The sequence below is a fragment of the Chlamydotis macqueenii genome, chromosome 5 (assembly GCF_036417535.1).
Source record: "Chlamydotis macqueenii isolate bChlMac1 chromosome 5, bChlMac1.mat, whole genome shotgun sequence".
In the NCBI taxonomy this organism is placed as follows: domain Eukaryota; kingdom Metazoa; phylum Chordata; class Aves; order Otidiformes; family Otididae; genus Chlamydotis; species Chlamydotis macqueenii.
In genome coordinates, this window is record NC_141560.1 from 30,941,076 (window position 1) to 31,229,433 (window position 288,358).

The following is a 288,358-nucleotide window of genomic DNA, read 5'->3' on the forward strand; positions in this document are numbered from 1 at the left end:
TAATTCCATCATTAGGGGACAGATTGTTCTAAGAAGCTGGATTAGAGCAGCATCAGCATGAATTTCAAAAACTTGCATGTAGCTATAAATACAATGTGCAATATTTTGCAATATCTAATGTGTTTTGGTCTAATGTTGAACATGCCCCATTGTTAAAACCAGCTGTGTTCTTTCACTTTTCATTTCTATAAAGCTATGATAAAGGCTGTCAAAGCAAACCCTGCAGCACCAGCCTTTCTTGATAAAAGTTCTGTGTACACAGTACATAGTAATCTCAAGATGGAACTTTGTTTCAAACCAGAACAAAATCTTCGGCTAATTATAAGTGAACTATATTAAGCACAAAAGGCAATTTCAATTTATACTGAACAAAGTTGCATTTTACTCTTTTATTTCAAAATGCATTTGTCCTGGTTTCTGAAACTAATTGAAAATTCAGTTTGCTTAATTTTCTAAGGTTATTTCTTTTATTGCTTTTAAGTAGTCTGTGTAATACTGTAACATCTAAATCCCCCAAAAAGAAGATTAGTGGAGCTTTTTTTTTTTGGTGTTAATTTGTATTTAAAGCTTTAGAATAAGAAATGAATCATTCTTTTCATTCCTTACATCACATTAGTGCAGCAATCACTAAACTAACGCTCTTATTATGAACACATTCAAAGCACTTGGAGGAAAATTGCCAACAGAAGTACTACATAAAAATAGGTCTGCAGTTTAAACAGAAGAGGATTAAAAATAAAATTGTAGTTTATAGGTGACCAGTTAAAGGGAAAAAAAAAGTACACTTTTATTTGTTTTGACTTTTCTGTATATGATACAAAGAAAACCTGAGGAATATATTTTTTTTAAAAAAAAATATTCTCCTAGCTATTTTTTCAGCTGTACATTATGGAAAAACTATGGAGTTGTCTCTTCTCCTTTTCCTGAAAGCTTTATGACTGCTGGGTAATTCACGTCTCCCTTGTAGTTAGTTACAGAGTTTGACTGGCCCCAAGCAAAGACATAAAGGTTAAAATGTCCTAGATGTATTACCTGGGCTCTACCTTCTTAAGGACCTTTGGCCATTTTTTTTTTGTCTCAAAGAAGTCAATAGTAAAGTTTATGAGCCAGAATTCAGTCCAGATTTAGATCTGGTAGAAGTGATCATGCCAACAAGAAGACAAGTGTTCAGGTCTGTAACTAAATGGGAGGTCGCCATTTAGGAAGAGTACTCAGCTGACTCTACACAGCAGCTGCAGTAGGAGCAGGACCTCACCAGGGAGCCTGGGAATGGATCAGATGACATGGTGAAAGAGCTGGTTACCTCCTTGTAGAATCTGCGGACCTCGCATGTGGCTTTCTCCTGGGATGCAGGAACTCACCTGCCAGTCACTCAGCATTGCATGATGTGGCATCAATCCAGGATGTGAGTAGTTTTCTACTAGTCCCTTGAGACTAGGGCTGAGTTCTTTATATTCCCTGGTTTGTTTACTGTGGGTAGGAACAGCTGTAATCTGACAGCAACCTTTCTGCAGCCTAGGTGCTGAAAGCAGTGCTGGTGAGCACTTCAAAGTTCCAGGCTTTTCTTCTTGCCTCTCTAATCAAAGGAAAAATTGGGAAGAAGGATTTTGAATCCAAGTTAGGAAGGAAGAAAAAAGACTGGAGGAGCAAAGGAAGTTTATTTTAAATGCATCACATCATCATTGCAGTTTCATCTTCCTACTCTGGGGTCTGTAATGTTTCTAAAAAAAATAGGTTTACTGTCAGTGGAGACTTGCTGAATGGAATTCAGAGAAGTTGACAGAAATGATTCAGAGCCAGCTCAAGACTTCTCAGCAGTGTTAACTGATTTTAGTTGCTTAATGCTAAAGATAAAACTATATATCTGAGGCTGTGAGATAGGATAAGAGACATATAGAGCAGTGATTTATCTTTCTACTATTAAAGGACTAGAATAGATGTTTGGTTTGGTGATTACTTCAGCTTCAGGGGCTGAGAACAAACATGTTGACATTATCTGAACATGCAGGTAGGATGCAGAGATTAATAGGCTGTTTTGCTACTTTTGCCAAAGAAGCAGATTCTGAATCTGTTATTTGAGCCAACTTGGTGTTCTAGGCAAATCTTAAATACCTAAACCTAGCTATGGTTTAGCATCTCCAGTACATTGTTAAAAGGAAAGATGGCAATTGTGTGAGAGAAGGAAGGAAAGGAGTAAGAATTAGGCAGAATACAGGGCATGTAGGGACCACCTCCCCCCAAAAAAACAGTTATCAGTCTTCTTTATTGGTTATTTAATGATTATTGGTCTTTTAAAAATTCATATGATGTATTCAGTTAGCAAACAGACAAAATGATGTAGTCTTTATCAAGGTATATTAAGAGAAAACTCTAGGTCTAAGATGCATGGAATTCAGACCCAGAATGCAAATTAAGCCTTATCACAGCCTACTGCACCCTTGCTAATAGGTGGTTGTTTGTGTGCCTAGCAGGTTGTGTAGGAAGCGATGTCCTTCAATCCAAATTATAAAGCCATAAGATGTTAGGACTGCTAAAACACTCTCCCCTGTTCTAGAAGATTAGGACGATAGGAAGGTTCTTGGTGTGTTCAGAAGTTACCAACCCAAGATTCATGAGTCTTCTCTATTGGTTTGATGGCTAAAAAGGCCCAGATGAATGTAGGCTGATTTATCATTTTTGTTCCTCTAGTAATTTACTATTTGGTAAATGATACAAGTGGTGCACAGCTGTGTTACATTGTTAATTTTATTCAGTCATGTCCAAGATCTGGGATGTGTCTTACAAAGTGTCATATTCAGTCCTGTTCCTGCCAGCTCATTCCTTCAATTTCAATGTGTTAAGTTACAGGTTTGTGGGTCAATGCTTTTCTGATCAGGTTATCTTTTTCCGTTTTCATTTCAATGTTTCATTGGCATAGCATAAAGCTGAAAGAGGCTGAGTCTGGTAAGCTGAGAGTCACAGATAATTAAAGATCTTGACAGCTACCTGTTTCCAGGCAAGCTGGAGACTGCTGATATGATAGTTTTCAGCTGTATTTCTGGCTATCAGAAGTGTATTAGGAAAAGGAGGGGGTTTTTTTTGTCTTCCAGGAGAAGGAAAGGAGTAAAATCCTAGTACTCAAGTTTGTGTATTTCAAATTGGAGACTAGCTGGGGTGAATCCTATCTCTGATAGAATAAGATATAATCTTAAAAGCCATGACCTTGGGAGGAGAATCAGATAGAAAAATACTAATTGGGTGTTTAAAGGTTCTTCTGTAACCTTGTAGCTGACAATGGCACCTGCTAGGGTATTTTGTGACAGATTATTGATGACCATTGCTTTTGAAAGACGTTTTTACTATACCAGAATAATGAAGGTGAACAGTAGCTCTCCTTCTTATGTTAATTTAATGGCATTTTACTTTGACGTTTAGGTTTAAGCAAGCAGGAAAAGCAGAAAGTGCTCTCAGATACATCAGAACAGGCATCCTTCATTTCTATAAACACTTTCAAGTACAGTGGAGTGTCCAGAGATGCCCAAGACAATAGCAAGCATGGAAATTACCAAGAAGAAAAGTTTACTAAGAGCCAGATTCAATTTTCTATGTGACAACAGTCAGACAACCTTGTTGAAAGATCCTGAAAGAGAGGATGATACTTTGGTTTTACTGAGAGAACGCTATAGTCTCTTCCTTATTCAGTGCAATAATTTATTTTAAACAAAAAGCAGCCATGCTGGTATCAATGTTACTATTACATACTCAATTTCAAGTAGATATAAGTGCAGTTTGTGTTACAGTTTGCAGCAGCAAGAGTTGATCTTTAAAACCCAACTCTGTCACCTCTGTGGCCCTACAAGTAATATAATCTATAAAAAGAAACAGTCGACTTCATATTCACCAATTGAAAAGACAAGGATGATTTTAAAAAATAAAACATGCATGATTGATAAACACTTCAAGCCTTCTTAACATGAAGAAGTCTTTAGGCCTTAAATTATTTGCTTTTCATTCTTCACAAATTACTGGCATAGTACACCGACAGGAGACATGGCTTTGTGCATTTGTATTTTGAAGACACTTTCTGGAGTTTGCCCTCATTAAAAAGATGGTGAAGGCAGCTAATATCTGCATTTTAATTTTATTTCTGGTTGATTTCTTACACAGTAGGACTCCTTAATGTGTCTAATGAAAAGTTGGTATGTTTTCCCTCAATCACTGTGTGCAACACTTGGGACAGACAAGAACAATCTTCTGCACCAATCTGGTAACATTTATCTGTTTAGTCATCATATGTTTGTTAACTGTATGCTACTTTGTAATTGACTTATTCTATGTCTTTTAAGTAATTTATTTTGCTTTCTTACTTTTTAAAATAAGTTCAGGTGAGTAGGATCTTCCTGCAACATGCAAATAATTTAACAAAAGATATCATGTAGGACTCACAAAATCTGTGGACGCCATTTTTCTTTCCTTAGGTACTGAGAAGAAAGGCTGTCTACTTGCAACTGTGCAGAAAAGGACAAACCAAATAATTGTAACACCATAGCAGAACCCTAAGAGAAACAAGAGAGAAGGCACACACACAAACACACACACACAGATATACAGGAAATTACTGTTGTGATGCTCTTAACAATGAAATTGTTATTGCTACAAATTTATCATTGTTTTTAAGTACGCATACAAAATCAACAATATTGCATCTTAATATAGTACTCATATGTTTTCCTGTCTCCTAAATCAAAAAGAATAATGAATTGCCCATGGCCATAGATGCTATTGAAAATTAACTAAAAAAGAGCATCAGAATAGATGCTTTTCTATCAATACTGCATTTTTTGTATGTTTGGGGATACATTTGATTATAGGTCAAGATCCATGACTCACTGGTATATGCTTAATTTCAAGCACATTAATAATTTAACTGATTATAATGGGATTATTTGTATGTTTATTTTAAGTGTTTTGCTGGATTGGGAAAATTACCAGATTGAACTATACATGTGACATAAAAGCACCTTTGCAAATTTCCTTTTTCTGCCCTGATTAGTTCTGCCTTTCATCTCAAAATGTTCCAAACTCAAAATATTACTGTGTTCTTTATGGTTCTTAGGTCTATTGAAAATGGGATATTATAATAGAATCATAGAATCATTATGGCTGGAAAAGACCTCTTAGATCATCAAGTCCAACCATCAATTATATTCTAAGTTCTTTACATATTTTGGAAAATTTAATTATTATTCTCTTTCTAAGGGAATTCTATCTATGAGGTTGAAAATATATTCATTTCTCCTAGGAAAGAAGGTTTATCCTTTCCTATGGAGGCACTAAGATTGCTATATGGTAGATAGACAGATAGATAAATGGAAACCTTTTATATATTCCTTCACTTGAGAGAAAATACACATTTCATTTTCCTCTCCAGCTGTTTCACTTCTGTTCCTGTCTTCTTTGGATATATAAAGAAAATATCATAACTGTAGCTTCCCATTATATGTAATCTAATTTGAGCCCAATGACACATTTTATTAAGATTTCTAAATGATTGCTTAGATCTTAAAAGACATCTATATTTTTATTTAATCTGTGGAAGTCATAAATGCTAATCGTCAATTCATGTACCTAATCTTTAGCCTTGCTATGTAAAAAATGTCTTCTTTACAAAAGTTTGCTTCCTCAAATATTGCATTGCATCTTTCCCAGTAGTTATAAAAGGGATGGTATGCTAAGCAGTAAAACCGATGAATTTCATCTAAAATCTATTTAAAACAGCTGAGTCATTTGGACCACTTTTAAATATAGAAGGTATCACCTTGCTATAGGAGACACAGCAAGATAAAAAACTAACTAACATTATAGTTCATGATTCAGTAAGGTGCAACTTAAAGCTAGAGATGCAGTTGTCCATCCAGGTGAGAAAGCTCATGTTAAGAGTCACTTCACAGAACTAATGTGCACAGATGAATCTTTGACGAGAGAAGAAGCACGCAAAACCAGTCAGGTCTGTGAAAAGTAAATACAAAAGAAGGAAAAAAGTCTGCCAGCCATACCCATTTTGGCAATAGACTTCTGCTTTTAGCCTTTCACTTTACCCATTTAGATGATGATCCATTGGATTTCCAGGTATATAACAAATGGCCAGTGCATATGTGCGTGAAGGCCATACTGTTTCCACAGTGAGTCGAGTGCATCCTGACTACATCAGATCTACAGCACATACACAATAAGTTCACCTATGTTTGTGCTGAATTTTTCCCAGGATGCATCAAACATGCTGTACATTTAAATAGCAAGTTAGCATATGTGCATATAGATGCCTCCAGAGCTAATAATCTTGGATCCACTAATTCTGGAGAATAGACTAATAGTTTGAGCAGTCTGGTGCCACAACCCTGAGTAGGAACACAGCATTGTCACCTACTAGTAAACCTGGTATGCCCTGTCTCTTCAGTATGTTCTCTGGGGTACCGCTGGATTCCTGCACAGAAGAATCGAGGTTCCCTCTGTCCTTTCTTCACTTCAATCTCTGTCATCTCTAACACAGGGCATATCAAGGGTCATGCCTTTGGCCTCCATGAGTGACAACATGACAGGAACATAGGCAGCAGTACAGCTTTGTTGTAACTTGTGGCCCTATATGCCTGATGTAGCTCCTCCCAAACATTACATTCACAATGTGGAAACTTGGAGAGAGTTTGTGGCATCATACAGCAGCAAAACTGAGCATGTGGAAAACAGCATCCTCCTCAGTTTCATCCTAGACCCTTCAGACAGTTTTCTGTTAAGCAGGTGGGACAGGTGCTCCTTCTCTAAATACAGAGTATGGCACCTGGCTACTGAGAAACGTAAAAATTAAGTTGTCTGTACCTCTCAAAAGTTCTAACTGCTGGAAGTAGAAGATAGAAAGGGTATTCTCGACTCTGATCCTTCTCATGAGCTGACACTTGCATGGTGTTTAGTCAAAATAAACATATTAACTTGAACAACCATAGTATGTAGGCCGCAGTACTGCTAACTGGGTGATGAAACACACGGAAGGTAGCTAAAGCTAATCAGACAAAGGAAGAGAGAAAATATGTAGGTTGATCATAAGAACACTTCCCTGAAAAAGTGATACACTATCCAGAGAAGTAATTTCCTCAGGGAAATGATGGAAATGCCATCGAAAGAGAATTTTTAAACTGAACTTGACAAAAAGAACTATGCTTCAGGAAAAATCCTGTATGGGTCCTATGCCAAAGAAATGCGCTGAGTACATTTCTGTTTCTTAGATTTCTCTGATTCTGCATCAGTTTATGCTATACATTAGAAAATAAATACCTTAAATATAGAAGCTGACTATGCAAGCCTGAGCAAAATTATTTTAATAATTCTTAGGTAATCTAGATCATCACGGATGGCAAGAAAGAATCAGGGAATCTATTCAAATTACTGACGAGCATTTTCTAGAGGTTTTATCTTAATGGTATAGATGGAGTATATGTACTTATCCCTTCAGTTAATCTGGGTTTGTATTCTCTTCCAAATTAGAATTCAATATTCCTGGCTTTCTTGCTTTAACTTACTTTTTCCAAATTGAAAAAAAACTCAATTCCGTGTGCATCGTTTTTACATGATTCTAATACTCTAAAGTCTACTATAATGAATAGCAGTAACTTGGTGTAAAGTTTCTTCTGTCAGACAATATTGAGAGCCAAATAACAGGTAGATCAAAGACATTGTAGCACGTGTGACCCATCATTACAGAGAGTGAATTTTCTGTGGTTTCAAAGTGTGTTGCAAGATCTCACCATACAGAAGCAGAACCAGAATTGTTCTTCAGTGATTGTCTTGCTCCTCTCTCCCTCTGTCTGCTGTTTTCCTTATATTTTCTTGTTCATTTGGCATTTCAAAATTATCTGTGCTCTAATGGAATTAAAATCTCCACATCATTATATTGTCAACTTATGAGAAGATGTCTGAGACTCTGCTTTTTTATCCATAATTCATAGCTATTCTGTGAATTGGAATCACATTTCAAGATCTTTGGTGATTAAGGTGATTTAGGTTTTAAGAGAATTCCTGTGGTTTCCAAACAGTGGACACTGAAAAAATTAATATAATCCTAGAGCATTTTTCAGGTATGTTATTCATCTCTGCTCAAGCAGTTCTGCTGCAGTCTCAACAGAATGTCTGTCACAGAAAAATACCTGTTACAGAATTGTTCATAAAAATTAAAACCATTTATTTTGCAGTGCAATATTACAGAAGCAAAATAGTAGTTTATTCATATTTAAGAAACACTGTTTTACAAGTATGCTGACTAACAAACAAACCTCTGGAGATCCAAGTACAAAACTCAGAAATACATTTGAGAGGAGGCTGAGATAAGTATTCTTAGAAAATTGCTACGTAGGTAACCAGCTACAATACTTTTTACAGACATGATGATGCCTGACACTGATGGGCTTTCTTTTGTTAAGCAAAGGCAAGGCCTATGTGTTCATGTTCCTGTAAGCCTGTTCTACATTACAGTAGCTTGTGTTTTTAAAGAGATTTTTCTCCAAGGAATTGGCTTACTGTATTAAGAGTGGAGAGAGGGTGTAAGGAAAATGGAGCAAAATAAAGGCTCTTCCCCACATGAATAATCTGCTTAGTGTAAGGTGAAGTTGTGTTTATCAGTTGAATTTTAAAAGCCTTTTCATTCTACATCTTCTACTGGGGAGTAGCAAAGTACGGGACCCAAATCCAGAGTCATACTTTATGAACAGCGTTATCAAACATGGCCAAACTATTTTGGGCTGCTGGTTAATAATAAAAATGACTTAAACTTTATTTAAGTAGTTTAGATTGCAATTTGATTTTAAATTTATTGCTAGAGTTAGACCTAAACATTGTTCATCTAAAGCAAAAGTGACTTATATAAATAACTTATAAAAATAATTATTTATTGATAAAACAGAACAGTAACAATGTTTTATTTCTAAGGATCTTTTAAAGAGATACTATTAAGTAGAGAAAACAAGGGAAGTGACACATAAAAGAAACAGCTCAAAGAAGAGATGAGTGACCATTGGTCCGTTAAACTTGGCCCAAATAACCTTTTTGTAATTTTTCTATGGTGACACCTAAGACCTCAAGGATGCCAAGTATAAACTTAATCCACTGACACATCTGCTTAAGAGACAAATTTTGGAGAATGCATGTGAAACTTTTTTTTGAGGGAGGAAGAAAAATATTCCAAATGTCAATTTTTGGTGTTTACATCTTCATCGTTTCGGAAGCCAAGGCTACACAACCAGTTAAACCTGCGAGGACTGTGGTTTCCACCTCCCACTAGATGTCACTACAGGACACCAATTCAACTCCGCGCCGCCGCAAGCCCCTGGAATTTTGACAGCTAGAAATGATACCTGTGGCTTTGTGTATAAAACTACTGTAACTGTTTGCACATTTTAAAAAATGTAACAGTAAGTTAAACTTAAAGAATAAGGTTCTTAACAAATGCATAGTCTGGCTGCTTTCTGAATACCAGGTGATAAGAATGCGCGCTACCTTGTGTAACTTTTTTCTCTTTCTGAACATCAGGCCAAGCATCACAATAATTATAGGACAGGCATAGAGATATCTTTTTATTTAGAACGAGTAAATTAATGCTTTGCAAATGCTAAACATGATAACAGTTCATACAAATTGTTGTTTGAAATAGCAGCAGGTATGTAGTAACCAGCAGTAGAGGAAATAAGAGTTTTTTGGTCTATGAAGCGGTCTCACTTTTTAAGATTAATTTAATCAGGAATTAATAAATGGAAGACTATGAATATTAAAAAGTACTATATTTTGCATGTGGTATTCCAGGTTCCAAACTGAACATTGAAATGGTGCAATTTGTCTCAGTGATCTGCAAATATAATAAAAATATTTTTGTATTCATATGTTCTCATGAATACATACATTCATTATTTAACCAGCTGTAATGTTTTTTTCAGAAGTTATTTTAAAAATTATTTGGGTAGCACTCTGCACTTTTATTACAAATACAACATTTATTGAATAGTGCTTCCGTAAAACCAGTCAAATTTAGAATTTTTCATGTTCACACAATTATTTATGTTATATTCTTTCACTGAACTATGGTACATCTGTGGAATGTGTGTATATGTGGGAAACAGCTGCACAAGGGGCAACCAACCACACGCACTCCATATATGTGCAGAAAGGAGCCAAATATAAGCCAGCAATGTTGCATGGGATAGAGAGAAAAAAATGAAGATTTTTTTTCCCTATGAACATCTTGGGGACACTTAAAGTCTACTTATACATTTGTGTGCCCAAAAAATTGACTGCAATAAGAGTAATCAGTAATTCTACAGGGCATGTGTACCCAGTAGGGCAGAGGAGGATACGTAAAATGTACTAGCAGTGTGACAGCAGATGTAATTACATGAAGGAGGGACACAGCGGAGTATCAGAAAAAGCAAGCTATTTAGTATTATTGAATGTGTGCCTGAAAAAGAGTAACTGAGACAAATATATAGTTAGAATCATAGAATCATTTAGGTTGGAAAAGACCCTTAAGATCATTGAGTCCAACCATTAACCTAACACTACCAAGTCCATCACTAACCCATGTCCTTGTGTGCCACATCCACACCATTTTTAAATACCTCCAGGGATCGTGACTCAACCACTCTGCATAGCCTATTCCAGTGCCTGACAACCCTTTTGGTGAATAAAGTTTTTCTAATGTCTAATCTAAACAATTGGTGCAACTTGAGGCTGTTTCCTCTCGCCCTATCACTTGTTACTTGGGAAAAGAGAGTGACACTTAACTTGTTACAACTTCTTTTCAGGTAGTTATAGAAGGTCTCCCGTCAGCCTCCTCTTCTCCAGACTAAACAACTGCAATTCCCTCAGCCACTCCTGATAAGACTTGTGCTCCACACCCCTCACCAGCTTCCTTGCCCTTCTCTGGACACACTCTAGCACCTCAATATCCTTCTTGTAGTGAGAGGCCCAAAACTGAATCCAGTATTCAAGGTGTGGCCTCACCAGTGCCGAGTACAGGGGGACGACTAAACTAGAGAGGCATGGGTTTGATGGACGGACAGCTCGGTGGGTAAGGAGTTGGTTGGATGGCTGAACTCAGAGATGGCTGAACTCAGAGAGTGGTGGTCAACGGCTCAATGTCCAAGTGGAGACTGGTCATGAGTGGCGTCCCTCAGGGGTCTTTGTTGGGCCTGGCCCTGTTCAACATCTTTGTCGGCAACATGGACAGTGGGATAGAGTGCACCCTCAGCAAGTTCGCCGATGACACCGAGCTGTGTGGTGCTGTCAACACGCTGGAAGGGAGGGATGCCATCCAGAGGGACCTTGACAGGCTGGAGAGGTGGGCCTGTGCCAGCCTCATGAAGTTTAACCAGGCCAAGTGCAAGGTCCTGCACCTGGGTCGTGGCAATCCCAGGCACAAATACAGGCTGGGCAGGGAATGGATCGAGACCAGCCCTGAGGTGAAGGACTTGGAAGTGCTGATGGACAAGAAGCTCATCATAAGCCGGCAATGCGACCTAGTGGCCCAGAAGGCCAACCGCATCCTGGGCTGCATCAAGAGGAGCGTGGCCAGCGGGTCGAGGGAGGTGATTCTGCCTCTCTACTCTGCCCTGGTGAGACCCCACCTGGAGTACTGTGTCCAGTTCTGGAGCCCCCAACATAAGAGGACATGGACCAGTTGGAGAAGGTCCAGAGGAGGGCCACGACGATGATCAGAGGACTGGAGCACCTTTCCTATGAGGGCAGGCTGAGAGAGTTGGGGCTGTTCAGCCTGCAGAAGAGGAGGCTCCGGGGAGATCTTATAGCAGTCTTCCAGTACCTCAAGGAGGCCTACAAGAAAGATGGGGAGAGGCTGTTCAGTAGGGCCTGTTGTGATAGGACAAGGGGTAATGGTTTTAAAATAGAGGGAGGTAGATTTAGATTGGATATTAGGAAAAATTTTTTTACAATGAGAGTTGCAGAACACTGGAACAGGTTGCCCAGAGAGGTGGTGGATGCCCAATCCCTGGAAACATTCAAGGCCAGGCTGGATGAGACTCTGAGCAACCTGATGTAGTCGGGGATGTCCCTGCTCCTTGCAGGGGGGTTGGACTAGATGACCTTTGAAGGTGGTTGTGGTCCTTTCCAACTCTAACCATTCTATGATTCCATGATTCTAAGATTGTTTCCCTACTCCTGTGTGCCACACTGTTCGTCATACAAGCCAGGATGCTATTTGCCCTCTCAGCCACCTGGTACACTGCTGGCTCGTATTTATTTGGCTGTCGACAAATACCTCCAGGTCTTTTTCCACCAGGCAGCTTTCCAGCCACTCTTCCCCAGGCCTGTAGAGTTGTTGTGACCAAAGTGCAGTCTTCAGCACTTGGCCTTGCTGAATCTCATAAAATTGGCCTCGAGCAATCAATCCAGCCTGTCCAGATCCCACTGCACAGCCTTGCTACCCTCAAAGCAGATCAACACTCCTGCCCAGCTTGGTGTCATCTGCAAACTTACTGAGGGTGAAAGCATAAGAGACTGGTTGAATCTAGTTCTTTTTAAAATGCAAAGAGACACACGGATTACAGTTCATAAGTGTGTAAGACATAGCTGTATATGTTCAAGAATTAATTGTAGACTATCCAAAAAGCAGGTGCATATATAATGTTGTTTATGCATGCTGAAGACGGAGAGGGATCTTTGAGGTAATGAAGGTCTCTTACAGAGGTTGAATTATGTAAAAATTCAGGTGATAATTTGATAGGAATTAATATTCTTCTGTAAGGAAAGCAGGCAAAGACTCAAAAAATTTCTAATTGTTCCTGGCACTGTTCTGCTGTATCAGACAGGACAAGTCACAGACCTCTGTGCACCTCAGCTTTTCATGGCTGAAATCACAGAATCACAGAATTATTATCAAGATTGGAAAAGACCTAAAAGATCATCCAGTCCAACCATCACCAATACTTCTCAGCTAAATCATATCCCTCAACACAACATCCAAACGTTTCTTGAACACCCCCATGGTCGGTGACTCCACCACCTCCCTGGGCAGTGCATTCCAGTGCCTGACTACCCTTTCCGAGAAGTAATATTTCCTAATGTCCAGCCTGAATCTCCCCTGGCGCAGCTTGAAACCATTGCCTCTAGTTCTATCACTGTCTACACGAGAGAAAAGGCCGACCCCTAGCTCACTACAACCTCCCTTCAGGAAGTTATAGAGAGCTATAAGGTCTCCCCTGAGCCTCCTCTTCTCCAGACTGAACAATCCCAGCTCCCTCAGCCGCTCCTCATAAGGCCTGTGCTCCAGACCCCTCACCAGCTTCGTAGCCCTCCTCTGAACGCGTTCCAGGGCCTCAATGTCTTTCTTGCAGTGAGGGGCCCAAAACTGAACACAGTACTCGAGGTGCGGCCTCACCAGTGCCGAGTACAGGGGGACAATTACCTCCCTGTTCCTGCTAGTAACACTGTTTTTGATGCAAGCCAGGATGCCGTTGGCCTTCTTGGCCACCCGGGCACACTGTCAGCTCATGCTCAGCTGAGCATCAATCAGTACCCCCAGGTCCGTTTCCTCCACACAGTCCTCCAGCCACTCCGCCCCAAGCCTATAGGGCTACCTGGGGTTGTTGTGGCCGAAGTGCAGGACTCGGCATTTGGTCTTGTTGAACCTCATCCCATTGGCTTCAGCCCAGCTCTCCAGCCTGTCCAGATCCCTCTGTAGGGCCTCGCTACCCCCAGGCAGATCCACACTCCCAGCCAATTTGGTGTCATCTGCGATGACATGTTACCTATAGTTTGCTTTCTTTGACTAAAACCAACATTTAAGATCTAGTACGATGGACACGTTTCTGTATCAGAACTTTATTGAAATTGCAGTAACTGGATTTCCTATTGTTATGGAAAATAATTTAAAAAACAATATTGATTCCAATTACTACTGAGTCAATGTGGTCATGTGCTTGGGGTTATATCATAGTAATTTGAAACTTTCAATCAACAGAGTGCAATTTCTTGAATATGACTTTTTCTAGATATTTATTCTAATGGAAATGTGTAAGATTTAATAAAATTTAAGTATTATCAAGTTGGACTTGTTTTGGAGATAAGCAGCAGATATTTGGTGATATGCTGTATCACACGTCATCTACTGGCAATTGCCATCAGTTTGTCCCATCTCCCATTATATTAATTTTTACCAGAAATCACTTTAGAGAAAATGCCAGACTAAAAAACATTAACATGATAGCCTATAAGAATCCAATGTTGTATGTCTATGTGTGTAAATGTAACCAAATGCTAGTAAGGGGGTGTTAGGTATGTTGTTAAACAATATTAGTTGTCTAATATTCTACCCATGATAACTACACATAGCACCCATTGCAATAGGAGCTCCACATACATTCTGAAGAGAAACACAATAACCAGCATTTAAAGTTTATAAGTAGTATATAAACTTAGCTTCTTACAGGAATCTTCTAAAGAGAGAGAAGAGGATAAGTATACACCGTGGGTCTAGCAGATTATATTATCAGCTATAGTGGAAAGTCACCAGACTACATTTTAGATTTAAATTACTTTTTAATTAACTACCCAAAACTAAAGGAGTAATTTCAATTATCTTTACTATAGTTTTCTAGCAGCTGGAACACTACATCATGGAGCAGTCATGATAAAGCTAATGCTTTGAAAAAAAAATAAAATTGTAAGAGTGAACCCAAGAGGAGACATGGGCATGTTCCCAGTATGTCTAAAAAGTGCATACTGTTTACACTTAGCAGCAGCAAAACCTGCTATGTGATGCAAAGTTTCAGTGGAATGGAACCTCCCACAGTGGGAGCTGTTCTCCAACTAAAGGATTGTGGACAACCATTTGGAAGGCAAGGCAACATCTTGGGTATATGGACAAGTCAATCGGCTACTTGGCATCGAAGCTTTCTTTTTTAAGAAGTTTTTAGACAAAACAGTTGTGAAGGAAACTGATAAAATGTACCTCAGCATAAATCACAGAATAATGCCCTTCTGAGTTAGCAGAGAGGTGAAGCAATAGCTGCCCATTTTCATTTAGTAAAGAAAATAAGCCCCAGAATTATGATAAATGATATTGACTCTCAGAGAAAAGCTGCTATTGTTCAGATTCCTGCAGCTGTACCAGCTGATAGTTTCCAATTAGAATGAAATTATTTATAACCAAAATGTGGTCCAAAGTAAACTGAAATCCCTAAGCTCCAATGTACAAAGAGAGTAGAGGAAACAGAAATACATTAAAAGGACCTGATAACCATAAAAACTAAATAACTTAATCTCACAAAACAAGGCGAGTCATCTTTCCTGCAGAGAAGGCTGAGTTCCAGTATGGCATTCTCTCATGGACTAAGTGGTTTCAGTATAACTGTTTCTGTCTCTAAGTGCTTGGCCATACATGATCAATGCAGGAAGTATTAGGCTGTTAGTGTTCCTTCATTATTTGAGCTGCTTCTTAATATCTCAGAATTAAAGGTAGCAGTTAAATAGAGTCATCCTGTAGGTTGCATTCAATGAACTGTTCCTCACTTCTGTTATAAGGAAAAAAAGACAAAAAAAAAAGACTACGAATACACCTGACTGAAGAACACATATGGCAGTTTATGTAATTCCTTTGTTTTATTACTAAAAGTATTCCTTTCTGTTTTGATTACAAATTTCCAGGTGAATGAAACACTGCATGCTGGAGATGGAAGCAGAGCCTTCTTGAATTTGTGAATGTGGAAGGCCGGTAGAATAATGTGGTTGCTTCAGGCAGTACTGCTGAGCAGATCATACCCCTCTATCAACACTGCTGGAATATTGACATTCCCAACAAAACCAGAGAAAAATCTGAGGTATCAGAACCTGTGGACACTTATTTGCTTGTTCTCTGATTTTGTAGTTGCAAATGACACTCAATACCCCAGGATGCTAGGCATTACTTCATTATAGAAGCAGAAAGCAAAAGTTGGAGTGGATCAGTGGAGTCAAAGTTGAGAGGCCTTGAAGTAAAGGACATAGGTAGAGTCTCTCAGTGAGGCTTTAGGAAGCTGGCGAGAGAAACTGCACGAAGGTGCTGTTTTGCTTATATCCCTAATTATTTCATACTTACTTACACTTAAGCATATGTGCAAGGTGTTGGGTTTTTTTTCATTTTATGTGTCATTTAACTTTAAAATGACACCTTGCAATATTACAAGAAATAATATTAAATAATAATATTAAAAATAATGTTTGTTTTCTAACACTATGACAGAGAGGCTAGAATTAGAGGTATCTCTGGAATCTGTTGAATTCCACTCAGCTTGACAAGCACAAGTGTTCCCAAGGTTAGGTCCAGTTAAAAAGAGTGTGAGCAAGATTCCCTGGGAGATTTATCCAATATGTAATTACCATAACCAAGGGCTTAAATCAATGAGAAAATTACTACATTACTATTCTGTATGGGTATGCCAGATTTTTTTCCCTTCTTTAGACAGGGTTTAATTAACAATGTTAGAATTTGTAAGTAATGCAAGTTGCTGTGACTTAAAATTTTATTTCTCCCCTCAGATATCAAAACAATCTAATAACAGGGGAGAATTTTAAAGTTACTTCAAGAATTTAAGAGCATATTTACCCCTTCTTAGTAGAAAGGAAGAAGACTCTTTAAAAATTGACACAATGGTACAGAGTTCCCTTAGAAAAAAAGTGGTTTTATCAAACATAGGGAAAACTTCCTGTAGTATTGTACTTGTTCTCTAAAAGATATCCTCAAGCAACTACTCAATTTAATAATGCTTGGTATCAGAGTCCTGGCAGGTGATATTATTTGTGGAAAGGAGTACATGATGGCTGTATGCTCTACTTTTGCAGTGCAGGTACAGCACCTTTGCCAGCAAAGACTAACAAGAGAGAAAATATGGGTATTCCACAACTGCTAAGTAGAGCAGATAAATTCCAAAAAAAAGTAAAAAATACGCTTTTGCAAAGGACATAAGCTGTACTTTTTATTATTGTGCTTTGTCTTCTGTCTGCCTAAGAAAAAGAGGGAGCTGGAAGTCTATTAAGTTATTTGAGTTTGAGTCAATAGATCCGAGCAGAGGAGTTTTTGAAAAACAGAACCTAGATCATCTGTTCTCCTGGCTTTACTATAGCAAGATGTTATTTACATTGGTAATGCCATTCTAACAAAAGCCTCCCAGAAGGCAAGTGTAATGTAAACCATAATAATAAGGAACCAAGCAAAACATTATCAAACTTGTCGGTAAGCAAATAGACCAGATTTCTTTTTCTATTTCAGAAACAGAATCTCATCTAGTAAACTGCTTGACAGATTTTCTTCCATGGTTTGGTTGATGTATGCAAAGTCCAAGTTTCAACCAGTCTTATATACTAAATAGTCAATAAGTTTATGGATAACATTATGCTATAATTCTTATTTTCTTTGGCAGCAGCATAAGCTCAAAATAAGTTTCTTTTGTCACTGACAGGACACTGTGTCCACGCTACAGTATTATCCACCTTTTATCAGGTGTTGGTGACCTGCAGTATGTTAACACCCAGGAGAGATGTGTTTGACTACTCGCAATCAGCACTGAAAGATACTTTATATTATAGTTTGATATGAACTACACTTAAGCTAATTTGAAAAACATATTTTCCTATTGGCTCAACCAGGTGATTATTTAAGTAAGTATGAATCCACTTTCTCATAGATCCTTGGTTAGCACAAGAATGTTTAAAAAAACTTCAGTCAAATGCCAGGAAAAATACCATGGGAGTGTGTTATCATTCATTTTGCATTGTAATTATTTCTTGCCTAACACCAGTTACCTTTTGCTGACTTTTAGAGAAATGAGCAAATATCCATGTCAGCCACCTGCAGTCACCAGTTACTGGTCTGTATTCTTCCGATTATTCTCCTTCCTCAGGAAAGCAACTTTTATGCTCAAATAATAGTCATATAATGCTCAGATAACACAGTCTACGCTCTCTGCTGACCGGGTCTGTGTCATTTAAGTGAAAGACTCGCAAAACATGGAGTGGTACAAAGCATGACATCAGAAAAATCTTAAAGACAGAGGCATTAATGTTCTGTGTCTTTTATTATTATAGTCTCTCTCTTCAAAGATGCACAACGTACTAAATAATTAATTTATGAACTGTTTACAGTGTAGTCACATAGAATTAGGTTCCAGAAAGGACTAAATAAAGCAAGTGAAAGCTGCAGTTAGGATCAGCCTATGATCAAGAAAGGAATAAGTCAAGAATATACCTGTCAAGAGGACCCTTGGTCAGAAACAGAGTGGGAACTGAAGATGAAATGACAGAAGGGCAGAGGCACAGGTACAAGAGGCACTCAAATCAGAGCTAATCCAGGCCCTGTAAGTGCATGTTGAGCAACTGGAGGGGTTTGCTTATACTCCTAATGGATGGTCCATTACCAGTTAGACTTACAGTCAGTTGCAGTTAAGCTGCTCTTAAATTTAACTGCTGAGGAGATTAAGTGTAATCAGTTTCCCAGTTAGCCTTCTCTAGGTGGCCCATTTATTCCTTTCTTGGACCTACACAAATTTTCTTGAGGATCTCAGGATATTTCACATGGACTGTAGCCCTTGCAGGTAAGTTAATAGTAAGAGTTCACCAAGATTTTCTCACAGTCCATGCAATGCAATCTTTCAAATGACAGGTGGTGGTGGCATGTCAGTGATGTACCCTTAAAGTGAATCATCTATATAAAGCCTAAACTGAGACATGAGAAATATTGGTTGTAGTGTAGAGCAATTCACCTGTAAATTGATGTGATCTTTCTTAAGAACAACAGATGATCTAAAGTCTCAATATTCCAGCCAGTGAAACAACTGGACAGTTCAGTTCAGTGGGTACTTATTGGGTTCACTAGGTACTTTCAGCATCCTAGTCTACTATTTTTTCAACTATATCAAAACTCTCTCAACACATGAAGGACTTAGAGAATATAGAATAGGGACATTTCCTACTGAACACAAAGATTCTCTCACTGTCATTATTAATCTGCAACAATGCTTAACAAGTGTTATGAGAGGGTGGACCCAGCTAGGTGAATAAAACAAAACATTTGTGTCATGGTTTAGCCCCACTCAGCAGCTAAAACACCACAGGGTCACTCACTCTTCCCCCTACTTCACTGTCCCTGCAGTGAGGTGGGGAGGAGACTCAGGAAAGAAAAGAAGGCAAAATTCGTGGGTTGAGATAAAAAGTTTAAGAGAACAATAGAGGAAAAGAAAATAGAGATGGAAAACAAAAGAGAAAATACCTAAGCACATAATTTACAGTACAATAGCTCACAGTGGATCCTGATATCCAGCCCCCTCCCACATAACAAAAGCTTCCACTTAGAACAATCCCCACCTTACATACTAGGCATGATGTCCCATGGGATGGAATAGCCCTGTGGCAATTTGGGTAAGCTATCCCAGCTGTTGGCTAATTAGTAAACTACCCCAGCTCCAGCTCCTCTCACAGGTGAAAATTAACTCTATCCTAGTCAGAACCAGCACAATTTGATATTTTATGTCACCAAAAAATATGAAGTTAATATTAAGGCAGCGCCTGGGGTTCTGTTTGGAAAATGGTGTACCTTTCTGACATAGCTACACTCTCAATTTCTTTCCATTCTCCCATCTACTCTTCAAAGGGAAACACTTTAGGTAGAAGTAATTCCACTGGAAAAATGAAGAGCCTTCCTCTTCCTGGAGGAAGCTCATATGAGAAAACCATCTCTGAGGGAAAGCTTCTAAGCAGAGTAACCACCAGCAGGTAGACAAATAATTCCAGCATGTCCATACTCTGTCATGTCTTGCTCTGTGTTTTCTGATAATCCACTAAGTTTATGGAATTTATGATATCCTGTGTTCTTATGCCTAATAACCGTCTTAAATAAAGAAGAGAAGCGTTGAGTTGAGTTGAGTTGAGTTGAGTGAGAAGGGACCTACAACAATCACCTAGTCCAACTGCAACATAGCATAACCTTGTTGATTTAGATAATTGTGTGAATTACATCAAATGAGTTGTGAGTATATTGAACTACTCACATAAGAAAAGCAAACTAGCAGCATCAAAAACATACTAATAATATGATGTTAACTTCAGATTACTATTTGTGGTACTTTGTTTTACATAGCAGAAAGGTGAGAAACATGTGCCATAAAATAATGTACAGTGTATACAGAATTTTCCTGTGTCACCTCAAATGGTAATGTACCATTTTCACTCTAGCGCAAAGAAGACTTAATGGAGCATCTGCCTTATGTTTCCAGCACATCAGATGAACAATATATTTTATTACAGATTTAAATCTATGCGAGCTTAGTGATTTCAAGTGGGTCTTCCAGTACCTCAAGGGGGCCTACAAGAAAGATGGGGAGAGGCTGTTCAGTAGGGCCTGTTGTGAGAGGACGAGGGATAATGGTTTTAAAATAGAGGGAGGTAGATTTAGATTGGATAGTAGGAAAAAATTTTTTACAATGAGAGTTGTAGAACACTGGAACAGGTTGCCCAGAGAGGTGGTGGATGCCCCATCCCTGGAAACATTCAAGGCCAGGTTGGATGAGGCTCTGAGCAACCTGATCTAGTCGGGGATGTCCCTGCTCCTTGCAGGGGGGTTGGACTAGATGACCTTTGAAGGTCCCTTCCAACTCTAACCATTCTATGATTCTATGATTCTAAGTGTGAGCATGATCAGGAAAAAAATAATCTGAATTTGCTTAAGACTGTCTACACTCCTGACACACCTAAGATACTTAAACAGCATTGTGTAAAGATGTTAAGTTTAAATATTTGTTGCACTTCACACATATCAACAGACAAAACCAGTTCTTGTTGCTTCTACAGCAACAACACAGTACAGCCTTAATTAGAGCTTCATATGACTCTTTAATACTACAGTTGCAAAATCCTGCTGAAGAAAATGGATCATTATAGGTGGGTTTGGTGTCCTTGCAATTAACTCTTGCTGTTTCTTCTATTTGTCACATTTGGAACATTTTTCTGTTCTCAGGGAATAAGAATTTTTATCACATTTCATGCTTGCAGTCCCTGATGGAATTGTTACCCATAAATTTGCACAGCATACACAAAATATTGAGCCATCAGCATTTTATATGACACACATGAGAAGAGTATAAAACAACCGTGGAAAAGAACTGTTGTTCATAGATCAGTGAGGCAGATGATAAAATATTAATTCCCTAAAATTTAAAACACAGTATTGCTGAAAAGGCATACTGAATTCTTGTGTTATTACATAAATAACAATTAATGGAATCAAGGGAAGGACAAAGTCCAAGCAATGCCACCTTTTCCATTGTTATCAGATTAGCAGCAGGGATTTTTCTCCAGTGTAAATAGGATTAAACAAGACAGAAGTCAGATCAGGAAGTACATGTGCATATGTGCAATCAACATAAGAAACTGAAGACAAAAGTCACCTAATATGTCTAATATATTACTTGGTTTTTTTTTCTTTCTTTTACAAGGGCTTTTCCAAATAGCTATACAAAACAAAATTCCTACACTTTCACACAGATGACACATTTTCCCCTTCCACTTCAGATTACTTCTGAAACAATACTCCAAGCTAAATTCATCAGTAGCAATACTCATATGATCCATATTTCTACCGTATCTTACCAAATACTCATTCTAAACCTGAAGTTGTTCTTCCCTGCTACTTCATAGTCTTACTGCCACAGAAATTGTGACAATTTTAGCAATAATTTCTACAGTAAGGTGACTATTTTTTAAATAAAACAGCACAAATAGCACCCAAGAGGCACATCCAGTGCATAAGGCCACATAATAGGACTTGTGGTCCAAGCTGGATCACGTGACAGACCTGCTCATCTTTTTGGCAAGTCATGAGATTGCAGAGAAGAGTTGTCTTCTCAGTCAAGATCCATCTCTTCTGCTCTCCTGCAGAGACTGAGATTAAGTAAAGGTAAATAATAGATACTGCTGTTCCTTGGGAATAGTGGCAGGGACACACAGACCTGAATTTTTGCAGAGGTAATACATCCCTTTGAAAATTCAAATTAAATGAAATTGATCCCGCTTGTGTATCTTTTGCATTCCACTTTGCACAAATTTCTACATATTTTTGATGGATATTTAAAAAGTTACTTGTACTTTGTACTTCTTAAAGTTTCTTAATACTCATGTTGTTGCTCCCTGAGTTAGTTGCCTCCTGCTACTTAGATGTTGGTGCATTTCAATGTTTCTGCTTCTGTACAGCCTGCAAACATTTTGAGGAAAGCAATCCTGATGAGAGAAGCTATACACTAGTAAATGTCAAGTATTTATAAAAAACAGCTCTCCGACTTTGATTATGTTTCAGAATTAGATGCTGGTTTATAAGCACTCTGAAAAAAGCAGAACGTGCCAATCTCAGTTTCTGACAGAATGCTACTATTCCCACTTATAGTGGCAAAATCCATTATCATTTGGGCTGTGTATTTTAAAGTACCTCTGTTCTTTGTTCATTATGCTGTTTAGAAGGATCATCAATCTTCCTGGTTTAACATTAAAGGCATCTCTCAGTCTCTTATTTGATTGCTGTCACCTTGATTACGCTGTCACTTTTTTAGACTATCAATTGAAGTCTAGTTAGCAAGGACAGTTGTCAACCACATGTGGATAACTGGCTGTGGTCAACAGCTTCACTATTTTGATGTTCAATTCTGAGCACTCTTCAGCACATAAATTAATTATGCACCAGGAAACACTTTTTAAAAAATGCCTTAAAATTTTGCAGTCCACCTTGTCGTTTTACAATTAAACATTTACCTAACAACTTATGCTGACCTAACATGAGATTAACAGCTCATGCAGAGTTCTTCCCACAGACTGAAAAAAAAACCCTTTCCTTGCCAGAAATAAATACTAAAGAGATGTCTCTGAGAGACAGGAGTCCGTAAACATACCTTATACTTGGTTTTTTTTCACTGGCATACTTTGGGATGCTGGTTTTGTGTGATGAAAGAAGCTTTGAGCAGTACCCAGCCCTCATACTTTTGCCACTTTTTGCAGGCCACAGAGTTTGAGAAGTTCTAAATTTCATTTTCAGTTTTGTTCAATCAGAGGATGAACATTAAATTCAATCAGATGTTTCCTTGCTTATGGCATGCCAGATTCTTTCAGCCCTGCAAAACAGAAGACAATATTCATCCCATTTGAATGACCTACCTATATCTCACGTGAGCAGAAATAAATACCTATTTTTTTCAGCTAACCAACATTTTCCCATTCCCCAGCAATATTGCTACTACTGGGAAGTGGCTTTGTTATTCTACACTGTCTTTTTTTTTTCTTCCAGAAGATCAAAAGTCAACATTTTGTGTATATGTGCATACATTATTTATATTCTAGTGTGCTATCATTACAGTGCACAAATTTTCTGTTGGAAGTTAATGTAAATGCAAATGCATATTTTCCATCCCTGTCAGATCTCACAATGCGTCATACCATTTAGTTTAGCAGAGGCTTCCTTTCTGCACTAACTGCATTTATTACATCCACACAAAAAATAAAAATTGTATCAGAACTTAAGATTTTAAAGATGATGATTAAACTTTTGAAAATTAAAAGGTCTTTGCAGCACTTCATGAAAATACCTTACAGTCCCATTCTCTTCTAGAGGAGTTGTTTCATTCGTCTAGCTGAATATTATGAAGAGGTTATGCTCTATACTGTTTTAAAAATAAGTGTCTCACTTTCAAGCTTTTTATGGAGATGTTTTCCTCCATAAATTTCAAAATGAAACCACAGGTAGTGTTTTGATGTGGAAGGTAGTCCCAATTTATGTCATTCCTTATCTCTTTAGTTGTTTCTTTTAAAGTACAAATATCTTACCAAGATGAAAAACTAATTAGTCCTATCTAGATTATTGAGTCCTGTTGGGAGTAAAATATTCTATCAAGACTAAAAATATAGATAGTGAATTTGCTGCTTCTACAAAATCTCTGTAGCAGTAGCAGCTGAAGTATGCTCCATAACACACAAATCATTTTTCCCAATACATAAGTAAAGAGCTGGTCATGACTAGGCATATGAGTGACTACAACTACTGATGGTGGCTCCTGTATACAAAAAAAAAAAAAAGTTATAAAGCTGTGCTCTAAAGTCTCTCCTTAATTTTAAGGAAATCATAGAATCATAGAATGGTTAGAGTTGGAAGGGACCTTCAAAGGTCATCTAGTCCAACCCCCCTGCAAGGAGCAGGGACATCCCCAACTAGATCAGGTTGCTCAGAGCCTCATCCAGCCTGGCATTGAACAGTTCCAGGGATGGGGCTTCCACCACCTCTCTGGGCAACTTGTTCCAGTGTTCTATAACTCACATTGTAAAAATTTTTTTCCTAATATCTAATCTAAATATTTATAGTTGTAGAGTGAATTGTAGAAAATATTTGTTTACTACACAATGTTTAGAAATATGACAGGCTTCTTTTCATAAAGTTATTTGCAAATAATTTATACCTAGTGTCATGTTCATTTAGTAATCTGAAGATTCATTAGTACATAACTAGAAAAGGTAGTACTTTAAATATAACAAGACTATTTACTTATGTATCTAAAACGCCATATTAGTAGTAAATCATTGTATTTGTTGGGAAACTATCCGGTAACCTAGTATACTTCAGTGATTTCTTTACAAAGTTGATAAATGCAAATGAAGTTTTGCAAAGTTTCCTAAGAAGATTTCATACAAGACAATTTTAATGAAAATATTTCCTTTCTTGTCCTTAGGTCTTGGGGAGATCATAGAAGAAACTCTGTATTGTAATTTCTAGAACTAGAAAAGAGAATGTCACTGAATGATACACATACACAGGCAAAAAAAAATAGGCTGAATTTTTTTCTAGAAAATTTATGAGGTTTCATATTAGAGGAGTACTTCAGAAAACTTACAAACAGTTCATGTTGACCCCATACCCTTAATGTCTCTGAAGACCTCTGTGGAATGACAAGTGGATTCAAAGACACTAGTAGTATTCCATGCCTGAAAAGCATTAGAGGAGAAAAGACCACATAAATTTGATCCAAATGACTAAGTTTAGCTACTGCATGAGCAAATTAAGATGACAAGGCAATGTCTTTTCATTAAGAAAAGTCATTGTTTTGACATGTTTAATTAAACCTACGGTAATCTGATCGGCCTTCAGAGTGTAGAAAACCTGAAGTTAACTTGGCTTCATCTGTTCTGGCACTTAAACTGCATATTAATTAATGATGTGAACTTTGAATATATGAGGCAGTTTTCATCATCGCTAACAAGCAGTCTCATAGTGTCTCCTCATCAACACTAGCTTCATGTTCTACTTCCATAACATTTCCATGCATTTTGAAATGACATACTAGGTTTTTAATGCTCCTCCAGCTGAACCTTTTTCCTCACTGGGACCTGTAATGAAAACAAGAATGAACAGTCAGCATTTTTTGTCATTGTTGACAAATTCTCTCTTTTATCATCCTGTTCTTTCCAGTTCAATTTTTCATGTGTCAGTAAACACTTGCCTTTGAAGTTTTTTCTCTGATAGCAGGTATCAAGACCTAGCCTCACGGTTTCTAATAGTAGTGGGGCAATGCTATTTTGTCATACACAGTTCCCAGTACCTATTCAGTGCAGGGATGACAACCCAACAGATGCATCCTCTCACCTTAATACGAGAAGGATGATTCAAGGACATGATGAAATATACTTAAAGGTATACTCATTCAGATGGTCTTCTAAAAGAAAAAAGTTAACTTCCAAACTAAGCCTAAGATTCACTGGCTGAAAAGAATATGCATGAATTAATCACATTTTAGCAAAACAAACCAATGATTCCTTGACCTATAGCTACCTTAAAATCTTGTTTAAGGAATAGTGTCATTATATTATTTCCTGGAGTTACATAATTGAATGAGGTTTATTTGTATAATAATTTTTAGAGCTGATTGGACAATTGCTGATTTTTGTAGAAAAACTGAAAGCAAAAAAGGTTTTAATTTCTAAGTTTCTTTTAGGTCCTTGTACTCTCTTCTAAGACATTCCATACCCTGAAATGAAACAATGTCTACCTCAGTGGATCCAACTCAGATTCATCTGGTTAATCTACATCATAAAGAAAAATGGAAGCATAAGACAATGTATCGAATATGGAAGAAGTATACGGAATCAAAATACAATTTTTCCACATATACAATGTTTTAGGTGTCAGGCATTTTAATAAAAAATCTTGTGAAAGAAGTACTTTCCAGCTGTAAAATTTCATTTCTTTCTAACAGTTTGAGAGGAAAATTTCCAACCAAACACTTCTGATAACTTTACTAATTAACCCCTTCATCCTACTTTTTGATCATTAAGTCCCAGAAAACACCTTGCTCTGAAGTTGTTATATTTTTATCTCAATGACATTTGTAAAGTAGGCTGAATGACTGCATTGTATTTATTATGCTACCTTTTAAAACTGACTCAAACTCTTTTGGAAGAGAATTAGAACCTTTCAGAAATGCCAAGTCTTAAACAATAGGGTGCTGTCTGTATTCCCTTGACCTGAGCCACATCAGCATCATTGATTATTTTACTCAAGGAACTAGAAAGATCAGACAGAGTACTCTTAAATAAAGATAAAAATAATACACACATCCCTGAACTTCAACATCTTTTGTTCCGCTTTCTTATTTGCTCCTTACACAAAGGACTTAGTTTAGAAAAAATAATTTCTTTATTTTGGAATACTAAAATGTTTCTTAAGTTCTACTTTTTGTTCCATTTTTCAGATAAGACTGGGACAGAAACTAAGGTTCCACCAGAAATTTTTGCAGCCAAGATATAACCACCCCTTTTAAGAGTCGACTGAAGTGTTTCCATCTGCATTGACTGCTGCACCTGAGCCTGTGTTGGAGGTTTTATCCTGCCAACATTTATATGCTGATTACTCCTATAAAACTTGAGAGTCATTTCCCCAGCAGCACCTGGAATAATTGCAGAGTGACTGGCAAATGAAACATGAAGGTACTGTTAAGTGTGCCATTCACTGTGCAGCTAATAATTCTCCAGAATCAACACGAAACGTCAGCCTATGACCTTTTGTTTTACTGCAGCCCTGGTTTTGTACCTCTCTTCCCTTGATTTGTTTATTGCTGCATGTAACAATGACAACAAAAGGAAGGACCATCCACACTACATTCTTTTTGACTAAAATTAACTATGTTCATTAAAATGAAGAATGAATGCTGCTTTTATCAAAATAGATGACTACTTGTTGGCTGAAGTTATCCTTTACGTTGACATGCACCAGTTGTGCTTTAGTATTTTTCTGCTGAACAGCAGTTAGTTAAAGGTATAATGTACTTTTAAAAAACAGGTCAAAACTCCTCATTGTATAAAATGTAGATCCTAAGTTCTCAAAGAACAACATTTACATAATACATTCATCATGGTTGCTATTCTGATTGACTTTTAAAAAAAGAGATGGGTACTACATTGCATCTGGCTTTTTTAATCTGAGAAGGATAAATTATTTCAAAGCTATCTTTACATCCTTTCATGCCAACAACTCCTTCTTAAAAAAAAAATCAGGCTACTTAGTTTAAGTTGCTAGTAGTTTGTCATAGTTTACTTTTGTATTGGGTATGTGTGGCAAGGTTTTGGTAGTGGAGAGGCTTCTGTGAGAATCTGCTAGAAGCTTCCCTTATGGCTGACCAATGGAGCCAACAGCAGCCAGCTCCACGATGGACTCACCTCTGGCCAAGGCTGAGCCCATCAGGAACAGTGGTAGTGCCTCTGGGATACCATATTTAAGAAGAGGGGAAAGTTGCTGTGCAAGGAGTGAGAATATGTGAGGGAAACAACTCTGTAGACACTAAGATCTGTGAAGAAGGAGGGGGGAGGAGGTGCTCCAGGCACTGGAGCAGAGATTCCCCTGCAGCACATGGTGCAGCCCATGGTGAGGCAGGCTGTCCCCCTGCAGCCCATGGAGGAACAGAGATCCACCTGCAGCCTGTGGAGGACCCCATGCCGGAGAAGACAGATGCTTGAAAGAGGCTGTGACCCCCTGGGAAGCCCATACTGGAGCAGGCTACTGGCAGGGCTGGCGGAGCCCATGATGGAGCACGTTTGCTGGCAGGACTTGTGACCCCATGGGGGACTCACACTGAAACAGTCTGTTCCTGAAGGACTGCACCCCGTGGAAGGGACTTCCGCTGGAGCAGTTTGTGAAGAACTGTAGTCCATGGGAAAGATTCACACTGGAGAAGTTCGTGGGGGATTGTCTCCCGTGGAAGGGACCCCATGCTGAAGCAGGGGAAGTGTGTGAAGAGTCCTTCCGAGGAGGAGGGAGGAGCGGCAGAAACAATGTGTGTTGAACTGACAGCAACCCCCTGTGCCGCTTGCAGGGAGGAGTTAGATAAGCTCAGGAAGAGGGGAGGGGTGGAGGGAAGGTGTTTTAAGATTTGGTTTTATTTCTTATTACTCTACCCTGATTGTGATTGGTAATAAATTAATTTTCCTGAGTTGAGTCTGGTTGGCTGTAACCGGTTCGTAGGATTCCTATGCACAAAGTTCACCCAACACATGATATTTAAAAGCACAAAAGGTATTTATTGCTCTGTTATAGCCTTGCAGAAGCAATAACTAGCATAAGAAGTTACAGTTCCTAGCATCAGCAGTTACTAGCGTGTTGTTTTCCCTTTATGAGAGTCTTACCAACCTGACCACACTGGAGACACTGCCGAGCAGGAGGATGATGATCAGTGGGGTCAGAGCAGAGAAGGGAGGTAGGCGCAGCACCTTCAGGGCATCCCCTGTTGTTCGTAGAGTGTGCTCTGTGTCCTTTCTCTCTCCCTCTGCCCCGAGCAGCCTCTGTTTATCCCCTCAGCAGATTCAGTGGCAGAGCACTGACCAGGTGTTGGTGCATGCGTGGCCAGCGCATGCAGCAAGGCCTGCCAAGTACGTGCCCTGCTGGCTAACAGCGGTTCCTGGATAGCAGCAACACACTGCTCAGTAACAACCCTCCTAGCTCCCCTCTCTGAGATAACAACCCTCCTAGCTCCCCTCTTCAAGGTCATGTTCTCACAGCTGTGTGCAGCTTATAATCTCCCACAGTGGCCCTACACGGACCATCACTGAAACCCCTCACACATGGGCCCACATGTGGTGAGTGATCTCCCTGTCCTTATCTCAGCCCACGAGCCTTTTGTTAGATTTTCTCTCCTCTGTCCAACTGAGGAGGGGGTAATAGAGTGGTTTTGGTGGGCACCTGGCATTTAGCTAGGGTCAGGTCTACCACATTAGGGATAATAATGTCTAACAAGTCCAGGACAATTACTTGATATGAAGAAGTCCTAACCAGAACTGTTTTGGAATATTTTGACATGTTTATAATCAGAAAACTGTGTTTCACTGAAAACAAAGCTTTAAATTTTAAAACATAATCTTCACTATAATATACATGGTTTCATAAATACATAATTTCTTCAGGAGAGTTAAGTATGAAATTTTCCATAAGGACTCCCATATCCAGACAGGTGACTCGAATTCTGGGCTTCTGTTTCCTTTGCATTACACCTCTTCCTCTCACATTACATTTGTAATACTGTTTTTGGAAGGGTTTGCTTTCATTCTAATGCAGGATAAAAACAGTTTTGCAAGCTTCAAAAGTATCTGAAAAGTAAAAGTTTGATTTACTGGCAGGTCCTGATTTAAAACAATATTGTAGAAACTATCAAGAAAATAATGTGGACAACCACTTATGATTGCCACAGAAAGAAATTATGGCAGCTGTAGATCCCCAGTTTGTAAGTCTCCTCTCTTTTAAGGGGAATAAGAGCAGAGAGCTTGGGGATTAAGGTAATATAGATGTAGGATACACTTGAATGCTATCAAGATAATGGTTTCCACCTATTCTCCTATTTGTAATAGAACTCTGTGGCTTCAGAATAGGTATAGCATGTAATTCTATTGTGAGTGTAGGACAATCACATTTGAAAAACACAAATTATGTAGAATGTTGGGTTTTTTTAAACTCTCTTAATCCTCAATTAAGTAGTGCAGTTACCACAACCATAATTAAATGATCTTCCTTTGGTTTACTTGGCTGATAGCTGCCAAAATATAAAGAAGAGAATAAACATTCTAATAAACCAGGAATCCTGGAAACCTCAGTAGTCTGAGTATTTCCATCACTATATTTAAAAATATTTTCTTCCTCCCTTCCTTTCCAAATGTGCAAGGAGTGAGAATATGTGAGGGAATCCTGATGCTCTCCTGTTTCCTCTTCACTCACCATAAGGTCCTTTGGAAGAATCTTGTCTCATGCTGCACCTGAAGTGTTCCTGATGCCTAACATCCCCTTCTGAGAAGCAGCCATGTGAGGATAGCAGCCACTCCTAGGCACTCCCTACTTTCTATGTAGGGAAAGGTATCACTGATCATCCATTATAAAGGCACCTCAGGGAAGCACACCACAATCCTGGAGCTAGTTTTGCAAATACATAACTGTAATTATCCAATTACTCATTGTAGTTTCTGCTTTATTGTGTTAATGCTCCTAGCTTCCTAAACCTTGGTGCAACAGCATTAAGCCCAGAACTAAGAAGCAAGAGACATTTGTGTGTGCCAATCAAGTTGAGTTAATGGTGCTTGTATTGTTTGAAGTTGTATTGAGTGATTCTCACATATTCAAGGACAGATACTTTCACAACTTCCTATGTTCTTATAGAAGCATCTTGGAAATGGTAATTACTGATTTTTGTGCTGCTTCTATCACATTATTTAAATAATCAAGTTTAGAAAGTTCATTAAGTGTTCTGTAGTTTAGGAATCGCTTCTCTAGTACATGCCTTTTCGACATTCTAAGAGATAAGCCATAGTTTTAAGATAGAATCATAGAATCATAGAATCATAGAATGGTTGGAGTTGGAAGGCACCTTCAAAGGTCATCTAGTCCAACTCCCCTTCAAGAAGCAGGGACATCCCCGACTAGATCAGGTTGCTCAGAGCCTCATCCAGCCTGGCCTTGAATGTTTCCAGGGATGGGGCTTCCACCACGTCTCTGGGCAACCTGTTCCAGTGTTCTGCAACTCACATTGTAAAAAAATTTTTCCTACTATCCAATCTAAATCTACCTCCTTCTATTTTAAAACCGTTACCCCTCGTCTTATCACAACAGGCCCTACAGAACAGCCTCTCCCCATCTTTCCTGTAGGCCCCCTTGAGGTACTGGAAGGCTGCTATAAGGTCTCCCCGGAGCCTCTTCTCCAGGCTGAACAGCCCCAACTCTCTCAGCCTGTCCTCACAGGAAAGGTGCTTCAGCCCTCTTATCATCTGTATGGCCCTCCTCTGGACCTTCTCCAGCTGGTCCATGTCCTTCTTATGTTGGGGGCTCCAGAACTGGACACAGTACTCCAGGTGGGGTCTCACCAGGGCAGAGTAGAGGGGCAGAATCACCTCCCTCGACCCGCTGGTCACGCTCCTCTTGATGCAGCCCAGGATGCGGTTGGCCTTCTGGGCCGCAAGGGCGCATTGCCGGCTCATGTTGAGCTTCTCATCCACCAGCACTCCCAAGTCCTTTTCCTCAGGGCTGCTCTCGATCCATTCTCAGCCCAGCCTGTATTTGTGCCTGGGATTGCCATGACCCAAGTGCAGGACCTTGCATTTCACCTGGTTGAACTTCATGATGTTGGCACAGGCCCACCTCTCCAGCCTGTCAAGGTCCCTCTGGATGGCATCCCTCCCTTCCAGCGTGTTGATGGCACCACACAGCTTGGTGTCATTGGTGAACTTGCTGAGGGTGCACTCTATTCCACTGTCCATGTCGCCGACAAAGATGTTGAACAGGGCCAGGCCCAACATGGACCCCTGAAGGATGCCACTCGTGACCGGTCTCCACATGGACATTGAGCCGTTGACCACCACTCTCTGAGTTCGGCCATCCAGCCAACTCCTTGTCCACAGAGTTGTCTGTCCATCAAACCCATGCCTCTCTAGTTTAGAGAGAAGGATGTCGTGTCAAAAGCTTTGCACAAGTCCAGGTAGATGATATCCGTTGCTCGTCCATTGTCCACTGATGCTGTCACCCCATCATAAAAGGCCACCAAATTGGTCAGGCACGATCTGCCCTTGGTGAAGCCATGTTGGCTGTCACCAACCACCTCCTTGCTCTCCATGTGCCTTAGCATAGTTTCCAGGAGAAGCTGCTCCATGACCTTGCTGAGGCTGAGGCTGACCGGCCTGCAGTTGCCCGGGTCTTCCTTGTTCCCCTTTTTAAAAATGGGGGTTATGTTCCCTCTCTTCCATTCATCGGGGATGTCACCAGACCGCCATGACTTCTCAAATACAATGGCCAGTGGCTTGGCAACTTCATCTGCCAGTTCCCTCAGGACCCGCGGATGGATCTCATCAGGTCCCAAGATCAATATTTATTTCCCCTTTTAATGCTTTCTTTCTCAGCAACAATAGAAAGTGCCCCATGTGAAAAATGGTTCTAACTATATATTGTGGTAAAACTGTCCCAGACCAGACAGGCAGTAAAAAGAAGTCTGAACTTCATTGATAAAAAATGAGGAGAGCAAATGAGTGGCCTTTTGACCAACATAAGGAGACTCAGTATGAATTCTACAGCAAGGAACTTTAGAATTTTTAAAAAGTGAGGAAATCAGAAAACAGAAAAAGATGTATCCAAACCAACAGGGGACAAGGGTTTACGTCTTAGTATGTGTGTGAGACTGGAGGTAAGAAAAGGGAAGCTCACGTCCCCTGAGTCTAAAGCACCCTGTCTGAAGACTCATCTGCAGGACACTCGGATGGACCATACAGGCAGTCTTTGGCACACAGGTTATTACTTTAAAAATCTTGCTGTAGGAGGTGCCACTGGGAATAGAACAGTAAGGTCGTATTTACACTTTTACAATTACAGTATATACACTACTAACAGCTCTTACAGGACTAATTTATCACACTGCCTATGAATGCTACCATATCCATAAAGCTTCCCTTTTATAGTTAAATGTTTAAATCTAGTACCTAACTAAATTTTACTATTAGAAAAAACCTGAAGATAAATAGCAAGTTGTGCATTTTCTTTTGTAGTTCATCAAGTACAATATTTATGTATTCACACAATTGCCTGGTTTAAGAGGTTGTCGTAAATCTTCTGAAGATACTTTTGACAACCAGTCATTCATAGAAGTTTTAGAAGCTCCTCCATTTTCCAAGAACAATCTCCCAGTTAACTGCTTCAACATGAAATTGTGAAATTCCTAACATGATAATACCAAGAAGCACAACATTTGGTGAAGCTATTTTGATACGAACAGAGCTGGTAGCAGTAATACAGCAATAATTGCTGGCTCATTTACGGACTATTTAGCTCGTGCAGTGAACCAGATGAGAACAGTTAATGAGCACAGCGTCTTGCTGTAATTAGTAGAACAGTAGTGGCTCACAGATGATTTACAGTTTGCAAAAGTCAGTGTATTTACTGAAAAGCTTGTGTTCTCTGTGAAGTTGTGCCCATGTGATGACCTGAGGATACTATGCTTTACTTTCTAATAAGCCTTAAGACTGATATATAAGAATGTCAGAATTCATGTAAATCTAATAGAAATACAACACTGAAGATTTGTGTGTGCTGTCTCTTAGCCTGCATCCTAGACTACCAGAACCTAGTTTGCCGGTTGACATATTTTCTTTAATTTCTGTTGTTGAAGAAATAAATTTTTTAAAAAATGGTATAATTCTTGCCCTAGTGGCAAAGTATATAATATTTTCTGTTATGGTAAATCACAGAAATATATGCTCTGCAGACCTAGAATTCAAACTGTCATATGGGCTAAAGAAGGGACAGCAAAATAAGGAGGTAAAATGTTTGCAAAAGAGTACTTGATCAAAATTCACATCAATGCAATACTGATATTTATAGACCCTTAAATGAACAAATGGATATCGTTAAGAAAGGTTTAATTCTCTTCCTTTCCTTGGCTATATTTTCATATGGACTGCTTATAGCCAAGAATGCAGATAGAAATGTCAGACAACTATACCAAAGTGGTATTTACTAAATCTGTGCAGAAATATTAAATGTTCTTATGAAACATCCAGCTCAATGTTGCAGATTCATAGAACTTAACCAGAACAAAGACCGATCTCAACTTTCTAGAATTTTATCTGCACTATTCTTTTTATCACTGTGAGTGATACTGTTGTTCTTGAAGGACAACAACTGAAACTGTGAAACTACTCAGGCCTGGTGAAACCATAGCAGAGGCTTTCCTTTAGCTTAGTTCTGTACACTTGAAATCGTACCTCTAAGAGTAAACAAAAAAAGTAATTCAAGTGGGAAATAACAATAAATTACGATGGTAACAATACAGCATAATTTTAAAAATATGTTAAGAAACTTTAATTAGAGTAGAATATAACATTTGAGTAAAATACACCTCTGCTTCAAAACACAATCGAGGCAATGAAGTTATTCAGCAAATTCGATTCAAGTTTACTGGTCAAGTTCAGAGGAAAGAGAAGTGACACAGCACTTAAATTTGAAGCACGAGCGAAAGAACTTTCTAAACATTCAGTTTTCAGAGTGTAATAAATAATGTGTGATCATTTTATTTTACTTACGGTAGTTTGTGTTTTATTTAGCCATCCAATGTTTAGATCTTTTACATGCAACATGGAAAACCTCAGGCCACTCATGAGGGTTTCCAAGTCTTCATCAATATGTTCTGTCCACTCTATTGTACTGTAATGACATGTTCATCTTGTTTGCTCATCTTGACCTATTTGCTTGTCTCACAGGTACTACTTGATAATTTAATGAGTTAGAGAAAGGGAATTCAAATGAAGACATTTTACATATTAGGAACATACCAGATTTACTGCCTTAATCAGTTATACTCAATAGGTCCATGAAATTATAAGAGTGATGAAAAGATTGCTCTGTCCATAAAAGACACTGGTAGTACCCTTAAGTCAAATCTAGCTACTTACACTGATGTTCTAGGAAGTCAGTAAAATGGGTGTTTACGAGGAAAAAAAAAGAATACACTTCTTCCAGACTTCTGCCTGAATGAGGGAGGTTGGACAAGATGATTTCCAGAGGTCACTTCCAACCTCAACCATTCCGTGATTCTCAGGTTATATATGTTTTTTCTTTAAATTTTATTGCAAACCAAGAACAAGTATTTATTTTTAAAGCTTTTATCTGACATTTTATTTGTCAGCCTGCTGACTGGACAATTAAAAGTCAACTAGCTATATAAGAAAATGCACAAAATAGACTAAGCTAAATTAAGTAATGTAGAATCCTGAACAGTAATAGAAATTAAATATATTCTGGTTTTGTTCTTTACACTTCCTACTGACCCTTTTTCACTACTTCTTTCATGTTTTCATTGTATTGCCTGCTGGAAGGAAATTCTGAAGCATGATCGAATGTCATTAAAATGCTTCAGCAGCTTCTCTTCAGCAAAAAGATAATAGGAGAACTCGTAAATCTCACTTTCAGCTGCTGGAAACAACCATCTCAGTCCCAAACACTACTGAAAATTTTGTCTACAGAATGTGACTAGTCTCTTATTTCTGACCTAGTGTACCCAGATGCATTGATTATGTGCTTAAAGGTAAACAAGGGAGAACAGTAATTTTGTATGAAAGATGCACAAAGGCAGCTTCCTGTTTACCAGCAAAACCTCTAGGTCTTTTCTGGGTTTGTTCTGTCAATTTTTCTGTCTGTAAAGCCTGTCAAGGCTTTACATTTATCTTCAGGAGTGATGTGAAACTGTCCATTTAGAAAGTGAATACAAAAGTTCTCCTAGTACAGACAAACTTTAAGAACTTTTCTCTGCCAAATCCCTATGACTGAGATTTTTCACAGATTTAGCCACTGGCTGGATTTGAGTACATCTATATGTGGATGGTGAAAGTAACGTGTCTTCTGCCACACTGACTTTCACCACATAACTGCAAGTACATATAGCAAAACTACGAGGAGCTAGCATTTCTCAGAAAATTATGTTTAAGAGACGAATAAAAACATCTTCTCTAAATGTTGTTTTTTCAAGCCTTACCCAGGGCTACTGTTTGTTAAATTTAAAAAAAAATTAAAATATGGCATTTCATTGGAAAGGTAAACACTGTCACCTGTACATCCTGTACCACTATTGTATGCTCATTTTTTCAAATATACAATTATTAAAAAGAAAAAAGCTTTAAGTTGATGCTGATAAACTATGCCTTGAATTACTGCTACTCTGATATACTGTAGTAGATGAACCTTTAAGCCTAGTTCTACTTAGAGAATAATCTAAATGACATGGTATAATATCACATTTAAGGATTATATATAATATTTTATTAAGTTAGTCCAAACCTACGGGAGTAGAATGACTTCAGAATAAAGTGTGATCCATTACAAATGAAGAGTTTTCCCCTGGAACTTCCAATTTTAAAAACATAAAGATAAGCTTCCTCTTTACACAATGCTCTCTGTTTTGCAGGGTTCTTTCATCCAGTTACACTGTCACAGACATCTCTACAAGCTTTCCCTTACTGCTAAGCTCGCACTTCTGTAAATGATAAACCACACCACAGTGACAAACTACATAATGGTCAGGAAATCCCCTAAACTGAGAGGATTTTCAGCCTGGGAAATCCTGGGAAAGTATAAGAAGGGAATTATGAATATACATACTTGTCCTGTTCTATTTTTCCCCAGACATCCATTTATAGCCAGTCCCTTTTCCCCCTTCAGTTCAGTGAGCCTCTACCAGCACAGGACAGGAGACCCTGGCTCTAAAGACTCCTACCCTGCTCCTGAAGGAGCAGCCCACCAATTCAGTCTTTTTCTAGTAGTTAATATTGACTAATCACAGCTTTTGATAAGTGACTGAGATCTATCAGGCTGGCCTGAACTCAGCTGCAGGCTGGCTTTGCCTGAAACCGCAGTTGTTGTGCAGGTCCAGGCAGAAGCAAGTAAACAGGACTAGATGAAACTGATCTGAATCAGTATGACCAGACTTTCAATATTGTTTTGAATGGGGTCAATTAGTTCTGAGCATGGAATCCAACATTTTAAAAAAAAAAATCTACCTTTTGTCTCAAAAAGCATATGGGGCATAAAAAGTAATTACTTAATACGCTTGAGTGTGTATGTCAAATGGGGGGAAGTAGAAGGAAATCTGATTACTAAGATGATTCACATTTTATGTAAAGTTTTCATTCATATTAGGAGGTAATTTTTAAAGGTACACTTTAGAATATTGAAGAGTCATAGTATTTCAAATAATTGTAGGATTGTTTTCCAATTCACCACTGAAATGTATGTTGTCAAAAAAGTTTAACTTACTGTCGTTAAAAAATCAGCTGATTTTCATACCCCTTCAAAGTGTGAATTCTTTCTGAACATTTAAGTGATATATGTAATATCTTTTATATCATCAAACCATTATATATAATAAAATGTAAGGCTATTATTGAATGTAGTACTCATCTCTATTATCAATGTAGATGTAGATCACCAGTATGTCTGCATTACCTGGAATATTTTAAAGTAAATTATAAATAAAAATACTTATATAATCCATAGTTGGATTTGTACAATTAGAATTTAATTACAAAGAATTTCAAAGAATTAAATATTTTAAACTTTGAGAAAGTTGCTCAATATGAAAAGAAAATCAAATTAATGTAACCCTTTTGCATGTTTGCAACACTGTAGCTTTTCTTTAAATTACAAATTCATTATAGAGAAATTTCTGCAAGGAAACACCAGGAACTGAGAAGCAAGTAAATATTTTCTTCCGACTTTGGAGCCTGAATACAATTTGAATATGATAGGATTGGTTTTTTTTTTTCAGATATTCTTCAAGCAAGGATTGTAAGTGCTGGAACAGGACAATTTAAAAGATTCTATATACAGATGCATCACTACCCACTCTTCAAAATCAGATGTTCATTTATCTAATAAAAGTAGGCAAGTAGAGTCTCTGCTTTTTTAAAAAATGTACTTTTGAGAGGAGGGAGGGTCTCTTGTAGATGAGTTCACATAAACTCCCTAGTCTTTGCATCACATATTATTGAAAGCATATCTTAGAGTTAGGTATGTTTATCTTCTTCTACAGGCTCAATCTATTATTTGACCAATTTTTTTTTTAAATAAAAAAAAAGTTGTAAAATTCAAAGTCAAATATAACTTTAAAGAAAATGATACAAGCTAAGAGATAGCATGAGGTACTGCTAGTGAAGGACCATAGTTCTCTAGCTATAAAATTGCAAAGCAGATGCGTCTGCTACCAGAGCACTAGTACTGTTTTGCTATATATTTACTATATATTATAATGTTTATAATGCATTGTATTATGAAATATAATTTTTATAACCTTAGAAAAAAGTTTAAATATGTTATAAGACTGTTAAATTTCACTTCTGCATGCTATCTTTCTTGGTTCATTCTGAGAAGTAGTCATAATCAAGGAAGTTTCTACTATCAATGGTATGTCATTTTTGAATTTTCTTAGATCACTATTTTATCATTTGGACACCACCACTGTTAAGATCTTGCAGTTGCGTTCTTTTCAGAAGAGAAATATAGGGATGAATGACTTAGGGCTTAAAAAAGAAATCTATTTTCTAAGATGTGTTAAAAGATGCACTTGGTCAGATGGAGGTATTTTCCTCCTAGAGATGTGCTTGCTAACATCTGGATTTCAAATCTAAATAGAGACATCCAAACCCTAAAATGAGTGGCTTTGGTATTTCTTACTTGGATTGGAAACAAAACCTAAGAAAGAAGTTGACAGAACTTTAAGAAGCAGCTTTCATGACTGGAGTTGCAGAATAATGCACATAATGATTTCACAAGTGTTGCACAGTATGCATCTTGCAGTATACATCAGTACATTCAACTTAAAGTCACGTATACACAACAAAACAAATAATGAATAATGAGATGCTGAAACTGAACTGTCACTGAGGTAGCAATTCTGTGTGTCTCATTTTTGCTTCAGTGACTCTTTCCTTTTAGCCTCAGACACAAACAGAACAAACAATTAGTGCAATAATTGATGATCTGTGCCTTCAAAGCTTGTGGTGACCATGGCCATGCTTTATAAGTCTAATAATGCAAACACCTCTTCCTTGTGATTAGCATGTTGCCTGTTGTTCACTGATAGTGCTTGAGTGGTACATCTGTATGAGACAAAAGATTTTTATCTGTCTTTTTTGGTTAGTGAACCTCTAATAAACTGATCTTTTGTTCCTTGCTGGCTTTAGATTCCAATTACACTTGCTCATGGAATTCGTGAAATGATTACATATGTAATTCATTTTCTAGAACTTAATCTTGCCGTCTGATGGAGTTGAGATGTAGTTGATTATAATATGTAAAATAATGCTGCAGATATTAAAAAATTATCTAATTTTGTATGTCTCTCTTTGTTTTCCATGAGTTATTCAAACATTGATGGGTTTTGTGTCAGATTTCATCCACAACTAGTCTAGCAAACATTTATTTATTATTAAAAAGTCCTAGCTTTTTAAAAAGTCAGCAAAAATCAAAGATCTCTAATCTTAGGTTGCAGCTGTCATCAATAAGTTCTAGGGTAGGGTAAAATGAAATTATATCATCTGAAAGAAGTGTTAAACTGATAGACAGCATGCCATTTTGGAAGCTTTGCAAGACAGTATCTTTTATAGTATATTAACTTCCTTGGTTTATAGATGTGCTGGTTTTGTGTAGCAAGGAGAGCTGCTACAAGTTACAGCAGCGAGAAGCTGCTAGAAGTTTCCGCCTTCTCTACTGGACCCGGCTGTGTCTAGGATGGACGTGCCTCTGGCTGGGGCCAAGCTCATTGGTGACAATGGTAACACCTCTGTGATAATATATGCAAAAAGGGGAAAATTAAAGAAAAAAAAGGAAGAAGAAGCAAAAGCACAGGCAGAGAGAGGGAGGCACAAGCCTTGTGGGCCTTGTGGCCCTCACTCTCCATCTGGGCCCAGCCTGGCTTGACCTGGCTGAAAGAAGTGAAGAGAGGAGATGTGAAGAGAACATGAGAGGTGTCTGCCTGAGCCTGATTGTGAAATTTTTTTTTTGTGAGAGGAACGGCTGCAGATGCCAAGGTCAGTGAAGCAGGAGGGGAAGGAGTAATGCTGCTCCTGGCCAAGATTCCCCTGCAGCTTGTGGTGACGACCATGGTGGAGCAGGTTGTCCCCCTGCAGCCCGTGGAGGTCCATGGAGGAGCAGAGGTCCACTTGGAGCCCGTGAAGGACCCCATGCCGCGGCAGGCGGATGCCTGAAGGAGGCTGTGGCCCATGGAGGGCCCGTGCTGGGGCATCCAGTTCCTGAGGGACTGCAGCCTGTGGGAAAACGATCCACGCAGGAGCAGTTCACAAAGGATTGTAGCCCACGGGAGGGACCCCACGATGGAGCAGGGGAGGAATGAGAGGAGTTTTTCCCCTGAGGAGGAAGGAACAGTGGAAAAAAATGTATGTTAAACTGTCCATAACCACCATTCCCTATTCCCCCTGTGCCACTCGGGAGGGAAGGAGGTGGAGATAGTCTGGAATGAAGTTAAGCCCAGGAAGTGGAGAGTGGTGGGGGCACGATTTTTTCTCTCTTTCATTATCCTGCTTTGGTTTTATTATTAATAAATTGAAATAGTTTTTCCCAAGTTGAGTCTGTTTTGCCTGTAACAGTAACTTGAATGATCTCTCGCTGTCCTTATCTCAAACCTCGAGCTTTTTGTTATATTGCCTCTCCTCTATTCCCTCAGAGGGTGGGGAGAGTGAGTGAGAAACTGCATAGCTTGGTCCCAAGCAGGGCTAAACTATGACAAGAGATTAGGATTATGTAGGAATTACATCTGGAAAAAGTTTTATGATAATCTGAAACCATTCTACAATTTTTAGAAATTACAATTAATAGAAATGTAACACATAGCATGCAGAGGACTATTCACCAGCGATTTCAGGCCTCTCTAACACATATGCCCTTCTCTAAGCTTGCTTGCCAATACTTCCTATATTTACTTGCTTTTATATTTCATCTAAGGTGTAAAATAAACATTGCCAAATAAGAAAATGAGGCTCTGTTTATGATCTTATTACAATCTTCTGGAATCTATAAAATAAAATAATGGTGATATTCATGTGAACCTGTTTCACATGCATCAGTTTTGACCTTTTGTGTATAAGTAAGCTAAAAAAATACATTAAGAAAAAAAAATCTGTGCTTCTGCAATAATAGGGCAATCTCCCCACTGAAGCCAAGTAAATGCTTAATAAATGCTTTATTTATTTGCATGTATCTAATTTTTTTTTACACTTCTGTAGATCTAAAAAGACAGCAGGAGTCTTAAAAGACAAAAGACTGAGATTATGTAGTATCCTATTTTCAGTTCTGCAAGATTTCATTCTGATATAAAGTATCATAGCTTTAAAATATCTTACGGTAATAGTGCTAACACAAGCGATTCGGATATTTAGAGTTCTCTTAGAATTTGTGTCAAAACACAATACGCAGCGTTAATAAAGCACTCTGCAGTTATTGGATAGCAAACACTGAGTAAAGCTGTCCGTCTACTGTAGGTAGAGCGACTTCAGATCTGTGACTGCTGGATTCTTACTGCATTCTTACTGGAGGTTCATTTTCTTCCCTCTGTCTTCTACAGATGAGAACTTCATCATCCTTTATCTACATGTACACCATAAATTCCTGTTCTTACCACACTTGGTGTCCTCATTAAGCACCACTTTAAAAGATTATTCTAAAGGTATGCCCCTATGTATCTGGAGGAGCTGAAATCTCCTAAAAATCATCAGGTTACTACTCCATGAAATGATAGCTAAACTGAGATAAGATTTATAGCCATGTAAAGTCAGCTCTGCCAAGAAATCAATGCGCACAAACACAGATGTGTCATGAGTGAGAAACACAGCATTAAATAAATGATTGTTTAGTTACATGTACTATGATTTTGGTGGTCTTTTTTCGATGGTCTTTCTAGTGATAGGTAAAATCTTCTGCCATATCATCTCAAAATAAATGGAGATACTAAGGTGAAGTTTGAGAAATAGCAAATTAGATTTATGTCCATAAGACGTAAGTCTGAACTTACCTTTCAAATGTTGTTTCTAGCATTTTTATTTTTTTGACCATGTGTACGTGAAACAAGAACATTATACAAGAAAATATTTTCTCTGCAATGTCTGTCATACTACTCAAGCTTTTCCTGAGTGCTTGCAGTTGCTGCAGACCTCAGTTAAGCACTTGAACTTTTATTCTTTTTATTCTTTTCATTCTTTTCAATGCTCTTTCTTTACAGTGAATTAATCTATTATCAACTTTGCAACTTTTTGTGTTTTGTTTTGTGGTTTTCACATAACTAAATATTCCCATTGCTCAGATTACACAGAAAAGCAGATTATTTATGCTCTGATGCATTTCCATTTCAACCCCGGCTGCTCTCATTTTTTATCTGCTTTAGAGCCCTATTAAAAAGCAGTCTTTGTGATTCAGAACCGTAAATTAAGTTTAAATAGGTTGAATCCACCCCCAAAAATCTCTAAAGATGTTCAACTATAGATGGTCACTCAAATAAACAATTCTCGTACTCTGAAAACACAAAGACAAAACAATCTTTAATCTATTAAAGATTCAAAAAAGTCTGTGCAGATTCAAATGCAAATATGGCATATTACTGCGCACAACTGTGCACGATCATGCTGGGTTCATATTGGCTGTGATACGGGGGACAACTGGTAAAACAAAAGCTTAACAGGTGTGTCAGCTTAATGCAATGGTCAGAGGTCCTGTTGTTATCCATGACTCATAACAGTAGCAAACGTGAACCATCTAGTCTATACAGCTTCAGAGAATTCACAGTGGTTATTCCTAACCGCATATACTCATTAACAAGCTTGCAATGTGCTTAGTTTGGTCTAAAAGCTTTTGTTTTTGTGGATGGACTTTGGTCTCATAATTTTACAATCCTAGCTCAAATTTTCTGACATTCCAACTATTCTTCCCATTGTGTATGCCTTGCACAGGAGAAAAAGTAGGTGACACAAAAGGAAAATGAACAGATGTCAAGATGTGACATTTTGAACTCAAAGAAATTTAAGTACAAAAGTTTGAACAAAAACTTCCCAATGCTACTTCAAAAAGTGAGATTCATACTTTTCCATTGACAAGCTGAAAGCATCCTTGAAACCCATCAAAGCTAAAGCCTCTTACAATGATTGAATTTGAACCTACTCTATTAACCTTGACAAGAGCGAATATTAAATTGAATAGAGGTAGTTTTATTGTGCTTGGTGCATGGTTACATAAGAGTACTCACAAACAAAAAAAAAAATTCCCACAAGCAAACTCTAACTGCAGAATAATAACTTTTTCTACAAAAATTCTAATGGCCTAGGATTTTCTTATTTTTCTTACATTTAAGAATACAATGGACCAGAATTATATTTTTTACTGCTTTGTGGAGATTTTTACTTAAAAAAAAATCTTTTAGATAATGTAAGCATAAAATAAAAATCTGTAGAGGTTTGTTGCAGAGTGAACGTAATTTACTAGAGCTGGAGTCTTCTTACTCACAGACACATCAGATACTTTCAATGTAAATCACAACATTCAAATTACATAGTGAGACTTTGCAACACTCTTTATACCCTTTTCCAGCAAATCTACTGTAATTACTCTTCTGTAATGCATATGAAGCACTTTATGACAACATAACAGGCAGACAGTGAGTTGTTATCTGTTTTGTCTAATGGCCAAAAGTTACAAAGGCCTATTATAGCGCTTGCTTGCACCCCTTTAGATGACTTCCTGAGCTGGCAGCCAATATTTAGTGTTTTCATCCAGGGTCAAGATAAGCAACTTGGAGGATGAAGGGATTGAAAGCAGCCCTGCCAGGAAGGCCTTGGAGGTACTGGTGTATGAAAAGCTGATCATGAGCCAACAATGTGCACTTGCAGCCCAGAAAGCCAACCAGATCCTGGGCTGCATAAAAAGAAGCGTGGCCAGCAGGTCTGTTTAACATCTTTGTTGGCAACATGGACAGTGGGACTGAGTGCACCCTCAGCAAGAAAAAGCATACAATAAAACTGGAGAGGCACTTTTGACAAGGGCATGTAGAGAGAGAACAAGAGGTCATGGCTTTAAACTAGAAGAGGGTAGATTTAGATTAGATATAAGGAGGAAGTTCTTTAATGTAAAGGTGCTGAGGCACTGGAACAGGTTGTCCAGAGAAGTTGTGGATGCCCCATCCCTGGAAGGGTTCAAGACCAGGTTGGATGGGGCTTTGAGCGACCTGGTCTAGTGGAAGGTGTCCCTGCCCAGGGCAAGGGGGTTGAAACTCGATGATCTTTAAGGACCCTTCCAACCCAAACCATTCTATGATTCTATGATTCTGCCTCTCTACTCTGTTCTGGTGAGACCCCACCTGGAGTACTGTATACAGCTCTGCAATTCTCAGCACAGGAAAGACACAGACCCAGTGGAGAGAGTCCAGAGGAGGGCCACAAAAGTGACCAGAGGGCTGGAGCACCTCTCCTATGAGGAAAGGATGAGAGAGTTGGGGTTGTTCAGCCTGAAGAAGAGAAGGCTCCAGAGGAGACCTTATTGCAGCCTTTCAGTACTCAAAGGCGGCTTACAGGAAAGATGGGGACGGACTTCTTAGCAGGGTCTGTTGCAACAGGACAAGGGGTAATGGTTTTAAACTAAAAGAGGGTAGATTTAAACTCGATATAAGGAAGAAATTTTTGACAATGAGGATGGTAGAACACTGGAACAGGCTGCCCAGACAGGTGGTGTATGCCCAATCCCTGGAAACATTCAAGGCCAGGCTGGACGGGGCTCTGATCAATCTGATCTGGTTGGAGATGTCCCTGCTGATTGCAGAGAGGTTGGACTAGATGACCTTTGAAGGTCCCTTCCAACCCAAACTACTCTATGATTCTACGAACTGGGGCTGTTTTAATGGAGCAATGCCTCTCAGCTGGCTTAAGGGAGAGTCATGCTTTAGCTGGAAAGAAATACCTCAGACAACCTCAAAAGCTTCTAGTTCTTGGCTCACCTGGTAGGTTAAGATTTTGTGGAATAACTGTAAGTAAAGGAAAAGGACAGCAAGAGGAAGCTGGAATAAAGAAAGAAGTGAAACTGGACAGGAACAATAAAGGAATTTAAACTTTATTAGTCTTCATTCTGCAGGGGAAAAAAAAATATTTGTGGTAACATTACTTGCAATTCTCATCCTGCAAGCTAGCAGATGTCCCTATAAATGTCAGCTTGTGAAAGGACTTTGCTCTTTGCTGTTCTCCTACTATATTTTTCTCTTCTGTGACTGCTAAGTCTGGTCTTTATGAGTTCTTTACTAAATTTGCAATTGCTCTGCTCTCCAGGATAGCCTTCTTCCTGAAGACAAGAATGAATGAACCGCACAGATCTAGTCGTCTTTAGGTGTAAAAACCCATGCTCCTACCTGATAAACTGTGGGATTTGGCCGCTACACACACACACACAAGAACAAGCAGGGCTATTGCATAAAAACATGTAAAGAATTAATAAAAAGTATGGTGGAATTTTTAATTAGAACAAGTTCTGAAGAAAAAGAAAAGTTGTGTTCACAGGGAAGAGAAATACTATTTCACCTGTTGCTGTTCTTTACTGAAATCTGAAAAAAGGTCAAGACCAAGGAAAAGCTATTCCTGATTTTAACAGATTAGTAATTAGTAAATTAGTAAAACTAATTCACTATTAGTGAATTAGTAAAACTATGCAGATGTGAGAGCTGCTGGGTGTTGAAAATTAACATGGTAACTTCTATTCCTCTCTTTTTATGAAGGACAGCCCCACATCTTACCAGCTAACCCACTGCGGTGGTTAGCAGTTCTTAACGACAGAGTACCTTTGATTTTTACATTTCAGATTGATTTAGTAGCAACAGATAATCTAGCCTATTTGACACCAGTGTCCTGACTGCAAACCAAAAAAATTAAACTTAAACTCTAAGGAGGACCACAACATAAATCATGACAACTAAGGAAAATAAATGTGTCGTCTTCTGAAGGACAGTGCATATGCTGAATGCCTAATCTCGCCAGTGAACATCCCTTTAAACCGTACAGAGAAGAAAAGTTTCATTTGCTGAACCCATTGCTACTTATCAGCGCTGCTCTTGCGCTGCAACAGCAACAGAGGTGTCCACCTGGCTGGTCAAGTGGGGACACGGGGAAGGTGAGCTGGCCTTACTGAGTGGGATTTGCGTCACCTGTTGGTTTAAAGTTTCTTTCAGATCTTACCTGGTAGGTGTGAGTCTTCTATGTCTCAAAAGCTACTTCTAACAATCTGACAAAACACAGTTTTACTGGATAAAAAAAAGAGCATCCTCAATGGGATGAAGGGTTTTAAGTAAACATGTGACAGGATCTCAACACCAGAGTCCATTTGGGGTCCTGTCACAAGCTGCATATTTGAAATTGTAAAGGTATATAATGAGTAGATAAATTTCATTATTTAAATGCCCTTTTCAAGCAGTGGACATATATATATATATATATATAATTGTTTAACAGGTTCCAGGACACATTTATTGTCTGAGGGGGATGGAAGAAAGAAGGGGAGACAAATAAAGAAAGGGTTCATTACATTTTCTGATGTTTTCCTTTCTTCAGTAATCATTAGTGTGACAATGTCTCATTAGAGTCTTATCACTTAGCTGTTAAAATGCATAGGCACTAGAATCAACACATAAATTACATGTCAATACAAATTATTAAATAAAGTTTTCAATTACAGTAAATTAAAACAGTTTAGTGAGAAGGTGTTAGAAAAAGATATGTAATTTATCTGATTGTGTACTTTTGGTCCTGCAGTACTTTGGGAGGTGGCATCTTCAAGATGGCAACAAATTCATTAGAGTCTGGAAACAAAAAGTGTTCAAATTGAAATTTGAAGTAAAGACTCAGATTTCTTGGTCACACTTTTATTATTATTCCACTTCTCCAAATTTTGTTTTCTTGCATATGACATGTATTGTAAAGAGAAGCTGTAATGTTACTCAACAAAATTAAAAGCCTCCGCTATCTTTTGTAAAACATTGCCCAATAAAAAACCTACAATGAAAATTCATGACTTAACCACTCTGTATGCATGGTCACACTTGAAGTTAATGCACTTAAAAACCGATGAATATCTGCATTTATGTTCTTATTTTGAGTAAACTGATATAGTTGTGTTCATTTCAGTGCTATGCCTAAAGTTGGATTTAGGAATTCTAAGAGTCATTTACAGACAAGATAGTGAATGTCTCAGAAAGAAAAAAAGAAAAGAGTAGAAAAACTGAAAATAAAAAGGAGGCATTTCATCCTCACTTTTTAAACTTTCTTCAGTGCTGTTTAAATAATATGGCTGCGCGTGTCTCTCAGGTGAGTGGTTTTCCAAGATATGACAAGTCTGTCCAGATGCAGAGGATAAAAGCATTTGATAAGTACATCTGTTGCATCTTTCAGCATGGAAGCAATTAATAGTGTAAGTATTTAAGTAATCATAATCAGAGTTCACAGAACACCACATCAGTTTGTGTGGGAAAAACATAAGACTTCTTGCAGTGCTGTTGTTTCAGATAGAGTAGGACAAGAATGTTAAACTTTTTCTAAGGGACCCCTAGCTAGGGGTGAATTCAAGTTTGTTCTCAATTTTTTGGTGAAATGCTTTCTGATATCAGCGACAAGCCTAATGATTAAGGAAGAGATCAGACTTTGGGTTTTTACTATTACCTTCTTTCTGTGTCCTTATGTCACTTGCAAGATCCCTGTGAGAAAAGGGTTCCTTTTAAGAGTTAGTTTTCTCTATTTTTTTTATTTTCCTGCTTTTATCTTTTCTCAATTAATTCATATTTGTTTCTGCCCTAATTCAGTCTGTCCCTCTCTATTGTATTAAATTAAAAAGTCTTACTATCTTCCAACAGTTCCACTTATTTTCCTTCAGTGGTATGTACACTACAATAATCATTCCTAATACAGTGAATGTGGTTGCTAGCAGAACATCATCAGGCTTTAGAGATAAACATCACAATGGGATTAATGACAGAAGGGAAATGCTCATACATTGCAGTTATGGTTTCAGTCTGTCTGCAAACACAGTTTGCATTACTTTATGTTTTGTTTTGAAAGCACTGCAACAGCTTGGGTTTCTTTTTAAGTTTAACCTATGAAATCTGAATATACTGTTGTGTCAATACTGAAGCAAAGCAAAGAAGCATGTATGTCCTGTAGGATGAGTTTCTGATTTTTCTCATCTGAAAGCTCAAGCCAGAAATGTAGGTTATTGTTTTGTTTTTTTTTCTCACAGGAAGTAATAGTCCAAAATCCTTGGTTTACCATGTTCATGTCAGATACACAACACTCCTATTTTTCCAGAACGCTGGCATTTTCCGTCAGAGGCAGTCCTGTGCTCCCTTAAGATGCTTAATCTAGAACTTCTAGGGAGAGAGGTCAAGTGTGAGCCTAGCTGCCTGGCAGGTCCTCAGGAATGGCTTTGGCAGTGTGGTACTCAAAGCCAGTCATATCGCTTGGGCTGCTGTGTTTCCACAACTTGCCTCACGAAAGCTTTTGTACCATGTGTGGATGCAGAATCACACTACTTTCCAGGCCAACTTCAAGTACATAATGTCTTTTTGTCTTATTTTCTACACTCTGTGTAGATATCTCTCCACTCTTGTCTCTGTTGCCCCAGTACTTCCCAACCTGCTTGAGAAAGATTTCTCTTGCTCTTCCCTTATTTCGTCATCAGGTCTTACAGTGGCAGCCTACTAATGCAAAATCATGCATTTTACCATAAAAGTTGGTCTTGAAAGAGTCAAATCTCAAGTCTCTCCACTGTCAGTAAGTGGAGTTAAAACATACACATAGACCAGTTCTTGGTAGTGTTTGGTGACATGATATGCCTGTTAGCACTGCTGTTCAGAAAACAATGTGTGTGATGTGCAACAGATGCCCCATACCCAACCCTGAGGAAACTTCACAAATGCGTAAGTGGCTGCCTAGGCCCAGATACATCTATTCCTTTGCAGCCTTTGAAGAGAATTACTAAAGAGGTCCAAGATGACATAGCAGCTAGTGCCAAGTGTGCATGGACTTAAGTTAGAAGGCAGAGCCTTGAGATCAGCACTCTTTTCTGCAGACCTCTGCTGGACTGCAGGAAAAGAGAGTTGCAGTAAGTACTGATGAGATGAAGAGGGAAAGAACCTGTCTCATTTAGTAAGCTGCTAAAAGTTCTTCCTTGCTGGGGCTGCTTGAGTTTTATTCTTATAACATTGTACAGGGAATGGGAATACGGGTTTAATACTTTTATAAAGAACATAAGATCTATCCCAAGTCATAAGAAGAGGTCCTTTAAGAGTAGTTAGCATATCTTACATTGTTAGCGCATATTGCAAGGTTAAGACAACAGCATACTCTATCCTTTGTGACTACAGAGATCACACAGGTAGGATTTCCCCTCAAGAGAAATATTTAGTTCATCCCAGAATTGAGCTTATGTGCAGAGTAACATTTACGCAGCATGAACAAGAGTGGATTAAGACCCTGGCATTAAACAGGGAGTGTGCCAACGTGACAGTATAAACATATCTTTTGAGTCTGCAACGTTCAGTAACATTCCACAATTCTTCTCTTCCATCTTGTCCAAACGAGCTTCTCTTGGCTTGAAGCCATTTCTCCATGATAATGTCAATGGCTTTAGCAATGCTAAACAGGCTGCGCCTGTTATCTTCACATCTTTTTTTTTTCCAGTTTTTCATTGTTACAGCTGCTCAGCCAAACCGTCAACAATTTATTTCCCACAAACTAAATTGAGCCAATAACATCGTAATCCAGTATAAATAGAGAAGCAATTGATTCCAATTAGGCAAAAGTTTCTGTGTTTCCAGGCTTGCAGCCAGTTTGTGGTTTATGAAATTTAACTAAGTTACAGCTTAATCAGTTTGCCACTAAAAAACAAATTCTAGCCAAAAATATCCTGATTATAAAGGAGGAACATGAGGAATGGATAAGAAGATCTCAGGGAAGATTTTTTTTATAACAGCCATACCCAGCCATTGACAGTAAGGATTCACAAAAATAAGAACTCTACCATTCTCTAGTTGAACAGAATTGCACAATGTCAACCAGTAGGCACAAAAAGTCACAAAGAAGACTGTCTTGCTGTTGTTTCATAGTTACTTCAATGTGGAAAAGAAAGCAGCAAGGCAGACAATGCTCATATAAGTATGCTATAAGGCTTGTCCTGTAGTAAAGGGAATCAATAAATCTAGAAAGCTGTGGCAAATCATTCAAATCCTGAAAGGTATTTTAATGGTGCTAGAAACCTGAGAAAAACTGAAAAAGTCTCAACATTTTAGAATCAACAGAGATACAAATATGTAAATGAAAGCTTAACATTAATAAATTTAGGGAAAACTGAATGACTCCTGATGATACTCTTAAAGAACTATACTGTGTACTCTACCATTTACACTGTTACAGAATACCAGCAATGCTTTTCAGATTATATTATGGGCAGCACTGTTGGCATAACAGCTGGATAACAGAAAGTATAGGGATTATAATCTTACATAAACTCACAAAAACTTAATCACAACAACTTTGCTAATAGAGAAAAATCAAAATGAAAGTGCACTTCCTTCATAGCTATTTCCCCGCACACTAGTCTTGAAAATTACAATAAGAATTACAGGATATTCTATGTGAAGTTTAAAAGGATTGCTCTAATAGCCAATACATTATAAAGAATTTGGAAGTAATTTAGTCCAGTCAATACATCTCCTGGGTTGTTTTTTTTTTTGTAGTTGTGTATTTGTCCAGTGCTTAATATTTCTCTCTTTCTGTTCCTGTTAATCTGAGAAAGACACACATGTTGGATCCAAAGTGGAACTAGACGAAGTGATGACAGTTAAAGATAATTGCAAAATGCAAACAGAAAAGGGAACCTTCAAGCCCGAAGACAAGATTTGTAAAGGTAATGAGATTTTCCTGCTTTGTTCAGTGTGTGACTAGGACTCATATTTAGCAGAGACCTGTGAGATCAGCTCTGCATCTAAGAAGCCCACTCTCATTTCTGATATTCTGTGCCCATAGAGAATGTGCACATAGAGATTGTAAGGCATTCTGGGTAAAATTTTAATTGCAGATTAATAGTTTTATGCTTGTTAGACTGAGGAGAGAAAATGAGAAGGTTGAGTCTATGATCTAGTGATCAGAAGTGTTCACAGTGCTATGGTAAGTCAAGTGTGAACGTATGTCCATATAAAGCAAAAGAGAAAAAGAGAATGGCTGAGAGAGCTTCATCTAAGAGTGCCCAGGAGCCTCACAATTGGTCCATGTTCCAGAGACCTGTATTCAAAAGATGCCTCCAAATTGGCAGAATGGAGATTTAAAAATAAGTTGCCCACTGGTGACTGCATCATTGGTAATAATCTAACAGATTGCAGTCTGCAATCTAATCACCTCACAGCAGACTGGAACTCATAGAGAGACAAATACCTAGATCCAATATGGCTCATAATATCTCCAAAGTAGCCAAGATAAAGTCCCAATTGTCTTGCTGGCTCTTGTGAATCTGGTTCAACTATGTATGGCATAGATTGCTTGTGTGCTGAACTCAGTTGAGAGTTAAAGGCTGCAATTGCCTATGTTCTTTACTAGTGTAACTTTAACTCTTGTTTTCACAGCCTACATCTCCAGACAGGTTCTATTGGGTTCTGAAGGTCTTCAGCACTGGTGAGAATTATGATTAAACTCAGCAGGAGAAATGAGAATAAGTAAATGTGATGTAATGCCAAAGACATGAGAGATTAAAAAATAGCAAGAAAATTATTTCTGTCCAAGAAATTAAATCATAGCAGCCTCAGGCCGAATTTATAATACAGGTTGGTGAGCATTTGTAGTAAAGGGTTTATCTGAAAAACATAATTAATCATAAATTAATTCATTCATTTATGTAAGTCATCATGAAACTATTTATAAATTTATCAAACATATTAGTTTATATGAAATAAAATTTCATCTTAGATTCACAAGACTGATGAGGAGTGAGGATATGTTTCTTTTGCTTAACAGCCTGGTGTCCCCCTGAAACAAAGGGACAAATTTCCTTTGAGCAAAGAATTCATGTTCATGCTGGGATCCTGGACATAAGAATAACACCATCAGCACTCTCCCCTCAATAGCAAATTCTTCTTCAGGGGTGGGTGTTCCAGGCTGAAAAGCACCACCACTCTTGGTAAGAGTGTGTGTTTGGATAGGAGCAGCGTGAACAGCAACTCCTAGATTCAGCAGCCAAGTTAACTCTGAAGGGATGAAAAACCTTACTTAGGTTTCTTAAAAGGTGCAGAAAGTAAAATCAGTTCCTTTTAGAAAGGAGAAAAAAAAATGTAGTTTTAAAGCAAGCTTAATTCTTCTTGTATTAGTAGGACATAGAGGTGTTGGTGTACATTACAAGAGCTTAGGAGCAGCTCCAGCTTGCTCTCAGTTGGCCTTGCTGCAGGAAACCCTTTGACAGCAAGAAATTACAATAAGCTAGGTTTTAGTCATTCTGGCACGACATTTAACTCCTTTTTGTTTAGTACGCAGTAAAATATATTGTGGAGGATTCACGAGTTCTCTCCAACATTTTCTTGTTTTACTTGTATTGCGGTCTCCTTACATTGAAGTAGCAATAGAAAGCTATTGTGCAACAGAGATTTAGGCTATTTTAAGGTAAATTTCTTCTACCTAAATCTACAGATTCAATGCAAAAGAATGGGGAAGAAAAGAGACTAAACTTATAGGCAATGCTGGTATGAATTATTATTGTTTCCATCCCATTCAGAGATTTTGTTGAGGAGGTGCTGTAAAATGGCCTCATTCAGCAAGAAGCAGTACAGAAGTCGCACTGTCAACTACTGCAATGTAATATCTTCTTTATCTATCTCAAACGCTGTGCCTGAGATAAGGCTTGATTAATTAAGGGCTTTCTGATTCTTCCATAAAAGATGCTATGAAAGTAAAATGGTACCAGAAGAAAGCTCGTATCTGTACTTTAATTTAAAGTTTGTGTCTGTGTAATGGCTTCAACTGTGCATCAGCAATTTTGTAAATGCATTTTGAGTAAATGTTACAAACCAAAAAAGAGCAGCTGTTAAATCTCTTGACAACATCTGTAACACTTCTTTTAAACACTGGAAAACCTGCTCTCTTTTATGATCAACATCACTTCTTGTTAGGTAATATTATATAGGATGGATACACCAACTGTTGGGGACTTTTTTGTTTTCAGTAGTTATTTCCCTTCCACTTTAGCTGAAATGTTTTTTTTTTTCCCTTTTGTATGGCCATAACCTTAGCAGGGGTAGCAGTAGTACACAGTTTTTCTTTCCCAGAGAAGTGAAAACCATGCTTTAAATATATGATTAGCCTTATTTAACATCATACATAATCATAATTATTCTAAATATTCAAAAATTGTCTGGGGAACCAGTGAATATAAAGAAATAATAAACAGGATGATACCAGTGTATTAATATTACTTTTAGTAATGCTTTAGATAAAATTACTGTTTATTTCCAAACAAAAAATTGTGTACCTTGAAAAACAGAAAATCAGAGTCCTTTTTGGCACAGTAAGTCAACACCAGAGTCAATAGCTTTGTTCTTCATTTATCAAGACCTACTCTCAACAGTGAATTATGAGACAATATAATAACTCTACATCAAACTGTCTTTACTTTTATACAAACTGAGTTTTACTGTGTCAGTCTTGTCAACACTGCTGAATATTAATGAGAATAAAGTTAATTACTGGGTGGATAAAGGTCTGATGCAGTCAAAGTGAAAGAAAGCACCTAACAAAAATCTGTCATTTATGACAAGCTGTAATTTATTTCTACTTCATGATATGTACTGACAGGTTTCAAACCTTACTCCAGTCTTTACTATAAATTGCAATTATTATAATTCACAGCGACATTTGACCCAGAGGTTATGACCTAGTTCACCACATATCAAAGACTTCACATCTCAGGGAATTCATTTGCAAACTCCAGCGTGTATTTCTCATTGTAAATCCAATTGTTTGCACTCAACACTGAACATGCACAGTAAATTTTGTGACTTGCACTGCTTAAAAAAGAAATAGCACATTGCTTTAGCTGAAACATGAGTGTTTATGACAAAATATTTACAGATATTTAAAGACTAAGATTAAATTTCAGTATGACTGTACAATTATTAGTAAGTTTTACAATATTAGGCAGTGGTGACATATTAGCCTGGTGAATTTTGCTGAGTATTTTTATAATCAATCATCGATTGTTTTAATAAATGTTTTTACTGGTACCATCAACAACATAACTGAGTTTAGTCCCTGAAGTTTTGCTCATCTGTTGCTCAGTATAGTTTATAAGAAAACTGTTGACAAGTATTCAAGTTTTGGACCCATGCAAAAGTACAAGTACAAAAATATCTCTTTAAAATTATATCCATTTAGAAAAGATCACAAAGATTTTAAAGTTAAGCAGATGATGCAGGTAATAAGAAATGTGCTGCCTCTAAAACATCACACTTTTCAAGAGAATTAAAATTCTTCAGAAGACTCTGTGGTGAGTCATACTCATTTTGTTACTATATGTAAGTTTTCATATCAAATTAGAGCCCTACCAAATTCAAATATTTTCTATTTCATTATTTAAAGCTAACAATCTTCCACATAATTTTGAAAAATGCACTGCAAAAATAAGCATGTACTACAGATATCTATCAGAAACATGATGCTTCACTGACTTAGCTTTTTTTTTGGGTAGCATACTTCCCCTTATGAGAAAGAACCGAAACACTCATTTTTATGTGTTATGTGCCCTTCACATTTAAAATACAGGAAGAACAGTTAGCAGCTTTTTTGATGTCTGTCTCTCTGGTTCATCCTTTTTCTTATATTTGATTTTTTACACCTGATTTCTGATACAAGTAGTAGCAGCTGTGAAAGTAGGAATGTGATTTATGATTACTGAGTACACTTTTAATAAACCACACAGCTTTATTTATCTTGACTGTACCTTTGCCTTCTCAGGCCCATAGTTTGTCACCAAGCAACCATCAATGTTCTCCTCTCCATAAAAGTACCTTTTTTTGCTGGACATAATAATCTGTGTTTCTGCAAAACCTCCAAATTTCCACTGACTTCATTGAGATTAGAATTGGTGTTCTCTTCCTACTTCTACACATAATTGTGTTAACAGTCTAGAGAAAAGATTTAGAGAACCATAAACAAAGAAAATATTTTAAAAGCCCTGATAACACTGCTTAGAAGAGCACAGAGATATCTACTGCTCTCAACAGAGTACATTTTCTTTTACTTCTAAACGAACAACCTGCTTTGCTGAGAAAACGGTAGAGACGTCCCCAGCATCACACTGGGGAAATCATACATGGAGCAGCAGAATTAAGCTGAGATATTACATGGTTTTTCTCATCAAGCCTTTGGGCTTTCTGCAGATTCCTATCACGGTGGAGCACAGACTTGTAAGTTGAAACCATTACCAACAGAGTCCATAAACCGGTGATGAATGACAAGGAATGGTGTCTGAGGAGAGAGGAGTAGGAGTGCCATTCTACCAACAGCATGGACTAAATATAGAGAAGTTGTTTAGGGTTAGCAGAGGAAGGGAAAAACATAGAACAGTTTACACTGGTTTAGATATAACTTACTGATATCATAAGATCTGTTCAATAAAAAGGAAAGCTTATGAAGCTAGCATTGTCCTCATTAAAAATGATTGTTAGCACCCGCTCTGTCATTCATTTCTTATGTAGCTATTTTCTCTTTATTGATAAAAGAAAACTTAAAAATGAATGCTTTAAATATTTAAATGCTCTACAAACATTTAAATAGATACGGGAAGAGGGTCTTGATTTGTTTTCTTCAGTTGCATGATAAAGAATACTAGCTTTTGACAAAAATATCATGGAATAACATTGTGATGAAATTATTTTGCCTTAGTGACCAGCTCTATTGTGCATTTCTCCATGAATTCTATTTGAAATACTGAAACTGTCTTACAACAAAAGGCACTTGAATGCTTTTTCTACATATACTTTTTCTAAGTGGTGCTAGAACTATTAAGAATGCAATATTACATATTGAAGATATTCAAGGTTTACGCCATTATTTATAGTCATATAGAGAACAATAAGAGTAAAGAAATACTGTAACAAAGACAGCAGGAGAAAATCCATATCTGAAAACTCAGATTCATATATGGCCTTTTAAAAATAATTAGGTATTCCAAGGAGGATTCTGCATTTCATTTTAAGCATTCCCATTATCTGCAGTGCTACAACCCATCTACAAGTTTACCAAACGAATGAAAAGTAGTGACTTGGGTAGAAATGTCAGAACAGTAATATCTAAAACCATTTTAAATGTGGTCTTTACAGAATAAAAAGTAATCCACAAAACAGTGTCTGATTTCCTGAATAATACGAAACCTGCAATTTAGACCTGTAGCAAACCTTCAGTGTAAGATACGTTACATCCTTTTTAACATGTCATTTTGAGTATCCTTTGTCACAAGCAAACATTTAACCATGTGATTAAGCCTATGTTTCCACAACTTTTACCAAAGATACTAATAAAACAGTTCCCTGTAGCAAAGAAGCAAAAGCGGTATATCACAGGTTCAATAACATTTCACATGCTCTCCCTTTCTGAATTATTTCACTTAAACACGCAAATGCTTTCTGATATGCAGATTATGTATACTTAGAATATTAAGTCCCTGAAGTATTGTTCTTTTTAGCTAAAAATATTTGGAAGAAATGTTTATAGTTGATTCTGATTTAATTGCTATTACACCAAAACAAAGCTAGTTAAAAGACCTACATGTCTGGAATTCATGATCTTATCCCACTGCCTACTGAGCATAGGTCTGAATAAAAAATAATGATAAATTACTTGTTCACTAAAGCAATAGTATGTCAAAGTTTGGATAGATGCAGTGTGTAACCCATCCTTTCCTCACTGGTTGGCCCTTCCAGCTGTGGTCGTGAAACATGCTTATTGTAATAAGGTAAAAGCACAATTTCCTGTGGTCCTGAAAAGCGTCATTACTAAGAATTAAATCTTATTACCAAGAACTTATTTTAATCAGAATTTCTAGACAAAAAAAATTAAGCAAAGCTTTCAGCACTTGTCCATGGGATCAAATCTACTGTATATAAACACCTTATAAATCTGCCAAAATACATAAATCTGAACAGCAAGACCTTTTTTTCCTAGACATATGCTATGCTTTTAATAAGGACCTGGCTCTTTTTCAGGCTTATCTTTTTGTTAAGGCAGAAGTGAAAGCAAAAGCCTTGGAAGTAGTTAGAAAAACAGTGTAATCACTAAGATACCATTATCCTGTCTTTTGCAGCTTTTATATGTGAGCTTCTCAAAGCGATGGACAGCAAATTACTCATTTGATACCTGAGCTGCATAAAGAAGATTGAAAACTGGGCTGTTAATGATCTTTTCACTCTGTTTGGAAGATTCTCTGTAAGAGCTCATGTGTAGCACAGATGCTGGCTGTCTACATTATTCCTAGGGACCCAACAAAATACAGAGGTGGAAAGTGTCATTTATCCTAGATACACTCCTGCTGAAAGAAACCTTATTTCTGTACGAAAGCTGTTCTAAAGAAGGAAGTGGTTTTCTAGGAGACCAGATAGGACTTGAAGAAAAACATTAGGTTCCTTTTTAATAATTTTTGTAGTAAGTGACCCACATTACCTGATACCTTAAATGAACAATCAACTTAAATAAAATGGAAATTTTGACTAACAATTAAGCTGGTGATTGATAAGGGTAGAGATAAATAAATGATTTATTCAAAATAAGATTATGCAGGAGGTATTTTTATGCCTAATCTGTTAAAAATGCTTTAGACAGAAATGAAATATATATGATAAAAGAGCATTATTTCTTATTTGGCTAAAACTACAAAGAATTTTTTAAATTTTGGTTTGTCATTGCTAGATAAAACTTCTTATCACAAAATTCCCCCAGGAACTTTGCAGACATAGGAAAAACATCATCATCACTGATGGTACAAAGCCGGAGCATACGAAAGATTAACTGACATGCTCAAAGTCAGACAAGTATGGAAGATCTGGAAATTCAGTTTGGGCATATAGGCTTCATGCTATAATCAAAACACAACCATCTGCCTTCTTCCCACTTCTCTTCTTATGCTCTTTTATTGACCAGATAAATGCAGCTGTTCCAACATGCCATTGCTAGTTCCAAAAGCCATTAAGCATGTCATTAATTTTCTTTGATCCTTTATCACCCACTCAAGTTGGTGAACTGTGTACATGGAATTAATACAATTTTACCCTTTTTATCATCTTATAGATGGTACATACCAGAAAGAAGTGCAATCCTCAGCATTTGGTTCTGAATGGCCTCAGTAGGGGAAATAATACTGTCTTTATCAAAGAAAAGGTTGATCATGTACTACTGGGCACTTCAGGAAAAAAATCTCTGTACAGTCAGCCCAGAATGCTTATTCTACAGGCATAACTAAAAGGCCAAAGTCTGATTTGAGATATTACAGATTCCTTTAATCTGTTTCTCACCTGTTACACACAAGTTTTTCACCAATTTATGACTTTTTGAATGCTTATCCAAGTCTTTAGGGAATACTTTAAAAACAGCAGTTCCTTTTAAAAAAAAAAATAAATAAATTTGACCAATCTTAGTTCTAAGTATCTTTTTGTATTTTCTTAATTTGTAGAGAAGTCTTCAGATCTTCAGTCAAGGATGAGGAAAGGAGTCATGCAGTGCAGGTAGCAGAGATCCAGCAGTGTGCTCTTAAGGCTCCTCCAAGCATTCCAGTTTATAAAAATATTGTGATCATACATTCCAGCAAATGCATAGTACCTTCTAGTGGAAAATTTTGATGAATAAATCAAATTTCAATGTTTAACTTCCTCTAATAAGAAACAAACATTATACAATAATTTATTGTCTTTCTATCCTACAAAGATTTAATGCAGAAAATCTGTGAGGAAAAAAAAAAAAACAGAAGTGGATTTTCACTAATTGAAATGGTTAAGGGAAAGTCCTGTTACACTGCCTCAAATTCTTTCTCCAGTAAAACAAGTTTAGCATTGAAAACCTCTGTGCTGTGTTGATAGTTACATTAAGTAATCACAACATTGATTTAGTAAGTGCTGTTAGACCACTATCTAAAATAAAACAAATCGGGTAGATAGCAGTGAGATTTTTTTTCTATCAGGTGGCAGTAGATGAACATCTGTGGGGAAGCCAATAGCACAGAAATTTGCCTGACATAAAGTAAAAGAGCAATTCTGATGGGGAAATACAGAATGAGCATATGTCTGCTCCACATGGATATTAAACTTTGGATGACATTTTCCTTAAAAAAACCCCTCATCTTTTAATATTTCCTCTTTTGCTATGGACTGTCTGCTCCACTGTTTGTAATAATTTGTGAACCATCCTTCAGGCACCACTTAACCTATCTAAATGCAAAAAGATTAATTTGGAATACTATCAAAGCACATATTGAATAAAAAGAGCCATTCTGCTTCAGCAGCAACACAAGAGACCTGTTTTTTATTACACATATGAAGTGTTTAATTTAAACTGTTAATAGTTAACTAGGTCTGGCCTAGAGCTATGCAGATCTGGGGGAAAAAAATCCATAAAGAAAAAACACTCTACCTCCCTTCAATTCTTTCTTCTCTAAAGTCAAAGACAGAGAAAAAAAAATTCTGGAAAATATGAAGATTGCTTATGTGAAATATCTGTTTCCCAGAATGTGCAGAGGAAGAAGATAAAAAATTTATAGCTCATAGTGAAGAGCCTAGCAGCCCTAGAGTTACTTGTATTAAAAAGCCTGGAAAACAGGAGTACCTTACAACGGAGTTTGAAGTTGAGCTACAGGTTGTCAGGGGAGCACAGACAAAGCATTTACAAAAAAAGTATCTTACATGTCTAGGTTTTTCAGATGTGTAGGTGTATGTGGTTAGCTTTGTGCACAGGAATCCCAGCCTCACCAGGGAGTCTAACTCCATCTCTCAGATTAAGTGAATCTACCATTATTCAAAAGAGTTTTTACATATTTTATTAATAAATGACACTAATAAAATACATTTATCATTCATAATAAATAAGTTTATTTTAATAAGAAAATAACTATTCCTATATTTAAAGTTTTCAATAAAATTCAATTTTGGGGAAAAAAGGAATTATCTCTTTTTTTTTTATCCTGCCTTCAAAAGATTCCAGAAATTTTATGGTTTTAAACTTAACATTTGATTAGCTACAAAGATGGGAAAATGCCAACATAATATACCTACCATAGTAAATAAATTTTAAATTAAATAGTATAGAATTCAGACACCGTGTACCCTTCCATAATTAAGCTAGCATATATACAGTTCAAACAGAAGGCAGAAGTTCAGGGTCCTCTTTGCCTAAAGCACTTATATTTTCCTCCAAAAGTAACTCTTGTCCAAGGTTGTCTGGTTTTGGCATACAGGTTTCAAATGACTCCTAGTCCAGTATGAGAAAGAAAAAATTCAATTTTAAAGAGCGTGAAGATGAATTTAACTTCCTAATCATTCTTCCTCTAGTAAAGCAATAAAATATGTACTAATAGATGTTCATAAACTAAAAGAAAGCAGAGAAGAATAAATACATAACTTCTTGTTTAGCAACAGTTCTATTAAAGGATAACAATTCTAGCCACAAATTACTCAGAAAATAATACTCTGAGAAATAACAGACAACAGAAATGATGCTGAGTAGTACCCAAAAGTCAATAGTATCCAGTATTATCATCTTGTGAAAGAACTTTACCAGGGGTTTCTTCCTGCAATAATCCCTTCGGAATTCAGCAACACTTCGTTGATGACAATTGGTGGCTTACTTTGTTTTCCTTTTAGGCCTGTCTTGGTTTGGTTAACAAGAGATTTTAAAAAGGTAAATATACACTTAATTATTTCTTTTCCCTTTCACAGTTTGATCTGATGGAAACCTTACCAAAGAATTTACATCAGCCTTTGCTTTTAATATACAGACAAAATGCTATTTCTTACATCAAAATGGATTCTATTGGATTTTATGCAGCTTTGGGAATTCATATCTCATGGCAGCCATCACTAATCACTATTTTTTTTTTTTCTTTCTGTTGCCAAGTACTTTTGGATTACTAAACCAAACCAAATGATATTTAGGTTAGAATGTCCCAAATCCAGTGGCAACATGTCCCAAATCCAATGGCAACATAAAACTAATGGACTTCACCTTTATATGACTTTGTTCATTTTTTAATCAGGCCAAGTGATCATGCTGGAATGAAACTACTGTGTTTTATGGGAACTAAGAGTCAAGAAGAGATGAAAATGGACATAACAATTTACCAGTTCCTTAAAAATGTGCCCCGCATTAAACAGAAAAACACTTTAATAACAACAAACCCAATTGCTTATGTAAGGTGTTATTTTAAAATACTGTAACTATTACTTTCCAAAAAAAAAAAAACCAACAATAAATAAGTATCTGAAAACTTATTTGTCCATATATAGTTGACCCCAACTGCAAGTTGTACATATTCATACAAATGAATAGTCATGTACAATGGTGCAAAAGAACAAGGCAAATGTATTTCTTACACTTGATTCTTCATACTTGTTTGGATTCTACTGTGAGTTAATTAAAAATCTATGAAAGTTGAAGAGTTGAAAATTTGAGTTAAATTTTAAGACCACCATTTTTAAATAAAGTAATAAACAAAATAGTGCAGGTTAAAGTTCATTCCATTTTTCTTTTTACTAGAAAAATTGAAATAAAGTAATAGGATGATAAATATTATTGGCTGAACAGTTAACATAACTTAAATGCATCATCCTTGTACTTCCAGTAGATGGCAGGTATAGTACTTCAAACTTTTAAAAACTCAACAAAACTCTTTTCTTAATTTTTTGAACAATAAGATGCTATTATCTGTGAAATTTTGTTTATAATACAAGTCTCTCCATATGCATGTATTTTTACACTTAATATCCTTACAGAAAATATACCAAGAATAAAGGGCATGTTTAATACAAACATATTAAATACTAAAAGCAAATTATAAAGTAATAAAAATAGAAAGAGCACACTGAACATCACTCACATATAATTGGAATGCTCAGAGTAATATTCACAAGAAAATAAACTCCACAACTGACAATCTTAAAATAGGAATTTGAAATAAGACACTTTTTATTTATTTCCCTTTTTCATAAATCTGCCCCTTTTAATGAAAATTGATATATTTTTGTTCCATAAAGGAACTTTCAATTTTCTGTTATGTGTCACTGAAAAAATTAAGAACCATGAAATGACAGTCAAGCATTTACAAATTCAGAGATTCCAGCAGTAAGGTTGTCAGCTAAACCAAGAAACCAAGATCAACAAACAAAAGAAATGTTTTGTTTTTTTTTTTTTTTTTAACTGCAAGGTTGAGTAATAAAATCCTACCTGCAGCAGACGAGTCCGCCCTCTCTCAGAACACAGGATGGCTAATGTTCAGATACAGATTAGGGACAAAACCTTTCATTTTCTTTCCACTGTGACCCTATGCCTTGCTCACTGCACACTGCTAGAACTTCAAACTACTCTGAAGTCTACCTTATTAATTCCTGTAAGTGGTTTTTTTGTGTGCTCATCAGTTTCATAATGTCATGAATGCCACTTTGACCAAGGTTTGGCAAGTTGACTTTCTGTTATCACCTCTGTCTCTGAGATTCAGGTCAAAAGTATTTGCAAAGGTTCATTGAATTGTCCGACATTTTTTTTAAGAGGGGGTGGGGTGGGGTGGGGTGGTGCTGCTATAGCATTACAAATATGTTAAAACAATTTTTAATTTTCATTTCAGTCATGAGTGCAAGTTGGATGCAAAAACTTACAATTGCACACTTAGTGACAATTTCTGAGATGGATGGTTTAAAGGGAAAAACTAATATCACACACAAACTGCCATTAAAATCACCATCCAAATACAATTTTCCAGGCAGTTTTCCCCATCTTCTATGAGTCCCTTCACCCCCATTCTAAGATGCCAGCCTTGAATGAGATGCTTTCCTTCTTTTTGTTGCCTGGAAATCACAAAACAAGGTATTACATCATATCATCAAAAAAAAAAAAAAAAAAGAACAGTAACACATCAATATTTATTATGCTCTACAGTCCAGTGCCTAATATTGACTCTCTTCCTAAATGGAGAAGGTCATGCAAGGAAGTCTGGCTTTTGTCACGTACTCCAAAGTTTGCCTGCTCAGTCCCACTGTGAAGATGGCAAAAGTCCAATCTTGTCAGTAATAAGAGACATGAGAGATGCAAGCAATGATGGAACCAACATGAACATTAAGAAGCATCTACTGAGCGTGTACAAACTGAATTTTCCTGTTTCCTTCCTGTTACCTGAACAAATTTTGGTGTTTTAAGGAAATGGAAAGACTTCCATACGAATAAAAAAGCTGCCAAATCTCCTTTTCTGATTATAAATATGTGAATTGTAGAGTTTTTCAAGGAAAAGAGCAACAAAGATTTTTACATGCTCATTTATTTCCCTTAGCTTCATGCTTGTAAACCATGCAATTAACTTTCACTGAATTTAAAAATAAAACAAAATAAATTCTCAGGCAGGTGCCAAACATGAAAGATTTCAGTGAAATTGATAAATTAAATAAAGTTGTATGCAACAGATAACAGAAAAAAAAAATCAGATAATAGAAAAGTAACCTTAATAAAAAGCAGGAAACTTTAACAACAGGTGATGATAGCAGCTCTGGATTTAATAGGTGTTCATACAAAGCACATGTGGTCGCAATATCCATACAGAAAAATTACTTCTCATAACTTTCCCAGTGTTTCATCTGCACTCTGCCTATTTCCCGCTTTGTCATTCCACTGAGGTCATAGTTTGGATCACAAGAATTGATTTGCTTTGAGTGGAAGAGGAATTTCTAGTAAAGCCAACTATGTCTTTAATGCAATCTTATTTATTTATCAAAACAGTACAAAAATATCTTTTTTCTATACAGAAGGAATAAAATAGGAGATATAATCTCTGTGTATGTTGCCATGCCTTAGTTAGCAATCAGAACAAAAAGCTGCTCCCCATTTTTTTTTTCTTTAAGGATCAGGCTTCTGGCATTTCTTTGGAATTCTGTAGCATTTCATTCTTTGTGATACTTTTTGCTGCTCCCCTTTCACACACATAGAGAGAGATAACACGTATTATAATCTCTTCATTCATCCACCTTCAGAGATATTTTTTAAAAAGCGTTAAGGGATTCCCTCCGATTATAAACATAATACAAAATATAGACACTAATTAGAGATCAGCCTGAACTGTTTGAGTCTTCAGCCAGGAGCCATTTTTACAAGAAATGTGTCACTAATATTTAGGGCTTTTTAAAAGTGGAACTTCTTTAGACTAAAAACTTAAGTTTGCACAAATCATAAAAAATTCTATCTAATCAGTTTTAATTTAAATGGCTTACTGCAAATACATGTTACATACATACATGCTATGCAAGATAACAAAATGACACTTACCATACAAATATGAAAAGGACAATTATCTTTTTGGATAATAAAGATGCTTAATGTTGATTAAAAGACATGATTTTTCATTAGAACTGAGTAGCACTATTTATCTCAGCCATCTTCCATATTTTTGATCACTTCTTTCACGTAGGAAAAATAATCTTTCCCTGAGAATACAAAAAAAAGGTAAGAAATAAAAGAACAAAACAATTCAGGAAGTAGGCCAAAACAAACAACGTTCACTACTTAATAATATTGCAAGACTTTGTCAGCCTGATTCAGTCCAGTGTCTTGAATCTATTCCCTGTGAACATATTACTGTTAAAAAAAAAGACAAGAAAGAGAGAATGGAGTTTTAACATGGCACTCTAGTCAGTTTATTTCACAAGTGTTGAAGGCTAGTTGAGAAAGTGGAAAATTTTTAAAGATCTTGTCACATGCTCCAAATATGTCAAACAGATCTAGAACTAAAGCTCTGAATGTGTATTTAGGGATAACACTACACAACAATAACATTTTTTACACTTTTCCCACAGCATAGTAACAATGGCTGTATCCTGAATGCTATTCCTTTGTTTGCCACAACCAACTGCAGAGTATTCCTGAGGAATTAATTTCCATCACATGTTTTTATTCTTTTTTTACATTATGACTCAGCAGGACTACAACATAGAAAATTGCAGGAGGATTTTCCTATAATGCAAATTTTCAATATGCCACCAGTATATAAAGCAGCAAGCCTCCAAAAAGATACGTAGTAATACATGACAAAGACTAACATGAAAGATATTAACTGGGATCTCTGAATTCCAATTAATTTATGGAATATACTGTGTACTTCAATGTAAATTCAATGTAAATATCCTGCTATGTGGAATTATCTGTAAATATTAACAGATGAAATTTAAATATTGTTCTAGTAAGATAAAGATCACAAAAATTGAAAAAAAAAAAAAAAGAAAAAAAGAACAAAAAACCAGAAATGACTTTGTGTAGTTTCAATAAACCGCACTGGGAAACTGTCCAGTGTTACTAGCAGTGTAGGAAAAAACCCCATACAATAACAAAACCCCAAAAAGCAGATCCAAAAGCCAAAACCAAAATCCCCCACAAATCATGGTTGTCACTATTTTGAGTCTTTTTACTGAAAAGCTGAACAAACAGTTGTACTCCCCTCTTTCCCCTGGACCATTCTGTTCATTCTTGTGTCACCTGTTCTGGCAAGAAAGGATAACAATAACTTTTTTTATTTCCCTCCAAACAAGATCTGCTGGAACTGCAATGCTCCAAGCTGCTACACACATGTAGTGGAAACAAGGTCTGGCCTAATCGGTTTTCCCTCTTGCTCAGTGACAAACGCAAGCAGAGAGCATCACCAGCTCTGGGGGCTCTGCCCAGCCAGAGCTCGAAAGCGGCCCAGGGCTTCATGTTTACTTGTAGATGTCAAAAGTACGTTTCCTGTTCTCTAGACGCTTAGGCCAAAAATCTAATCACAGACACATGCATGGAAGTGGGAGTAATTAGTCTTAGGAAATTAAATAATTGAACTTTGACAAAAAAAAAAAAAATTGAAGTAGATGTATATTGGAATTTTCAAAATCATTATTTGAAATACAGCAGCTAGCTCTCTCTGAAACGGAGAGTGTGACCAAACTAACAAGACCATTTTGAAAAGACTATCAAAATTTTTTAAAAGCATGCATGGTGGCACATTCCCCAAATAACGATAACTGAATATAGGACTGGAAAACATGTTTACTTCAGCATCTCTGCATAGACAATGGAGAGAAACAAAGGTGCATATTGCTCACCATTTACTAAGGAACTTCAGATAATTCATTTACAGCAGCCTCTGCTAAGGGCTTTAAGAAACACAGGACTCATCTGAACTAATGGACAAGAGAATCTCTAGTTCCATAAGTTCAAAAAGTTGAAGTGGCAGCATATAAAGTAATTCAACATTAGTGTGGACCAGATATAAGATTCTGAATTAATTTTCAATAGCACTGGAACAGATAAGGAACACTGAAGCAAAAAAAAAAAAAAAAAACAAACCAAAAAACAACAACAACAACAACAAAAACCTAGCTCAATGTGCACAGATATCTGGGATTTTATTAATCCAATCGTTCCTGAAGTCACTGTCAATCTTTTTCAGAATAGAGACAATTTTAAAAGGTAGAAAAGAAAAATAATAATTTTCTTGATATTACAAAGACTGGAATTTTAAATGTTAGCATCAAATGAGAACATATATTCTCAGCTCTGTTGAAAGGTTTCAATGCTTTTTTCACAACAAAGAAAGAAAACAGAATGAAGAAAGGAGTGTGCATTTGAATGATGATGCTACAATCACCAAAGATGATTCTGGCCAGGCATTTACTCTTTTGAGAATCGAAAGCTTACTTGCCTTAATCATCACATCATCATGGATCTATTACTGTTGTGGAACATACATTGGCTTAACTGTCTCTTCGGTACTGAGTAAAACTACTCTAACTAGGGAGGTGATCCTAGTAAAAAGGCCTGGAGCAGAAGAAAGAGAAAATAATAGTTTAAAATTTTGCAATAATTGCTTGTAAAGTAAAGTAAATGAAACTATTTCTCTTTTTACATTAGAGTCCAATAAATTGTCTGCAGGTCATAGTACTCTAACATAAACCTGGAATCTGCAGGTTCTGCACATAAATTAACCTGTTAAATTTGTCTTCACATCATTGCAGCTAATTTAATTCCCAGTTTTCCCAGAATAGCTATATCCAGCTGCCATGCGTTGTTTTACATTAAGGCAATTCTTGGAGTGCAGCATGCTAACAAACTCTCTTGTGTCTCTTATAGAGTCTCAAGTGTCAGAGACTGGGATGTGATACAGTTGATTATTTCTAATATATTGATAATTTCTAATATAATGATTTGACAGTCCATATGTTTTTATGTTAATTTTTTTTTATTATATTTCAGAACTAGGCAAGATCACAAATTGTATCTTCTGTTTTGGTCAGGTTGTAGTCAGAAAGAATTAGAAAAAAAACCTCTGGTCTATTAATTAAGAGCTGTATGTAATAAAGAGTGGAGTGTTGCAAACCAGATGACTGTCTGGCCTTCATTATCCTGTCTTCTTATTCCTAACCACCATTTTCCCCAAGGCAGAACTATAGTAGTATTATGAAGATTTTTGATGCAAAGAAACCCATGTGTCAAACTTTGATGAGGAAATACGGTGGGTGTTCCTTTTCTTCTGTATCTCTGATGTTTAATTCACTGCAAATTAAGCAGTGAATTTAAAGGAGGGCAAATTGTCAGACAAATGCTACCCTGAGTACGCTTTTCTTTGCAATATGTATATTTGAATTAGAAGAAAAGGTCAATTGCATCTGGAAAGAATGTTTTAGAAGTTTATAACAGCAAAAGTAAAACTGTACAATGTTCTCAAATACCAAAAACTTATACCAATGTGAGTCTTTCCTAATAAAAGCTGCTGTTTTCAAACACAGAATATTTACAAGATCTCAAAGCCTTTAGTTAAGATGCATTCAGAAGCATATGCTGAAATTTATTATTATTTTTTAATGTTTTGCAGAAAGCTTTCTATCTGTGGAGATGTCTTAAAGCAGATTACAGCCAAATCCACTCCATTCCTCAGCCAAGATCACCTAATGATTCTTGTCAAATTACTTGTTAAATTATTGTTTATCGTTAACAGATATTAAAATTTGCTATCCAAACTCCTTGCTTAAGCGTGATATCTGAGATAAACCCTAATTGGATTAATTTATTGTAAGTTATATTACATGCACATATGACTGTGATTGTTGAAGTTTATTGATTTTCTGTGAATATTTTTGTCATTAAAAATACATAGTACTGTGGAAAAAGAAGAGAATATGTATGCATATTAGTGAATTTTTTTTTTAATTTAAAGTTTAAAATATATTTAAGAATTATTTTTTAAATCCCTGTCAAATATTTATGTAGAGCTTTCAAAGTTCTAATAAAATTAAGCAAGACTTAAAAACAGAGTCACTGAAGGCAAAAAAAAAAAAAATTCTACAGACTCAGCTAATACTTTGAAAATATATTTACAAAATGTTCATAAAACCCTGTGTCTTTTCTGCAAATAGTAATCTGTGGGATAATGTTCATTAACATCATGGGATTCCTATCCTTCCAAATATGTGTTACTGTATTCCTGAAAGGAATAAGGGAAGCAGGCTCAGACCTTTGCCATGAAACACTTCAGTTACAACAGCTGAACTTTATCCCAGGCAGAATAAACTTTTGATGCAGAGTTCTGGCGGAAATGTTGAACATCTATCTTCATGAATCGTATACAGGATAAATGATTCAAGTGATCTTATTTCAAGAAGCACTTTGTGAGTGTTAACTACAGAATTCAGAGCTTAATCCAGCTTCTTACCAAATATTCAACATAAAGATTTAATTTAATCTAGTGTTATAGATGAAAATTTAAATATGCCAAACTCAGGAAATTCAAAATGCAGGTTCTCACAGTCATTGGCATTGAGCCCCTTTATGGATATGTAAAATTTTATTAGAACAACGCTGTGAGTGTATGCCGCTGTGGCTACAATGCAGTTAAGTGACAGCTGCTGTGAAAAACATAAAATTCAATTTCCCGACTCCTGCACACTGTTCACATCCTCTTGAATTAACCTAAATATTTGCAATGAATATAATATTTGGCATTCCACACCAAATTGTTTTGGCTTTTAGAAAAACAGATGATTTTTCATTGGAAAGCATGTATGTAATCTACCAACTACTGACTCAGTTTAATCAACTGCAGTATTTTAAATGTACTTAAAATCTTTAAATATATTAATAGCTGATTTTTTTCAGCTCATGGTTTGTATGTTTTGTCTATTACAAAATGTCTAAAAATGTAACTTATTTGAAACTTTAACTGAAATGCTGGAGGAGGGGAGATTGGTTAAAATGACAAAAAAAAATGTTTCTGATCATTTGCTCCTCTCTTTTCCCTCCACACTCCTTAAAAAGTTTCCACTACAGCTCTGTACCAGTAAGATTTTTATTTGCTTACTTTGAGATACTGTGTTGCTGGTTAAAGAATCATATAATTTATGAAACTTAAGTGAATGTATTTGACTATTCTCTGAATAAAGAGAAAGAAACTTATGATAAGGAACAGCTGCAAGGGCCTACAAAGCATAAAGATCAATCAACATTAATATTAAAGATGTGAGTCACTGGAGCGCTGATAAATATAATTAACTATTTCCTAGACCACATCACCTGAGATTAGGTCAAAGTAATACAGACCGGCTGTTCCATGATCCCCTGACCCCAACTGTCATTGCTGCAATTAATACGGACCAGCCAAACAGGACCACCTAGGATTTTAATGAGTCAAGCTTTACACAAATGCCTGCTCTTTGCTAAATCTGTGAGGACTTTCACATCTCAATGCCTTAAAGAAAGAAGATATCAAGTTACCTAAAACTATTATTCCATGAAATTTCTTCAAATAAATCAGATTTATTAAAAACTTGTAACACATTTATCTGGATACTTACAAAGTGTTCTCCACAATGCTGTGTGCTCAAGTCTGAATTGAAAGAAGCAGCTGGAGGTTTGCACCAGCATACATGCATGCACAGTCTCCTCCTCAGAGGAAAGCATATTTGTTCTTTCTTGGCATGAGGGAGGTGGGAGGCAAGAGGATATTGAGCTAGTTGGATATCGGTGACACCTGAATTCAACTCCCTGCTCTATCACAGACCAATGGGGTCTGTGATTTATGAGAAACTGTCTCAGCTGTAAAGCACAGTGCACTGGTATGAAATTAAGCTTTAAAGAAATTAATTTGTGTCCCTGTAGCTGGCTAACTGCAAAGTCTAAATCTTATATGTATACTAGTTTAAAGGAAGACTGCATATCTTAGTTTTCACAAAGTATCATGAATTACATAGGTGATTCATCCCATGACTCTCAATGCAGGAATAATAGTCCTGTTCTGTTTTTCAAAGCCATTGTGAAAATGTACTTCAAAGATACGAGGTATACAGACAGCGTGGGGTGAACACTTAAAAAAATTCTAAAATACATTGCTACTCTAATATCTGCAAGGTAGCCAGTGGAAGTTCCTTTGTGTCCTTAGCAAAGACTTGTCTTCAAAGTAAGTCTGAACAACATGAAGAAACACGGTATTTTTTCTTGCGTTTAGAAATATAAAAAATGAGTCTTCACCCTGACCCATAACTACACTGTGAAAATAATACGGTTGCAAAGGAACAAACAGTATATAAAAAAATTTATAGCACATAGGCTGGATTAAATCACAAAGATATGCTATCTGCCCACATCACAGAAAGGGTTGAATCCATACATTCAGATTGTCCCATTTACAGTCTTTCTGAAAGCAAAAATCCTTTTCCAGTTGTACAATTCAAATAATTCAACAGTTGCTGAATTAAACCGAAACAGGAAGTGGCTTTTCTTTAGAAGTTTTGGAGCAGCTTCCTGAAGCTGTATTATGTTTTACTTTCATAATGCATGAAACCTAACCCTAGCATCACAAAGGTTATTGAAAACTCTTGTTGTCATGATCAGTAATACAGGAAAAAGCTAAATCCTTCTTTGTGCTGTACGCTGCAAAGTTGGCTATGGTTCACTCACTGAAACAAATAACCTTTAACAAATAAATAATATTTTCTTGTGCCAGTGCAACCGACTTCTATGCATCATAGCATCATTTCTCTGCAAGTGCAGCCTTCCATCATTATGTTTCTGGTATTAAGGTTATATATTTACAGACACACACTTGTTGATTCAGGTGCATTATCAGATTTTAACTGGCATTTTTTCCATTTTTAAGTGACTAAGAATATTTTTTTTTAAACATAAGTTATTCAGAATCAGGTTAAAAATTGAACAGAGAGATCCTGAGATCCTAAAGTGAAATATTTAGCAACCTTTTCTTGACCTCTAATTGTCTTACTACACAGCTGTGCTAAAACTATCAAGATATAGTGACACTGGTGGTACCCTGAAGACGAGATTTTCTGATTGTCCATAGACATTCACACACCAAGTTCCAGTTCCTACAACCTACAGAAATGAAGCTGCCTGATTCAGGGGGATACATTCTAAGAGAAGGAGCAGAGCAGCCTGTACCAGGAGCTAAAACTTTGTTATTTTTCTTTCTGTATGTATCTGCCCTGGTATCCTGCAGAATCTCACCAAAGAAGGCTTATTCTTTGCCTTGTCGACGGAGCCTTCAGGTGAAGATTGGAGTTGCTCCAGTAACTGTCATACACAGAATGATACAGAGCAAATTTCCCCTTGAGGATAAACACTATACTCAAAACGGTATTTTTTTACTTCATCCATTCTAGGCAGAAGGAACAGAGTCCATGTAAGTTTATCTTTAAGGCCAAGTACCTATCTCAAAACCAGATGGACACATGGGGGTCAGAGCAGGTCAATGGCATCTCTGTAGCTCAGAACATATTTTATATCCTAGCAATGGCCAGTCTTACTCTGCTTTTTTCTCTATCTCTGTGGTGCAGAGCTGCAGATAGTCCTATTGCCCATTCACAAATAGTCCAGGTATTAGGAAGAAACAAAGGAAAGGAATATAGCAGAGTGAAGGCAGTGCACAGCCAGAACTGGTCACTGATGAACACCAGAGGTTTGAGGGACATGTAACACGGCTTTGCATGATCTTGTCATCAATGCATGCTGCAGCTGGTCAATGTCATCTCAGGATCTGATTATACTGGTTGCTATTCCAGCACTATCTCTGTCTGGAAAAGGTGTAGTCATCTTAAAATACTTCTTGAAATGTAGGTTGTTCTTGCTTTAGGTGACAACTAAAAAGCACCTCTCAGAATCATAAATTCAGATTAAGTTCTTTACGCTGTCTCAGTTTAAGATTGCACGGAAAAAAATTTCTAGGCTCTACAGGCTCCTTTTTATGCTTCCTTCTCTAAGAGGTGTGATCCTCAAAGCATTTTCAAGTCTACAATTGGATGTTTGTGCTCACAGAGAACGCAGTGAAGCTGTTTGCTAGTGTTGCTACCCATGCAAAATCAATTAGAGGACTGGGTTCAACATGCGGAATGTAAAAATACTTATTTTTTGTTTTTAAAGGACAAAATAGGTTATAGGTTGTTAGAAAGACATACACATCCAAGAGCCTGATACTCACAAAGACAACTATCTTAAGTTGTCTGTTTTTCTCTTCTAGTTCTGGCATTAGCAGAAAATTTTTGATTAAAAGGTCTTGAGAAAGGAAAAACAAATCTGCCTTAGATCTCTGTAAGAGAGATTTCAGAGAAATATATTCTCATGTCTTTACAACATAGACCCAGAATGTTAGCCTGATACTTTCTTGTTGAACCTAATAATGTGCAGTACCAAATTGACAACTTTTAGAAAGTAATCCACTTGTGTTTGGAAGGTATCCAATTTTCTCCACTTTCTTTGAAAGACTCCAAAGGCAATGATGAAAAAATGTGCCTTATTTCTGTAAGTTTGATTTCAACTTTCAGGGTTTTTTTCATGTCATCTTTTTTTTTTTCTAAAAAATCTTTTATTCTTGATAATATTTAGCATGATCAAGATCAGATTACTTATGTTTATTTTTATTTGCTCCTGTTTGTCTATCTATATTTGTACCTAATTTCACATTGTTAAAGTCTCTTACATCTCTGAAAGACATTATTCTAATCAAGTTATTTTTAAGATTCTTTTCACATGCTTCCTTGTGTGAAGATCCATTAAATTTAAGCATAATCAAACACAGTTAATCTGTTTGAAATACCTTCCTACTCTATCTTATTATTTCCTTGTTTATACAACCCAGGATGACAATACTACAGCATTGTGTAGGGCTTCATGTTGAGATGTTTGTCTACTATGACGAGGAAAAGATACAGTTTTTTTCCCTGTGATTAAGCCTAAATTGTGGTTTAAATGAAATGGCATTTTTTTTTATTACTTAAGGATGTATTCAGCAATTAGGTCTTTTTTTTTTATGTGCAGTTATTTTTCTTACCTTGGAGTAAGGTACAGCAACAGAGGTTTTGTTTTCTGTGTGTATTTAGTTCTACAAGGTTATCCTAAATGAACAGATGATGTAATTGGTGTAAGAGTGAACTTTCATTAAGTTATTCACAAGGCTTTTATGGAACAACTTTTAGTGTTCATATAGTATGTAGTATGTGGTTATGTGGTTTACCATTCCTTTATTTGTTGCATATGAAAATTAAATTAAATGTTTCTTAATTTGAATTTCAAACTGAAAAGCTATGATAAGATGAAGTTAAGATTGCAAGACAATGACTGTAAATGAAAGGAAAATATAGTTCTAATTATCTTAAAACCCAGCCTGCTGAATTTTTAAGGCTAAATTTTTAAATCCAAACATTTTCAAAAAGTGAAGTGCAATTTTAGAACTCCTTGCAATAAATTCCTTTCCTGTTAATCTTCCCTCTTTCCATTTTTACCTTTCTATCTCCTGCAGGTTCCTTGGGATCCCTTGAACCATTCCATTCTTTCATTCTCTTCCCTCCTGTGTAAAAGACTAGGTTCCTCCATAATGCTATTCTTAGCTCTGGCTTTTCAGTTTCATGTAATGAAACCAAAGCAGCAGCAGTCACCAAATCCAATAAACATTAAAAGATCAATGACAATTTAGGTAAGAAATTTATTGATTCCCTGTTCCTATGGGCAGTCTCTTTTAACTCATTATGTAAGGAAACTCACATAAAATATAGAAGTGTTTATAGATTGTCTTGTATCTATTGCCTCAGTAATCTCACCTAAGTATTACCTGGGCCTGTATGTAGTCTTAGTATTCATGCAGCAATCATTAAATAATTTAGGTTAACCATAATTTAATTTATTCAAATTATATTGCACACCAAATTTTGCGGATAAAAATATCAAACCACATAAAAGTATGGTAAAACTAGTCGCAGTGGGACTAACCAGTCTGACAAGTCCAGTTAGCACCTTTTTAAATACCAGAGTAGAAAGCCAGTAGTCATTTCAGAAATACCTAGCTCCTAGATAAATTTCTAGCTCAATTTTAAAACTGCCTGTAAACCTGTATCCTTTCCATACTATCAGATATTGCTCAGATCACAAATAAGACTCTGCCATCCTTACTTACCCTCGGCCACTCAGCATGTTCTCTACTTTGACGTGTCCCGTAAGCTTTGGAGACAACCGTTGATAGATAATTAACAGCTTATACCTCTTTCTTTAGGCTGTATCCACTCACAGAAATAGTATGACACCCATTCCTACAGGTCAAAATCATGCATAAATTTCAACATACGTATCTGATTCTGCACGGGCAGTACTCTTATTTCCAGGACCTGGATTATTTTTTGAACTGCCAAAGAATTTCAGTGGAAATGACATGGAGGCCTGGACGGCAGCCACAAAAATATTAGTGTTAAGTAACAACATAACAGGTTCCTGATGTGTAAAAGAACAAATTTTGTAAATCAGTTATGCTTGTATGTATTAATAAGTGAACAGTACTTCAAGAACTTTGCTATAATTAAAAAAAATAACTAAAATACAGTATAACTGATTTTTTTTTAATCTTTTACTAACTGAATTATCAATCTAGTTTCAAGAAAATTACCAAAATAAAGCTGCTTGTTGAAAATTATCTTCAGCTAAATAATGAAAATAATGTAATCATTTCTGAAGAGGAAACAGTTGTCAAATACTCACACAGACTCTCAGACCTAGAAATTTCAGGTCACGACAGCCCAGAATTCTGTAGAATTGTAGGAAAATGACATTCAGGAGACTGTTTAGTGAAATAGTGCTATGTAAGCAATAAAAAAGTGTCCTTCACACAAAATACACTATTCAGAAATCATCTAAGAAGTAGCATTAAGAAATTTCTGAATAAAACCTGTGCTGTGTCTTCTTTTAAGGTACAATGACTACTTCATTTTCAGTATCCTCAGGATGGGAAGCACGTCTCTCAGATAGCAGTTTCAAGCAGCAAGAACCACCTTGTTCCAGAAGTGCCATGCTTCGAAGAACCAGAGAGCTAGTGAGGATAATTTGCACAAATATGCACAAGCAATGCCAAGATACTTATGCTTATCTGAATGCATCAGTTAATCCATCATCAAGCCATAACAAACATCCTCAAAGCATACTTTGGGATAAATGCAGCCTATCCTATCCCAGCATTTTTCAAGTGTAGTGAGGTCAGTTTGGGGCACAGGGAAAAAAAACCAACCAAACAAAAAATCTTTTCCCTCCCAAACCAGTACACTTTTTGCTCAAAGAAAAGAAACAGAGTATGCAGACATTTGACATAAGAAAGCTTTATCCTGCTATCTTTCAGATCCTATTTTAATGTTAATCTACCTTGTATGTCCATGGTCAGTTTGCCCAGAGATAGGCTTACATAGGCAGAAAACAGTTTTGCCAGCCTGAATCAGATTTTAACTTCTATTCCGAATATATTTAAAAAATTTTAAAATTGGGGTTTTTTTTGTGATCCATTTGTAAAAAATACTACACTGAGTTGTCTCAGATTTTTAAACCTGAGTTTTGAATTTTCCAGTTTAATGTTTTTAAATGTTTCATCCTAACTATCTAGCAGAAAGCAATGGAAGATAATACTCCAAAACTTTCCTTTTAGAAATGTTGAATCAATTTCAACAACTGGAAAAAATCTTTTAAAAACCCAACAAAAATAAAAAAACAAACAAAATAATTTGGAAGATTTACTGAAAGTAATCACACCAACCTTTTAGATCATAGAACAGAATCATAGAATCATAGAAGAGTTTGGGTTGGAAGGAACATTTAAAGGCCATCTAGTCCAACACCCCTGCAAGGAGCAGGGACATCTTCAACCAGATCAGATTGCTCAGAGCCCCATTCAACCTGGCCTGGAATGTTTCCAGGGATGGGGCATCCACCACCTCTCTGGGCAACCTGCTCCAGTGCTCCATCACCCTCTGTAAAAAATTTCTTCCTTAAGTCCAGTCTGAATCTACCTCCCTCTATTTTAAAACCATTACCCCTTGTCCTATCACAACAGGCCCTGCTGAAGAGTTTCTCCCCATCTTTCCTGTAAGCCCCCTTTAGGTACTGGAAGGCTGCTATAAGGTCTCCCCGGAGCCTCCTCTTCTCCAGGCTGAACAGCCCCAACTCTCTCAGCCTGTCCTCATAGGAGAGGTGCTCCAGTCCTTAAACAGATTTGACAGCCCCTCCAGATCTTAAAATGTTATAATTTTCTCGTGGAAATAAGTAGCTCATCAGAAAATTCTTAACCAGTTCTACAGCTAACATCTGCTTCTTCTCTGCAAATAAATACTCAGGGGCTTATCTGTAAAACTATTTCACCAGTATTTCAGATACCAGCTCCATTGAAATTACCAGTTCAGTCCCTAACTCAGTACACATCCCTGATCCAGTGACATTTTCGTTTCCAACTCTAGTATCCTTTTACTATCCATCACAGTCTCCATATCTTCCCAAATTTCATTCCATTGTATTTACCAGTCTGTTTTTCTCTCTCTTCCTTGGTTAATTGTTTTTTTTTTTCAGTGCTGTTTTTGAAGCAAAGAACTTCCTCCCCAGTGGTGTCTGCTTCAGGAGAGAAATTATGGGAGCATGCAGTCCACTTTAAACATCATTTCAGCATTTGAAAACAGCAGAAAGAAAAAATGGTTTCACTTTTGACCTGTCTTTAATAAAGCATGTTTTACTGCTTAGTAAGAATGCTCATACCACAGCCTGTATTCAACTGTAGAAACAGCAAAAGTTCACAAGTTCTTAACAAACAGATTTGGCTGAAAGTGCAGTGTTAAAACCTAAGTCTATATAAAGAACATGTAAACCACATCTAGACACAAGAGCTACTCCTTGTGAAATTTGATGTTTCTGCTCAAGTTTGTTAGCTGAAATAGACAATACATTATCTGCGTTTCACAGATCATAATACAATGGAAAATAACTTCTGGAACTTCACTGCCAACAGAAAAGATATGTAGGATAATGCTGTCATCCATAATGCCTTTTTTATAAACAGGTGGCTAGCACCATAACATTGTTAGTAACAATATAAACCTAGTAGGAGGCAAAAGAAGTTATAGAGTATTTAGACATTTTTTCAAAGTGTCTGATAAACCTAGACTATCAGGTTACTTAAGTATCTCACCGAAGTAATCACAAAATGGTAAATACTTACAACTTTGAAGATTAGTGGACGTGTGTGATACTTCTTTTCTACTCAGAATCTTCCAGTATTTAGGGCATTACAGAAGTGTGAAAGTAATCTAGAACAATAAAAAAAGCCATAAACATTGGAAGACAACAACGAAATTAGTATCAGGCCAGCAGTGATTTGTTTTAAAAGACAAATCATGCCAAACTAATCCAATTTCCCCCTATCACAGAGCATAAGCAATAAGTGTGACATATTTTGACTGATGAGTTTTTTGACACAGTCTCATAAACCATTCTTCTGAGTAAACAGAGCAAATCAGGCTGGGAAGAAAATATTATAAAGTCAACACAAAACTAGTTGGGTAATAACACCCAATGAGTATGGGTGTGATTGAATTCCACGGGATTCTGTACTTCATCCTAGTTTTATTCAATCCTTTACTAATTACCTGAATATTGACTATAGCTTTTAAACCTGTGGATTATACAAAAAGAAGATGGACTGCAAATACCATGGAAGCACTTGTCATTCAAGTTCAAATGATCTCGACAAATTGGTGTAATGGCATGGAAAAACAGGAGAGGTTTCTATAACAGACGTGTAATGAAGGATGCTTGTGCAGGAATAATCAACTTCAGATACACTGAAATAGGAACAAGATAATTACTTAGCAGAAAAGGATCTGGAGCTTATAATGGGCTGCGCTCTGGATGAAAGTCGATATGTCAAGAAGCTGGACTAGTTGAAAAAAATGGCAATGGGATCAAAGCAGTAAGGTTGGAAATGTGTGTAGTTCAAGAATGGATGAGACAAGGGGAACAGAAAAAAATTAGTGGTAGAATGCAAAAATGGTAATGGTCTGATTCAGCAACAGTGTCTTTGCATACTTTTACACTTAATCTGTTGTTGCAGGTTGAGCAGGTAAATTTTCAAGGATGAAAAGCTGTTGTTGTCCTCACCAGTGGCTTGGAGAAGACCCTGTTCCACAGGCTCCTGCTCTGTGTGGAACAGCCTACAGAGTCCAGCAGAGGTGAACAAGTAGAAGTGACCTAAGGAATAAAGGGTTTATGCCAACTCACTTTCTTCCTGAACAGATGATGCCTTCCTTCTGAGGTAGAAAAGATACATTTATTTCAAGGTAGAAAGAAAGATTACTATCTTTACATCCTTGGATTTGCTGTCATCACTCAAAGAAATCTGCCTGCCTTTTTTGGATGCCATTAAGAATACAACTAAGGGACAAGGTCCATTATCGTCCACTCTGACCTTGGGAAACAAAGAAGTTGCGACTACAGTGAGTCCAAAAGCTTGCATGCAAGTAAATTATCAATCTGAATTTGAAAGCATTAAAAAAATGTTATCTGTCACTTTTTTTTTCTTATTCATTTTAATGACTAATCATTCTCACAGTTAAAATTTGAGCTTTACTTCCAGTCTCACTTTCTATCTAGCTTCCAGACATTGCTGCTTCTTCCTTCTTTCTCTGCTTCAGTCCTATTATTTTCCCCGTGCCAAGATACACTGTTCTATTGAGTATACTGCCAAGCAACCTATGATGCTGATCCCAGAACTGGATATGATATTCCACTATCTGTCTCACAAAACCAGCAGTAATCATCTCATCATAATCACCTCTGTTCTACTCTCTATGTAAACATATTGGAACTAAATTTTAGGTTGACAACTTTGGCCTAAAAACTAACACCATCTGTGTCAAAGAAAACTGCCTTACAGAATATTCTCCGTTGTTTAGGCATATCCTGCATTATTCTTTCCTAGGTGTTTGGTCTTACATTTTTTAAATTAAAACATATGCACCATAAAATTGCTTGTCTTAAAGAGCAGAAAGATAAATGGATAGCTGGTTGTTAAAAAAGGACCAGTTAAATCACAGATGGAGAAAAGCAGAAAGCAATAAAGACTTGATAACGGCGATGATTCTTACTTCCAACAAATAGAAAAGAATTCTGCCTATGAAATGTAATAAGCTGAAAGAAAAGAAGAAAGATAACAGTTTCAGTGAAGGGTCAAGTATACAATACATGAGAACATATACAGACCACTACTCACCCTTCATATTGTCATGATACAGAGTAATTAGAAGTAACATTACAGCAACTGTGTCTTGGGGGCAGCTGGCAAGGTTTTCATAATGTGATGTTACAGTGACATCCTCTGCTGATTGCCCTCTTCCTGTATGTAGCTGGATGTACTAACTGTGTAGCCATGTGTGGCAAACTCATTTTTTTCCCTCCTGCAAGTTCACATGGTGGCTCATGTACTGCTTAACTGATCTGTAGAGGTACAGTGAAATCTAAACTTCCAGAGGTTTTTCCAACTGTGCACGTACAGATTGGCTCAACCAGGCACCCACACTGTATCAGGTCACAGGGAAGAGAACAGAGTGCTATGGACAGTCTTTTCCCCTCCCCGTCATCAGCGTAATAATTCTCCCATCTGGAAGGATCATGAAATAGGTGACATTTCAGTCAGTACAACAGGCCAGGTTGTACTCAGGATCAAGTCACGTGATTTCACCAAATCCTTTTTTAAATAGCATTTGTATATGACTGGCTGACACAGTGCTGAAGTCCTGTCCTCACCTATTCCAATTACAAAGGTGGCAACATGGCTGATACACTTATCAAACGACTCAGCAACCCACACCTTTTTAAAAGTACTGTAATCTTCCTTTTTGAAGAAAAACTTGTGCTCATGTCTGCACAGAGGATGTGGATCTGTGGGTGAGTTTATCTGTGAGCTATAATGCTAGACTTCACATAGATGAGAAAACTGAGGATATATAGTTCTCAGCATTGCTGCTGCTACCTCTCCTCTTTGGTTATTTTAAGAGTTGCAGAAGAGCTGTAACACAGTAGCTAAGGTCATATACAGCTGTCATTTTCCCTCTCTTTCCCTTAAAAGCAAATGCCATAATGTGACTCATGTTATGAAATGCTCAATTATGTGACCCTATAATTAAATATGGCAAGCGCAGGAGAGAGGGGGACAACTCACCACCCCTGTTGCCATCAGAGCCACATCTGCTCTTGCCACAGTGAGCTGTAAGGAAGAGGCACTCTCAAAGTAGCTGATGACACTTAGGACACTTTACTGCATTCAAGGATCACCTGAACAATGAAGCAAGGCTGCAGGATCTTCTAGTATGCATCTTTCAACAGGGGAGAAGTAGGAACTACAGTGCTTGGAAAAAAAAAACAACCTACTATCGGCTACTTGATGTGGCTCTGGCCTTTCCCTTGCATTTGAACTCATGACAACCATTCAGGGATGGCACCTAGACCTCACATGCCCTTCTTGTGACAGAGTCAGATGTGGACCTCAGCGTCGTCCTGTGCTGGCTCCTATACAGGACAGCTGGCTGGGCCACAGCATCATGGGAAGCTTGCAGTAGTTATAATGCCTCAGCAGGCTTTGACTTAGGAGTATAAATATGCATGGTCCAAAATATTCAAGCACCAAAATGTCTAGTATACAGGGACCTGTTAGGAAACATGCTACACAATGCTAACCAGCATAGCCAGGGTACACTACTGTACTGAAACTGCTTCCTTCCTAAGGAGATACTGCAGACAACAGCAAAATTAAGTATGATTTTCAAAAGCAAAGCCAAAGAATATGGTTGAAGATGATTGTCGCTCCTATTGTGATAAGAAAAAGCCTACTAAGTGGGACTAGCAATCATCTCACCCTAGAGTGCCAACATTTTTGGCAGGTTTGGTACTCTGTAGAAGATGCAGATTAAAATGCAATAATTTCAAAAGAAAATTCACCAAAGAATAAATGGATTCAAAAATTATATAGACAGTAAGGTGCTGTGTGCATGGAAATCCCAGGTGGGAAACAAGCTGACAATAGTAAAAGGGGTCCTAGTAAGACGGCTGATGACCATGAAACAATGCTGCAACTGTACATTTGGTCAAAAAAGCAGTTTGTAAAGAAATAGGTCGCAAATTTGATCATCCACTGTACTTGCAAACATACATTTAGTACTGCTATCCTTACAGGTGCCATATATACATATAGCTTAAGAGTTTCTCCGTTGGTACCTAAAATATTTACAGTTCACGTTTCCGTTGCCTTCACAGATATCCAAGTGGAGACTAGGGATGTTTTTTTTTTAGACGAAACGTTGCCTGCCATCAGTCCTGCTTGGGCGAACGGATGGGTCTTGCACCGATCCCGAGAGCTGGGAAGAGTTACTCATCCTTGCTTTAAGTGGCAGGGAGCTCCTCCTTAGCACTGACCGCACCTGAAACAGGAAGCTGGTTTAGAGGAGAGGAGGGTGCGAGCTGTCCCTTGTTTCTTCCCCCAAACCCAAGGGTGCTGACCGGAGCGGCCCAGAGGAGTCGGGGCCAGGCGGGAGCTCCTGCTGCCCTGCCGCTCCTTCCCGCCACCCGTGCTGCCTGCCGGGCAGGGAGAGCCCCGACCCTCTCCTCGGGATTCGCCTTCACCTGCGGCCCGGGAGAGCGCAGGGGACCGGCCGAGGCGGGATGAAGGCGGCTCTGAGGCGCTGCCCAGCGCGGGTGACCGGGGAAGGGGAGGCTCTCCCCTCCCCAGCGCCGCAGCCCACTGACCGGGCCGGGCGGGGAGACCTGAGGTGAAGCCCCGCCGCTGTGGGGGAACCGGGCTGCCCTGCGTGGGCTGGGCGGCCAGGGGGCCGCGGCGCCAAGCTCTGCCCCTGCCGCCTGTCGGGACGCGGCCGCCGTTTGGTGGCGGAGCGGCGCGGCGCGGCGCGGCCCGGCCCGGCCCGGCCCAGCCGGGCGGCGGGCTCGTCCCGGCGGAGGGCGCGGCGCGTCCCGCCCCCGCGCCGCACACAGCGCCAACAGCCGGAGCGGCGGCACCACCTCGGCGGCGCTGGGTCGGGCTCCCCCCCCTCGCCCTGCGCGTCTCTCTCGCCGCCTTTTCCTGTCTGCATCCTCCCCGGTCCTCCGCCCGCCCCCCCTCGCCATTTTCACCCGGGAGGAGCTCGGCGGGACTTTCCTGAAACTTCGCGGGGGAAACTCGCCCGGCGCCTCCGAGGCGGCCGCAAACTTTTCACGGCGGCGCCTGCCTCCCCCTTCTCCGTCCCTGACCCCCTCGGCTCCGGCGGCGGCTCCGGCGGGAAGTTTTCGATGAGCGCCCCTCCGCTGATCCGGCCGCCCAGCCCGCTGCCGCCGCCGGGGGCTGCTGCTGCCGGCGGCGGCGTCGCCTTCCACCTCCAGATCGGGCTGAGCCGGGAGCCGGTGCTGCTGCTGCAGGACTCCTCGGGGGACCTCAGCCTCGCCCACGTCCGGGAAATGGCTTGCTCCATCGTCGACCAGAAGGTAAGAAGAGACCCCCCTCATCCCCAGCCGAGGCCCCTCCCGCTGTCCCCTGGACTCTCTGCCGCTGCTGGTGTCCGTGAACTTTCCTCTCCCCGGCCTCCCGGCGGCTCGGCTCCGGTTCTGAGGAGACCGATCGCAACTTTTCTGCGCCTCTCCTCCCTCCTCTGCCGCCTGCCCTGCTGCCCTCGCCCCGGCCCCTCGCGCTTCCTCCGCCGGCCCCGGTGCCGAGGAGGCTCCGTGCGGGATGCTCGCCTGCGAGCTTGACTTTTGTTTTGTTGGCGATGGATGGAATTCGCTGTGCCGATAGCTGTTGTTAAAAACAACCCCCAGCCGGATCTGTCTGCCTGCTTTTTAATGCTGCGGAAGGAGGTGGCGGGGGGGAGGCAGAAACCTGTCAGCTGTGATGGCAGCGCGGCGCCCTGGGGCAGTTTGCGCCTTGTCCCGGCCTCTGCTGGGAGAGAAAACTTTCCACTAAAAAAAAAAAAAACAAAGAGCAACAAGGAAAAACCAACCCCGAGAGCCCAGGATTCAGAGTGGCGCGCAGCGCTTCGCACGCCTTCCCCCGCGGCGGGGCCGTGGGCCAGGGGTCGCCCCCGCGCCCCCTTCTCCTGCCCGCCCCTGCCACGGTGCCCGGCCGCGGGGGGAAGAGGGGCCTGTGGCACTGGGTGCCAGCCCTAGGAGCTGGCAGGTGGGGGGGGAGCGAGTCGCGGGCGGCGGTGGGGTCGGTCCCACGGGGAGGCGGGGAGTGGCGGTGACTCCGGGAAGCGAAGGTGGCACCGCCGGCGGGGGCGGCACTGGCCGCCGCTCCGCTGAAACGGCAGCATCGCTGGGCAGGGTTGGGCAGAGGTCCGGTAAAACTCACGCAGGACGCTAAAACCCCCCCTCGCTTGCGTCTGGTCCTTCGCCGTCCTTTGCCTTTTCCGATTTCTGTGTTCTAACAGTCATGTCTACGGAAATAAAGTTTTACTTGATCAATGTTGTGTGGAAGACTCGCATAAAAGCATCACAATGATACTATAATCATAGGGATTAAAAAAAACCCTAAATATCCAGGACGGTTATAATGGGAAAAGTTGTGGGATTTCATTCCCCTTGTTTTTACTGATGTAAAATAATTTTAGGCAGGGAATATTTTTTTTTTAAGTTGAAAGCTTTTCTTAATGTCTGAGGCCATCACCTGAACTTCACAAAGTAGTGGAGTTTCCTTTCCTTGAAGAGCACCTAATGAAATGTTTTTAAAAACAGTATGAAACGCGCATCTTCATTTCTAAGTTTTGTGGTTTTCTTAGTTTAAGAAATGGTTACTTGTTTTATTAAATTCAGTGCTGAAGAAAGACGTATCCTTTTGTTCAATATTACCATATTTGCTTTCAAAGCTAGGCCAAAACTTGTCACTTGGTCACATATATGCCAGACACAACTTAAATACTTTTAATATTTCCCCATTCATAAGTTATTGTGCTAGTAATAATGAAAATGTTGCATACATTGTTTATATTTTTGTGCTTGAGTAGTTTATTAACTTCATGCGTTTACCATAAATTTGAGTCCAATCCTAATTTCCTAACAATGTTCCATTGTCTAAAGAAAACTAAATGTGTTTGCTTGTGCTCAAAGAGTCAGACTTATTTGGGTAAGTTCTGACATAAAAATTTTGAACACTTTAATTTGTTGCAGTTTCCTGACTATATAAAAGAGAGAGTCATTTAGCTGTTTGTCTACAGAGCACTCTTGAATGAGGAATTTTCTTCTAGTCATAGTTTGTCAGAGCCCAAATGTCTGCTGTTGAGAAGGAAGTGCCTTAAAGAAGGGAGTAATTGGAAGAAAGATAGGCTTTAGGGTTTGGTTTTGTTTTTTTTTTTTTTCTTTTTCTTTTCAGGTGGTGGCCTCTTCCTCCTCCATTCTACAGATTAGTTTGCATGTTATGTAGTCCTCAGAATCTTTGTTTTAAGCTTAAACCTGCAAGTATGTCTGTATACATGTCTTGACTAACGCATGTCATGTCACTATACGTAACCGGATGGTTTGCATATAGAAGGTTAGTCGGCAGAAACCGTCTTAAAAAAAAAAAAAAAAAATTGGTATCTAGAACTGTTATGAGGTAACGTTTTGTGTGTTGTAGATTCATGATTGTCTTACTAAAATTTTTCTTATTTAAAAAAAATATATTATCACAATCAAGCAGGAGACTATACTGTAAAGAATGTTTTATTGAAATCTCCCACTATTGTCAAGTTTCTCTGGGTCTGTAAAGTAGTGGCCTACCAGGTAACAATTTTGTCATAGAATCATAGAATGGTTAGGGTTGGAAGGGACCTTCAAAGGTCATCTAGTCCAACCCCCCTGCAAGGAGCAGGGACATCCCTGACTAGGTCAGGTTGCTCAGAGCCTCATCCAGCCTGGCCTTGAACGTTTCCAGGGATGGGGCCTCCACCACCTTTCTGGGCAACCTGTTCCAGTGTTCTATAACCTTCATCGTAAAAAATTTTTTCCTAATTTCTAATCTAAATCTACCTCCCTCTATTTTAAAACCATTACCCCTCGTCCTATTGCAACAGGCCCTACTAAACGGCCTTTCCTTGTCTTTCCTGTAGGCCCCCTTGAGGTACTGGAAGACCGCTATCAGGTCTCCCCGAAGCCTCCTCTTCTGCAGGCTGAACAGCCCCAACTCTCTCAGCCTGTCCTCATAAGAGAGGTGCTCCAGCCCTTTTATCATCTTCGTGGCCCTCCTCTGGACCTTGTCCCAATGTCTCTGTTTGGTCTGGACTGTATAAGGATGAGAAAATGTAATTTTGTTTTTCTCTTTACCTGTTAGACTGCTAAAATCAACTCTGTCTCTGTGGTGTGCTGTTAAATATTTAAACACTCCTCTTGTACACGACTTTTATTTTTAGGGTTGTGCTGAATTCTCTTCAGTATCAGTGTCAGATCATCTATTTATAGAGAGCCTCTTCCACGGTAATGTGGGTATACCTTAGTCAAGATATTTGTGACCCTTATTCTGTACAGATTTATACACCAACTTAATTTAGTGCTGCTCAAAATTTATGTTAAATTGAACTAAGCTTGTCAAAGTGTAAAGAGTGGAGCATATACAGGCCTGAGTAGGATATGTTAATGTAGAGGGGTTCTGTGTGTATATATATATTTATATATGCGTGTGTGCGTATATCTATAAACCCACCATATCTCTATATCTTTATATGGTGGTTTTATATATAAATAATAACATCTGCATGCATATATAGAACTGTTATTGCTATGTATAATTTAGCAGTTTATATTTAGATATAAACATGTATTTGCATATATTTACACTAGTGGACTTTAAACAGCATCTGAAGTGTGAAGGTTAGGTTTTCTAATTTTGATAGAGAGGATAATTACATTAATAATCTAATGTATATGATTTCAAAAATGGAATGAGCAAAGTGTACCTTTTTTTCTGTTGTCCATGAGAGACATTCTTTCAGGAGTTTCATCCTGAGAGAGTTGTATGGAAATTTTCATAACAAATCTGAAAATGAAATGGTACGTACCAGTTTCAGGCGTAAATTCAAACACGTTTAAATCTGTTAAGGACTGCTCTCTGAAGACAATGAAATTTGATTCCTTTGAGTTTGTGTGGTTTGTTTGTCTTTCTTAGTGACATCAAAACCTTGAGACTTGTTCATGTGGTGTTGTTTTTTCTTCAGCTGAAGTGGAATTTTAGCATTTAAATGATGACGCGGTTGACAAGAAATGAGGATCGACTGCAAAATGTGTATCAGTGTTTGACTTCTAGGCTGACTCCCCACAAGAACAGTAGGAGGATATTGTAAAATACAGTCTTTGTTTTCTGAAGATAAATAGTTTGAATTATTGCAATTTTGCTTTTGCTGCACACAATAGAACCACTTCTTTAGGGTGAAAGTGTGATGCAGAGCGTACTAAGTAGAGACGTGGCTTATTTTTAATTGTCTAGAATGACCATGTTACCAAAGACTTTTTACTAGCAAAAGACAAAGGAAGGAATCTTTATACAAATTTTTATACAGATTCATGTGATTTTAATACAAAGGAGAAACTAACTACTATTTATATTTTCTGTTTGTTTAATTTCTTTGTTGTTGTTATCGTATCACATATGATGTGCTGGGCTACTGTAGTGGTTCTCAAGTAAGTATATGATGCAACATTATTTGACTTGAGAATGTGGGTTTTATAAAGTAGCCCTTAAGTCAGCGATTAAGATCAGATGTTGGCTAGGCCTTCAGCATTTGAAGGCAGAGAAGTTGTGCGCAATAGGAAACACAGGCAACAAATACAAGAAACAAAATTTCCCCTGAAACAGATGAAACAAAATTTGGTCTACGTAGACCGTGTGTAGTTTAGACTGATTTTTAAAAGTGATGTTGTAGATGGTTCACTGACTTGGATAATTCTGAAATTTCAGAGTAGGAGAAGAAAAAAGGTAATAATAAAACAGAAAGTAGGCCATTTCGGGAATGGTAAAAGACAGAAAGAAAAGTAATAAAACTGTGGTTCAAGTGGTGTACTGCAGCTGTACTGTGCCCAGGTTTGTCTTTATGTGTGTAATTCAGTGTTGAATTAGAAGAGTTGTCACAAGTCAAACCAAGAGCCTTTTTAAAGTATTCTTGTACCTAATCTGTCCCTGGGAATCAAACTAAACACAATCAGGAACAGTATGCATCCACTTGTGCTTCTTGTTGTCCTTGGTAAGGGAAATCTAACTTAAATAAACAATGCAGGAAAACAAAAATAAGCTTAGGTTTGTTTTCTCAGGCTGGAATCTCTAAACCTGTGGTCTGAGCTTTTCTAAAGATTGACATGAAAATATGGTTAACCTTTTATGCAAGCATTTCAAACAGCTATGGAGAACATATGGGATTTGTTTATATGGATCATGTATTTTTTTTTTCCTTTTTTTTTTCTTTTCCCCAAAATCTGCAAACTCCTAAAATAAGCAAGAGCCTGGTGGTAATGAAATACTTTCCTTTAGAGTCAGGGTAAATAGTATACTAGAAAGGAAGATTTTTAGCCTCAAGATAAACGGAGAAACTGTGACAGGTTTTTACCGTGCTGACCAAAACTCATAGATACCTTCGATCAAACACAGGAATGTAGACATTTCATATATTCACTACATTTTTGGCTGTAGTTGCAGTCTTCATGTGTTCTGGAAAAGTTAGTACAGATGTGCTGTTTATCTGTTCAAGTTACATTCTCATGGTGTCCTTAACTGGTGTACACTGGTAACAAAATGTTAAACTTCCTTCCCTAAAGTGAGTCTTTCCCTGCATGGAACGCTTCCTTCTGCCTGTGTTGTTGCAAAGTTGTAAGATTTCATTTGAGGAGCGCAAGATGCCTTGTCATTGTGCATATAAACATATTCCAAAGTAAAAGTACTTTTCTGATAATTTCACTGTTATAAACTCAAGTGAGACTTTCGATGTTTACAGTTTAATCTTTTATTGACTTTACATTTATTATTCTCCGCCCTGGAAACTAAGTCAGTATACACAACATTAGTTTGTAGATGTGAGAAAACACTAGGAAAAGCATACCTTAGATGAAAGGGAGTCAGTCTAAATTTGTTTAAAGAAACTGTTTTTTTTTTAAGAAATGCTAACTTTGTTATCTATCCTGTCACTGATCCAGATGAGGAAAATTGGTCTACTGCCACAAACTTATCTAGAGCATTTGAGAAATTCCTTGCCAAAGATTAAAGGCTATTGAATTAATTCTCATAGAATAGGAAATAAGATGGAGCTTTCCCTAGAGGACAGGCTTGTAACCAAAGCAGTTGGCATTTTAAAGGAATTTTAAAAGGAGTCTTATGTTGATCTTGTGGTAGTCCTACTGATGATTCCCCCAGGAAATACATAATTTCCGTAACGATTCAAAAAATGTTGAAGATGAATAAGGAGATGCTTCTCTCATTGCCAATGAGATGAAGCTCTATTGCCAGAGAAAGGATGGAATTTACTAATGAAGTTGCAACATTTCTCAGACAGAAATGTGTGTGTGGATGTAGTGTGATCAGTGAATGTGAAATACCCACAACCTGACTGTCTGTCCGATACCAGACTTGCTGGGCATAAGCCACACGGATGACCTGAGAACGCACAGTAAGCCCAGTGCGTCCTGAAGGTGCAGTGGGTTTCCTGCTGGTGCGCAGGTGATCTGTGCTGTGGATTACGTGTGAAACACCCGGTATGTGCCAAATCCCTGTGTGGATTTGTGCAGACTTTGGCCACAGGTATTTTCCCATGATTTCCGGAAATTCCTTGCAAGCATCCAAAACTATTTGCTCTTCTTATCTACTTTTTTTTTTTTTAAAAAAAAAATCTCTGTTTAGAGAAATCTGATTGTATGGTTACCACGTGTGTTGTGGTTACCTGCAAGGAAACAAGCATGCTTCTTGAAATCTGCATGTTGTTTCTTTTGGTTTCTTATTTTTACTGTATTTTGTATATTAAACTACTTCAATTAAAAACTTTTGCCAAATCTACCTTTGCTTTTTTGTTTTAGTGACTATGCTAGCAATTATTTTAAGGACATCTGTGGAATTTTTAAGATATGACTATGTGAAATTAAAAATTAAAACCGTTAAAGGCAAATCAAGTATAGTGAGACTGAGGGTTGTCTATCTCAAGCAATCTGTGATAAGCACATGCATTGTTTTTAGGTTTTTTAAAATTACTTCTCTGCAGGGGTGCAGGCCATCACTAACCTCTTGACTTTGCCCTCTGGTTGACATCAGACAGGTTTGTGTTGACATTATATAATATGGCTGCAGTTACACAGATGCAATTAAGTATATAAATAAAATCTCTCTCCCGACTGTTTATCCAAAGTGTAGGTGATCTGTTCTCTAAAAATATTTGATTAATCCTCCCCATACAATAGTGTGGCTGTATGTGTGTCTTTAGTCAGTGCTAGCAATTGACTTGTGTTTGGCTCTTGCCACTTAGAGGAGGACTTATCTTTCAAATTGTCTTTTGGAGCTACTATCTGCTTCTTGCATAATGTCAAATTGTCAGTTTTGGGATAAATTTGAAATCTGCTTTAGAGTATGTTCCAGCAAAATACTTGTTTGGTTTTCAGTGTCAGACTTCAGTGTCTCTTATACAGGGTAGATCATAGAGGTTCTGCTAGAAAGGCTATCTGAATTTTGTTATCATATCTCCTTAACTCCAAAAGTATGTTAGTTACAGAAGAATAAAAAAAAAAATCCCCATTTCATTGACATATTTTTTACCTCACCTTTGAGAGTGGTTTTCTTTCCATACATGTTATGTTCATTGTGCTTTACCACTTTGTGAGAGGAGGCTTTTGATGCAATGCCTTTCTGTGCTTGGCTGGTGGGGCACTCACTGGGGTAAGCTGGAGTGCCCAGAGAAGATATATCTGGTAGTTAAATATTCCTACAAAAAAAGCAGGTGGGAAACAGCTGAAAAAACTAACAGTGCTTTTAAGTCGTTATGATTATGTGTGTACGTTTGTTGCATTAATGCCTAATAGATATTAAGCAGCCTGTGTTATGATAGAGCCTTGTTGCATGTTGTGTGGTGTACAGGAAAGAAGTCCCTGCCTTCAGTCCTTTGCAGTCAAGGTGCTGGGCAGCTGGTTGTTATGCCGTATCTTAAACCATGTGGAATGATATCTCGGCATTAAAACCAGCAGTTTAGCAGCAGTATCTTTGAAGAAAACACTATGAGAAATCCGTCTTAGGTTGTGGGCAAAAGCACCAAAGTTCCTCATGGAAACTTGTGGTTAGAAAAAATGCTTAGTAAAAACCACCAGCACTTTCAATATGAAATAAAGACCTCACATCTTATGGATTAGAAAGAAAAAAAAAATTGTTATGCAGTGGAGGGGCCTGCTGAGTTACCTATCTTTGTGGAATGGTGAAGGGTTGGTCTGTGCAGAGATGAAAGGAAGAAATGATAAAATGAAATAATATACCCATCTGCTGCAAAGATTGGTTTAAGTGGAACAATGTGTAATTTTTTCAAGGAAGGAAGATGATATACTGCTTGAGAAGTGAACTGATGAGGACGTGCTCGATTTATCTGTCTTCAACTGTGGACATGTGCATATTAGAGATGTTTTACAGGAAAAATGATACATTATCTAGACCCCAGCTTTCTGTTAGGACTTAGAGGGAAGGCCAACATTAAGGTAAAGCTGAAGTTAGTGTTTGTTATATTACTTCTTATTTTCCCTCCCCTTCCTCCTTTGCTCATTTTTGCTATGCTGCTTAACAAGCTCCTATCAAATGGTCACGCTATGTAATTCGGGCATCTGAAGTTAATATCCTGGTCTGATAGACAGCCATTGAGTAAACTAAGGGCATACAGTCTAAGCTAAAAATTGGCTGTTTATTGTTCAACATATCTTAACCTGCACAGATTGTGCATAATTGTATGTGCAATTGTACGCTTAAATTTAAGAATGTTAACAACATTTTGGTAACATTCAAAGTACTGTATAGCTTGCATATTGTTTCATACTGGTCACATAATTCTGTTAAATACCTCGATTTACCCAGAAGTAAATGCTTTTATCTTTTTACAAAAAGAAAAACAAATTTGTGGCAGTTTTACTGACAGTTTGGCGAGTTTCCCTTTTTTGGGGTATAAACTACATAAGAGAATGAGGATGAAATCCCCTTTGTGAAACAAGATTTTCTAGACTTTAAAAGCTACTGAAAATCAGACCTATTTATTCAACAACGGCCTAGGAGCAAAAAAGTTAATATGGTCAGTTTAAAAGGTCAGCAAATGTCTGCTTCCTTATTTGAGAGGTAATTAATTAATATGTAAAAACTTGCTAGAGTATATTTGGAGACGCCTCAGGAAAAGATCTGAAGGAAGAAGTTGTTTCATGGATCTCACTAAAATACTGTGTGTATCTCGTCCGTTGCTGATGAGTGGAGCTTCATTGTTTATCTTTAATTTAGGAAACATATTTTCTGTGTTTAAAAATCTCAATTTTTGAGTAATAATGTCACCATTTTTTTCCCCTCTGTTTAGCAGTATAAGAGGGAGATTCTGAAAACAACAGAAATCATTGTATAACAAGAGAGAGGCTTCAGAAAGGCCAAGTCAAAGCTTGATTTCTGTTTCTTGAATAGGAATGCGTAAAAATCTTTTGCTAGTGTGGCTTGATTGTTATGCCCTTCTTTTCCCAACATGTTTCAATTAAAAGTGAATTTTGAATGTCAGTTGCCATGTTGCTATCGTGCTTATGTGAGTACAGATAAACAATAGGACAAGAGTTTTTTTTAAAAAAAAGAGACTGAACCTCATGATAATTGCAAATAGATTTATAACGATTAATAATGATTCCACTTCTTTTAGTCCAAGACAGATGCTGTTATTTTATAGAATCATAGAATAGTTTGGGTTGGAAGGGACCTTTAAAGGTCATCTAAGCCAACTCCCCTCCAGGAAGCAGGGACATCTCCAACCAGATCAGGTTGCTCAGGGCCCTGTCAAACCTGGCCTTGAATGTTTCCAAGGATGGGGCATTTACCACCTCTCTGGGCAACCTGTTCCAGTGTTCCACCACCGTCATTGTCAAAAATTTCTTCCTTATAGCCTGTCTGACTCTACCTCCCTCTATTTTAAAACCGTTACCCCTTGTTCTATCACAACAGGCCCTAGTAAAAAGTTTCTCCCATCTTTCCTGTAGGCCCCCTTGAGGTACTGGAAGGTCTCCCCGGAGCCTTCTCTTTTCCAGCCTGAACAGCCCCAGCTCTCTCAGCCTGTCCTTATAGGAGAGGTGCTCCAGCCCTCTGATCGTCTTCACGGCCCTCCTCTGGACTCGCTACAGCAGGTCCATGTCCTTCTTATGTTGAGGGCTCCAGAGCTGGACACAGTACTCCAGGTGGGGTCTCACGAGAGCAGAATAGAGGGGCAGAATCACCTCCCTCGACCTGCTGGCCACACTTTTTTTGATGCAGCCAAGGATGCAGTTGACCTTCTGGGCTATAAGTGCACATTACTGTCTCACTTTGAGCTTGTCGTCCACCAGCACACCCGAGTCCTTCTCCTCAGGGCTGCTTTCGATCCATTCTCCGCCCAGCCTGTATTTGTGCTTAGGATTGCCTTGACCCAGGTGCAGGACCTTGCACTTGGCCTGGTTGAACTTCATGAGGTTGGCATGGGCCCACCTCTCCAGCCTGTCAAGGTCCCTCTGGATGGCATCCCTCCCCTCCAGATGTGCACCACACAGCTTGGTATCATCGGCGAACTTGCTGAGGGTGCACTCTATCCCACTGTCCATGTCACTGACAAAGGTGTTAAACAGGGCTGGTCTGAATACCAACGCCTGACGAACTCCACTCGTCAGCAGTCCCCACTTGAGCCGTTCCCTGCAACTCTTTGAGTGTGACCATCCAGCCAATTCCTTATCCACCAAGTGGTCCAGCCGTCAAATCCATATCTCTCCAGTTTAGAGAGAAGGATGTCATGGGGGACAGTGTCAAATGCCTTGCACAAGTCTGGGTAAATCACGTCAGTTGGTCATCCCTTATCCACTAATGCTGTAACCCCAGCATAGAAGGTCACCACATTGGTTAGGAATGATTTGCCCTTAGTGAAGCCATGTTTGCTGTTCACCAATCACCTCCTTATTTTCCATGTACCTTAGCATGGTTTCCAGGAGTATCTACTCCGTGATCTTGCCAGGCACAGAGATGATACTCTTTGGCCTGTAGTTCCCTGGGTCTTCCTTGTTTCCCTTTTAAAAAATTTGATTCCAAAATTTGCATTCAGATCATAATGAATTAGATAATCAACCAGCTCTGCAACAATTAAAAAATACATGAAGCTTTAAATTAGAATAATCTATATTTTGTTCTTTCTCTGGATGTATAAAGAATTGCTTATGTATGTGAATGCATTTATCTATTTTGTAGTGAATTTCCACCAAGATGCAAATAGCTGCAGTTTCTCTTGTGTACTTTATTATGCCCTTTAGTCTTTCTTTTTCTTTTGGATGTAAAATACTATTTTTCCACAGTACTTTATGTATTTATAGTTTTTAAAAAATAATTTATGGATTTTTTAAAAATATCTTTTAAGCCTCCAGGGAAAGACTAGAAATAGAATTGTTGTTAAGTTATTTGTATCTTTGTGCTTGGATTTTCTACAAAGATAGACAAGGATTTAAAAAGTTAAAAAAGACAAATTATAATCTTCTGTTATTTGTGAAGATAATTCCATTCTCTGAGGTTACTCTAGTGTTCTCTACTGCTCACAATTTTTCTTGGTATTTAAAAATTTGCCAGCAAAGACTTTTCAATTCAGTAAGTCAGAGATTCTGTTTAACTATATATACTACATACGTAGATATTTGATCTGGACAGCCTTTTCATCTGATTCAGACATAATTCAATTTCTCATTATTTCATGTAATAATGATTAGAATAATTGCTCTCTATGTAAATGTTTGGGTTTTCAGAACACTTAGTTTTTCTTTTGAACTGAGTATTATGTATATGGTACTTCAGCATGTATCTAATTATTCCTGTATCAGTTACCTGATCCAGGTTACTGCACAGCTGCTCTGAAGGGTCAGCGGGGAATGGGGACAAATGACAGGCGGGTGGAGTGGACTCCGCTGAAAGAAACTAGATCTTGGTTTTGTAAATCTTAAGACTTTACGTGTTCGTTTTTCTGTCACCTTTGCCCTCCACGCCTGCTCTCCCTTTTTTTCCCCTATTGGCTGGGTTCAGTTACGTTCAATGGAAGACTAAAAATATCAAAGAGAATGTAGTTCTGTTTTTTCCGAGACCAACATCTGGGTAGAACAAGGAGTTAAGTAGCCTGACTGAAGGTACACTGTCCTGGAGCTCAGGCTTATTAGGTTGCAGACAATATGTACGGGAGACGAACATTTCAACTGGCTTAAGCGTAGAAAATTCTACATCACAATTTACAAACAAACATGAGACAAATCCATTGGAAATCAAGCTTTATTATTACTCACTTAAATGGATGCAAATAATTGTGCAGCCTTAGTTTCTCTTTTGCCTTCTAATTTGCCTCAGCAGACAAAATTAAAGGAGCTGTTTCTAGGTTCCTTAGTTACAGGTAAATTCTTAAATATTGGCAGAATATTAATGAATCTTTTAAAATTAGTGTTGTGGTTTTGTTTAGTGAGGGGAGGGGGGCTAAGGTGGTAGCTTCTGTAGGAAACTGCTAGAAGTTGCTCCCCTTTGTTCAGTGGACTCAGCTGGGCCTAGGGCGGACCTGCTGCTGGCCAGGGCCGAACCGATTGGTACCAGAATGTTCTGTGATAACGCCTCTGCAATAACGTATTTAAGAAGGGGAAAACAGAAAAAAAAAAGAGAAGAGAAGATGTGAAGAAGCTGAGCGGAGGCAGAGGCGCAGAGGGGGAGGCGCAGGCCTCATGGGCCTTACAGGCCTCACCCACTGGCCTCTTGCCAGGTGGCCAACTGGGCCTGACTCAGCCTGGCCTGGCTGCAAGAAGTGGAGAGGAGATGAGCTGGATGATGTGAAGAGATCCTGAGAGGCATCTGCCAGCCTGTTGTGAAGAACTTGTCTTGTGAGAGGAACGGCTGCAGATGCCAAGGTCAGTGAAGCAGGAGGGGAAGGAGTAATGCTGCTCCTGGCCAAGATTCCCCTGCAGCCTGTGGTGACGACCATGGTGGAGCAGGTTGTCCCCCTACAGCCCATGGAGGTCCATGGAGGAGCAGAGGTCCACTTTGAGCCTGTGAAGGACCCCACACCGGGGGAGGTGGATGCCTGAAGGAGGCTGTGGCCCGTGGAGGTCCTGCTGGGACAGCCGTTCTGGAGAGACTGCACCCCGTGGAAGAGATGACCCATGTGGGAGCAGTTTCACGAAGGACTGTGGCGTATGGGTGGGACCCCACAACGGTGCAGGGGAGGAATGTGAGGAGTTCTTCCCCCGACCATGAAGCAATGGCGTAGAACAACGTGTGATGAACTGACTGCAACCCCCATTCCTCTTCCCTACTGTGCCGCTCGGAGAGGGGAAGGTAGTAGAGATAATGTTAAGCTTGGGAAGAGGGAGGGGTGGATGGAGGTTATCTTGTTCTCTGTCTCATTATCCTGCTGTTTGTAGTAATAAATGAATGGTTTTCCCCAAGTCAAGTCTGTTTTGCCCATAACGGTAACTTTAAGGATTTTCTCCATATCCTTATCTCAAACCTCGAGCCGTTTTTCCTTGTATTATCTCTCCCTATTCTCTTGGAGGATGGGGGTAGTGAGAGAGAGACTGCATAGTCTGATCCTGATCGGGGCTGAACTATGAAAATTAGTTAGTTATTCTCAATGTCTTTCATCACGCTGTCTCTCCTAGCATTTCAGGATCTGGGCTATGGCTCTTACAGGCAGATCCTGTGAAAGACTAACTAGCATCTTTCTTACATGAGCAAGATCACTTTTCTTGCCTGTTCTCATGACAGATTTATGTGTTGGCATCTTTTTTGTATTGTTCCAATACGCAGTTTTAGACAGAACACAACTTGTGTTTTTTTTTTTTTTTTTTAAAAAAAAGAAGCCCCCCAGAACAACAACAAAAACTCAAAATAACAGACCACCTTTAAATTCTGCTACAAAGTATTGTAATCTTTGCAATGAATAATGGCAAATGTGAATGAACATATCATATAAAGGATCTACACAAGAGTTTTCAGAAAAAAAAGTAATATCTGTAACACTTTAAAGACAATTTATAATAATTATTTCTTTCAGCATGTATATACACAACTTCACCTGCTCTGGAAAACTGTAGTTAGATTGGATTACAACTCATTTGAAAATAGGTCAGTACACTTTTCTAATAGGAGGGTTTTAATATGATAGTTTTGGTAAATTATATAGTGATCATTATTAATGCTTTGTTAATTTTATAATATATTGTGTGTATACCTTAGTCAGACAAGACTAGAGTACACCTAATTTTAATTTTTAATTATCTTATTTTGTGTAATAAAGTGTTAGTTTTATGTTTTGTGCAGTATTGCTTATATATGAGGACAACTCTGTACAAATATTTGTGATTGCATTATACATTTGGGCTGTTGTGAATATTGTGCAAAAAAATACCTGAAGCATGCTGAAATTCGTAAGAAAACTATCAGATCTGTAAACATCAACTAGGTGGATTCTTCTAAAGTTTTTCCAAGAAACTACTGGAACTGGTTTTGAAATAAAATTTTTAAACAAGTTTTTTTTTACCAAGTTCCATTCTGGAATTAATTTTCTCCTGTTGCTTGGAAAATGGGGATTTCGGTAAGGGGAACGTAGGCAGATACAGGGCTGTAATACAAGAAATGGAACCATACAATATTTTAGAGAACAATTCTTCAGACAAACGAGCATTCATAATGAAGGATCCAATGTCTGTTCTTGAAGTTTCATGTCAAGACATGATGACAACTTGTGCTTTTTTAAAATCACACAACAATGAAGAGATGAAGGAAAAATTCTGCAAGTAAATATTCCTCTAGAAATTTCGTACTGAAGGCTGTCATGCAGTGACTTGCGTTGGGAAAGCTGGACGATAAATGAAGGGCATCTAATGAAAAATAGCTATGAAAGTTATCTGTGTACATGTATATTTGTTTGGAATCCTTATAATAACAAAAACATGGCCTGAAGCATATGCTGGACATATATTCTTTTACCTGAATCATCATTAATATAAAATAATATAAACCCCTTATATTTTTAATGATAAATGAAGGTTTGAGTTCTTAAAGATGACTTTTACGTATTTTTTTGAAGTTAGTGTGACTTCTCAGAGAAATCAATCAAAATAACTAATAACAATACTATTGGAAACATCTTGAATGAGGTAAAAAATACTGCATAAAGATGAGCAAATACATTATGTTAATACATGATCGCTAAAAGAAATTGTCAATGATTTCCTGCTATTTCCTCCTGAATATTCATTGCATAATATTGTTTTATGCAAGCTGGTTGTTAGAAAGAAAACAATGGACAGAACATAGTTAAAATCCCTGTGGAAAATGTTTTGGAATATTTTGAAAGTGCATAACTTAACACCGATGTTATTTGTGCATTGTAAAAGCTGCGTTAACATAGGTTTCTTCTGTGCTAGACTGGGAATCGTTCCCAGCTTCAGATGCAGGTGGTGCTACGGCCGCGTTCTTGGAGGCCTAGGCATACGGGCTGTCCTCTAAGAGGTCTGTTGTGCACCTTGGAGTACACCTGCTCAACAATATATATTGAGCATAATATCTGTTACATAAACTCAATGACAAAAAGTGACTGATAGCACTGAGACAGTGAATTTGGGGTATGTCACTTGGAGAGCATGAAAAATGAAATTGCTTTGCTGTCATCTGCTGTGCACATTTGACTTGTAAAAAATTTCACTGTAACATAAAAATGAAGAAAATCCACTAGAATCTTTTTTTTTATGGTCAAATAGCTAATTTAAAATCCTTTCTAGAAACTTTATTTGATAAAGAAAATTGAACATGATCATATTTCTGTCTTTGTGGGTTTTATTGTTTCTCATGGATATTTGGAAAAATAGAATTTCAAGTAAGGACATACATTTTAATTTTACGTTTTTACAAGTTTGTCTACATCACAAATAGAAGTTAGTTTTAGCCTAATGAGATAGCTGCAACTAAACCTAGTTGCAGGTAGCGGTTCCACCTAGTTGCTTAGCTTATGTATTTTTAATAGTATAGTTTCATTTGTGTTGCTGACAGAAAATTTTTAGTTTTTAAAAGAATACTTTTCTTTATTTTCTTGTATACTATTTTTAAAGCAGATATCGCAGAATCACATGGGATCATTGAAGTTGGACATGAGGTTTTTTTTAGCTGATGTATCATATTTTGATACAGTGTTTTTGCAATTGCTTGTTGAAGATACTTGCCAAATGAATTATATGTGCTCTTTCATGAGGTAACAGCTGATAAGCTAGAAAGCAAAAAAAGTATCTTGTAAGGCATGAGCTTAAAAAATGGATGGAATACATAAGGACGAAATTTTCATGGACGCCTCTTTAAAAAAAAAAAAAGACAACAAACAACACTTGACCTCTAGGAATAATTTGTTCCTAATACTTGGACATTCTTGAGGAAGTATCTCTGTAATAAGAAGAGGGTTTAGTTACTGATGTGCTGTACTTGAGCTCACGAAAATACCATTTAAAAAAACATGAATATACTCTTGACTACCTAGTATGTATTGATTTGCAGTGTAGCAACTGTCAGATGGAACTGTTCTTCTAGGGTGAGAGAGAGAGAGAGGGATAGATTTACAGTGCTGCATGAAATTGAACTTTTTTTACATGGTGGAATAATTTTGATCATGCAAGTGACTAGTTGTAATTGATGTACATATTGAATAAATCAAATGTTTTTACAGAGTTGATCCCCCAAGTCCCAGTCCACAAACTAACTGAATAACTCTGCATACTTGGCAGATAAATGAAACAAAGACCAAAACTGAGATGAAGTCAACTGACTTTTATAATGCTGTCGATTGCTAAGAGGAAGTTAATAGATTCGAAAGGTACCTGTTTCCATGTAAAATTTTTATCTATGTAATTTGGTTTTGCCAGTCTGCTGTTGAGTTCAGGATTAAGATCTTTGTTTAACAAGCCTATGTGAATAAGCTAACGTAATAGTTGCCCTCCAGACATGAGCCTGCATCTCTTTCTTTAATGATTCTTGTGGAGGTGGAGTGAGATGTCAATAAATGGTTTTTAGAGAAGCAGTATCAGTCTTCCTACCATTATTCTTGATCTTTTCAAAATTTATGTGTTCATTCATATTCAGCACATAACCCCAGGGTCCTTTTCTTAACTAGTTGTTTTCCATGCTTACATTTTTCAAACTGTTTCTCTGGTAACACGTCCCTCTAAAACTTCATCCTCTTTTCCTCAAGTCACTTTTCCATTTATTTGAGATGTTTTTGAACTCCAATCCTATCTCTTAATGCACTTGCTGTATGTCTCAATTTCATATAGTATGAAAATTTGGTAAGAATTTTCTCTGACCCATCATCCAGCCAGTCAATGATGTCATTGCAAAGGACTGGACCAAGGTTTCACTTTGGAACATGCCCTTCTCAGCCTTCTTTGGCATATCCTTGCTTTTTGACAGTGCTAAGTACTCCATTTGGGTATAGTTATCAAATTAGATTTGTCTCCATTTTAAGAAAATTTCAGATCAGTAATGTCAAATTTACTACTAAGGATGTCATGTCAAACAGTATTTGAAGACGTGTCAAACTTGAAGTACATAGCTTCTGCTACTTTCCCTTTAATTCTACAGCTCACATTATCCTATCAGAGAAGTTTGATTTGGTTTGCAATAATTTGTTCTTAACATATTTAGATTGTTTGTCATCTAACTCCTATCTGTCTTCCGGGCTCACCTAAGAATCTGATAATTAAGAGCCCGTCCTTTTGGGATGAAGGTTTAGCTGACTGGTCTGTAATTCCCCAGTTCTTCTCTTTTCCCCTGACTTTTATGTCTAGTGTTTTTTCATTAAGTCCTACCTCACTGCATTCATCCATGACTTTTCAAATGCCATTGCCAAAGGTACTAAAATTGCTTTGAATTGTTTTATAAAATGCTAGATAAAGTTCTTCAGAGTTGTCCTTTTTTGAAAACATCTGCTTTGCGTGAGTACTCTGATTTCTTTTTCTCCGGACTGGGTTAGTACTCTTTGTTTGGGCGATGTTTTTAGTGAAGCTTGATGAAGAAAAACTCTTGGTAACTTAGCCTTTTTAATATCACAAATCTCGCCACAGAGGAGCAGGCAAACTTTGATTGTATGTCTAAGACTATACAACTGTAGTCAAATTATTCCTTGCTGTTGCTGATACTTCTTACTAATGCAGTCTCTTGTGCCTTTTTTATTTGGTCTGGCCTTAAATGTTTATAGTGTTATTTTGTTCTCAACCTTCTTAATTATACTAAGTTTCCACTTTCTGAATGTCTTCTTTTTATGTTTGAGGTCAATCAAACCCACATGATTATCCCAGTTTGGTCTTTTAGTATGCTTACTGTCTTTTTTTCAGCTTGTTTAATTTTTTAATGAACTGCAAGTTTGGATTCCCCCTTGTAATTTTCTCAGCTCTGAGGTTGTTGAGGACTGCAAGGCTATTACTTTCATTTTATTCTTCTCATTCCTATCTTCTCTGAGGAATGTGAACTGTCTCATGCTGTAGTTGCTCTTTGCCAAAATGCTTTTCACCTTTTCATTCTCAGTAATTTCCTTTGTAATGTTGAATTGAGAATTTGGAAACCCTTTTACTATTTTCTTCACCTTCTAATGATGTTTCCAGTGCATTCCAAGAATTTGTGGGACAGTCTGGTGCCTTAGTACTAGACTAGTGGAATGCAAAGAGAAAGGAACCAGGATTTTATTTGTGCAGTCTGTTATATGTCTAGCAGCATATGTTCACATGCTGTATTTATCACCTGTGGGAAATTTACACTAGGTGTTGGTCCTAGGTGTATACCACACATCTGTGAGTGATGCAAAGCAGACTTCTCTACAGATTTGTGTGCACGCACAGGGAGCACGCTGCTTGGAGAGCTTTGAGAAGGTACACTTTCTTTCTGGTACAGAAGATACCTTTTGTCTGCCTTGCATGTGGAGTGCTCCTATGCACAACTTCAAGTTCCACTGGAGAGGAAGCTGTGCTGAATGCACCACCCATGGATTTCACTGTGTAACTCCAAGAATTCATGCAAGGCATGTTTGCACCTGAAAGAATCCCTTCAGGAAACCAAGCCACTAACCTAGATGTGTCTCTGTCCTGCTGTACTATTCTCACAAATCCTTAAAGTCCTGTGCTTTGAGTTAGTCTGCTGGCTATTTAGAAGACTGATAGAGCTCATTTTTAAGAGTCTTATGAGCCATTTCACAAGCTAATTAAGTCTTAATTATGCATTAGAACATCCATGATCTCTGGTTTATTCACTATACTTTGTGTATTAAACTGGGTTTTGTGAGGTTTCCAAGTAGTTTTCCTCCTGTAATGTTACTATGAGTAGCATGTCTATCCTGTTTCGTACAAAGCATATTTTGTACGTGTTCCTGTGTGTTCTGCCATCCTAGTGGACTGTGTCAACTGTTGAAGTACAATCAGACTCCAGGAGATTTAAGCGTTTTGCCTAGATGCCTGTCTGGAGAATTTCTGGAGTGTTTGAGTGATTTATGGCAGGTATCCACAAATTTAATAGGCTAATGTGATTCATTATCACGGGTTTCAAAATGTTTGGACTGGCACTTGCTTGTCTGCTTGTACTGTGATTTATGCAAAGCTTACAACCTTTTCTAACTCTTGTCCAAGAGAATTGTCCAAAAAAGAATTCTGGGCTGCGCTACTGAGGGACCATGCTGCTATTGTATCCAACATTGCATATTTAGTCAGCTTGTAGGGCAGGCTCTGTGAATAGTACATTGATACATAGATGAAAAATAACTTAATGCAGCTTTCTGTAGAGTTTTTGAGCTTTCTTGTGATACATGCAATATTTGAAAGTATAATCAGAAATTAATTTATACCAATTGGAGGAATAGAAAGAATAGTTTATCAAATTAATAAAACTTCTAAACTTAAACTAATGATTATTTAAGGAAATTTCAATTTTCTGATAGAAAGTAGATTCTCCTTACTTATTTATGCTTGCAGAAACAATTTTGAATTTTATTAACAGTAATACATATCTGGGGAAATTGATTTACTGAAAATCTAATTTAGTGATTTACTGAAGATCTAATATGCAAGGAAGAATAACAGGCACAAAACCCATTAAATGTCACTTGTAAAAATATAAACAACCTACTTGTGCATATTGAGTTATATCAGCATTAAGGAAAGCGATCTGTTCTGCAGTTAAAGTTGGGTCATTTATTTGAATTTAGTCCAAGTTAAGGTTGCGGAAACATAGGTGTTCATTTCCTGAAAAATGAAAACCGACTTTAAGTTCTGTTCCTCGTTTGACATTCCTTCTCCGGTCTCTTGTCGTTGTGTAAATGCTCTAGATCACGTGCTCCATTGTCACTGTCTTACTTTTAGACTTTTTTTCCCCTACTGATGTATTTGGTATCTCTAGTTTGATCTTCACCAACTTCTGATTATTTAAGTTATGTATGATGTCAAGGATTCCTGAGTGGTGTTGACATGCTAGCCAGGTCTGGGGCTTCCAAGTGCAGATGAGATGTGGCACATTCAGCCCAGGAAGGCCCCGCGCAGCGGTTTCGTGGAGACTTCCCTGACTAGCTGTGTTACTGAAAGTGAACGGCGTATTGGCAACCGTTGTCCATGTTTTTAGGTAACGAACAACTAATAATGTTTGTTAAATACCAGACAGAAACAAAAAGCCAATAATACATTTATGGAAGTAAATCTTCAGGGGGGAAAAAAGTTTTTTTTTGTTTCTTGGTTGAATATTTTGTTTAAAAAAAAGCGTGGCATGCTTGTTCTTCATGTAGTGTATATATATATGGAGCATATATTTGCTCTATGTTTTCACTTGTATGCCAGATTGTAGTACAGCCAGGTAAGTGAGCCACTGTTGCTACAAAGACTGATTTCAGCTAGAAGCTGTAGAAGCAAGAACATGATTTAGAAGGGATTATTTGCCTTTGTGGGGCTTTGTTCTCTTCTGCCAGGGAAAAAAGTAAAATAGTAGATACCTCTTTCCATCACTTTACCTGTATTTATTTTCACATTTCTGTTTCCTTGTGTGCAGACTCACTTATGTCCCCGAGTTTCAGACTCTGTCTTCCACCCACTGCTTTCTGAAACTGCATTAATGTGCCTCAGCTGTCTTTGCTTCTGTCAAATCCATAACTAATGACAACATGTGCTTTAAAAATTAATCAGACTGTTTCTGGGGGAATGAAGGAGTGATCTGCATGTAATCACTTTCTCCAGAGAGGAGAAAAATATTCATACATGTGAATTTATAGTATGTAAAAAAGTATAAGTCTTAGAATTGTGTACACTGCTACATTTTGTTAAAAGTTTCTACAGCTCCTCAATTCATTCTCCAGCCTGTTTTTAAAATGGGTTGCTACAGGTAAATCAAATGAAACTCATAAATCTGAAGGCATCTTGGGTGCAGTTGTGTTCAAGATTCAAAAATGTCTTCAAATAATTTCAAAGTGTTTATAAGGTTATGTAATATCATGACTTTCAAAATGAAATGTTCTCATTTTCCACTTTTCTTTCCACTTAAAGATTTGAAAATTACATATCTATTTTCCTTTCTTACCAGCGAACACCAGCTTGCTACTGGTAGAAAATAAATGAGTAGTTTAACTTGCATTATTTTTGTGACTAAATATATGTTACATTTTTTTTAAACTGTCACAATGGCCTTGCTGACCCCTTTTCTTAAGAAGAAAAATTAAAAAGCTGTATTTCAACTCTAGCCAACCAAGAAAGGAGTCTAAAAAAATTTAAGGAAAGATGAAGATGATGAATTATTTATCCACATGAGTTTCCATTACTCTGTTTTACATTGTATATTTAAGAGAAATTATGGAGACAGTAGATTATGTTGTCTGTGTGGAAAATCAGCTGTGGTTTCTCTGAAGGTTGTCTGTATCTTACAGTTTTTTTCACTAAGCTTTGGCATAATTTTTTGTATATTACCCAAACATGAGAATATGTTATTTTTGCGTGGTTTTGCAGTAGTAATTTGTACAAACTCTCTGTATAAAGATATATTTTTAAAATAGATGAATGTAATTAGAACTTGTCAACAGAAATTAATACATCTAAAAATAAAAAGGTGATCCTTCCTCCTCAAAATCAAAAAGTGGAAATCACTTTTAAGAAGCTGTTGATTTCAGGACTACATGAAGACAATTGAGTGACAACTTTTAAATCCGTCAATAACATTCTCAGTAGGAATGTTTAGGTAAACAGGATGATTGTGGAACAATGCCTACTCAGGCAGCTTGACATCTGCATCCTAAAATTGTCAAATGTGTGTCTCAGTGCTTCTAAGTGGTCTCCTTTTTCCTATCGGACAAGATTAAAAAAAAGTGAAGCCATGATTTTTGCCTAACTACTTATGAAGTCTCCAAGATGAACAAACTTCTTGGGTTAGGTTTAGCAGTAAAGCAGTGAGCGCAGAGATATTGCACATTGGAAGAGATATTGTGTTTCAGTTGAAAACTAAGAATTACATTTTTAGTATTTGTGAGGTTGCTTGTTCAAAAGTTGGAAAATCCTTATTGTTGAAAGCAACAAGCTGGAATGATTTTCCAGAATCTTCTGGTTTAAATGGATTGGCAGAAATGTGCAGAATATTGCCATGCTTTAATAGAGCAAATTTTCATGTTTCAGTATATTGAGCGCCTTAAGATATACAGTCAAATGAAAATTTAAGACTGTTTGTCATTTGTGCTTCTAATAGTAAATAATTGGAACAAAACCCAGTTACTCTGAAGTTATCTTCAACTCTAGCATTTTGTTTTTACGATATTAGTATGCATGAATGCTTGTGAAAAAGAGCTGAAGCTGAAGGGGTGTCCTTTTGCTCATCATACACTAAACCTAATTTGGTCTTTCATTGTCTTGTGAAATGTGGAGGGAATCTGAACTAGGGTTCTAATTATTTCTGATTGCACCCTTTTTTTTTCCCTCTCTCCAATTAAAAAAAAACAAAACAAAACAATTTGGGCTAATAGTGAAGCAGAAGCTGTGTTGTCATGAAAGGAGAAATTGGTCAGTTGAGCAAGCAGTGACTGATAGAAATGGAATAGGTAACTTAAAGGAAGAAGTAGGGAGCTGGGTGAGAAAAAATAGCTAGGGATGATTTTATCTTTTGGGAATGCTTGTTTTTACAACTAAGAACAAGGACAATATTTTTATACTACAGAAATACAGGTTTAGTTTAGATGTAGATTTTTTTGAGTATATAGATTTGTTTATATTGTAGTCCTAATTAAGAAAGACTGCAGAAGAAATTCTGCAACAAAATTAAAGATTTAACTTATTTAATCAGTTTCAGTGAGGAAACCTTTAAAACTCAAGGAGCGTAATGAGAGAATATCAGTCAGATTTTTGTTTACAACTCTTTTTGTTAAGAGGATGTAATTTATTCCAATAGGCAAGCATAAGTATTAAGTTTCACAGAATGTACAATATATATTTAAACTCAGGATTATTATACTAAAAAAACATGCAAGAAAATGCTGCACACAGTTTTAGTTCAGAATGTATGTTGTGTTTTAATCTTGACTGCATTTTTCCACAAAGAACAAGCATGGTTTAAGCTGATTTAGAAAATGCTACACTTCTACCTTGGTTAGAGTTTAAACTTTTCTGCGGTTTGACTGTAAGTCTTAAGAATATAATTATTTTTAGAACAATTCTTTTTCTGGTTATAAACAAGCTAACTAACTTCCGGCACAGATTTTCTACATTTCTGTCAGGATGAGGGTAGTCTCCTGCATTCCTTAAAATAAGTTAAGCAACAATGAAATAAATACTTGAGACCGGATGGAAGTGGCCATTTGGATCTGATCTCCAAGCCTGGAGAATTAGTGGCCTGTGAACTTTTTAATTTGCCACATGCTTCCAGTGTTAGGCTATTCTGTGTTTGTTTTTCCATCAACTGTATGCCATGTTTGCACATGCATGCTTCTGGCAGAGCTCCCTGAATGTCAGCCAGCACTTGAGGGCACTTCAGATTGTGTATCCACAGAAGGAATCTGTTTCCTGGGGAACCTGGTGGTTTCGCTTCTTTTACCTTTAGGATTCTTTTCAAGGAAGCCCAACAGTTCTTTCAGAGCTGTAGAAATACTTAGATGATCAGTTTTAGGAGACACAAGTAACATGAGAGTAAACTTCTGCTAGACGGTGCATGTGCTAGTGTGGCTGCAAGAGACGACCACTGGAAGAAACAAATCTTCAGAGAGCTTGGCTCCGCTGCTAATGAAACCTCACTTCATCCTAGCTTTTGATGAGTAACTAGGATTTTTGGAGGGAAACCTAGGTAACAGGAATATAGTGAAATTTACTGACTGAAATCAAGCATGAAGAAGTGTAGGCAACTCTTTAAAAAAAATCATAAATATATCAATTTAATTCTTTTAATGTGTGGATGAGGTGTTCTATAAAATATACAAACTGAGATTGACTTTTACAAAAGTAGAAAACACAATAAGGGTGGAGCTGTAAAACTGTTGACATCTGGTTCTCTATGCTGCGTCTGTATCTGGAACTACTTACATGCTGTGTCCTAATTTATTTGCAATAGTAGGGCAGGAAATCATGTTTCTACAGCTCACTGCACAAATACCTTGACGTAGTGAAGATCTAGTAGATCTAAAGCCATAGGTCCGTGCCAGCTGTTCCTCTGGTAAAGAAAGCATTTCCCATTTCTTTTTTTTTTATTTCCTAATTAACCAAAGATGACCAGAAATGTCTTGAGAAGAAGAGAAGCATCACATACCCTCATACTAAACTAAACTAAAACTCAGAATGCACCCAGAGGATATATACGTGTTTGAACTTTTGAGCTGTAGGTCTGGGATTGAACTGGGAACGAATAGTGAAGGAGGCTGTTGCCAACATGAAATCGTCTTCATTTGTTGCAAATATTGAAGGGTATGTGGTGAATGAGGCAGGAAAAACAGTGGAAAAAGAAAGGATAATGGCATAGCTCGTAAAGTTGAATGCCATTTTGGGGGATTGTATTCATCCACATACCTGCTGCTAGATTCCTTAGTGGAGCAGGTCAAGTTGCTAATACTGCACTGTCACTTTCTGTGTATCCGATCTCAGACCATGCGACCTGGCTTGTGGAAGTGTAGGAACTTGCAGCTGCAACTACACAAAGTGCTGAATTAACTGGACACTGTGTTAACAAATACAGGTTTATTTGGGGTGTATGGAAGGAGCAAAAGGGAGGAAACTGTTGTGGCTTTGTCTTCTCAATTACCTTTCATTGCTTATAACTTGCGGTGCTGTGAAAAGCCTTTTCTCCCACTGTTTCTGCTGTGGCTCCAACCGCTGCTCTTCTTTATACTTTGTGACACAGAAGATGTGCCACCTTTGTTTCTGGGTCTGCACTGTACCTATCAGCTGCATGTAATGGGAAGTACTTTGGAAAAAAACCACCCAGATAAATGTAAGACCAAACTGGGCACAGACAACTACTTTCTGCCTACTCTAGCTTTGAAAAAGTTCCTGATAATTCAAATAGACCTCATAATATTTCTTACTTTACATGACCGTTGTCACAGTAATGTTTTTTGAGAGATTAATGTACCATAGCAATGAGTGTCCTACACAAGTAATTGAGAAAATTTATTCAAACTGCATTTAAAAAAATTAGCATCATCTTAAAATACATTGCTCTATTCTGTATCCGAACAACAAGGAGAAAACAAACCATTTAGTCGCAGGCACAGAATGATGGAGGGGTCACAAGTAGTATGGTAACAAGTGTAATGACTACCAGTGTTATGGTCCTGCAAAGCAGATGAAGCTTGCACAGGCAACCTTAATTATGGCAAATCTGAAGTTTAAAATGTCTGGCTTTACAATCTTAGAAATCCTTGTGTATATGTTCAGATATATAATGTACAAGTTAAAAAACATAGAAAGGCAATGGAAATTATATGTACTGATATGTGTGCTTTATCAGTAGTCTTGGGAACCTTAAGCCCTTCTTACAGTTTTGCCTACTGACCTAATAAACTAGGTAAATATGTTTAATGTTTCTGTTTTCATCCTGCAGCTTTTCATGTCATTTGGTGATCACATTTCATCATATTTAGTGATGAAATATTATATGTTTAGAAAATATCTGTAAACACTTCACATTTAGAAGAACTATCAGGTAGTGCTATAATAATTTTTTTTTTGCCAAACTGGGTTTAGATAAGTAGTTCAGGTGATCAGAGTTTCTCTTCTGTTTTCGTGGGTCATTTGTTGAACAGTATAGCAGAAGAAAATCACTATCAGGACAAAGACTTTGCTATTAAGTCATATGGTTGTTGTGAATTATACTCTTTTTACATTAATCAGATTCATATTCATAAGTGGCTCTATTTGTACTCAGATCATCTGATTTAAAAATGTACTGTATGCATTAGGTTTAAGAGCACTAATAAATGAATGCATTTTGTATATGGGAGCAAATTATATATGGTAATTAATGCTAATGAGCAGCCTAGTAAATTGAATTCAACCCCATGATCTCACATCAAGTCCATTCATCACTCCTCCAGACCAGTGATCTGGAACTTCATGGTGCAATTAACTTTACTTCTAGTCAACTAAATGTGTTGTCCCTTCTGCAAATATGTGCAGGACTTGGAAGTTTCTTTTATTTGGATCCCCTGAGGCAAGTACTTTCTGTACAAGGCAGAAAGTTTGAAAAATCACCTGCCTCATAAAGGACATAAAATGTGCATGCTGTTACTGACATTCTTCTACTTAAAACAGAACACCTGCAGTAGAAATTTTATTTCTTTTCTCCTCAGTTGCCATCACTTGTTTTTGCTTAAGGGAGAAATGTAGGAAATGGTTTGAAATGGCCCATAGCATTTGTAGCCCTGGTGGAGAACAACTAAAAGGTTTGTTTTGTTTTATGAATTTTATAAAATGATGCTTCATTTTTCTTCTCGACTCCATACTACACCAATGTATGTCTTGGACATAAGGACTTCAGCACATCAAAAATCTCACAAGCCAGACCAGTTGTTTCTCTAGCCAAGTACTCCTGTCTGAAGCAGTAGTAGATAGGAGAAGCTCTTCAAGGAGGCAGCTCAAGCCTGGCGTCTCTTATGAGCTTATTTCCCATGCTGTCCCCCAGTTCCAAATCATTGATTAAGGATTTTAGAGGGCACATCCATTCTTATTTTATGATCTGTTTTGGACTTGTGGTCTATTTATTTGTTCAGTGCCTTTTTGATCCTGTTGATGTTTCTGATTCCAGAAGATCCCTATATAGTATATATAAAAAAGAGCTTACAAATTTTCTGTAAGTCTGTGTACTCTGCCTGAGGAACCTGAGGCATTTCTTTAGCTAGAGTGCTGCTTCCAGTTACAGGGAAAAGATTGTCTGTACTTGTCAGTTGGAGCATGCTAAGAGCTGTGTGTGTAAATCTCATTCTGTCATCAGGGATATTTTTCTCGTATCTGTGAGTCTTTTATACTGGATTCTGAGAATACACCAAAAGGTTTTGGAATTAGGCCTGAATGAAGTAATGCTGCCTTGCACCCTCTTTCATGAGATCCTTGCAGCTATGCAATGCTTTCATGTACAGTTTTCACACAGGGAAAAATGCAGTCATCTATCTGCTTCGTGACGGGCACTACTGGTAGTATAAGATGATGGCCATATGTATCTGAGTATTTGATACCATTTACTTTATGTCTGCTTAGGTTGACTTAGTATGAGCTAGGTGGAGCATGGACAGATAATGAAGCATGGTTAAATTATCGCAATCACATTTGATGCTGTAACTGGAAAAAGTGTGGTTTTAGTCCATCCCAATTGCAAAGTAAACATGCGGTTTAAGCCATAATGTAAACATCAATCATTTGGTTATGCATCAATCAAAATTCATCATGACTTGGATTCTTTGGGCCCGAATTGAATACTGCAGGAACAGTAGATTTTTCAGAGTTTTTTTTTCAGGAAGCTTGAAATACCCAATACTTGGAATGCCTCACTGTGATAGCATGTATAATAGCCTCCTGTAATTTTACCGTAACTGTTGCTTCTGAACAGACTATGAAAAGCCTTGTTACATTTTTGGCTGCCTAGGAGTATCTGTCATATAGGGAAACAACAGTTTCCAATTCACTATGTGTAACGACTTTTTTCTGAGATTATTTTAATATAATTGATTTGGTAATAATTTCTTACTTTAACTTTCTGTTAGTCAGCCAGAGGAAATACAAAATGAAATGTTTCTCTAAATTTTGGAGTTTTATTATGCATCTCTTGAGCCGTTCTAATTCAGAAGACAAGGAAGAAGAGGAAGAACCTAAATGCTAGCAAACATTCTTGCTTTTAAATTATGTTTCTTACTTTATGTAAAGAATAGAGACTAAATTGTTCAGGAAGAAAAGTTTCAGGATCCAACAATCTGCAGCATTTTTTATATCCTACTATATTTCAAGTTTGCATCATTTTTCCAACTCAGTTGATGAGCTATCAAAAAAGAGTGACTTGGAGAATTGCAGCTGTTTCAGATGAGGAGATAAAGGGAATGTCTGCTCTGCAGTAATGTAGGGATTTGCCTTCTGAAGGCCAGTGAGGATATTGTCTGCTCACACGGTGGTAGGATGACTGTTGCTATGGAGCACTTCACCCAAATTGGCATTGGGCAGGCTGTTAGGAAGACGATTTTTATGTATTTCTTTGTCCCCACCTACCAAAAAGACCACTGATAATCATTTCATCAGTTTTATCAGACTGAATACTCAGTGACGTGCTTAAAAATATGAATCCACAGCTGAAAAAGACAATCTGACAGTTGTGTTTTTTTTTTTGTTTTCAGCTGTTTAACTAGCTGCTGTGTATGTGAAAACCAGTAAGCGGAAATAGAAGTAGACCATATGAATTTTCTTTATCATGAAATACAAATTCCTACTTAAATCCAACTTAAAAAAATAATTAATGGCTTTATCTACAGATAGTGAGTGGTATTTGTTTTTTCATTGTGTAGATTACATTCTTACTTAGTATATTTAATGTAAAATTAGTGTCATATGATGACCTTTCAACTTTTGAATCACTGTTTGCTTGAAAAGTAGTTGTTCTTTAGAGGTTTAGCTGTGTAGCAATAAGGCATTATAATATGAAGGTATTGTATGCTTTTTGTCTCTTTTGGCTGTTGCATATTGTTGGGATAAAAATACATACTATTTTGTATTGAATATTTTAAAAAGTAGTTCCTGATATTTTTCAATACTTAGGAAAAAAAATATTTTGTGTACTATCTTTTAGGAAACTGCTTAGAAAATTTCCTCAATTATTTTCTAAAGGTTGCATTTTAATGAAGAAGGGAATAGACGCACACTTGTTCTATGTGTGTGTGGATAATGTGTTTAAAAGTGTGTCTGAAATATGTAAAATTTTTAAAACATGAACCATTCTTCCATAAGTCTTTGATTTCTGTGTTTTGACATGTTGTGGTAGATAGAACTGACCTTATGTATGGACTGTGGTGTGAAACATGGTATGAAAGTGCTGACATTAATTTACTATTACTTTCAATATTTTGTCTCTGTTGTGAAAGTTTTACTCTTTTACACTTCCGTACGAGTGATTCAGTCATTGCAGTTCTCGTGCATTTATTTTTTCACCTTTAAAAAGGATGAGAAGTGTATTTTGCTCTTTCTACAGTTGTGTGCTTTGAGATCAGTGGGCAATGCTGACACAAGCGTTACTGGTAATAGTAGTCGTATTTGATTGCATCTTAACTATTTAAAAACTTTACTTCTATCCGGAATAAGAATTGATAATTAATAAATTGTGTAGAAAAAGCTAGTGTGATGAGGGCAAATCTTATTTGTGGGAAATGCGTTTTTTTTAAGATACATATTTAATAATTGTTATAGGAGTAAAATTAATTTCTTTTGTTATGTTGCGTATCAAGAAAAGAAAATTATTTTGAATTTTAGTTCATATCAGTTCCAAAATCATAAAAGGGAAAGACTGCTGCTTTAAACATTTCTATACTAATAAGAAAAGTGACATTTTTGTTTAGATTTTTGAATGCTAACACCTATCTGTGTGCTACTGGGTCTCTATTGTCCTTGTAGGTTATATACCTGACACTCTGTTCACACCTCTTTCAGTGACGCACATTTCGTGTTTATGTAAATTCAACCGGGGGCCAATGTCACCATTTCTGCTAGTTTCGTATGGTGTATTGCTAAGCAACCTGTGTACGAACGACAGTGTTTGCTTTCATTTTATCTCTTTCCTGTCCTCCTGCAGCCCCCCTCATCCCTAAAAAGTGACACAAGTTTGAAAGCTGAGTATTAGCTTGTCAGGCAAAACAGTATTTTTAGTTCATACCCTGTGAATGATGGAAGATGCAGTAGGTAGTGAGGATTTTGAATGTTCTTCAGTTTCATTACTTATATATTGATGACATTCCCAGCAATTTTTCTTTTTCTTGCAAATACTATTTTTTTTTCTTTTGGAAGCAATGATTAATTAGTGTTTTCGTACAGCTCCTGGGCCATGTCACCTTGGAAAATAGTTTTGCAATACTGTTTTTCTCATCTACACACCTATTATATTATACCTAAGTAAGGTATGGGTAACTTACAGATCTGAGTATCCATTTCAGGTATTGCTGAAGACCTGTTATGTGCTGTCTAGATTCCTGAAGTGTGAAAGTACAATGATGGAATGTTATACAAATGTATATACAGAGAGAGAGAAAGATAGAGACAGAATTTCCTATAACTGGATTCATAGAATGTGTGGCTTTTTTGTGTGTGTGTGTATTTTCTAGGGAGAAATAGGAAAAGTATGAGAGATAAGTTCCTTAGAGTCTTGGAGTTCTAGTCTCTTAATGAACGTAAGCAAAGGAATTACTGTGTCAATACAAGAACTTGCCTGTTGACTTCCTTAAGCTTACATATATGGAATAAATATGCAAGGTTGTTTTTATGTCTGGTCCACATGAATCTTCTTAGTTTCATGAAAGTATAGGAATAGCAGGGCTATTTTTGGGAGCTACATTAATGGGCACACCAAACCTTGAAGAGAACCTCAATAGTCAACTGAGTTTGTGTGGAAAAACTGAACTAAAAGGCACATTTTTTTGCCTGAACTACCACTAATGCCAAAACTCAGGAAGGAGTTATGTATCTGCATTCAAAGACATTTTAGCAATTTCAGTTTTATTTTTCAGACAATAGACTTTTGTTTTTCAATATTAATTTTACTTGTACGGTGCAAACTTTCCTCTCTATGAAAATATTTTCCAAGATGTTTCACTGTTTTTTTATGCTGTGGTGATTTCCCAAATCTTGCTTATGTTTTGCTAGGTTTTTACATGGTGGTGTGTTGTGGATGCCTTGTCTTGTCTTTTCTACTTTTCTAGAAAGAATAGTTTGAGAATTTCTGAATATGAGCCATCATTGCTTGTCCTGCTAGATTTGGACCAGAAGCAACTGAGTATACTGATCTGTTGCCTTGTAAATACACTGCATTTTAAATCTGTTACTCAAAATCTGAACAGCTTTCTCAGATTTTACCATGACAATTCAAAGTATTTTAGAGAATTCAAATTTTGTACATTTGATATTAAAATTTGCAAAGAACATACAGCTAAAAGTGATCAGTAGTAAATTTATTTGATTTTATTTTTTTTAGTTCCTTATTCCTATGTTGCCTTTTGTTTCTGTTTTTGAACTGGAAAAGAATGTCTTTCCCAGAATGTTTGATTACACAAAGGTGAACTCCATTGTTTTTCTCATTTGATATTCATCAATTTGCATATTAATATTTTCAGTGGAAACTAAATATGCTAATTTCATGGCTTCTTAGCAGATACCTTAATCATGAGGATATTTGTATGTTTAAAAAGAAATGAGGTGAACTGCAGCATTGGTTCATAAAATTATACTACAGGTCAACCTGAAAATCACGTCCATTTCAGGGGCCACATCTCCATAAGGAATATAACCAGCTGCCACTGAAGTTGAGTTAACCCATAAATTAAGAGATTTGTGTTTTGAGTTGGTTAATCCTTCTGCCTTTTACCCTTGGTTTGTGTAAACAGTCAAGCAAATGTTCAATCAGTAAGTCAGCAGGCCTTCCAATCTTATTGTATACATTCTTTAAAAATGTGTTTGTACACATATTAAATATGGGTGGCCTCTTCACCTTCAATTATGACTACATAGATAGGTCTTCAATGCTTTTGTCTGTTGTAACACGGAGTTAGTGTGATCAAAGCCAGCAGTCCCTGGTTTAGAATCAAAATACATAGGAAAAACTAAAAAAGAGTTCCTGAGACTTCCAAAACTATAGCTGCTCTTCTGAGGCTAATTCAATTTTTTTTCTTAGGGTGAAGTTAATTCCTTCCATGTCTCCAGAGATCACATTGTAATGTCAAGTTGCAATAAGCTAAAATACATATAAATGATAGTACAATTAACAGGTGTCCTGTCCCAGTGGAGTAGAAATGTAGCACTGTAAGCGGGTCAGCTGTAGGACTGGGGAGATACACAAGTGAGATACTTTGACTCTTCTGTATAATGATGGGGGGAAATAAAGTTAAGAACAATGCAATTTAGGGTACTTAAGTTAGAACTTGCCTTAATGGCCTGTATGACCTCTAGAGTGGTCACCTTCCTGGCTGCAGGTGGTGGTGGGGCTGAGTCGTATCAAATGACTAGAAACTCTTAAATAGGTTGAGAAATTTTTCAAGAAATATTAGATCAAAGAGCACTTCAGTTTGTACTGTTCACAGAATATTATTTATATCACTTACTGGATGTAATCTGTACCACACTATCATTGTATTTAAACCTGATTAGTACGTCTTCTCACGTCGTTTTCTTATACTGTATGGTACATGCTGAATAATTTTGACTGTAAGTTCATGGAGCTTAGAGCTTAGTCACTACATTTCATAGTAAAATTTTACAATTGTCATCCAGATATCCTCATTTAAATGAGATTTGCATCTCATGAGGCTGTCCCAGTAAGCAAAATTTAAATAAAATGCGTATAATCTTGTCATTATGAACACTCTAAAGACATTTTTGTCTTCAGCTATATTTCAGTGTCAACCTAATTCCTCATAGTAATTTCAGTAACATTGTTGCTTAGAATGAATAAAACATTAAATTATGTATTTTTCTTTAAAAAAAAGAACAACCTTAAACCAATCTACCCGTAATGTGTTGTTATTATTACAGTAATAAAAGTGCTTAAAAGCAGTTGAACCTTGACTGTAGCCTGATGTCTGAAAATTAATATTTTGGTGCTCCTCAAATGGCATCTAATTCAAATGTTGCACAAAGACACTACCAGGACAGATTGTTATCATATGATCTCTTGGAGGTAAATTTTTTGTAATAATTTCTTAACAGGAATAATTAAAAATGTCAGTAACTTACTTTGATGAAGTGAATGTCCTTTACCAGACCAGATTTCAATTAAGATTAAGTAAAATCAATACTTCTTAAAAAACATATTCAGCAGAAATGAGTACAGTTTGCAATATATACTGTTTCAAGCCATTTCAGTGAACAGATCAAAGATAAATTTTTATTCTCTAATCATATGTTTAGAGAATTGGCTATTTAGTAGATTTTTAGCTTTCCAGATGCTCAAACAATGCGCTTTAAGTACAGTATCCGTAGATCATCCCCAGAATGCTGTGGATTAGCTATTTTAAGATTTGAGTTGTGAATAAAAGCTGGAGAAAAAACAACAGCAGTTGCAAATGTGTTGTCTCAATTAGCCCATTTAAAATGTATTTACAAGTGAAAGAGGCAAAGTACGCAGTGTCTGCATGTAACACTGTTACTTCATTAATATTTTATATACATATGTGTGTGTCTATAAATAAAAGCTTTATGTGAATTCTGTCAACAACAAAGAGTATCTAAATCAGAGGCCTTTTTTGTTTGTTTATTTCACTGGGAGGGCAGTACAAGTTGTTATCACCAAGGACTGATTAGCAAATTTTGGACAATAATGAGTGTAGTTAAATTTTAAGTAGAACTTCTTTCTGTTTGTTTAGATACTCAGAATTTTACAGTTTTGGTAGATAGGTTGCTTCGCTGGCAGTTGGAATGGTGTTTTAGATTTGCTTTAATTTAGTAATTGTAACTCTTACAAAAATATCTTTTTATTGAATAATTTGTAGCATGCAATCATTAAGATAAAATATGTTTGTTTTAATTTTGAATAATTGCCTTAAAATGCTTTTCTCATTACAAAACAGTACTTGTTGGATCTATGTCTTGTTGCATTACCTGATTTAGCTAACTTAAAGCAAACCAAGTTTGACGCTGTGTGCTTTTCTTCTTTAAATACTTAGGTTAAAGAAATACTTAAGTTTATTAAATGGCTTTTCTGATGAAAGGCATTTGTCTCCAACCAAATAAACAAGTTGCACAGATACTTTAATGAGAAATCAAGAAACAGTTCAAATAAGTTCTCTACACAGGTTAAAGCTAACCCAAACCACCTCTTTAATGGCTTGTGTCTGAGTTGCTAACAGCGCAAAGTGATTCAGATCTGACTTTCCTTGTAGGACCTGTCTGTACTGCAGTTGAGTTAAAATATACAAAAAATGTTACAAAACATTTTTTTAAAATCAAGAGTGACAGGCCGTTCAGTGGTTTAATTTGCCAACTTAGTTTGGTTTAATAAAATTGTATCTCAGTGAACCTCTCCTCCATCTTACACAGTGAAAAAAGTCTGTACTTGTTATTACAGCCTTGCTGATTGAAAGTGGACTTTGAGTGAGTTCCTGCAGAACATAACGGTTCCAGTACTGTTCACGTTGACAGAGGACAGCAGAGAAGAAGGCAGAGAAGAACCAGTGTACCTAAACCCAAAAGAGTAGTCAAGTAACATTGTTATGTTAAAATTTAGTCCTGCTTTAGTGACAAACAGAATATGAAAAATTATTACCTTATTTGTTAATATGATTTAGCTCATCAGATGATTTCAAAATCATTACTGGTTGGTTGTTAGAAGTACTGACAATATTTTGTGTATATTCTTCTGTTTTCTTTTTCTGGTGGCCAGATTTTTGTATCATAGAATCATAGAACAGCTGAGGTTGGAAGGGATCTTGAAAGATCATCTAGTCCAGCCTTTCATGGGAAAGGGAGCCCAGATGCAACTATCTAGCACCCTGTCCAGGCAGAAAACCTCCAGTGATGAGGTCTCTACCACGTCCCTGTGGACGTTGTTCCAGTGATTGATTGCTCTCACTGCAGGAAATTTCTTTCTTATATTGAGGTGAGACATCTCCTGGTGCAATTTGTACCTCTTGCCTCTTGTCTTTTCCACGTGAAGGGGGAGCTTTTGTGCTCGTTGCAGCCAGTCTTTAAGAACTGTAAGTACTGGATAGTAATTATATATGAGTATGAAATTGTCAGTACTGTTAACATTTTTGCGTGTGTTGATTTATTAGGAGAGTTCTCGCCTAGGTATCTGGAATACTGCAAAATATTTTTAAATTTTTTTTTCACAGTGCTTCCAACTTAGATTTATTTTCAGGATGCTGGTATTACATAAGCTTCCTTATTTCTCGAGCACTTAGGCATTTTCATGGCTGCAGTTATTGGAACCGATGATACAGATCTATAGGATTTGTACTGTCAACCTGTAAACCGAGTGTCTTAATAACTTGTAGTAGTTACAGGCTTCTAATTGCTAAAATTTAACATCTAGCACAGACCATGAGTTAAATACACAGGAAAACTGGAGGCAATGGAGTGTCAGTGGACCACTGACATCCACCTGAAGCATATTAAAAAAAAGAAAAATAAAAAATTGATTGTGTTATTTTTTCTGTACCTCACATTATCCTAATATGAAAACATCTTTTGCTCTCTGTTGTTTGCTTAGAATAACACTGTAGCCACTGCTGGGAGTATACCAGCATTCTTGTTGCAGATAACTCACTTAAAATGCACACGGATTGATTAAACTACTGAAGTGCCTTGAGCGCTGACTTCCAACTGTGTGTGTTCTGATTGCTGCTTGCGGTGTACACTGGGAAGCTTACTGGTGGAGAACAGGCAGACGTTTGGTATTGCTCCGCTCCGTGTTAGTTGTGTAATGAAAATGCTGATGGAGAAAAATGTACTTTATGTTCTCAGGTGCAAATGGGCTTTTGAAGACAAAGGAAAAACCTGGCATTACTGCTTAGTTAATAGTGCGTGTTAAATTTTCATATACTTTCTGAATAAACACTAGCTATGTAACTAGTAACACAAAGCAGACAGTTTACTGAATCCTGTTGTTATGTCCAAATTTTTCCTTGATTTTGCCTACTGAGGATAATTTTTTTGTAAGACCTTTTAAGATTTTGTAAGATCTTACTAAGATTTTTGTATCTTTCGTATTTTTTCTGGAATGATCTTATTTGCACTGTTATTTGTTTACTGAAAGATTATCAACGTGACAGCAGTTTCTACAGGATGAGCATTAGTTATTTTTAAAATGAATTATTACAATGAAATTGGAAATTACAGAAGGAATGCTGTTACAGATTATCATATTTTCCTATTAAGGTGCAAACTACGGGGCTGGCATTTAAGTTGGACAGATGACTGTCAATAAATGATACCGAATCACATTCTTAAACTTCCGGGCTGAAAAGTTGCTGTTAATAAAGCCGCTGTGTTAGCTGTTGAAGTTACTAAATTTGATCTGCTGACGACTGAGCTCTTCAGCTCAGGTGTAATGAATACTTAGTGTTAAACAACTCTGCGTTATTCGTTCAAATCTTTCATCCAGAAAACTAGATCGTTTTCTGTGCTGGGGAGAAAAGTGGCTGCAAGTATAATCCATGAGGTAGATGCTGGTAGACATAGAGTCAAGGAGCTACCAGTCCTTAAATGTACAGACAGTGGGATTCACTAGTCAGCACTAGTTCACAGTTACTGATTACAGCTATGGACATTTTGTATAAATATGGATTATGACACTAAATTGGTGTGAGTTGTGGGTGGAGAAAACTAAGAGTAGTTCTTTATTCTACGATATGTTTCTTTATGTTTATAGATATCCTGTGCTTCCAGTTCAGAATTTTCTGGCAGCTTATTTTTTATAGTACATATGTATTTCAGATTTTACACTGCAAAGAGAGAAATTCTATGTGAACTGAATAGTTTTTTTTTTCTTTAAGAAAATCTAACTGTTTGCTGGAGTCACCATTTTGAAGTGTGAAAGATTTCACACCAACATTGGGTTTGATTTTTCATTTCAATAAGGTTCTCAAAGCTATTAGTGATTTAATAGTAAATTTACAATCTAAAATCTGGTAACTATTCCATGGCCATTTTTACTTATATTTAACATTGACGTTAAAATAATTAAAATTAGTGTTTATGTTGAATTCAAGAATGTTTTGCCAATCCTCTTGTTAGCAGAGGCAATATAGTTCAGCTTTCTTCAGCAGCTCTTAGGGAAATTAGATTGAAATTACTAGTGAGAACAAAACCCCAAACCTCTCCTGTCAATAATCACAATGGCTTAAAATTCTTCTACCTAAAAATGAGTTTGAGACTGGGAGGACTTCAGTAAAATTGTTTGTGGTTTCCTGATTAGTAGATGAGCTTTACTGGGGGAGATCAGCGCTTACTATTGTTTTTAGTAGGCCTAAAACTGCAGAATGAAAGATGGCTCTGATTTCACTAAAGCTTTGCTATCATACCTTTCAACTTTCGAGCCTGCCAGTGTGTGTGATAGAAGCCATCAAAATGTGTGAAAAATGACCCAAAAGCAGAACTGTTATTTGCAGTTATCAATACAAACTGTTATTGTGCCATAATTGACAGATGGTTTTTCACTCTAATATCTGTTTTTAAGGATATTTTTACGCTGATTTAGACAGAGTTGTGCTGTGGGTTGTGGGGTTTTTTTTGATGGTTGGGGTTTTTTGTTGTTGTTGATGCTTTTTTTTTTTAAGTGAAAACAGAAAGCCGGGAATTAATGGTGCTCAACAAGGAGGAATTGCACTGTAGAAAAACAGTGGGAATATAGTAACAAGTTGAAATTTGTTATTTGAGTTGGGCAGCACTAGGGCCAAAACATGGGCTCTCGGTCCCCCTGAAAGTGTGCTAATGAGTAGCTGTTGGCTGTTTTGGTGTGAAATGTATTTTTCTTTCTGTAAAACTCTGTAAGATCGGAGGTTTATTCTGCCACAGAGAGAGAATATTTGAGAATTCATAAAGCTGGATAGAGTGAAAACTGATTTATTTCTAGGTTCATTGGAGAAGTCATTTGGCTGTAGCAGTGTCGAAGTCTGTTGTTCAAGTGACTTTACCCAATTCTTCCCTCCTGTCCAGTCGTTCACTTGAAATGAATTAATGTTCATGGTAATTGTAGCTCTGCCTGAATACTGGCATTAAAATTAATGTGTTCTTAGAAAGTTATTGGTTTTCCTTAGGTGTACAAGGGCAACACTAGTGTCTGGACCAACCATAGATTTCTCTCTAATTTGATATAATTTCCAACTGATGTTTCTGAGAACATTAAGCTGTATATTTTAAAATGAAATTAGATTTTCTTGATTGAACATCAACAGGTTACAGTTCCTTACTTGAGAATGACAGTAGCTAGGTTATTTACAATATAAACAATATCTGCAGTTAATAGGAAAGTGTGTGTTAAAGTAGGCTGGCTCTGTTGTGAAAACTGTTGTGTGTTGGTGGAGTATGTTGTTGTTTGGGGAACTGTATAAAAACTGCACCATTTGCAGTTGTGCTATGTTACAAAAAGTTTTGAGAGTTTCATTGTGCTACTTGGATAGACTGATAGAGGATGTCCCTTCCGACCCACGCCTTAGCAGTTGCTGGATAAGAGCGTAACATAAGCAGTAGAACAATGTTTCTGCAATACCATAATAATTTCTGTAGATGCTTTTCTTGTGTTAATTACAGCAGGATTCTCCTATGAGAGGAATTTATGTGGCTGACTTGAAGCATCTTCGATCTAACTGTCAGCAAGGCTTCCTTCTAATAATTAGTTCTGCCAAGTGGAAGCTCTGGGAGTGCTTCAGCTCTTCGGTGAAAGGGTGATGGGATTAAAGAGTCTAGTAATAGTAAGAGGACCTACCTGCATCTGGAGCTTGGTGGTTCTGTCTGCCATAGTCTTTTTGTGGACAACAGAGGAAAATTGATCTCAAGAGACACTAAGTGAGGTAAAATGATAGGGACTGGCTCAGGGAGGGCAAGTGTTTGAAAGAAATCTGAGAAGAGAAGTGGAAGCAGAAAGGGAGGGAGTTGTGTAAGATGAGAATAAGATGGTAAGAAATGTTAAGCTAGTGTACAATACATGAAGTACAAACAAATGAACAACTCTGAGAAGAAATGTTTTATGTTTGTCTGGGAAACAAGCCATATTGGGTTTTGAGGAGGGGAAAAAACCTCGGAAGTAGAGGGGGATAATAGGCATGAAAACAAACTGTTTGGAAATACTGAATTGCTGCCCTTTCCTTCCATACTCCACATACTCACAACTCTTTTTCCCAATGTGACCTTCTTGGATAATTGCTAGTCCACAGTTGTTTGTATGTAGATCTCTCCCCAGGCACTACTGTGTGCCAGTACAACCATTTCTGGAATTAGAAAGTGTAGGAGACTAATTTCTGAACACACTCATCAATCTGAATACATTCATCAGTCTGTCCACATTTTAAATGTGGAGATTTACTTTTTTCCCAATGGGTTTTAGGGGATTTCCTCAGCATTTGCTGAAGATAAATGTTAAGAGTGTATCAGTGGTAAGCACATGGAGCATGTTCGTAGCACCCACTTTTATGCACTATCTTGAAATTCTTACATACAACTTTGCTTGAAATTAAATAGAAAACTGTCATCAAAGATGTTTAGTGGGTTTTTTTGTATATACACACACACGTATTACTTCTCTTTGTATTTTTATTGCCTTTATCCCATTGAAGAGTTAATACTTGAGACTGTCACAGGAGGTTGCATTGTGTCCTGCCTGTTGCCCTAAATATTTTTGTCATAATCTTAATCTGAAGTGATACAAGAATTGCCAGTTAACAGGAGTATTCTCAGAGCTTCAGCTATGGACTAGCAATGAGTTTGGTACTAAAGAAGAATGACCACCAGAATAGCTTTCTTATGATCCCAGTACTGCTCCTGCCCTTGTGTACATGGATGTTTTATCCTGTGGGTTTGTTTATTTTTTTCTTGTCTGTTTTATATACCTAACAGGGGACTACTTGAGTCTTTGTACAGAGATTTAAAGAGTGATAAAAGCAAAAGTCAAATATGTCATTGCTGTATGTAAACCAGAGTTTTAATATGATAGGCAGTAATACCTAGCCTTTAGGCATGAATGTTCAGCTGCTGAGAGCTTCAGCATCAAGTACTAATGTGGGCATCCATCCCCACTGCCCTTTCGTGTAGTGATTCCCTGTAACTTATTTATTAAAGACACCAACTCCAATCTGACAGCATTTGCAATCTGCCAGAGTGTAAAACTGTCACAAGATACATTTACATTTATAGCAGAATCTGCATAGCTGTACAGGAGGTGAAAATAAGTCAATATAAACCTATGTCAGTGAAGATGGGATTTTTGCGTACAAAATCTGGCAAACCAGTTTATCAAATTCTAGGCTGTCCTAAGTGCCGAGTGAGAAATGGAAAATTTTATGAGGAAACAAATGACAAAATTTTGAGTCAGTTTATTGTAAGACAAATACAGGCAGTAAGCTAACCACTCACTCATTGAAAGCTTACAGTAAATTGATATTAATCACTGCCTAGAACATGTTGCTAAGTTGTCATTCTCTTTCAGAGGCTTGCTGTATTTTTTTTTTCATCGTGGACTCTGCTTTTCTTTCAAGCTTTGACCTCATTTTAAAGCTTTGCAGTCTTGATAGAATTGTTGAAACACTTGAAGAAGAAAAAAACCAAGCAAGTGAAAAATCCCAAACAATTTTATGAAATTTAAAGATCAGATTTGTGGTTTAGGGGGTTTTTTTTAAGTTTTGGGTATGTTTGGTTTGGTGGGATTTTTTTTTCTTTTTTCTAATACGTTCACTAAAGATGAAACCTGGATTTTTGTCACATGCAGGAATAAATGAGTTAAATAATTCATAATACATGTACTTCAAATAAAGATTAATGTGATAAACTCTTTATATTTAAGAGTATTTTGTAAAATAACGTCCTGGGACAAAAAGGTTGAGTGCATCTGAAAAAAGTGCGGTGTTTTGCCTCTTTTTGCAATGTAGGAGTTAAAGTAAGGGCAGCTTCCATGACATGCCGAATCTTAGGCAATTTATTATGTTTCAAACTCTTTGTTATTTGCTCCATGTAGACTTTTGCTGCCTGTGGATCAGCAAAGATGGAAGATCCGTGCTCTGAATTTTAGTGCTTCTACTCTATGTTTACATTTGGAAAGACACTACCCTTCAGTATTAGTTTATATCCTCCTGAAATATTCCAGTGGTACTCATAATATGGGTTGGTATCATAAAGATAACTGAAATTTAAACCTCTGGAAATGGAGAAATAAAACATAATGATATATATTGTGTGGACATATATAGTCTTCGGAATATAGTGCAGAAACTACTTTGTGAAAGGTTTTGTTGGTCAAGGCACATAGTAGCGGTAGGCCTGGGGAAGATGCGGACACGACTCCATGATACAAGCTATGAAGATGAGGGCTGTTCTGTTAAACTGTATTACAATGCAGGATATGATGCTAAATCGGCATGGAGCAGCTCTGCCTAATTGTTAATGAATTGGTAATGGACTAATAAGAAGGAAAACATTGGAAAAGGGGGAAGTTGCAGGCCAGAAAATGGAAGATGAGACACAGGTTTCCTCTGACATACTTAAAATTATTGTGAACACTGTGAAATAAAATGCTTCAGACATTAGAATACAGAGCATGTCTGTGAATCCTCCATCTGGTAACATTAGCAAGTATAAACTGAACGTTGCACTGTGGGGCCGTAAATCCAATTCCATTGTGGTAAATTATCCTGGATGAGGGAGTAACACATGGGACTTACTTAACATCACGGCAGCTTTTTAAATGCAAACTTTGTGAAAATTGCAACTAACAAAATCATAATTAGTTCCTAAAATTACTGTTTCTGTTAAACGATGTTTAATTCACTAGCAATTTTTTTGTCAATGTGTAGCTGTTTCTGCTAGATAGGATTGTGAGGCTTTGCAGAAGATACAGTGTTGGGAAACGGAAACTTTGGAAAACAGCAGATAAAGCGTTAACCGCCATGCTGACACAGGATGGTCAAACCCTTAATTTACCCAGGGTTAGTTTGCTTAGAAAGTTGAAATAAATGTGCTTTATATTGTAATGAGAATTTATGTAAATTTGTTCCAGACTCACTAATTAAGTACCACTTGAAATTAATGATTGTTTTATGCTGAAAGCATATTTATGTTTTTTTTTCTTTTTGTTGTGGCAGGGGATAATCCGACATGAATATTTATTAAAACTTTCCAAGTTACTTAATATTTTACACAGTGCTTGTTTATTAATATCTTTTAGCAATTTGTCTTTCTCTTACCAGTTTTACAGCAGGAATGCAAGATAAGATTTTTGTTATGATACTAAGATTGTTTGAGCAAAAACTTTGAACCATGTACCCCTGAGAAAATACTGTGGTGGGGTTTTTTTTTTGTTGTTTGTTTATGTGTTTGTTTTGTTTTTCTTTTCTTTTTTTTTTTAAGATTTATGGATTACATATGTAATTTTTTCAAGTACATTTTTGGTTGTTCCTGCACGCCCCCCTAACCCCAAAGCCTCTGATATCAGACCATGGGCCTTGAAAACATCTGTGTTTTCTCGTATATGGCTAGATAATATGTAATTTATTCACACTTTCAGGTTAGCAGTGTTTAACCTCTAAATTTACAGTCCTTTTTATTACAAGAGGCATTTAATGACATCTGTATTGCTCGTGGGGATTATGAATATACATTCTTCAGATGTAATCCATCTTTGCATGAAAACACTCAGAAATTGCTGCTGATTTTTCCAGAAGTATCTAAGGAGTGGGATGACTGATGATAAAACATTCCTGTTTAGTATATGGCCACCTTAAATTTAATAAACCATCTGATAATTTGGGTAAGTTCATAACTACCCAGCAAACTGATGCACGTGGACATTATTTCACCTCCTGTGTTGCTGCAGCTGTCTGTGAAACAAAGTAAAGAAAAATATTTTCGGGCAGTATTTTAGTACTACTGGTCAATCAGGTGCATATATCGAAGCCATTTTGTGTTTATTAGGGTCTTCAGAGCTCCTAAATGTACCGTTTGCCTGTCAGCATAGTGGTTCCAACCACAGTAGGAATGGATTATTAATAAAGACAGTTTGTAAGTACAATTTTTAATGTGGAAAAATGTTTGTATATCACCTGCACTTGTTCTCATTGGGATACCGGATATAATTTCTTCTTCACATTACTGCACATTTCAGGTACAGTAATGAATTAACATTTTTTATAAGAGATGATTGCCAAAGGAAAATATTAATCCTGTGATACTGTAATTCATCTGTCACTCTGCTTACAAATATTAGGCATTGGTTTGTTTTTATTGGATACATACATACATAAATATATCTATATATGACCACACATTTACCTTTTTTCAGCCACAAGAGAGGGCTGAAGAGGGTGATGTTAAAACTGACTGCAAATATTCTGCTGGGAATGTTTGCTGTTGAATAAAGTTGAGAGTGACTGTGTGTGGTACACCCACTGGGTATTTAGCTCTGTGAGTTGAAAGCATGCAGTACTGAGGTAAAGTTCTGATTAAATCGTTTTTACTTTTCCTGAAACTCTTTGTGTCTGCTGATATTTAAATTACTAGATCCAGCGTCTGCAATGGCATGCATTGATGGTGTTAGCTGCTGTGCAGAGGTTCCCTTGTTGCTGTGGTAACCCGGTTCTGAGGAGCAGGAGATGGGATTGGGGAGGACTTCGCCTCACAGTGGTTTCCAGTTGGGTTGCTTTTTCCTGGTGATGCCAACTTCCTGTCAATACCAATGCAAAATGAATATTCCTTAAACTGCACCATTAATGTGCTAGAGATCATATTGATTTAAAAGATAAATGGGAAATTTTACTTTCTAGAAATTCAAGCTCTGGATTTTGGTTTTCAATTTCTTAGACTTAAATGCAATGCTACTTTGCCTTTTGCTTGCCTAGAGACTGAAGTTCCCATGGAGAGGAATTTCTGGCAACAAGTGATTAGGTATTGTGTCGAGTAGATTTAACAGGCAAATGCACTGTTCAATCAGAAGGTAATCAAAAACTTGGTGATGTTACGGCAGCCGCTTCAGCTTGAGGTGCTTAAAAACACAGTATTAAATTAATTTCAAAAAAAGAAACTTAAAAACAGAAAAAAAGATTGATACCTGTTATTGTTGCTGCTCAAGCTGTGACAAAATGCTGCTTGCCTTCTAAGCATCTGTATATCTAAACACTTAGATGTGCGTTTATTGTGGTGTAAATGCAGGATGTGTTAGTGCTATTGTAACCTCTTTCTGTAAGTTTGGTTTGATGGGTTTTGAAAACAATGACTAAGATAATGGAGAAAGCTGCCTTTAAAAAAATGAACACTAGATCATTCTTTGGCCATGTGTGCATTTTTTTCAACTAGTGTTAAGACCTCATTCTGCAAATACAGATGTCCAGATGTGGTGATACATCCCTGTCAGCCCTCAGTCCCAATGAAATTGCTTTGTATTGGTTTACTTTGGTTCTTTTTGAAGTTGATAAGTTTATGGGAGTTGTCATCAGAGGACTTACTGGAGATGCAAGTTATGCAGTTACGAAAATAATTACCTAGAAGGAAATTATTTTAAAGAGTATAAGTAAATGTAAATTATAAAAATCATAAATTATTAAAATTATGAATAAACTATTAATATAATTAAAATTGTATAAGCAGATGAAATAACTCATGTATGAATAATGCAGAAGAACGAAGAGAGTATTAATCACAGAGTCTTATAGCAGTTGCCTATAGGTATGGGAAATTGCAATATCCAGCCCATTAAAAAAGCTGTAAGACTGAAATATTGTCAAACTACAAAAGTGTAAAACTTAAAGCAGGAGATTATGAGAATTTGAGTGATATTTGAAACACCACAGAAGGTATGGATGCCAGTGGTAGCAATGAAGCTTTATTGGGAAGAAATACTTAGGGCCGTTGAAGGTAGCTTCTGTTATAGGGGTGGCTGAAGGCAGAATGTATTATATGAAAATAATTCCAAAGCATGAGGAAAAATTTTTATTCTGTTTCATTATGAAATTCAAAAACAAGGCAACGAAACATTTAAAACTGTAGTCTTTCACTTCAGTGATAGGAAAATGTAACACTTTTTTTTGTCTTAACTAGTATGTTTGGAAAAATCATGCCAGCCCTTCTTTAGGGCTGAAGTAGGAGTGGTGACTCTGCCACTAAGTACAGTTGAGAACAGGTCTGAACTTTTCTTAGTTTCGCTAATCCATGTTGCAGTTTCAGTGAAAAGGAGACTGAAACCTGTGTGACAGAGAGAAATATTAGCAAAGGGAGTGGTGATAAGTTTGTTAGCCTCCATAAGAAACACAGAAAGACGGGTAGTTATTGCCTGTGCAACACTGGGGCTCGTATTCCTACATCATCACAGCAGCAGTAGTACTTTATTTTTTCACTCCTTTTTACTAGCGACTCGTTTGTTTGTTTTTACCTGCCAGCAGATTATCATTTCACTGTACACGTGGGAGAGCACCTCAGAAATAAATCTTCTGTGTACAAAAAACTCACGTGGACATTTAACGTTAACAGAAGTCGCTTGTTATGAAAATATCTGAACTAAATTTTTGTAATGTATATATATACTAGAACAACAGAGAGCCATTACTGTAATACAGATAGGTGTATTATATAGGAAGAGGTTACAAAAAATTCTCAGGTCAATAGGAGGAAAATTTTGGGCTGATGAAAATAGTTCATTGTGAGTTTGGTTTTGTATTTGTATTAACCTTCAAGAACTTTCTGGAGGAAAACTTGCATTATGTGAATTATTTATCATAAGTATTAAAATACTTTTGTTTACCTTGTGAATTAGTAAAAGTTAATGCCTTCTATATTATCCCTTTACCATGAGGTAGTATAAAAGACTGAAAATTTGTCTCTGGAGATTTCAGCAGATTTCAGCTTTAGTATCGACTTGGTTCCAAAGATTTTGCATTGCCTCAGCAGCTTATTCATTATGCCTACTTCTAAGAGGATAAAACTGATTAACAGATTAGTAATAACTTAGTATTTTGGTAAGATTAGCAGCATGGACGTATTTTTTCCTTTACATTCAAATAGGATTCTAGAGCTGTAAAGGATCTCCTGGGTTATCGTCTAGTGTTGCAGACAATCGTATCATTTAACTTGTGTCATGGAATTGTCAAACTTTACTTTTAAGAAGATTTGGCTTTCTGCCCCTGGGGCTTTAGTTGGAAAAGCTATCCAAATATAAATTTCTTTGAACCTGAGGAATCACCTTTAAATATGCAGCATGACTCTCTTCCTAGTCACCTGATACTCATATCTGTTAGGCTGCATCTTGGATTTGCTTGTTCTTTTCCTTCTATTCTGGATCTTGATATAGGTATAAGCTACTATTATTTTCTCTTTCAGGTTCATTGAGACAGATTAACCAAACAAGACTTAGTCTCGTCCCATCAGATAGACTACCCATTTCCTTCATCATATTAGTTGTAACTTCTTTCCACCTAATTAATTTGATTATTTATTGATTGATTGATTGACAGTGGAAGGTAGTGATTATGCATCATACCCACATTGAAGTCTTACCAGTGCTTTGTACTGTGACACGAACAGATCCCTCTCTATTTAATAGGCCTAGAACCCTAAAACTGAAGGTATAGATTTGGTTTTTTTAGTGGCACATCTCCATTTTTATATTTAGGTTTTATACTTTATTAAGATTAAATGCAACTTTGTACTTCTTGAGAAAGTCTGTAAAGTTATAGTATCAAAGTTAACATTGGATCTTGTATCCTCATATAACATGTCTTGAAAAAAGTGCTTCTGTCTGGGCTCAGCTTTGCTATAAATTAGCACAAATCTTTTGATTTCAGTACAAATCATCTTTGTTAATTGGCTTCTAAAATCTAGTTCAAAATGTTCTTTTATGATCCAGTTTCTGTTGAATGTGAGCTCAGCCAGCCATTGTTTAACAGTGTAACAGCTTGTTTCCGCCGGGTATGATGAGGCAAAGTATTGATGTCTAATTTGGTAAATTGTGAACACAAGGGTTATTTCTGAAGGAGTTTATGGCGAGTTCAAAAGAGGGTGAAAGAGGTTGCTTGACATGATATGGTCCTCTTTTCTGAGTTGCCAGTCTACCTGTATTTGGCATCAATATTTTATAACTTCTGTTTGACCAGATAGATAAGAGGGAGCAGGAGTGTCTCCGGATTATACTGGTAATGCATGTGAAGCATACAGAATGACAGCAAGAATCTAGTGAAACCTAGTTTTACGTTGCTTTTTGTATTAAATATATATGTGTGAGTGTGTATATATATATATATATATATATATATAATCTTAGAGGTAGAAACAAAAGTTTAGATGGCTTGTATCAGACATCAGGGTGCAGTTGCTGGAAGATGTCTGTCCTGTTTTCTAGCCTATTTTTTTCTTTTCCTTTGAGTAGTCTGTAACACCACTAGATTGTCTTTTCTGTCTTATCCATTCCTAGGATATTTGCAGCACCTTCTAGTTGCTAAAAGCCATATAAAAGATACCATTGCCTAGGCAGGTCTGGTGTGCTTTTTTTTTTTCTTTTCAGTGCTGAAGGGATCTGTTATCTGCTATACTAGGTTAGTGATGCATAAAGGAAGTCACTGATGTTTTTGAAAAGCATGACATACATGAGACAGGTAAATAAAAGTAACAACCTAAGAAGTGTTTGAATTTGAACTGCTATCGGTGGCGGCCTTTGATTGTACTGTAGTTTTGGATATAAATATGAAGTACATGTCCGTTTTCACTCTCAGGCCTCGCAAAGAATCCTGTTTGGAAAACAGAGTCTAAAATGCTCCTTTCTGCTCTCCTTTAGGGGTAGGAGAGATTGAAATAGCCGTTTGGTATGAGACCCAGATCCTCCTTCATTGTAATTCTGGAATAATTGTTCACGGAGTTTTTTGCCCTGTTGTCCTCTCATCATGCTATGTAGCAAGTTTGTCATTTTGTCGTTAGGGAAAAAAGCCCTATGACCTGATGATCTACTCAAGCCACTGTAAAGAGATGCACTATATGCTAGTATGAAGACATCAGCTCACCTTTTTCAGTAAACAAAAAAATAACAGTTAAAAGATACAGATTTTAAAGTGTTGTCATTTGATTTCAGTTGTCACTTTACTATATATATTTTTATTTATTTCCAAATCTCAAGGGAAGGCATTCATGTGAAATGACGCTGATAGATGGTAAGTTATTTAGCCATTGCGGTTGGCAGGCATGAGAGTTTGTGGTTTAATGACTTCTTATATCTTTGTGCAGGCACAGGCTTTGGAGGAAGGAGAAGGGGGGTAGGGAGAGGTGCATTTGTTTCCGGATGATTGTGTTTTTATTCAAAATAGAATTGATAAGTTTTTTTTTTTCACTAATTTGCTTCTTGCTATTTTGAAATTTTCTTAAAGATGCTGTTTCAGAGATGACTGCTGCATTTGAAATATGAGATTGGATGTCTCTTTGAAATGCCACTCTGTTTAGAAGAACACCTACCATTTAAGTAAAATTACAGTGCTCTGAAAGCAAAAAAAAAAGTCTTTTGTCACTCCTGTGTATTTATGCATATTTCATTTTAACCAGAAGGATTTCTTTTTCCAGTTTGGCAGAAGTAATCATTGGGAGAATGATTTTTTACTTTTGAAAATACCAGTGTGTAGAGTTCTCTTTCTGTTTAAAAATCCCTCTTAACAGTATAGTTCATTCTTTTTTTTTTTTTCTTTTTCTTTTTTTTTCTTTCAGCTTTTTCATAAATAGAACCAATTCCATTCAGGATGAGATGATTCCATTGTTTTGGTTGTGTGGGCTTTTGGGTGAAATGAAGTGCTTTTCTCTCAAAGCCAGCTGTAATTCAGAGGGAAGGGAGGAGACAGCTGCCGTGGTGTGGGGAAGTTGGCATGGACTCTTTGGTTCTTATACCCAGTAGGCAGACCGATCTAGTGGTGATTTGTCCTTGCCTAGGCTTTTTTCTGAGACAACCACTGCAGAGTGGTCATTTTCTTCCACTCTTGTGGCTGTAAAAACTTCAGAGCAAAACAGGATCTGATCTGTATTTTAGCCACGAGATTTAACAAAATATAGGCAAGTTTGCAACTTGGAACGATTTTGAGTGACGCTGAGGAACTATAGAAGTATTATCATGGCACTAAAGGGCATTAAACATTTTATCTTCTTCGCTTTATGAGAAAATAAACAGTTGCAGAGAAGATTTCTAGACCTCTCCTTATTTAATTATCTTTGAAGTGGTTGAAGTTAGAAGACTCACCTTGCATATCTGTGTTTTTGTGCTGTATCATAAGAAATAATAGTTATTATGGCTTTTCTGAAATACAACTTTTTCAGAGTAGTGAGGTATTTTGGCTTTCTGAAGGAGAGACTGCACAGACTTCTGTAGGCTGTAAACAGAGGTTCTTGCTACAAGCATGTTTGTGATTGTGGGCTCGGATGATCTGCAGTCTCTAATCAGATAGGTCCAAAGAAGGATCAGTGGCCAGGAAGGAGGGAATGGTCAGAAACCAATGCAAACAGTGTAAACTTGCACGTAATTTGAATGTGCACCTGTCTGTGGATATGAAATTCACATCTGTGCATGCAAAATTGTTTCTGGTGCCAGTAATTTGGTCTATATTCAGATTTGACTGTCCATAATAAACCAGACATTTTCTTTCTACTTCATTAAGCTTTCTTTTTGCTACTTGATTTTCTTGTTCTCATTTTACTGGATTTCAAGTTTATTTGTGAATAATTAAAAAACCCTTTGTCTTCCGTGCATAGGTGACACAGTGGTGGGAATGACGTTGTTGGTGAATCATTTGGTCAGGAAAATATAATTGATTGCACAGAACAGAACTTCTGCTTGCATGCATCCTTTTGACAGATAGTTATATATTTCATTCTTTCCATTTGACTTTTTAAAAACTTTCTTATTACATTGTAGGTTTTACTGTGGTATAGGTTACAAATGGTCAGCAAAACAATAAGAAATGAATGCGAACCCGGAGAATCTGGTTCCTAAAAGTCAATTTTGACTTGCTATGCATAGGAACAATTACAAGATGCTTTTAAAAATCATAGCCTTAGTCATTTTACCCTGTTGAAAATTTCAAAAAGTCAGATTGATCTGCATTATATTCAGTTTCAAGCACCTGCTTACCTCGTTGGAGCATAGCAATTAATGATCAATGTGTGCTTCTAATAGAACATTGCATAAAGGTGACATAACCTATGGAGCATTCTTTGGTGATTGCTTTAGGCTTCTGAAATGTCGCTTGTTGTTGAAGCTGTACATGTTAGCAGTTCAAGATAGCGTGCTGGATCACTGTACTCAGATCAGTGCTTATTTGAAATGTTTATGGCTTTGTTCTCACACAGTTGTGCACTCACCGGTTTAAGAGGCAAGAAATAATTGAGGTGAAATTACCTGCTGATAATACATGATTAGTTGAGTAAAAGTATTTGTTGCTGTGAGGAAAAAAGAGAAGCCGTTCAAGAAGCACAAATATTCTCTCTAAAGTACTTTCATAAACATTGCAAGGAAAAAAAAAACCCAAATTCTCTCATTGCGGTTACTGAGGATCTGATACAATGAAAGGGGTATGTTTGTCATAATCTTAATAACACATCTATCCATTATTTCTTGACTTAGATAAGAACACTGCCACTTGTAGAGAATCAAAACAGTTGAACATATAATGGGAAAATACTCAGATTTATGTTTTTAAATGATTATTAAATGTTTTTTATGATCACAGTGACCCATTCAGTGCTTGAGGACTGGGTAGAAATGTTGGGAGCTGTGTGGAGCGAAAGATGGTATGTTGCATGTGGGTGGTGACGATGAGGACTGCTTCTTGTATATGTGTTTGTGTATGGAGCACCTTGAACATTCGATATTGGGCATGGGCAGTGCTGGGTAAGTCTCGTGCCTAAAGGATGTAGAGCAGAAGCACCTAGCTGCAGCAGATCTGACTTGGTTTGGACTCTGGCGTATTCTCTGAATCCTGCACTGACCAGGAGTCTGTTCCTTGTGGTGTGCACTGAGAACTCTTGCCTCGCTGCAGCACTCAAGGAAAATTAATGTGGTCAGAGATAAACGGATTAATCACCACTATTTTTAAATTAAAAAAAAAAGAATGGAATTACTCTTTTTAGTTACGTGTCACTTTACTTGCCTCTTTCTTTTGCTGTGTAAGAAAAGATAGGGGGTGGGGTTGGTTTTGAAAAGGGGATTTGAAAGTTCAACCAACAAAACTCAAAGGTTTTTTTGTCTTGCTAGAAAAGATTACTGTCTTAGCTATGAGCAGAAAATTCAAACAGCTTAACTGAGTTATTGAGTTTTTAAATGATGATGAATGAGGCTGTCCGTGTTGTTCCCTCTATTTTCCTTTCATCAGAAGTTAGTCTCCTAATATTTTTACTCTACCTTTGTAGGATCATGCAGTTTACATGACATACAGGTTTCTGCCCCCTTTGGTTATGAACCTTACTGCCTATCTTCCTGCTTCTGATCTATTGCTAAAGACTAAGATGGCCCACGAAAACTGAATTCTGTGTATTCCTGTGTAATATCTGAGATCTTGTTCACTCAGCTGCTGGCAATACAGTCTCCTGCTCCCTGCAGACTTCTAGTCGCTAGGAACTTCGTGTATTAAGTGTCTGGCTCTTCACCCCTGGCTGGCTGGGTGCCAAATGGCTGAGACTTCAAGCAAATGAGATTATTTTACAATGACTCGTTTGTTATTAGAACTTAGAAGGGTTTCTTTATACCTTAGATGAAGGTCTGAAAAATTTTCTTAGTTTAATGTGACAGCTGCCTTTCCCCTAGCAGGAACAGAATTTTGACTTTGCTAGTAATGCTCTTCAAAATATTGTGGTTCGTGCCAAAGACTTCAGTTTCTCTATAAAAGGCAGGAAGCCATAATTTCGTTGCTGTAAATGATATATTTTTAATATGGTATTCTATATGAAATTACCCCGTAAACCAGTAGCTTCAGGGAGCTGGTTTATCTTTTTGTTCTTGGTGTGAATTTCTTGTCTGCAGCATTTATAATTTAACAGTTCTGACTTTAAATAAGAAAAAAAAGTAATAATCTTATATCTTTATTCTATGGCCTTGTTAAAGCCATTGTTAAGAAGACAACTCTGGGAAAAACATGTTTTCTTAAAATTCCAGCATCAGTTGTGGAACACAGTTCTGCAACTGAAAATTGTAGTACTGTACAATGAATAAAAAATATATTAAACGAGATTTTTTTTAAAAATACTCTGAGTGATGCTGATTTTGCAAGAAGGCAAGAGCCAGCACTTAAATATTCAGAGACATTATTAAGTCAATACGTATTCACAAAAGCATTTACAATTTTTTTAGCACTAGAAGAGCTTCAGTGCCATCAAAACCAATAGCATACCTTTGCTAAGTCCAACATCAGAGGGACAGAGCTATGAGAAATGTTTCAGTCACTTGTTGACCCTGAGAAAAATACTGTCAAATGTTGATCCCGTAGTATGAGATGAGATTTAGTGAGTGTGAAATTCTGTACTGGAAAAATTAAACACTTCAGTGTTTGAAGATGAGAGTGGATAGTTGAAGATGGGCAAACCCGTGCAGGAATTTAGGGTTGACAGTGTGTTCATTTCATCTGTTAGAGATATGATTTCTAAGATGCACATCCCAGACATATTAAGCTCTAGGGCAACTTTTGTCTTGGTGTTTAAAAATATTATTGAGGCAGGTCGGTCTGACTGAAAGTAAACTGTCAAATAATCTGTCAGTACTAGTTGGATGGGGGTGGACATGTATTCACCCACACTGAGATGGAAAAACTTCCCTTGTGAAATGTGGCAGCTACACAGTATTGCAGAGGAGCTCTACATAACAGTTCAGGCTAAAAAATGGGCACGTATTTCTTCAGTTGAACTGATAATGGATATCTTGGATAATCAGAAGGGAGAGTCACAGGAGTGTGACTTACAGAAAGGAACACTAAACTGTAGGAATGTGCCTTATGTAGTTTATTTTTCTTACTCTAAACTACAAGTAGTTTTTTTCCTTGTGTCTTTCTCCAAGTCTGGATTGGCTGCATCTATACCCTTCTTCTCTGTCTAAACTTTTCTGAGAACCTCCAGTGACAGAGCTATTAGCTTTCTCAGGTTAGTCTGACTGTGAGTGTTGTTGCTGATTACGAGAGTGTGACATTATGGTAATTTGTTCTAAAATTTTTTATATAAACAAGGACATAGGAGTTGTCTGAATTAATTCCTTTTCAAACAGAGCATCTCTTTTAGAAACAAAAATCCAATAAATTGGACATAATGCTACCATATTTGTTTTTCCATGAGCATTTGTTTTAGCTGCCTAAAATAAGCAAAAAAAAAAAAGAAATTTGACCAGCAAAATAATTGTTATGTAGTCTGATTCTACATAGCCACAGCTGTCAGAAATCGGAACTTGCTGTTTCTTTGTCTAAAAAGAATCAATACGAATCGATAGATAATCAGATTTCACTTTCTCATACTGATGCTTATCAAAAATGATCAAATCACATCCTGACCTTCCTTTAGAAATTAAACAGCTTAATCCCCTGCTGCTATGTACAGAAGAGCATGTCTTCAGTTCCTTAATTATTCTGTCATTCTTCCCTGAATCCTTTTTCTTGTGTCCTAGTTTTTTGAATTTTAAATGCTAGGTATGAGTACAGTTGCAGTTGCATCAGTGCCAAAAGCAGAGGTAAAATAAACCGCTATGCTTCTTTGATAGTCTCCAGTTTATGGCAAGAGCAATTCACTAAGAGAGCATGTTTATTCAGTTACCCACTGCATTAGCTAAATGTCATCATTGCTTTTCAGAATAGAGTCCCTGTTAAATCAGAGTAACTTGCGTTCCCTATTTCCAGGGCCCTGACATAATATTTTGCAAAGCCTGACTGTGCATGGCTGCTAAGTTATGCTTGTGCAGCCTCCTCTTTACGTTACCAAGTTATCTAATTTTTTTGTAAAACAAGGTGGTAGTTACGTAGTTGTACTATTCTTCATGTTTTTATTTCTTGAACTATGTGTGTTTTGTTCCATTATTTTCAGAAGTCTACAGTTATGCAGGTAGCTCTGTTTCCCTTCCTAAAAAGCAGCACATTAGTTTTCCTCTTCTCAGTTGCTTCATTGGTTTTACAGCTCTTTGAATTTTGCTTTAGAGTTTTTCGGTCTTGCCGATGTAAGTGTGCAACTTCCGTGAGTCCTCTTCAACATCCATATCAACTGGTGTTACAATAGAAAGTATTTCATAGAATCATAGAATGGTTAGAGTTGGAAGGGACCTTCAAAGGTCATCTAGTCCAACCCCCCCGCAAGAAGCAGGGACATCCCCGACTAGATCAGGTTGCTCAGAGCCTCATCCAGCCTGGCCTTGAACGCTTCCAGAGATGGGGCCTCCACCACCTTTCTGGGCAACCTGTTCCAGTGTTCTATAAATCGCATCATAAAAATTTTTTTCCTAATATCCAATCTAAATCTACCTCCCTCTATTTTAAAACCATTACCCCTCGTCCTATCACAACAGGCCCTTCTGAACAGCCTCTCCCCATCTTTCTTGTAGGCCCCCTTGAGGTACTAGAAGACCGCTATAAGGTCTCCCTGCAGCCTTCTCTTCTCCAGGCTGAACAGCCCCAACTCTCTCAGCCTGCCCTCATAGGAAAGGTGCTCCAGCCCTCTTATCATCGTCGTGGCCCTCCTCTGGACCTTCTCCAACTGGTCCATGTCCTTCTTGTGTTGGGGGCTCCAGAACTGGACACAGTACTCCAGGTGGGGTCTCACCAGGGCAGAGTAGAGGGGCAGAATCACCTCCCTCGACCTGCTGGCCACGCTTCTCTTGATGCAACCTGGGATACAGTTGGCCTTCTGGGCCACAAGGGCGCATTGCCTGCTCATGTTGAGCTTCTCATCCACCAGCACTCCCAAGTCCTTCTCCTCAGGGCAGCTCTCAATCCATTCCCCGCCCAGCCTGTATTTGTGCCTGGGATTGCCACGTCCCAGGTGCAGGACCTTGCATTTCACCTGGTTGAACTTCATGATGTTGGCACGGGCCCACTTCTCCAGCCTGTCAAGGTCCCTCTGGATGGCATCCCTCCCCTCCAGCGTGTCGACGGCACCACACAACTTGATGTCATCGGCAAACTTGCTGAGGGTGCACTCTATCCCACTGTCCATGTCTCTGACAAAGATGTTGAACAGGGCTGGGCCCAACACGGACTCCTGAAGAACACCACTCGTGACCGGTCTCCACATGGACATTGAGCTGTTAACCACCACTCTGTGAGTGCGACCTTTTCCCAGAATGTGGAGGGGAAAGGGGGAAGTGATTTATAACTATTTAGGGATGGTAGAATTGTTATAGCGCTTTTTGTTCCTAAAGTATTGGCAAAACTTTTAATGTGTCTTAAATATGCTGACAGTAGTATTTCCACGTATTTTCTGGCTTTCCTTAGTGGTTTTCTACAACTCTAAGTTTCTATTTATATTTATTGCTATCAGCTTTCTGTTTTGAACATTATATTTCTATATATATGAGACATAAACTTTAAAGCTCCATTTGCACCTTGGCAATTTCTGTGTTTAGTGAATGTATTTTTAAAAATAAATTTAAAAAAAATAAACAATCTTAAAGTTTATTCATGTGCTTCTCTTTAAATGGTTTTCTTAGTTCTGTAGAAGTGTTCCTAGATTCACAGAAGATTTAATCTTGATGCCTGAGTGGTCTGAGAGATTTTCCTTCAGTGCATATGTGTTATCAAAGGACACACTGGATGCAGATGGAAACACAGCAGCTACAAGCACTTTTGTTAAAAAACAAATACTGCTGACAAGATGTTTGGGGAGGTGAATCTTAGTTTAGGCCTTGCCTTTCAGGAGGATTTCTTCTTAACTGCCCAGTTTCTGTAGAGTGTCAGTTACAGAGACAGAAACTTTATTGTGATCTGTTTGTGATCCTGTACATCTTTCAGTGGTTTCTGTTTCTTTAGTGAGCTTGTCGTAGTCTAATGATTAGGACTGTGCTTGAAAAGTTGTACAGTCCAGCTTTGAAACTTTCAGGTAGGAAGGCCTAGAAACCCAAGTGGCCTCTTCCTGAGTGACACAGTATGTAGAAGTTTGTATATATCTCTAATGTTGTTATATATAAGCTGCCATTTTTATTATCCTGTTTAAAAAAAATCATAAATCTTCAGAATTCTTAAAATCACTAAAGCAACTCCCACCTGGAGTTACGAGTTCTTATCTCTAAGTGAGTGACCTGACTCCCTGTGTAGACCTGGATCTAGATGTGCGTGCTTGTGCTGGACTGGTGTCCAACATAAGCACCCTCAGCCTTTTCTTCTGCTATAATCTCCTCCTGATTATATTCATTATAGGATTCGGGAGCCCAGTAATCCTGTTTTTTGGTGTTGTCTCTTTATCCTTTATTAATAAGGATCCTAGTTATTAATAAATTAAAGTAAAGTAGGCAACTGACCAAGGAGCCAACTAGTTATTAGCACTAACAGTTGAACCAACATGCTTTTTACACTTTAAAAAAAATTTCCATATTTCTATGAAATTCAGTAGAACAGAGCCCTTTACAGGTATTTTTCAGACTCTGAGCAACCTGATCTAGTTGGAGATGTCCCTGCTCTTTGCAGGGGAGTTGGACTAGATGGCCTTTAAAGATCCCTTCCAACCCAAACCATTCTATTATTCTATGATTCTGTTTCCTAGAGTACAGAATTATTCAAAATCTCTCTTGACACTTTACTCAAAATGTAAGGGAGTTCTGCTTTTTCAGGAGGAAATCACATATTTGGGAATGCTTTAACTAAAGTACTCTTGATCAGAGCTGTTTTGTTTTCTGTTCTAAATTTATCTTTAAGCAATTACCTAAACGGACGTCTATCTTGAAGGAAATGAAGTGTATTTTGGAAGCAGAGTAGAGATAGAGTGAAGTGAGAATGGCCTCTGGATCTCTTACCTCATGCACAGAATCTTTGACTGCATGCAAGTAGTCTGCATGTTGTGCAATCTGTGAAAAGATGAAAGACTCTTGTTCTATGTCTTTTTAGGCTACTGAGTTATGTGCCTGAGTCTCCTGATTTGATGTAATGCTTGCTCAGATATAGCTGAACTACATCTGGTGGTAGACTCACAGAAATGGGGATTTTGTTTGTTTATTTGTTTGTTTGTTTTTCAAATAATGTGTAGAATTGGCTCTTGAATTGGTTTCTTTTCATCTTTCTTAAATTAGGAGTTTATTTTCCCAGATGTGGTATAAGGCATAGAATTAGTAAGACTGCAGCTTCAGAAACAGTGAAGGCTTGTAAGCAAGGGGCTCTTTAATAAAAAAAAAGATTCAAGACAATGACTAGAGTATCTAGAAAGAATACTTGATTTTTTTAGTGATTCATCGTCCTTTTTCTGCATATTCCCTGAAGGGCATGAAAATGTCTACTCTAGTTCTCAACCACCTTAGTGAAAACTGCAATCTGTTCGTGAGGCATCTACATAAATGGATGGCTGTCAACAATCTGACACGGTTGTTGTCACGTTCTTCTCCTAAATGTTTCACAGGAAGCTCCATAGTTCTCTACTGGGGTGGACAGTGATGGGCTACACAGAGAATGTATACAGGAACTGTGGGAGTCTTCCTGCTGAGGTCCCCGTGCAGCTTTAGAAAGAGAAATGTGACATTAATGGATCAGTGTTAGTAGAACAGGGTTCCCAAACTCTCAAGATGAAATAACTAAAATACACAAACTGTTAGTGCCCTCCTGCAGTGCATCTGCCAGTGAAAGTTTTCAGGGAAATTATGCAGTATCTGCAGATGTGCTATATGTGATAATGCTCTTGGCTGCAACAGGATGCAAAGAGCAGTTTCTCTTTTGAGTCTCGTTGTTATCTGTTTATTATTATTACTTTTCTAAATGTTTCAGTTGAATTAACCTCTTAATCTACATGATAGAGGAGTTGGCTATACAAGTGTGTTTTGATCATGAACACATGAACTTCTGGAATCTTTAAGTAACAGAATTATTTGAGTGTTTTCTCAGCATCTGAGTTATTTGACTTACTGTTTCTTTACCTTTGCTTAACTCTGCATCATCTTCCTTACATTGAAAGCTGTAATAGAATATTCACAAAATACAGAGGAGGTAACAGTAAAAAAGCTAACTCTTGGAGAAGAAAAATTATATTTAAGAGTCAGAGGTTATTTTAAATTAAGGTAGTCTTTACATGATATTAGTGAAAATTGATTTCCAAGACCTAGTCAACATATATTTTTGGTAACTCATTACATGCAGTAATTCAGAACTAAGTACTTCCAGAGGAGCCTCAATGAAAAATAAATCTAATTGTTTTAATGGAAAATGAGAAAGTTATATTAGTGTCTTGTGGTAGCACAAATAGAATTACACTAATTATGCTAAAGACCTCTTTATTTGAGAGAAAAGTGTTTCTATGTAAGATTTTTCATGTTTAATTGCACTGAGCTGTGGTGGGTTAACCCCACTTGCCAGACTTGGTTCAGGAGCAATGAGAGAAAACTTTCCCCCACCCAACCCAGACTCTGGTCTTCATTTTCTTGAAATCACTAAAGCACCATTACCGGGAATCAGGATCTGCAAAGCCACCATGATTTCACTGAAATTTTCAATTGCAACCACAGAAGTAAAATTCAACAATCTTTTTGATTTCTGTTTCTGATGTGTTAACTTTGCTTTCTGTTTGCTGTTCGGTAAGAGTCTAGATTTGAAAAAAACGACATGTAGTATTGCTAAGATGCCTTTATTTTGATTCTCTACCTATATCTTTTGCTGCTTGCCCTGAACTGGGAGTTTTTAAATTCTGCATACAAGTAGCTTGAGTAATGTGGTGTATACTCACTTAGTATTTTTGGCAGTGACTGATTTGAGTGACAGAAGGCAAGCTGACGAGCAGTGGCGGGAGGCATAGGTAGCAAGAGAACATGTTTGTTTAAAGATATTATGCAAAGGAAGCAACTCCTGCCCTGAATGGCCACAGGGAACAAGCTGTACTGAAAGAGACTGACAAAAAGGTTGCTGAGAGGTCAGACTCTCTACAAAATACCCGTGTTCCTGTGTTTCACGATGGCCATGTTTCATCTGTATCATGGATATTTCTGTGAGGGAGCTCAGCTGTATTTTTCCTCGGTGGTCATCATTGTTCCATAGATGGCAGCTGCAGAAGAAGTTGTAGTTTGGTGCCAGTCCAAGTCAGTGTGTGTGGGCAAAGTACTCTGTTCTGGTCTGAGAGAGATGAAGGAATCTGATTTCAGCAGCAAATCACTGCTGCAACCAGAATTAGCAAAATATTTGTATATGCATAGTTGTTATCTAAAATATTGTGTACATCAGGTACAATAAGAGGTGTGCTGCTTTCTGACAGCCCACTTGGAAAGGCTTATTAAATTCTATGCTCCAGGTATCATGTGCTCTATAGAACACGTAATTAATCGAGGATTGCAGTAAAAAACTAAAAAGAAGAATAAATACTGTAAATAGGGAATGACACTGCCCATATTAAAGCATTAAGTAGCTTAGCTGATGTCAGGAATGTTCCAAATGGTGAGAGTTGTCTGAAGTTGCATCTTAAAAATATGTCTATAAATAAACCAAAATGAGAATACAGGCTCATGCACTGGCCCAAAATCACATAAACTTTTTAGTTGTTTAATTGCATGCTTCCTGATACAGTTTGAACTGTGCCAAATCACACTTGTTTGGATAATGCCCAGATGGTTTGGGTCCTAGCTTGTGTAAGGGACAGTTTAAAATGAGCAGTGGGAACGTTGTCTCCTTGCTCTGGGGAAAGAGGTTGGCTGTGTGGCAGCCGTTTCTGTGCCACTTGGCCTTGGATCCAGAGAATGGGTCCTGGCTGGTTTAGTGGGTATAGTCTTAGAAACCGCTCTGTTTCACTTAGCAGTTAGATCAAAAGCAAACCTTCTAATACTTTTTTTTGGGGGAATGTAAAGGCAAAAAGGAACCCAGGACTTACAATGCTGTTCCTGTTCACTATTTTAACCATTGTACTCCTTTAACTCCTTGCTGCTGTCCTCCGAGCTCACAAGACATCAAGGGCTTTCCTATGCTTATGTTCTAAATGTGTTTTCCTTGCTCTCGTTGCCTCTCTTCCTAACCTTTCAAGGTTTCTTTGGTTCCTTCTTTACCTTTCTGATGCAAGATCTTTGTTCATCAATTATTTGTCTTCCCTTTCTGTACCTGTGACAGGTGGGCGTGACCCTCTTGGGTAGTGGTGCAGCGTAGACAGTATCAAGATGGTCAATACTAGTGTTTCTATTTGCTGACACTTTTCTTTCCTGTACAACTGAAAGCTGGTTGTCTAGGGAAAATTGAAAAGAAAGAAGGAAAGAAAGGAGAGGAAATAGGCATTTATTGCCTAGCCTTGCTGCTTGGCTGCCTGGCAAGTGTAAAGGCAATCACTGAAAAGGTCTGGAGAGAATCACCAGTTCTGAGACGTCTTAAGCACAGCATGAAACATCCTGGACTGAGCTGGAGATACCACTGCTGCCGGAGCAGGTACCAGCTCCTGTTGTTACTCAGACATTATTATATATTTCTTTATAGCCACAGTGTGAACTTGTATTTAAACTCCAGAGTTTCTGTTGGTTTGTAGTAACTGTAGTGGTGGATGTGAAGAAAGTCTTTGCATAGTAACTGATGGGGGGTTTTTTTTTGTGTATAAAGGAAAGACTAATATTTCGTTATAGCTCTGTGCTTGGTAAATAGAGCCTTTTAAAAAATTTATTGAGTTTTGCAAGTGAGTTAATAGTGACTGCCACAATTAAGTGATAATTTAAGCAGTCCTCTTGGCCAAAATTTCTCTGCTTTTCAGTATTGTTGTTTTGCTGTGTTGTAACTTCTGTAGAGAAAGGAAATCCTGACCTCTAAAAATAAAATGCATTGTTATTTTAAGAATGTGAAAGAAGAATGTTTCAGCTTGGTTAATTTGATTGTTTCAAAAATTTTGTACATTTCTATCTTTATTTTAAAACAGTTGTGTCAATGTAAGACTTCATGTATTTATTTTTAAAGTTAGGCTTAGGTCAACAACCTTGTTTAGGTGAGGTCAACTTAACTTATGTTTTAGCAACTTAGGCTAAGTCAACAAACATTCAGTGACTCAACTTCTCCACAAGCTGTGAAGACATTGTTCAGCCCACAGCCCTTATGTGTGCTGGATCATTATCTTTGTGCTGTGAAAGACTTCCAGGTTTTATCAAGGTTCTTGTTGCTGTTACAGTAATCACTAATAGGAAGGCTTGCAAAAATCGAACTAATCTGGAAGGAAAAAATAGCAACTTTTTAGAAGGAGAAAACAGTTATTGCTAAAAAAGACGTAGTTCAATTTCATGTAAAGAAAAAGGTAAATGAGGATTGAAAAAATTAAAAAGACAAGTCTGATTATCTCCTAGAATAAAGCAACAGAAGCTATCCCTTATAGGAAAAGTATGAAATTTCAGTAACGTACAAAAACACATAAACAAGAAAAGGACTTTTTTTTTTTTCTTTTGCACTTTTAGCACTGAGGATTTTATCTCCCTATTCTGTTACAAAAACATGACAATTTTAATATGTTGACAGAAGTATTTTTGCAAAATGATCACAGCAACAATGCTGGATTACATTAGTAATTACCCTGAAACCAGCGTCAGTGTTTAGAGTATGTGTTTTCCGGCTCTTCCAGATGAAGTTCTTTGTGTGGAAGAAATATATTTCTCATCAGTTTTTCATTTGAGATATCTACTGTGCTAATCTTCCAAATACATAATTATTAAACCAGACTGGTGAGAGTTATCTCACCTTACACAGTCTCATCTTCCCTTTTAGTTCATTTCTGTTAGAAATTTTGCTTTACTACAGCAAAGAGGAAGGCTAAATACGTTCTCCATTCAAATAACTGTGTATATGATTAATTGTTATTACTAATTATTGAAAGCTTCTCAGTTCATATTAGAAAAATGTTAACGTTTAGACATATCAGGTCTTTAAAAGTTGTGTTTCCTTAATAATAAAACCATTTGATTGTCACAGTAATTGGATAGAGTTTTGGATATCCATTTTTTCCAGCAGTTTGTCTGATCTTTGTTTTGAGAACAATTGTTAATAAGAGAGCACTGTTATGGAAGTACATAGTTCAGCTTGTCTCTGCATGTGAATGGACGTATGCCATTGAAATTATTGACTGACACGATGGATAATGGATTAAATGAATTACTGAATACTTATAATTAGAGGTTCTAGTTATTGAAATTTAATATGAATCTGCAAATTTTTTTTGTAGTATCATTTGAAGTATTTTTAAATGAAAACACATAATTTGCATAATCATTTGGCTTCTGTACAGTTATTGGTCAAATATTTTGGTGTATTTTCATGGGATACTTAGAATTGCTAAGGGTAAAAACACTTCAATGATTTCTTCCACTTTGGTATCTGCTGAGGAAAGGCTAGTGCTGAGCCTTCTTTTGCCCTGTGTTTTATGGATAATCTGCTGCCATAATACCCACAAGCTGTGCAATACCAAATTATTCCTTGAGGTTCTGACTAGCAGTTTTTTCAACCTGAAGAAGTGAGGGGTGTTGGGTTTTTTTGTTTGTTTTTTTTTTGTTTTTTTTTTTTTTTGTTTTTAATCTTAGGCCTAGATAACGGTTACATGAAATTTTCAGGAAATGAAAGAAGCATACAACTTCAGTCTGCTTATGAGTGACTTCAAATGGTAGTCGTGTTTCCTGTTTTTTGTCATAAAAGCTGCTACAATATCATATAAACATGTTTTATATGAATGTTTAGACAGCAGTTTTTTAAGGCTCTGTGTTTGGTTTAAAAGTCTCTTACGCTGTTCCCAAATGTGGTAGCATTACAGTATACATAAGGGGAAACTATTGGCATAATATGAGACAAGCATTGTTGAAAAGGCAAGAGTGGGAGTGCTGAAAACTGATATTTAGGTCTTTTTTGTTGAAATTTTTAGGAATAAACCATAGGGTAATCACGCTTCTTGAGAGGTTATGTATATACATTTTATTTCTTGTGGAGATGTAATTGATTAAAGTAGTGTTCAGAGTCTGTGAATGATTGCTGCATCTACGTTCAGTAAATATTAATAGTTTAAAAGCTAGTAAACTAGCAAATTTAAATCACTGTTGTCCACAATAAACACATTGTATTCAGAATTGTAATACACTTGTAATCACTACAGACAACAGTAATGAACACTGACTTGTTAATAGAATATTTCATTTTCCTTTTTAAGGTGGTTGATGCCCCATCCCTGGAAACATTCAAGGCTGAGTTGGATGGGGTTCTGAGCAACCTGATCCAGTTGAAGATGTCCCTGCTCCTTGCAGGGGGGTTGGACTAGATGACCTTTAAAGGTCCCTTCCAACCCAAACTCTTCTATGATTCAATGATTCTGTCTTCCTAATGGCCTTACACATTTCTCATAAATTTACCTTAAATAGCAAAATTGAAATTAATACATAATTTTTGCTAAATTGCAAATCTGGAATCCAGAATTGTTTGCAAGTGATATAAATCATGTGAGAGCTGATCTTTCTCTGTATAAAAAAAAGGTGGGGGGAGGGCACTCTTGAAATACACAACTAAACTGTGTCATTTTAACAAGTTGTTATACTCTAAAGGTATAATAACCTAACCGTTTCAGTTGTAAACTAATGCACCTTACATTAGACGATACTGAAAGCGGTTTAAGGTGATGCATTTTATTTCACACTTGGAGTAGACTGTATCTGGACAGTTGTGGTGTTTTAATGACTAATGATACCTTGTTAAGCATCCAGAAATACATTGGTTTTTCTGCACCCTATGTAAACAATTTTCCACTCTCCAGATTCTTACAGAAATACTGCATTTCCTCTTTATCGCAATTCCAATGACCATTTTATTCCTAGTAATTCCACTTTAAGCAGCTATTATACCAAAACAATGGCTTTTATTGGTGTTGGGAATTTAGATCCAGTAGCATCATTTTTAATTAGTTTTTAGTTAGCTTAGCTTTAGTTAGCTTTTAGATAGCTTCATATATATGCATTTCCTATTTTGCACTGTATTTGGCAAAAATAAATGCTATTTATAGCGTTGCAGTACCAAGCAATGTGGCTGCTTTTTGTTTACTTTTGTTTGTGCATATCGACATTATTTTTGGCAGGCGTAAGCTTAGCTGAGGGAATATTTCTGTCACTGATGCAACAGTTGGTCCTTAGACAATGTTTTATTTCGAGACTCATGCCATCAAAATGTCTTTCTTGGCTTGAGAGTAGTTTATCTGGGGAAAACTAACTCAAATGCAGAAGATAATTATATATAATTTACCAAAAAACATTGTGGTGGAGTTTTATTTTGCTCTATAGAATATAATAAATGATACCTCAAAATACACATATTTATACACACATATATAATACATGTAATATAGCAAATGCTTTTAAAGGTAGAAAAAATAGAACTAATTTGAGAAGAGCAAATGGAATGGGAATATAAAGAGAGAACAATCAGTTTAAGTCATAATGAGTTTAGAGGGAATGCCTGTACTATCTCTGAAATCCAGTGAAATGAGAAAATTCTTTCAGTGTTTGAAAAAGATCAGCCTTGCCCATTTTGAAATATAGCTTTAATTTTTCACTGCTTTTGTAAAAGAAAATGCTCATTATCATGACATGCCATCAGGCTTGTATACTGTAGCAAGGTAGGAATCTGTTTAATTAAGTTTATAATCCCACCAGGATTACTTATACAAGTTCTAAATTTAAAACATTTATGAGAACAGTGAATCTGCCCGCTGCCAGCTCAAGTGCTGGGCTGAAGGGAGAAGAGTTTCTCCAGCCGTGGAGCACTGTCACGCAGGCTCCCGCAGGCTTTTAGGTTCAGCTCAGCACTGCTGGGTCAGGTGTTGAGTGGTTCTATAAGACATCCAGGTATGTTAGTGTCTGTGTCATCTGCTTTTCTGTTACCTGGGCTATGCTAGCATCTCTATGGATGAAGAGAGTAACTAAACTTCAGATTACATCTCTTGAAAGCTTTGATTCACTCCCACTTAGCATAATATAAAGCAAATTTCTTTAAAAGCTAGAGTAACCTTTTCACATCTAAGCCATTAATTTAATTCATTATTGAACTAGAAGAATGCTTTTGGCTCTAGGTTGAATAATTTATTATTTTAATGAGATTTGTAAATGATACCTTAAGAATCAAGATCCCTCAGCATTATTTGGCTTATTCTTACAGTTTTAATCCTTAACATTTACTGCATCTTAAATATAAAACACTTGATGTTTTCTCCCACAGTCTCAAATGTGAAGATAAATAGTTAGGGGGATGTTACTTTAGCATTAAAATATACTTATAGAAATAGATTATTATGATTAAGTTTGGAAACATTGTTTTATGTGTCTAGTAATTTAAGGTAGTTACAAGTCTAGTAACTTTAATCTGAAGAAATAGGCATTTTCTAATGAGCTATCGTTTAGGCAGAGCTGAAAAATACCTCTTCTGGCCTAAAGACATCTTTTTTGTGCTAATCTGGGGAGAGGTTCTAGCATCATGGAATAATACAGACTGGAAGGGACATCTGTAGGTCATCTAGTCCAAACACCTGCTCCAGAAAGGTCTAATTAGATGACCTTGCTGAGGAACTTGTCTTTGAAAAGTTATCAGCTGTGGCTAAGGGATGCACTTATTTCTCTCTCATTTTGTAGTGGGTACCACATTGCTCACAGTGGAAGCAGAAGGCAAGTGATCTTGCTTGCTTGGCAGAAAAGCCGTTTTCAGAATACAGTGATAAATATGGTCATATATTAAAAAATATATATCCCGTTTGGTACTAGTCTGAGGAATGGACTACTCTGCCTTCAAAATTAATTATATTAATGAAGTCATACATATTAATTAAAATACCGAATTTTACAATCATGTATTTTACAGTGTAGTAAATTATTACGGGTTTCTATTTGCAGTTTCCTGAATGTGGTTTCTACGGAATGTATGACAAAATTCTGCTCTTCCGTCATGACCCTGCCTCTGAAAACATTCTCCAGTTGGTGAAATCAGCTGCAGATATTCAAGAAGGAGACCTAGTTGAAGTTGTCTTATCAGGTAACTGAAAAACACTGAAATTTACTGTCAATAAGTGATTTGATCTATGTGTATTCTACATTTTTAGAGGAAAATATCTTGAAAATTAGAATTGATCTTCACATATCTTGCCTGAAGTATCAACAGTTTAATATTTAATTGAGTAGAGTATACATTTTTCTATTAGTTGATGTAGTCAGTTCATAATTACCTGTGGAGGAACTGTTAAGGCTATTCTTACCAATAGTAACCTGACTGCGTTTAAAGTAAGAATTTTTAGCTTTTACCTTATCTGAACTGCCATAACAATGTCCATTGGAAATAGAGTAACTGCTTTTCAAACCTCTACATAACAATGCCTGCCAGGACTGCTCTGTCCTCTTACATAGAATCATAGAATAGTTTGGGTTGGAAAGAGTGGAGTAAGAGTTAGGTCACATAATCTAAGCCAACTAAGCTTTTAAATACGTTTTTTGGTTTTTTTTTTGTATAGGACCCTATTCCATATTCCTTGATTAGAGTAGGAAGAAGTACCACGGGGAATAATGCAGGTCATTCTTGTGAGTCGTCATTCTTCTTTTCCATATCGGAAACAAATTTTTCCCGATCTCTTATTTCGTGTTTCCCACAGAAAACAGTCATTCTAGATCAGGAAATCAGCTGAGGTGGAAAAAAATCAGCAAGGAATTTAATGCTTTATTTGATATATAGTTTATATGCTTTTGAAATGGAGACTGCATATCTCCCAGTTCGCCAAAACTGGGCACGTAGCGATTTAAATCTTCAAGAGCAGCACTTTATGCAGTACTTTCAAGTGATAAAGGAGAACTATACTGTTTAAGATCATTAGAGAGTTTGTGGTTTTATTTTTTAGGTGAAGTGTCTCTCCACGAAAGTGGTCAAGCATAAGCAACTCTGCAATATTTAGAGGAAAGCTGTTAAGCCAACACTGCATGAAAGTGTGAGTGGTACCTACCATTGCCCAGGATCTGGATATTTTTTCTTCTCCAGCTTAGAGTACATTGCTGGCTGAAGACTCATAACTTTAATGTTACAAAGTACTGTTGTACTGTGTTCTAGTAACCAAATTGTAGCTAAAAGTAAATCCCCAAAGTGCACTATTACACACTTACTAATAATTCTGTTATACAGTTGTTGACAGTATTGATCAGCTGTATAATCTTATCTGTTTTTATTTATGATGAACTCATAAAAGAAATTTATCTTTGTTTATTACTTTCTTGTTATTGATTTACATCATTTCTATCATGGACTATTTCCTTTTTGCAACTCACTGACTGTATCAATTGCATCAAAAGTTGTGCGATTGTAGCAGTGTGTTATGATGAGTTAAAAAAAAAAGAAAAAAAAGAAATAGAGACTTTAGAGGATCCAGTTCTTCCAGAACTTCATTGTAATGGAGGAAATTAAGAAAATTGTTGTATCTTGAATAAATTTACAATTTAAAATGCATCTGTAATATCATGATAACTAAGTATATTATGATTTTTTGCATACTGTTTCATAGTTCACAGGAAATAGGGTGTGATCATACCATTTTTGAGTCTTTAATTCTTAATTTCATTAACTTGTTTTCATTGAAAGCGATTAGTAGTTCTAATCCCTGAGAACAGTTCTTGTTTCAGTTTTGTCATCCTGTTAGCAGTAGTTAATTTGTTTCTTTGTCTCTTCTTGTTTTGTTTTGTTTGGTTTGATTTTTGTGTCCCCCTCTCCTCTCCCTTTTTTTTCCCCCTAGTATATCTAAAGCTACTTCTGGAAAATACAAGGGAGAAGTATTACTGTCTCTTTGACTAACCAGCAGTCCAGTGCTGAAAGCTGTTTCACGTGTTGTTTTGAGAGTGCCTAATTAATGTAATCTTAACTACAGCCATCACTCATGTCCTCACTAAAATGAAGTGTCTTTTTTAACTTACAAGTCAGGGTTGAGGAATCTTAAGATTCTTCTGGAAAGGTATACTGCTTTCTTAATTCCATATAGCCCAGAGACTATGATTTTGTTTCCTTGTTTTTATTGAACAATTGAAGTAATCATTTTTCTCCTCTATTCAAAAATGTTTGAAAGTCTTCCTTGGACCTTTTCTTCCTTAGCTATGAAAAATTGTTATCTAGTTCATATGCAAATAAATGTGTATTTATAGTAATTTATTTTACCAAAGCTGACAAAGTATTCTTTTTAAAAACACTTATTTTAAACTAGCTTCAGAGGCAATAGAAGTAGAACAGTACAGAGTACTTTAAAAAATTATAGCCTAATAATGATATTACTGTCAAATAATGAAGTTCACACAATGTTCATCCAATACGTTTGATCGTGCATACCAGAAATGTACACTTACTCTGTGCAAAAGATGGCAAATTATTTATTTTTAGATTATGATTTGGATTAGATTATTATTTATTTTAAATCCATATATCTCGTGGACTAGAGAGCCAAGAGCTGGACACAGTACAGAACTGGACCCAGTGCACAGTACTCAAGGGTGGCCGTGCAATGACATTGGTAGGCACCTATGAGTGCAACCCGTCAGGCCCTGTGGATTTATCTTTGTCCAGTTTGCTTAAGTGTTCCTTAATCTGATTCTCCTTTGCTGAGGGCAAGTCTTCCTTGCTTCAGACTTTCCATGTGGTCTCAGGGATCTGGGATTTCTGAAGGCTGGTCTTGCCAGTAAAGATTGAGGCAAAGAAGGTGTGGAGTACCTTGGCCTTTTCCCTAGCCTTTGTCACTAGGTTACCTGTCCCGTTCAGCAGTGGGACCACATTTTCCCATGTCTTCCTTTCGTCACTTTAGTTAAGAAGATGATGCTTACTATTTCTTCATATTTAATCAAATTATATTCTCTCTTAGTCTTATGGAAATTGTCATAGTACAATATGCTGAAATGGGACTGAAAAGAGATTACAAGCGTACATCTCAGATGCTTTAAGTAGGTCTGTGTTGTAACACGTATAAATACTAGTTCTTCTTTTTCATTGTTCTTCACCTTCTCGTTTCTCTCTCATTGCCTGAGTTCTTGTGTGAGTCACTGCTCTGCTCTGGACCTATTCTGCTTTGGTGGGCATGCCCACATGAGTAAGAAAGCTGATTTTTGTAAGGTATTAGTTGTGTCTTTCAGTCCTGTTAAGTTTTAAGGAACAAAACTGAGAAAGAGAATTAATACACTTGAACAGCAGTTCTTCGGCGTTTTCATTCCAAAAATTGCTTTTCTAAGGGTGATTTTCGTTAATCTTTATCGAGTCATCATGTCACCACAGATCATCAAAATATATCTCTAGATCCTCTGGCTACTAGTGTAGCCAAAGTTCCCATATTTTTGTTACTAATAAAGACACTTCTTGATGAGAAGGCCTTTGGGGTTTTTTTCAAGTTATTTGTACTACTTTTTAGATTCTTTAACTTTATGCCTACCACTTAAACCAGTGATCCTTCAGGAATTTCAGAACATCACTACATAAAATCTTCTACAAGTTATTAGAACTTTGCATAAAAACTACATTTCTTGCACAAGACGTAAAAGGATGCCAAGGATTTTACAGCAGCTAGCCATTTATAAGTATTAGAAAGATCATTCAGATAGAATGGACTGCAGCAGTCAGGAAAGAATATTTAAATTCTTTTATTTTCTTGATGCAAAACTATTTTATTATTTTAATATCAGATTAAATAAGTATTTAATAGCAAATCTATCAATCTACGATAAAATATATTCACTTAAAATATATTCACCTTAAATACTGATGGATGTAATAAATTATTGCAATAGTATGTGTGATGAGAAAATTATATTTTCTTTCCCTTTCTGCCCTTTACATCCTCAAGAAAAGTAATGCATTTTTGAACACTATTCTGTAAGTCTAAATAGGTGCTTACTTTCAGATACACTGTCTTTTCTGGCATGTAAGATTGTAAGGTTCTTACATAATACAAACAAAAACCCAAAGAAAATTGTAGAAGTTTTATGATTTTGTTATTTTGAGCAAGAAATACATTAAAATGTTACCGCAATTTGAACTTTGAAGGCAAACGTTTCTATTGCTTATTACTTTACTAAGGTACTGGGAAAGAAAATGTGAGATGTTGCAACTTCTCTTATAGACTAATAAACTTTATTTACAAATCTTCTGCCCTATTTTTCTCCGAAAATGACAAGTGTTTTCTTCTGGTACTACATTGATAATCCAAAAATTGTGTGGGGCTTCATGGAGAACCACTGCTTAGGTATCTAGTTCTGGAGCTGAGGATTTTTTTTCCCCCTCCCCAATTACAATGCAGCGAGTTCAGCAAGAAACAGCCTTTCATCCCTCATACCTCTTCAGGCACATTATCTTTGTAGATTACACACTGATAAAAGTCTTTCTGCTAGTACAGTTGCGTGTATGAGGTCTTAAAGTGATGTAGTTAATTGATGCAAACTGCTTCTTAGACCAACCATTGTGTTAAAACACTGAAATCAGCTTTTTGAAAAAAAGCAAACAAACAAAACCAGTTGTTACCCACCTAGCTATGTAAAGAGATCTTATTATGAAACCTTGACACAACATGAGGTTTTCCAGAGGAGGAGTGGAGACCACTCAGTCATCAGTTGGTGGTATCTCAAGGACTTTAACAGCTGAAACCTAAGAGAAGGGGTGGGTCAGTTGTTTGCACCTTTTCAGTTGCACTGTCATACCAGATTCCTCAGTGTGATTTCCTGAAGCTGGAATTCTAGCTTTTATCAGCTTGCGTCTACTTTCAGTCTTCCTCCTGTCCTACTGCAGGAGTTTCCTGTGAAGAGTAATTGCTAAGACACGTTTTCTATATTGACATGCTGTAATAGCAGCTCCTAAACACTACAAGTAGTGCAGTACAAGTACACTGACAAGAGTAAGTAAAAGATCAGCCATGCAATACTGGTTCTGACGTTATAGAATTGGGAATCGTTTCCTCCCCGAGTTGCACATGAACTTTAACTTTGCAGAAATTGCTGGATTTAGTTAAAGTCATCTTCTAACAGTTCAGTGTTTTTCACTACACAGCACTGTGTACAGAAGACTTACTTTCTCTCTAAATGCAAAAGACAGCAAGTGAAACTTGTAATATGTCATGGCCTGGCTGATGATTATGTATTACAAATGAAAGCCTGCAGTCAGATATGTCAAGTTCTACAAGAAGTTAAATACATTTTCTCCCTAAACACTCAAGAGCATTAGTGTCCCCCCACAGATGAGCCTTAACCAAATGCAGCAATTAATTTCTGTGATGTTAAAATTCCTATGTCTTGGAGGGGAGGAAAGTGTGCCCAGTTCTGCAGCACTGGAGAAGACAAAGAATGTTATGAACAGTCTGTAATGTTAGAGGAAGTAATCAAACTAACATGAGCAGTTTTTAATTGAAATATATTCAGACATAGATTCAAGTTATTACAGATTATGGCAGCAGTGCATCAGAAATTAGCTGAAGATAGGTTATTGCTTCTATTTAATTTAAAAATAAGTCTGCCTAAATAGAGGGCCATAAGAATATTTTCATAATACTTAATAATTTGGATATGCCTTGAAAATTTATTTTGAAGGGAGGAAAACCCCTCTGAAAACAGGAAAGATTGGTCTTGAGCACTGCAGTGGATGATGTTGAGCACTTGAGCAGTGGGAGGGACAAATGAAATGCAACATATGTTCAGATGCTTATGCTGAACTGGTTGAAATGTTTTATTTCTAGCTTGCATTACAAATGTCTAAACAGAATATACATTCTAAAATTCTGTAAATTCAAGGTATATTACGGCAGTTATTTTTGAATGGCATGTCTAAAAGCGGCAGTAGAACATAGTGTTACTGCTACAGCTTTGCTGCTGAAAACTCCATGCGGTGTGGGTAAACATCCCCTGAGGCACTGACATCTGATGTCAAAAGCTGTACCGATCTACTGCATTCATTTTTTATTGCACATGTCGATACTGGTCAGGGTAGAGAAAGCTGAACTGTCAGTCCTAGTACTATGGGTTATACAACAGTTCATATCCTATACTATGCATTTTCTAATTTTCATTGCAGTTTACTTAATTACAATGTCTTTTATAAAGACTGGACAACCTACGATTAGTTATTTTTTTTTTATTGTGCTTATGTTCTTGGCAGTTTAAGGAATAATAAATATGATCATCTTCTGGTTTAGAGCTTATGTTACAGGTTCTTGAGAGATATGAAAACATATGTAGAAAATGTATAGGTGAGAGGAATTGCTCACTGTAGCTGAAGCATTTTAGTACATTTTAGAAAATTGTATCTGGGGATGTCATACAATGTAACTGTTTGTGTTAGAGGTTTCTGGTGAAACACAAGGAATTTAATCAGCTCAGAATGCAGCACCTGCTGTGCTTTTGTATTCATAATGAACATTATTACTTGCATTTTGCATTGGTGCATTATGCAGTAGGATTTTAGTGGAATGTAAGAATCGTGTAACTCGCTGAGTAAATGTATGTCTGCGAACTGGTCCAGAGGAGGTAAGCACAGGCAATTGCAGTTAGCCAGAGGAATTGTCACTCAGAGCCAATATAGATTCTGGCATTTTAGAAGTAAGAGGTCGGGCTTTATTATGAGAGTGGAAGGAAAGGGTATTCTGAGTTACAGATTCAGTCAACTGCACGTTAAAAGAGGAAAAGGGAACTTTCATTATGAACGTGAGTAGCCCTCTTAAGTACAGTTTTGTTTTCACCTCTTACACTGTTTCTTTCTTTTATGTATTTTTTAAAATATTACCTGGTTTAATACTTTATTTCAGTTGACTACATGATATTCTGATAGTGTTTGTGTAGGAGATGTGGGGATATGTCAGAAATGTATTACTTAAACCCACAAATTTGTGTGTTGAACTCAAGTGTTTATCAAACAGTATCACTAATACCATTCTGTCAGTAATGTATTGCTTGCCATGTTGCTGTTTTCTTAGTTGTGCATTTTGTATTTCATTTCTTCTTCAAAACATTGGAAAAGTGCATCTGATCTCCTGATGCACAAAAGAGGAAAGTCCTTTACTAGTGCTGTGGAAACCTCCACTAACATGTTCATTGAATCCAACATTCACTTAGTTAAATTGCATTTCAGAGTGAAAAAGGATCTGAATCTTCGGAGAAAGTATTTTTATCAAGTTACATTTGTAGAAAGGGTTCTGTTTGGCCGGAATACTCTCAAAAATTAGCAGGCAGCCCAAATCAGGAAGCAAGATACAGAAGTGGCAGTCAAACTTATAATCAAAGGTGGCTGTAAATGAGCAGTCAGTCGTTCGTAAACACTGAAAGGAAGAGAAACCAAAAGTTACATCTGTGTAGGTCTGTCTCTAAAATGCAGTCTTACTGTTAATTCATGAAAAGGAAGTAAATTTTATGTAAGGTGAGCTTAAGTTGAAAAGTGTTCTTCAGTCTTTATGTGATTAAGTAGTATTTGCTACAAGCTTTAACTGGATCAGTGAAAAGCTAGCTTTCATGTTCTCATGAAATAAAGGATGCAAATCATCAAAATAATATAATGTAAAATTTACAGTGGATTTGAACAGAATGGAATATGCTTGCTCTGATAAACTGGCTTCTTTAAGCTTAACTCCTAGTTTTTGAAGCTATTTGGTATTCTTTTGACTAGCCTTTAAAAATTATTTCATCTACCATTTGTTAACATCAATAAAGAGACATTAATGATCAAGAGGTACACTCCTTCATACACAGACTCCATAGAACAAGCTGACAAATGAGAGAGAGTTGCTGTGGCTCTGTACTTCTGACTCTTTGAGTTCTGTTTTTTGAGGCCTTCAAGGAAACAATTACTTTAGATGCATTCAGACTTTTGTTCTTGCCAGCATCATTCATGTCCTATGCTATACTTTGTTCATGAAAGTTTATTTGAAACTGCTGTGTAAATTTGCCAGGACTTTTCATGTTACATAGAGCAAAACCCGATACTGTATTTACAGTTTTAACATGAGTTTGCTTATAAAAATTCTATATAGTTTTACTGGGGTGAAATTACATTGGGATGTGGGAGATCTTTGCCAGCCACTGCAAGGCAGACGATGAAAGGTTAGCATCTTGTGCAAATTAGGGGAACCTACTTCATCTGCTTGCTGTGAGTAGTTGTGCTCAGCTTGGCAGGATTCCTGGAGCAAGAAAGTCAAATAGCAGCTATTTTGTTCCCTTGCTGAGCTGATGAGAGCGGAAATTGATCCACTGCTTTTGTTAAGAAGCTGTTTCTGTTTTAATATCACATAGACGATGCACCATCTGATCATTAGATGCTGACATTTTATTTGAATTCAGTGCAGTTTATATTGTCTTGTATATGATAAAATATATTGAACTGAATAAAAGCTGTGGATAACTATGCAATTATAGTAAATGCCACATATCAACATATAACTGGATTGTAATGTTAGCTTGACTGCCATTTTACTGCCACAGTATGGTGTTACATCTTTGAACATCGTTTTATAGTACTTACATAGTTGGTCATAGTTTGTGACTTTGCTTCATTGTGACTGAAAAACATCATTGTCTTGGTGTCTTCATGGCTACATTAACATCCGCTTTTTCTGATGTCTTTGAGAAATAAAACTCTTTTTTCTCTATACTGTCCAAGGTGATACCTTTTAAAGTTATTCTTCCTCCGTGTCCTTTTAATTATCTGTAGCACTCATCTTTTTTCTTACTTCTGTAGAGGTAAGGCTCACTACTGATGAGTTTGAAGACGATTGATTTTGTATCCCTCACTGTTCATTAGCCTACATTGTTCTTGTATCATGAATTTCAGATAGCGGACTTTGTGTTTGAAGTTCTTAAGATTAAAATATTCTTTCCCTCTTTGTTTATGTTTAGCCTTGTTGTCTTTTCTTCAGCTTCTAAGTACTGTCATTGTTACCTTCTAGACTTGGAAGATTCTTATTTGTTCTGCATCCACAGAATCTTTCTCTCCATCTGTCTTCATTTACCATTCTTTTCTTTCTGCTGCAGGAGGGACTAGGTAAAAACAGGATTAAAAAAAATAGATATGCTGTCAACATCACTTCCTTATGTTCTGTGGCTGCATCGTCAACAAGTCACACTGAGTAAAATGATATGCAACAGGCAAGTGATAGTAGGGAAGCAGTTAATGTGCCAACTTTGCTCTTACAGAAATAGAGGCCATTCTTCTTTGGGTCTTTCCATATGTTTTTAGTATTTTATGATTTCAGCAGTGGAAAATATCAAATAATTGTGAGATTTTTGTGAACATGGATTGCAAGAAAGCAAGTGGTGTATTTCTTCATAACAACAAAATTACCTTTACATATTTAAGTAACTTTTTGAACTCTAATAATTTATCATGTCAAAATTTTAGATATAATTTTAAAGCTTGATCATTTGGTAATCATAAACAATGTCCTTTGTATTTATATAAAATTAAATTAAATTTTGGCAAAAATACTACTGGTAAGGAAGATGAAGTTTCCTTGAGAGAAGCTACAAATTACTGTCGTCGTTCAGCCCCGATCGGGACCAGACTACGCAGTCTCTCTCTCGCTCCCCCCACCCTCCGAGAGAATAGAGGGAGATGATATAAGGAAAAACGGCTCGAGGTTTGAGATAAGGACGGGGAGAAATCCTTAAAGTTACTCCTCGCATTCCTTCTCTGCTCCATCGTGGGGTCTCTCCCACTGGCCACAGTCCTTCGTGAAACTGCTCTGGCGTGGGTCATCTCTTCCACGGGGTGCAGTCCCTCCAGAAGAGCTGCCCCAGCAGGCCCTCCACAGGCCACAGCCACCTTCAGGCCTCCACCTGCTCTGGCGTGGGGTCCTCCACGGGCTGCAGGTGGATCTCTGCCCCTCTGTGGACCTCCATGGACTGCAGGGGCACAACCTGCTCCACCACGGTCGTCACCATGGGCTGCAGGGGAATCTTGGCCAGGAGCCGCGTTACTCCTCCCCCTCCTTCTTCACTGACCTTGGCGTCTGCAGCTGTTCCTCACAACAGGCTGGCAGACACCTCTCAGGATCCTTTTTACATCTTATTCACTTCAACTTCTCATCTCTCCACTTCTTGCAGCCAGGCCGGGCCGAGTCGGGCCCAGTCGGCTGCCCAGCGGGAGGCCAGAGGGTGAGGCCTGCAAGGCCCACAAGGCTCGCGCCTCCCCCTCTCTGCCCCGGCTCAGCTGCTTCACATCTTCTCTACTTTTTTTTTTCTGTTTTCCCCTTCTTAGATACGTTATTGGAGAGGCGTTATCACAGGATATTCTGCTACCAATTGGCTCGGCCTTGGCCAGCAGTGGGTCTGGCCGAGGCCCGGCCGAGTCCACTGAGCAAAGGGGAGTGAGTTCTAGCAGTTTCCTACAGAAGCTGCCACCTTAGGCTCCCCCCTCACTAAACAAAACCACAACAATTACATACACTTCCTTCTCGCGGGACAGGACCCGTTTGTGAGAGCTCGCTGTTCCACCTCTAGCTGATAGATCAGACATCCTACGTTGTACACCTTTAATTGTCCTCTTTTCAGACAGGATACATTTTCAATTTGTTGGTATGCTGTTTAATGAAAATATGAAGTTTCCTGTTCGGGTGAGATAGCATACTTGATTGTCCAGAAGTAATACAAACATTTTATTTTCCAAAGGCTCATAAAGAAACTATGCTTTCATGAATCGTAGAATCATAGAATGATTTAGCTTGGAAGGGACCTTTAAAGGTCATCTAGTCCAACCCCCCTGCAAGGAGCAGGGACATCCCCAACCAGATCAGGTTGCTCAGAGCCCCGTCCAACCTGGCCTTGAATGTTTCCAGGGATGGGGCATACACTACTTCTCTGGACAGCCTGTTCCAGTGTTCCACCACCCTCATTGTAAAAAATTTTTTCCTGATGTCTGATCGAATCTACCGTGTTCTATTTTGAAACTATTACCCATTGTCCTTTCACAACAGGCCCTGCTGAAGAGTTTCTCCCCATCTGAAGAGGATAGATGCTCAAATAGATAAATAACTATTTATGACTTAGGAAACAAAGGGTAGAAATATATGCTTTTTCATGGTGGAAGCAGGTCACTAGCAGAGATTCTAAGGCCTGTGTTATTAAATACATTCATAAATTATCTGGAAAGCATGACTAGTAAAGTGTCAGTGTCACCTCAGGTGAAATTAAATATAGATCAGTATAAAGTGTCAGGGGAATTTCTTGGTCTTTATCTATGTAACAAGGGGCTTGGTGACAGCTGATACTACCAAAAATTGAGAAGTTCAAGTTATAATATGAAAATCATAGAATGGTTAGGGTTGGAAGGGACCTTCAAAGGTCATCTAGTCCAACCCCCCTGCAAGGAGCAGGGACATCCCTGACTAGGTTGCTCAGAGCCTCATCCAGCCTGGCCTTGAACGTTTCCAGAGATGGGGCCTCCACCACCTTTCTGGGCAACCTGTTCCAGTGTTCTATAACTCGCATCGTAAAAAATTTTTTCCTAATTTCCAATCTAAATCTACCTCCCTCTATTTTAAAACCATTACCTCTCGTCCTATCACAACAGGCCCTACTAAACAGCCTTTCCCCATCTTTCTTGTAGGCCCCCTTGAGGTACTGGAAGACCGCTATCAAGTCTCCCCGGAGCCTCCTCTTCTCCAGGCTGAACAGCCTGCACTCATAGCAAAGGTGCTCCAGCCCTCTGATCATCGTCGTGGCCCTCCTCTGGACCTTCTCCAACTGGTCCATGTCCTTCTTGTGTTGGGGGCTCCAGAACTGAGTACTCCAGGTGGGGTCTCACCAGGGCAGAGTAGAGGGGCAGAATCACCTCCCTCGACCTGCTGGCCACGCTTCTCTTGATGCAGCCCAGGATGCGGTTGGCCTTCTGGGCCGCAAGGGCGCATTGCCTGCTCATGTTGAGTTTCTCATCCACCAGCACTCCCAAGTCCTTCTCCTCAGGGCTGCTCTCAATCCATTCCCCTGTATTTGTGCCTGGGATTGCCATGACCCAGGTGCAGGACCTTGCACTTGTTATCATAGTGCTCAGTACCAGTCAAGAAAAGCAAGTACAAGTCTTGGAATTCTTAGGAAAGGAATACAGACAAAATACAAAATGCTTGTAATGTCACTGCCCTTGCATCACCTCCTTTCTGCTCCAGAGAATGCTTGATCAGCAAAGCATGGGCATCTGAGGTGGTGGTCAGGGGAAATACTGCCAGATGCTCATGCTGCTTTGAGAACTCCTTTTTGAAAGGCAGGATTCCAGGCTTAGTAGCTTTTGGAGAAGCTCAACATGAGCTGATAATGCACACTTGCAGCTCAGAAAGTCAACTGCATCTTGGGCTGCATCAAAAGAAGCGTGGCCAGCAGGTCGAGGGAGGTGATTCTGCCCCTCTACTCTGCCCTGGTGAGACCCCACCTGGAGTACTCAGTTCTGGAGCCCCCAACACAAGAAGGACATGGACCAGTTGGAGAAGGTCCAGAGGAGGGCCACGACGATGATCAGAGGGCTGGAGCACCTTTGCTATGAGGGCAGGCTGAGAGAGTTGGGGCTGTTCAGCCTGGAGAAGAGGAGGCTCCGGGGAGACCTGATAGCGGTCTTCCAGTACCTAAAGGGAGCTTATAAGAAAGATGGGGAGAAACTTTTTACTAGAGCCTGTTGTGATAGGACAAGGGATAATGGTTTTAAAATAGAAGAAGATAGATTTAGAGCAAATATAAGGAAGAAATTTTTGACAGGGTGGTGGAACACTGGAACAGGTTGCCCAGGGAAGCTATGGATGCCCCATCCCTGGAAATGTTCGAGGCCAGGTTGTATGGGGCTCTGAGCAACCTGATCTAGTCGGGGATGTCCCTGCTTCTTGGAGGGGAGTTGGATTAGAAGACCTTTAAAGGTCCCTTCCAGCCCAAACTATTCTAATATTCTATGATATGTCAGGAAAAAATCTATTGCTTGGAGAATCTCTCTACTTTTTCAATCTCTCTGAATTCATAATCTCACTAACTCATTGGTCCAGTATGTTGCAAATTAAATATGGCTTACGTAAAAAAATACATCTTTCAATATCACTGTTAAACTCATGGAATTTACTTTCATTGGCTGACTACTGGCTTTATTATTTTGAAGGAGCAAGTACCAATACACAGTCTCGTGTTTGTTTCCAATAAATTATGTTTGCAACCCTTTGTGGTAAGATACCCATCTTCTTTCAGGAAGTGCTCGAGGTTTGCAACTAAAGCAGGTCTGAGCAAAAACAAGCAACCTCCTTCCCTTGGGGAATGTAACAATTTGAAACGGAAACTAAGGAGGAAGAAACTCAGGAACTGCCACAGGTTGCACTTGGTTTTTTTTTTATGTATCTGGATGGTAGTGTGACTCAAGCCTGGAGACATTGTTCTGACTGAAATCTGGCTTACTCCAGCTCTTAAAGAGGCCCCAAGAATGTTTCTGTTAATACAGTTAAGTTGTAACTTGTTGCCAAAAAAAAAGTTTGGAGAGCTTGCCTGCTTCTTAGAATGTGAAGACTCCTATCACTGTAGTTTGTTGGTGCAGAAGGTTGTAGTACACGGGTTGTGTTCATTTCCTGGTTTGTTTTTTTTGCTTCCTTCTCTTCTTGAGTCTGGTAAACTCTTACTCATTTCCTCTTCAAATGAAACAATTCCAGCGTTTCAATCTCTCCTTATATGGAAGTCTCTTCCATGCCTCCAGTAGTTTTTCTCTTGTGTCAGTTCTTCTCTCTTACCATACTTATTTTTCAGTTGGTCTCACAGAAACTGAACACACAATGTCAAGTGAGGAATGTTAATACCACCATTTCCCAATGTTAATTTCAGTCTCATTTGTTTATGTGTGTGGGTGAAATCCTGGGTAAACTTACTGCGTGGGTAGAACACTTTTGTTATCTTCAGTGGAGCAACGATATATTCTCTAAACATTTTCCTTATCTTTTTGACCTTCAGTTCTACTTGGCCAGGCACTGGAGATGTTTCCATGATGAGTCATTCTTAAATTGTTTGAATCCATTTTAAAAAAATCAACTACAATTCACAGCAATAATTAATTTATTTCTTCCAGGTTATGTAATCTTGTGCATTTCCTTAGCCTTTTTAGGTTCCCTTCTCCCTTTTCTACTGTTATTCTAGAAAGGTTAAAGTGGCCAATGGTTATATACAGTCATGCTTCTGTTCCTTGTCTCTGATGGTCCCATATCAAAGATCTGAGACCCAAAAAAGCATTATTAGTTAGGCAGACACTAAAGCGTGTTCCAGAAGTAGTCATATGTTTCCAGAATTAGTTGTTTCACCACTTTCCTGGAGGCTGGCTGACATGTAGTTTTCTGGGTCCTCCTTCTTGCACTTCTGGAAGGTAGAAGTGACATTTGCTTTCCTGTAGTCTTTGGGCACTTCTCTCAGTCACCATGATCATTCAAAGATTGCTGAGAGTGACACCAGCTGGATCTCGCAGCATTTCTGGATGCTGACATCCGAAGATACGGCATGGAAAAAATGCACCGGTGTATATTCTATATGTAATAATATATCTTTATGAATACTTAGGGTAATTTTAAGAGACACCTAACAAGTGTTAGAAGTAGTTTCATGTACACAGAGGTTCCTTAGTGAGTTCAGCGTAAGACTGTATTTTCAGTTCCATTACCCTTTTAGCCATCAGCATTTATTCACAATATAACAAACTTAACCTTTTATGAAAGAAACTTGAAGGAATTGGGTAAGTTTTACAAGTGCTACTAATTTCTGTTTGAGCACCTCTTCTTCTTGAGATGTGTAATTCTGACAGTGACCAGGTAATCCATCACTTGTTTTTTTTCAAAGCTTTGGAGAAAAACTGTGACGAACTTGCAAAACAAAGTTGGAGGAAATAAAGATGTAAAAGACTCATAGAGTTTACTTTATGATTTTAAATTAGATCAGCATGAGCACAGAAAAGGAGCAAGGGGCTTTATTTTTAATTTGGAGCTGCTCCTTATTGCCAGTAGAGTTAATTTTGAACACAGCATCAATAGCTCAAATAAACTTGTGGAGTATCTAATTTTGTTTTCCTATGCTAAATTAATACCTCGCAGTGTAATTTTATGATTAACAGGGCCTGAATCTGTGAACTAAGGTAGTGCTGTTTTTTCCACTTGGGTGAAAAATGTGTAAATTCATAAAGAAAGAGTTCTATACTGGGATTTCAAATGAATATAAAACCTACTGTGCTGTATAGTTTGTAGGTTTGAAACTGTGGAATCATTCTCAAATAAATAGAAGTAGATTAAAATTGAACTTTAAAAATTCACAATGTACAGATGAATCAAGCATGTTGACTCATAAATGTTAAACTTTTATTAAAACTCTCCACAAAAGTCTGAGCTAGCACTGGGCAAATGGTTGTAAATAGGTTATTATCTTCTATGGTTTATTGTTTAAATCTCACATCACGGGTGAGGCAATGTAAACAGCAACCCATAGCGAATCTGGATACTGGGGTTTATTTAAGAACCAAGAAGATCAGAGCTTTTACCTTACATGAATGCCTCCCATGCTGGCTTGTTTGCTCCCTTCCCAGCCTTACATTCGCTAACTCCCAAGTGCCCCTCCCGGTAAGGAGGGAGCTGCTGGCCAGGGAGGGCAGAGCACAAAGTTGTCTTCACTCCTGCTGTGCCACTGCTTGCAGCTACCAGTCTTGGACGTCATTGACCAAAATGCATGGACGTCCCCTGGCCTCCCATCTCCCTGATCTCTGGGATCTTCCCTCACTTCCAGCATGTTACCTCTAAGCAGGGTCTTCACCTTCGTCTTTCCATCCCCCTTTCTTCTTTCTGAGATGGCTGCTTCATTTTGAAGATCTTTCTTTTCCACCTCCTCTTTTTTCTAGACCCCCAAGCTCACAGTGTTTCCAATCTAAACAGTCCATGTGCAGAAGCACAACGTGTGCTTGTAGCTGGTGGTTCAGTTTCAGTGTCTCTGTCACTGGAGGACTGAGGGCACGCCCCTTTTGCTTAGTCTGAGTGCTATGAAAAATTGCAACTAGCCTGTACCAGTTAGCAAGTAGCAGGCTTCTGCTTTAGAGTTCGAATCTGAAAATGTATCTCCCCATCCATCCCTGCCTCTTACAGCCAATTACCTGCCAACTGTTAGCATTCATAATTTAAGCAATTTTCCCACCTATTTCTCATTGGGATAAATCAGTAATAGGTAAGGAAAAAAAAAAACCCCAAACTTATCGGATTAGAAAGATTTTCTTGCATATAAAATTTAGAGTGCTGAAGTACTCACATATACAGAAAGCTTATTAGATCAAAATTTTTCATACCCAAGATTCCTTATTTCAGAGCAGAACAAATCAAGAAACAGTGATTATAAATCTGTACATGTCTGGGTTTTAGGAAGTTACAATTTCTATTATGTATTAAGGTCCTGATAATTTTAGTTTCATTTTAAAATCAGATTTCAAGATGGAGATCAGAGCTCAAATCTTTGTCTTGTATGAACTGCCCTGGCTCTGCTGACTTTGATGGGACTCTGAAAACTCAAACTGTCTTTGATTGCCAGGATGGAATAGCAAAAAGGAAAAAAAGCTTTCCTTTCTCTTAGCCCAGTGAAACTGTATATACAGTCATTAATTGTTATGGTTTAATCAGTGCTTGAAGTGGAACAGTGCATAATGGCATGTTGTACTTACTTTTAAAGTGGTGAATGCCAGCAATTCTTGTAGGGAAGGACTCAGCTATGAGTGCCTGTGGGAAGTCAGTGGGCTACATTACTCTTAAAGGCATCCAAATGGGAGAGGGTAGCAGGAGAATGTCTGCTTTTCATAGCTGGAAGATGCTGCTAATCATATGGTTGGTGGTTTCTTATGCTATGAGAGGCACGAATGCTAGATGACAGCTCCCATTACGTGAAGCTCTGTTGCTCATAATAGCAGGATCTCACCTCTGCTAATAGTTCAAAGCTCTTTCAGACTTGGAACTCAAAACAATCAGTAAATTTGCTTCTTTCTGAAAGCAGGACCTTGCCTCTGTGAGTTGCAATGGCTTCTTGTTCTCATTTCCAGCTGTGCTGAATGGTAGATCTGCTCCTGAGCCCAGAACAGGGAGTACTAGCCATTAACAGCCAAGTCATTAACAGACTTGATGAAATACTCTTGTCAAAACTGTTGTAGCTTCAATGTCTGTGTTTTGGTGATACTAGGAATGCTTAATAGATGATGACAAGTCAGCCTGAGAATTAACAGTGTAACAGTATCATATTAAGAACATAATATCGCAAACTTTTCTGCAGAGTAGTAAGTTTTTCAGGATACGGTTGTAGGCATATTTGTAACTCCTGCAAAGTTGCCTTCACAGCATCAGTGCTCTGTCAAAGAAAAAGGATAACCTACCATGACAGAAGCTTTTTTGTTAATAAGAAAGGTCTCATTTGAATTTGAAAAAAAAATTGCATATCTTTCTCTTCATCAGCAGGGCTTTTATTTTTTCAGTAACATAGGAGTATTCTGAAAGTTAAAACTTTGATTGTTAGTGGCTATATGACAGCTTTTCTTTTTAAAAAGTTATAAATTACAAGATGATGGAAGAAGTTTAAAAGAAGAAGATAATTAATATGTGACTGCTTCTGGAGTTGTATGCTCTGAAAATTTGAGCTGTGCTAGGTTTAGCCATGGAAAGTCAACTATGCCATGCAGGTGGCAAAAAAAGAAATATGAATTCTCCATGTTTAGAGAGGTTAAAGATTCGTGTAACTTGCTAGTTAACATAGTTCTTCCAGATCAAGTTTTAATGACAGACTAGTTTCAGTGAATAGTGCTCTGAAATCATTTCATGAGACAAGAAAGCAGAATGCTGTCTGCAGAGCCTGATGAGAACGTGTAGATGTGAAGCCTGGAAGAACACTATTTTTACCTTAAAAATTTAAACCTAAAACATTTCCATGCCTTTCAACAGGGTGAAAACATTGCCAAAACAGTTTCAAAAGAAGGAGAAAGAATGATGTTTTGTATTCTTCCTACTGCTGTATTCTACAGTACTTGCCAAATTTGAAGCTTTCTTAAAATAAAAAGCATTTTTCCTCCCTGCCTTTTATTTTGTAATATTTATCATGTCAGTATAAGATGATATGGCTTTTAAAATATATCATTATACAACATGATATTACAAGTTCCAGATTTTCTGCCAGGAGAGTTGACATGTAGAATAAGAATGGTATTTATCACTGCTTATCTTTACCGTTGGTATCTTATCTTTTTGATAATGCTGGAAACATCCTAGAACTTGCCTCGTTAACCTTTTTAATCAACAGATTGGTGTTCCTCATCTAGTAGTTTGTTGTTAAGTTCAATTTCTTACTGACCTTCTTTATGGGTGGTGCCTAAGAGTATCTTTAAGCTGTGGAGTAAGTTCTCTAGTAGTGATTTGCTGAGAGGCTGGTCTGCACGCCCTTGTTTTCCAGCCCCTCCCTTTGGGAGGTTTCTTTACATTTGATTTCTGCCTCCCTAAAATTGCATTAACATTATTACTGCTAAGTGTAGTATGTATTTAATATCACATATATTTGTAACGTGAACTAAACAAAAGATACAATAAAGTTATTTCTAAATTACTTTTTTTGCCTTGGTAGTAGAAATATTTTTTATTACAAGAGTATGAGCCGTGATAACCCGTTAATTAATCTGCAGGGGGACTGGAAGGTTCAGTTACAGCTTTAATGGAAAGGATATCAATTATTTCTTAACCGTTTGTGAAGGGCCAGTGGAGGGCAGGAATAGACCTGCCAACAGGTACAACAAAAATGGAGTTGAGAGAACAGAGAATGACACTCAATAACAAAATGCTTTCCATCCACTTAACAGCTTCAGATGGAACTGAATTCAGGACACATGAAGAGAGCCAGATGATCAAATTCCTAAGGCAAAACTGCTTGTGGGAGCTTTTAATTTCAGATTTGCTTCTACAGAGATATTGATATTTACTTTTCACCAAAAAAAACCCCTAGTATTTTAATATAAAGATATATTAAAATATTTCAGTCCATTATCTAAATTATTAAGCTAAATTGAAGTTACTACTTTTTCTAAGCTTAGTTGTGCTTTTACTGCAGTCTTCATACTATTTGAGAAATCACCCTGTAAATCTCCTCTCCAATCTTCCAACTTAGGAAACATCATCTACTCATAATTTAAATACATGCATAACTTTAGGTAGATATTCAAGGAAATAGATATCAACTTATCTACATAGTTTAATCCTTTGCTAGATTGAGAGTTACAGCATTTTTATTTTGCACATCACTCATGTTTTAATAGTTCTTTGATTATTACTGGTATGCTTTTAGAAACAACCTCAGGAAAGTCTATATTTATAAACAAGAAGTTTGCATCTCTAAAATTCACATATATGTTATCAAAATTCATGGCTTTCATGCCTGAGGGTCTTAGAATAGTGTATTTCCTTGTCTTTTGCCTTTCGGAGAAATGCATGGTCACCAAGTGGCTTGTTTTTGTAAGCTTTTTGGTTTATATTTGTAATGTGCAAATTTGAACTAGAGGCAATAGCAAAGAAGTGTACATTGCAGTTCTGCTGGAAGCGGATGGGGCATGGTGTTCCAGTTTTGGTGCTTATCCTTGAGAAAGCTCCCAGGTACATATCTTTTCCATGATCATTTTGTTATGCGAAGAAGTGGAGATGTTAATCACGATATTCTTCACGAAGCTCTAAGTAGATAAGCTGTGGAAAATCCAGAATGAAAAGTCCTGACAGAAAGGCTAAGGCTCTGAACTTAAATTGAAACCCTGAAGGAAAAAGTAGAGGGATTTGAAGGCTTAGTGATGTATTTATAATGGTTTACATTGCTGATACATTGCAGCATGCCATATGGCTGGAATTTCCAAAATGCCGAGGACCATATCTTCACGTGTATATCACTGTTTCATAGACCAGGCAAAAGAAGAGGAGGGGAAGGTGTGAACTACCACCAAGAACTACCAAGGCCCAGAATGACTCCTTGGTAGTCTCTAGGAGAACAGATGACAAAATGTCCCTGTCAGCTGCTTCCGTGTGAGACAACAGTGGAGAATCCAACCTCCTGACCTGTAGGCTGACCAGCACAAATGCTAGCATGTATTTTCTATGTAGAGAGGTTACAGAATGCCTGTGAACTCCTGAAAGTCCTCTCTTTGCTTCTCCTTATCTAGTCCAACTTTTCTTTAGGTTCAGTATGATTTTTGTGTGTGATTTGATCTCGTTCAGCTCCTGAGCTCTCATAGCTCAATGGTTATCTCTATGTGGTAGGACCATAGAGGTGTCTGGTGCCTGACTGTGGCACCTTTTCCTCCTGGTGGCTGCATGCTGGTGATACAGAGGCCCAGAAAAATGAGTCCTTCTCAAACTCCACAAAGTAATGACATACTGGGAATATGTTGTCCTAGTTCCTATAATATATCTTAATAGGAAATTAAATAGGGAAGTTAATATGACTGCATTTTGTTGTGTTTGTGCAAGTGAATAATAACTATGTATTTTTATATTTTAAATAACTTCAAAATATGTTTTAGAGTTTAAGTGCTTGATCCTTCCAATGTATTCTTTGATTTGGTCGGAATTGCAGGAAAACATCTGGCTATATGCACAGAAAAGATGGTTGACTTTAAGTCCTAGACAAAGTAAAATCACAAGAATTCTGTTCAACGTCTCAAATGCATTCTGATGTTTTCTAGTATACCGAGGCTAGCAATCCCATTATAGAGTGAGTATTACCTTAACAGTAGTGAACTTGACCACTGTAGTCTGGAAAAAAAAAAATAGAAAAATAACCTACTTGAGCAAGTATCCTTGTGTGTTTGGAAGCCCTTGAGGCTGAAAAAATGGTTGGGCCAACACTATTAAATAAATATGAAACTATTTTATTTCAGATTTGGAATGTTCTAACACGTCGAACTGTTTTATGAAGTCCTAAGTTTATGAATTAAGTAAAATTTTAACATGGCTTATTATGAAAACTAGGAACAGAATGATTCTGGGAAAAGAAAATGAAATTCTGGATTAAACGAACTATTGGGTGATTTGGATTGTTTTAATACAAATTAAAAAAAGAAAGTTTGATATCATTGGAGTCATTGGATCCTACTTTTGTTGATGGTATTTCAAATACCTCTGTTAAAAGGTCCTTAGACTGGAAATTGGCTGAAACTAGAAACATGTTTGTCTGTGGGCATTTTTGGAAAACTTTTTCCTAAGAGTAGCAGTTTTGTGCACAGAAGGAGCTGAGTCCAGGGGATAGATCTTTATTGGTTGTCCTGGTTTTGGCAGGGATGGAGTTAAGTTTCCTCTCAGTAGCTGATGTGTTTTGAATTTGGGCTGTGAAGAATGTTGATAAACACACTGATTATACCAGTTGTTGCTAATGAGACCAAGGACACTGTCCAGCTTCGCAGGTCTCGCTAATTGTGTAGGTGCAGGAAGCTGGGAGTAAGACAGACAGAATAATTGACCTAAACTGGCCAAAGAGAGTATTCCATGCCATAAGTGTCATGCTCAGTACATAAGTGGGGGTTGCCCACGGGCATGGGGGTCTCTCTCTCTCACTCCCTCTCGCTCCCTTGCTTGCTGCTCAGTTTCCTTTCCGTGGTCGCTGCTTGGGACGGGCTGTATCAGTCATTGGGATGTCAGGTGGTGAGAAAACATATATTGTTCATTTTGTATATTTTAGTATCCTGATATTCCGTTATTATTGTAGTTTTCCTTTGCCATTTTAGTAAACTGCCTTTGTCTCAACCTACGAGTCTTCCAGTCTTCCCAATTCTTTCCGCCATCTTGCTGGCGGCGGGGAGGGTCAGCGAGAAACTGTGTGGTGACTCGGGCTAAAGCATCAGTTTTTTTGGCGCCCAACATGAGGCACGAAGGGGCCTTCCTAGATCAGATGGGAGATCATCAGACTTTAATTTGGGGATCCAAGGTTTGAGCCTACAGTGAGGCCCGAAGGGTCAAGATAAGGACAGGTTTGAACACAGTGTGTTGAAAACAGATTTGTTACAAGCATTCAGTATGCTGATTTGGTCATCGCTGGCCACAATTTTGTTTTATTTGCTCTTGGAGCTGTTTTCAGAGCTGTATTGGGCAGCACTCTACTTGCTGTATATGGTGTTTGTTGGTGTTTATGTCCGGCTTATTAATTCTGGGATTAAAGGTATTGCTCTGCTGTTCTGTGTGGCACTGGCTGGTTTGGTGATATCACTGATAATGGGACTGGTTTTATACTTGTATTCAGTGGTGGTGGGCAGTGCGCAGAGCAAAGCAGCAGTGGTGGCTCCATACAGGTATTTTGTGAGCTGTCTGGTGGGTACTGTTTGGAATTTTACCTTTTGTTTTGGTCCGGGAACCCAGGCCATGGTGGGGACATCTGTTTACAGCTTCCTCCAGTTTGCCGAGCTAATTTCAACAGCTTTTGAGAATTTTGAATACCCTTGGAATACTCCAACCACCATGTTCACATTGGCAGGTCTCTTGCAGCTATCTCAGTTCTTGATCTTGATTAAGTTTAAAAAACTATTTAAAAATACTGTGACTGCCATAACCCTGGCAGCAGGCACTGCGGATACTCCAGCTCCAGCTCCAGACACTGCAGATACCCCAGTCCCCTCTACAGACACTGTGAGTGCTCCTGTCCCCGCTACAGATGCTGCAGTGACTTCAGCCCCCACGACAGGCACAGCAGCTTTCCCAGTTCCTGCTACAGGCACTGCATTTGCTTCAGCCCCCACGACAGGCACTGTGGCTGCTGAAACCCTGGCAAGCAGTACCACAGATGAACCAAAAAACCAACCTGCACCAGTATCAATTGCCCCTGTACGTAGAAATACACAAAAAATCAGTTCATATAGTGAAAGACAATGAGGAACCAGGGACATCACAAGAACAGGGAGAGGTAGAAGCAGAGGTAGTCACCCGATCCCTATCCCTGAGTGAGCTGCGAGGTAGGTGAAAAGATTTCAGCCATAATCAAGGTGCACAACTTGTCACCTGGTTGCTCCAATGCTGGGACAGCGGGGCCAGTAGCCTGGAATTAGAAGGTAGGGAAGCCAGGCAGCTGGGATCCTTGTCTAGGGAAGCAGGCTTTGACAGGGCAATTGGAAGAGAGACAGAAGCCTGCAGCATCTGAACATGACTCCTGTCAGGCATGAAGGACAGGTGTTTCTTCAAGGAAGATATTGTATGCCACCCAAGCAAGTGGACCACCATGGAGAGAGGTATCCAATTTCTGTGGGAATTAGCTGTTCGGGAGCTGATTTATCGTAACCTGGATGACCTGTGGACATCTGTAGATCCAGATAAAGTTGAATGTTCCTGACTCATATGGCAGAAGTTTGTACAGAGTGCGCCATCATCATATGCCAACTCATTGGCAGCAATGAGTTAGAAAGATGAGGCACCACCGGTATATGCAGTGGCTAACCAGCTCCAACAATATGAGGACAATCTCTCCTTTCCTCTATGGGCTTGTGTCTCAGCTGTGGAAAGACTAACTGAAAGATCCAAAAGCCTGTTCAAAAAACTGTTTGAAAAACTATCCGAGGTATTTCAGAAACTCAGAGAGGATAGGTCTTACTCCCCACCTGCACAGACCAGTATCTCAGCTATTAGAAGCAGACCTCCCCCTGCTCAAGAGAGATGGTACACGCAGCGAGGTACCCTGTTGTTTACCTTGCATGATCAAGGAGAGAACACAAGGAAGTGGGATGACAACCTACCTTGGCCCTAGAGGCACAGGTACGTGAGTTGTGAGGAAAAACAATCACAAACAGATGTTCTCCCAGGAAAACTGCTGCTCCAGTCTCCAGTGGGCAGTTCTGCAGACAGCGTAGAAGGGCTGATCTCACCTCTGATCCTATGGAAGGGAATTCTGATCTGTATTCACAAAAAGTGAGTAGCAAATATTATAAACAAGACTAGAGAGGCCCTGCCTCCAGCCAGGTGGAGGAGAGGGACAAGTGAATTTGCTGGACTGTGTGGATTTGATGGCCTGGCACATCAGACCCACAAGAGTATAAAGCTCTAGAAGACACCAATGCGCAGTGTACTCTAATATCATCAAGCTACAAAGGAGCAGAATCCATTTGTATTTCTGGAGTGACAGGGGGATCCCAACAACTAGCTATTGGAGACTGAAGTGAGTTTGACTGGGAATGAGTGGCAAAAGCACTCCATCATGACTGGCCCAGATGCTCCATACATTCTTGGTGTGGATTACCTCAGGAAGGTGTATTTCAAAGCCCCAAAAGGGTACTGAAAGAACACCAAAACAACCAGTGGGTCGATCAGGCTAAGATTAAAGTTTCCCAAGTGGACCTAGACTGGCAACATAGGAATGAACTATTTTTAGCTTGGTGGGCCTGTGACACCTCAGGCCATCAAGGAAGAGATGCAACATACAAATGGTCTCATAATCAAGGGGCGGATTTGGCCATGGACACTATTGCACAGCTTATCCATGAATGTGAAACATGTGCTGCAATTAAGCAAGACAAGCAGTTAAAGCCTCTATGGTATGGAGGACAATGGTTGACATATAAATATGGAGAGGCCTGGCAGATTGATTACATCACACTCCCACAAAGTCGCCAAGGCAAGCGCCATGTGCTTACAATGGTGGAAGCAACAACTGGGTAGCTAGAGACATATCTTGTACCCCAGGCCACCACCCGAAACACTGTCCTGGGCCTTGAAAAGCAAGTTCTCTGGTGACATGGCACTCCAGAAAGAATTGAGTCAGACAACAGGACTCATTTCCAAAACAACCTCATAGACACCTGGGCTAAAGAGTGGGTGCCAGTACCACTGAGTGGGTATATCACATCCCCTATCACACACCAGCCTCTGGAAAAATTGAACGGTACAATGGACTGCTGAAAACTACACTTAGAACAATGGGTGGTGGAACCTTCAAAAATTGGGATACATATTTGGCAAAAGCCACTTGGTTAGTCAACACTCGAGGATTCACCAATCGAGCTGGCCCTGCCCAATCAGAACTTTTACGTACTGTAGAAGGGGATACAGTTCCTGTGGTGCATGTAAGGAATATGTTGAGGAAGACAGTCTGGGTTATTCCTCCCCTGGGCAAAGACAAATCCACTGATGGGATTGCTTTTGCTCAAGGACCTTGGGTGTACTTGGTGGGTGATGCAGAAGGATGGGGAATTCCAATGTGTACCTCAAGGAGATTTGATTTTAGGTTAAAATAGCCAATAATTTGAACTGTGTGTCATAATTTCTGTAGTTATTGTATGTAATATCAAAGGTTTTGCAGCAAGAATCACCCACAAGAGTGAAGAATGAACTTCAATGAAATCAAGCAAGGTGCAGCAGTGATGGAACCAGAACTGGCACCCAACTTCTTCGACATCAACATCTTCACCTCATAGACCCTGGACATGATACACCAGCCATGCCAGATGTTCCAGCTGCAAGCTCCAGATACAGCATGCAACAGCCCCACACTGCATACCATCCCTCCTGCCCTGAAAGACTCTTATGACGGATAGAGCCCAAAGTTGTGGACTGAATGAACTGAACAGAGTTTGGAGGGATAGCCTATAGATTGAGGGAATGATATCTCTGTGTGTGTGTGTAGAAAAGCATGACATAGATGGTATGGAATAAGGGGTTAATACAAGGAAAGAAAAGAAGAATTTCCTTTCTTCCAATTCTTTCGCGCGTCCTGCTGGGGGGTGGGAGGGTGAGCGAGAAACTATGTGGTGACTAGGGCTAAACCACCCCACTGGTACTCCACTCTGATTAGTTAAAAACCTTTTCTTGATTGGTATGCAGATTTTTGGCCCTCTTTTCATTAATACACAAGGAAAAAGCCAGGGACTAAGGGTATTTGGATCTTTTAGGAATTTGTCTGAACTGAACCATTAAAAAAATGTTGTTTTTTTTTTCTCTCAGTTGCAAATCAGGAATGTATTTCTGTTGAGACACAAAGCATTTTATTAAGTGGCTACATACTTTGTTCAGTCATGCTAGTGTATCTGTGAAGAGTAAGCACACACTTAAATCACCTGTTTAAATGACAGTCTGAATGAGATCAAATGTTTGCATACGTGCTTAATGTTTAACAACGTTTGACAAGTATTTTTCATTAGACTATCTGATATATGTTTAACATAATAAAAAAAAAGAAGTTGCAAGCTCAAGTCACTTTGAAAGGATTGGTACTTCAGAAAATGTACAGCAGTCTTCCAAACTGCTCTGCAAGGTTTTTATTTTTGTTGATGATTTGGAGTATAATTACATGTTTTCTTTTTGAACTCTAATGTATATTTTCAACTTGAATGATCAGTTCACCAATACCAACACAGGCTGCTGAATAAGATACACTAAATGCTGAAATGGCCTGAATGGTTTTCCTTTACTTGTCAAAAAAAAAAAGTTACTTTACTGGATGTACTCCATTTATCTTATATATGTAGACATTTAAGGTCTGTAAAAGAGTATTGATTGAACTCTGCCAATTTCTGATAAATGTTTGATATGCTATTATCCTCCTGTGTTTGATTGGAAAAATGTTAGTGGAGAAGTTATTGCTGCAAGTTTATGAAAGCAGCTTTATTCTTTTTCCAGTGGCCATTGTATATGATATACCATTGGTTGATGGTATATTATCAATCTTTTTATCTTCAAAATACAGTATAATGATCAATACATAATTCAAAGTCTATCATCAACAACCAATACAAAATTCAAAGTCGTCATCATAGTGACCGTAAGGTGTTTTGCATTGTTCTGTGATGAAGTACCACATAAATGAAGCATATTAGTTATGTTACTGATTTTACTCATTTTTGGCATAATCTTGTTACAGCTTCTGCTACATTTGAGGACTTTCAGATCCGACCCCATGCTCTTTTTGTTCATTCGTATCGAGCGCCAGCCTTCTGTGACCATTGTGGAGAAATGCTGTGGGGGCTGGTGCGTCAGGGACTCAAATGTGAAGGTAAGCAGCAGTGAGATGTGATTTTCAGTCTCAGGAAGAGCCCTGTCCATTCCACTTGTGCATGTTGTCTCTGAGGCTGCTTTTAAATTGGTTAGGCATTAGGAAAAAAATTACGGTGGGTAGAGACAGTAAGACATATCAAAATAATTAACTGGTGAAGGAACTAATCATTTTGATTGCTCTGAGGCCTCCTAGATACCGCTCTGTAACCTGAAGTGCAAATAAAATGGTCTATATGTATTTTTAAGAAAAAGTCTTTTGTGTCTTACACTTCCCTTATGAGCCTGAGCCTGTATCTAATTCTATATCATGCTAATTCAGATCTTTTAACTGAAATTACTGTCGGTCTGTATGAGGTTGTACTAGCTATCTTTTGTCATTTTGCCACAACTATTTGACTCCTGGCAGACTGTATCCAATGGACTATACCATTTCCAGTGAAAGACTTCCTTGACTCTAAATGCAGATCACAGAAATTTCTTGCACTTTGAGACCATAGATTTTTGAAAAATCAAGAAAAATCACTGGTTATAGATATAACTGTTCAGAGCTGGTAACATTACCTCTCTAAAAATTATAGAATGTTGAAACTAAGCCAGCAGAGTATAGGAAAAAAGTTTAATCAAAAATTAGAATGGTGTTTTTGAACTCTTGTTGTTTTTTTTTTTAAAAAAAGTTCTTCACTGGAAGAACTGGAATCAAATGGTTTTACATTTCTCTTTTCAGGATGCGGTTTAAATTACCATAAGAGATGTGCATTTAAAATCCCTAACAACTGCAGTGGCGTACGGAAAAGGCGCTTGTCGAATGTTTCCCTAACAGGACCCAGCACTGTTCGGACAGTTTCTGCAGAACCCTCGCCCAGCGTGTCGGAGGAAGCCCTTCTGGTATGGGATTCCCTAGCTGTAGAGGCCATGGGTGTTGCTACTAAGAAACAATGACGTTAGTACTATAGGATCTGGTTTTGCCTGTTACAGACTACAGAGGAGGGCGGTATGTAAATTATAAAGCGTTGCTGTGAGAAAGGGCATCTTGACGTAAAAGGGAGGTCACCACCATAAGGTATGTGAGTTTAAGGTATGTGACACTTCTGATACTCACAGTAGTCTTCTCCCTTTGGCAAGAATTAGATTATTTTACAGATCTAAAGCTGCCACCCATGCTAATGTGAGTAGCTGCATCTTGGAGGATGTCTCCTCTGGAAATAAAAGTATAATTTCTTCTGTATCAGACCATTATATCCATTGGTTTATGATACAGGAAAGATTTGCCTCAGGAGAACACTGTGACCCAAACAGTGCTGTGTCGTACACAGTATCTGTAACAGTCAAGGCCATAGTTAATTAGTTGGAACCTATGTATTCAGCATATTTCTGTGTATTCGGGAGAAAGTAGGAGAAATCTCCATTACTTTCTTAAACAGATCTTTGTGGTGAATGTATGTTTATATCTGTATATATGTGTGTAGATGTAGAGTATACACATAGGCACACGTAAATATATGGTATACATGTATATGCATTAATATAGTAGTTTTCCATCCTGAAAACAACTCTTCTTCTGAGAACAAAATTTAATGACTGAAGTAAATTAGAATCATACGTATTTTTTCTCTTTGGCATGTTTGTTCCTGTTAACACTCATGGTCATAATATCCTTGAATAGTTAAGAACTCGCACTGTGTGTAAATGAATCCACTCCTAGGTGAAAGTTTTGAAAACCTTAAGGTTTAAAAGAGAGGAAAGAATTTGTAAGTACACACAACAATTATCATGTTTTCCTCTCAATTAGAATATTAAACTTATTAAACTTGACATACTAAAAGGACACTATTGCAAATGATGTAGACCTGGTGTTATATGCAGTACCATCTGTGAACCATAATTATGTACTTAAGCTACTGATTATCATTAGCCTAAAGCTACTTAGAAATTAAGGTTAACGTTATGAATCTGTATTTTTAATTGAAAAGCTGCATAAATGAGTAAGGTGCTTATGTTCTGCAAAACCTGCAGGAAGAAATCTTTATAGATTATTCGTAATTCTCAGTACTGAGCTTGTGTCAGAAATGCTGACTTCTTCAGACCAAGACAGAAAACTTAGCCAGACAGGAATGCTGGCTCTAATTCTAAATTGTTTCTGGAGTTTTTATTGAAAGAATTGTGTGAGTGAGTGTCCTGGTATACTCCCTATAAGTATTCACTGCACCACAGAGTTACAAGTTAGCAAAATATTTCAAATTGAAAACATTTTAAATTATATTACTGTTGTTTGCTGACACATTATGATATGAAATACCTGTTTTGCAAAGCTGTATATTTTAAAACTGTTGAAAATATTAAAAATACCAGTGAAGAAATACAGTAAGTTTCATATATATTGCAGGCTGTACTTCTCTAGGAACTTGTAATCATCAGTGTGCTGATCAGCTTTCTGATTTCACCTTTGTTTCAGGAAATCATTGTATCATTTGCCAGATTTTCAGAAGTTCTCTCACATATGGCTTCTATATGTCTTTTGTTTCATTTGGGGTTTTTTACGTTGAATGTGTTTCAATTTTTTTCCCCTTTTTTTTTTTTTTTAAGTGTGCACAAGCTTTGTCAGTTCTGTATCAAATCTGTCCTTTGGACTCCATTCTTCTGCAGTACTTGTGAGATAAGTTTTATGGTAGTTTATCCTGTGGTACCAATCAAAGCATGCACTTTGGAATGTGTTTCAATTTTCTACAGTTTGTGTGAATATACTGAGAAACATCCTCGTTCACAAAATCATATCATTTCTTATTAGTATTGCTGTGGCACTTGAATCACTGGTAACAAAATAGTGACCACTTAATTCAATCACCTATCTGTCAATTTTTTAAATAGAAGTAAAATAAATGGGTTTTTTTTATTGCTATTTACTACATAGAGTCAGAGCAGTTGAGAGAGGAGGAGTTCCTGGACACCTTTCATAGATGAAATTATTAACCAAGTTACGATTTCAGAACCTTTTTGTCAATATTGTGTGAACCAGAAAGAAGCCAACTTCGTTTAGTTCACAGTGTTAAGTTTAGCTTGTAAGTCTGGCTTCCGGAAAAATGCCACTTATGAAGGTGAAGAAGTTATGCCCTAATTTATGAAATAGTGGCATTCTAAAAATCTTTGAGACAGGATAATGTGGAATCCTGCAAAGGTTACTTTAATTATACTTTCATAGGGAACCACCACACACAGACACAGTTTCAGTTTGGATATAAATGTTTTCATTTGCCAGTGAAGCATTTCATTTGAGCTGAAAAATGACTGGACGTTACCTTTAAGTGGAGCTTTAAAAATCTCCCTCCAAAGAATAAAATTTGGGCAATATCCTTTTTTTGATTCTTAACTTAATAGTGTAAAACTCATCAAACAGAAATGCTAAAAACATGTAGAAATCAAGAGAATGCTATGTAACCCAGATTTCTACCTGCCGTAACTCAAATGCAATTCCTTTACATTCTATTCCATAGCATAGAATGAAAGTATAAAATAATCACACACTCATGCTTGCTTTCAAAGTAACATTATTTTCTGTCTTTTCCCTCCCCTTATTTCTTTGTTCTTTTTTTTCTTCTTTCCAACCTCCTGTCTCAGTCTCCTGTCAGCCCTGGCTATGAGGTATGTACTGAATTTGCTCTACGCCCTGTCGTACTGTCAGGAACATCCTTTTTGTGATTGCCAGTGTCAATGTGAAGAAATGCAGGGATTTAATCAGATTGGTATTTTATGATCTTTAGAACTCAAGAGCATTCATTTTTCTTTTAGAAAGAGTATGTCCAGTGCAAAACTCTGCAGTCTGGATTCCAAACGGAAGGTCATAATTCTTATCTTAAACAGTAAAATTAGCTAACATTAAAATATTTTGATACAAAAAGTGACATTTTCATTTCTTAGGCATAATAGAGGTCATTGGTTGGACTGTAGCCCTTTTTTTCCTGGTAGTAATACATGGGAGGAAAAAACACTGGGAATTTGCTGGAGTAATGTAGAAAATAAACATTTTATTTTAAGCTGAACAAACTTGACCTTTAAGTGCTCACCAGCAATAAACTTCTAATACCACAATGCGGTGTAGTAGCTTTTTTTCAGAATATCATTGCATTAAAAAAAACCCAGTCAGGATTCTGTATTTCTGTGACAAAAAAAAAAATAAACGGTGTACAACTAAGTTACAGCTATATATAAAAAGAGTATCAAGTCTATCTTAATGAGAAAACTTTTTTTTTTTTTAATGGCTACTTCATGTCAAAGGTTGCCCTCTTTGGCTTTCAATATGGATTTTCCAAAGAAGTTTGTTTCATGTTTAAAGTTTCAAAAGGTTTCAAAACTATGAAATCTTGGCATCTTGGATTTGCAGCATGTATTTGAGATGCAAACAGAGAAGAGCAGGCTTTGCAAGTGTTTTCCTGTTGAGAAATACTACATAATTAATCTGAAGAATATTTTGTTATGCTGAAGTGAAGGTTATCATAGCCAAACATCTATCTCTTTGAAAGAACTTAATTTCTTCCTAAAACACATGTATTATTATTATTATTATAGTGTGCCTAAGTATCATAGTGTGTCCCAAAGTACAAATTCACAGAATATCCTTAAAACCACACAAACAAGCATGTATAGAATCAGATTTTTGTAATATCCAAGATAATTTTATTCTAAGTATGTACTGTCTGAAAAATGGTAAATCCAGATGGTGATGGATTACCCTAAATGAAAAGTAATTAAAAGTAATAATGAAAAAAGATAAAAGTATTTGGAGGAAAAACAAAATTGTGTTTCTTTTGTAAGAAGTAGTAGTGTGTTAACCATCTATGGTTTTAATTTGAAAAACATTAATGCAACAAAACAGCATTTTATTTCTATTTCTTTTTATATCTGTTTCTATTGTTCTTGTAAGTTTTATTCATTCTTCTGGAAGCGATGAATGTTGATGTGTTAAGGTAATTTTTTAGACACATTGGTAGCGATTTCTCAGAAAAAGTCTAGCTGAGCTTTTAATTTAAAATAAGAATGCTGTGTCTTACAGAGCACATGTAAGTGAAGTAGAATAGAATAGACTAGACTAGTCTAGACTATTGCAGTTGGAAGGACCTACAACAATTCTCCAGTCCAACTGCCTGACCAATTCAGGGCTGACCAAAAGTTAAAGCATGTTATTAAGGGCATTGTCCAAATGCCTCTTAAACACTGACAGGCTTGGGGCATCAACCACCTCTCCAGGAAGCCTGTTCCAGTGTTGCACCACTGTTTCTGTAAAGAAATGCTTTCTAATGTCTAGCCAGAACCTCCCCTGGTGCAGCTTTGAACCATTCCCATGCATCCTATCACTGGATACCAGGAAGAAGCGATCCACATCTCCCTCTCCCCTTCCCCTCCTCAGGAAGCTGTAGAGAGCAATGTGGTTGCCCCTCAACCTCCTTCTCTCCAAACTAGACAAACCCAAAGTCCTTAGCCACTCCTCATAGGCCATGCCTTCCAACCTTTTTACCAGCTTTGTTGCCCTCCTCTGGATGCATTCAGGGACCTTCACATCCTTCTTAAATTGTGGGGCCCAGAACTACACACAGTACTCGAGGTGAAGCCCCACCAATGCTGAATACAGCAGGATAACACCTCTTTTGACTGGCTGGTTATGCTGTCTTTGATGTACCCCAGGATGCAGTTTGCCCTCTTGGCTGCCAGGGCACATTGCTGACTCATGTTGAGCCTGCTGTCAACCAGCCACTCATCTCCCAGCTTATAATTGTGCCTGGCATTATTTGGTCCTAGGTCCAGAATCTGGCATTTCAACTTCTTAAATTTCATCCCATTAATCATTGCCTAGTGCTCCCATCTGTCTAGATCCCTCTGCAAGGCATCTTGTCCCTCAAGGGAGTCAACAGCACTTCCCAATTTGGTATCAACAGCAAACCTGCTAATGAAGCATTCAACTCCTACATCAAGATTGTTGATAAATATATTGAACAGAACTAGCCCTAGAATTGAACCCTGAGGAACACTGCTGATGACTGGTCACCAGCCAGATGTAGCCCTATTCACTACAACCCTTTGAGCCCTGCCATTCAGTCAGTTCTTCACCCAGTGCACTGTAAACTCGCTCACCCCACAGTTGGACAACTTGTGCAGAGGGATGCTGTGAGAGGCAGTATCAGAAGTCTTACTGAAATCCAGAAAAACTGCATCCACCACCTTCCCTTCATCCACTAGGCAGGTGACCTTGTCATAGAGGGATATGTGAACCCATGGTAACTGTGCCTGATGATTGTGTTATTCTTTAAATATCTTTTGATAGTGTGCAGTATAATCTTCTCCATAATCTTTCCAGGAACTGAGGTTAGACTAACAGGTCTGTAGTTCCCTGGGTCTTCTCTCAGGCCTTTTTTTGTAGATTGGAATGACATTGGCTAGCTTCCAGTCAGCAGGGGCCTCTCCAGACTCCCAAGACCTTTGGTAGAATATTAGAGTTACTTACATGTTATCTTTGCTTTTTGAGGGAGAGTCAGGAATTATTTTTTCCTGAATAATTTAGTTCATTTTAGTTTAAAAAGACTATTTACATGTCACTGACAGAATACAAAGCACCAGATGTTGCCTGCCTCTGTAGACTTATTATAAGCAGAGCTGGCTTGAGGCGTCTCAGCTATATATAGAAGAGTGATTTTGCAGAACTAGGACAGTAGAGTCTTTTGGAGGGAATTGTCTTGAGTTGTAGATGGCCATTTTCTCTTCTTTCCCTTGTACCCAGCTCTTAATACAACTGTGCTTTATCTTACTCCACTGAGATAAGGAGTCCTCGTTTCCCATGACTCAAAAATTCCCACTCTATGAAGCCTTCCTTTTCCTCACTGAGACGGAAGATGCATCTCCTTTTCCCAGTTCCAGTTCCTGTAGAGCCTCATGTGCCTCCCCAGCTCACTGGATTGGAAAAAAGGAGTCCTTGAGGGAAGGGTTAGAGAAGAGCTAGGGTGTTGTGGCTGAGAGCAGCTTCATGCCATAAGCCAGTTGTAATTAGTAGGAGTCCTTTTCTAACAGCTACAGTAGAGTTCATTAGACTGAAGATCCTCAGAGGCAAAATTAATATTTCCTCTTGAAGAAAGACACTCAAGTTAACTCTGAATTATTACCACTCATAGATACGTTCTATCCTGGTCACCCCCAAGTTATCCTGCCACGCTCCAGTGATGTACGTACACTGCAAGTTTCTCTCTATCTTGTAGGAACTTATTTTCACTGTTCTCATTTGTTTAATGAAAAACTCTAAGCTATTTTGAGGAGTGCTCCTGGAAGTTTTTTAAGGTCCAAAATCTAGATGTTATTTTAAAATAATAGAAGTGTAAAAGACAGACTGTGAACAAAACCAATCCTAAGTAATGTTTACATTGATTTAGTGCCAGATTCACCAGGTGAATCTAGGGTCATGCGCTGAGCAGAACTGAGTGGCAAGAACTCAGTGAATCTAACACTGAAAGTTAAATATTTAAATAGGCATTTAAGTTGATTCCACAGTCTTCTAGGTGTAAGGTTTCTTTTTTTTTGTTTCTTGCTTTTGTACAAATATTTAAAATATTAAAGCTTATTAAAGGTTAAAAAGAACTCCACAAAAACTATCTAAAATGTAGTTCCCTTTTTTTCTGAAAGCATTGCATGTCTATGATATTCAAAGTCCAACTGAACCCTGAATTAAAACATTGTAGGATGCAGAAGGTAAATTTGGAATGGCTTACCTTACACACTACTGTGCCATAAAATAATGGTAGCCCTTGCACTAGCTGCCACGCACTGAATACTGGAGGACTGAATTTCTTGTGACTAATTCAAACTACCTTAGAGCTTTCTAACCTAATTTGCCCCATATGATTGTTTCAGCAGTTCATTACAGCTAGATGAGATCTAAAATATGATCAAGCCAATTATTTTATGTTAAAAGATATATACTTAGGAAAGCATTAAGTACTTTATCAATTGTGCACCTAATATTTTGCAAATATCTGGGAAGACAGGTAGAAGAGAAAATGGTAAACAGCTTAAGATGTACATATTCTGAAATTTCCTATGTGCCATGTCTGCTGGTGTTTTTGAATGCAACTTGTTTGTGATCCCTTGGAGAGGTTTTATGGGCATTTGATTCTTCAGCTTGGAAAAGGAGAGATTCAGGTTGTTGTTGTCCTCAGGTAATTACTACTTGTTCTTAAATCTCTTATTTTGTTTTTAGGAAAGACATACAATAATAATAGTTGTCAGCTTATGATCCTTTATATAAGTCACCATGGCTTAAACTGAGAACTTGTAGATGCTCTGTGACTGTGACAGGAGGAATTCTTTCAGAGTGTATGGTATGTCTGAGCAAATGTACACTCAGAGCTAAGTTTTTGTGGTTTTTAAGTACTAATGCAAGGGTTTGCACATATTGAAAAGACAAAAAAGTGGCAAACCCTGCAGCAAACATTTTGTTGTCCTGTAGTATCTCTGCAACATCATTCATGTTAGTGCTGGGTCTTGTGAAATGGTACAAGATCTCAAAGTGCAATTTGTATTTTGAGGAACAGAGGAACAGCACAACGTTTTTTCTCCACTTACCTGGCCTGAACATGTTCAATGGTGCTTATCTTTCAATATGTAAGCTTATTTTTCTCCATTGGTAACATACTACTGCCCCCAGGCTTCCTTTAGATAAGCCTTGCGAAGCTGATTTATCTAAACCTTCTCTGTCCAGTGTCAAAACTTTTTCCAAACCAGTGGCTGTGGTTAAGCCCAGAGGCCTGCTGGTTGTCCCTGATTTGGTAACAATGCTATAGAGACAGTGTCAGATGGGACACATTTACACAAACATTGGGGAAAAAAAAAAGCCAATATTAACATGTGAGTGTGAACCAGAATTGTACCAAGATTCACTGAAGGGTTTTGTCTTGAATTACAAGTTGGCTATGCCACCTTTGTGTCATGGCATGTGCCTTTTTTTTCTTTCTGATCAGTTCTGTACAGTAGGTACAACTGAGCTGCTGAGTCTGGCTCATGATGTGGGCATTCTAGTAGTGCAAGATACTGTCGTAGTTCAGCCCCGATCGGACCAGACTACGCAGTCTCTCTCTCACTCCCCCCACCCTCTGAGAGAATAGGGAGAGAAAATATAAGGAAAAACGGCTCAAGGTTTGAGATAAGGACAGGGAGAAATCCTTAAAGTTACCGTCACGGGCAAAACAGACTCAACTTGGGGAAAACTATTCATTTATTACTACAAACAGCAGGATCATGAGACAGAGAACAAGATAACCTCCATCCACCCCTCCCTCTTCCCAAGCTTAACATTATCTCTACTACCTTCCCCCCCCCCAAGCGGCACAGGGGGGAAGAGGGAAGGGGGGTTGCGGTCAGTTCATCATATGTTGTTTTATGCCGCTGCTTCGTGGTCAGGGGAAGAACTCCTCACATTCCTCCCCTGCTCCATCGTGGGGTCCCTCCCACGGGCCACAGTCCTTCGTGGAACTGCTCTGGCGTGGGTCATCTCTTCCACGGGTGCAGTCCCTCTAGAACAGCTGTCCCAGCGGGCCCTCCACGGGCCACAGCTGCCTTCAGGCATCCACCTCCCCCGATATGGGGTCCTTCACGGGCTCCAAGTGGATCTCTGCTCCTCCGTGGACCTCCATGGGCTGCCGGGGGACAACCTGCTCCACCATGGTCGTCACCACAGGCTGCAGGGGAATCTTGGCCAGGAGTCGCATTACTCCTCCCCCTCCTTCTGAACTGACCTTGGCGTCTGCAGCCGTTCCTCACAACAGGCTGGTAGATGTCTCTCAGGATCTTTTTTTTTTTACATCTTATTCACTTCTCATCTCCTTTCCACTTCTTGCAGCCAGGCTGGACTGAGTCGGGCCCAGTCGGCTGCCTGGCGAGAGGCCAGAGGGTGAGGCCTGCAAGGCCCATGAGGCCTGCGCCTCCCCCTCTGCGCCTCTGCCCCCGCTCAGCTTCTTCACATCTTCTCTCCTCTCTCTTTTTTTTCTGTTTTCCCATTCTTAAATACGTTATCGCAGAGGCGTTATCACGGGACATTCTGCTACCAATTGGCTCGGCCTTGGCCAGCAGTGGGTCCGCCCCAGGTCCGGCCAAGTCCCCTGAACAAAGGGGAGCGACTTCTAGCAGTTTCCTACAGAAGCTACCACCTTAGGCCCCCCCTTACTAAACAAAACCACGACAGATACTTATGTGAAAATAATTTATTACTTAAATTATTATATTTAAAATTATGAAGCACATAATAAAAGGTCAAAGTAAACCTAATACTATTGAAGAAACTTATGTCTGTAAGATGCAGGAAAGAAGCTTTTGCTATGTAAGCCCTACTATGCTTGCTGTCACTAGCAGGCCCCTTTTTGTCAGAAAAGGGCTTTTGTTTTAGGAAATCCCTGACTCTGAGAAGTTAGCATAGTCACACAATGACTGCTGCAACCCAGTAATCTTCTCTTGTTACTTTACAAAATAAGGCAGGTTACAGACAGAGCGTTCTAACCACTGTTTGCTGGTGTTGGTGTCTGAGTGGAGGAACGGGGTAGATAACAATTTCCGTCTGTGGATAGTTTAATATTAACAGCTTGTACTGAAGTCAGTTCTTAGTGTGTTTCCACATGTGACAGTCAAGTGTTTTTCAGACCATAGCTATCTTAGCTATGGTGCTTGTAGGATTAAATCATACACTTGACTTAAAGAGAAGAGTGCAAGACGCCTTGAAAGACAACACGGTTGATTGCATTCTAAGCGTGGTATTTCAGTCTGTTTAACTGAAGATTTGTTTCCTTGGCTTCACTTAATTACAGTCACATAGTTTAATTTGTCAAAGAAAGTCAACATTTGCATTGCATTAAAAACATAGTCGTTCCTGTGGTTGCATAGATATCTAGCACCTCATTTGACAGTAGCTTCCTGTGAAGAAATTGTATATGAACATATTAAGGCTTTATCCTCTGCCGTCAGTATAGGAAGGAAATGCATTTTTCAACAAGTATGCTTCAACACTGAAAATGAAACTTCATGCAGACAGTTATTGCTGTTTGGTTTTTTGAAATATACATCACTTCTCTCAGTCGTAAATAAAAAAAAAAGCCTAATTCATTATAGTTTGCTTCTTTTGTTAAGGCAAACATTTCAAGAATGTAGGAATATTTGTGTCGGTTTTGGTTTACTATTTTGGTGTAAAGTACAGGAATAATGTCACAGTACTTTTTAGATACTGAGCCTGCAAAAGGTTAGCACTTCTTTGTGAACAGTCTTGAAAAATTATATATTTAGGAGAGTATAGGATGTTTAGCCTGTTCTCTTCTGAGTGAAGTTTACTGACTTGAATGTGTTTCCACAAGCATGACTTAAAATAAGATGATCAAATGCCAAAATTGGAGTATTTATTTTCTAACTCTTCTAGAATATGAAGCTCTTTACTTAGTAGAGTTTTATCAGAATCCCTGGGACATTTTTAGTGGAACTGTTGAAACTTTTTAAAAGAAGTCACGCAAAGGGCAATTTGTTTTATGGTTTAGGCTAGCCTGTGCAACTGGATTGCAGGGTTCTTCCTTGTCTTTGTTCCCAGGAGGCCAACTCTGCATCCCAGTAGTCAGCTTTTATTGCTTCCCATTAGTCCCTGCAGCATCTCACTAAAGTTTCTTTGATTTCTGTGCCTGGGAGGGATAGAAGTGATGCTAGAAGACAGGCAAACTCACCCAGGTGATGAGAACCGCTGAATCCATTGGAAGGGAATCCGTATTTATTTGAGTTAATTGTATTTCACAATGGATTTGGACAAAGTAAAAACACAGATGGAGGGATCTCCTGCTGAGGGATTTTACCTTTGCGGTAACAGTTGTATGGAGGACTGTCTCCTCCCTGCTATGATGGGGTTCTACATAATGACTTTGTGCTTCTGGCTACTGTAGACAAACTTGTGGTGTCCTTGAATGGCTTTTGACGACACTCACCAGATAAACCATGAGTAGCTTCAGTATGTTGCAAAAACTTGAAGAAATTGAACAAGAAGGAGGGGCAAGACATCATCTGAAAAGAGTTGTGCAGAATGCCCCATGTTGGGGAAAAGCTTGGCACCTCTTCCTTCTTGGAATTAAAAAAAACCCACCTTTTTTCAAAATAAAAGAGTAAGCAAACACTGGATTCTATTAGATATTCTCATAGTTTAAGGCATAGTTGAGTTAAGTCTCTGGATGTGATCAGTGTCACTGGCTTTTTTGGACATCCTTAGAGTTAAATACGTGCACATGTTTCTTTGTGTTTGCTGTCACTTGGAAAATCATATTCTGAGCTGTTAAAGTATAGATTACCTTGCTGGGATGGTTGTTCTAAAGGACTGTTTAGTGTTTGGAGCAGTGCAGGCTGTTAGTTTCCATGGTGTAATCCAGTTAAGCAATCATTTCCTGGGAAGTTTCCAGATTTGCTGAGTCAGTAGTCTGGCTGACTACCAGGAAAAACAAATTTATCTTTCTAACAAACCAGGCACACTGGCTGAAGAAGGTGGTGCTTTGTGGAAGAGATTCTTGCTTTTGCAGTGAAAATAGGATAGTTCCTGGTTTCCTTTTATTTCAAGGGCTTTAAATTGTGGCATCTGTCTGATGCTGTGAGTGCTGGAAGTTGAAGTTGAGGAGTATTGTCAGGAGTTTTGGAAGATAATGGGAGGAGAAGCTTGTCATTAACAAGATGGAGGAGGTATTCCTTCTTCCTGTCGGTCAGTCATATTTGAGGGGTGTGGAGTGACCGTTCTGGCTGCTCTTGCCATGAGTCTTCTGTCACCAGCTTCCCTTAGCTTCCTGCCTGTGAGCAGAAGCAGGGGGTCATATCGCCTCCAACTGGAAGAGGGAAGGAGTGCAAGTCCATCATATTAGGCCTGGGCCTGCAGGAGAGAGACCAAATCTATGACTGCTGGTATGGGAGAAGGTGAAACTCAACTTTACCTCTTACTTCACCAGAAGACACTGTAAATTAAGAATTGCTGGTGTGTTACTTGATGTGCTATGCTGTTATTGCATAGTAGTCCAGTGCTTGCAGAATGGCAAAGAGAAGGTGACATACTTTTTCTGTAAATATGACTGTGAATAGAAAAAGCTGAGAGATACTGCCTACAAAGAATTTGTTACAGTGAGTTTAGGCCTGCCTATTTCATTTCACTTTGTTTTAAGGTGAAGATGGTGAAATTTTTGTGTTCATTTGTTATTGAGCTTGTTATTCATTCTCAGTACATTATTTTTAACAGAAATATAAGTAGCAGTTTCAATATTAAAATAACATTAAAAAATTAAGATGAGGACCAGTCTTGAAGACTGACATGCTGCGCTAGGTCTTCCAATGCTTTACCTTTTGTTTACTATCCATTTCTACTTGAACTGTAGAGAACAGTTCTAAATTACTAGCAAAAATATAGTTAATCACCTAATTCTCTGACAGTACTCAGCAGCCGTGTGAAGTGAGACTTGAAGTAAATTCTTCAGAAATTATAAGTGTGCATTGACCAATAGAATTTTGAGAAACAAGTTTAATGAACAACAGTAAAAAAGCTTAATTGAAGGTAAATAGCTATTTGATCAAAGCTGATGGTGTGATGAATGACTGTTGCAGAATTATCTTTCAGAAAGGATTGAGCCAATGTAGAGCACACAGAATTCGCTTTTTGTCCGAACTAACATTTTCTCAGAATCATCTGGAAGCAGATACTAGCATATTAAAACTGAAAAACTCTCCATCAAACTAAAAAAGCAAAAAATATAGCAAATAATTTGTCCCCAGCCTGTGCTGTAGCACATCTGAGATTTGATCAGACATCATCTAGGCGGCACATCTCAGTGGTCAGAGGCAAAGCTGTAGGGAAGCCTGTTTCTCTCTGTTAATCATGTAAGTGCCAAGATCAGTCTCAGTACATTTCAGCAGTACTACTGAAGTTCCTAAAACCTACAAGGCATTTGGTGAGGAATATGAGGCCAAAGCAGTTTTCTAAAATCCTTTGAACGTGAGGTTAACTACATGTAAATAATTTGGACTTTTGAAAAGCTTTTAACAGTACTCAATTGCCAAAATAATTTTTTTTATTTGGCAATAATTTGGAAAATGAAGGCAAAGAATGACAATACAAATTAGATTATTAGGTTCTAAAAGAGATCTTAATGTTAGGAGATACTTGGATCACTTGTACTTCAGACAAGATTAAGATTGTAAAAAAATAGCTCTAGTGGCAGGAACAGTGAACTGAAACATTAATTTGTTGCATTGACATAATGGAAGCAAACAACAGAACTCTTTCGCCTTAGAAATTCTTATTCCTTTTCAATTGAAGTACATTTTAAGAGAATAGTGTCACTGCATGTGAAAAGTACAACAGATGTCCATATTCAAAACAAAGACAGCAAAGTGTTGTGACTAAAGCCTTGCAGGTAATGATTAGAATTAAGGCAAATCATTAAGGAATTACTTTATTCAAAAAGAAAATACTTATATTAAAATGTCATGTGTGTCACATGTTTAATTGTTCTTGTTACGAGCACTGAAGAGCAAATTCAGAGCTCGATAATCTGACCATAGCATAGGGCTGAGGATGTCTAACTTGCGAGGCACTGCACTGAGACTGAACTAGAATCAATCTTGGCCAAAATTGTCCCTATTCTCTACACAATAATGAGATGACAGCATACATATAAGTAGACAGACGCATACAGAAATGTATTTTTGTATTTTAATGACCAGGAAATAATAATCAATCAGCCTTCTCAGATGCAGAATTTCCTATAACATTTTTAGTTTGGAACAGAACAGTTTTTCAAGTTAGGCCAATCTGAAGTTTTAGCTACCACAACTTTTTGAACAGTGCAGGCTCACTGGGGAGTGGCTCATTTTCTAGCCTTCCGTTATCAGCTTATTTGCAGATGATGGCAAGAAGATGCTGAGTTTTAAATGATTGAACTGTGTCTTGTTACTTTTTCTCCTTTCCCTGTTAACTGTGGGTGCAGTTTGGTTGTTTCTCAAGGGCGGTTCTTAGGAGAAAGCAGTTTTCTGGTTCAGTTGTTTTCTGGGGTAATGACCATATTTACATCTAAATGAATTTAGTAGAGAAATTACGGTAGCTTGTTTCTTTCAGGAATTCTTTTGAGTCCATATCTTAGACTTTTGGATCATACATATTTTTATATATGCATTTAAATATCTGTTGTGATCTGTTGTGCACAATCTAAATGTGGTAAGGTTAGTGATAGGAAAAATTATAAAGTGGATGGAAAATACTAATTTGTTTTCTATAAAAAACCTGCATGTATATAGAATAAGGTAATAGTTTTCTTAATGTTTATAGAAAAAATACATCCTTTCAAAGTTGCCTTTGATATAAAACAGAAAATAAGAGAGGTAAAAATGGCTTGTATTTTTAGCGGAACACAAAATGCTTTTCTGAGAAATCTTTGGTGAATATTTTAATTTTGGTAATAAAAAAACTGATTTTTTTTTTAGAATAAAAACCTATTTCAGCCACAGTGTGAAATGTATGATAGTAGTGTTGGCAAAGATGTTGTCTGATAGCATTCCAGTTTTTCAAAAGCAGTCTGAGAGAGGGTATGTTGCCTGTTCTATTAGTGTGTAAAAGCACTTACATTACTTTTTATGACGTATGACTTACTATTCTTGAGATGTGTTTATGTGAATATGATATTCTTTTAACAAGAAATACATCATTATTATTTCAAATGTTCTTTTTTTTTGTCTTTTGCAGCAAAAAACACCATCAGAATCATTCACTGGGCGAGAGAAGAGATCAAATTCACAGTCCTACATTGGACGACCTATTCAGCTAGACAAGATCTTACTGTCCAAGGTTAAAGTGCCTCATACTTTTGTCATCCACTCTTACACACGGCCAACAGTTTGCCAGTACTGTAAGAAGCTTCTCAAAGGCCTTTTTAGACAGGGTTTGCAGTGCAAAGGTGAGTAAACACCCTTTAGGAACATAAAAGCTAAGCATAATAAAATTAGTAGATTAGTGCTTGAGTAGTTACTATGTAGCCTTACTCACAATTTCCTCACTAAACTGTAGGTGTAGGCATGTGTACAATTACACTGGATTAAGCTGGAATCAAAATTACAGTGGTTGCTTTTCTGCAGGAGCTGACTGCGTGGCTGTTCGTTCTTATCCTGCGGTATATCTGCAGTAGCTCACGTCTGTTTCATTCAGGTGTAAACTTTCTGGTATTTGGCACTAGGTGATCGTGTGCTCACACGCGGTTACAGCAGAATAGTTAACACAAATACTGTACCCTTATCTTCATTGTTTTTGACCTACAGTCTTTTGCTTGAATTGAAGTACGTGCCAGAGTCCCAGCAGTTCAGGGTTTTGGGGGAGTTGTAACAGAAATAAAATAAGATGAGCTTATATGAGAATTTAAAAAAACATTTTTCCAGTGTGACTTGGCTCTCAAGTGTTATGGTGTTGTAACTTAGTAGGTGCTGAAGTGAATCTGGCCCCTTGGATTGTAGCCTAGGTTACTGGCTCACCTTAGCCAGCTGGAGTGCCCGTAAATACAAAGCATTATGCATGCTCTGGCGTTGGGTAACATAGGCTAACAGATCCTTAAAATCCCCCTCCTTCTATTAAAATAAACAATAACTATCATAGAATTAATCAGTATACTTTGTGTTGCTTCTTTTTACTAACACTGCAAAAATTCAAAGTTGCATTCATTTAACTTATGATGTGATTCTGATGTGATTTAACTAAAGCAAAATCTCTATGAAGGCAACACCTGTTTCAGTTCATTTTGAATCCCAATTACATAAGCAAATACTAACCTTATTTTTTAAAAAATAATATTTACCTACAGTTTGGCACTGCTTTACCTCCGTTGGTTTTTGGATCAATCTGAAGTTAAATAATTACTAAGATATAGACAGTCTTAGTATATTTCTTCCTCCCTGACTCCTTGCTTTTCCAGATGTGTTAATAATTCACAGCTCTTAGTTTAAGTAAAATGTGTTCATAAGCCAAAATAAAACAGTTAAGATGACATCGAATGAAGTGCTACTTACACATATGAAAATAGTAAAGGTAGAGTGAAATAAAAATGTCTGGAAAATAAGGAAGGTATTGAAGCAATCCTCCACTGAAAGCTGTCTAGAAGTTGCTTTGAGATGTAAAGAACAAATATTTTCTCACTTACAGTTGTTGGCTAGGGTTCTGCTGTTTTGATTTTCAGTCATCAGTGTCTGCTATGTGCTCAGTCTCTTAAGCTGCAGTGGATATCCTGCAGCCTGACCTGCTTCCTTTCACTGGAAAAGCAGCTCTGGCGTTGCAGCCAAGCCCTCGGGTCTCCCGATCGCTCCCCTAGAAGGGTCGAGCACACGCTTTGGCTGCAGCTAGTTACTCCACCCAACTGCCCTGAGTAATGTCACCTTTTCCCCTCAGGGAAGCACACTTTAGCATCTTCGTCTTGTCTGTTCCACTGGCTGGTATTGTGTAGCCAGGCTAAGGAATGCTCTCTGGAGACATTAACTTGGTGTCAGTGTAATGGTAGGGCTTGACATTTATAGGCTGGATAGCAGGGAAAAAAATATAATTGTGTCACAGAAAAAGAAAAATAATTTTACTGTATCCCTTTTTTTTTCTTGTCAGACTGTAGGTTCAACTGTCACAAACGCTGTGCTCCTAAAGTGCCAAATAACTGCCTGGGGGAAGTTGCCATTAATGGAGGTAAGTTGCCTCTGTCATTGTTTAAACCATCAGTTAAGTAAAAGAGAAATGTAAAGTTGTTACGTGTACAAAGACATGTTTTTCCATTGCTTGGGAGTGGCCTTTCCTCTAATATTTCTGTTGTATGTCGAAGGTGAAGTGTGGGAGGAACTGTACGAGTGGTTCGTACAGCGTCAGCTCAGAGCATGTGTCTTCCAAATAGGCGGCACTGACAGACAGGCTGGGCTGTGCCACAGAGGTGGTGTCAGCAAGAAAACAGATGGGCACTCATGGCCTGTTGAATGCAGAATGACAAAGTAAAGCAAAAAGCCACATGCTTGAGAAGCTTGCAGTCACCTATCAGAATTACAAGCACAAAATTGCTTTTTAATCTGGGAGGAAAAAAGGAACTGTTTTAGGTTAATCTTGCTGAGAAGGAAAAGTATACTTGGAAGAACTGGGAAGACCCTCCAGAAAAAAATTCCACTGCTTGCTGATGGCATAAAACTAATCATATCAGTTGCCAGAAATAAAGGCTTGAGTATCTGCACATTTTCCCATACATGTGCTATCAGTTTTGTGTCAAGTATAGGAGTGTATGGGCAGGCTTGACAGACAGTACTGGAGAAAAAAAGGGTCGTTGTAGAGGAGTTGCTGATTGCCTTGAAAATGTCACTTTTCTATGTGGTAAGGGAATGAGAGTATGGTAAAATGTTTGCTTTCTAATGCATAATACTGTATTAAGTTGTCAGCCTAAACTGCTTCTGAGGTTGAGACAGTGTTGCTTGATTAGATATCCTTTTTCAGACTTTAAATCAGTGAACTACTTTCTTGAAGAGGTATCAAGAATTTCCAAAATTAGGAATGTTAACTAATGTTTTCCATAATATTTCTCATAGTATCATGACTCTATTACTATGAAGTTTTTATGTTTAATGGCAATTAGTACAGGCAAAAATATTTCAGATGCTGAGTATCCAACTTGAAAGGTAATAAGGTGCATGATTTCCTGGAAGGTTGGTGTTGCACTCCTACTGCGCATCCTCTCTGATGTACCTCAGAATGGGTTCTTGTATTTGTTTATTTATTTGTTTATTAAAAATTTGCACCATTTATAGCTCACTTAACTATTAACCATCCTGTAACATAACTATTTCTTTAAGATTGGAAGTACTGATGTTTATGGAACATTTTGGCTTGATTTTCAAATCCAAGAGCTAAAAATATGCTATGATATGTTAATTCCATTGACAACAGTATAGAGTTTCCCCTGGGATTTGCAGAGTCAGAGAAAATAACTAAGTCTGTTTATAAATTATGGAATTTTTTCCTGCATAGGTGCAATTTTAGAAAGGACTGCAAAACAGGATTGATCAAAAGTGCTAAGAGAAGACAGGAAGGCAAGACTTGTTTCTGGACTAAGTGAATAATATTTATATTTGTTTCTGAATTACTCCTTGAAGTTCCCTCTTTCCATCTGAGGCAGCTGTGCTTTATCCTTCCAACACACCCACTGTGCCCCTTCCCCACCTTTGCCCCACGAGTAACACGCTACTTTTGTTGACCTGCCTCCTACACATGAATCTGATGCTGGGCTGATGGGAAGTGATGGTTTCTCTGAGGAAGAGCTGAGTGAGGAAAGCTTATGCAAAGCCTCTTGGAGTGAGAACATGTACTCCAAGCTTACTCCAAGTGTACTCCTTGAAGCTCTCCATCTTAAAATGTGTAGAATTTTACTTTTCCCCACCAAATAATACCCATAATACAGTATCCATAGTGTCACGTAGAACTCTTAATCGTGTGTCCTAAATGACTGATATAGAGTCCTTAGGATTATCCAAGGCAATTTCATCCTGGTATCTCACCTCTATTTTTACAGTAATTTGATTCACATTATTTTCAAACTTAATAAATAAAATACAGTATCCGTCACTCTGTCCATCTGCTGTGTGATACATCTTCCCCAAAATAGTAGGTGAAGGATGAGCTGAAGCAATAAAATTCCAAGTATGGTCTCATTAATAAACACATTATATACTAAATGTGGGAGGTTATTTTTAACTGATTGCGAGTTTATTAAAAATAGAAATTTAAAAAGTGTTGTAGGAATAGCAAAGAGAGCCTTGCACTGTCAAGTGTCATTCATTACTAGATGACTGTTTCTGCTAGAGATGAAGTGTAATGTGTCTCTTAGTCACACATCAGTAACATATATCCAAACATTTTAAGACTACTGTACATGGAAACAAACCTTTTAGCTGTGCACTTCCAATTAGAGTGAAATGCCATCAATTCAAAACATTTTGCTGTCAGCCAATTCAGCGTGCGTTTTCTTTTGGGGCATCAACTACATTGACTTCCACACAAGAAGGCAAAAGCTTCTCGGTCAGAATATTTGATGTCTTCCTTGTGATTTTATCCTTACTTCAAATTTCTGAAACACTGCAAACATCCCAGAAAAACTAATTCTGTCTTTACTATTGACAGGACTGGTGGTTTTGACATGTTAGAGCAGAACCTGTATAGCACCAGGCTGAGTTTCAACAAAATGCCTTTTTTTGGTGTTGTTTTTTTTTCTTCATTTTGGGTTCGGTTTTTTTTTTGGTGTGTTGTTTTTTTTTTTTTAATAATGTAAGTCCTTAGATAAGAAAGGTTAAAGTTTGCTCTTCCTTTCTGTCTTACAGATAAGTCCATTCACAAGCAGCAATACAATAAAAAAAGTTATTTCTTATTTTGATCTTTCTTAGGCATATCTAATATTGAAACTGGAGCGTTTAACATAATTTAAAAATAAGCTGGAAGGTACTATTAATGCTATGCTATAGTCAAATAAGTTAAATCCTAAGTCTTCATATTTTTTCTATGCTACCTTATATTGGACTTCTTGATATTTATTTAATATTTCATTTCTAAAGGCAAGGAGTCTTAGTTCAATAGTATCAGTTTGCAGCTGTAGCCTGTCAACAGCTGTTGAGCTAGTACACAACATTCAGGATGTATAGAAAATCTGCCAGAACATCTCAGAAAGAAAGCTCATGAGCTATAGAATGCTTGATAGAAGTCCATGGATAAGAAAATCTGCCTTGACTTGGGCATTTTTTAATAGAAAGTTATATTTCTGAAAATATTTTGGTTTTATGCATTTCCGGTTTTCTGTAGTGATTTTCTAAATGGCTGGTTAAAAACCACCCTTCAGCAATACACAGTACTGAGTGGAGATACACCCAGGCAACAGAGTTCAAAGAAAACATGAGTTTTCCGGAAGCTCAAAATGTGTTAGGATGTTGTGACTGGAGTATTGTATGTTTTCAGATAATGACTTCAGAAATTATATTCCAGATCTCCTCAGTCCTGGGGCTGAGTCTGACGTGGTCATGGAAGAAGGGAGTGACGACAATGACAGTGAACGAAACAGTAGTTTTATAGATGATATGGAAGAATCTATAGCTCATGATTCTGAGATGTCAATGACAGGATGCCATAGTGACAACGGGGAAATGCAGGATGCTGATCCAGATCATGATGAGTCTAACAGGATGATCAGGTGAGTTGGGGAGTGAGTGTACCTTCCATCTTCTATTGTATTTAGTTGTATATGTCATGCCTAGGGGTCAAGGGGGAATCTATGTGGACCCTGTCCTGTCTTATTGAGAATGGAGAGCGCTAGTGGTATGTGGTGGTTCTGAAATTGCAATGAGATTGCTTCACTGAACAGATGCATGAGGAATTTAAGAGAAACTTTTAAGTCATTGTCAAGTTGAAGTAGCAACTGAAAACTAATGCACAAGTAATTGTTATGAAGATTCTGTTCTGAAACTTTATTTGTGTATGAGCAATAGAGAACAATTTGTAACATTTTTTTTCCCAAGTATTTTTTCCCTTACTAAAAGTGCAATGCCTGGTCATTTAAATAAAAAAAATAAATAAATAAAAAGATCATTTAAGTGGCTGTGGTATAATCAATTCTAGATGAATTGTTTGCGTGTTTATATATCTTTATAAAGAAGGAAAGTTTGACAAACTTGAAGTAGTAGTTTCAAGCAAGTTACAAAATAGAGTAGCGATTTGAAATGACTAATTAGGAAGGAAAATAGGAATTGAGTTGTGCAATGTACCTTAGAAATGTCTGAAGAGAAGAAAGCATTATTGACTTACCGGAACTGTACAGACTCAGAGGGAAAAAAGTAGGGATTATTCATTGTGAGGGAACGTAAAATGAAATAAGGTCCTTTGAGCTGTAATTTCCTTGATGCAAGGGATCTGAACCTTGAAGAATTATATAATGTTTTTCTTTCACAAGCCCCAGTTTGACCTGCGGTTTTCTCTTTCATTTTGCTTACTAGGAGCCTGTTTCAGTAACACATTCCCCTTAGCTCTCTGTTACTAATACATACCTGTTGCACTCATAGAAAGCAATCCATTTCAACAAGATGCAGTTCTACCACCTGCAGCAGTGAACTGTTTTTCCTACTGTCATAATCATCTGTATAGAAACTATATATAGACAGAATAGAAGCCTGAGCTTACCTCACAAAATCAGTGTCATGTAACATTTTGAATGTCCATATTACATTAGATGGACAATGTTACATAGAATAGACAGCATTGCAGGTTCTCAAAATATAAATACCCAATTATAACTAATAAAACCATTGATAGCCAGGCTGCATCTTTTATTTAGTTGAGGGGCATCCCTGCATCTCCAGTAATACCTTTGAATGTATGCAATAATATATTTGTAAGGGTAGTCTCCATGTCCATGGATTATTTTTAAGTGATCTTTTAGAAGCAAATTAAAAAAAAAAAAATATCTTGTCAGTATAGACAAGAATAGTTATATAGGGACTCATTTGATCTTTTTTAGGCAAAAATGAGATGTTAATTGTATGTTACAGTCTTAATGAAACTTTAAGACAGCACACCTTTTGCATTTTGATTGGAAACTGCCAATTCACAAAATGTTTGATTTGTAGAATGCATTACAGTGATGCAGGACCACCTGCAGTCATCTACAGTCAGAACAACCATGGAAACTTCAGATATTCTTCTTTTCCTGGGTGGTTTCTCCCACTTTTTATTGGAGATGTTGCACCAATAGCTTTGCCAGCAGGGCAGAACACATGAGCTCTCTGTGCTGTGTTTTCAGGTACAATGCAGCATCTCTGTTTAAAGTTCTGCCAGAAATAACTAAGCATTTAGGTTTAGGATTGAGCAGGTTATGAGTCCTTATTCCATTATGCAGAATCTAGTCTAGGAGTAATTAACTTCAGCAGCAAGGAAAGTGAGAAGAAGAGCTTGGCTGCTGCTTAAACCTCTCCAACTAGATATTCCAGAATTTATCTGATGATTCTGTCAGGCATACTGTCAAGCTCCCATGCCATCCCTACTTACTGTGTGTCAGCTAAGTTGTGGAAAATTTCAGCGTTTATACCCTGGAGTATAAGGCAATGGGAAGTTGCTTTAGGTCTTTCAGGATAAAATGTGTTCTTTCAAACCTCTTTCTTTGAGAGATTCCAGCAGATTTTCTGCTGTGCCCTGCCAGGGTATGTGCAGCTGGTCAGCTGACACATTTTCTACTCTGTAAACCGTCATGATTCCACTGTGTTTTGGAACCCAAGAAAGATCACAGGATGGTAATCTGATGGACGCGGTTTACTTAGCTTATGAGAGATTCAAGATCAAGTACTGGTCTGAATCATGCATAGCACAGGCTTGAGCTACGGCTCTCACACCCTAACTGAGGCCCTAGTCATTTGCCCATCTTCTTAGCTCATCTTTAGAAATATTTTTAGGGGAGAGCCAGTGTGTGTGTGTAAGCCTTCAGACAATCTCCTGCTGCAGCATTACAATTTTTTTCTTCATGATCTCGATGCCTGAAAATAGTGTCCAGTCTAGGTCTGATAGTGATGATAAATATAAATGTAGAAATCATATATGTATATATATATGTATTCTGATGTAAAAGATTTTTTTTCTTTTTGTCCAAAGTTATCTTCTTTTTAAAAGCCTTTATTGATTTATTCCTAAGCCCTTCAACCAGCAACAATATTCCATTAATGAGAGTGGTACAATCTGTGAAGCACACAAAAAGGAGAAGTAGCACAGTGATGAAGGAGGGTTGGATGGTTCACTATACAAGCAAGGACACACTGGTAAGAAATGTTAAGGAAGACCTGTCTTACTGTACATACTATGTGATGGTACAGAATCAAATCCTAGCAATACTCCGATAATTTACAGTCACTCATGTAAGGCATTTTTTTCAGTATATGTAGTTCCTAAAGTTCTGACTTTTGTCATAACTGAGGACTGGCACTGCTTGTGGGAAACAAAAGGCAGTGAAAACACCCAAAAAATTTCTGTATATGTCAGTTGTATTATCATGGGCAGCCAAATATGAAGACATTCTGACACAACTAAAAAATAATGTTAACACCTTAGAGGTTCTGGAAAGTAGTTTTACCTTCAGCTGCAGTCTTCTAGATGTCTTACTGTTAAGTGAATTGAGAGTTTTGTAAAATAGATCTAGCGCAGAAAAAAGTTATTTTCGTTTCGACTTGCTAAAACAGGAATAAATACTTCAGTATGTGGCCTTCTAAAGTTAGGTGAGATGTTACAACTGATACAAAAAGAAAGTTTAATTATTTTAGCTGCACACTTGTAGCAAATTGTACTCAATGTAATGCAGATATCGATGTGACATTTTAAATTTTTAAAGCTTGGACAATTTGAGCAGAGCTAGGTTATTACCAAAACAACAGAGGGTGGCCCTATAAATGTTAAACTCAAATATAAAGTCCCCATAAAAATCTTGTAGTAGCAAATGAATCTTTACCATTCACACAATTCATCTCTTCAAACTTAAGTGAAACAATTGGGAAGTGATGCTTTTGAGAAATGAACTTTTCACTAATTTACTTGGATAATGCTAGAAAGATTTTTCCCTTGTTTTTCATTGCAGAGGAAACGACATTACTGGAGACTGGACAGCAAATGCATTACACTTTTTCAAAATGATACTGGAAGCAAATATTACAAAGTAAGGAATATTTTTCAATCTCTCTTTGTACCAGCAGAATATAATTACTAAATTGCTGAATTAATAGATATTTACTAGAAGTACAGTAGTAGTATGCCACTGATCTATGTGTGTTTTCATTACTTGAGCTGCTTATGTTGTGTTGCCTTTCACAAACAACTCTCAGATCAGAAAGGTGTCAGCTAACAAGTACCTGTGAAATACATATTGTGGAATTGAAAGGTTTTTATACAGGGGCGATTCAGTACCAGAGGCAATTTTTGCCAAGAAACTCATCTGACATTCTGTCATTCGTAATACAAATTCTTTCCAAACAATTAGGTATAGTATATATTATTTTAATTCTGTCCTTTGGACATCATGTTGTGATTTTCATTGTAAGAGATTGTTTTAATGCTCATACCCTTTTGCCTGAGGGAGTTAAACTCCTTAGGTATTACTGCAATAAGTTTTAATAATGGAAAGTATTTTTTTCGTATAGCTTCCTCGCAGGGAAATGTGTCAGTGAAACATGCCCTAAGTGTTATTCAAGATGAAACAATCAAGTTTACGCCTATGTGAAAGGTGTATTTGGAATCTTAAATGTTGTATAGATTTATTCTGTAAACAATTTATTGCAAATCAATTTTATTAAATAAGGAGTTGACAGGGTTTAATTTTCTAGTGGAGTTCTGTTGATATATGGATGGTCCTGCTCTTTTCTGGTGGCACCTCACTGCTCTCTGATAAGTTTAATTGAATAATTGAAGTTCAACTTGGTCTTGGAAATAGACGTTTAGTATTTTACCATCAACAGTCCTCTGTGTCATGGAGATTCAGGTTGCAGGAGCCTTTTTGTTTGTACAAGAAGCATGTGGTTAAAAGCAACTGCTAATATCATAAATTAGTGAAATGATGTTCATGCATTAGTTTTATGTGTTGATAATCTTCACAGAGAAAGTAAAACATTTTTTCGTTTTAGGAAATCCCATTGTCTGAAGTTTTGTCTCTGGAACCTGCAAAAACTTTCACTTTGCTGCCTCAAGGAGCCAATCCTCATTGTTTTGAAATAAGCACAGCAAATATAGTCTATTATGTTGGAGAAAACTTAGAAAACATCTCCAGTGTTCAACTGAATAACAGTGTTATCACAAGTGGTATTGGCATCGATGTGGCACGAATGTGGGAGATGGCAATACAGCACGCCCTGATGCCTGTCATCCCTAAAGGGGCATCAACGGGGTCAGGACCCAGCCTGCACAGTAAGTTTATTCATTTCCTCCTTTTCAAATAAGTAGAGTCGTATCACAAATGACATTGCCCAGTCTTCTGCACGCATTGAAAGGAAGTATTGCACAGCGAGTAAAGGCTATTCTGTCATGATTTTTCACCTGTCTGCCTGTTATTTTAAACGCCACAGTTTCTCATCTGTGTGTTTCCAGTTTAAAACTGGATGTGTGTATTAGTACACAAAAGGCAGATCTGTTTGCGAGCAAATAGTTGTTATATTTGTAAGAGATCTCATCCACATTTGTGTTGCTGACATGAGTAATAGCCGCCTTGTGCAGAGACATGAAGTTTTCTGAGCTCCAGTTGGGAACTGATAGATTTTTCCCATCGTGACTGTGATTTGTGTTTCTAGCTATCTGCAGAAGCAGCTCTTCACTCTTTAGGTCACTGCAGCATAGATTATATGCTCCCTTTCATCACATTTGGCTGTACAACTGCCACAAGCATTGTCCCTTGCTGAGATGAAATGAGCTCAAGTGTGAAGAACAGCTGTTCTAAAAGCAACAAGGCGTGGATGTTACCCAGAACCAAAAGGACTGGATATATCTTTGCCTCCGATTTACATACCTTTGGGTAGTTCTCTAGCAAAGACGACAGCTTATGTAAACTAAACGTGAAACTCGTTTAAATCTAGCTCAGGTACTGATAACAAAGTAACACAGCAAACAATTCCCTGCTACTAGGCATGTGTTGCTGTGGTTGCTCTGCTACTTGTGCTCAGCCTAGTCAGCGTAGAGCAAATTTGAATATGTCTACACGATTTGGATTAGACCTTTTGTTGCCATATACACCCGAGTTAGCACTTGACATCTGGATGCTGTTAATGCAGTGAAAAATGCTAATAAGACCGCGAGCCCTTCAGAAACTGAGTTACACAACAGGCTGTGGCATTACATCTCCAGGCACAACAGCTCACATATCAAATTAGATCAGCTCTGTCCTTTGCTTTCTCAACTGGGTTCCTGCATTAAATAGTGTCAAATTCTAGATGTCATTTCAATCAGGCTAGTTGCTTAGTGCTCCTGGTTTGAGCCCAGCGTAGCTGAACAAATCATCTAAAATGCTGAACTGGGAACGACTGTCTTCTCTCCCTCTTAGGAAGTTTGAAAATTTTCTTTACAACTTAGTAGTTATCTTTGTATTATTTTGTGCAAAAATTAAGGTAATCTGAGACCTTTAAAACAAGTTCCTGTGGGGAGTGAGAATGATAGCAACCTTCTGTCTTCTGCTCAAAATGTAAGACTTGCCCGCATCTTTGTCCATGCTTTTCTTCATGTAAACACGAAGCAGTACATGCATTTGAAAACAAATTGGCAATAATAGAAAGCCTCTACATAACTGAAACATTCCATTCCAAAACCCGTCTATTCCTAAGGAGAGGATGAGGGAATAAGCCATATGGGGCAGAAGTTACTCATGCTACTTACTACAACTAGGAGAGGTGCTGATGGTAGTAACGACTGTCTTCAGTGTGTAATACAGGCTTGATAGTAGAGGACACTGGTTTCGATGAGGGTGAAATCCATACTGAGAAAATGAAAAGTCAGCATGAGCAGGGTTCTATGCAGAGGTAGGAGACAGAAGTGGCAATGCTCCAAAGAGCCATTCTTTTCCTCCCCAAAATGACATCTTTCAAGTTAGCAATAGGCATATTCTCAAATTTTATTGAATCCCTCAGTAGGTTTGCAGTTTAAAATCCTTATGAAAGCATCCTAAGCTCTGAATTTGTAGAGGTTGGATGTGATGTTTGCTGTGTTAAAGCACAAGTGCAAATTTTTGTTTCCTTTATGTATTTTAATACTGACTTTTAACCCAATTGAAATGTGTATTACTTTTAACAGTATGCAGACCAATTTCAGTGTGTATTGGCCTTCATCTGAATAGCATCAAGTACAATGTAGGTGACACTATAATCCACTAAATAGATTTTAAAGCTTACCCTAGTTGCGGTTGTGTTACTTGTATGAGGTCTAAAGCCCCAAAATAGAGTGGAAAAAAAAAACAATAGTAAGCTTATAAATAGAAATTATGAGATTCCACTATGAAAAAGAAGTTAATAATGAAATGTATAATTCTATTATTTTCCATACACTGCAAAACTGTTGTTCAAGTCACATATTTGTGGGCTGATGTGATTTTATATTGACTGGTAGATGAACAAGCTGACCTAATTGGTCCAATTTCTAGAGCTGTCCCTAGATACTGATGTAGTGTAAATGTCATTTCCTATTACTACTTGTTTGAACTAAAAGCACAGCAATCTAAAGTATATTTTACTTTCTTCCCCAGGGGATATATCCATCAGTATTTCTGTGTCAAACTGCCAAGTTCAAGAAAATGTGGTGAGTGTTCTCTGGTGCTAGGTGTGCTATGATTAAGCTTGCAAAGTCATTGATCTGTTTTGCAAAGAGGAATGTTAGAGGAGTTCCCATCAGCCATTTTTTGCTTACTTTGTAGAAATTAACAAGCAATTAGCTTTACTAACTTCTGAGAAAAGTCATCTTCACAGCACCTTTTCTTGAGATGCAAGAATTGTGTGTGGGTAATTTCACCTAACACAGAATTTAACTATGGATCCTTGCAGAATGTTAATTACCAAAAGGAAAAGTGAGCTGTAGAAGTTATTAGTTCATGGAATTTGTCAACTGAACTTCGTAAAGTTAATAACAAGCTTTGATAAGTACACTGCTTACTGTCATCACTGAGAGATCAGATATTCTCTGTTGCACGAAGATGGTACTCTATCTGAAGGAGGAGTTACATACGTTGTTACACATATGCAAAGAATTTTGGGTTCCTTTTATGCTAGGGCTGTTAGACACAGGACGTGCGGTCAAGGTAAACAGTCATGCTACTGGTTTTCTTTTTCATGGGCAAAGGAAGCGAACAAGACTCCCCTGCAGCAGAGTACAGCTTTGGGGCAGCTCTGGTATTTACCAGAAAAGGCTTGCCTGCTGGGGAGGGACCTGTCCACTCATTTCCTAAGAAAAAGCAAGACAGCCTTTATTATCAACTCCTTGGTGTTCTTTTACTCTTCTTTGTATGTGCTGCTGGTTAAATATCAGGAAAATGAAACTGAGCTCCAAGATTTGAGGTTTATTTGAGTCTCCCAAATGAATCTGGTGACAACTTGTGCTTTACCCTGTGTTTAGGCCCTAAGAATTAGTAGGACAGGATACTTCCTCTCTGGCACAGATGTAATATGTTACCCGTCTCAGAGGACACACACCAACAGCCAAAGCCCAGAACTGCTGATACTCACGAAGCTTTCTATAAACTAAGAAACCATTTGTATTTCCATAGCTGACATGAGCTGAAATAGGAAGTTTTTCAAGAAAATTTTAAATTCATAATTTCTCCGTTTTCATAAAAACCAGCAGTACTTCCTAGATCTGGAATCCTGGGACTTTGGGGTAGAACACTGCCAACAAGATGGTCTTTATTTCCATATGTACTTCTGTCTTCAAATTTCACAAAGATTAAGTGTAATGTTGTGCACTGGGGGTTGCTTGCCTGGAAGATGACAGTGGCTGAAACCTGTTGAAGCTGCAGCAGCTTTTACAGCAATTGCAGCTAACAGGGCTTTTAAGGAAACTCCCCTGAATGTTTCTGGCAGGTAGTGTATTTTGAAATGTAAATATATAGTAAAGGTATGCTACCTCCCATTAGAAAAGGCAAATGAAATACAAATTTTGTTTCCTTATCCCAGGGCTTAATATTTGTTGTGTTTCTATAAACAGGATATTAGCACTGTATACCAAATCTTCCCAGATGAGGTATTGGGATCAGGACAATTTGGAATTGTTTATGGAGGTAAGGCTTTGGTGTGCTGTACAGTTACGCTTAAGATAGAAAATTTCTTGAATGGTGAAAGTATTTGGACTCTGAAATGTTTTGTTACAGAAATTAGGTGTCCATTGTTTTATATAAACAATATTAATTAAACAATGAAACTGTTCTTTGTTGAGAAAGTCTTTTTATAATTTGAAGTTTTCTACCCAGTAGTGGGCACTGTGTATTAACAGCGTTATATTCTCTATACGCTCTAGTAAAGAAAACCCTGAAGTGCAGAAAACTATCCTTTTTGTGACCTATAATGGTAGAAGAAGAATAATTATAGTTTCTTTTTCCTACTGTTTTTCTTGGCATGCTTTTGTGAGCTTTTTTCCTTTGTTTTTCAGTAGTTTGTTTGAATTGTTTCTTTTTTTCATTTTCTTATCCATTTTTCCTATTTCCTTTTTTTTTCAGCAGTTTTTGAGGGTGTGTTTAGGTACAACTGTTGTTTGAGACAGGGAGAAGTGAGAACTAACAACAAATTTCTCACTGATGGATCTCTGGATCTCTGATAAACCTGGGATATGCACTTGGATGCCAAAAGGCGATCACCTATTTCATTTTTTGCTAGTCTGAAACTACTATCAAAGGACTAAGCCTATGGCCTGGCAGTTGCAGGGAAGGGAGCTTACGTATATGAACAGGCATATATATATATGTCCCTTCTCATATATATATATGAGAAAGTTAACTTTGCATCTTTATTGTTGAAATGCACTGCTGACTTTCTTATATGTGTGTGTCTCTTACATGTTTAAACAGCTTTGTCAGGTGATAATGAGAGAAGTTCTCTTGTCAAAGGGTAGAAAGAAGGGAAATGACGGAAAACTTTTAATGACTTACATGACTTAATATGCAGCACACCTGCTCTCAGAATTACTTGGTTGTAGTCATTTGTACAATCCAGTGAAAGTAGAACATTTTTCATTAACATTAATCATGTTAATTGATAGAGGCCTTTTCTTTTATTAATGCAGGAAAACATCGCAAAACAGGAAGAGATGTTGCCATTAAAATAATTGACAAACTAAGGTTTCCTACTAAACAGGAAAGTCAACTTCGTAATGAGGTTGCAATTTTGCAGGTATTTTTTTATTTGTTTTTACTGTATTAACTCGATTTATACATTTCTATAAATATCGGATAATATGATAATTATTTTAATGATAATCACTAGTATTTTTTCCGAAATGCTAGTATTTTTGCTGTTTAATCTGCATAAACAGCCAAGACCAAATGTATTGGCAATGTCACACTAGGAATTACAATTTCTGCCGTTTTAAGCACCAGGCACAGTAAGGAAAATGTGTGTTTGTTATACTAATTTGAAGTTCATCCATTCTCCTCTACTGTCCCTAGAAATTTCATGCCTGTTGCCTACAGGTTGGGCACACAGTTTAAATTATGAAATACTGAAACATTATCTGATTTAGAGGGATCTACAGTCTGGCTGTGTAATGACAAAACCTACTGATCATGTTGGGAAACCTAGTGCTGTATTTATCTTTAATAGAATCTTCATCATCCTGGGGTTGTAAATCTGGAGTGTATGTTTGAGACACCGGAAAGAGTCTTTGTTGTTATGGAAAAACTCCATGGAGACATGCTGGAGATGATCTTATCAAGTGAAAAGGGCAGATTGCCAGAGAGAATAACAAAGTTTTTAATTACACAGGTAAGAAATTAATTATAGACCTAGAAGGAGATTTGAGGTCAATTATTATCACTGTTCCTTATGTTTTGCTTTTGGCATGATTTACCTATCTGATTTATGAAAGCCTGAATTGTAACATCAGGGATGGTAAGACAGCTTTGTGTAAGTTATCTGATAGATAGCAAACCATTAAGGGGATCTAGAACTAGATACATGTACAGCTGTCTGGCTGCTGGGTGGAAGGGCCATCCAGCTACAGTTTCTCATATTCTTGAAGAATTAAGCAGAAGAAAGGGATGCAAAGCACTGACAGTAAGCTGTTGAAGACCTACATGAAGAAATTTGAGCCTCTTGAACCGCCCCATACCGAACAATTGCAATTCATACCGTGCACTTTTGCGTGTATTTTCTGTGCTGAGATTGGATCTCGGCACTGTCTCTGATTAAATGACTCTGCTTTCCTGTGTGACTTCTGTTAACTATGTGATCTGGAGGGGTTGGTTTTTTTTTTTTTTGTTCTTCCTGTTGTCATATTATCTTATTGCTTCTTTCACTGCCCATAATACTGATTTAAATTTAGATACACAATTGAGTAGTGACCCACCTCAGTCAGAGCAGCCTGTGTTTCAGCAGTCAGGAACAAGAAAGGAGTGGGAGCAACAGTGTTATGGTGTAAGTGTATTGTGCAAGGTAGGATGTAGTAGGTTTCCTAGTTTTCAGGTGTTCATGGGTGAAACTGCCACCAGCTTTAGAATTTGGTTTCTTGCCTTCCCAGGTTCATTCAGCCTCCTCACTGTTCCCTGCTCTGATAGAGTGGGAAATTCTGTCAGCACCTGACCAGATGCAGGGAAAGGAGTTAAAGCCACATGAATACGATAAAATTTTCTGTTACACTCTGTTGCCATGTTCATATGTGTGGAAAGGAGTAAAAATACGTGCAAGGCTCCTTATGCTTTCTCTACTCAAGAAAATGTTTAAAATGGATCACATAATATTTCTGTGATTTTCTTTTTGAGTGAATTTAGATCTGGAATGTCATTTTGCAAGTTCCTGCATCCAAAGATTTCACCAAAAAAAAAGTAAACAAGTACTTACAACCCAATTAAAAAAAAAATGTTTAGAGTATTAAGTCTTTAGAGAGGGAAAAATCATACTCTATACAGTGAAACATCAAGAAAATTTGAGGCACAGCAAAAAATAGCTGACTGTTTTTTTTTTTCCATTGTAAACATTGTTGTAAAAAGTACATTCTTATTGTACTGTTTCTCTCTGCGCCAGTCCTTGATTCTCTGATCAATGATGCTGTCTGAACAATATAAAAAGTACAACTTTTAAACCAGAATTTTTTTCTGATTTGTTTCTTCACAGATCCTTGTTGCTTTAAGACATCTTCATTTCAAAAATATTGTTCATTGTGACCTCAAACCAGAAAATGTGTTATTAGCATCAGCTGATCCTTTCCCACAGGCAAGTAGAAAATGCCTTTTCTTAAGATAAATTGTTCAAATAAATAAATGTTAGCAATGATTATTTTATGAACAAACAAAAAAGTGACTAGTGATCTCCCTGTATGTCCTCCAGGAACCGCACAGAATTTTAAAGTATGAAAAAACTGATCACTTATTCAAAAAAGTTTCCAAAGCAGACATGTTTGAAAATCTTTGCCTTCTGTCATTTGCCTAAAATACTCAACTAGATTTTCAAATGTGACGTAACTACATGTGCCATTGTTTCTAATTTGCTCACTGTTACATAACAAATTACTCATCTGGTTGATTTGGTCTAGATAAATGACAATGTGCAAGCAGTCACCAGAAAGACAGGGTTTTTTTGAAAGTTAGGGTGGAATTAATTAAGAACTCCTTTAATTTTATGAGTTTAAATGTCAGGTAGATTGCAGAATATTTAAATATACTTTCTGGCTCATTGTTGTACTTCTCATTAAAAGGTATCTTTATCAGCTCCTGTTAGTTTTGATCTGCAGAATTCATATATGGTCTCCTCCAACTGCCCATATTCAAAGGAGCGCTATTGATAATTTGTAAATAATATCAATATCAATAATTGGAAAGGAAGGATCTATACTGAGGCATTAAGTGGATATTTTTAAGCAGGTAAATCTGTCCTTTTGAAGAAATCGTAAATTCGTAGAACATAGAATCGTTAGGGTTGGAAGGTCATCTAGTCCAACGGCCCTGCAAGGACCAGGGACATCTCCAACCAGATCAGGTTGTTCAGAGCCTCAAGCCTGCAGAGAGGCAGGGTGTAACTAGGTCCACAATAAAATGAAAGTGGAAGTTCAAGAAATAAATTTTGTCAGCTTGCTTAATTTAGGATGAAGCCATAGGTAAAACATTTTTCCTGTTTGCTGTATTTTTATGCTATGAATGAATAAGTATTACTTTGTATTACTACTTCCACCAGAAGTCTGAGCTGTTAGGCCTGTCCAAAACTGCAGTTCTTTTGTTCCAAGTTGTCCTGTGTTACTGCTTTTACTCTGGCTTATTCATGGAGTGAAGAAATAGAGGAGAGGCAGTGGACTGGTAATCTAGTCTAACATCTCAGTGGAATAAGGGTATTCCTCTCAAAGAGGAATTTAAAGAAAAATATCCTTGAAGGAACAGTAGAGATGCATCTCACAACTAAGCCGTGATAAAAGTTCCTTGACTATGTATTTGATAATAAAGATAATGTCTTTCTTACTATACCACTTTTCTTTAAACAGGTAAAACTTTGTGATTTTGGCTTTGCGCGAATCATTGGAGAGAAATCCTTTAGGCGCTCAGTTGTAGGAACACCAGCCTACCTTGCTCCAGAAGTGCTGAGAAACAAAGGTTATAACAGATCTCTGGACATGTGGTCTGTGGGTGTCATCATTTACGTAAGCCTCAGTGGTACCTTTCCATTCAATGAAGATGAAGACATACATGACCAAATCCAGAACGCTGCTTTCATGTATCCACCTAATCCATGGAAAGAAATTTCTCATGAAGGTACTATCTGTTTGTGGCTGGTTTTATATAAATGCTAAAAAAGAGTGGTTGTATTATGCTGTTACATTTTTTCCCCTGTACATACTAGTGAAAAAAAAAAGCTTTGAAATTTCAAGGTATCGTCGTGTACCATAATGTAAAGTCTCTGTTTTGTGCTATCAACTGCTTTAGACATTTCTCGCAGAGCATGTATAGACTGCGTACGGCATAATCCTCTAGCATGGGATCTGTTCAGGAGGTGTTGAAGGAGGCACATAGCCACCTACAGATTGGGTTACTATAGAGTCTTGTGGGGAACCTCAGCTGCTGGAACTGGTGTTGCTTGTATTTACTTCTGTACCTCTTCTTTCAGCTGTAGTGCCTCTGCAGTCTTTTTCTCGTTCTGCTTGTGCTAGTACTTTAGTTTCCATTTAGTAGGATGCTGTACCCTGATAGTCTTGCTGTGGAGGAGATAAAAAAGATACTGAACAATTCCAAGCAGAGGAGGTTTCAAGAACAGTGTGAGAAAGTGTGATAGGAGAGGCTTTCTGTGGAGAGAGAGAAAGCTTGGAGATAATCAACAAGGCTTTTGAGACTAGAATTCTGGTCAATGACATCAAGGATTTTTGATAGTAAAAGAACAATGTGAATAGTTCACTATGAACATCTTTAAAGAAGGTAAATGAATTCTATTAGATATGTCTCTGAACACAACTAAGCAAGGTATTTAACAAAAATATCAATTCTAGTTTCACCAACATTTCTTGTACATAAGAAACATTTTCAGGCAGCTTCATTTTCTTTGGGACTTTGGTTTTTTTAATCATTATCTTTATGTCCTTCGCTTTTTGCAAGTTTGCTTCCTAAGTCTTAAAGCAAAGGAAACATTATAAAAGCTAGATTCTTATCTTTTTTTCCCAATTATAATATGTACCAAATTGAATTAAAAATATTAGCATTTATAATTTCCATTATTTACAATACAGTTTTTCTGGGTTTCAGGTGACATGTTTAATCTATGTGTTAATGGTAGCTTAGAGAAGTGTGCCTACTGCTTACTGTAATATATATGAGAGCCATGTGAGATTCTCATCTGAAAAATGCTTTGAGAGCATTGTCTGTTGTTTTATCTCGGTGGCAGCTGAAGTTTTATGAGATCAGTTGGAAAAAAAAAAAGAAAAAAGAGGCTATAAATCTGCATAATTACACACTGAAGTCCTCCTGAACCTACACACACTTCTGATATGTAAGCTGACAGAATCTGTTGGCAGCAACGATCTATCTGGTGCTAGAGATAAGCAAACAGCAATCAACACGGAAGAGGCTGCAAGAAATTGTCTCCCACGAGTTTCTACTGTGGTAGACAGAAGATCAATTTCTACATTCAGAAGTGAAGACTCAGTGGAGCACCTTCAGAAAACTCACCTACTGGAGTGTTATCTCTCCTTTCATAGAATCACAGCCTTCATTAAGTTAGTAGATACCAGGCAGCAAGCATGCAGAAGGGTGGGAAAGAACACATTTGAACAAATTACTAACTTAAAATCTGCTTATACATTGTGTTTTTATTCTATATTTTGAATTCATAGCTGATGAACCACTCTGTTGCGCTAAACAAAAACCTGAAAGATGTCTGAACCAGATCCATTATGTTTAACACAGGGAGTTGGAGTCTAGATCTCTGTCCAAGTATTACTTTGTAATGCTGACTTTTAGAGCTCCAAATTGAACTCAAAATCCAGATTAGCTAGGGGAAATAAAGGAATGGATTTCTCATGTCAGCTAATCTGGTCCACGCTGCTGTGCAGGTCACGAGACGTGCTTGGGCCTGTACACCTGCTGGCCCCATCCAGTTTGTGTTGTCTGTGACCACAGAGCATGGTTAAAATGCAAATCTGTACCCAGTGTCCTAACACATCTAATCTCGGTTACAGTTCTGAACAGTGCCATGATAATTGATGCTATATTTGTAGCGTTGAAGCATTTAGGGGGGACAATTTTAAAGATTTTATGAAGTTGCTTACTCAACATTAAAAATAAAAACAATTTGAAAGGGTACATGTATTTAAATGTAAACAATGATAACATGAAGGTCATTTCAAGCTGAAAAATACTGAGGCTCATTAATTTCTCTGCACTAAGTGCTATAAATCTGCAAAATTCAGACAGAGAATTAGTTTCAATTCCAACAGGTTGCATGAGTGCACTTGAAAATCTTGTTTTAGCTTGGCATGGGCTCTTCCAGCTTTCCAAACAGGTTAAGCTAATGAATTGGGTATTTTCCATTATTTTTTTCTGCCAATTATTCTTAATCACTGAGCATTTTTCAACAGAAGTTTTAACGTAGATTACTATGATTACTTTTATTTTTTTTTAATTTTCATATTAAAAGATCCATAAGAGATTTGTTTTAAAGACACAGTAGATTTCTTGTTTAATTGTTGCCTGGAATTTGTATTGTAGCAATAATTGTCCCAAGAGGACATTAATTATCATCAACTAGTTTTTCCACTCAAGCTTGTAAGGGAGTTACTTAGCAGTGTGGAATGTGATGCTGCCACAGCATCCGGCAGGGTCTTTGTAAATAAACACTGATCAACCTATATCTTTCAAGCTGGTATGGCTGAAATTGCTGTTTGTCATGAAGGATCTACAGAGATATTTTCTTGCAAAGAAGCATTATTCTTTGTTTTAAAATTAAACGAAAATTATTTAAGTGATTTTTACATGTAAGAAAGAAAAAAATGTTGAAGACCTAGCAGTTAGTCCAGTTTACTCATTGAAATTTAAAAACTTGTGCAAATATTTAAGAGAACTTTATCACATAATAAACCCCAGTCTTCACAAAAGCCTTCAACCAAATTTTTTTTGCACTGCTGTAGCGTTAAAAGATTGAAACTAAAATTGATTAGACAAGTATGTTTGTGGTAGATAAAGGAAATGCAAAATAAATGTTATCTTTAATGAAGGTAAGAAAGATCTTTTTAAAGTGTTTTGCTGTGCAAATTTAAGAAAATACGAGCTATTTGTCAAAAGGTTATAATAAATAAAACTAACATAAATATTCTTTCTTTCTCCACTGCTTACTGCATTCTTCTCATATGTCCAAAAGACAATGATGGGTCCAAGCAGTCTTTAACAATTAATTGTACATTACAGCCAGATTCTAAAAGTGATAGCTTCATCCAGAGACTGTATTACATGCCTCAGTAGTGGCAGGCAGAAGTAGAGAATTCAGTGAACTTAGAAGAGCTTGGCTACCATTTAAAAGAATATTAACTCTGATTTATGCATGCCAATAAAAATGCTCAGGTTCTCTCCTGAGCAAATGCAAAATGCATGACTGTTTCTTCCTTTTTTACTGCTGAAATATGTCAATACTGGTTACTATGAATGTTCATAATATGAAAATCCTAGAAATACTGTTATAGAACAGTGAGAAGTTGTAGAAGGAATTACATATCAATTTGAGGTAGGAAAGAAAAAAAGAAAGAAATGTTTATTCAGGCCTGTTGCTGTCTATATCAACAATCCTGCTTGATGCCCAAAGCAAATGTTGGCAGGTAAAACAAACACCCTAAAACAAGAGATGGGAGGGAGTTTATTTCACAGCTGTACCAAGTTAGGATCGCATATGTATGCAGCTGAGGCACCTGAGCTAGCTTCTTCTTAAACCCCAGTAACTTGCTTCCTTGAAATTCTGTGTGTGTACTTTTAGTGGAACCATAAATGTTTCAAAAGTTGTGGGGTTTTTACCTTGCTGTGCAATTTTCAGTTTAGATTAAGGAAAGTGATCATCAACCAAGTGTATTGCCAGTGTCTGAGAAACAATTATTTTGTGAAAGGGCATATGATTTGTCACAGAATGGCCAATGAAGGTAATGTTACAAATTTTTGCATACCTGTTGCAAAAATCAACACTGAGGAAAGCAGAACAGTGTTCAACCATTTTCTTTCTTGCTTATGCCTGTTACTCTGGCTCAAATTGGATGTAAAACTTCTTGCAACTGTAGTTATTTCAGCACTCTTTTCAGACCATTGCTTATGTAAAAAGTTTAAGTGTAGCTAAACTTGTTTATCACCATATTTACTTCTATTTTTATTGTAATCAGAGAGGAATTAAAAGCTCAGATACTTTACTTTTTAGCAAAATCACATAGCTCTTTGCATTTAACAGTGCACAAATGAGAGTGAAGGATGCTGTGTTTATCACTACTTTGGTTTTACTGCTCAGTAGAGGCTTTTTCTGATATTGCCAAGAAACAGCATGTTAATTTGGGAGCTGGAATGCAGAGGGTTGCAAAACTTTAAAACTTTAAAAGGGAAAAAAGAGAAAGAGTTAGGTCATTCATACCTAAACATTGTGTCTGGAAAAGCGACAGCAGTGATAAAGTAGCCTAAATGATCCCGTTCTGTGTTCCTTATTCAGTTATTGGTCTTCAGGTAAAATTCAGTTGGCTTCTAAAATTCTAAACTGCACTGATGAGGTGTTAGCTTTGTAAAAACACATGACCCATAACAATTTAAACTGCATGATCATATAAACAATATACTTAAAATGAAGTCTAGCCAGTTCAGAGTAAAAACATATGGAAGAAATTGTATTTTGGAGGAAAAGTGTGTCAAGAATGTAATAATGTGGTCTGTGTTAGTTTATTTTCTTGATAATTACTTTTTCTGTAGCATTTTCTAGCCATTTTAAAAACAAAACTACAGTCACAAGCCAAGAAAGAAGGCAGAATCCACTTGAGGATAATATTTCTGAGTGTCTAATGTCTTTCAGTCACTATCAACAGTTCTGTCTTCTCTGCCACTCAGGATTGTGCTGTAGTCAGTGACTATGACTCTTTTCTCTCCATAAGGTGTGTCTGATGTCATAACATCTGGGTTAATCTCATCAACTCGTCCTGCTGAGAAATTCTAGCTTTTTTGTGTAATGTTTCATATGTCCTCTTCCCCCATGAAAACTTAACCTATAAAAACTAACACCTTTCATTTTTTGTAGCTCTTAGAAATTTTTTTTTTCCCAACTGTTTATCCATTCAGAACATTTCTGTGAGCGTCTTTTCCCAAACCTTAGGCCTCATTAACCAAATCCCTTGTCTGACTTCACCAAACCCAATTGCTTTACATTTTAAGGTTTTCCCAAGAATATGTGCACGCACACAAATGTGTATACATTTATCTCACAAATTCCTCCATGGGGAATTCTGATTTCTACCCCCACTAAGCAGCTGCGTTTTCCCACCTCTTTTCCAATAGCTTCTCTCTTTTCAAAGAATAGTCCCACAAAAATGAGTATGAGTATGTCTAATTAGAATTGTAAGGCATTATTGTAGAGAGGTAATTTCTCTAGTAAACTGTAGGTATCTTGAATAAAACCACGTTTTGTCACAGCCATTCAACATTTGATGGCCCGGTCTGTTGTTTCTGCTCTCTCAGTCATCAGTGATTGTCAAGCCAGCTTACATTCTGAATTCACTGAATTGCTGTATGACAATTTGACCTTAATTCAGACTGCATTGCGGAATTTTGCTTGATATTAATACAGAGGAATCTACTTGAAAAATTGTTGTCTATTCTTTGCTTTAAATTTCACATCTGTCAAACATGGAGCCTATTTTTGACAGCATTACTGTTCATTTCCAACTTTGACCTTACAGTCTGCCAAATTTGCATCATCTCAAAAGATGTATTTTGACTTAGCTACAGGTTACACAAAATAAATACTGCTAAATATAAAGACAGAACTGCCTGCAGGACTTTGTCCCTCTGCCTGTTAGTGTATTTTGCCTAGTGTGTCTTCACTGTGGTAGCTGTTCTTTTGAACTGCGTGATCCTAAAATGTGCGATGTCAAGCTTTGGATTATTCATGATGTGTTTCGTTCTGTTATGGAATTTTTATAAATCATTGTATTCATAATTTTTTTTTTTTTTTTGTCAACTACCAACACAGCTATTGTGACTAGCCTGATGAGCTGTGTGATGTGCACACCGTTGATTAGGTCATTCACATTACTTCATATTATTAAATAATTTGAGATGGAAAAGTACCATTTCTTCCATGCATTAAATTTGATCATGGTGTGCCTGTTACACTGCTTTTGAGTCAGAAATAAATACCACAGCTGCCTTCAAGCCAGTATTTATATAGACTTGTTTCAGCATAATGTGAATAGAAACTCTGTTTCACACATTAATGAGAAAGTCACATGAATGAGCATTAAGTACAAGGAGATCAAATGCATGTTATAGCTCAAAAACGCTCTCTACCTCAGTAAACGTTTAACTAGCTGTTTAAACTGAGGCCTTTGCTCTACCTACACATATTTGCTAGGATAGATTAGTATTAGAAAGCCTCTCTTGTAGAGGTGCAGCTTGTAATTGCCAAGGATTTCTTTTGATAGTACAGCTGAATCCATGTTCCTGAAAGTAGCAAGCTCTGCCATCTGAAGATTATTTTTTGCCGAACTAACTGCATGTACGCTGGAGCGTTTGTCAACAAAGCTGTATTGACCAGCGATAGGGAAGGAGTATGTCTGTATGAAAAAAATTATACTACTAATCAACAGAGCTATACTCAGAGGAATCCAGGGCCTAAGTTTTATATTAATGGCAGCAGCTTGATTTTTTAAAATTGATGGCTGTAAGTGTAGCTAATCCTATGGGTGTACTTTAAAAATTGTGGACCAAGTATAAATTTATTGTTAATTTAGCACTACTTTTCTTGATACTCTTAAGGTGATTTCTTTTTTAAGGCTTATGTGATAAGCTAAAGTCTGTATGGTAGGACTAAATGAATGGTAGGTTCATAATAGGGGTTTCAGATATTTTCCAAACTTTTGTATTTATGTGTGAGTTACATCCTCATTGAGTTAAAGCAGTTATTCCTATGAAAAACTATATTTATAATGTGTTAATTTGATACTTGGTGTGAAAATTGTTACTGTGTCTTCACTACAATTAATTATTTACCATACTAACTGCCATAAGCAGTTTAGAAACATGAACCTCCTGACTCTGGAGGTTCTTTCCAGTAAAATGCAATGAAAACGCAATCCTTGCTAAATTCAAGGAGACATGCAACCTTTTAAAGTTGCATTTGAATTTTCCCATTTACAGTTCTGCTAAATGATCACCTATCTAAATGACTGGTAGTCATGCTACTGGAGCTAGTTTATCTCCTTTGACAAAGTTTCCAGCTCCTGGAACTTGATAAGCCCTCAGCTGGCTACTTAGGCTATCCTTAAATTGCGGGAAGTAAACACGAGCCCATAAAAGCGTTAGGAAAAGCAGTACCATAATCCTCCCAGAGCTTACAGGTGGCTTCCTTGGCAATACCTGGTGGATCCCTGTAAATGCTGTGTAGACCATAGGTGGTCTTTCTTAACTCTCGGCATTTATTAATAAGTGTATATGATGTTGCACACTGGTTTTACAAAGGAATGTTGTCAAACTTTATAAAGCTCCTAAAATGTCTGACAAGGATTACTTTAACATTTGATTTTTAAAAAGTCAGTCTCTAGTGAAAATTCATCAAATTTACTTTAAAATAGAATGTAATTGCTCTCCTTTCCTTAAAACTACTTTATCTTCCTAGACAGAAAATCTAAGTTCCTGACATATGGTGCCCCAGTTTGGTCCCCTAAATCACACTTCAGTTGTATATCTAAACTAAATGTTAATACCTTCCAAATTTTTATCCCCAGTGTTTTTAAGCAGTACAGTGAAAAAAAAGTAATAATCGAGCTATTAATCATATTAAAAAATATTTTGAAATTGAGTCAACATGAATCTTACTGTTTGTACATCTTATTTGAACTGTAGTCAGACCAAATTGTGTTAGATAGTGGCTGTCAGGACACTATCAGGACAGAATGTTTTTTTTTTTAAGCTGAAAGAGAGAGAATAACCTCATTTCCTTTAAATAGTCCCACAGAACCTATCAGTGTCTGAATCTCTGTAATTTTTGTAAGATTTTTATAATTTTTGTATAATTTTGTAATTAATTTTAATCAGTTAAATTCAGAATTTTCTCATTAACACACTGTTCCAGATCCCTAAGGAAATCCTTTAATCCTTCTGTTCCAGCACTCAGCCTGTCTGTGTTGAGCTCCTTAGCTTCTGCTTCCCTTTACACAACACTGTCCTTTTGTGGCCACTGTGTATCACCTGCATCTTGACTTCTGATGCTCAGAAATCTTAGGCTTGAGAAGTGGCTTTTTTTTTTGTGGAAACCCACATTTGATCTCTTTCTTCACCTGCATTTGAAAATTTTGAGTATTAAAGCAAATGGAATTTGTATCATATAGTTTGGGCCCAGAGTAATCATAATAGTCACATTTGCATTGGAGCTTATTTTTTGCTAAGAGGCAAGTGAGATGCAGAACTTTCCTGGCGAAAACAACCTTAGATAAAGAACTAAAAGCAAACACCAGAAGTTGTTACAGTGACAGCAATATTCACTCAAGTGGTGAAACAAGCAGAAAATCTGTGTAAACTGTTCTCAAGAACAAATGATTGCTTAATACTGACAATCCTAGCCATCCTGTGAAGTTGCCTTTTCATTTTTGTCTTACTTTCCTTCCCTATCCTTTTTTGTGTACCTTCTCTTATGATTATTTCAAGACCAATGCGTTTCTGTCTTTTCAACAAGCCATTAGCAATTTCACCCTAGAATACAAAGAAAAATGTTATTGTGTGTAGTATGTCATTGTCCTGAAGGAAAAAAAAAAAGGGGAAGAGGGCTCTCCGTCCTGTTGTAACTTTCAAGAGACTAAATAACTTCTGCATAATTTCATCAGTTGTAAGGCTCATGGTCATATCTGCTTCTAGCGGTTTGGACAGAAGATGCATCATAGACACATTATCAATACTCCATAGCAGGAAGAATATTCAGTAGGTACTTGGCAGTTACAGAGGCACAACTTGGGAATCATGCACTTATATCTCAGCAGCTGACTGACTGAAATCAGTTCCTAGGACAACCAACTCTTTCATCAGGTTCTTGACGTGTTTGTCAAACTGAGATGCATAGTAAATGATGAAAAATTGTCTCTGAAAATCATATAGGTCTGGATACTACTGAAGATAATAATTAAATTGGAACGTTTTTAAAATCACACTCAGCACTGGCCTATTTATCAAAAGACAAATTGAAATCTTATTGTAATTCTGCTGAATTTAAGGGTAAGGTGACAGTGTCACAGAAGATGCTCATGTTTGCTGATACCCAGATTTATCTTACTGGGTGAGGACTATGTTCTCCTCTTCCAAGCATCAGATAAAAATCATGGCCACTACTTTTTCCCAGGTTATATCAGAAGTCATTCTGTAGCTGGACCATAGTGTTTGACTGACTGACTCTCCTGTCTCTTCCTTTTAGCTTGGAAATCAAGAACTTCTCTTACTAATAAAGAGGAAAAATATTAACCCCACTGTTTTGAGTTCAGAGTGCTCCATCTATCAGTAGTGCTCCTTTTGGGTATCCACTAGCTTTCTGATCCCACATCTACTTCACATTTTGAGAGGGAACAAAATTTAGTATAAATTGGACTTTACACTAAAAGAGACAGTAGATAAAAATGTGTGTGCCCAAAACAGAAAAAGTAAAATCAGGACCATCAGCTCCAAGAAAAGCATGGCTTAGAACCTTTAGCAATGCTTTGTTTGTGCGAAATCCTGAAATTTCTTTTATCTCATGCCCACAATTGCTTTGATTTCCAAGATAATATTTAGCACCAAAAAGTCAGGGCTACTTTAGTAACAGTCCATTATTACTACAAATAGTTTTATCTGTCAGAATTACTGCATACATCTAGATAGACTGACATGTACATTCCCATTTTCCTGGACATTGTACTCATGTGATCTGTCTCATGGCAGAAACACACAGAAAAGTCTAGTTGGCAGATTGAGCCTGGGGAGATGAAGCCCCTGTAAAAAAAGAAAATATTTTCCATATTGCTGCACAAAATATTACCTTAGAGATGTACTAGTTTAAATAATTCTGTCCCATCTCCTGCTCCTTCAAAACCTAGCTGGCAACAACGTCCATCTGACATGTTTCACACCCAGTTCCCCTCAGTGATGCCATGTTTCTGTGTTACTTTTGAAACCATGTTTCCTTCTTGTCATGATGTAAACAAAGAAATAAAGATGTAAACCGGTATACTTTGAACAAGCTGAGGGAAACTGTGATGAAATGTGGACATTACGGTGATACTGTAATTCTTTGTGGCCTGTCAATTATTCTGCAACAATAAGCTTGTCCCAGAACACATGCCAAACATTTAGAACCACCTAGAACAGAATTTTTAAAACACATTAATTAAGACATTTTTAAAGTCCTCTCCCCTTTATAAGACACTAGACTGCTGACTAGCAGGTAGAGACCATCTTCAGTCCAAAAGAGCAGTATTGCAGAATTCAGTGCCTTACAAAACCTGATTCCTCCACTCAGTGCCTGGGAGGTGCTGCTGTCAGTCATCTAGAATCGATACTGAGAGTCTCCAAGCAATCTATATATTTTTTATATATATATTTACTGTAAAGTTCTGTAGTACCTGAAGAATACTGTACTCCTTACTTACATGAGGTTCTTTCACTTGAGCAGAAGCTGAGTGAGAATTATCTTTAGACTTTGCTGCATGCCTGCAAATGAACGCACAGTTAGACAATACGCTAGCTAGCAGGCAAGTGTTTAGTAAAACAGTTGTAATCCCATTAAGAGGGGTTGCATGGGTACCTTGAGGGACATCAACATTGACTGCAGTTTGAAAAAGCTGGAGTAAGGAGGAATAACTTGTCTCTTTTTATAACTACCATGTCTGTCTGTCTCTCTGTTTGTATGTCCCAGTTGAAAGAAATGTATTTAAACTGATGTTTTCCAATATTGTTTCTTTCCAGCTATTGATCTCATAAATAATTTGTTGCAAGTGAAAATGAGAAAGCGCTACAGCGTGGACAAAACGTTAAGCCACCCATGGTTACAGGTATTTCTATAATTTCCATGTTTTTATCATGTTTTACTTAGGCTCTAAATATATAAAAAGTTTTTGTCTTTAAGCACAGTAGAATCTAAGCAAATCTGCAAACCTGAAGATGTTTTCAGATCCTGACAACCTCATACTCATTCACCAACTTACATATAGGTCCTAATTAATTTTTGAAATATTAGATTCCAATACTGAACTCTCTCATGTTTTCAAAATACTCTACAAAAATATTTTCTCTTGTTTGTCCACTGAGAACATGATATACATAAAAAAAAAAAAAACCCTTTATAGTCATTTGACTTACATTATCTCAGTGTCTGGAGTCTACCCTGATTCGCTGCATATTAAAACTGATCAGTGGGCTACCATTTCACAATTATCAGAACTAATAAAGTTGCATACTTTCCAGGAAAATACATTAGCCACCTTCAGTTGCAATCTTCAATTGAAAATGGAAATGTTATTAATTTTTGAGATGCTAGCAGCCACTGTCTTCTGCTCCTCATGTGTTAGCAGCAGACAAATCACTGCAAGTTAAAGATATAAAACAGAATCAGTGGAGTAAGCAGCCAGGGCTTGTCCCACTGCCCCCAGCCAGAGAGCAGGGCAGGCTGGAGACATCCCCAGGCCAGGGCATTGGGCCCCTTCCTGGAGATGAGCTGAGGCCAGGCTGGAACATCATCTCATGAGATCTCCCAAGGGATCCACATTTGCATCTAGGAAAGTAATCATGGCACACGCACAGCACAGATCAGATGCGTAATCCACAATCCCAGAGGAATCTTTATCCAAACCCAGAACTGGCTTCTACTCCAGTACCTTGTATTGGCAACTGTTTCTCAAAGCAGAGGGTGACCTGCTGATCTAGGAGGAAAAGGGCTGCAACCTCCTAGCCCACACCCCACCTCCCCAGGGACAATTCTCTTGGGCTTCCTTTCTTCCTCCCAGATTTCCTGTGACCCTCAGCTTTTCCTCCCAAGACTGTGCTCTTTTCCTTGGCAACCATTGCAGAATGCGCTTGAGACTTTGGGGACCAGTGAGGTGATCTGGGCTAAGGTCAGCAGCAAGGATACTGGCTGTCTCACGTGATGAGGCAGAGTCATTCACTTTTATCGCTTGTGCAATAGTGAGTGAAGGTCAACTAAGGTGAGGCAGTACAGCAGCAGCTCTAGCACAGTGCATGAGAGGAGTCCTTTTTCCAGAAGAGCCCAGGCTTGTGGGCTAGTCAAGGGTAACAGTGGAGCAGGGCAGTGAGAGGTAGAGATACCTTCTGAGAGGATATCTGTGTAAGAAGTGGGACAAAGGATGTGAGATATTAAGGATGAAGGCTTTCATGCATTTACAGTGTATGTTTTCTGGTGCTTTGGCTAGGTGACCAGGGTTGTGTCTCGGGCAATAACAAGGTGGAGGAGAAAAAGGAAAACTGGATACAGGGCTGTGAGCAGAGTTTAGTCTGCGTGGGGTTAGGATTGGCAGTTTATTACTGCAGCTTCATGGGTGCTTTGGGTGGGAATAAGAAAATAAATTATACTTTTGGCAGATCAGAGGCTGCAGATCATGATGGTCTAGACAGTATGAGAACCAAACTGGTTTCCAGCCTTACTGCTGACTGTCAACATGGAGTTCCAAAGTACCTTCCTATTTAGATGTATACATCTCTTTGAGCACACCAATAATTGCCTAAGTTTGGAAAAGCCATTTCTAGCCCAAACTGAATTCATATCGTGCACCATTATACTGATATGGGGCAGCTGTCTTGACTATCTGATATAGATCACTAGGATGTACATGTATGATTTAAAGATGTTTCTTCTTCCTTATTCATCTTGTGGCTAGTGTGAGGAATTGTTCTACCACCAAGCCTCATTTAGATATTATGGAAATCTGTAGACTCTCCATACATTCTGCAAAACAGCCTGTTAACATCTCCATACTATACTCATGACAGAGTTTAATAACATTAATTTATCAAACAATCCTCTAGAGATGAAACCTATGTCTATAGGCAGATTTCATTTTTATTAATTGTAAAGATTTTTCCATTCTGGAGCAATAGGGATGCATGACATTTAGATTGCTGAGTTAATAGCACTTTGCATATTGTTGGTAGTAGAAGGGAATGTCATTTATTTTAGGAATTTTAAAACTGATGCTATTATTCTATTTCAGGACTATCAAACATGGTTAGATTTAAGGGAACTTGAATGTAAAATGGGGGAACGTTACATCACCCATGAAAGTGATGACTCCCGATGGGAACAGTATTCAGGAGAACATGGATTGCAGTATCCAACGCACCTTATCAGTCCAAGTGCTAACCATAATGAAAACACCAAGCTAGAAGAAACAGAAATGAAAGCCCTTAGTGAGCGTGTCAGCATCCTTTAAGTTGCATCCCCTATAATCTGTCAAAACACTGTGGAATTAATAAATACATACGGCCAGGTTTAACGTTTGCCTTGCAGAACTGCCATTATTTTCTGTCAGATGGGAACAAAGCTGTTATGCTGTTACACTGTTGATGTATCTGAGTTGCCAAGACAAATCAACAGAAACATTTTTGTGTGACCAACTGTGTTGTATTTACAAAAGTTCCCAGAAACACTAAACTTGTTATTGTGAATGATTCATGTTGTATTTAATATATTAAAACCTGTCTCCACGGTGCCTTTGCAAACTAGTGTTTTTCTTACTTGAGCCTCATTTTTGGTAAGAGAGAACTTTCCCATAAAGATCTGGAGGGTTTTTTGTGCATCGTTAGTATTGTAATTGTAAGCAAACTCTTGAAGAGTAGATTATAACTGCTGTTCTGTGAACAACTTCTACCGTTTGGACAAAAGCTTTATTTAGTGTTGAAAAAATAGAAAAAGCAAAAAATAACGAATTGCATAGCACTGTACAGTTTCAAATCAGATAACCTGTGTGTATATGTTTGTGTGTTTGTGTATATAGATACACACACACATATGCACAGTATAACTTGCTCTTAAGCCTAAATGCCTTAGTAATGTAAACTGCAGCATATGTTGGTTTTATTTCCCCTTTTATTAAAATATTCTTCTCTAATATGAATATTCTCTAATATGTACATTCAGAAGCTGAATAACTTGTTGACTTTGTGTATGTTTTCAATAAAAGTCTTGTTAAAACAGGTTCTTTTGATTAATCTTTCTGTTTAAAATATCCCTGGAATGGTATCAGAAGTAGGTGGAGTTAGTTGATCATTAAGAAAACCATGTGGAGGTAGGTAGGAAAATGCGGCCAGCTAACCTGCGTACCTATAAAACACACTTTGTAAGAACCTACTTGGATTGATCTTACATCGTAAGTTCAGTTTTCAAACATACTGGGAGAGTGGGGAGGTTGAGTACGCCGATTTTACACCAGTGAAATTAATGGGAATTTAGATTTTAGAGAAATGTGCTGCTTCTGCTTTTCCACTGAGTTCCATTGAGCTGACAAGGTAATATGGATCCCTCCCGCCCTCCTTCCCTTGAAAACTTCAAAGATAATAATTTTCATTTCTAACAATTACTTAGTGCTCCAACACTCACCCATTTAGCTTTAACTGTGAAAGAGGTTCAGGCTGCACTGTAAAACGTGCTAGAGTAACTCAGTGTCAAGCTGAAAATTGTCATATGCCACAGGCTCTTTCTGGAAAAAAAAACAGTTGATATACAGGTAGTGGAAGAGAGATTAAAAAAGAAGAGACACATGGGATGAGAGGCAATGATAAGAGCTGTATATGATAAACCTCTACTGATCAAATCTGTTACAATCATGAGCTTTTCATCAGATAAATCCACTCTTTCCTCAAAGAAGACTTTGTCCAGAGGAAGTATATGCCAGATACATAACATGACCAAAGCCAGCAGAATTTTACTTATTTTGCACCTCTACTGGACAGATAGGTAGTGTCTACTGTAGAAGAAATGAAGAAAAGACACCTTTATTCAAACAGAAAAAGTGTATTTTATAGAAAATTAAAAATTATTGTGAAAAATTACTTATAAATCTCTTCTTCTTCCTCCTCACCTCTTTTTCTGTATTCCCACTGCCAAAAAAAAAGAAATAATTTTCCACTTCAGCTGGGCCCTGAAGGCAGCTCTGTGATGACGCTGGCTGTGTAAGATGTTCTGAAACAACTCTGGTTGGGCAAAGTTCAACTCTGTTGACTTTTCTGCCATGCTGTAATGTCTGTATTTTCAGTTAGGACTTTCCTACAAGGCTGAATTTGGCTAATAATTGGGCATTGTTTCATTCAGCCTTATTCTTAACCTTGAGTGAGCTGTAAAATAAACATAAAAAATGACTCAGGCTGATTATCAAATTTCTGTCAGTAAAAGTGTATCTATGTATGTAGATATAAAAGCAAGTCTACTTAAAGGTGCAGCAGTGGACACACAGCTATATAAAGATTATATTCTGTTCTTTAACAGCTCCAAGAGTCAATCCAAATTAACTAACTTTCCTAAAAGGAAATTGAAGAGAATTATTAGAATCATATAGACTTTGTTCAGATGCTGATATGACTCCATAAGGAGCCATGACCTCACAGAAGAGCCTTAATTTTGTTGTCTCATTCCTCTGCGTTAAACAGTAAGAGAGATTTAGAGCTCTGCTTTCATAGTGATCAATTTAGGCAAGTCAGGATTTGATTAATGGTTTGGTTTTATTTACAATTAGTGTACCAACCCTTGAGGAAAGATAATTTCGAGCTACGCAGTTAAATTCTCAAAAATATCAAATAGCATACTGGCACTCTGTTCACAGTGTGGGCATTAGTCAGGAGATGAAAAAGAGAAAAAGAGATGAAAACAGCATCTCTAAGAAACTAAAACCAGCGCAACTTTTAATGAAGGAAGGACATTAAGTACTTAAACTAAACCTCATCATCTGCTGATTTCTGCCATAACAATGCTTAGCATGCACAAAGGTTTGCTAAGCACAGACCTGTGTTGGTAAACATATTTAATCTCATGGAGCACTTTTGATAAACTGCCAACAGAGCAGAGACAAAAGTATAAATAAAGTATGACTTTGAGAAACTTTCTCAGTAGCTACAAAACATGATTTCAAAGAAACTCTTGTTTTATTACTAGAGGCATATTACATTTTTTTTCCTCCCTGTGCCTGTTTTGTTTGAGCACTGAATCTTGCTTCGTTGCTTTAAGGAACTCGTTACACAAATATTCATTGCTTTTCAAAAAAAAGAATCTGCCATTAGCCAATATAATAAATTAAAATTTTCCCTGCTGCTGTTCAAAAATGTTGCACTGTGAAATTTGAACTGTTTGCAGTTCAGCCAGATGGATGAATTCACTGATTCCAAACTCAGAGCCTGAATGGAAACTTGCTCTTCCAGATACATCAGCATCAAAGTGTACTGAAGCAAATCTGGGATTGTGTTGCTCTACATGATTTTCCTTTGCTCGTTTTACTCAGCGAAAAGAAATGGTAGGCTGCTCTGTAGTAAGGTTTCCATGGCCTTTACATTTTCCATTAAGCCGACAGTTCCTGTGCATGCATCACCAACAATGGTTATGCGCGCATAAATATCAACCTGAGGATCTATTGATGGTATTTCCTTTTCTGCTGTGATACTGTGTATCATATGCATATCAAGCACACGTACACACATAATCATACATCTGTAGATAAGTTTTTTCTGTCAAAGCTTAGCTGTGGAAGTAGTAGTCAATATGTATTTGGAAGCTAGAACTTCTGATGTATTTTCAGTTGCCATTTTCACTTCTATTATCTTCTTTATTAATTCAGATACACTTTCTGTATCCAGTATCTTGTCCAGGCAGTTTAACTAACTCGCAAATAAGGTGAGCAAAAAGCATGCACTTACATAACTTGTACAGCTCAACTCTTCTGCAGCTGCTCAGCCATGTGTGACCACCATCCACACCTTCATGTTGTAGGATAGAAGGCCATTCCTGTCAGTGGGCCTTGTCTCCCGTTGTCTCAGAAACTACATTAGACCTCCTTATTGTCAGCTTAGCAGGACCTCTTCAAAACTAGTTGGATATTCTGCCTTCCTCTTTTCTTCCTCCTCCCTCCTCTTTCCCCTTTACACCTCACTACTGAAAAGCTTTGGTAGAATCTCGCCTTTCCAGTGGTTAGAAAGTTGTAAATTCTGACCTCATGGCAAGACAATAACTGTCAGGTTTTTGTGTCAACAACAGTCTCTTTTTGTTTGAGGGGCTGAACAAATCAGGTCAACACCTCTTCTGCACACCTGAATTTATCCTGGACAATGAAGTCATAGAGGTGGCATGGATAATGCTAATAAGCTGAAAAAGAACCCCAAACTCTTACTGAACTAGTGGGAACAGATACTTGGTATTCCATGAAATTAGAGAGAAAGGAAAAATAAAGAAAACTCCTAGGGACATTTTAAGAATTAATCACTAGGCAGGTTACCCCCATGTACTACTTCAGTCCATAAGACATAGGGAGAAATTTCAGAGTTGAGTAATTATGGATTGCGGTGCAGTGTTATTAAGATAGGTCTACCAAAACACTGACAGCCTGGAGAAGCTTGCTTTATGCAGATAAACCAGAGCCCTGTCCCTGTAGCTGTTCAACACCCCAAACTTTGCTCAACTTATCACTTTCCTGGAGATACTGATTTTTAATTACTTTTTTTTTTTTTTTGCCCCAGGAATATAGGCTATAATTTATTTTAACAACAAAGGAAGTCAGGCACGTACTGCACTGGCCACCTTCTACCTCATGATCAGACCTATGGGGTCTGAAACAGAAGTCTCATATTCCTGGGGTTTACTGTGCATGTGCCAGACGGGAAAGAGCTCAGCCATTCAAACCTAAACCAGAGGAACTGTCTTGGTAGATCACGTACTTTTCAGTGGTGACAAATTTGACACCTGAATGCCATGCTGAGTTTTACCTTGCTTTTTGCTTAGTTCATTCCTAGCAACTGAAGCAAGTGAATGCCAAAAGTGGAGTCTGCTGGATGAGCTGATATTTGTCTGTGCTTCTCACTGAATGCCGAAATCAGGGTCTGCTGAATGAGCTGGTGTTTGTCTGTGCTTCTCACTGAATCTTCACTTTGCTCAGGTGAAGAACAGGGAGCACACATTGTAATAAGTTTAAACTGTTTTGCTGCCTTACTAGGCACATCTACAAACTCGGACATCAGCTGTTCACAAATAAGAATTTTTTAAAAGTCCACTTAGGTTTTGGACTGAAAAGTTGCTATTTTGAAAGGTCCTGTAAGATGAAATGTTTTGCTTAGGCATCCAAGCACTGAAGTCCTACACCCTAGGGCGTCTAGCTCTGCTGTGAGCCTGGAGGGCCCGAGGCCTCACGCTGCAGAAGTCTGCCAGGCAGGGTGCCAACCAGGGGCGCTACAGGGAAAACAGGCACAATGAAAACGTGCCTTTAAGGCAAATACCGAAGTCTGCAAGCACGTGTGTGCTGCCAAAGTTTGTCAAAAATTGGCAGATTCTGTTGAAGTATTTCTATCCAGACAAACTATTTTCCAGTAGGGATTTATGATACATTTGCCAACTATAACTTAAGTAGTTTCCAATACAACTTCCAAAATGAATAGTGACTTATTGGTAACGACCTCTTACACTTTTAGTGGGGGCTGACTTTTCAAAAAGTCCTAATAACTACCCTTTCAAAAGCAAGTAGTTAATTTTGGTTCCACTGTTGACTTAGGCATGCAAAAACATGAGTTAATTTTGAGTAGTTAGGTCACTAAATTTAATAAGTGGAAAGTGTACTGGCATATTCTTAAAAAAAAAAAAAAAATTGTCTTGAGGGATCTGGCTCACATTTACCAAGTAAACAGCTGCAGCAGTTTAAGATGTTTTTGTCTCAGCCCCCAGCTGCTTGTTACTGGCCTTGTAACAGCGTGAAAATAGAACATTTCAACTTTTCTAGTTGACACTCAAAAGCATCTAAGCACAATTTTTATCTTAATGTTTAAATTAATTTACCTGATTGTGAATTAGAGCTGTGATGCTCCATTCTGCCAGCTCTGCCAAAGGGAGATATCTGGAAAAGGGGCAGGAGTGTGGTTATTGCACTGCTGTAGCCAGATTTGCCAGAAGGCACATGCCAGAGTCTTTAATTGCATCTCTCAGTGAATTAGGAGCTTGCAAGCCTGAATCCCTGAGGATTTCTAGGTGTCTCAGGCTTCCTGATTTCTTCTGAAACAGGATTGAAGGTTCTCAGCAAGTAACTAAGGACTGCTGAGGTGTCTAACCCTGGCACTTTTGATCGTGACATTGTATCTCTGTATGTGCTCACCACAGATAATCACTACAGGTGTTATGAATAGGAAATGAAAACAATAATTAAGGTGATGTTACAAACCCATGCTCATGTAAAATGTATACATCCACAGGCCTTATTCTGTAATCTGTCAAAAGGAAGCATGTTAAAAAACATGTACAGTCAAGAATATTCATGGCACAAAGTGACGTAAACTTAGAGTAGGCATTTGGCTCACCGCCTCAGACTGGAAAACCTCTAATGGGCAAAATGAGACCTACTAGTAGAAACACAATGACTGTAGTCTTTCACAGGGAAATAGGAGCTCTTAATAAGGAGCACTTTCGATGTTTCTGGGCTGAATTTGACTTACCTTGTTCCTAATGGGAGGTTTTGTGCACTGAAGTTCCATCCAAAAAACGGGCTAGTTCAAGATTAACTGCTTTGAATCTGATAGCAGCTTTTTCATATTCATTGTGGCCTGAAAACAGCCTCCCTTGCTGAAAAAAAAAATGCATATGCATGCATATACATATACATTAATGGAAAGTTGGAAGAGTTCCTATTAAATAAGCAAAACATCATCAGAAAGTATTATATATTTAAAATTAAAATACCCCTTATCATTCTCAGAACTCAGTAAAACATGAAGGAAAAATTTGAGTCTGTTGGTTTTCAAGGTCACAACATTTCAGGAAATTCAGAGAAAGTTGTAGGATTAGGATCATGAATCCACACTTAGAAACTGGAAAAAGCAAAAAGTAAAACTGCTGGATATCCAGATTTCTGTTCCCCTATTTGCAGCTATTGAGATGCGCAATACTTATACCTTTTCTGAAAATTTATGACTGTTAGCCACTTCTCTGGGAGAAAGTAGGCAAATATCACTGTTCATGCTTCACAGCTGGGGTAAAACAGATTTAGATACCTGAACTGGCTTGCTCAAAACAAGTTAACATCAAAAAAAATCAGCCCCAAAAGCAGTCTCAAAACAAGAGTACCTTCATAGCCAGACATTATCCTGATTTATATCTTAGTTTTCTTATGGAATTAATGACACTTGGAAAATAAACATTAAAAAATATGCAGGAATGTACAATATTCTCAGTCAGTCCTTCATTATGTTTCTATATTTAACTCCATTTGTAGATGGCAAACTGACAAAGAAAGTAAATGAATGACTTAGGAGCAGAAAGCAGTAATCTGGAACTCAAAGCCAAGAAAAAGCAGGCATACTAGGCAATGTTTTCTTGCCTTTCCAGGTCAACTTGGATGCATTCAAAGAATATGCACTCATATGTGAGATGTTCTGTGGGAGGTAAAGGCTATCCTGTGTGTGTGAAGTGGGCATTACAATCCATTTACAAAGAAATCTTTTTATCAGACATTTAAAGAACTTGTAAATATGCAGATTTCCTGCAGCTACAAGCACAGTTGCCTCAGAGGTCACAGAGTTCACATGCTAGCTGCTGAGTAAAAGCACAGCCCTTGAAGTCCTCGTAACAGGTACAAGCTAGCCATGGCAGATCCATGGGTTTCCGACCTCATTCAGCACAAATCTCCTAGCATGTGGCTAACAAAGTACTGTGGCAAGGTAGGACATAGTTTCATAGTATATTAGATTAAACTGCACATGTACATCTCCTAAGGCTATGCAAAATGTGGAGTACCTCAATGAATATAGAGAAATCAATCTTGCAGTTCAATATAAAAAAAAACGCACATGTAAATAGACTAGTGTACCACTGATGGGTGATAGCATTTAAATTCTTCACAATGCTATATGAAAAAAAAAAGCATGGCTGCATGACATAATTTACTCTTTTGATCAAGAGGACAGAGGTATCAGTGACTGCACTAGAACTATCGTTTCTTCTGCTTCTTGTTTCCCAGCCTTCCAGCCAAAGCTGACATGCCTGTGCGTGGACGCATCTTGCAGCTGAGGCTCCGGTGTGCAGGGCAATCCTTAGGGCCCTTTGCCCTCCCTTACACAACCCCTTGCATCCACCCAGTTCCTTTTGCACCTCACAGACCTGCACTCTTTCCAGATTTACTGTAGATCTGCTAGATGCTTTTGCTCAAAAGGAGGCTCAGGCAGAAGGAAGGAGACTGCCTACCAACTCTTCCACTGTTCGAGCAGCCAGTCTACAAAGGTAATGTCTCCTTGGCTCTGCAGAAGGACACAACAGAGTGCAAAGGCTAGGTAGTGTGGATGATGCAGAACTAATATCATAAATATTGCAGTATTTTAATGCTTAATAATTCTGCTATCACAGGTATTTAAAATCATCCACATATTCCACATCTAATTTGTTTTGCACAGACTCATTCATATATTCATAGCCTTAAGGGTGACAAAATTATTAACTGATTACTCTAATACTCTATCAATATTTTTATTCTTTTGTTGGCTAAACTGCTGCTTTTTAGCAGTAAAATTGGATCAGCACAGCCTCTAGAGTAAACATATTTATATGAGCACAAAAGTCTCGTATAGCTACAGAGGTTAAATCCCTACTCACACAGAAATAGGTATACAAGTATGACTAGATCCAGACAATAATCACTTTAACTAAATCTGAAAAAAAATGGCACAACCTCACTGTTCAGACAAAGCCTTAGCTTCCCTTTTCAAATCACTTTACCAAGTAGCTATCATCATTTTATGACGTGGACAATGGTGCATTTGCCCAAAAGCGCTCAAGCTCTCTCTTTGGAGCCAGGCGGGTAACTGTTACCATCCTAGAATGAACTCAAACCAGTGATCACAGACAAAAATGTCAGGGTTTTGCCGATTTTCTAAGCCATCCAGTAGCCAGACCTTGTGTTGTGTGATTTGCATGATAACTGCAAAGCAGGGGACTGTGTGATTTTAGGCCATTCCCAACCTTTTTCACGCTTTTGGTTTTTGTAGTAGATGCTTATTAACAGCTTCTGATATTCAACGCAGTGCGGATTTTATTATTATAATGTAATGCTCAATAAGGGATCACCCTTAGGGAAAACGGGAAGCGCCGAAGCTCCGCAGAACGGCTCTCCCGAGGGAGCTGCCGCTCGTCGCTCCCGCCCCGCCGGGCCCGGCCGCTCCCCCGCCGCTCGCCGCCCCCCGGTGGCCGCGGCGGCCCCGTCCATTTGCGTGCCTTGCCACCTACCGGCCGTGCCTGCGCCGCCGCCGCCGCCCCCGGGCCGCCTGGCGAGGCCTCGGGCTTTGCCCGAGCATCAGTGCTCTCCCCGATTTTACGAAGCCTTAGGCATACCCGAAGGATGCAATACGCCACTCTCCTAAGACACTTTTAATGTGAAAATACAATAATTCGCGACAAGATAGGTGCTGAGTGTCCTCCTGTCTGCTGTCAGAATGTTCCAGCGTTTCCACCGCTGCTGCTAATTATGTTTTAGAACAATGAAGTTCCATTCCGCCTTCAATTTCCGTAACACAGCAATAACTTCTTTTTAAACATAGAGGCAAATACTCACAGCTCGGAATCAGCAGCTTCCAGTCAGGAGAGTTCATGATGCAGTCCAGCCAGTTTCAGACAAGTTTTAAAATAATGCTGCGTAGAAAGAGCGCAGAATGCCCCCCTTTCCGTTCAAAAGCGTTAGCTAATAAGACAATAGTAAGATATGTAACTCAAACACATTCACTGAAATGATTAGCCCTTTAGTTGTTAATAACATACTGTGCAAAGAGACTCTATGAAGTAAAAAGGTTAGCTTGCATTAAAAAAAATCTTTAAACTATTTGGATATAAATAAGATTCTGAAAGTTCTTTAGTACAGTTAGTCAAAGAAAAAAAATGTATTCATAAGGCTAAAAATTAATCTGGTTTCCTTACATCCACAGAAGCCAAATGCAATATTTTTAGCTGCAGATCTAAGTGATTTTTCCCTGAAATACAGCAGCACAGTGGAAAAAGAAGTTAAAAACCACAGCTAAATTGTAATGAGAGACACTCAGGAAAGCAAAAGGAAAGGTAAGATATAAAAACCACCTAAAACTGGATGTGAGTGGAACGGTGCTCTTAAACTTCTTTTTCCTGCTTATTTTATACTTCTTCATATTCCTCCTGTTCGGTCCCACCACTTTTTTTTTTGCTTTCAAACTGTTCAGTATCTGGCCTCTAGTATATATTGAAAACTTTCACAGTCTGCTTTTTTGTTCACATTTTTATTGTAATTGCCTCCTAATTCTGTGTTTTAAAAGTTTGTCTTCGCTAAGCATTTTGCACAAACAACTAGATACTCAACTCTACTGAGCAATTTTGTGTGTAGCTCACATCTGCCCACCATTAGAGCTCCCCAAGTAAATATTCTACCATCTACATAATTTGACCTTTCCCAGTGGATGTGGAGTTCAATCCTCCATTCCCTCACAAATTGTTGTTTTGTAGTCCACACATGACTTATGGTAACGTTTTCCCTACTTCCCTTGCTACCGTTTCAGCTTGTCTGCACATCAGGCATCACATGTGAATAGAAATGGTCTCTTCGCCTACAATATCTTCCTGGGTGATTCTTGTGTGAGCTCCCCCAAAATTGGCCATGGTTGGGCTCCTTTGTGTATTTGTTGAATAAGATCTATTTCCAACAAAGCCTTTCTGCTAGAGGGTCTTTACCTTGTCAGGGCAAACCAACTGTGGTTCCAAACTGTCCGGTGTGGTACTGGATTACCTTTGCATCTCCTTCTTCTCTTTAGCCAGGAAGACTGAGAAGATGCTACATGGCAACAGGATGAGCATGGAAAAATATGGGCAAATAGGTGGCAAATGAAAATACAAGACTGCTTTTGTCTGATCAAGGAGGCACAGTTGGGAAAAGACAGAGGTGTTGGCTGATTAAACTTTAGAGTATGCTAACATTTTTCAAGTGCAGAGTAGAGTAAGTTGGGTGCTGGTTTCCAAGCATAGCAATGCAAAGAAAAACAAATATTGCATCAAAATGGAATCTGCAGCAGTAAAACCCTTACACAGAGATATGTCTGTTCCTGCTTGTAAGGGAAGCTTATTCATACATTCAGGAGACTATGTATGTTTCTGCAAAGGCAGTCACCCTCTTGTCTTACAGAAATTTATGTATCAAATCTATGGACAGTAAAAGCCAAATTCAGCGTAAACTTCACTGAGAAGTTTACCTATTAACAGGAATTGTATTATAAGTCAAATTAGCTACCGTGTGGCTCTGAACTTTCTAGTATGCAAGCACTTGGCAAACTTTATTTTATTGATCTTTACAGGAGTCTTGTGAAGGACAAACTACCATCATTCTTGTTACAAAATCTCTGTTGACAAAAAACATTGAGATGTACTTCAGTTAAGCAGTTTTTTCACAGTAGCAACAAAGTCTGTGGCAGAACCATAACAGAAACAGAACTACAGCTCCAGAAAATGAGTTTGCAATATCTTTGCCACAATACAAAGGTACTAATCCCTTTGTATCAGTGAAAGAAATTATTAGATAAGTTCAGGAAAGCATTTTTCCTCAGTGTGACACCAGGTAATTAGATCTATTACTTGGATATTTTACTTGTTCCACTGTGATGTCTTAGTATTTCCAAATTCAACAACACTTTATTTCGTAGTCGTCCTGAAAAGTGAGTCCCTGCAAGGCTTTGAGCATGGCATTCAGATGTTACTAGTCCCATTCAAAATTTGAAGACATAGTTCTTACTCACTTAAGCATACCATCAGTCTCTTCCAGTGTACAGTTCCTTTGTTGATTTGTCAAACATTCTTCAACCCACTCTGAACTTCCCTATTTCTTCCCCAAAAGGTGCTGGTTTAGGGTCTGCACTGGCATGCAGACCTATTGCCTTCTGTGAGTATAATTTACATTCACTTGGCTTTATATTGTGTGGTACTTACGAAAGAAATAAGAGAAAGCAACTTGAGTGGGAAAAAAATACTTTTTTTTTTTTTTAAAGCACTGGGTCTGTATCCTGCAAGTTATGTTTGAAAATGCACCACTGTAATAAGAGCTTGTTTCCTATTTGAATATGCTTTATTAAATAATAAAACCAGAATTCGTAGAGAAAGCAATCTAAATTATTTTGTTTACCTGTCTTCAGTACTATGGTATTAAAATAGAAAGGATATATAACAAGTTTGTGGGGACAAAGATTAGCTTAGCAAATTGCTACCAGGAGATGGCACCATTAACAAAATAATTTGAGTGCCACATCCAAGTTCCTCTCAACCATCTGTATGTCTAAACGCTTTGATAATTCCAGGTGTTGTCTGAGCCCCATCCTGCGAATTGCTTATCCAGTCAATCCTCGCACATGAGTGATCCAAGGCGAAGGGATCCTGCACGCTGCATGGCTGGTGACTTGTTTGCTCAGGCTGGCAGATCAGGACTTGTGCTGACTTCCCAAGTACAGGAGGAGACTCATGGCTACTGGTTGGTATTTTCCTCCTGGATAAGTATATATTGATTTAGAAAAGGGACTGAGGGGATATAGGGATATATATGTCCATACATATATATTTTGTTTGTTTGTTTGTTTTTAATCTTGCTGTGCTATATATAGGCTGCAACTGAGTTGCATGAAGAACTGAGTGCAAATTCTCAGAGAAGCGCTGATGTGCAGTGGACTAGCTCCAACTACAGTTCCAAAGCCAAATGCAAATGTTCAAACACTCCTTCTAGGAGACTAAAGGTATGACATTCTTTGTCATTATTGCAGTACCTCCAAAGAACAGCATTAAGCAATTTTATATTTACAAGACTGTAGGGAAAGTACTTAAAGACTCTGAGACCTTACCCTACCCTGATCAGAGATCATACTTGTGGTGAAATCAGTCCTGTGGAAGGTGAAGGAAAGATTTCGGTTGACGACAATAATGTCAGAATTTCACCTGTTGACTGCAGAGGAACTGGAGCTTTGGACTTCACACAGCTTGCAGGATCGGATCCCTTGTGTGACAGAAAGCAAAGTATTTGCCATGTGTTTCATTTCAGTTTCAAGCACTTCAGGTTTTGAATCCTCTCAGTTAAGTAATTGATGTTTGAATGCCCTGTCCCCTGCCTGGTATTTTAAAATAAACCTTGCTATAGCACAGATTATGAATCAAAACAGCTGCTGTAGCTGAGAGTGTACTTAAACAGCAAGATGGCTCTTTGTGAATCATAGTAACTAGTCTCATATATATTGCCTCAGCACCCAGGGAGCTAAATTTCATGTATTTTGGTTTAAAAGATTCATTATATAGATCCGGTGTTTACCGCTTTTTTCTTTTTTTAATGTGTGCCAAGAAAACAATTGAACAAAAAAAAATTCCTTGTTACCAGTATCTGTTGGCAAACTTGCATTTCTCATATGCCACAGCATACGAGATTATGAATAAATCTTTTGTCTTCTGCAAATGCAACCAGAAAGACAAAAATAGGTTTTTGCAAGCATTGCCGTAAGCTGTTTGCAAGACAGTCAAATTCTGGCATAGAGACCTCTATAGGCATTGTTAAAACATCTAATTAAGATTTTTTATTTGTTCTTTGGATTCATGGTAAACTTTTAAAGAGATGAATAAAGAAAAGAAAAACAGACCTCAATTTTTTTACTTCCTGGTGCGGTTAGGACAGGTGTACACATACATGTATTATTATAAACAAGCCAGGATGTGAAAATATCAGGGGATATTCAATTATTCTGCACTAAAAACTGAAATAAAAATGCTGTTGTAAGAAAGATTGCATACAATTTTATTGAAGCATGCTACTGCCTATGTACGATCTAGATATGAAGCTGTCATTCCTCTACTAAAAGACAAAACAGAAATTATAGAAACCATTGCTCAAAAAGTGCAAAACCAGTCAGAAGGCAGAATATATGGGCACAGTGATTGAAAACAAACACCAGGGACTGAAAGCAAATTAGCATAGAGATCATCAAGAGACCAGGAAGGAGGCTTGAGATACAGTGACATTTTATTCATCATAGAAACAGCCTAAATGAAGCAAAAGTAGTATAATGCTGTCAAAAAGAAAAGAATTGGGGAAAAAATCAACAAGTGGAAAAACATACAGAATTGTGAACAAAGATGCTCACGCCTTTTTGTTATCTACAATGGAAAGGGAAATTAAAAATTGTGCATAGTGTTTGTAACAAACCAGAACTCAGAATACATTTCTCATCCTAACTAAAAGCAGCATGCAGGACCATACATATTGTGTAGATGCTTGGGGTCATTAATAAAAGTTATAGTATTAATCAATTTTTCTACTGTGAAATGATTGCTGCAACAGCTCTCCTCATCTTTCCTAATTTCCACTCTTACTGCTCTAACTTACTAAAGCTTATGCTCCAAGTTTCAGTAAGCCCTCTAAGATACAGCTTCTAAGAAGCCCTAGTAAGCTATGTCCTCTAAAAAGACATATTTCATGCAAAATGTACCTTACTGCACACATGCATGGCAGAAGATACAATAGAGTCAGAGCTCTCTGAGCATGTGCTGGTTTTCTCTACATTTCTGCTTGCAGTTCAAAATATAGGGAACTAGGCTTAAAGACATTTGAGAAACTATGTTTTTTTTCTTTAATTCTCTTTGCCTATGACTTTTAGTAGAATTATTCTTCAATTATTACCTCCATTTAAATGAATGAGGGTGGGTGACAAGTTACACTGAGATGAAAGCAGGATCAGTTTTAGTTACGTGTCCCTACTGGCCATTCATTCGATTGCCATGAGGGAATCCAGCCACTGAATGCCTGCATGTTTGGAGTCTCTGGAACTGATGGGAAGCCTGAGCGCTGCCCTTTAACCTTCTGGCCTCTTGGCTTACTCTTAGATTCCCTTGTAAGAGCTGAACCTTGCCGTCCAACTTCCTAACCCAGCAGTAAGTCCAAACTTCCATTGTCACTTAAACTCCCAGAATCTCCCTGAAAAGTGAGCTCTCTGGTTTACTATTTAACCCTTCAAGAGCTGAATCAGTGATGTGATCAAATTTCCTGGTAGCAAAAAAAAATCCTGGTTTTGCCCTCACTTTTTAAAGCTAGGATTGTTTTTTAATTAATGAAACAGATGAGAGTACAAATCTCTCGGAAAAGAACAAATATCCTAAATGCAATGCCTTCTCTGTATCCCTATTTGTGAAATTTTTGAAAGTTCATCTGTCTGTAGTAAGACAGGAAAGAAGATGCCTTCCTTCAGCAGCACACCTCATCAGTTGCAAGCTTCTCATTTCTGCTCCTACGATCTGCAGGCAAACTTCACTATCAAGATGGCTCTCCACTGCTTAGAGCAATTATAGCCTATAGTTGTAGGTGTTGCGCCAGCAATCTCTAGAAATAAAAGCTGAAGGATGAAAGCAGGAAAATATAGGTTAGACTTGAAATCAAGGTGTATTTTGCAATCTGATGTGAATAACTATAATGTTTGCACTTTGGAAAATATACATCGATAGATTCACACCTTGAATGTGTTTTTTTCCGAGGAGACTATGGGCTGAACACAACATTTTCTCAAAGCAGCAAGTGATTGTAACTAGACAAATCAAATTAAATGCAGCACACTGAAAATGCTAAAACAGCTAGGACAAATCAGCTGTGAAGAGCCTTCAAGGAAAGCATTGTGTTAGCATGAGTTAAGATGGACCAGAAAGGATGTAGTACGCAGGAACTGCCACAACAAGGTGGTAGATTCTCAATGACAAGTCTGGAAAATAACAGGACCAAAGGACAAGAATGAGGCTTATAGAGAAAATCGGGTTTGTTTTTTTTTTAATCCAGGAGAAATCATATCTGTAGCCACTGTAATTTCTTCTACAGGATAGACTATAGAGTGTAGAATGTCATCCTAGTTATCTTCCCTATCAAGTCCAAGAACTTTTGATTTAATATTGTAGAAAGAAGTAAAATAAGTGTGGAGTAGGAAGCTGTTTTGCATAAGACCTGTGGAACAATTCTGTTCCACAAACTTCAGGTATTAACTTCCCTCCGATATACTTTTTCTGTCCATATGTTCCTGTTTCAGAGTTGGTTAGAGGAGGAAATGAAAAAGGGAAACTTTCCACATGGTGGAACAGAGCTGCAACTCTGCTGACTCTGATCCTCAGATCCTACAAAGAAATGCAGCTATGCCCTCAGATATCCAATCTGACAGCACTTGCATCCAAGAGCTTCAGTGCTGTAAAAAAACAGCCAGCCAACCAACCAAAACATTTATTGGTGAATATCAGACTACTTCTCAATTAGTTCTTAGTCTTTGTGGTCCTTGTCAAAACCTGATTTAGTGACCAATCTAACAGCCAGGAAAATCTAACAGCAGAGCAAGTTGGAGCTGAAAGCCATTGAGGCACTTTGGTGGTTCCAGGCTTAATGCAGACAAGATTTGAGGCACATTTCACTGTACTCCAGACATTTACCAGCAAGTCTAGAAAGTTCAGTATCTCTCTACTGACTTTAGGAAGTTGTCGTATGTATCAGTGCTCCTCCTTTCATATGTAATATTCTGGTTTTGTTTAGTGGGGATGGGGGCCTAAGGTGGTAGCTTCTGTAGGAAACTGCTGGAAGTTGCTCCCCTTTCTTCAGTGGACTCGGCTGAACCTAGGGCGGACCCGCTGCTGGCCAAGACCGAGTCAATTGGTAGCGGAATGTTCCCTAATAACGCCTCTGCAATAATGTATTTAAGAAGGGGAAAATAGAAAAAAAAAGAGAAGAGATGATGTGAAGATGCTGAGCGGGGACAGAGAGGGGGAGGCGAGCCTTGTGGGCCTTGCAGGCCTCACCCTCTGGCCTCCCGCCGGGCGGCTGTCTGGGCCCGACTCGGCCCGGCCCGGCTGCAAGAAGTGGAGAGGAGATGAGATGTGAATGAGATGTATGTAAAGAGATTCTGAGAGGTGTCTGCCTGCCTGTTGTGAAGAATTTTTCTTGTGAGAGGAATGGCTGCAGACGCCAAGGTCAGTGAAGAAGGAGGGGGAGGAGTAATGCGGCTCCTGGCCAAGATTCCCCTGCAGCCTGTGGTGATAAACATGGTGGAACAGGTTGTCCCCCTGCAGCCCACGGAGGTCCACGGAGGTGCAGAGATCCACCTGCAGCCTGTGGAGGACCCCACACCAGGGCAGGCAGATTCCTGAAGGAGGCTGTGGCCCATGGAGGGCCTGCTGGGGCAGCTGTTCTGAAGGGACCGCACCCTGTGGAAGAGATGACCCACGCCGGAGCAGTTTCACGATGGACTGTGGCCCGTGGGAGGGACCCCGTAACAGAGCAGGGGAGGAATGTGAGGAGTTCTTCCCCCGACAATGAAGCAGTGGCATGAAACAACGTGTGATTAACTGACCCCCACCCCCGTTCCCTCTTCCCCCCTGTGCTGCTCGAGGTAGTAGAGATAATGTTAAGCCCGGGAAGAGGGAGGGGTGGGGGAAGTTATCTTGTTCTCTGTCTCATTTTCCTTCTAGTTTTAGTAATAAATGAATAGTTTTCCCCAAGTCAAGTCTATTTTGCCCATAATGGTAACTTTAAGGATTTCTCCCCATCCTTATCTCAAACCTCGAGGCATTTTTCTTATATCATCTCCCCCTGTTCTCTCAGAGAGTGGGGGGAGTGAGAAAGACACTGTGTAGTCTGGTCCTGATCGGGGCTGAACTACAACAGTTCTCATGTAAATTTTAATCTAGATTGCAAGGCTCTCAGTCTATCTGCCCATACAAGGCTACAAAAACCTATGGCTTTAAATAGAGTCATTTGAAAATAACAGAACTAGGGTAATGTTGGAAGGTTTTCCCCTCTCCTTCCTGCCCAGATCACTGAGAGAAGCTGAGGACTATACTAAAAAGCAGATCACGAATATCTAGACTCTGGAATCACAGGTCAAATCTCAGCAGGATTTGCATTCTTGTTTTTACCAGGTTCCACAACTGTAATTTCTTTTTTTTTTCAAAGTATAAAGACAAGTATAGAAAAAAAAATTCAAGCCACTGGGAAAATCATTCTTCTAAAACTGTATTGAAATCACTAGAACAATGAAATCAATTGTAATTGAATTATTGTTTTGTAGTGATTTTGCTACATTGTACCTAGCATTTAATTTCTACTCTCTAACTACGGAGTATGGGTGAGTTCTCTCTTTTCTTTTTTCCTACCTTTTGTCCATACCCAGTATTCCTTGCTCCTTCAGGCACCACAGTTGGAGCCCTTGAAGTTCCTTCTGAACCACAAAAGAACAACATGAACATCACCTCCACATTATTTAATTGACAAAATAGAAATAGATATTTAGAATTTAGTCATCAAATCATACCTGTGATGTAGCTAGGAGGTACCTAAGTGACGGAGGGTCCTGGGAAAGGAAGGCAAGGCAAGGCAAGGCAAGGCAAGGCAAGGCAAGGCAAGGCAAGGCAAGAGGAGTGAGGCCTGGAAAGGAAAAGCAAGGATATTGCTTCACAACTTCAAGGCCTGAAGGTCCTCTTTTTCGTCTTAAAAATGTGTTCTTATTTATTATTGGTATTATAATGACCTTCTAGTCTATTAGTGTTAAGGATCAAAACACAAAAACAATATGTTAGGCTCAGGGCAGCTGGTTAACAAAAAAAAAAAGGATATCCCTTTCTGGAAGAGTTATATAGAGCTATATAACTACAGGACTATTTTAAGTTTCCTGTGTACATTTTCTTTACATTTTAAGCACCTTTCATGCAGCTATAATATGCAAGAGGTTATGATCTGATTCTTACGTACTAGTTTATGATATTCTAATTACTGCAAAGGTTTTACAGAAACTGGAGCAATCTGTGCAACACATAACAAGCAACCAACTTTCTCATTCTTCTGTTGGCCCAATTTGTTTTTGCCACTTTATCCTAAGAACTAAAAGGGAAGTAAGATAATAAAAGCCATTACAGACAGAATTTTGGTAACTACAGTCATTAGCATATCTGAAGTTTGTTCTGTCTATTAGTGCCAGCAATGCTAGGCTGATGTGTAGCAAAGAGCACCTGTCAAAACAAAAGAGCTTCACGCCTCACAAGTTTAAGCCCCAGGTAAGAAACTCAGCCTTGTGGATACGCTGAAAAGAAGACCTTGCAACCTGAAACGAAAAAGACTTGTAAGAGAGAAAATGAGATCTCTCTGGGTGCCAATAGGCTTCTGTTTGCCACGATTAAATCCTCTTTGTTTCATTACATACATAAGTGCAAAAGCAAACAGTCAGATCAAGATAAAGAGCTTGCAACACATCTTTCTCTCCTTTTCCCTCCCCATTACAATTGCCACCTTTTTCTCTGGACAAGCTTAAAAGAACTGGCTTTGCTCAAATAAAATTGATGAGACCTCTGAGCAGGTGTACAAGACAGCTTTTGGCTTTAAAAAAGTGTGAAGCACTTATGTCAATGACCTGATCAAATGATAAGCATGCTGGCTTCCTTTGCTCTCTAATTAATTTTCTCTCTTGAAGAGGGTACCTAGAACTGAATGATGCCTAGGCTGTCTTAAATTCTTAACACCAACGGAAATTCAATGAAATAATGTTTTTGCTGGAAAAAATAAACTATTGTTATGGTACATGAGCCTTACCAGAATTAGAAGAAAGTTGTAACTCTCCAGTTCGGACCAAATGTTTAATTCAGCAATTGTTTTAAATGTTATTGTTAATGCAACATAGAGTTTCTTTGTCTAAACAAAACAAAGATACTAGAAACATAGTGACTGCATAAAGCTGGCAGGAACTGGAGTCAGATAGATATGCATTTTAGTTATCTCTTTGAATCAGTAACTTCATTCAGAGACATTTATTACCATCTACTGCATTGTAAAGTAATTGCCAACAACTGTGCAACTTCTTCACAAACACTGATTTCTCCCTCTAGAAGCAGTGTAGTCCAACGAGGGAGTGACCAGATCAAGTTTACATTAAAACAGTAAGCAACCCTTTGCATCTTATTTTTACTGAAGTGGCAGGACTTAGCAGTGCTGCTGTTCAATGGCAATACACTTCCTATAACACTGAAGTGCAAAGGTGAGTGGTAAAATGAGTGCTGCTTTAGCAGAGGTTGATTGTGAAAGAATAGAGAATTAACAAGCAATTTGTGCTTCAGGAAATTATCTTTGTGTTTCACAAAGTTAAAGGAGTTTGCAAAGCTTCCTCCTCCCTACCCTGTTTATGTTCTACAAATGATATGGATGCACTATCTCTAGTTAGTAAAAATATACACAGGACAAACATCACTGCTGAATTAGTATAGAACTAATTGCAGTAACAGTTTGTGTTATTGAAGTTAAACTGATACTCAGCTTAGTTATCCTCGATGAGGTGAGATAAGGGTTCACTCAGGTGCGGATACACAATGCAGTTGGAAAAAAAGAAAAGCTAAGCTAGTCTGATAATTACACTTTTTTGTTGATGACTTCCTCTCAATGAAAGAATAGGATTCCGCAAATGAAGTATGCCTTACTGTGTTTATTTACACACACACAGACACACATACACAGACACACCTGGGGGTAAACAGTTCTTGGTCTTTAACTTTGGATCCTTTGCTGTAAGCACTGCCAGCTCACTGCCCTCAGCTTGCGTTGGATAGCATTGTATTTGCTAAAAACCCTAAGGAGCAGAGATGCATTTGGCTTAGGTCTTAATAACGACTCTTTAACTGATAGTTGTAGAAACCTCACTAACTGCGATGAAAACAGTAGAAGAACATGTTGCAGAATTAAAAAAAAAAAAAAAGGAAAAACAATGGAAGAGAGTGGAATAAAAAACTAATTGAGAATTCATAAGAAGAGAATCCTCAGCAAACTAAGCTGAGCAGACTTGGTCTTGCATTGGCTTAAGTGTTCAAGTCTGAAATTGTATTTTTATATTTAATAACACATAGATTTTTTTAATCAAGGATTTCTCTTGCCCTGAGCACAGTTGAACAACCTTAAACTTCAAAAAAACACCTGTAGATATGTTTTACAAAGTGAAATAACATAAAGGACAAGATTGTGGTGATCTTCCTAGTGTTACTTAATATAATTTCACTGGATCACCTACAACTACTTCTGAAATGAGAATTTCACGGTTAGTGAAAGAACTGCAGTCATGCTGGTTCCATTCAGATGCGGCACTTTCTTTCCTTAGTATGTTTTGCAACCTACCAAGGGACTAGAGATTCAACAGTTTGTGGCATCAAATGTTTGGCATTTCAGTTCCAGATTTCAGTTCCCATGAAGCTCTGGACTGACCTGGTCTTAGACAGTTCAAGTTTTACATCTGCAGTGACTTGGATAGCAGACAACCAGGCACAACCAGGTCATCTGACTGTATCACTGCTGTATTGAGATGTAAAGATGAGAGTACTGAAGTGAAGGGAACACAGCATAATTACTTTTTTTTTTTTTCATTATTACAGTTGTGGGGTTTTTTTACTTTCAGAAGTAAATAATAGTTGTTATGAATTTTTAAACTGGATATAGTAATCTCACACATACAGCTTTTATTCTGCTGTTGCCATCTTCACTTACACTCAGAATTCACAGTCAATGTCTTTGTAAAAGCAGAAAATAAGAGACTTTTAGATAATTCCTTCTTACAGCATGCAGTTATGATATGCCTCTGTCTGTATACAGACACTTCTAAACTGGGAGACACAAGGTAAAAAAGATAAAATACTTCAGTGAGCATAAACCAATTCTAACTTCTGCGGTTCGATAAACTGGCTTTAACATGGCAGACAGCATCAAACAACTCCAAGGAAGGTCTGATACACTGTTTTGTCCCCAGGGGATAACCCAGTGTATCCATTTCTTTTGCAAGATCCTGAATGGCCAAGGAAGGTATGTGGTTCCTTTTACAATTCCTATTTGTTTCACTGTACCTGCTGAAGGGATAATCTATTTATAGAAGTGAGCACTTTTTATTTGCCCCATAATGTTGTTGGTATTAATATGTTCTAGAGAAAAGGAAGATTGTGTAAAACACAGCATGAGAAAAAAAATACTGAAACATGGTTTTAAAAATGATAAGAATGTCAATCATTTTAAAGTAGAAAAAGAAATGCATCTCAATATTTCTATTTATAATAAGATGGGTTTTTTTTTTTCTTTTTGGAGAGGAAAGATGCAGAAAAGGGCACTGTATTAGCTAAATATTGTACCTTGCAACATCAGTCATTTCCTACTCAATAATACTGAAAGGGTCTAATTTATAAGTTTTTCCATTTCCCTGTTATGCTAGTTTGTAAGTTCTGACATTGCTACTGGTATGTTAATGAGAAGCTAGTGTTCCATTAAGAGTAAACCATATGCTCTACCGCATACTGTGAAAGAGAAAGCATATAATGTGACTGTTGCCTTAGTAACACATTAATTCATTTTGTCAGTGTTGGCACAGATCATTTCATTTATAAGAAAACAAGTATAATAGTTTACCACATCTATAATATTTACAGTGTTTCTGTTACAAAACAGTGACAAAATGAGTTTAAAAAATAGAGTTGGGATAGTATTATTAAAATATGGAATTTGTGGTAAAAATGTTCCCATACAAATTAAAAATAAGATTGGTGTAAAATTCCTTTTCACATTATAACACCAAACTGTTTGCTTTTTTGCATATTTGTATTCCACTAATAATATGCACAAAAATATAGTCCATGAAAAACCACAAGTACATTAGCAGTTTTGAATGAATGCTAAACAAAATATTTCATACAACAGTTTTGTTAAGTTACAACCGTTACAACCTAATCGTATGTTAGTGTGTTACTCATAACAAAGCTAAACATTTATCTCTTTTTATCTGTTCTTCCAGATGTTTCTTGGTACTTTAAACCCACTAAAATACTGGAATTAAAGTATTCTGTTCTCTTAAGTTTTCATATCTGATATTTTATTCATTGAACTAGGTACATATATATATAAATGTGCATTATATGCTTTAGACAAAAATGATATTTAATATGAATCGAGATACTGCAAAGATTTGATAAGGAAAAGAAGTGGAGAAGGAGAAGTAATTTCTCTTATTATAGCCTGCACCTGCAGAACGGCCTCAGCCCTACTTGTTCTTAGGACATTGTACACCTGTAAATGAACATTTTTAACAGCAAGCAATTTACATCTCTGATGCACACCGATCATTTTATACTAAAATAAACAATGCTACATTTTAGATACATACATAACATTACATTTTAGATATCACTCTGGTGAAAAAAAAAAAAATCCAAACATTTTTCTAGTATAACTACTCTCTTTTGTGCACATCCCAAACAAGTACTTTTTTTGCACTGCATCAGCAGTGTTTACAGCTTTTTAGTTATTTGGCTTAATGCACATATTCGGTAAAGATTCAGTACAATTCAATTTCTTGCAGAATGGATAGCGGGCCAATTTACTCTCTCAAAAAAAGGAAGAAATATTTCTAAAACTGCGCTGAGACTATGCTTAACAAATCGATAATGCTGTGAGGTTTTTTTGAGAGGATTTAGTTAAACGCAGTTAGGGACCTTTCTAATGTAACTCAGAAATAATTTCCATTAAATCTTACTAAGTCTTATGAACAACTTCTGTAAAGAAGAATTAAAAGAAAAAATTACCATACGATAATGCATAATAAGCTGCCTCTGGAACACAATCAGGGAACAGAATTATGGTCATGGAAAATAACACTAAAATATTTTATCTAATTTTTTTATCTACTTATTTTTTTGTTTTATTTTATTTATTGAAGAATAAAAATAAGTCTGTAAAGTCTGAAAAAAGGTGTCTTTTAACTACAGGCACTTTAGCCATTAAAATATACTTGTCACCTGTAAATTCCACTTCCAGACTGAAACGTTAATATTTTTTACCTTAATATTGTGCAATTCAAAGATAAATGAATACAATTACTCGTATTGAATTGTTCTCAAATAATGTAAGTAGTACATTTAATAATCTCTCATTATAGCTATTAAAATAGCTATAAATAGAAATAACTAATAGAATACCTAGAATCTCTTGTTAGATGCAATACTATAAGCACAGTTCTGCATTACTGGTAGCTTTTAAAATTTCTAAATTTCTGCTAACATCCAACATTTGGTTAATTTGAATTCAAAGACATTTTGGCTGAGGAAATTAAAGTTTATATTTTCTTATATTCCATGCTGGAAGCTGGATATCATACTGACACAAGATCACGTGACAACACTGAACAGTTGATATTTTTAAAGACCATGTTTAATAAGGAAGAACGAGAGCGAGAAAAGCTTGCGAATCCAAGGGTTACGCAACTTTTATGGGAGCTGTATACCTACATTTGATCTAGAGACTGTGTAGAGTCCTCAAATTTTCTTTCATATCATAATCAATCATATCACGTCACCAGTGTAACTGACAGGAGGATCAGATCCCTAATCCCTTCATGTATATACTGAAAGGATGAAATATGGGAAAAGAGAGAAGTGGTGACTTACAAAAAATAAACAAGGAGTTATTTACCTACTATACAGTGCAATCTCAATCACTTTTTTGACATCATCAGTACTCTGAACTTTTGTAAAACTTTGGGTCTGATAGTTCTGTACTGATTCCTGAGAGACTGCTGCAGTCAATAAAAAATTGACAAAATTAAGTAATTGTTGAATTTATTCTGTTTTTCTTTTGACCTAAGTATTCAAACCATTTTTCATTACTAAACGTGATGCTGTATCTTCTCCTTAGGTGTCTGCATGTTTCACAGCTGTTATGGAGAACTTTGATGATTAGGTATGATTTGAAACAAATTATATAATAATAAACAACTAACATAAGCCTTTTGTGCTAAAGTCATTACATTCAGGTAGAGGCAGATGATAGTCTAAATGACATGAATGAAAGTTTTCTAGCTACACCACATCACTGCTAATAAAGGTTTCAATATTGGCTACTGTTTCATACAGTATCATAGCTATGGGGATTTTCATCACCGTTATTACTGTTATTCACTTTGTACAAGCCAGAGCTCCTCACTTGAAAGATTTACATAAATGTTTCTGAAGATAACGAGTATTTTTCAAAAGCGACTACTGAAGTTTAGAACATGAGCTTAAGTACCTATATTAACATATCATGGAGGAAACCTCTTTTGCAGAAATGTGGTTTCTTGAGCACGCACTGTAAATAAGCAAAGACATCTCACTATGGCTATATCAAATCCAATGGCAGACTCATCTGAACCCAGACCTGAGGTAAACTTTGTTCTGATCTCTTCAAGGGCATAGACATAAAAGATGTTCTGCATGTCTGCTGAACATTCCACATTTCTTACCATTCCTTTAAAGGGCAGTTAAGGAGAATTTTAATGTCCGACTGCTCTGAATGCAGCACGAACACCTGGTAAAGTGAGTAGATGGAGCAATGCCTTCTGTGGAGCTGTTGATTCTAAAATATCCAGTGCATCCCCATTAAAAAATAATGGTCTGGACATGTGGCCTGGTCTGGACACTTCTTAAATTCTGTGTCAGAGAATTTTAATTTTATATTTCTCATTTAGTCAGTAGCAAGTAGAATTTTGACCAAGTATGGAATACAGTGCAAATTCAGATAAATGCCATAAGGTTTATATACAGGTGCTTTTTTAACTGGATGCACCAAGGTGGTATTCTCTCCGCTTCACAATGACAGATTGCCTCTTAAATGCATTCACTGCTGAGCTATACATCCACTTACTTAAGACTACATGTTCCCTGCTAATCTTTTTTTAAACATTCTGGATCTGACACCATATTATACACTTACTCTATGTGTGTATAAAAGACCTGGGCTAATGTTTCGTCATTCCTGATGGGGCAGGATGAACAAAGAAGAACCAAGCTTTGTATTAGATTCTCCAGGGAAAAATTTGAAACCTCCTTCTTCTCTAGTAATTGGTTTGAGTACTGGCAGATACCAATCAATAGATCGGATTTAAACAAATTATGTAAAATTCTTGAAAACTAAGGTACAAGCTATTATACTACTCAATAATTATTCTCTTCACTGTTGGATGTGTATTAAGCCACATTCACAGCAGCAAAGCTTAGGTGGCTTGCTCCAGTGTTGGCCTTACTGTAATACGCCACTTCAGTTATGAAGCACAGTATGAACAAACGTAGTGGTGTTTTGTTGTCTTGACACTGTCCCTGCATGTTTGGGCCAGACAGGAGCACCAACTAGAGAGACTACTGTACAAAGAGACTTTGTCCCTTAAAGGCAACTCATTTACTTTCAACCTGCCTCTACAACTGCTTTCGTCCAGAGCTCATTTACAAGATGAACACAGCTTATGAGAAACAGTTAAGGAAGAAATGGGAAACTGATAAAGAAAGGATAAAGAGGCTTAAGTGCAATGTTAGATGTTAGAATGTTTAAAAGCTATGTTCTTCCAGTCAGTGGCAAAATGTTTAGCCTGTGACAAGTCTTGCAATATGTCCGTGATAGCCTGTAAACACAGTACAGCTAGTCGTATCTGGCACACAAGCTTTCTAACTTGCTTCTGACAGCCAGCTAACCAGAAGCTTATTTAGATTTAGGGGGTGGTGGTGATGAATCTTTGGCAGTTGTAGAAATAGTAGCCTAACAACTTGTAATACATATAATTACTCTCCATATCCCCTGGTCAGCATATCTTCTGATATGTAAATTAGACGGAGCAAGCAGATGTATAACCTAGGAAGCATTCCAGATTCATCTTGATAAAAGTATGGTTTCATCATACTGGGCAGGGTTCCTTTGTCTATAACAATGCCACCAGCAACACCAAAAATACATTGAATGTAAAAAGAAAGCTATTGACCATTTCCAGGGGCTACAGTCTACATGGAATGCTTTCATTCCACCTGCCGTATCTAATAAGCAGTATTATTTATCAGCGCCACACTAAGGTAGATATGTGATAAAAACACAGGAAATTGTAAAAATCTCAAACATCTCATAAAAAAATATTGATAAAACTTTTGAATTTAGCTAAAAAGTGAGAAACTAGGGGAAGATGAGGAAGATGACAGTGGTAAAACTCATGGCTACATAAGCTACTTTTATATGCATTGGAAGATTTAGAGATCTCTTTACCTACCTACCTGCTTGCCTATTTCAATTGTCTCCCCCACAAACACTGAACCTATTCCAACATCCCAAGCCTATGACACTAGATAACATGGAACCTCCTAAAGTAAGTCAATCATATTTCTTTGTCCAAAGAACAGTCATGGGGCACTTAAACCACCTTTTTTTTTTTTCCAATCAATATGAAGGCTTATTGAGTCCTGACTTCTAAACTAGGGAAAGTTATCATAAATCATCTATGCTACCACTTGTACTTACAGTAGTATAGGCATAGTTTTGTTTGGGTTTTTTTTTGAGTGCCATTGTTGAAACCAATGGCTCCCATTTGTGCTCTGTCATGACAGTGCTTATGTTTCGTGAAGTAAACTAGTTGTGTGGACATGTTTGGTTTTATGAACACTTCAAGTGTAGCAAATCTGCTTGTAATTTAGGAAACCTCAAGATGTGGCATACTGTCACAGACGGTACAAATCAAACTCTCTTTTCTTAAGATTAAGTTGTTGACACAGCTAGGATGTCTTTATTTTCACTTTATTTTCACATTATTTTCACTGTTTGATGATGCATTTGAGATAAGTTAGTAAATCAAATCAGTACTCAATGTGAATGTTGTATGCTGTTATTCTCTAGGTATATTATCAGAGCACTGTAAAAGATGAGCATTTCTTTGTTATCTCACAGAAAAAAACAATACTTTGCTCTTGGCCAGATTCCTCAAATAGAATTGAAATAATAATGTGTGGGGTTTTTTTTGTTGTTTATGTATTTATTCTATCACAGTCGCTTGTGTTATTGTAGTGAGTTTAAAACTATCATAAATTTGAGATTATCTTTCAATACAGAAATTTTGGATCAATCCAACTGCTACAAAATAATTCCCTGAACTCATTGCTGGACTGTTTCTGGATGCACTCAGGCTACCTTAAATTAGTCTCAGTAAATTTAAAGCCTTTTATATTCCCCAGGGAAAAATAATCAGAATAAAGTAATCTGCATTTTTTTTATTTTGTATTAGAGCATACAGTGTTTGGTTAGAATGTTTATATGCATGAAGCATATATATATTTATTGGCTTCATACATTTCACTGAATGTTCCATTAACTTGTGGGAACTGAGACAGTAAACTACATTTTTTGTTACTAGGTCAGCAGGTTCATTTCAGTGGCTAATGACATATTTTGCTACCCTTAGCTTTCAAAGTTCTATAATTCTTAGTTTTCTTAACATCTGACAGTTCTGAGCCATTGCCTTCACTCTGTGCATCTTTAGACTTCTTAAACTGGAAAAGCTTCTCTTGACCTTCTCTCAGAAATTTTGCTAGAACTGACTTGAACAAGATGTCAACTAGAAGAACAATTCTGAGGAAAATTTCCAAACCAAATGGAATGCAGTGCATATCTATAACCTAGACACTTTTCTATCAATTCTACAGTCTTTTCAAATGAATTTTTCAATTCTTTGGTTATATTAGATTGATAAAATCTAGGAGATGAAGTCTGAACGTTGCCGTATGAACTTAACTGATCACTGTGCACAGATGATGAAATGGCAGCAAATTCAGGAATTTTGACACAACTTAAAGAACAATGGTTTATAATATACACAGAAATTTATTAGTTAGAGACAGAACTAATAGGCTCTAATCTGTACAAATAATTTTGTAGCTGACCTAAAATTTTAAGGAAATCAGTTTCAGTTCAATTTACCAATCTGACCTTTATAATCAGATAGTCTTTTTATAGTTCAAAAATATTTTACTGTTTATTTTAGGGACAATTTTCATTATTTCTAAATTCTCTGCATTGCTTCACCATTCATCTCTTTGCCTTATCTCTATTTTTAAAAAATTGTCTTTAAATAAATTCAAGTTATCTATCATATATGTCTTTTAACAGAATTTTAAGACCATGAGAACTAAGGGTTGGATCAGGTTAGTATTGCCATTGCTTCCCTTAATACCTCAGGCTTAAGAGACAAAACAGAACTTAAAGAAAGCCTGCTAAGTGTAGGAGTTTGAGCTCTGAAATTTCTGTTTGTTTATTTTCTGTTATGATTTCAACATTAGTTGACTGAACTACTGTACTGACTATTGAAAAAAGTAATATCAAAGGAAAAATTGCTTGCATTTTTTGAGATAGTCACCAGAGGGCATTTATGGACTAACTCAAGACATATTTCTGCATTCACTGTGGGAATGCTGAGAAGTAGTCTGAATTATGCTGTAATGATATGAAAACTAAATAATTGCTTCTTAAAAATTGAAAGTTTTCATTTAAAATGAGATTTTATTTACAAAGAAGGAAGAAAGAGAGATGACCAATGTAATTTTTGGCTTCTCTAGAATTAATTTACTGTATTAGATATGCCAGATAGCACAAATTTTCACAGAACCTCAGAAGAAAATAAAACAGGAAAAGAAAAAAAAAAGGGAGTAAACATTATTTTCTTTCCTTCAGCACTTTACAAATATATAACTAATATATAACTGGAGGAAGAAGCTAGGTCTTTTTAAGACTACTGGAACTGAATAAAAGTAGGGTGTGAGGTTTTTTTAAAGATGGTTTAATCTTTCGTGCTGGAAGATATGTTAATTGATATTATTGAAAAGCTGATTTTCAAAGAGCAAATTAATAAATATTCTAATAAGACAATGATAACTTTGAAGAAATGGTTAGGGATCAGGTAGCAAAAGCTGATGTGATATTCCAAATGCAGGGGTAGGTCCAGAATATAAATTTACTTAAATACTTGTAAGATCAAAATTAAGCAATTTTGATTATCGACTTCTGAGAACACACAAAATTCCGTGTTTTGTGTACAAGTATATTTCAGAATGAAATAACACCTTTAGAAGTTCCTTCTTTATAAAGAAGAAAGTCTTTTTTGTCCCAGTTCTCCCCAAATCTTGTCAGCATGAACTGCATAAAACACAACAGAAATCCTGGAAAGACATGTGTTGGACACAAAACCTCATAAAGTAAATCCTAGCTTTGATAGTAAAAACCAAATATTTTGGTAGCTTGATTATAAACTAAAGAATTATAAGTTTTAGATTTTAGTAGAGGAGTTAAATGGAAAGAAAATACAGGGTGAAAAATATTAGCAAAATCAAGAGAAAAGACCTAAAGATCAGCTAAAGTACAGATGTTCTCCCTGGGTGGATATTTGCACTCGCCTGAGGCCAAAGTTAGTAGGACTCAGTGAATATTGGTTTAGAAAATGTGGGCTTTACATTTCATGTTATTGTTCTACCTTTAACACCCAGCTTTTATTCCACAGAGATCATAGGCATTAGTAATAATAAATTTAAGTCAGAAATCTTGTTGAAAGAATTAGCCTAGCGAACAAATCGTGGGGTTTTTTTATAACATGGATACATTACATGCTCTTTCTTTTCCACATTTCTTTTTTTTCCTTTGGAAAAGGTTGTATTTTGCTTATTGCAAAGCAGAATTTTCCTATATATTTGTAAGTCAAGACTTTCAGATTGTAGTTCAGTGGAAGTTCAAAATGTTTCCATACCTTCCCTTTGTTTCACACTTCTATGGTACAATCACGCTATTGTAGACCAGTGCCATCACCTGATGTTTTCAGTCCCCTCTTTTATCCCTTGTGAGTGAATACAGATATTCCTCCAAATGTTCTCCATTGGCTAAAATTATTTTAACTTATATAGTGTTAATCAGATGTTTCCAATTCAAAAGAAACCACTATAAATACATTGAGTGTGTAATAGAAATACAAAATAACTAAACCCATGTACATTAAATCATCTCCTAATTACAGCAGCAGTTTTCATTTGTGTATCTCTGAGAAGTTTAGAGTTAACACGTTTAATGCCTTGAAGTTCAGGAGAATCCTCCTGTTAGAGCATTGCATGAAATATGTTTCAAAATAAGAGGTAACCATCGATAATGCCTTGCTTTTCCATTTAACCTGGAGGTTCAGGTGTTTTCACCCGTTGTTTCAGTAGAAAAAGGGGAGAGGAGTGGCTACCTTGGAGGTTTCCTCCGAGATAACTACAGAGCAGATCATCTACAGTGCTGTATTTAGACTAGAATCCTGAATTACACAGCAAAAGGATACTTCCTGCATTGCATAAAGCAACCCAATTCACCGACTGTTGCAGCAACATTACTGGTAGCAGAAGAGACACATTTTCTGAAGTGTCTTCTTGATAACCATCCATTTCATCAATAGAGATTTTACTTGAACTGTATTTAATGTACTCTTATTCAAAGTATGCCTACAGAGGCTGGGGCTTTAATACTGCAACTACATTCAATATAGAAATAAATTAAATTTTAAAAGACATGATAGAGTTGATCTTTTCTTTCTCTGGCCATGTAACCGTTCAGAGCTGTAAATTACATAGTAGTTTCTTATTTAGTTCTCTGAATGCTGTGTGACACCTCATGGAAATAGCATTATACATACTAACAGCTTCAGAGTAACTAGTTTAGGATTATCATGTATTTATATACATATATTTATTTATGTATATGTGTGTGCATATATATATGCCTATACATGCAAGCATTGCCTCTATATATATATATGCAGACAATTATCAATTGGCTTTTTTTCTTCTTCTCTGTTTATATCCAAGAGGCCAAAGATTCACAGACTTAAATAGCCAGAAAAATATTTTTGGTAACATTTATGATTCTTTAAAAGCAACTGAAAATTGATAAAGTTATCATAGTCCTAGAATATTTGTGCCACAAGGAGCTAATCACACTCTTAAAGGACCTCGAATAAATGTAGTTGTCAGGTATATTACCTCATAAACAAAATGCAGGTATCACCAATGTCAGAAGAGAAACTTGGTGAAAAATTTGTTTCTCTGTGAAATAAATAAGTTTTTTTTTCACATCAATATTTTTCCTACATGTCTGTTTATATTCATCATTTCTGCTCTGCTCTCTTCCTTCCTTCCTTTCTTCTCACAACTGTTAGTGAGGAGAAGCTGTGGAAAGTGACATCAATGGAATTGTCCAAAGAAGGGCAGGATGCATGGTTCAGAAAGAAGAGGCAACGTCTGGAGTTCAGCTTGCAAGAGAAATGTGAGTAGGATCTGGAAGAAGGGACTGAGAAAACTATTTAGCATTCTGGAACAGTGAAAGAGGTCAAACGAGAATGATATGGAAGACAATGGAAAAAGAAAATGTAGAGGAATAAAAACAAGGACCAAGGGCTTCTAGGACTTGAGAAAACAATTAAGGTTACCAGGATGTAAAAGCGGTACAGAGTTTCTTCAAGCCACTGCATTTCTACAAAGTAATCTTCACACACATTTTCCTGTAGAAATGTAGCAAGTTATATAAATCATCTGAAGTTATCTTAACTAGTGATTAACTTAACTGGAGCAACATGATAACAAGAAAATGAGTAAAAGTGATGCAGGATTGATAAAAGAGAGTAAATAATGAGTTGTACTGAAAACAAACAAACAAACAGATTTCCAGTTTTCCCTGGGGTTGTGTGGGATCTGATGCTACTTAGCATTTTCAACAACAGAGCATTGTCGAAAAAAAATTGGTTTTGAAATTTACCAATGACATGAAACAGAGAGTCATAATCAAAATGTTCCACAAAAAGACATCAAAATACTAAGGAGTTAAATTAGAGAAATGTGATGAAATGTATATGAAAATCATTATCTGGAAAAATTAGAGGAAGAGGAGGACTTGTTAGATTCAATTGATTCTTGTTCTTTGTCAATGGATAGAGAAAAAAAGCAGATGAAATCCTCTACTTCACTAACTTTGGGTTAATCAAGGAATTTCCAGAAGACTCGTGTTTCCAGAAGAGTCAGGATTGTTTTACCACTATATGTAGTTGTAGTCATTCATACTCACTGAAGATAAACTCATACTGAAACAAGTGAAGAGAGCTACTGGGATGACTGGGGTGGGTCTTACAGGAAGGAACCCATAGAGATTGTCTTGATCAGTGTAGACAGATGAAGATGAAGTTCAGAGAGATGTCCCAACCAATTCAGGAGCATGTGTGAACATCAAGAGCAGCCTGCCTGCAGTGGAGGCAAGCTGCTTACCTGGTTTTAAGGGCTTGATAAATGATAAATATACACACATAAAATGCTTGTCTGTGTGGTGGCAGTGTATTGGAATCAGTAATCCTGAAGATCCTTTCTAGAAAAGCCAACAGTAACAATATAAACTTTGGCACTAATGGAAACAGTGCCTGTACAGGCCTGCAGGTGAACACCACTTGTCCTTTTTTGTCTTTATTAGATGTGCAACTGCATGGAATTGCACAGCATCGCTAAAACACTTTCAGAGATACAAAATAACCCTTTTTCTCATGCAAACTCTTTTCTTAGAGGAAACTGTAAGTCTCACAAGTGGTGATATTTGTTTCTAGTAATATGTGCTCTAATCCCCAAGATTATGCCATTCCATCACCACCATTAGAGATTTATGGTGGAATAAGAGGAATTTCAATGTAAGAAGTGCTAAACTCAGATTTTTATGTATATTGATTGAAATAAATATTTTTAAAATATTTTTTTAAATAATAGTGGAAAAGTATGAACAGAAAGAAATTTTGGATGCTATAATTTATGACTTCATAGCTGACAGATTGGCTGACAAAGACTGGTGATGCTATGGATAATAGATCTGCTCCCATCTGTGGGGAGAGAAACACTTTGAATGGCAGTTTTGGAACCTCTCTGCTAGACAAAGGTAGTGACAGAATGTTAGAAATATCTGAGGTTGAAGTGGAGAGATGAGCAAGTGAAAGCCTTGAGAGGAGTTATTGTCCTGCTGGTGAGGAAACTAACAATATTCTTTCTTTTTTTTTTTTCTCTCTCTGAAGTGTAAAAATTGTCAATGAAAAGGAAATATAAATTGTATTTGTATAATTTTTAGTGGGTTGATTTTTTTTATAGGGATTCTCACCCAGTGGGTCAAAATGAGCCTAATGTATTTATGAATTAACTCAAACTCACAAACTTTTTCACAAAAGCACTAAAAAACTCTGACTAATTGCGTGAGTTAAAAGGTATTACTGGACAATTAGACCACTGTTTATGAGTATAGGCTCTCTGAAGACTGGCATCAAGTACCCTAGTTTTTGCTCTGGATTGTCTTGTTGAGAGTTGCAGTGATGGTGAAGAAGACACACCAGCCACTCTGGCCTCATTGCTACTGAGGTAATCCTCTCCTATAAATGGGTGCTTGAGGACAATAATTTCTTAAACGCATACCCAGGGTTGCTGCAACTTCCCTGCAGGCACCCTGAGTGCTCACCTAACATTTCCTCTGTAAAGAGTTGTCCAGGAAAGGTTTGTGTTGTCACCTGTATTCCTTTTTACAGCAACGGAGAAAGGAAAAATCACTAAGCATCGTTTCATCCTATCCCTAGGTCAAAGGGATCAGTCCTTCTGTGAAGGCATCTGCCATTCAAGTGATGACAGAGACAGCCTAGACAATTACCTTAAACCAGATGCTTAATTTTCATGTGACTAAAGTTAGCTGAGAGGGATCCCAGGACACTTCCAGAAAAGCTCTGATAATTTGTGGCTAGCCAATGTAAGAAGTTATTACTCCTAGTTATCTGCTCTGTTTCTTTGCTAAAGATTGACACCCCATCAGGGGGATTGGTCAGTAAAATGGAGCCTTGCATTTTACTCCCTAATACATCTACTTAAATAGCCACCAATGAATTAATGCAGCATGTTGTGGTTTGCAAAGCACAAATCGAGGAGTGGGCATACACATTAACTTTTCTTTTATCTCTTCTACATTGGAAACAATCAGCAAAGAAACAAGATAGTCAGCTGTGGAATGCAATAACACAAAACAAAACATCAGAGCTTGTTTGGAAGTGCTCAGACTCCTGAGATACAGAGCACATACCTTCACTTCTCCGAGCATTGGTTTCCCAGTACATGAAGAATGGTTCAAAATATTTATCTGATAAGAATGGCTCTAATGTGCAAAAACTTTCTAGCTCCCACTGTCCATATACTTCATTAAGATTTTTTAAAAATTCACAAATGAAAATACGGGTATGAAAGGACATATTTCTTAGGCTTCTGTAAACAACTGCATCATGAATAATGAAATTTCACTACTTTGAAAATGTCGTTATCTTCTTCTAAATCAACTGCAGATTAGAAAATAGATTTTGTTGCTGTTGTTGAAAACAAATAAATAATGCCTTCCTCATTAATATTTTGCCCAGTTCTACTGTTTTAGAAGCAGTGTTGGATGCTTGAAGCATTTGTGTTATAAAATAACATCGCTTCAACTTTCAAGGCTGCCGTGATAATAATTAATAATTTCTATCAGTACTTGATATTCATTGCGAGTACCAGTAACATTAGTGACATTGTTAAAAGTTCCTAATCTGAATGCTGCGGAGATAGACAAGATGCATGATTTTGGATCAGAATGTGGTATCATTTAAACCTAGGTTTACTTGCCACCATTATTTCTGGCTTCTCCGTCAAATGGTGCTTTGTAGAGATTATTTTGGGATGCAAAATGTTAACCATTCGTTGGAATGCACTGTACAAACTTAGAAACATGATGAATGGTATTTTAAGCATAAGCATTTAAAACATATCTGTTCTGTGTTTAAATGTCAGAACAAAGCATATTACAGGAAAAACACCTACAAATGCAAAAATGCAATAAGCCCACAAAATATGGGTTAAAAATTTCCATATTTGATCTGGGTAGCAAATTACAGAGAGAGCAAAAACCCCCTACGCATAACATAGCTGCCAACTCTGGATCTTCCAAAAAGCAAGGGCAGGATACCAAGTACATGATTCTGCTTTGTGCCAAGCAAGCATCTATGAAAATGTCACCTTTATGCAAGTGAAACACAAAACGAGTAGAATTTGCCCTTAAATGTGAGGGGGAAAATGTTCTGAAAATAAACAAAATGCTTTTTACTGCTAATTAAAACATGAATCAATAAATATTTTCAAAGTTAAATAATACTGTTCCTCTCAAGCTGAGCACCAATCTGCTGGGCTTCAGCCAGGAGAGAATCTTTTCTAGCATAGTTACAAACAACTGATGAGTGGGGTGGAAAACAGAAACATGAATACAACTTTCACAGTAATTCAAACAAAACTGCATGACTTTTAATGTATCAGTTAAAGGCTCCTTACCCTTTCCACCTCTTTGTATAGTGGTCAGTACGTGGCTGGTGAGATAATGACCTACAACGAGCAGTCAGATTACTGGAATTAAGATGTCAGTTTCAAAATAAACACCAGTTGGTTCAACAAAGCCTGCAGCTAGGATTATGTCAGGACTAGGAAGACATTTAAAATCCAATTGAAGCAGAGTTACTGTTTCTGAACAGAAAACATGCTATACCATCCTCTTTTACTGTAGACTTCCCAAATTGCTGTTGCTGGTTACCTGAGACTGATTGCTGAAACTAGGCTAGGAAGATGCTCAAGGTAGTGTCCTGGTTTTGGATGCAGAATCTGATCAGATCCTCATTTCTTATCCTCTTGGACTCAATATCCCTGGTTTTTTTCCACAAACATTTTCACAAGTGGGTCTATGACTAGAGAAACAAATCCCCAATTACTATCACCTATTTTTGTTGCTTTGAATATTGATTATGGGATAACATTCCCAGCAGAGAACATGTAGCAGGGATAATAAGGGTCACTTGATTTACGGAAAAGTAGCTGCCAAGATTTCAGAGATGAACCCATCTTTTTTTTGGAGGAGTTAAACCATATTTTTTTAATTACCTAAGGATTTAAGTTTAATCTAAGAGTACTGAAAATTCTGTGAAAAAGTTTACACTGAACATGCTCAGACAGATATACAACAAGTTTCTTTGTTCTCTCTCTTGCACATATTCTGAGCGTAACAAACAAATTAAAACCCACAACCCCCTTTCCCCAACTAAATTTTAAAAAGAATGGACAAGTTCATTATACCTGAATTGTGGGAACCTTTAAGAAACACTTCATTTCACAATAAACTCCATTTGGATCTGTTTCTCTCATATACCATTTAAAAAAAAACAGTTTATGTTTAAACAGCACTGTAACATTAAGAAGGCAATTAATTTATTTATTATGTTCTTTTTTTTTTTTCTGGGGTACGTCTGCTAAGGTCCTAATCAAATACACGTGTCATCTGTGAAACCAAGTTGCCATAGATCTTATAGCTGAATACCTGAGTAAGCAGTTTTAGTTTAGATGCAGATTCTCTGATTCACAGGTTCGACTTTTTAATATGTAGGTCTTTGTGGTAGGTCTGAAGTGTTAGGTCTTATATGAGTGTACAGACTTCACCCCCTTGTGCCTCTACACCCTAAAAGGTGGTTGTATATCAGCTATTCTGGACAAATTTATCACATGTTTTACGTCCATTAGGGCTTAGACTTAACAACCTCAAGTGGTGGACACAATACACTAAATTTCCGAACAAAATATTCAACAGACCGATATGACTGCATTATAGGTCAAAGAGTCTTCAGAGTCACTGCTGACAGGATTTTACAACAGCCCTGATGGGTGTTTTAAGACTACCAACAGTACTGGAAATGTTGAAGTTATAAGATCAGTGGCAAAGTTAACAAGGGAGCTATTTCTAAGTTATTGCCAGGCATGGGATGAAGGTTACAGTCCTGTTAAGCGATACTGGAAAGATTTCTGGCAAGTACAGGAATAAGAATACTTTGACCACAAACTGGTTCTGGTCAAGGATTTACCTGGCCCATGGCTATGTCTCATCTCTGCTTTTGATAAGAGTATTTTGGACTCTTACCCTGCATCCCAGTTGTCCACTCAGTCATTCTGTCTCGGCTGTCTGAGTTTTGCTTGCCTACAGCTCTGCTACTCCTTTGTGGGTAGTGTGGGAATCTATATATGTGTTTTATATATATATACATTTTGAAGCACTTGGGTGATGGGTACTATAGCACTTGGATGAGTGCTGAAAAATACTGCGCAGTATGGTCAGCCAGGTGGTATGGAAGTATCAAGGACAGTGAGTGATAACCACCAGTGTCGTCGGTGGTGCGGTGATGGTACAGCACAGGCTGTGGGGCCCTAAGCCAACTCATGGTTCCGAGTATGTTTCTGGAGGTAGCGCAACCTCTGCTTTGGTGTGCTTAACAGCACAGCGCAGGGGACAGTCATACCAGAGGAATCTCAGAGGTATAATGGATGGGACAGCATATGTCCTGCCAAAATATTTGAAAGTCCTGTTTATTACTCCACTCCTTTGTATTCTGAATGTGATTAAGAAACATTGAGGTCTAAACAGCTGTTGGTTAGTGAACTAAAAGGTGATGCTTGCTCTCACACTGCAATCATTTACATTCCCTTTGTGATGAATGGCTGCAGGATGCAAAAGAGGTTGCATTATTTAAGTATAAAATAAAGAATTGTAGAATTTGTAGCAAATAAGTTTGCTAAATCCTGCATTAATGAAAACTTCAAAGAGCTGCTGTAGCTGCTGCATGGCAGTAGGGATACGTTGAAGAAGATAATTGTAGGAATAAAGATATATTATTAGAAAGAGCGCTATGCTTCCAGCTGCATCACTTCAAACGTACTTAATGGTACACTTTACCGTCTTTTGTGTTTAAGCATAGGGCACAAGCATACAGATAAATAAGCCTACTTCTTACTCTCCCTTTTTCTTTGCTGTTATATACATTACATGCATGCATGAACATGGACTAGAACACAACGCATTACATCACTTCCTATGCAATTTGCAGGGAATACTTTACAATTCCCATATGGCTGTACCTTACTTCAGATTAGCACTTTACCTTTCAGCTCTTTGTTTTCTTTTACACATTACTTCATTTCACTCCTTTAAAATAAGGACAAACAGAGAATGAAATGTGATCCAAAAGATAAAATAAAAGCTGTAAATGGGAGGCCAGACTAATTTTTATGCTTTATGGGATATTCATATGCAACTTCAAACAAGTAAAATCAGAGAAACCGTTCTTTCCTGACTCAAGGGAATATGTTGCGAATGTAAGTAAAAGGAAGATTTCAAAACATTTACTGTACTGTAGTGGGTCATATATGTTCTTCATAAGAAACAGAGCTATAGAATAGTACCCTGAAGGTTATAAAAAGACACTATACACATGAAATCAAACTCTTCCAATGCTAAAACTAACATAGTTTGAGCAATGTTTATTCAGCCCTTTTATGCATGTATCATGATGCCGTTTCTTTACTTAATGAACCAAAACAAGTAAAGATATTGTATTTCCTAAAATACTGCAATTAATACTTTGGTATAGATGCATTATGATACAGTCCTTCACTAGATGATCCTATTCTATTTCTTCTAGAGTAGCTGAATCTTTTTCAGTTAAACCAATAATTTGTCTATGCCCCAAGTTCTTACCTGCGGAGCAGGGATAATAACACCATCTATCCTCACAGAACTTTGTGAAGAAAAATTAATTAACTTTTTATAGCATGCAGATGCTGTAGTAAGCATAATAAAATACTGAAGAAGAAATCTGTAATAATGCAATGAATACAAAAAAAAAAAGATCACACTTTGAATAACTAGTCAAATATTAAGTAACTAATCATTCATTAAAAGAGGCAGAGACTGTACATGTCTAGAAGACTTCTCAACCTAAGGAGTTTCTGGTATCAGAAGTCAACTCAGTAACTACTCTTTGTGTGGACCAATCCTGGTCCACATATGAAATGAATAACTTCATACCATACAAGATTCACTGGACTCCTATTTTCAACCCTAATTCTAGAACCTAATGATCAGCCTTTGTGTCTCATTCCTCTCTTTTTCCCTTTTTTACCCTAGTGACACCCCCAAATTCCAATTGTCCCCTCAGCCCTCTCTTTACAACTATCCAGTATCTTCATACTGATCCTTTACCCCTCTGTAAACGTGTTACTCAAGCTTCTGCTACCTTCCTCTTCTTCTTGGCTATATTTCTATATATTCTGTGCAAATGCTTACTTGAGTTAGAACATACCCACCTCCCACCCACATTGCCTGGGAGCCAAAAGTGGACGACGCTTAGAGATCTGGAAGGCCAGATTCTTTCTTCAGATCCCCCAACTGTAGCAGCAAAGAACATTGCTCCCAAAGGCAGCTTTCCTTAGTGGAGATGAATCACACAAAGACCTCTAATTGCATGTGAACTCAGATTTTTTTCACAGTCTTACATCTATATTAATTGTAGGCAAATATTGATGTGTACATCAAATGCTAGTTACTTGTTACTCTTGATAGGACCATGAGCTGCTCTACACTAGAACAACCATCTGAACAAATGGTTAGCATAGTAATTTTTTTAACACGGACAGAAAAGGGTGGGGATTTCTTCCTTCTACTGATTTTAGAAACTGCAGCTCTATTTTATTTTTTTTTTTAAATGCACACATGCATATAGGCATACAAAAATAATTAAATACAATTAAAACAAAATTAACTTGAAGAAAAACACTGTAATGTCAAATTTCAGGTGGAAGTTTGGGTAGAGTTCAGGTAGGGTTGTTAAATTTTGGCAAAGCTGGAACATATAGAAAAAAATAGTTCTCAAAATGGAAAAAACTGAACAACTTTACTTCTGGGGCTACTAACTGGGACAATGAATCATGCCATTTAATCAACTACATAGAATCACCCAGGAGTAAAATCCTCAGGCAGGTCCAAATCCTCTTCTTTTGTGCTCAAGTAGAGCTTCTCCTTGCAGAAAATAATACTGGACATGCAGGCTAACAATTCCAGTATTATTATCAAGGCATGGCTTGTTTGTAACATTGGAAACTTCACTGTCTTGCACCACATGTTATAAATCTATCTATATCCCGTCTTTCATGCTATCATTTTCTGATAAAAACCTTTTTTCATTTGTAATTATAAACAAATTTTAATTAATATTTCCTGCACATTAACTTACTTTGCTACAAATTTTTAAAAAATATTTTAATTGGAGTTTTTGGTCTGCAGTGATATTTCTTAAACGACAATTACACATTTTATTTAAAATAGTTATCTGTCAAGCCAAACACATTCCTATCTACTGACTTGATAGACATCTTTTATTGTTGTTAATGTTTAAACCTTTCAGGGATAAAGACATATTTAAGAAACTTAACTGATTAATTTGTTCACCAGGAAATGTTCATGTTACTTTTTTCTGAGACAAATCGGAAAAATGGGCATACTGGGCATCCTGAGCATCCAGAAATAATCTGCCTAAGAAAAAAATAGTAAAATATTCCTACATGAAAAGTTTTCTTTATGCTTAATTTTCCATTCTGTTGCTCCCAGCTATAAAAAAAAAAAAAGTTTTGAAAGAAAGCTACCCATTAGTTTTTAATTTAAAATAACTTTTGAAATTAATCCCTTTACCTCTCTTGATATCTTTCTGACAACCTCCTAATCTCTTCATACTGTTGGTTAAAAAGTGCACCTCTAAATCAGCCTGTCACCAATTTTTTCTCTCACAACAGTGACTCAAATAGTTGCATTAGCTAGATCATTTAAAGAAACCACAACTTTTTAAAAGAACATCTGCTGCTGTAATTTGTAATGTATAACATAATCTCACATCCGTATTTGACAGAATTCGGTAATGTCTTCCAATAGTAGGTTGTGAGAGATTCTGTCCTGGGATGCTGCAAACAAAGCGGCAATAAATTATTGAGAGACACAACCACCAATCTAATAAGAAAAAGAAAAATAATCAGTCTCTACTTTGAATACTGAAAAATATGATACCATGCAGACTCTTTTTTAAACTGCCTGTTTCAATTTTAAGTATGTACTGGTTTCTCAGGACATAATTTCCTGAGATTAGTGAATATGAATGAAAGTGCTAAGTGCTGACAATTTGAATTCTCACTTCCTTTAACACTCAAGCGCTAAATATTGCCCAAACTTTTGCTAAAATGTTAAGTATCTATCTATCTTTTTTTTTTCACTAGCAAATTGCCATTTATTTGAAGATCTGACAGCTACAGCCATAGTATAGTAGGAAGAACAGCTAGTGCATAGAAGAGGTAAATTCCAAATCATGATAGAAAAAAAACATCTAATTTTCATGAGGAAGGAAATTGTTCTACTTCTGAGACAGAGCAAGAGAGTAAGTCAATGTGGGCTAAGTCTGGGCAGAAGCATCAGAAGAGCGGAAGTACCGTGGGTAGTGAGTAGTAGTCTGTACCGATGAAGTATATTCTTGCATATTTTTTTTGAAAAGGAAAAAAGCTCAGAAACGAAAACATTTCCAGGGCCAAATTCTTGCTAAAAGTCTGTCATTAAGTCAGTTACTTTTGTGACTAAAATTCATTATATGGTTTCATGTCTACATGCTTGGTGTACGGGTATTGTAAGAAGAGGAAATTGGGGATGCGAAGCCTATAGGAGATCTGCAGAGATAAAGTGGATTAGGTAAATACTCCAGTCACATTTGGAGAACTGCTATTAGTACCATCTGGCAATGAAAATATTGGTTGCTGTCATGCAATTGCACTGGAACGTGGTATCTTTTTGCTAGCTTCCTGTGAGCAGTCTGGTATGGAAAGTCACTTTTGATGCACATGAACAATAATGAGGAGGAGGAAAGGGGCTAGTGGAAAGCAGGTTCGCATTTTTTTAATGGAAAAGTTATCCACTCAGCAACAAAGGTGGTGAAGTTCCCAGTTTGAAAGTACTTTACAATCAGAGGCCTCATCAAGAGAGTCATTTTCAAAAAAAGCACCACACTCCCTCATTGCAAATGAATAAAAAGCTGAGAAAACAAGCAGAGAATAAAGCTACTCTCAGCCTGGGGTTGGCTTCGTAGTGCGGCCTAAATCAATCCTCATCCTTTTTTATGCAGAGTGCACTTACATGCTGATGTGATGACACAGTTTTGTACAAGAGGTCCCAGGTTTGGTAACTTAAAAGTGGCTTATACAGTTCTTAAAATACTGTAAAGGAGAAGGCATGTTGTCTGGAATAAATACAACTGTATACTGCAATTATAAAATAGTGTTTCTTCTGATTAGAAGCAAAATATTATTTCAGTTTTGGTTGTGTTTATTTTAAATAAATTATAATCTCTTATAGAATCTCTGGATCATTACTCATTGTTATCTTTACAGTATAAAATAATGTAAAAGTAAATTGTGTCTTAGTAACATGGCCTATGCAGCAGATTGTACAATATTCATTTTCCAGGACTTTGTACCCTTAGTACACAGTGTCAATAATCCAGTACTATAATTACATTAAATTAAAATTATTTTTAAAATATTTTGTGTGCAACTAGAAAGTTTTGGTTGCTTTCATTTACCTCATCTTGCTTGAGACTTTTAGGCCTTCCAGCGCTTCACCAAAACACTTTTTTTTAAATGACAGTTTAGTGTCTCTTGTATATAAATGTCTCTAAAATTATGCTTGAAGAAAAATACAAAATATTGCGAAGACTGTAACAAAATGGAAAAAGTGTCATCACAACTATATCACTATATTTTAATTTGCATTTCTGCAACTCATTTTAAAAGAAAGTTATCTTCTCAAAATACAAAATAGATGGCAAATGCTCTAACTAACCATGAAGCAGGTAGTAGACTGGTGGATACCCTGAATTACCAGTTTGCATCTCCCTTTTCTTCATATAATGCCACCTGACAGGCAAGAATATAAGAATAAGAAGGAGTTCTACTAGGTGGGATGCAAACCTGAATTTATCGAACTACATCAATATCCTGAAATTTTCCTTCTAAATAGGATGTGGGAAATTGACTCATCAATTATGAGATAGGAACTCTAATAAAATCTTTTAAAATATCCATCTTCTAAATGTGACAGTACAGTACCATAACATGACACTCCTACATCATTATTTTGATGATGTATAAATCAGATGATGACAAACATCAACTACACTGCATGTGTTCCTCATGATATTCATAAACCTTAGTTTAGGAATGTAGATATTCAAGAACTGGCAGAGACTGTGTAAACTAGCAGCGATTAATGTACTGTGAATAAGAACAAACTTTGTTTAGCTGCTCATATATTTCTGCTACTAGAACTAAAAGATGCATGTGTTTTTTGAGATAGTCTGCTTTCTGTTTGGAGCTTACAAGAGAATTACCAGAAAACTTACTAATATTCTAAAAGTTAATTCTGATGCATCAGATTTGTGGCTATTAGTTACTAGACTAGTTACCAGTATCATTAGTATTGTCATCATTACCAAGAAAAACAAACACAAAAAGCCCCACGACCATAGAATATACCATTTATTTACTATTTATCTACCTGTTATTGGTGAAGACCAAATCACCAAACCCAAATGGCATTTCCAAATTGCTTTCTTTTTAAGAACATTATATTCACAGAAGTCATTCTATGGACTGTAAATTTTAATGCTAATTTGTAGCTCTGTGAATCTAACTTTCTACTCTATTGACGTATCATAATTTAACAAAGACTGAGGAACAGGCAGTGAAGATCTGTTGCTTGAATGTCATAATCTGTCACTCCTTGTTTCCCTGACATGGCCAATTTTGAAGATAAAGTTACCTTTCTATACTAGTTGGATATACATTCCCTAGACCTCATTTGCTTGGGTGGTTCAAGCTGTCATGTGCTCAGACTGTGCGGTAGTGATTTTTCAAATTCCCTGAAGTGCTCAGAGCCCCTACTTCAGCTTTTAAACGGATGCCTATTTCTGCTTAACTATAAAAGCTTTCTATTCCAGAAGAGATTCTTCTTTCATTCACACTAATCAAAATCCAGCTATCTCAATTGACTCTAATTTAAGACAATGTAAATAGCAGAATCTGATTATTTACATACTTTTCAATCTGTGTGGTAATACAGGATACTTATGGTGGTAAAAGTAATATCACATTTGTACTAACAAATCAATATTTTATATATTTTTTTTTTCAAAACAATCATTCTAAAAAAGTTTGGTCTATGTATGGACATTTCAAATTTTCTCATAGAAACTGTTGCTGAAATCCTATAACTCATTTCTATCCTACTAAAAAGTTTTCAGAAAACTACTCTATTAAAAAAAAAAAAAATTTCTAAGACAATACATTAGTGTCTGACCTGGGTGGTACTGGCCATACAAATGAATTGATGGCATGTGACTGGAATTTCACCTTTCCCTGAAATGTCAGATATGGGTTATTTATGGGGTAATATTTATGGATCAGTGACCAAAGATTATATTGCAATTCCTGAACAATTGAGTTTTGGTAAAAAAAAATTACAAGTTGAAGTTGTCAAGACTTAAAAGACATCATTCCTTTACAAAAACAAAGATTGTATATCCATCTCTGGAATATACCTATTCCCAGTCAATCCCTCATATGACCTCCTTATGATACAGAATCATAGAACGGTTTGAGTTAGAAGGGACCTATAAAGGTCATCTAGTCCAACCCTCCTGTAGTGAGCAGGGACACCTTCAACTAGATCAAGTTGCTCAGAGCCCCATCCAGCCTGACCTTGAAAAACTCCAGAGATGGGGCATCCACCACCTCTCTGGGCAACTTGTTACAGTGCTTCACCACTCCCATTGTAAAAAAAATTTCTGCTTTATATCTAGTCTAAATCTGCCCTCTTTTAGTTTAAAACCATTACTCCTTGTCCTACTGCTACAGGCCCTGCTAAAAAGTTTATCCCTGTCTTCCTTATAGGCTCCCTTTAAATACTGGAAGGCTGCAATAAGGTCTGCCAGGAGCCTTCTCTTCTCCAGGCTGAACAACCCCAACTCTTTCAGCTTTTCTTCATAGGACAGGTGTTCCACCCCTCTGATCATTTTTGTGGCCCTCCTCTGGACCTTCTCCAACTGGTTCATGTCTTTCCTGTGCTGAGGGCTCCAGAACTGGAGGCAGTACTCCAGGTAGGGTCTCACCAGAGCAGGTATACCCTCCTTGTGATACATCTGTCAAGACTCTCTGAAGTCAGAGATGCTCAGGAAAAGCTGAGATTTACAGTTCATGCTTTTACTCTTGACTGACTCTCAAATTATCCCTTTATGTTTTGTTTTACTATGTCTCTGGAGGCCAAAATATTTCAGATACATTATGTTATAATGCCTAGAATATTTAACCAGAAGCTAGAGAAGATAGGTTCTGGGTTCTCCCAAATCTATATTTAAACCTGCCTCTGGTGACAAAGTAGTCTCAGGAGGGGCATAATTTATTCCTTACCTCTTTGAGTTAGGACTTTGAACAGCAAAGAGTTCAGAGAGAAAGTAAACAAAGGGACAGGCTAATTCAAAGATCTGTGATGAAGATTTTCTACTAATCTGGGTCTGCAGAGCTCAATCCTAATTTCAAAAGGTTTAATATCTTCTCAGGCACAGACATGTTTATTTTCCTATTGTATTGGTTTGCATGAACATTGTCCTAGTGTCCCACTATGTAAGAATTTTAGGGGAGGACTGGTAAACCTTGCTTTGGGATAATCCCCAAGTTTATTCTGTTACTGATATAAAAGGACTGTATCTGTACAAGCACAAAGTTTATTTCACCACTGGGTGAGAAAGGACAATGGTTTTCCTCTGCTCATCAGTTTATATTGATTTCTACGAGCTTATATGAGTTCAAGCATATTTTCAGGGAAAAGTATGATCCTTTTACATTTTAATATGAAATCTTAGATCCTTGTCTAACATCTCTAAAGAACAGTTCTCTTTTAAGAGGGCCTTAATAAATGAGTGGGGGAACATTTACAGAGCGCCATTTGTGCATTCAGCAGCAGTCCTCACACTGTCTGTTAAACGGAATTGGCCTTCACTTCTGTTTCTGAATGTGATGAATGGCATCATTCAATAATATATGTTTGTCAAGTTGCAATCTTGTGCAGTGTTAAGCACAGTGTTAAGCAAGGTTCAGTCTGCATATAAAATATATTCTCTAATAAAAAAAAAAGACAGAAAATGACAGGGAAAAACTTTGATGCAGCTATGTCTACTATGCATACTATCAAAATTATACATTAATAATTGGGAACGTTGTGCACAAACTAGTGAGAAGAACTGGACCTTGGAATTTAAATCGAAAAAAACACAAACCCTTACTCATACAAAAATTCTTCATTACTTATGAAAATGGGCATATTAACATGTGAGTGGGAAGGCAAATATTACATATTTACATGTGCTAAATAACAAAAATACACATAAATGCCTGCTTCAGGATGAGAAATCTGTTCTCTTCGCAGTTTCAGAAAAGATATCGAATTGTAATTCCTAATCTAGCAGCAATTTTCATAGGGTTTTTTCTTTCCTGAAAAGAAATCTGACAAGCCATATACTTTTCAGCAATTCCATGATGAATCTAATTTCTTAAAAAATATTTAAGTAAGATTGTGGTCTTCCTTAACGAGTAGTAAGAATCCATCAATACTAATCATAACTGTTTAAGACAAATTCATGGTAAACCATAGAAAATAAAAAAGACAATTTATGGCCTATTGAGTGGATCAAACTTTATTTGTGCTAAACCTGCTCTCCCAGGAGCATTTTCTATTAACTGTGCTTTCTGCAAGTGATACAAGTTTTAACCTTGGTGTAGCAGATAAGTCGTTGATCTGTCAGCAGACTTTTTCCTACCTCCCACAGTATTGTGCTTCAAAAGTTTGTTTGGAAATGAAACCAAATTCTATGTTTCCTCTACAGATGGTTGACCTCTTTCAGTTAGTGGCTGCATTACTCATTTAAACAATTATACAGGTCAGAATGGTGTAATCTAAATTATTTAGTCTCTGGGTGTTTTTCAGACACCACTGACAGTCCGAGATGATCCAGCTGCTAGTTGTACCTGGATTTGAACTCCACAAGATAACAGAGCTTTAGTTAAGAGTTTCAGTCACCATACATCTCTTCATCTGCAAAAACACATACCACATACTCTAATAGAACTGCTACTTTGCAGGTATCAAAACATGCGCATAGCAAGGCTAACTATTCCTAGTTTAAATGTTTCAGATAGTCTTTACTTTACTTGAATAAAAATATCTGGATGCTCCTTCATCATGTAAATCTTAAAAATACCTTTTTTGTTTGTCCCCCACAGGGAGCAATTCAAGTCTACCAAACAGACTAGCAAAATATTATGATAACCTTTTCTATCCTAATTTGTACTGGAGGCTGTGTGTGTGCTAGGATCAACATTAATTACTGTATAACATTTCAGCTGTGTAGTTCATAGAAATGTCAGGGAGTTAGCTAAAGGGGATGTGGGGTCCTGATATCAGCAGGGGGTAAGTGGCCTCAGCCATTGTGCAGCATGTGGATGACGAGAATTTACAAAAATAGAATCCATAACTGAGGTGTTAAAGCTAACTAACCCCAATAAAAAGTTCTCTTTCACTAGGAAAACCATCACATAGATAAAGTGTTCAGCACCAATTACTTGCATTTTCTACTAAAATTTAAGTTAATAAAGTCTGGAATCCAACAGTTAGCTAAACAGACTGTAATAATGATTCTACCTAATAAGAGATCTACTTTGTTAAAGTTAATATATCAGTTTGAATTAATGCATTTTAAATTCAGATTCCTTTTGCAGCTTGAATCCAAACTAATTACAGGTTTTAAATTGTCACTAGTAGGAGCTCAGCCAAGGCATATTTCCTCTCTTCTTTAGTTGCACCCTGAGAATTCATGAATCAATTTTTTTCTGGGTCATGACTTTGCCCCGCCAGGAGCAGAGAAAACCCTTCAGTGTGAAGAAAATTTAATGGCAGAGATCCCAGTACAGGCAGAATTTGCACGCAAACGGCTAGGAGGTAAATGGCAGGGGAACTTTCCAATGCATGAGAAAGAAACCTTAAAATAATTTGTAGTAATCCAAACAGCAGTGAATTAAGCAAATAGTTTTAAGCACAGCAGTATCCATGTCTGTCTTGGCAATTTAGGATTGTTGGATGATTTAGGAGGGGTGCTTTTGCAAGCCTATTTTTTAAACAGTAGAGGTCACCTTAGTACAAGTCTCTTCTAAAAAAACAGCCCACAACAACAATAAAAAACCCTTTTCTACCCAGATAAATTATGCACTTCAAAACTACTCACAACTTCCTTCCAATGTTTTATATAAATTAAAAAACAAAACAAAACAAAACAAAACAAAAAAACCCAAAGTGTATTATCCGTTTAATTTCATTATATCTAGCTATAGGGATTATTCAATATGAAAAGAGGGGTTTTTTTCAAAGTACATTTACAGTTTTAATCAGCGATCTACACACATAATTCATTCAAATATCTGAAAATTGGTTTGTGTTTTAAGCTTTACAAGTATATAAAGATCTGTCAGGCTTACATATTTTTTGTCTTTTATATTTACCATGGGGAAAATGTGACAAAGTAATTTGTTTCTTGGGAGGAGATTCTCAGACATAAATTGCACCTATCAAAATTCACTCATCTTCATTAAAAGAAAAAGCATTCAGAAGCCTGACAAATCAACAAAAGATTTGGTAAATTAGCATAAAATATATCCAGCTTAATACAAATTGACAAAGCTCTTTCTACAGTATTTGTTTTCATGACATGGCTACCTTTTATCAGCATTGTACCTAACATCACCTTGGAAACTGCTTTGTGGAAAAGCCCTACCAGACACTGAGAATGAAAGTAGAAAATTATTTGATAAATACTTAGAAGATTCTATACATAGTGAAGGAATTTTTGTAATAATTTAAGGCAGAAATAAATGCCTTGCAGAATATCTAGCTATTTAAAGTTTTTATACATTTCAAGAGGAGTTATGAAAAATGGCACACAATAGCTTGCCTTAGATGCAAATACATTCTTAAATATTAAAAAAGTATTTTGTTTACACTACCAATATTACTGGATTCTGGCTTTAAATGGCATAAAGTAACTGTTTTGGCAATCTTTTCCTCCAGATGAGGTCCTTTAAAGAATACACATTAACAATCTTAGTTAAAATCTCAAGTTTATTATCTTTATACATTATCGCTTCAGAAATGAAATGCCTGGGACATTCTTAAATGCTATTTTACTTCTAAATCAGTCCATTAGATTTCCTGCTTGAGTGATTTGTGAAGAAAACATTACATATATATTTTTTTCTGATTACCAAACTGCTTTAGACACAAAAGTCTACTTGAAACTAGTTTACAGTTTAGAAACAGGTCTAATAACAGGTGAATGCTGAAAAATATGCAAACAAAATGGCAGACATGAATGACTTCATTTAAGGCATAATTGCTTCTCATCAACCCAAGAAATCATGCAGAAACAGTCCCTGTTTCAGCCAGCCGTGGAGAGACTGGAGAAATCACTCAGGCATGGATTCTAAATGGAAGGTCCACTCCTGGGTCTCAGCCAGGGAACCACTCCACATACAGATCCAAGCCTAGGGACAATAGTCCTTAGAATCACAGTTCATCATAACAGATAATTATACAGCAAGTAAAACAATAAGGTATTTTGGCCTTTCAATAGATAGACTAATTGTGGACTATGGAGTTCTGCCTGGGAGGCATAAAACACACCCCTCCGTGAGTCATTTTATTGTGGTGAGGAGTGGCATGAATTTTGTGGAAAGGGATTTTAGGAACTGGTGAGTTCCATATGTTGTTTTTTGCTGTATGTCTCGGGCACATAGCCAGAGTTTCCACGCACACAGCTAGAAGCTTTTTAAAAAAATTTCTTCCCACTTGCCCATTTAAATGTTTTAAGGAACATTTATATTTTTTTTTCCCCAGCAAAGTCAGTAACTGCAATTATATACCTCTTTTAAACATAATAACATTTCAACTTGGATAAGGTGGAAAGAACTATATTGGTCTTTTCAAAGGGAAAATATGTTGAGATTATATATTTTTTGTATTTTTATATGGTTTTCATATCAATGAATTCACAGTGCTGGGCTAAAATATTTCCCGAAACTATTGTGTACCATGTGTTTTCTGGATTGTTTGCAGAGACAAAAAATCGAGGAGGGAAATACATGCAGTTCAAGAGAGAGCAGCTTTTGAATAATTTTAAACATGTCTTTCTGTGTTATACTCAGCCAGTTCTTTTTCTTCTACTTAAAAAGATGACAAGCCAGCAAACTCTTTTCTAGCAAATACAAGTGTTAGTTCTTGGATGCCATGCAAAGAGTGCAAATGCATAAGAAGGCTGACCTCCTGCACTAGGAAACAAGTACTCTATCTCTGCAATTTGTGCAGCCCCACTGCCAGCCAATTAACTCGAAGTTGAGTTTTGACTCAAACTCATGACCCTTCAATCCCCACAGTCATGTGTTACATCTGGTATCATTGAATTAGTCCTTCCATTTTGGCTTTTTTTTTTTTCAACCGTCCACTTTCTTTCTGCCAATTTTTTTTTTTTTCTAACCACTAATGATGATTCAAGAAGCTTTGTACACTATCTGCATATTTGTTTGTTTTTTAGTAGAGCTCCCTTGGAAAAAATCTGGCATAGATTTTTCTTTTCTAAGAATACCATTCAATCCTGTGTTTCATGATACCCTTTTTTCCTGTTCTGTACTATAATGGTGACCATTACATCATGTACCCTGAGGGCTGTGCTTAAAAAGAGAAAGGATGGTGAAATTAGCAAAAATAAAAGGAACTCCCTGACTTGAATTCACAAACTGTGCTTGTTTTTGTTAAACAGAACAAAATCTGCAGTGACGGTAGCAAGTTCAGTAACGTGTAGTGCATACGTTTTTCTCTCAGCTACAAAGCACCTTCCTTAAGAAATGCTTTTAAAATATTCCATGTAAACTACTGAAGATACTCATATTAAGTAGTACTCCCCAAGCTGTGAGTACATTTCTTGATTTATTTTTAGTGTTTTTCAATGGAGTACAATTTATTACCCGGAACCTGCTTTCCTCCCAATTATTTCTAAAATTCTGTTTTAAAAATTCTAGTTACATTGAAAGAGGCAGTCGATTTATTTCACTTTTTCAGAAGTCAGACCTGAAGAATTAGGCAGAGTTGAGAATACACGATGTTAGACTTTTTTATTCAGTACTGCTTTTCTAAGGATCCTACTTATGCTATCAAAGTACAGTGAAAGGTAGCTGCGGTCGGTAAAGACAGATAATTCCAATGGTGAACGTGTAATCAGTCTTTCAGGGCTTAAAACATTCCTTTTTTTTCTCATCATGTCTACACTGGATTTTCTCACTCAGCTATTGTATGTGCACTGCTTCATCCTTATGTCAGTATACCCCTGTGTAAGTCTTCTACTTGCCTTTTGAAACTAGTTGAATGTATCATTCCTCATATATACATGTATGTGTATCCAAAAAAAAATGAAAAATGAATATGCTGATGCCAACAGAAAAGTCTATGTTGTTGTGGTAAAAGTGGTCATATTTCAAATGCTTTTGTGCATTTATAAAATATTTTTGTGACTACTGTATGCAAGTACGATAATGTCATTTTTATCATACACAATAAGTTTCTAACAATCAGTGAAAAATAAATGTTACATTATTATTGAATGATGCGATATTTAACTATAAAAGCAGTTGAGTGCCCTATCAGTTTCCTCTTAATATTTTGCTGGTACGAATGTTTTTCTGACTTCTAAATCACACATTTGCTAAAATGAGCTCTGCTAGATATCAGTTTGAACACAGGCACAATGTGTCTCAGTCAGATTCATAAAACAGATAGCTGAACTAGAGTTTGACTTTTGACATCAACAATCTGACTTCAATATTTCTCCACAAAATGAGACTTCTGACTCTCATCGCTGTTTCAGTGTGATGGATAGCTTTTCAGCTGCTGACAGCAGTGAATGTAATAAATGTAATCATCCACACTGGGGGTTGAATATTTCTATTTTCTAAGTTTTCCGTCTTGTGCATTACGAATGACAAAGTAACACCTGCAATATTACAGTCACTCCTTTCCTACACAATTGAAATACAAAAATATTATTCTAAATTGTCTATGTATTAATACTTCAGTGTTAAATAAGCTTTTAATTACCTACATTTCTTTTTTTTCTCTAAGAAACACTTGCAGAAACAGAGCTTAATTTGAGCTCTGTTTGACTTCTCTGATCATCTGGGTTTTCATTGTCATTGCTTCATAATAATTTAATGTCATATATAATGACACAAAACCAAGAAAAACCAAAGAAGCTGCCAATCTGAACTGATCTAAGTGTTCGCGAGCATAAGTGTAGAAAAGCCTGATTTGTTTGTGCCAACAACATTCAGCATGGTCTGTAACTGGGCTAGTGTTCCCTTGCTATTTCATTTTCAAATAGTCTTTCAGTGTACAGTGTAGCTGCTTAATCAGAGTGTTTTATCTACTACAATTAACAAAATGAGTGAATGTATATATTGGCAATACATTAAAAAGTATTAATATTATGTTTACCATTTAGTTAGCTAAACATTTTACCATCCTGTTTTTTCATTCACTTCGTGTATAAGCAACTCTTATTATGTTTGCAACTAAAAGTACATAGCTGGACCATATGCCTAATTCAAAATTATTCTAACTTTCATCAAAAGGCTTTATAGAGAAATATATTTTGTTAATGAAAAAACTTATTTGAAGCACATAAAGCCACAGTTTGCATTTTCCCCAGTCTCTTAAAGCGGTGACTTATCTTACTTTACATCTAATTAAAAGTTTATGGAGATGCAATGGATTTTTGTGCAAATTAGAATTAATTAGAGTTATTAAGAAGCCATGAAAAGAAGGATTTGAAAAATAGTGAGAAATATTATTTAAACCCTAATGGAATTCAGTGAAACCCACAGGTCTATTACAGGCCCCTGATTTGCCAGGATCACTGCAGGGAATCTAACATTAATAAGCACACTGGTAATTAAATCATTTGTTACTTTGTCTGTAATGTTGTAATGTTTCACTGATACTCTGTCAGAGCTCTTTGTGCAGATCAGAGCTAATCAAAGGTAATCAATTTTCAGCATTTGAGAAATCTGTAAATGATTATACATTCATCAGATCATTTAGTGGAGTGCAAGGAAAGTGCAATGCAATTAATCTTCCTGCATGAGGAGGAATTACCACCACAGAATTCAACAGTTATAATTAATTTCATTGTCTTGCTGTGAATTTTGATTGCTTTTCTTTGGACTGTATAGTACAAATGATGATTCATTGCAAAGTATTTGCAAAGCAAACACACCAGTGTGCTATGCAAATTAAAGTAGCTGTATAACAGATAGGTTTCAAACTTCCTATTTACTCAGGGTTGTTGAGTATTAATTTGCCAAATAATTGCTTGTTAACTTTATACGCTCTTCCTCTGAATATTGAGATTGGTAACCAATATAAATAGAAAGCACATGCTGTTTGATATATCATGATAAGCATTCAAAATACTAGTTAGCACTTAAACTTGCACTCAACTAGAAAAAAAAAAAACATAATTTGCAACATTTTTTTAAAAACCCATTCAATATACCTTCTTTATTATTTTAATTATTTCCTTTTTTTCAGTGTGAACGTTACTGAAAGACAAAAAAAAAGAATTTTAGTGGCTTTACCATAAAGAGCCATATAAGCTTGAACTGAGCAAAACATTCATTTACCATTATTCCTTTAATATTCATTTTCCTTCATTCCCATTACTAAATATTGAATGGCTTTTTCAGGATATTACCAAATTATAATAGACACTATAGACACATTTAGAAATTAGTCTATGCCCCGAATACCAAACTGACAAAACCTTATGTTGTACTCAAGGTTCCCATACCAAACCAGAGAGTATTTGAAGTGACTGGAGTGCTGAGGAGACACATATGCTGCTGTAGATTCAGTTAAAGGGCTGGAATCTAATTTTAGACTTTGGTACAAAACTAGATGCTACAGTCAGTAAGTATGATTTGCTCATTGTTAGTAAAATACTAACAGAGGAGAGATGCTCAGATTTAAGAAATGCCAACATTTCATTGCAAAAGTGCTAATTAATTTCAAAAGGTGTTGAATTGAACTCTGCAGAGGGGAATATGGGAGTAAGCATTTAGGTAGAAGTGGTAAGAATGTGTAGTTGCAGGCTATATATTTAATATATATCAGCTGATTATTAAGTAACTTCAATTTTATTTTAAAAGCCGTAATACATAACAAACATTGGGAATTATCAGTAGATGTCTAGTTAATCATTACTGGCAGCATTATACATTAGATACTGCTTAATTTAATTTACAGTGAGCTTGAAGTTTCCATTAAAAAAGTAAAACACTACAATCCTGCATTATTTTGCTCTGTACAAATGAGGTCTGGTAATAGTAATGATATATTTGATTATGTATGTATGTATATGCATGCATATATGATTATGTAGCATATATGTACATATATATTCTTTAAAAGCCAATTCTTCCATTGCTAAATGCTGTCTTTATGACAGCATTATAAGTAATACATATTTAGAAAAAAAAAGAGAGAAAAATTTCAAAGACAGCATGAGAGTGGAATGGTAGTCTCCTTTCAATATTAAATAGTAAACCTTAAACATTGTACAGCTAATTAGTGTAAGATACTAACAGAAGACAGAATGAGAGAAGTTCAGATTTGAGAAGTGCCAAAATGTGGAGCTCGAAACACTGATTGTGTAAGTGCTTCTGAGAGCCCTGGAAAATTCTTAGAATGAAAGTACACAGTAGTTTAAGGTATTTGAACTCCTCTCTTCTCTGTTTCAACCTACTTGGCCATGACTAAGTCAATAGGCTGAGCCTGACTCAATGTTTAGAGTCCACAGCTGAAATTACAGACATATACATCTAGGTAGGAAGTAAATGCCATTTTCAGAATTTAAAGCTGAACAGAAAAAGATTACGACTACTTATAATCTGTTGTTCTAGCTCTCCACAGCCTGTAAAGTTTTTTTTTTTTTGCAGATTGTATATTTTCTTTTACCAATGAGAACTAAAACAAAGACAAATCTAAAATTTCAGAGTACAACTGTGCATTGAGTGCACCTGAGGAGTCCATGCTGTTACTGGTTTGAGAAATGTTTATTTTTTATACATCACCAATAGCTTTGCCACTTAAAAACCACTGAGTTGCACTGAACTCAAAGTAGCTGGAAAACTATTCTTCATGGATACTGGGTTTATAATGGATCTATATCTTTTGATGAAAGCTCCCAAGACTGCTAAATTGTACTGGAAATCTTAGAAAAATAGCTCTTTTCATAAAATGGGGTGCAGTTACAGTGAATGTAATTTCCGGCATTTGAACTGATTTGGACCATGCTCACAAGAGCATTCAACATAGACTTGTTCATCACAACTGCAGGAAGAAACTACTGAGAAGAAAATATGTGTTTCTCAATGAAAATTTTAGTTTGTGTTTGAATAGGGGGTGAGAGGATGAGACGAAAGACAAGTTTTTCAATCTGTGGAGTCTGTTTACTCTTAGAGTGACAAAATCTTCCACAATTTTACTAGGGACAAATAAAGGGTAATCAGCACAACACTATCCAATCTGGAGTGGAGCTCCATGGACTATGGACTTCTTTATGCCACATTTGTTCCAGGATCTTCCTTTAAGAAAATCCCAGAAAGAGGTGAAAGAGAAAGAGGTGAAATGGGGAAAATGTAATATAAAATGTAGTGTCTCCCAAACTCACAAATGCATATTCTATGTCCCTGTATGTAGGCATAGATGCTTTCACTCTCATCTTTTCACAAGAGAGAAACTGCTTCTTCATTAACATTCTTCATTTTCTCTGACTGTATGGAAGACTTGAAATAGTTAAGATCCGCACACAGTTAAGAATTTGAGAATGGTCAATTTAATATTGCTTGATTGAAGGACATTCCCAAAATGCACACTGACCTCTCACTGGCCCTATTCAGTTCACTTTTCTTTGTCGTCATAACCTCTGTAACATCATGGAAACCTGTAGTCGTATCCTCATTCTATGCTTCAAGCAGTTTAGCTTGTCTGAATTGCAGTATGTTCACTTTTTGTAAGTAAAGTATCCCATATTTAAGTTCATTTTTTTATTATTTTGCTTTTTCTTTTACTTCTCTCAATGATCTTTTATTGTCTAAAGTCTAGATTTCTGCCAAGTTTGTGAACTGCTCTTGTCAGAGTATTGCCCACAACTCTGGGTTCCTTTGTTGAAGCTGTAGAAATAAAATGAATAGTATAAAAGCTTGATGGCATCTGTGGATAGGAAACTCATTAAAAGCCTCAGCCTTCTGTTTTATTTCTAACCACATTGCCCTGTGGGATTTCAAGGTCTTGCAGGATGAAACCAGCAGGACTCATTACTTCTAAAACAATGTTTAGAGTTCTATTGGTGGTGGAATGTTCTGCCAGTCAGGTAAAAAACCTAGGCCTTTATCCTTCCTGAGACAATACCAGGCAGCTCAGAAACTGCTTGGAAAAGTCATGCCTTTGAATGCAACTGCAGGTGTTGCTCCTCAAAGACTGTTGGTACCCTCCTATGCACCCTTCAAAGGAATAATAGAAAATTCACTTTGGGATTCAAATGAAGTCTAAGAAAAATTGAAATAATAGGAACAAACTTGTGAGACTTCCTACATTTTTCCCACGAACCTATGGACCATGACTAATACCCTGAGGGCAAAAAAACATCCTTTTTCCCTCTTACACAGGCATAGAATTCACAGTGTCAGATAAATAAGCTTCATGACCTCACCTTGTTTAAGGCTACCATTCAATTACTGCAAAGACTAGTCACCACAGTGAGAAAAGAGTGTGGCATTCTGATTGCTCACATTAATTAGAAACAGTCCAAAATTTATATCATAAAAGAATAGTAAAAAGCTATATGAACTTTCTTCACAAGGTAAAAATTAAAAACATTTAGCAAAAAGTAATTAGTATTAGTTTGAGTAAATTCATGGCTCACTTTTTCTGTGCAATGAGATACAATGATGGGAATATTCTTAAATATATGATAGGAACAGTAAGGACCTTGCAACTGTGGAAGTGATTTAGCCTCTTAAATTAGTATCATAGCTTTGTCAAGTAGAATTCCTTTTACAGATTTGCCAAATATCTTATCTGTAATCTCTGAAAATGTCAACCATTTTGTAAAAATGTCTAAGACAGCAATAATTAATAAATTTTGTGCACTGGCATACATACTTATTCAATAAAAAGTATAAATCTAGACTGCATATTGAAATACTATTTAAAAATCCAAGTTACTTAAAATCATGTGAATTATCTAAAATGTAAAGAATGGCATGTGCAAAACAACTTATAAATGAGACTTTATGAACTTTTAAACCTCAGCAGAGATGTTTTAAAGAATAATTGTTTGAGTCACAAATTTTCTCAGGTCACATAAAGATCACAGTCCTGTAATTCATAAAACAGCAAGATAGGATGACACTTGTAAGGGCAGAAGAGAGCTGAGCAGCAGAATATCTTTTTTGTGTGTGTGTCTAAGAATTAGATTCCTTTCAACAATAACGGTAATGACAAACAACTAGATTACTAGCAAAGAAACTGCAGAGATTTTATCTTTTTGAGCAAGTTTGCCAGCAACAGACTTATCACCACAGCATTTAACGGGTAAGTTTCAGTATTTAAACATGTTAGATCTAAGGAATTAGGAAGAGATATAGTGTTTTGTTTTGTTTTTTTTTCTCATCAGCTTCCAAGATGAATATGCCCAAAAGCAGTGGTAAAGCACTTTTTCTTTCTGTTTTCCTTTTCTTTTTGGGAGCCTATATCAACTCCAGGAGTTTGCCTATAACATCTCAGTAGAGTAGATAGTTTGAATTTCTAAGGCATCCTGTTTCTATAGAAAACTTCAGCAAAATTCAGTCTGCAAACTGCAAGATTGTTTCCTTACAATTTAGAGTTGTATACTCTTAATACAAATAGGTCTAAATGTGGCCCATATTCTGTGAGGTTTATTTACTTCTAATATGAAGTTCTTTCTTTTGCCTACATTTACATTAGAAATAGGAAACCATAGCATTATTTCTGGTGGTAAATGAGGGGACTGAAGACTATTGGATGAAAACAAACGATGCCCTTCAAAAGAAGATACAGTTGGGAGCTTTGTGTAATTGTTTCTGCATTGCTGCTCCCACAGGACCAGCTGAAGAGATTACCATCCCCAGCCAACCCCCAACTGTTTGTTGCCATCCTTTTGCCAGAGAACACTGCTTTGCCAGATCCACTGGTTAAATTACTTGTGTGATCGCTCCCTAATTTATTTCAAAGTAAGTTGGGTTAGCAAAGCAGGCAAGCAAAAAAAGATCTATTATTTCAGTGGTTTATGCTGGCTCATTTTAATTTTAATAGCCTAGAAAGCAATCTCAGCAGCAGCTCAGCCAGGAAAACTAAGTGGATGGCAGCTACTGAAAGCAGTCTGGGGTTGGTAAACTTCACTTTACAGAACTACAACTGAAAGATGCCCACACCATGCAAATTTAAACCAAGGTCAAGCAAAACATTTGGGCACCTACATAACCTAAAGCACGTGTCTCATCCTACTGTTTTAAATGTGGCTACTAGTAAGCTTTTAGCTAAGACTATTCTTACGTTGTTGTGGAAAACATAAGTCATAGGATGAGGTTTATTTAATATAAATTTACATATGAAAATTAGGCATCTTGTCTGCATACATCTTCTAAGACTGCCCTGCAATCAATGGAAGAGGTTCCACCTCCAGGAGGCTAATCCCCCAGCTAAGAAAGGAGATGTGAGTTACGTTGTGAAGATGTTCATCACAGAGGAAAGCCATCACTTAGCTTGGAATACGCATCCATCTCCCAGACTGCTAAAGTTAGGTGAACTGAATCCTATCCTATCCTTGATTTGTACCTCAACAAGTGGGCCTGATGAGTACAATGATGTTATTTCTGGAAAAACATTCATAAATGGGACAATCATCTCTACCAATGTTGCTATAGGCTTACCATCCACTTCGGAAAAAAGTTTATAAAATGTCTAATTTGCATTTAGTAGTAGAAATCGGTATTCTGTAAATATCTTTTATATATATATCTATTACTGCTGTCATTTCTTAATTTAACTTCCTTTAACTCTGTAGCTTCCCTGGCTTCGAATAAATTTTTAGATTGTAATTAACTTTCCTAATAGATGTACACAGTCATGAAAAAAGACACATAAATTTCTTTGGGTTAGATGCATAGATATGTGTAACTTAGCTATGTAAATCTCTTTATATATAGTGTCCTAAGAGAATGGACATTTTGAGAAATACAAAAATTGAATGAACAGCCTAAAGCACAGTAAAACATTCTTTACAGTCTGAGTTTGAAATCTACCTTCCATGTTTATTTAAAAAGATGTTACTTGAAAAGGTTCAGTTCCTCTACAGCTTTTAGTAGTCTTTGTTCAGACTCGGTATACAAAGGTTGAAAGATTCTCTATCGTCTTACAAACTCCTTTCACAAATATAAATCAACCTAAACTTATATAGTACAATTCTCCAAAGTGCTTAAGTCACTTACAGCTCATATTCAATAAGTTTAAGACCTGCTCTTTGCCAGTTAGTTATCAAGTACTCAGGGGAAGAGGGAATTGAAAACTTTGCAACAATTAATGGGAAATTTTATAACAACAGGTTACAACTGAACAAAGATGACTTCATGAAATCGTCCCTCTTTTGGCAATGTGCATTTGACTTGACACTTTCTAAATTATTTTTTGTGCATCCTCTTTATAAGTGTTAAGAGCTGTGCAGGAAATGCTAAATTTGCTAACAATGGTTATTTATTCACTAGTGGTACTATCATCTCCACTCACTGGTGATACCATCATATCCAGTGTTTGAGGTAGAATGACATTTCATTGTTCCATCATAAACACTACCAGGCTAAAGAATTTGCAACTTAATTGAGCCCAAATTCAACTAGTCAGTTTAATAATAGCAGAGGGAGGATAAGTGATCACATGAGTAAAGATACAAAGCTGAAATGCTTTAGAGTCTAATTACCAAATTGCATACAATGTGTACAGTCAGGACAATAGGATGATCCTGAATTCTGTGAATGTATTTTCCACAGAAGTGGGAAGCAGATAAATGTACATGCCAAAAACAAAACAGCAACAAAAAAATAGTGAGAATGTTGTGGTTCTGACACTCACGATTTATAATTATTTCTCCTTCTTGATGGGCTTAAGTATGGCTTCTTCATATTTCATTTTGATAAGAATAGGGTTTTTTCTGCATTAATCAAATGGTATAGTTTTAATTTAATTGACATATCAATACATGATTTAGGATATAATTCTAAAATCTTTCTTGTGTTTTAGAAACCTGAGATTTGCGGAAGTTGGCATATGGAAAAAACCATTAGTGAGGAACACAGTTATAATAAAAATTCACACAATACACAGAGTGTTTTAGAACATGAAACGTAGAAGGAGTTCAGTTGTTGAAAAATATACATCCCTGTGGTCCAGTCTTGCTCTAAACGGATGCCAGTTCATGCTCCAGGCTGCAAGTTTTCTTCAGTCAGCTGCAGATATGATAGGATTTGCTTTTACATAATCGTTTTGTCTTATCTGTAAGCATCCCTCACTTGGACAACTTGAGAGGCATTAAGGGTGTGTGCAGATGAACGAGTTACCCTCTGAACTTACGTTTCTCATACTCTGCAAGAATTGCCTGCAATATACTTTTACACTGCATTGTACCACTCAGAACGAATATAAATATGGACTATATGACAAGAACAAGGTTTGTAACACCTTACCCTGCTGATAAGGTGTTTTTCATCTTTCCATAGCTAAGGTTTCCTCCTATTCCTTTTTTAAGACCATTTACTCTTATTCTGTTGTGGTTCGTTAGTTGCAAAGCGAAAAAGAATCTTTTTTTTTCTTGCTTATAATGAAGAACACATTTCAGCAAGGTGATAAATAGGACTTGTTTTTTCATGTTTCTACAGTCCTCCAATACAATCTTTGTCAAATAACAAATCCAATATTATCTATACGTATATATAGATATCAAGAGAACTTTTAAAAATACTGAATCATTGTTTTTCCTATACTACATTTTTTCTTCTTTCCTAATCTTCCTTTTTCACTGTATCAGAAATAACATTTTATCTATCCAATCTTTAACAAACAAATTGCCCCTGTACTGAGCTACCCCTTCCCAGCTAGTCAAGTTAAAATCACAGTTCTGTTAGAGATTACAGAGAACAAAAAGACAGCATGCTAGACACTATTAAATCATACTGCTTAGAAGATTGATACACACGATCAAACAACTCAGGTCATAAGCGCTCGTGACTATCTTGTTAACAGTAAACCACCACACAGTAATTTATGGGAATATTTTCCATCTTCTTCAACTAGCTAGAAAAAAATACTTTTGTCTTGATGGATGATGGTCTTGATTACTTCCTGTTCAACCTACCACCATGCAATATACCTGTTCAAAAGAAATTAATTTTATTAATATTAATATCTGTCCTCTGGCCCTTCACTGGTTTCTTAGAAGGTGCTGCAGTCATCCACACCAACTCCATTCTCTCACGTCTTGCCTAAGTTGCTACTACTTTCTCCTTATTGGAGTCACACTGGGTTTTTACTGACACAGACTGGAGTGACTCAACTTCTGTAATAGAGGTAACATCTCATGATTGATACCTCACAGCTGATACCGTACATTGATTTGAGCATTAATGAGGCTTAAAACTTCCAGAGTGCAAACAAAATCTGGTTTCAAGTGTTAAAAACCCTTTATTTTTATTCAGGAATAAAGCAACGCACTTTAATGACAGTTGGAGTTGCTATACCATAAAAATAACCTTTATTTATTCCTTGTTTACTCCAGAAGCAGAGGAAAGCGTGGTCTAGGGGAAAACAGTAAGAAAACTCACATCTGTGATAAATTACTTTTCATTTTTAGTAGCATCTATGTATGTCTCACCAGGAATTTCGGCATTTTAGAATATCCTGAAAAGAAGTATGTGCCTTTTTCAGACATTTTTTGAAAGCAGAACTGAACTTTGATTGTTTCTACTGCTTGTAACATTTATTAATCATTAAAATTTCTGACATGTTTTCTTATTATTGTTTAATACTAGCTTCAGTGCTAAACTATAATATAGGTGTATACATGTTGTTTACTCTGAGATGATTAAGTACCATATATAAAAATTAATATTAAAAAATAATAAGATACCAATGCAATAATGATTTTAAAAAGCCCTCTGCCTTTGAAATATATTGCTATTTTTAAATAAGAGTGAGAGATCACAGTTTCGTATCCTACCATTGACACACACAGAAATAAACAAAACTAAGTTGGAGAACAGACCTGCATAACATACGGCTCAGGGACTTCATGCAGCCCGCAAAGCAGCTTCTCTAGGATGCCAGCTATTTAACAGCAATGTGTACTGTTATAAAAAGCAGGGTGTGCATCCTGGCTGGGCTTTTAACCAACCTCTCAGCTGAAAGCAGCTGATGAAATGTGTATCTCCTGGCCAGACATATGGGTGGGTGGGTGGGAGGACATTATTTATAGTAAGAAGAGGAAGGCAAGAGACACTCGACAGTCGTGGCAAGAAGGTAAACTCAATAGTAGCAAGGGAAGGTTATCACTGTAGCACAGAGGTAAGAGTAGGTCAGAAATTAATACAATAGATTCTAACGTCTTTCATATTTATAGGTGGTATCCCTGTTTAATAGTTTCATCATGACATCCATTTTGCCTCCATAATACAACATTTGGATTGAGTCTAGCAAACTCTTGAGGTGAATGAGTGTCTCTGTCTATGTGCCACAATTTAAGGAAAATAGACGTGATACAACCCAAGTGTTACATGCCTAAGTTTAAGATAAGATTTCAGGGCACATAAAATCCCTTGCACTCGCAATTTACTACTGATTTTTCTTGTCATCTTCGGCTCTATTATTATATATTGTGTTGTACTGAATTACACATTGTTATAGTTGTGGTACTTTATAAAAAAAAAATTAAAACTCTCTGGAATCAAAAAGCAGATGAACTGTATGAACAAATATGCTTTTCTTGAATGTGGCTATCTCAGGGTGAAAAGAAATAAGATTACCGTCTCAAAGGCAATTACCTTGACATAAGAGATTACTGCTGCCAAAAGGAAAAAGCAGTATTTTCCTTTCCTCTCATATTTCTCTCCCTCTTTCTACCACTTTTAGTGGTGGTGAGCAGTGTCCCGCAGGAACTGAGCCTGAGAACATGAATATACCTCTGAAGGTGGCTCTTTGGGAGTGCTCCTGAAAGTCTTCTCTGATGGAAGTCTCAGACAACAGCTTTCTCACAGAGAAGTTTCTCTCCCCATGGCCCTGAATGCTACATTTTCAGGAAGAACATAAAATCAGCTGGGTAAGTGAAAGAGAGCAAAAGAG

The 288,358-nt window shown here is 37.3% G+C and overlaps 1 protein-coding gene across 3 annotated transcripts; it reads left to right on the top strand.

Annotated features, from left to right (window-relative positions):
* The first annotated feature begins 82,723 nt into the window (after window positions 1–82,723).
* On the top strand, window positions 82,724–224,938 carry PRKD1 (protein kinase D1). Of its 3 annotated transcripts, none has more exons than XM_086749296.1 (19): window positions 82,724–83,169; window positions 149,237–149,375; window positions 176,180–176,311; window positions 177,038–177,198; window positions 179,926–179,949; window positions 192,071–192,281; window positions 193,964–194,041; window positions 197,360–197,564; window positions 200,049–200,172; window positions 200,982–201,059; window positions 202,021–202,300; window positions 204,618–204,670; window positions 206,069–206,141; window positions 207,140–207,246; window positions 207,676–207,837; window positions 209,185–209,283; window positions 210,542–210,809; window positions 221,697–221,782; window positions 223,955–224,938. In XM_086749296.1, the coding sequence occupies exons 1-19, from the start codon at window positions 82,978–82,980 to the stop codon at window positions 224,171–224,173; spliced, it is 2,691 nt and encodes an 896-aa protein (XP_086605422.1). In that variant the 5' UTR covers window positions 82,724–82,977; the 3' UTR covers window positions 224,174–224,938. The 3 variants fall into 3 exon arrangements, with proteins under 3 accessions (XP_086605422.1, XP_086605423.1, XP_086605424.1); XM_086749298.1 differs by lacking the exon at window positions 82,724–83,169 and adding an exon at window positions 83,735–83,857; XM_086749297.1 differs by lacking the exon at window positions 179,926–179,949 and having other exon boundaries at window positions 82,725–83,169.
* The last annotated feature ends 63,420 nt before the right edge of the window (window positions 224,939–288,358 follow it).

What these genes read in the sequence shown, in the direction of transcription:
- PRKD1 (XM_086749296.1), top strand. Translation starts at nt 82,978, where the DNA reads ATGAGCGCCCCTCCGCTGATCCGGCCGCCCAGCCCGCTGCCGCCGCCG. An exon ending in ACAGGGTTTGCAGTGCAAAG is followed by an intron (nt 192,282 to 193,963) that starts GTGAGTAAACAC and finishes TTTTCTTGTCAG; the next exon opens with ACTGTAGGTTCAACTGTCAC. An exon ending in CAAAGTTTTTAATTACACAG is followed by an intron (nt 207,838 to 209,184) that starts GTAAGAAATTAA and finishes GTTTCTTCACAG; the next exon opens with ATCCTTGTTGCTTTAAGACA.